Source organism: Nerophis ophidion, linkage group LG05 (genome assembly GCF_033978795.1).
Source record: "Nerophis ophidion isolate RoL-2023_Sa linkage group LG05, RoL_Noph_v1.0, whole genome shotgun sequence".
Classification (NCBI taxonomy): domain Eukaryota; kingdom Metazoa; phylum Chordata; class Actinopteri; order Syngnathiformes; family Syngnathidae; genus Nerophis; species Nerophis ophidion.
Window position 1 is genome coordinate 35,703,537 of NC_084615.1, and position 288,358 is coordinate 35,991,894.

At 41.5% G+C, this 288,358-nt stretch overlaps 1 long non-coding RNA gene across 1 annotated transcript in view; it reads right to left on the reverse strand.

The window, feature by feature from the left end:
* Nucleotides 1–284,672: 284,672 nt before the first annotated feature.
* Nucleotides 284,673–288,358, reverse strand: part of LOC133552358 (uncharacterized) — a 7,288-nt gene continuing 3,602 nt past the window's right edge. Inside the window, exons 3-4 of the long non-coding RNA XR_009806679.1 lie at nt 284,820–284,976; nt 284,673–284,763 (exon numbers count right to left, since the gene is read on the reverse strand). This is a non-coding gene — a long non-coding RNA (uncharacterized LOC133552358). The remainder of the gene's footprint in view (nt 284,764–284,819; nt 284,977–288,358) is intronic.

A 288,358-nucleotide genomic window follows, 5' to 3' on the forward strand; every position in this document is an offset into this window, starting at 1 on the left:
CAACATGTGACGTCATCGTCTGCGACTTCCGGTAGAGGCAGGGCTTTTCTGTTAGCAAGCAAAAGTTGCAAACTTTATCGTGGATGTTCTCTACTAAGTCCTTGTAGCAAAAATATGATCAAGTATGAAACATAGAATGGACCTGCTCTCCCCGTTTGAATAAGAAAATCTCATTTCAGTAGGCCTTTAAATGACCGTAAGTCTTGAACCACATAAAGTATTTCAATGGTCGAAATCTGCGCTTTTGAGTGTTGTATGAGTTTTTACGATAATCTACGTCACAGCAGCTCAGACGAGGAACAAAACAGGGTGGGCGGGGTTTGTTTTTAGAGCAGCCAGCTCGCAAGCATGTGTCAGAAACAGATGCGGAAGCACATTTTTGCATGATATTATATCATATTGTAGGTATTTATTAAATTTGCTTTCATATGTTGCTGTTTGGGGCTTCACGGTGGAGAAGGGGTTAGTGCATGTGCCTCACAATACGAAGGTCCTGCAGTCCTGGCTTCAATCCCAGGCTCGGGATCTTTCTGTGTGGAGTTTGCATGTTCTCCCCGTGAATGCGTGGGTTCCCTACGGGTACTCCGGCTTCCTCCCACCTCTAAAAACATGCACCTGGAGATAGGTTGATTGTCAACACTAAATTGGCCCTAGTGTGTGAATGTGAGTGTGAATGTTGTCTGTCTATCTATGTTGGCCCTGTGATGAGGTGGCGACTTGTCCAGGGTGTACGCCGCCTTCCGCCTGATTGTAGCTGAGATAGGTGCCAGCGCCCCCCGCAACCCCAAAAGGGAATAAGCGGTAGAAATGGATGGATGTTGTTTTTTATTTTTTATTTGCTTGATTGTAAAAGATACACAACTATCAAGGAGCTGGTCTGAGAAATAAAAGAGGAGCGATGCTCATATGTGGTTAATATTCAGTAATTTATTGTTCATAGTTAATAATGTAAATCCCAGTTTTTTTTTATTTTAATGTACATTTTGGGTGTCCCATTCAGTAAAAAACTGTAAAATTCCATTCAGTTTTTTTGAGGTGGCCTGTCAGAACGTTTTTAGAAATCTATCAGACATTGTGACTTTTGGTATTGGTTTTCCTTTAAAAAAGGGACCCAAACAAACACATTATACAGCAGGATAAATGTGTACAGATAAATGTGTACATATAATTTATACACACATGCCTTGGCCCAGCTCTGATCTAAATTGAAGTTAAAGTTAAATACCCAATGATTGTCACACACACGAGGTGTGGTAAAATTTGTCCCTTTGTTCGAACCCCTGGGAGGTGAGGGGAGCAGTGGGCAAGAGCAGTGGCCACACCCAGGAATAATTTTGGTAATTTAACCCCCAATTCCAGCCCTTGATGCTGAGTGCCAAGCAGGGAGGTAATGGGTATAATTTTTATAGTCTTTGGGTTTGAATTCACAACATACCTATCTCAGGGCGGAGACTCTAACCACGAGGCCACTGGGTGGATAAATAAATACAGATTAAATACTGTTAAAGCCACCAATAAGCACTACTGATGCATATATGGAATTACAGCGCTTATTGACCTCAGTGTTTGTCATTTGTTCCAAAAGGTAGGGAAAAACTGAATTATGTAAAAACAAAAAATTTTCCCCATAACAAATAATGAACATCTTAGCCACTTTGCTGTTTACTTCCCACATTCTCTGTGCATTGCAGATTTTTAAGTATCGTTGAAACCTTCAAGTACATTGACATTTGAGTACCAAATGAAGTTTCATATTAAAGTGATAGTTTGAAGTGTTTTAAGAGCATATGATGTGTTTTAAGTGTGTGTGAAAGTTGTGTGGAGGACCTATCAAGCATTTAAATAGATATAGTATTCATATCAATCACAAAATAAATTGTCCAAACGTCGCAGTATTCACCTAAAACCATTTGATCTGGAACATAACGCATGTGATGTCCGAGGGAAATCTAAATGTTAAATCTAAATGTAAATGTCCATTCTAAAACTAATGTTGAATATAAAGCCAGATCTTGAATTGAAATGTCATTATTAAATGTTAAATCTAAATGTGAGCATTAAATGTAGAATCTAAATCTAAATGTTGAATTCAATTATACATTTTCAATCTGAATCTAAATGTTAAATCTAAATCAAATGTTAATTATAAATGTTAAGGCTGAATTTAAAAACTTTTTTTTTTCATCCAAACACTTTGAAGGCACTTTGTAAAAATTTTTTACGACTCAACGACATAGTAGCATGGCAGGTAGCTGCTGTTTGTTTACATTATTCACCCAAGGAACTTTAGAGGGTTCCGGTCGGACGGTTTTCCACGGGACACATTTCCAGCGTTGTTGTTGTTTCCGGCGGATGAGGAGATGCTGCTGCGTTATTGATTTTAAGTAAAATCTGAATGTCATTAGAACAGTTAGCTCCATCTTTTGACATTTCTTCCACACCCGTTCTTGCACGCTACACCGCTACAACAAATATATCAGGGAGAAAACGCTTTCGAAGGTGAGCCATGTAAGTAAGACCGCCCTCAAAACGGCGCATCCTAAAGCGACTGTCAGAAAACGGCTTGAAGATGATCTGTAAATCATAATATATGGAATATTTTGACCAAAGAACCACCATTACATGTTATGTAGACCCCAAGGAGGTGTTTTTCACTTAAAAAATATGACTCCTATAATGCGCCCTATAATCTATTGCGCCATATATATGAAAAAGATTGAAAATTGATCATTCGACGTTAGTGCGTCCTATGGTCTGCAAAATATTGTAACTTTTTGTGTTGGTTTTGGATTATTTAAACCGTTAGTGGGAAAAGTTGTTTGATTTGGTACAACCCGAACGCCTCCCTAGGGAGGTGTTTCGGGCATATCCAACCGGTTAGGAGGCCACGGGGAAGACCCATGACACATTGGGAAGACTAGCTCTCCCGGCTGGCATGGGAACGCCTCGGGATCCCCCGGGAAGAGCTGAACGAAGTGGCTGGTGAGAGAGAAGTCAGGGCATCCCTGCTTAGGCTGCTGCCCCCGCGACCCGACCTCGGACGAGCGGAAGAAGATGGATGGATGGATGGATGGACTTGGTACCATATTGGTCCGATGCATTTCATAAAAGATGCAATACTCTTGGTCAAGACAAACCGTATTGAAACCAAAATTCTACTTTAACGTTCTCAAAAGGTAATTTGAGGTCTCCAGCGGGCCAAATCGTGAGCGCTGGCGGGCCATAGTTTGGGAACCCATTTCCACAAAAGTGTACAAACAAGAAATTAGTTGTGTAAGAATGTCTCTCTAAACCAGTGGTTCTCAAATGGGGGTACGAGTACCCCTGTTGGTACTTGACGGTATGCCAAGGGGTACGTGAGATTTTTTTTTAATATTCTAAAAATAGCAACAATTCAAATATCCTTTATAAATATATTTATTGAATAATACTTCAACAAAATATGAATGTAAGTTTATAAATTGTGAAAAGAAATGCAACAATGCATTATTTTTTGTGGACATGTTCCATAAATATTGATGTTAAAGATTTCTTTTTTTGTGAAGAAATGTTTACACTTAAGTTCATGAATCCAGATGGATCTCTATTACAATCCTCAAAGAGGGCACTTTAGGTTGATGATTACTTCTATGTGTAGAAATCTTATTTATAATTGAATCACTTATTTATTTTTGAACAAGTTTTTAGCTATTTTTATATCTTTTTTTCCAAATAGTTCAAGAAAGACCACTACAAATGAGCAATATTTTGCACTGTTATAAAATGTAATAAATCAGAAACTGTTGACATAGTGCTGTATTTTACTTCTTTATCTGTTTTTTTCAACCAAAAATGCTTTGCTCTGATAAGGGGGTACTTGAATTAAAAAAATGTTCACAGGGGTTACATCATTGAAAAAAGGTTGAGAACCACTGCTCTAAGCAATAGTTTGGCAACATTGTGACATGCAGACCAGCCAGTAAGCCAGTAAGTAATAATGAGGGGCTGCCTAATGTTAGGTCTGTGTGCAAAATTTGTGAAGTAAATGTTAAAAAAAGACGATCGTAATCATACAGAATATACATTTACAACACAGTTTAATGGTCAAATATGAGTATTAATTAAACATTTTTATCTATCTCACCTGCCTACCCTGACCACACATCTCATGGTTATATCTTGGCAGAGTGTGGAAAACAATGCAAATACCAAAAAGTGCGAGAAATGTGACAACATTTACTGCACAGTGAAAACATACATAACGGCCCCGCCCAATAAAACCTGCGTCTACCGCTTCGATCAGTTCACTTTCCCACTGATTTGGCCTGTAGTTGTTGCAGGCCCGTTTGACCTGAGTGGACCCTCACCTCGTCAATAAAGCAATCATTAGAAATCAGATTGAGTTTGTGCATCGACAGCTCATTAGATGGTGAGGGAAGGGACCTGGGCGAGGGCAGCTCGAAGTGGTGGCTGGAGTCGATTTTTTGATAGCAGGCAACTAAATATGTCACAGCCAATTTAGAAAATGGGGAAACAGCATTTATTCTTTTTTTTATAACACACTTGAAAAGTGTTATTTATAAGTCGCGTTACGGCTGGCTCAGGGCCGCATCGACAAAACGGGGAGACGAGAACCGAAGTGAAACGTGCTCAAAACAATATTTAAGATGACAAAAGTGAGTATGACAGTTGAACAAAAAGGCAAAACTAACACGTGTCTAAAGCAAACAAATGTGCAAAACACAAGCTGATCAGAGGAGAGCAGAGCAGGGGCTGAGGTCCTTGGGATCACATCTTATATCCTCCAGATGATAAGACCTATTGAGCTGCAGCTGCGACTCCTGCAGACACACACACACACACACACGCACGCACGCACACACACACACACACACACACACACACACACACACACACACACACACACACACACGCACACACACACACACACACACACACACACACACACACACACACACACACACACACACACACACACACACACACACACACAAGGCAAAGGGAAAGAGGTAAAGGATGTGGCCAAGCAGGCCTCCACTCTGGTCCACACACACAAGACTTCCACAAGGCTTGGGCTCTAGCCATCCCCACTTCATCAGTAAGAACTGACGAGGAAACAGCCAGACAGAGAATGACCACCATGCATCCCCAAAACTAATCCTTTGCTTACCCAAACTTGAAACACATATGTTTTTAAACAAATTCACAGAGAAAAGTTGTGTTTTTGACCTACGTTCAGGATGGTTAAGGGTCTAAAGCAGCGGTCCCCAAGCCTTTTTGTAGCTTTTTCTTTGTCATGAAAAAGGGAGGTTTTTTGGGTTGGTGCAGTAATTGTAAGTGAATCTTGTTTTTTTTTATAAGGGAATAAGCGGTAGAAAATGGATGGATGGATGGATGATTTAATAATAGAAAATAATAATAAAAAAATAAAATCAAATTAAAAAAATTTTTTTTATTCTGCGGCCCAATGGTTGGCACAGAAAACTTAGCTTGAAATGGCGACATAACCAGGGGCAACAGAGCAAGACCATATTTTCTGGACTCTAAGGCACACTTAAAATCCTTTTTGTCCCCTCAAAACTTGACAGTACACCTTATAACCCGGTGCGCCTAATGTAAGCTTAGGTTAACTCACCCACCTCGAAGCTAAAGTATTTTATTTAGTACATGGTGTAATGATAAGTGTTACCAGTAGATGGCAGTCAAACACAAGAGATATGTTTGTAACACATATGGTTTTAACAAATTTACATGGGAAAGTTGTGTTTTTGACCTACGTTCAGGGGTGTAAATGCGATAGTTAAGGGTCTGGCAGATTCTTTACCACAGTCTAAGGCACAGAAAACTTAGCTTGAAATGGTTATGTGATCAGGGGCAACAGAGCAAGTACCGTATTTTCCGGACTATAAGGCGCACTTAAAATCCTTTTTGTCCCCTCAAAACTTGACAGTGTGCCTTACAACCTGGTACGCCTAATGTAAGGAATAAGCTTAGTTGAACTCACCCACCTCGAAGCTACAGTATTTTATTTGGTACATGGTGTAATGATAAGTGTGACCAGTAGATGGCAGTCAAACATAAGAGATACGTTTGAAACACATATGGTTTTACCAAATTCACATGGGAAAGTTGTGTTTTTGACCTACGTTCAGGAGTGTAAATGCGATAGTTAAGGGTCCGGCAGTTTCTTTACCACAGTCTAAGGCACAGAAAACTTAGCTTGAAATGGTTATGTGATCAGGGGCAACAGAGCAAGTACCGTATTTTCCGGACTATAAGGCGCACTTGAAATCCTTTTTTTCCCCTCAAAACTTGACAGTGCACCTTGTAACCCGGTGCGCCTAATTTAAGGAATAAGCTTCGTTGAACTCACCCACCTCAAAGCGACAGTATTTTATTTGGTACATGGTGTAATAAGTGTGACCATTAGATGGCTGTCAAACATAAGCGATACGTTTGTAACACATATCGTTTTAACAAATTTCCATAAGAAAGTTGTGTTTTTGACCTACGTTCAGGGGTGGAAATGCAGTCAAACATAAGACATGCGTTTGAAACATATCGTATTTCCTTGAATTGCCGCTGGAGCGCTCATTAATTTAAAACCTTTTCTCACTCCTGCGCTTACCAAAGGCATGCAGTAAAGATTTGAGTGTGATGTAAGCTTTGACCTTAAATCCTACTGAATAGCTCTTAATCTTCTTCCCTTTATGAGATTTCAAATTACCGGAATTGAAATCAGCCTCCTCCATTTTGAAAATGATGACAGGGGAAGTGTCACTCGTGACGTCATGAGTTTGACCAGGCGGTAATACTAAGCATGCGCTAATTATTTTGCAAAGCGAGTTTGACCCGGCAGTAATTCAAGGCAGGCGCATACTATATGCCCTGCGGCAATTCAAGGAAATACGGTATATGGTTTTAACAAATTCACATGGCAAAGTTGTATTTTTGACTTACGTTTAGGAGTGGAAATGCGATAGTTAAGGCACAGAAAACTTAGCTTGAAATGGCGACGTAACCAGGGTTAACAGAGCAAGTACCGTATTTTCCTGATTATAAGGCGCACTTAAAATCCTTTTTTTCTCCTCAAAACTCGACAGTAACCCGGTGCGCCTAATGTGAGGAATAAGCTTGGTTGAGCTCACCCACCTCAAAGCTACAGTATTTTATTTGAGACATGGTGTAATGATAAAGTGTGACCAGTAAATGGCATTCAAACATAAGAGATACGTGTAGACTCCACTATGGTAGGTCTCAAGTAAACAACACTGTAATTTTAAATGTTCTATTGAAAATAAAGAACATTAAACACGGCACTCAAAAATCTATCAAAATGTTTTAGTACGACTTTGGTAAGCTATGAAGCCGCGCCGCTTGAAGGACTGTCGGCACATTATACACACAAGTATTTTAATGGTGTGTGTATAAGGTAAGACATATTAACTGGCGTTTTGTTTCGCAATATTATGCAAAAGCAACTTTTCTTACCTTCTTGTACATGCTGATCTGTATTTGGGATCTGCATAAATCCTGAAAAATTGACGCCATAGTCGATAAGCTTCTTCTTTTTCTCTATCTTCTTGTTATGGACATTCATCCTCTGCTGTTGCCATTTCTAATATAAAGTAGTGCAAAGTTCTTACTTATATCTGTCAGTAAACTCCCCATGTAAGCACTAAAACATACCGGTTTAGTGAGTTTACATTATTCACCCAAGGAACTTTAGTCTTTGGAGTTTCGGTTGGACGTTTTTTACGGGACACATTTCCGGTGTGGTTGTTTCCGGATGAGGAGATACTGTTCTGTTATTGATTTAAGTCAAGTCTGAATGTCCTTAAAACAGTTACCTCCATCTTTTGACACTTCTTCCACTCCCGTCCTTGCACGCTACACCGCTACAACAAAGATGAGGGGGACAAAAACACTGTCAAAGGTGAGCCACGGCTCCATCCAGTTGTCCTGCAATAGCACCAACGAACCACAAACTCTATGACAGAACACTAGATCATTAGGACTAAATCCTGTACTCTTCTGGACCACTTTCCGTGTGGCCAACATCATCCAAGGTAGGACTTCTTCCTGATCTCCTTGCATCTAACCACAAAAACAACGCAACTTAAGCGTTTGGTGAAACCTTTCTAAAGCACCTTGTGTCAGGCTTGGTAAAAAGGATAGGACGCAGATGCAGAGTAGGGAAATTTGACAGGCTTTTATTTTGATAACTTCCTTTCACCTCCAAAGTCAAGGAATTACAATATCTATACCAACCAAAAAACTAATCAGCGAAAATGGTTCCAAAAAAAAAGGAACAACCAAAATTCACTCAGAATGGAGGAAAACACAAAAGCAAGAATTAACTACTATATGCTATAAAATGTATTAACACAAACCGCTCCAACAGGAGAAAGAAACAACAACTATGAGCAATTGTACACTATCTAATGTAATAAAGTTTTAACAAAAAATGTCACTCAAAAATTTGAGGAAAGAATTAAAAATAACTGATAAACTACCACTTTGGCTGAATAAACGAAATAACCAAAATCACTCTGCTGAGGAGGAAGAAAGGAAAACTCAATATAGTGACAAAGGGATTCAGGATCAAGGAACATAAGCACGAGACGAGGCAAGGTAAGGCAAGGCATGGACATGGACATGGACGCTAGAGAGCACGAATAAACGAGACAATCTGGCACAGAACAAAGGAAGGAGTGGGCTTATAAGACACATGAGGGTAATAGGGAACATGTGGAAACAATCAGGGAACAGGGATGACGTCAGACTGATGACACAAAAGGAAGGGCAAGTGATCTGAAACGAGAGGAGAGTTACTTTTCAAATTAAAACATGCAAATCATAAGACAGAAAAAACCAAGACAAGACGTCCATCACCGCGGTGTGACACCTTGGCCATCCGCACGATAAGCACAGGACAGGAAATGTCATATTTTGAGCTCTTTTACAACTTGTGCAAACATTTCACAACAACAATTATCATCACCAATCAATCAATGTTTATTCATATAGCCCTAAATCACAAGTGTCTCAAAGGGCTGCACGAGCCACAACGACATCCTTGGTTCAGAGCCCAATTAAGGGCAAGGAAAAACTCACAACTCAGTGGGATGTCAATATGAATGACTGCGAAACTTTGGAGAGGACCGCAGATGTGGGTGCCCCCCCCCCCCCCCCCCTTTTGGGGGAGACCGGATGCAATGGACGTCGAGTGGGTCTAACATAATATTGTGAAAGTCCAATCCATAGTGGATCTAACATAATAGTGAGTGTCCAGTCCATAGTGGGGCCAGCAGGAGACCATCCTGAGCGGAGACGGGTCAGCAGCGCAGAGATGTCCCCAACCAATGCACAGGCGAGCGGTCCACCCCGGGTCCCGACTCTGGACAGCCAGCACTTCATCCATGGCCACCGGACCTGTGCCCCCCCTCTCCCTTGTGGAAGGGTGGGCTCAGGTCCTGTCCAGGTCCAGAAAAGAAATGAAATGGAAGATCAACTGGTCTAATAAGGGGGTTTATTTAAAGGCCAGCGTATACAAATTAGTTTTAAGACGCGACTTAAATGCTTCTACTGAGGTAGCATCCCTAACTGTTACCGAGAGGGCATTACATAGTACTGGAGCCCGAATAGAAAACGCTCTATAGCCTGCAGACTTTTTTTGGGCTCTGGGAATCACTAATAAGCCGGATTTCTTTGAACGCAGATTTCTTGCTGGCACATATGGTACAATACAATCGGCAAGATATTAGCTCCCTTATTTATTTGGATAACCCGAGGCAAACCCATCAATCCATTCACCCATTTCCTACCGCTTGTTCATTTCGGGTTCGCAGGGGGTGCTGTAGCCTATCCCAGCTGCATTTGGGCGGTAGGCGGGGTACACCCTGGACAAGTCTCCACCTCATCACAGGGCCAACACAGATAGACAGACAACATTCACACTTACATTCACACACTAGGGACAATTTAGTGTTGTCAATCAACCTATCCCCAGGTGCATGTTTTTGTAGGTGGGAGGAAGAACCCATGCAGTCACGTCAAGAACACGAAAACTCCTCACAGAAAGACCCCGAGCTCGGGGATCAAACCCAGGACCTTCGTATAGCACTAACCCCTGTGCCCAAGGCAAACAAAATACTGAAATAAACCATGACAAAGCAAGGAATATATTTTTGGTTGTAATACTGTGCGGAGGAAATGCAGCTGGGTACCGTGTACTCTGGCACATTACTGTCAACAGATACTGCGCACCAGACTTAGCAGGTGTCAGCGGACCCACACACTCTTATCATTAAATGCTCAAATGGCTGCCCAGTTACTGGTATTGGACTAACTGGCACTGATTGTAAAATTTGATTTCGCTTACTAGTCAACTGACATGCATCACAAGAGTTACATTACGCTGACACGTCTCTTTTCAGATGAGACCAACAGAAATACCTCATAATGCGATCATAGATTCTGGACGCTCTGGTTGTGAGAAATCTGTAACATAGAGTCAGAAAAGTTTAAAAGGCACATCCACCCGTTACATAGGATAGCCCACAAAACCTTCTGAGGTGTCCAATTTCTCATCAATGCATCTTTGTTCAGAAAATAACAATGAGAACGATACCTAACCTCACAAGGACAACAAACCTAATCCAAGAGTTCTTTGTAAATGACATCAGACTTCTGCTCCTTCGCCACGTCGTCATGAGGCACTGACCAGGGAATGAGTCCGAAACATCCAACACTTCCTTGTTCTCATAGCGCTATTTCTTTAAACGTGTAACCACACATGCTTAAAATATTTCAGGAAACTGCATTTCATTTTTACCAGGCACACTACGGTATATACGACAGGAACATTGGAAACCTGGGCTGGAGACGACTATTGTTACCCAAAACCATAGTGATCCCATCCACTGGCAATGCTGAACACCCCCTTATGGTCACTTTACCCTGAAATAAATCTCAGTACAGTATAATTTTATGACGTGGCACATTCAACACTGCTATCCCCAAAAGCATAACAGGAATGCAAGAGCCAGTAAAAGTTTCTGGGTGTTGTTGATAAATGGGTTTCGCATTGCATAGTAGAGTTTTCTGAAGTGTTACTGGGCCCATGTGGTGATATCCTTTAACAACTGATGTTGCTTTTTGATCCACTACCGCCTGAAGGAAAGTAGGTCATGGGCATTCAATGTTGGTTTTCAGCCTTGCTGCTTTCACCAGATTCTCTGAACCTTTTGATGATACATCAGACTGTAGATGGTGAAATCCCTAAATTCCTTGCAATAGCCGGTTGAGAAATTTTGTCCGTAAAACAATTTGCTCAGGCATTTGTTCACACAGTGGTGACCCTCGCCCCGTCTTTGTTTGTGAATGACTGATCATTTCGTGGAAGCTGCTTTTATACCCAATCATGGCATCCACCTGTTCCCAATTATTTGGAACATCCCAGGGGTGAACAGGTTAAGTATTTCATGAGCATTCCCAACTTTCTCAGTTTTTTTTGCCACTCATGCCAGCTTTTTTGAAACATGTTGCAGGCATCAAATTCCAAATGAGCTATTATTTGCAAAAAATAACAAAGTTTTCCAGTTCCAATGTTAAAGGCCTACGGAAACCCACTACTACCGACCACACAGTCTGATAATTTATATAATAATGATGAAATATTAACATTGCAACACATGCCAATATGGCTGGGTTAGTTTACTAAATTGCAATTTTAAATTTCGCGCGAAGTATCCTGTTGAAAACGTTGCGTTATGATGACGCGTAAGATGACGCGTACGCGTGACGTCACGGAATGTAGCGGACATTTTGTTCAAGCACTGATCCCAGCTATAAGTCGTCTGCTTTAATCGCATAATTACACAGTATTCTGGACATCTGTATTGGTGAATCTTTTGCAATTTGTTCAATGTACAATGGAGACTACAAAGAAGAAAGCTGTAGGTGAAAAGTGGTGTATTGCGGCCGGCTGTAGCAACATAAACACAGCCCACGGCTGCCACGGCGCCTCTCACAGTATCTTCCCTATCTGAATCGCTCCCACTGGCCTCTAGTCCTTCACTCTCACTTTCCTCATCCACAAATCTTTCATCCTCGCTCCAAATAATGGGGAAATTGTCGCTTTCTCGGTCCGAATCGCTCTCGCTGCTGGTGGCCATGATTGTAAACAATGTGAGGATGTGAGGAGCTCCACAACCCGTGACGTCACGTGAATATTGTCTCCTACTTCCGGTACAGGCAAGGCTTTTTTATTAGCGACCAAAAGTTGCAAACTTTATCGTCGATGTTCTCTACTAAATCCTTTCAGCAAAAATATGGCAATATCCCGAAATGATCAAGTATGACACATAGAACGGACCTGCTATCCCTGTTTGAATAAGAAAATTTCATTTCAGTAGGTAAAGGCCTAGGTCGTTCATGAAAAAGGCCTAGGTTGCTAATAAAAAAGCCTTGCCTTTACCGGAAGTAGCAGATGATGTGCGCTTAACGTCACTGGTTGTAGGGCTCCTCACATCCTCACATTGTTTACAATCATAGCCAGCAGCAACTAGAGCTACTCGGACCGAGAAAGCGACACTTTCCCCATTTATTTGAACGAGGATGAAAGATTTGTGGATGAGGAAATTTAGAGTGAAGGCCTAGAAGAAAAAAAAGACAAAAGACGAGGGCAGTGGGAGCGATTCAGATGTTTTTAGACACATTTACTAGGATAATTCTGAAAAATCCCTTATCTGCGTATTGTGTTGCTAGTGTTTTAGTGAGTTAAATAGTACCTTAAAGTCGGAGAGGTGTGGCCACGGGTGTTTTAACGCCAGAGTCTCTGAGAGAAGTCACGGCAGCTGCAGGAGGACGCTGGCTCCGCTGATCTCCGGTAAGAGGCGACTTATTTCCACAATTTTCTCACCGATAACTGCCGGTTGACATGTAGTCGTGATCCATGTTCGCTTGACCGCTCTGATCCATAGTAAAGCTTCACCACTGGGAATTTTAAACAAGGAAACACATTGTTTTCTTGTGGTTAAAGGCTAAAAGCTTCCCACCTCCATCTTTCTACCTTGACTTCTCCAATAATAATTGAACAAATTGCAAAAGATTCAGCAACACAGATGTCCAAAATACTGTGTAATTGCGCGATGAAAAGAGACGACTTTTGGCCGCAAATGGTGCTGGGCTAATACTGTATGTCCCCTCCAACCAATAACATCACAAACACGAGTCATCATCGCATCTTCATTCCGCGACGCTTACAACAGGAAACTCCGCAGGAAATTTAAAATTGTAATTTAGTAAACTAAAAAGGCCGTATTGGCATGTGTTGCAACGTTAATATTTCATCATTGATATATAAACTATCAGACTGCGTGGTCGGTAGTAGTGGGTTCTAGTAGGCCTTTAGGTATCTTGTATTTGCAGTTTATTCAATTTAATATAGGTTGAAAAGGATTTGCAAATCATTGCATTCTGTTTTTATTTACTATTTACACAATGTGCCAACTTCAAAGGTTTTGGGATTTGTATTAGATAATACTCATCGTCAGACCAACAGTAGCTATCAAAATGTGTGATCAAATCAAGCATAAACTCCATGTAGGATTTATCTCCACGTTTATACCCACAAAAACACACGCCTCTGGCACCAACTAATATGCTTTAATCTCTGACACTTGGACTTCACGATATGTATCCCTGTCAGCACTACGTAATGCTGAAAACACCTGCTGTGCTTTCACCAAAACAGTAGCATTATCACACATAGACCAGCCACCAGCCTCTGCTAAACTCTCAAATGAGGGAAAAAAAGTTTGAGGGCATTTCTCATTGAACTTAGGAACACACCTCAAATCACTAAGTTCATCCTTTACTATTCACGCTCTCAATGCGCCAGTTGAACTATCCCAAATGACTGCCCTGCCTCGTTAAGTCGAGTTTCTTCCCCTTAAAACTCTTTAATAATTAAAGTTCCTTGGGTGAATAATGTAAACTCACTACACCGGTATGTTTCAGTGCTTTCATGGCGAGTTTACTGACCGATATAAGTAAGAACTTTACACTACTGTTTATTTAAAAATGGCAACAGCAGAGGATGAATGTCCCATAACAAGAAGATAGAGAAAAACAAGCTTAGCAACTACAGTGTTGGCGTGCACGTGCACAATTTTTCAGGATTTATGCAGATCCCAAATACAGATCAGCATGTACCAGAAGGTAAGAAAAGTTGCTTTTGCATAATATTGTGAAACAAAACGCCAGATAACATGTCTGACCTTATACACACACACAATAATAATACTTATATGTTGAAGCACAGTACAATCCATCAAGCAGTGTGGTTTCATACCTTACCAAAGTCGTACTAAAACATCTTGATATTTTTTTAGCGCTGTGTGTAATGTTGTATTTTTTCAGTGGAACATTTTTAAAATTACTTGAAACCCATCATCGTGCATTCTACACGTATCTCTTATGTTTGACTGCCATCTACTGGTCACACTTATCATTACACCATGTACCAAATAAAATAGCTTGGAGGTGGGTATCCATAACCAAAATGATTCCTTACATGAGGCGCACCGGGTTAATGTTACAGTTAAAGTAATGATTGTCTCACACACATACTCGATGTGGTGAAATTTGTCCTCTGCATATGACCCATCCCCTTGTTCACCCCCTGGGAGAGGAGGGGAGCAGTGGGCTGCAGCGGTGGCCACGCCCGGGAATCAGTTTGGTGATTTAACCCCCAATTCCAACCCTTGATGCTGAGTGCCAAGCAGGGAGGTAATGGGTCCCATGTTTATAGTCTTTGGTATGACTCGGCCGGGGTTTGAAATCACAACCTACCGCTCTCAGGGCGGCTACTCTAACCCAGACCTGGTCAAGTTACGGCCCGGGGGCCGCGTGCCGTTAATCTTTTCAATCTGGCCGGCCAGACATTGCCAAATGTTTTTTTTAGATCTTTAAGCTAGACCCTGTAGCTGCCAATATGATGTGCAGTGATGTTTGGAAAATACAGTACGTCTTGAACTATACAAAGTATTTCAATGATTGTAATCTGCGCTTTTGCATGATATACTAGTTACTATGGTCATCTTATTAGTTACTATGGTAATCTAAATCACAGCAGCTCAGACGAGGCACCAAGAAGTGTGAGAGCGTTTCCACAGAGTGTTTCCAGAGCGGCCAGTCTGAAATGCGGGTGTCAGGGACAGACACGGAAGGAGATCTTTACAACAAAGTTCTAAAGCTTAGTGATATGTCAGATAGTAGGTGGGTTTTTTTTTTTTTACCCATCGCATTCATACTTCGCTGTTTGTTGCATTTTTGTTGATTGTAAAATATGTCGATCAAGAGGGGGTGTGACGTTCATATGTTGTCAGTATTCAGTGTTTTATCATTCAAAGTTAATATTGTAAATCCCACATTCTTTATTTTCATTTATTTTTGGGTTTCTCATCCAGTAAAACAATTTTAATTCAACTCCAATTTTTAAGGCGGTCTGTCAGAACATTTTTAGCACTCAGCCATTATTGTGATGTTTTGTGTTAGTGTTCCTAAACATAGATATACACACATTTTTTTCTCAAAACTTGGCCCCCCCGAGTCAAAATAATTGCCAATGCCTGCTCTAACCACTAGGCCACTGAGTAGGTCAGTGGTTCTCAACCCTTTTTCAGTGATGTATCCCCGTGAACATTTTTCAAATTCAAGTACCCCCTAATCTGAGCAAAGCATTTTTGGTTGAAAAAAAGAGATAAATAAGTAAAATACAGCACTATATCATCAGTTTCTGATTTTTTAAATTGTTTAACAGTGCAAAATATTGCTCATTTGTAGTGGTCTTTCTTGAACTATTTGGAAAAAAAGATATAAAAACAACTAGTGATTCAATTTTAAATAAAGATTTCTACACATAGAAGTAATCCTCAACTTAAAGTGTCCTCTTTGGGGATTGTAATAGAGATCCATCTGGATTCATAAACTTAATTCTAAACATTTCTTCACAAAAAAAGAAATCTTTAAAATCAATATATATGGAACATGTCCACACAAAATCTAGCTGTCAACACTGAATATTACATTGTAGTATTTATTTTCACAGTTTATGAACTTACATTCATATTTTGTTGAAGAATTATTCAATAATTATATTCATCAAGAATTTTTGAATTATTGCTACTTTTAGAATATTTTTTAAATATCTCACATACCCCTTGGCATACCTTCAAGTACCCCCAGGGGTACGCGTACCCCCATTTGAGAACCACTGGAGTAGGTTATAAGGCGCACTGTTGAGTTTTGAGGGAAAAAAAAGGATTTCAAGTGCGTCTTATAATTCGGAAAATACGGTACACGTCTTTTAAAACTGAGTTTTGAACAACGTTGCAAAATAGTTTGATTTGTAAATGGAGACAACGTTGATGTCCAACGTTGGATCCACATTGTTGGTAAGGAAATAACCAAATTTCAATGAGCAAATCAACATCATGACCTGACATTGGATAATCGTAGTCAAAAAGCACGTTGTTTCAATCGTGTATTTATGTTGTAAGATATTGGTTGGGAAATGACCAAAATTCAATGGTCAAATCAACGTCAGAACCCGACATTGATTAAACATCGTCAAAAAGCATGTTGTTCCAACGTTAGGTCTGGGTTGCTCAAGGTCAGGACCTCATTCAACAAGTTCTCAATGTTGTTTTAATGTCTTGTGCCTGCTGGGAAACAATGGACAAACACGCCAAATCATTTGTAAAGAGTCGACCCCTAGTGGAGGTCAGCGCTCTACTAGCTCGACTGGGTCATTACACTAAAACAACACATGTAATGTTGTATTCTACACCCTGAGTTGTTACATATCCCATACATCTTCTTCATCAATCCCTGTCCGCATTGCTAATGCCCAAGGCAAGACGTGCTCAGAGCTCGGCTGTGACTGCTGTGTTTAAAAATAAATCATTCCACCCCCCTATTCCCCAATCCTCTGCTCGCTCTCCCCGGCCACCATACCGGGCACCCACAACAGACCCCATCACAGACGCGGCGAGGCAGAAAAAATACAAAATAAGGCAGGTGAGGGTAAGTTATGGCTGCAGGCTGGTGAAACAAACATCGGTTTGGGAGCCGTGTTTGCCAGCCCAGTCATGCTCAGAACAAGGAGGGTCATATAGCTTTGGTGATTGATGCAGGACTTCTTAACAACGACTCCTGTGCAGCCCGGCAGCTACCATGGCGTGTAAAGTCGCACCGTGTGATCTGTAACTGTACATTTCTTCCTTCTGGGGCACAGGGACTCAGTCCGTAAGGACGCTGATTTCAACTGATAGAGCAGACAAAAAATACACCTCGGGAACAGAATATAAATTCAAGTACAGACATTTCTTCTTCTGTTTCCTGTTAAAGGTTTTACAATTTGTCACAACGGGGGCTATGGTGTGGTTTTTTTTCCCGGAATGCAAAGGTACGTGACGGGACATGGCTTGAAGGTAAATCCATATTTTAATTCATCCATATAAAAAAAAGTGCAAACTAAAGGCGCGCGCAAGGCGGAGAACAAACTTGGCGAAAAAACAAAAACTACCACAAAGGCAAAACTATGGATATGAAACAAAAAATTTGCTAAACGTGACATGAATAAACAAAACTTACTTGGGAGGAAAGAGAAGAGCGATACATAACCGGAGTGAACAGAACATGGAGCAACTGCCTGGCAACTATAAGCTTAAATACAGTAATAGTGACATGATTAACACAGACGCGTGAGTCCTAAACAAATCAGGTGCGTGATTCCAAATGAGTACAGGTGAACTAATAGGTCGTCATGGTGACAAAACAATGGAGCGTAAACAGGAACTAAAAAGAGTCTCAAACCAACAGAACATAACAAAACCAAACGTGACCACAGAACGTGACACAATTACATTATATCCAGTTTTGGATCCATTTCGTAAGATTTTCACCAAAAATTGCACATCACAAAGTAATTCCTTTGCCTGTGTATCATTCCACGGAATAGCGTGCCAATACAAAGGACCCCAAGCGTTGGTCCCTCAATCTTATGTGCTTTTTAAAAAAATTTTTTTTATTGATTGCAAAAACATCCACCATGGCACCGTCAAAAGTTACGACGAACAGCACTTTGATAAAGAAGGTGAGCAATACATTGTATCCAAGTATTAAGTTGGCGTTCATGTGGTTCGCTACGCTCCACTTATCATCTTTGCCAACACAAGTCTTCAATAAATGCTTATATTAAATATTAATACATTTTATTTATAATTTATCTGTTTTTCACACTGTTTGATCATGTTAAACCACAGTCGTCAATCGCTTATCACGGCCAATTGGTTGCAGGACTAATCGCAGTATAAACGTATTTCCACAAAGTAGGATTATTATTAATAAATAAAATATTTTCATATATAGAACATTAAAAACGTCTGGCCACTAAAACACGATCACTACATGGAAATACTTTGTCACATCCTGGGACCACACTAGACCGGGACCTGGAAACTCATCTAATTTAGAACTGGGTATGGAGCATGTGACATAATGATTATCAATATTTATTAGCTACAGCATTTTCAACTATTTCTCATTAAATTACATCTTTTTGCTCTCTTTTTATTTATTTATTTATTTTTACATTTTCGCTGTTGTTTTTTAGTTTCAACAATATGCCATCAGTAGTGATGTCCCAATACCAATATTTTGGTACCAGTACCATTACCAAAATGTATTTTGTTACTTTTCGGTACTTTTCTATAGAAAGGGGGCCACAAAAATTGCATTATTAGCTTAATTTTAACAACAAATCTTAGGGTACATTAAACATATGTTTCTTATTGCAAGTTTGTCCTTAAATAAAATAGTGAACAAACTAGTTAACCTGTCTTTTAGTAGTAAGTAAGCAAACAAAGACTCCTAATTAGTCTGCTGACATATGCAGTAACATATTGTGTCATTTATTATTTTATTATTTTGTCAAAAATGACTAAGGTGGTGGAAAATGAATGATTAATCTACTTGTTCCTTTACTTTTAATATCTGCTTACATTCTCTTTTAACATGTTCTATCTACACTTATGTTAAAAAAAAAAAAAATTGTATTCTTCTGTTTGGATGATTTTCATTAGTTTTGAATGATACCACAAATTTAGGAATATATCCGATACCAAGTAGTTACAGGATAAATGATAAATAATGATAAATGGGTTGTACTGGTATAGCGCTTTTCTACCTTCAAGGTATTCAAAGCAGTTTGACACTACTTCCACATTTACCCATTCACACACACATTCACACACTGATGGAGGGAGCTGCCATGCAAGGCGCTAACCAGCACCCATCAGGAGCAAGGGTGAAGTGTCTTGCTCAGGACACAACGGACATGACGAGGTTGGTACTAGGTGGGGATTGAACCAGGGACCCTCGGGTTGCGCACGGCCACTCTCCCACTGCGCCATGCCGTCCCAATCATACATTGGTCATGTTTAAAGTTATTTGTCCAGGGTCATATTTCCTAAGTTTCTAAACATATTATAAATAAAAAAAACAAAACAAAATAAGATGTTGTGATACCAAAAAAATATTGATGTAATCATAGTAGTATCAACTAGATATGCTCCTGTATCATTACAGTGGATGTTAGGTGTATATCCATCCATGGTGTTTGTTTACATTTTGACGCCAGTGAGCTATGGTGTGTAGTGAATGAAGCATCTTTAGCTATTCCTCGTCCTGCAGTGATAATGGTACGTGTAAAAAAACTCACTTTATCACTATGGAGACGAGGATTAGTGATTTAGAAGTAGCTACAACATTGCAGACTGAGGATGAACTTTAGCCGCTAGCTAGCTAGCCATATGTTAAAGCACCTCTTCTGGTGGGTGTCTCAGTGTTATAACTTCACTTTTATTGTTAGTTTTTACGCCAAAATGTGTCTGTATTCCCTTTTCTGTCATATCACTTTGTCTTCTAGTAAGTATTCCGTGATTGCGTGCTGCCGAAAATGCTCGCAAACCAGTAATGCACGACCGGTGGGTGGGGGTAGTTGGCTGACCGGTACTTTTAGAGGTATCCCAGTACTATACTAATACCGGTATACCGTACAATCCTAGCCACAATCTATCAAAAAATTTTAAGCTCCGGGTCGCTTAACGGGCCCCGGGCCTCACTTTGGATCTAAATGGATGGAATGATTCTAGAAGTGAACCAGGCTGAAGGTTAGCCTTTTTTGCTGCAACACTATGAAAAAGCTCAGGCGGAAAAAGTCATCTGGGCTTATTTTTAAAGTTAATATCTTAACTCATGTATTTTTACACTTTTTAACATAATTATACAAATTAATTGCACTGTTACTGAGTATCTGCAGGATCTTAAAAAGTCTTAATTCCAACAAAGGCCTTAAAATGTCTAAAATGTTCCTAAAATCTCATAAAAGGTCTTTAATTACGATTTTGAAAGATCTTAAATATCTTTTAACGTTACTTTTATTTAAAACATGCTTAAACTTCAGCCTTGCTTTTAAATGTTCAGATTTTTGAGGACACCATAACGTAACTACAAAACGGAACTAAAGTAGGCTACCTGTGCTGCCCGGTCAGAAAAAATTGTGCACCTTCAGCCAGTGTCCTTTGCACAAAGCAGCGGCGTTTTGTTACAGCTCAGCATAGTGGCGAAGAAAATGAAATGAAAGCCCAAAGTATAGCCAAAGTACTTGCATAAGATGGGTAAGTGCAATTTAAAAGATTTGTGGCTCCAGAACAATCAATTTAAGGCACGTTTGAAGCCGGTGGATGGAAACGTATAAAGTGTTTAGTACCCAGTTCTGCAGCCATTGAGAAGGGAAGCGTTTGTAAACATTGTGGTGAAAGTGAATGGAATGATAATGTAAAAAGAGACTGTAAAAATCAGAATTCCCCCCATGGGACTAATAAAGTATATGATTGACGATAAAAGTAAAACATTCGGGATAAGTCTCTGTCAAAAGATGCTGAAACGCAACAAACACTTGCACGACTATAACATGACTAACTTAACCACCCCAAAGGAAAGTTATGTGGGTAAAGTGGCGCCAGAATGAGATGCGCTAGTAGTTTACTCAGCAGTAAAACTATAAAAAAAATCCATCCATCCATTTTCTACCGCTTATTCTCTTTTGGGGTCGCGGGGGGCGCTGGCGCCTATCTCAGCTACAATCCGGCGGAATAATTATCATATATTATTTCTAATTATTATTCCAATATTTTCAGGTGAATTTCTTCTCCCTAGTCTTTTCTCCGGGTTTATACAGCAACTGACATTAAAAGCTATAAAGGTTTACTTTCAGCTAATGGTTGGGTGAGCAAAGCAAGATAGATTTACGAATGTCATCTCATCATGCTTGAATAAAAACTAGTGCTTCAAATATTACCAGTATTTTTTCAAAAAAGTACAAAAAAAAAAACCAGGTGCAAATACATACCAGATACAAAATGAGCAGAGTAAGTTTGAATGGTATTTACATTATTCACATTCATATTTGCTCTGGCTCTGGATGTTGTGGGACTGTCGTGGCTGACATGTCTTTTCAAAATAGCGTGGGAGTCTGGGGTGGGACCTCTGGATTGGCAAACCGGGTTGGTGGTCCCAATATTCAAGAAGGGTGTTAGCAGACCCAGCTGCCGGAGAAAAGCGGGTTCGAGCCTGCGCCATGTATAAGGGAGACCGGAGGGTGTGTTCCGATTCTAGAAGGATCAAACTTCTCAGCCTCCCCGGGAATATCTATTCCAGGGTGCTGGAGAGGAGAGTCTGTGTCACGCGTTGCGGCGCACTTGCTGCGCGGAGTTGCCACTTCGAGGATGCACACACGACCAGTCAGCAGGATTGCAGGTAAGAATTGATTTTAATATTATAAAACAAAGGAACACTGGTGCAAAAAGGGAAAAACAAAGCGCGTGCCAACGCACGGGAAGCTAATGCTAAAACTTAGCAGGAAACAGAAGTACAACTAAATGACGTGCCGAACGCACGCGAAGCTAAGGCGGAATTTAGCACAAAATAATCTATGATACAGGACACAAACCGTGACGTGTTGCGAAAAGCAAACAATGAGCCGAGGACAAACTAAGGAATCAGGTGGGCTTGAATACACAAATAATAATCAGAAACAGGTGTGTGACAGGAGCCCGTGAGGAGGAGCACATTACGTTGCCATGGTGATTAAAACAAACGAGGAAGTGCTCAAACCCAAGGAATCGGCCGAGTCCAGAACTAAACATGAACAAAGACATATAACGGCAAAACAATAAACGATCCGCACAGCGGATCGTGACAGTCTGGCCGCTAATGGAGCCTTAGATTCAGCAGTAACAATGTGGTTTTCATCCTGGTTGTGGAACACAGGACCAGATTTATAGCCTCACTATGGTACTGGAGTGGGCATGGGAGTTTGCTCAACCAGTCCACATGTATTTTGTGGATTTGGAAAAGGCCTTTGATCGTGTCCCTTGCGGTGTCCTGTGGGGGGGGGTGCTCCAGGAGTACGGGGTACAGGGTCCTTTGCTATGGGCCATACGGTACATGTACAAGCGGCGCAGTAGTCTGGTTCGCATTGCCAGGTAATAAGTCAGACATGCTCCCAGTGGATGATGGACCCTGCCAGGGCTACCCTTTGTCACCGGTCCTGTTCATTATCTTTAAGGACATATTTTTTAGGCACAGTCAGGGTGTGGAGGGTTTCCAGTTTGGTGGCCAGAGGATCGCATTTCTGCTTCTTGCAGATGATGTGGTCCTGTTAGCTTCATCGAGCTGGAACCTTCAGCGTTCGCTGGGGCAGTTTGCAGCCGAGTGCGAAACTGCTGGGATGGGGATCATCACCTCCAAATCTAAAGCCATGGTTCTCAGAAAGACATGAGTAGACTGCGCCCCTCGGGTGAGGAGTGAAGTGAAGTTTTGCCTCAAGTGGAAGAGTTCAAGTATCTCGTGGTCTTGTTCACGAGTGAAGGAAGAACAGAACATGAAAATGAAAGACGGATTGGTGCGGCGTCTGCTGTGATGCAGTCACTGCACCGGTCTGTTGTGGTGAAGAAGGAGCTGAGCCAGAAGGGGAAGCTCTCGATTTCCCAGTCAGTTTACGTTCCTACTCTCATCTGTGGTCATGAACTTTGGGTAATGACCGAAAGGACAAGGTCAAAAAATACAAGAGGCACAAATGAATTGCCTCCGGAGGATGTCTGGGATCACCCTCAAAGATAGGTTGAGGAGCTCGGTCATCCGGTAGAGACTCAGAGTATAGCCGCTACTCCTTCACGTCGAGAGGAGCCAGCTGAGACGACTCGGGCATCTACTATAGATGCCTCCTGGACGCCTCCCTGGTGAGGTGTTTTGGGCATGTCCAGCCCGGAGGAGACCTCGGGGCAGACCAAGGACAGGTTGGAGAGAATATGTCTCACAGCTGGACTGGGAACGCCTCAGTATCCCCCCTGTAGAACTAGAGGAGGTGGGGACAGGGAAGTCTGGGCATCTCTGCTTAGACTGCTGCCCTTGCGACCCGGACTCGAATAAGCGGCGGAAAAAAAGGATGGATGGATCGACATCCAAATTTAGTTTGAGGCTTTCAAGCCATAATCGCTTTCTTTCTTTTTAGACAATTACTCTATATTCTCTCTGTTTTTCACAACTTTGTGCTGATACAGTCGCTCACTGTAGATGTTTTTATCTGTTTGCTAAATACTGACAGCAAAAGTTAACCAATTAGCTTTAGTAGAGATGCTAAGAGTCCCTTTGACAAGCAATATTGTTGTGCTTTCCTCTACTACTGCTGATGTTCTGGTTGTTGTTACATGAAAACACTTGATATGAAGCACACTGCACCTTTTGAAAAAAACAAAAACAAAACAAAAAAAAACACTTTCAAGGCAAATCTGAAAAATGGTTGTTATGATGTTGGCTAATATTTTTGTTCAGTTAGTTTACAATAGAGAGTCTTATGGTGTATTTAGTTTGTTTAACCATTTTTGTTCAATTAGTTTACAATAGAGAGTCTTATAGTGTATTTAGTTTGTTTAACCATTTTGTTTTCCAATGGGAAAGAGCAGTGAATTAATTCATATACTTTCAATTCATTCTGGCCCTTATGATTTAGTATTTTTAACTCTTTCAATTTTTTTGTGCGTATTAACATGAAATAGTCTTAAATTATATCCAATATGCTCTTAACAAAGTCTTTAAAAGTCTTAAATCTGACCTGTTGAAACCTGGAGAGACCCCGCGCTACCTGCCGTAACCGAAGAAAACCGATCACCCAGCACACTGTATCAGTGTTTAGACTTATCTCGCCATTGCTCACACTTTCATGTTCCATTAAACACGAGTCCGATGCTCCCATTGTGGCGACAGGAATAATGTGTGCCGTTCAAATCAAGCGATCGATGTGGCGCGGATCGTAAGGGGCTTGAGGGAGTGCACATCCAAGCGATTCTGAGCGGGGACGTAAGTTTGACATATTCCTTTATTACTACCGTCATGAGTCATGAGTTTCAAAAGGAGCCGGGTGAACTTGTCTTTTCAAAAAAAAAATCCTCACTTACAGCACGTGGCGCATTCTATTATCACAGCGAATGCTTGGGACTTGGTAGCACAAGCACGTTCATACCGTGAATGAAAAGATGAAGGTAACGTGGATGTTATAACTTCACTTGTTTGTTGTTTACTTCTACATTGAATATACAGAAAACAGGATGATGCACAATACAAGGCAATATATATTATGATATTAGAAAACTGGTTAGGCTGATATGCTGCAACAAGACTAAGTTGTGGACAGCGCCATTCAATTTGTGTCAAGACTAAGACTGAGGTGCGGTTTGTTTTCTTGAGGTGCAAAGCGACTAGACCCTACATGGCGTGAAGGTAAAAACATGATTTTGATCTTAACTCGAAAAAAGGCGCTCAAAGCAGAGGTTCAAAACTTGGCTAAGAAAACAAAAACTACCACTAAGGCAAAACTATGGATAGAAAACAAAACTTGCAAACTATGGCATGAATAAAAAAACTTACTTGGAACGAGAAAAGAGCATGAAAAAAGAGCAGCATGGATCATCAGCATGAATAAAAAGGGTGTGTAGAGGGTGATGTCGCCAGGCGCGCTGCCTGGCAACTGCAGGCTTAAATAGTGATGTGGGGATTCACAACAGGTGCATGAGTACAAATGAATCAGGTGCGTGACATGAGGACAGGTTAAAACTAATGGGTTGTCATGGAAACAAAACAGGGAGTGAAAAAACAGGAACTGACAAAATCCAAAAACCAAACAGAACATAGCCAAACTAAACATGGTCACCAAGACATGACAATTTGCACCTAATCTACAAAAAGCAGTATGTCTTCATTATCTGGGACGATGTTGCTTGACCGATATTTCACAAAGTTGTTGCCATGCCACCTAGAACGGGCTATTCATTGTTCAAACTGCTTCCACAGTGGAGTGTTTTAAGTCTCGTCTTAAGACCCACTTTTATTCTTTGGCTTTTAACACTACGTGAGTTGTGTAGTCCTCTGTCCTCTGTTGTCCTCTGTGTTTTTTATACACTTTGATTTCTATTTTACTGTTTTAATTGATTTTGCCCTTTAAAATAGTTTTTAATCATATTTGTTTTTATGCTGTTTTTTGTTTATATTCGTTTTATATTTATTTATTTTTATTCAGTCATTGGTGGAGCATAATATTGTTTTTTTAATATTATTTTTAACACGGCTTTGCAGCACTTTGGAAATGTTATTGTTGTTTAAATGTGCTATATAAATAAAGTGGATTGGATTGGATTGGATTCTAGACATCCTATAATAGACCTCACATCCACCTATTGACTCGATGCCTGTTTACATGAAAGTCAATTATCATTATTATTTATTTTTTTGACAACAAACTATTTGGATAGTTGGTAATGGCGATTCGCTCGACACCGAATCGTAACATGGAATTGGCGTTCTCTTGCATCTTAAATTTTTTTTTAAACCAAATGGTGTGGTCGAGCAGAATCATGTTATGGGTCAGGGTAAATATCTCCCTTTCTGCTGAAATGACACCAACCGTCTATATTGTAAACCCATTGTAAAAATCTATTTTTATGACCAATTTAGAGCCCTCTTAAACATGTGTACCATATTTTCTAGACTGTAAACCATTACTTTTTCCCCCAAGCTTTGAACCCTGCGGTTTATACAAAGTTGCAGCTAATCAATGGATTTTTCTTCCCCGACAGTTTATTTATGGAATGGATTAAGCCAAGAAATCTGAAAATGTACTGCCATGATCCACTTTACAAAACTGTTCAAACTCAAAGTGTTTTAAAAGTACGCAGAAGAAGAATCCTGATAAACACTTATTTAAAAAAAGGAGAACAGGATGACTAAAGACATAAATGACTTTTCTGTTTTGTTTGATCAGCCAATTTACTTCACTGTTACAGGCATCATATGTAAACAATTAAGGTATATAAATAAAAATTCACAACATTTTCTATGTATATATACTATATTGCCAAAGGTATTTGGCCGCCTGCCTTGACTCACAAATGAACTTGAAGTTAGCTAAGTATCCCGGTGCTCCGCTGCTTTTTTTGGGGGACTTTAACGGATGCAGACTGGACAATGTTTTACCGTCTTTCGAACAGTATGTGGACATTCCAACAAGAAGGGGAAACATATTGGACTTATGCTACGGGAACATCACTGGTGACGTCCGTGCCCGTTCACACCCTCCGCTCGGAGCTGCTGACCACAACGCCATCTGTTTACTTCCGTCATACAAACAGGAACTAAAGCGCCACAAACCACACTGCAGCAGTGCCCCCCAGTGGATGGAGGACACCACCACTTAACTCGAAGGCTCACTTGCTTGTACTGACTGGGACAATTTTGATGGTAGTCTGAAGGACAGGGTCTCTGTCATTACAGACTACATCAAAATCTGCATCGGCTCCACAATACAAAACAAAACAATACATATTCATCCCAACTCCAAACCATGGATTACCCCACAATTAAAAAAGAGCCTGAGGGAAAAACATAAATCCTTCAGGCAACAGGACTGGGCCAGCCTCAAGGCAAATAATAGGAATTTAAAAAATTAGTTATTTAAAACAAAATTTAAGTACAAAGACAAACTGGAAACTGAATTCAGCAACATGAACACCAAGCAGGCCTTTCAGAAGGTGAAAACCCTGACAAGATGCCAACCAAAAACATAATGCACTGTCAGTGACCCAGAAACCCTCTCTAAAGACCTGAACACATTTTTTTTTACCTGTTTTGAGTGTCAGGACCTGCTTAGAGCCCTCCCACCACCAGACCTTGACGGACCGGCCCCCTTCACAGAGGAGGAAGTACGGCGCCAGCTGAGCTGCTGCAAGCCAGGCAAAGCACCAGGGCCTGATGGCATTCCAGCCAGGTTGATCAGGGACTGTGCCTTAGAGCTCTCCCCCATCCTACACTCACTCTTTTGTCAATGCTACTGGACTGCAACAATACCTACACTGTGGAAAACTGCAATTATCATCCCAATACCGAAGAAATCAAGACCCACAGAACTCAACCATTACCGCCCCAATAGCCCTCACATCCATAATTATGAAGTGCCTGGAGAAACTACTGCTTTACATCATCCTTCCAGTTGTCACCCCACACCTGGATCCCCTCAAATTTTCCTCACCGACCCACTGCAAGCAGTAAGGGTGGGCTCAAACACATCCCCGACGCTTACCATCAACATCGAGTTCCCACAGTGATGTGTGTTGAGCCCTTTCCTGTACACACTGCACACCAATGACTGCCGTACCATCTCACCCACCCCAACATACTTAAAATACTCAGATGACAAAGCCATTCTCGCACTCCTCTCCAACAGTCAATCCATCCTGGACTATCATAACACAGTCAAACATTTCACAGAGTCATGCACAGCCAGTTATCTGGAAATCAACGTCAATAAAACAGAAGAAATATGGTTCGACCCCCCCTCACCTCAGCACCCCATCTTCATAAACACACAAACAGTTAAAACAGTTGACTCTTTTAAATACCTGGGCGTAACCTTGGACAATAAACTCACCTTTGATTAGCACACCAAGACTGTCAGCCATCCGAAAACTTAAAGGACTATACATTGCACCTCATGTCCTGTTATTACTTTACCAAAGCATTGTTCAACCCATCCTTATCTACTCTTCCACATGTTTTTTCACCATGCTTTCTGTAACCAACCGGACCAAACTCACATGCATAACAAACATAGCAGCTAAAATCATCGGCCTACCCACACCCAACATTTCAGATTTAAACCACAGGTCCATCATTGGACTGGCGAACACGATAGTCCAGGATATCAGTCACCCACTACACCAATACATAATCCCACTACCATCAGGGCGCAGGTACAGAACCATCAAATTCCGGAGGGCCCGCCTCAGGAAAAGCCTTATCCAAGCAGCTATAGCCGCCCTTAGCAGGCCCGGCAGACCTGTCTGACAAAGTCTGTAAATATGTTGGGCATGTATGATGTCTTTTTGTTATTTTTGTTTTGTGATGTGTAATGTCTATTTGTTTAAATGTAGAGCAGTGAAAATGAATTTTCCCAACGGGGACCAAAAAATCTAAATCTAAATCTAAACCTAAGTGCCATCCCATTCCTATAAGTTCAATATCATGTGGGTCCACCTTTTTCAGCTATTACAGCTTCAACTCTTCCGGGAAGGCTGTCCACAAGGTTGCGGAGTGTGTTTATAGGAATTTTCAACAATTCTTCCAAAAGCGCATTAGTGAGGTCACACATTGATATTGGCCGAGTAGGTCTGTCTCTCAGTCTCTGTTCTAATTCATCCCAAAGGTGTTCTATTGGGTTCAGGTCAGGACTCTGTGCAGGCCAGTCAAGTTCATCCACACCAGACTCTGTAATCCATGCCTTTATGGACCTTGCTTTGTGCACTGGTGGACAGCCATGTTGGAAGAGAAAGGGTCCGCTTCAAACTGTTACCACAAGGTTCGGAGCATGGAATTGTCCAAAATGTTTTGATATCCTGGAGCATTCAAAGTTCCTTTCGCTGGAACTGAGCGGCCAAACCCAACTCCTGAAAAACAACCCCACTCCATATTTCCTCCTCCACCAAATTTCACACTCGACACAATCCAGTTTAAAATGTAGCGTTCTCCTGGCAACCTCCAAACCCAGACTCGTCCATCCGATTGCCAGATGGAAAAGCGTGATTCATCAGTCTGTTGAACCGACACTTTGCATTTGACTTGGTGATGCATGGCTTAGATGCAGCCATGAAAACTTACATTTTTTTAAATAACAAAGCCGACAGTTGACTTTGGAATATTTCGGAGCGAGGACATTTCAAGACTAAATTTGTTGCACAGGTGGCATCCTATGACAGTTCCACGCTGGAAATCACTGAGCTCCTGAGAGCGGCCCATTCTTTCACAAGTGTTTGTAGAAACAGTCTCCATGCCTAAGTGCTTGATTTTATACATCTGTTGCCGGGTCAAGTGATTAGGACACTATATTGTGATCATTTGGATGAGTGTCCAAACACTTTTGGCAATATACTGTAACTTGATTTCACAACGTACCGGTATATATTTCCGACTTATAGTGTGGTGCGGCTAATACATGAAAATATTTTCTTCTAAAACTTAGTGGGTGCGGCTTATATACACCAGTGCAGTTTATAGTCCGGAAAAGATGGTAATCTTAAACCAGATATAATTTCATTGAGGGGATTTTAGCATAAATTGGGATTATAAAAGAGGGACAGGAAAAAAAAAATATCCCGATCTCTGAAAAAATTTACTTAACTCTTTTAATACAGCTTCCCACCAGAGTCAATCCTCACGCAGCAACTAAAATTGATTTGCTCTTCTCACTCTCTGAAAGAATCACACAATTGCCCAACTTATTGACTTGTATTTCAGTTCATAATGCAATTTTCTTTCCAGTAAAACTCCCCAAACAATCTTTTAAAACTCATTGAACAACCCAGGCAATCAATTGAAAAAGAAAGCGATACCAAAATGTTGAAAGAGCACTAAAGTACTCCCATTGGGATAATGAGATGTCATGTGAAGACACTGGAAAATACTTCTCAATGACAGTAAACAAGGAAAATAAATCATAGTTTCTACCATGGCTCAATTCAGACTGTTTTAAACTAATGAAATTAAGAGACCGATTGGTTAAAAAAATTATTAAATCAGGTCTGACATTTTCTTTATCACAATTATGGAAAATAAAGTGAATGGGAAATTAATCTGGCAGCATATTGTATTATGTATATATATGTATGTATATATGATAAACATTGGTAAACTGAGTATACCTTGGATATAGCAATGGGAGTGTGATTTTTTTTTTGCACTACCATTATTTTTATTTGATTTGTTTGGGGGTATTTTCAAAACGGTTTTATATATATATATATATATATATATATATATATATATATATATATACATTCCATATGAGTTGGTAAATTGTGTTAGATGTAAATATAAACGGAATACAATGATTTCAAAATCTTTTTTAAACCATATTCAATTAAATGCACTACAAAGACACGATATTTGATGTTCAAACTCATAAACTTCATTGTTTTTTTTTTTGCAAATAATAATTAACTTAGAATTTCATGGCTGCAACACGTGCCAAAGTAGTTGGGAAAGGGCATGTTCACCACTGTGTTACATCACCTTTTCTTTTAACAACACTCAATAAATGTTTGGGAACTAAGGAAACTAATTGTTAAAGCTTTGAAAGTGGAATTTTTTCCCATTCTTGTTTTATGTAGAGCTTCAGTCGTTCAACAGTCCGGGGTCTCCCCTGTCGTATTTTACACTTCATAATGCGGCACACATTTTCGATGGGAGACAGATCTGGACTGCAGGTGGGCCAGGAAAGTACACACACTCTTTTTTTTACGAAGCCACACTGTTGTAAACAGGCTGAATGTGGCTTGGCATTGTCTTGCTGAAATAAGCAGGGTCGTCCATGAAAAAAACGGCGCTTGGATGGCAGCATATGTTGTTCCAAAACCTGCATGAACCTTTCAGCATTAATGGTGCCTTCGTAGATGTGTAAGTTACCCATGCCTTGATTTGAACATCAAATATGTTGTCTTTGTAGCATATTCAACTGAATGTGGGTTGAAAATGATTTGCAAATCATTGTATTCAATTTTTATTTATGTTACAGTTGCTGGCTGTCATGTGGGTTCCCAGGACCATCAAGGAAGGACATTTTGCTCTTGAGCAGGTTTGACTCTGGTTTATTTTTCAATCAACAAGCTTTAGTGTGAGTCGGATTGCTTTGCAGCTGCTCCTTTCCGCTGATCGCTCACGGTCCGCTCTTTCAGCCGCCGTCGTCATCATACTCTACTATGGCTCGCTCTCTGCCGCTCTCTGATCACTCTTGCTGTTCATCTGCTCCTTGCAGGCTCTCCATCTCCTTCCTCCTCAATCTTTTCTCCTTCCCCCCTTTTATACTGTGTCAGGAGAAATGTTAATTGTTTCCCGGTTTCTGCGCCACGCACCTGAATTCGATTGCCTACTTGCCACCATCTTGGGCAGGGCTGCAGCGTGCCCTGCCCCGCCGTCGGCCCGTCTGCTGCGCCTCTCCACAATTTACATACAGTACAAAACAATTTCCCAACTCATATGGAAACGGGGTTTGTACATATGCGCACACACACACACACACACACATTGTATATATATATATATATATATATATATATATATGTCACGTCTATGGGATCATGTTTTGTTTTTGTCCATGTTTGGTCAGTTCCTGTTCCTGCACTTCCTTGTTTGTCGTATTACCATAGCAACCCATCAGTTTTCAACTTTCAGCGCCATGCCAAGCCACAGCCTCTAGCACGGCCCTCCACCACCAGTTCTTCGGCCTGCCAAGCCACAGCTGCCAGCTTGGCCGCTGCCACCGGTTTTTCAGCCTGCTAAGCCGCAACCTCCGGTTCGGCCACCACCACCGGTCTTTCGGCATGCCAAGCGGCAACCCCCAGCTAGGCCACCTCCACCTGCACCACGGCTAGCACCAAGTCCACGGCTAGCAGCAAGTCCAAGTCCACGGCTAGCACCAAGTCCACGGCTAACTCCAGTGCCTGCACCAGGCCGGGCTACAGATCCAGTGCTTGCACCAAGACCGGGCCCCAGCGGCTGCTCCACAACAGGTACCGTTACTTGTACCACACCAAGCTCCAGTGCCTGCACCACAACAGGTACCAGTGCCTGCACCACAACAAGCTCCAGTGCCTGCACCACTACAAGCTCCAGTGCCGCCAGTAGCTGCACCACGCCGCCAAGCTCCAGTACCGCCAGTAGCAGCACCACGCCAAGCTTCGCCGCCTGCCATGATGACGATGTGTCCGCCTCCTCGTCGGCCACGGATGTGGCCACGGATGTGGCCGCTACCTGGTCGTCCACCACGCCAAGGGTGCCGACCTCCTCGTCGACCACAGATGTGGCCGCTACTTGGTCGTCCACCACGCCAGGTGCGCCGACCTCTCGTCAGCCACGGATATGGCCCTTCCTGGGTCGCCCACCTCATCAGGTACAGCGGGCCTCTACGCGTCGCCGCAACCTAACTATGCCCCGGTGGATACGGGGACACGTGGTCTGGAGACCCACCGCCATGTCGCCCTCCTGCCCTCCCATGACTTTTGATCATAGTTTTTTTTTGGACATCTGGGAGCTGCTGTCGTTAACGGGGGGGGGGGGGGGGGGGGGGGCTCTGTCACACACCTGTTTGCACTTATCATAGCTATTATTTAAACCTGTAGTTGCCAGGTGGTCAGCCTGGCGACTTTACCTCAACTTCCTTCATGCCATGCATTGCCTGTTTTATCATTCTGTCCATGCCACATACGTTTTTTTTATGTCACAGTTATTGAGTTTTGGTTTTGTTTTGTCCATAGTCAAGCCATATCGCCTGGTGACTTTACCTCAACTTCCTTCATGCCATGCATTGCCTGTTTTATCATTCTGTCCATGCCACATAAGTTTTTTTTATGTCACAGTTATTGAGTTTTGGTTTTGTTTTGTCCATAGTCAAGCCATATCGCTAGTTTTTGTTTCATAGCCAAGTTTTGTACTTCCGCCCTCGTGCGCGCCTTATGTTTGCTTCCTTTGTTTGTAGTTTGTTGGTAAAAGAAATAACTATGTACCTTCATTCATACCTTGCTCGTGCCAACTTTCATTTGCATCGGAACAACAAACCATCCCATAGTCCAAGTCTTGACAATATATTATATATATATATATATATATATATATATATATATATATATATATATAACATCCACTATAATTGCTATTTATTTGTGGAAAAAATGGGGGCGATGTTAAAGGACAAGATTTTATGTAATTTTGTGAAATCATTGCAATAGGGTATAACAAAATCTATACATACGCCTGTCCCAGCAGACTGGAAGAAAACGACAGTGACCCCAGTGTATAAGTCAGATGACAAAAGTAATACAAGTAATTGCATACCAATTAGTATACTGACAGTGTTTTGAAAAATAATCCATGGAACAATGTGTTGCAAAACAATTCCTGGTAATTACACATCTCAATTGATGGCCAAACCCCTTTACATCCCATGCAATTTGGATTTTGTGCAAATCGCTCAACTGAATCAGCAATACCAATGTTTTGAGAGAAAGTAAAATGTTGATTGGATAAAAATAAATATGCAGAAGCAGTTTTTTTTTTTAGATTTGCAAAAAGCATTTGATTTTGTGAACCAAAATGTATCTTTAAATTTTTTCCACCAATATCACAAATTTAACTGTGGTCAATTGATTACAATCATTTTATTTTCCTTTGACATTAATGAGCTTCCTGATATTTGCAAAGGTGAAGACATACAGTTTGTTTTATTCAGATGATGCAATTAAGTTCTAAAAATAGTATTTAGATTCTCTCATTAGCCCTTAGACCTGTTCAAGACCGGCTGACCAGGTCCTGCCTTCTGCTAAACACACCAAACTGAATGTGTATGTTGGAGGTTAACAACTTAAGGTGGTGAAGGGGTTTGAATACCTAGGAGTTACATTGGACTCAGTGCTTTCTTATGGAAAACATATTAAAACATGTCCAAGACCATTACAAGTAATACACAGTATGTTATTTTAATCAAATAAAAGGTATTTATGATTTTTTTCTCTTCTTAAAACACTTATTTTTGGGTCTACATGACATGTAATGATGGTTCTTTGGTAAAAAAAAAACAAACATTTTTTTTGCTGACCTCTCTAATGCTAAACATCTACATGTGTATATTGCAATAAAATGTTATATACTATGTTAATACTTTTACTGCATTGCTGCTTTGACAACTTGTAAATAACAGAGGTAGTAACAAATTATATTACTAACTGGTCCATTGACCACTGATCTGTGTCTTACAGTAGAAGGCCAAGGTAGCTACATAACAAATCGAAACATTGCTAGGGTTTTATTCACACATTTCTAACATACTGTTACTGTTTCATTGTCCCCGCCATTGCCATACATAGTAGGAAGTTTAAGTAGCGACAAAGCATTTTTATTTATCGGGTTTTATTGTTGACATGTGGTACATTCAGTTATACATAAATTAAAAATGGCTGACTTGCGCCAGGTTGTCTGGGTTCTACAATATGTGGATAATCTGCTGATGTCACAGGTCAGAGCAAATTCCAAAAGGACCATTTGGAGGAAATCAGATCCATCGATTTTCTGACGTTTTAGAAATATCACTGCAATGCCTCCACGGTTTGATTTCAAATGTTCAGGACTCCCAAATACACATAAGCAGATACTTATAGGTAAGAAAAGTTGGTTTCGCATAGGAGGTCCCCTTTGACTGATGAATTTGCCATGTTTCTTGCATTGCATGGTCTTTTCTCTCATAAGTTCTTGTACACCTAGCCGGTCTTTGACAAGGGTAACTGTTATGGCGTGGTAGTGGTGAAAACCCCCAGAAAAGCCACAAAAAACACAATGCAGCGGTGAAGGAAAAAAGTAACTAGTTTAACGGGAGAAAAAAACCTTCAAAGCACAACTAAGGGGAGCTGCTGTGCGGAACCACAACAGAGTGAGCCAGCAACACAAGTAATACGGCTGCCTCAAAATACGAAGGTCCGGGGTGATACTAATTGTGAGTTGAAACGTTTTATTTCTTTATTTGTTCACGTTTAATATGTTTTTGCAATTTTAATTTTGACAGTACCCAATAAGATATATTTTAATTGCTGATGCGGGTTTATTGATTTTTAAATGCTCCAGGAAATAACCCGTTTTGTACACTGTTGATGCGATTCAATGCGCAGTAGGGTGTAAATGTGTTCCTGTATAATATTTCTCCAGCAATGGTCATGTGGTGACATAAATGATGGTATTTTGAGAGGTAATCATTGAAGTTGGACATCACTGAGAGCAGAGGTGGGAAACGCACGGCCCACCAGTGATTCTGACTAATGCTCAGCAGCAGCCAAGCAATTAAGGGCCAACCTTAATTGCAGATAGCCAGCAGCTGCTGCTCATGGGGCCTCCTAGTACCAGCCTCCAGGGAGTTTGTAATCAAGGAGGCAGGAAATCTGCAGAGTAAAAAACCCAAAAGAAGAGTACAAATACAACAGGATCTGACAGTTAAAAATGTGAAACCACTAGAATCACGCTACAAAAAAAGCCTCAAACGATTTAGACAATAAATATTTTACTAACGATCACTAAAACATTCTTTTCAAATATAATCTATTGAGCTCTGATAGTTTTTTCACATTTCAAAAAATGCCCGTATAAATGTTTACATTAATTAGCTCCGCCCACACAAAAATTACTACCGTATTTTTCGGATTATAAATCGCTGCGGATTATACGTCGCACCGGCCAAAAATGCAAAATAAAGAAGGAAAAAAACATGTATACGTCGCACTGGAATATTAGTCACATTTTTGGGGGAAATTTATTTGATAAAATCCAACACCAAGAATAGACATTTGAAAGGCAATTTAAAATAAATAAAGAATAGTGAACAACAGGCTGAATAAGTGTATGTTATATGACGTATAAATAACCAACTGAGAATGTGCCTGGTATGTTAACGTAACATATTATGGTGAGAGTCATTCAAATAACTATAACATACCAAATCATAAGTAATCGATGTTTACTTATATAGCCCTAAATCAGTAGTGTCTCAAAGGGCTGCACAAACCACAACACAAACCACTACGACATCCTCGGTAGGCCCACATAAGGGCAAGGAAAACTCACACCCAGTGGGACGTCGGTGACAATGATGACTATGAGAACCTTGGAGAGGACGAAAGCAATCGGTGTCGAGCGGGTCTAACATGATACTGTGAAAGTTCAATCCATAGTGGATTCAACACAGCCGCGAGAGTCCAGTCCAAAGCGGTTCCAACACAGCAGCGAGAGTCCCGTCCACAGCGGAGCCAGCAGGAAACCATCCCAAGCGGAGGCGGATCAGCAGCGCAGAGATGTCCCAAGCCGATATACAGGCGAGCGGTCCATCCTGGGTCCCGACCCTGGACGAGAACATGCTATACGTTTACTAAAAAATCTGTCACTCCTAATCGATAAATCCGAGGAAATCTTCTTCCTCGATGTCGCTTCTAAACAACTCTGCCTATGCCAAAAGTATGCGCCGCTTCCTCTTGTCGTTTTCTGCTGCAGATTTCACAACGTCCAGCTTGTAATCTGCAGTACATGATTTCCTTTTCGGTGCCATTTTTGTTCAGCCCTTCTCAGTTTTTCTAAGTTACCGCCAACGATGAAATTATCCATTTTAATAGCTATGGCGGTACGCATCCTCTTCACACACGACTGTGTGGCGTCCCAAAACAACACCAGTATCATCAAGTTTGCGGATGATACTATGGTCGTCGGACTGATCACCGGGGGAGCTGAGGCAGCGTACAGAAGGGAGGTAGTGGAACTGGTGGCCTGGTGTCAGGATAATAATCTCTCCTTGAACACAGACAAGACCAAGGAGATGATTATTGACCCACGGAGAAGGAGTGCACAGTACACACCTCTGTACATAGGGGGGACAAAGGTGGACAGGGTGAAAACCTTTAAATTCCTCGGGACCCACATCAGCGAGGACCTCACCTGGGATCACAACACCCAACAAACAATAAAGAAAGCCCAGCAGCGACTGTACTTCCTAAGAAGGCTGGGAAAATTTGGTAAGCCACCCAAAATTCTCGGCAACTTCTATAGAAGTACGGTTGAGAGTGTCCTTACCAGCTCAATCACGGTCTGGTATGGAAACTGCACTGCCAAGGACAGGAACTGTTAAAACTGCTCAGTACATATCAGGAGCAGCCTTCCCCTCACTACAGGACATGTACTCTACCAGGGCCACCAGGAGAGCACACAACATCATAAAGGACAGTACACACACCCAGCACAGTCTCTTCAGCCTCCTACCATCAGGCAGACGATACAGGAGCCTGAAATCCAGGACTACGAGACTGACAGTTTCTACCCACAGGCCATCAGGCTTGTGAATGCTAGCTCCCCACCCTCATTTTTACTTTGTCTTTTTGAACAAAAGACAGCTACCTTGACCACCCCCGATCTGTGAACCATCACTGTAGAGACTTTTCACCTTTGATCACTAAAGACACTTTAACTGCTGCTGTGACCCAAGGTCACCTCCATATTTATACTGTTGACTGTCAATCAGAATGTGCAATACTGTTATGTTACTTACTGTGCCTTGTATATACATTTTTATTTTTATTTTTTATTTTTAGATAAGTGCTGTGTGACTTGTTGAAGGGTGGACTAGCAAAGTAATATTTTTATTGTACGGCAAACTGTCTGTTTAACTGTGCATATGACAATAAACAATCTTGAATCTTGAATCATATAGCATATAGCAGTTAGCATTCCATGACTCACAATGCACTTCAACCATGACCCTCCCCCGCCAAATTCTTATTGGTTGACGTGTGTGTGACGATTGCTGACGTGTGTGTGACGACTGCTGACATTTTCTTCGCCTCTTCCGCGAATGAGATAAATAATATTATTTGATATTTTACGGTAATGTGTTAATAATTTCACACATGAGTCGTTCGGGAGCATAAGTTGCACCCTAAACTATGAAAAAAACTGCAACTTTTAGTCCGAAAAATACGGTACATTAAATACAGAACAACTGGAACATTCGGCTCTTGTACCACAAGGACCATTACCAGGTGAGGTGAGGGCGGGAAAAAAACTTATTTTGGTCAAACTGTTTTTTCTCACAAGAAATGCTTGGTGTGGTACAGTTTACCACCCGCAGTAAGGAAATCCTCCAGCTTTACTTCTTCAACATGTAAATTAAAGGCCCGGTTCACAAGTAAATTGTTTTGTGATCACATTAATTAATAAACACAATATGATAAAATGTATGGAAGTAGAATCGTCTCACCTCAACTTATATATGTCAATATGATATAAATACGTATGCATATATTAATAAATACAAATACAAATGTGATATACAAATAAATAAATTATTTGTATAAATAGCACTACTACAAAAAACCTGAAACAATTATTAATTGTAGTTATTACTTACCCATCCATTTAATACACTATATGACCCTCCCTAGTGTGCCTCTGATTGGCTCGCTAGTGTCTGACCATGTCTGTGACCCAGACCGCTCTGGCTGCAGAGCCCTCTGCTGGTTTTTCAGTGGAGTGTGAAACTCCACAACCAAACTCGGTGACATTTATTGGTGCATCTGGTTTGTGGGAGGAATGTCTCATTGACACAAGAGCAAAAAAGCAATCCAAATATGCAAATTCAAAACAAATACAAATACAAAATCAAGCATATATATATTCAAATCTCAAAAATATATTTACAAATACGCGTTTATTTATACACATTATTTATTTGTACATCACATTTGTATTTGTATATTTATTGATATATGCATATGTATTAATATCATATTGATATATATAAGTTGATGTGAGACAATTCTACTTCCATAAACATTTCATCTAAATAATGTCATAATATGAGCATTTATTTAACCCAATTTAGACATAATTTAAACATCCTAATATTTTATTCGGGCATACGTCATGACACTTTACTCAGGCTGTGTGCAAGGCAAAACAGCACTTGACATTAATAGAGGATACATTTCTAATTTTTGTTTCATAGCATTTGTATTCTGCTTCTTCCTACTCCTTTTCGAACATGTTGAAAAGAGAAACTGGAAAATGTGGTGTTCTCATCTTAATTACCGGAATGGTAATGAGTGTTTTATTAGTAATGTTTTTTTGTCATTTGATTGTATGAATACAATAGCCTGTTTGGGGACTCCTTCCTGCAATTAGCCTTTGGCTACACCTGACATATATACTATCATATACTATAGAGGTTCATTAATATGTGTTGCACCTATTTTAAACAAAGATGGGGGAGAATAAAGAACGCTTTTGGTGGAGTTGAAAGGGATAAACAGGAATATGCACTAAAACACATCCAGTAACCTTATGCTTCCTTGGAAGGTCCTCAGTTATAATGTCCAAAAGTCACTTTTTAATGATTTCTCACAGTAATATGTGTCCCCCGAGTATCAAACATGAGAAAAATGTATCATCTACTTCACTTGTTTGCTCCAAAGAGCTGCTTGAAGTTCACAATGAAAACAACTCCTTCCTCAGGCTTCGCTACGCATCTTAAAGGCCTACTGAAATGAGATTTTCTTATTTAAATGGGGATAGCAGGTCCATTGTATTTGTCATACTTGATCATTTCGCGATATTGCCATATTTTTGCTGAAAGGGTTTAGTAGAGAACATCCACGATAAAGTTCGCAACTGGAGAAAAGCCCTGCCTCTACCAGAAGTCGCAGACGATAACGTCACATGTTGTTGGCTCCTCACATATTCACATTGATTTTAATGGGAGCCTCCAAAAAAAACAGCTATTCAGACCGAGAAAACGACAATTTTTCTATTAATTTGAGCGAGGATGAAAGATTTGTGTTTGAGGATATTGATAGTGACGGACTAGAACAAAAAAAAAAAAAACGCGATAGCAATCGCGTTGCATTGTGACGGATTCATATGTTTTTAAACACATTTACTAGGATAATTCTGGGAAATCCCTTATCTTTCTATTGTGTTGCTAGTGTTTTAGTGAGTTTAACAGTACCTGATAGTCGGAAGTGTACGTCCACGGCCGGGTGTTGACGCGCAGTGTCTCGGGGAAGTCGACGGCAGCTGTACGGGAGGCAGAAGCTCAGCTGATATCCGGTAAGTGGCGACTTTTTAACCACAATTTTCTCACCGAAACCTGCTGGTTGACATGTAGTCGGGATCCATGTCCGCTGTGATCCATACTAAAGTTTCACCTCCGGGAATTTTAAACAAGGACTCACCGTGTGTTTGTGTGGCTTAAGGCTAAATCTTCCCAACTCCGTCTTTCTACTTTGACTTCTCCAATATTAATTGAACAAATTGCAAAAGATTCAGCAGTACAGATCTCCAAAATACTGTGTAATTATGCCGCTAAAGCAGACGACTTTTAGCTGTGTGTGTGTGCAGCGCTCATATTCATAACAGCCTGTGACGTCACGCGTACACGTCATCATTACGCGACGTTTTCAAGAAAAAAGTCCCGGGAAATTTAAAACTGTAATTTAGTAAACTAAAAAGGCCGTATATGCATGTGTTGCAGTGTTAATATTTCATAATTGATATATAAACTATCAGACTGCGTGGTGGGTAGTAGTAGGTTTCAGTAGGCCTTTAAAGGAAAATCTGGAGCTCTGCCCACTGTCAGTTTGATTAATTTAGTTTTTTTCCAGAGATTATTTAAATCCAGCATAATGTAATGTTAGCAGTGTAGCTCACATAGCTATGGTAGTGTTGCCAACATTGTGTGTGCTACCGTCCTGTGTAGCACACAAACGATACGATACTGAAGGAATCGATGCCGTATTAAACACAAGGAGCGATACTGTCTCTCTCGCAGCCTCGATGTGTGTGTCCCCCACACGGCTGCTGTATTATTTAACTGTGTTATCAGGAAGCTATTCTTTCAGGCTCAAAAATGACAGCTTGTACTGAAAAAGTCAGATACAGGCATATATGTATCTTCATCATTGAACTAAATGGAACTAACACAAAGTAAGAAAAATAAAAATCCATAGTTTGGCATCAATTTGATCTTATAGCACCAAATAAGGTGAATTACTATTTGGTCCATTCACTAAAGTTGCAGCAAGGTTAGATTTTGAACAAAACACCTCTGAAACCGTCCATTTTCTACTGCTTATTCCCTTTTGAGGTCGCGGGGGGCGCTGGTGCCTATCTCAGCTACAATCGGGCGGAAGGCGGAGTACACCCTGGACAAGTCGCCACCTCATCGCAGGGCCCACCTCTGAAACATATTTTAAAATGAGTGAAAGGTATGATGCTATTGGAACAATACCAACATTGCTATGTGATATTCCACGTTTAATGAATGTGGTATGACCCGTTGCAGCAAATCATATCCTGCGGCTTCTAAGTTGATTTTCTGTTGCTAGGAGCGACAGCTACACACCTGTTCTCACTTTATGATAGTGTTTTCACCTGGTGTAAGGCTAATCATGTCCCTTATTTATACTTGTCTCACCATGCTGCAAGGCAGGCCTGGCAATTGTTTTCACTCCGGGGGGGGGGGGTATATCTATTTTTAGGAACACTAATACAAAACCTCACATTAATGTCTGATTGAATGCTAAAAACGTTATGACAGACCGCCTTAAATGGAATGGAATTCAACATTTTTTTACTCAGTGAGACGCCCAGAATGTACATGACAATAAAGAATGTGAGATTTACAATATTAACTCCGAATGATAAAACACTGAATATTGACCACAGATGGACGTCACACCCCCTCTCCATCGACATGTTTTACAATCAAGCGAAACACACCAAAAATGCAACAACACAGCAAATTATGGAGTCAAAGAGTAAAAAAAAAACACCTACAATCGGACATATCACTAAGCTTTAGAACTTTGTTGTAAAAATCTCCTTCCGCATCTGTCTCTGACGCCGGCATTTCAGGCTGGTCGCTCTGCAAACCCTCTATAGAAACGCTCCCCACTCAAACTGCTTGGTGCCTCGTCTGAGCTGCTGTGGCTTAGATGACCATAGTAACTTACTAGATTACAATAGTAACTGGTATATCATGCAAAAACGCATATTCCAACCATTGAAATACTTTGTATAGTTTAAAACTTGCGGTAATTTGAAAACATCACTGCACATCATAATGGTAGCTACAGTTTCCATCTTATAGATCTAAAAAAATTGGAATGTCCGGCGGGCCGGATTGAAAAGGTTTGGTCCATTGTTTGTATTATGCGACTGTCATGTTGGCAATACCCTATTAAAATTAAATTACCACACTGGGTGTGGTGAAATTACCCTCTGCATTTGACCCATCTCCTTGTTCCACGCCCTGGAGGGTGAGGGGAGCAGTGAGCAGCAGAGGTGGACCGCGTTCGGGAATCATTTGGTTATTCAACCCCCAATTCCAACCCTTTATGCTGAGTAAAGGGACGTAATGGGTCCCATTTTTATAGTCTTTCGTATGACTCGGCTGGGGTTTGAAATCACGACCTACCGATCTCAGGGCGCACACTATAACCTCAAGGCCACTGAGCAGGTTAAAATAAGCTATATTGTTGTTTTATGTTATGTTTCGAGTGGTGAATTGACTACACGTTTTGAGTACTATTTAGCGACACATGCCCTGGTCACGTTGCCATGATCTTGGAATAAAGATTCATCTTACCTGCACGCTGCCTGTGGTCGTCTTCGTCCTTTGGAATTGCAAACAAACTGTCAGGTAAAGGTGGTGACGAACCCCAAGATGCAGAGATGGCAGGCTTGGTGCAGGAAAACAGGATTTAATGTCCAAAAGAAAATGCAGTAAAACAGAAATCAGGAACCAGGAAACAGGCAAACTGGAAACAGCTAACAGGATACAACTAACAGGAATCCAAGAAACAAGGAGCTTCACTGCAAAAACTGAATAAGGGTGATATTTGCTTATTTTCTGTCTAATAAGATAATTCTTCTCACTAAGCAGATTTTGTGTTAGAGTGTGTGGAGAGACGGAGCCAACGAGCCGACAGCAGGACAGGACAAACAGCGGTTCTGCCCAAGATGGCGGTCATTAGGTGGAGAGGAAAGGCGGGGCACGCCTGGAGCGACACTGCTGCCATCAAAGTCAGGTGCGTAAACGACACACCTGCTCTCAATCTCTGCATCTTCTGCTGCAGCATAAAAGGGGAGAAGGAGGAGCAATCGTGGCAGAAGTAGGAGAGGAAACGACGGACAACAAAGACGACGAAGACGACGGGAGCGACCAGGACAAAGATGAGCCCCCGCAGAAGACGCAGCCACCGGCCACCGAAAGGTGCGCCGAGACGAGCAGGAACAGAGGTCGTGCTAGAAATTGGCGCAACCGACTGGAACAACAACATGTTTGTTGAAATAATAAATGAGAGTCAAACCTGCTACAATGCGTCTTGCATCAATGGTCCATGTAACCCGCACGATGACGGCTGGAGACCTGTCACAGAGTGTTTTACTTGTTTTAAGTGTTTTGGTCCTAAATGATCTCAGTAAGATATTACAGCTTGTTTCTGAGATTTTATGACCTATATTGAGTAAAACATGCTTGAAACTAGAATATCAACTGTTGCAAAGCTGTGTCATCAACACTCACAAGTGTAAAATTACTTTTTCAAAGTAATAATTTCTTATTTCAAGCATGAAAAAAAAAATCATGATTTTGACACAATTGTGTCTTATAATTAAAACACATGACAGCCAAATGGAGTTTGCTGTTTTATTTTCAATGAAACAATAGAAAATACATACTCACATAGTACAGTAAACTGACAGGTAAAATTTAAACATTTAACATGTGACATTTCAAACTATTTTGAACAGAAATAGTTCATTCACATTCAGATAAATTATTCAAAATTAGAATACCAAAAAAATTTGGCCGGGGACCAGGCTGTGTACATGCACATTAATTGACTGAAAGAGCATGCATTTGGCGCGATGATGTCATGTTGTCGATGAAAAAATGCATTTTTAGACTACATGATCTGCTTGAGCGGCTTGGAGACCCCGAGAATAACAAGCGGTTGCCTTGTTGCCTTTCCATTAAGAACAATACATTAGTTTTAGTATAAGTTTGCTGGTTTCAAGAAATGTAATGCCGGACATTATGTCAAGATAATGGCACTAGCATTTACTTAATTTAAGAATATTTTTCCTCATATTGAGCAAAGTGGTCTCATTTTTATTTCTACCAAGATAAGTGCACTTGTTATTAGTGAGAATATTCTTATTTTAAGGTATTTTTTGGGTTCGTTGAGGTTAGCTAATTTTGCTTGTTTTGGAAAGTCTTGACAAGCCAAATTTTCTTGTTCTATTGGCAGATATTTTTGTTTTGTTCAAATAAAATACGACAAATTTTTGTATTTACATACATTTAAATACTACACGGTCTAGCTCCGGCCTATTTTGCCGATTGTATTGTACCATATGTCCCAGTGTCAAGCGAAATAAGTGCTCGCTGTGAAATAAGTGCCCAAGCGTGTCGGGGCATAGGCTTGCCAAATAATTGCCGATGTGGCGTCAGTGAGAGTGCATACGAGGAGAAAAACCGTATCATACCAAAATTACTGTGATATATATTGTCTTAGGCTATTAAATATGGAGAAACCCTAACCCTAACCAGAGTCTCGCTAAATCACTACTAGGATGGTCTCTCTCTCGCTACACACACGATGGTTTGTCAATGACGCCGCCCTGCCAAAAAACTGCCCAGCGCACTGGACTGCGCAGGTGCGCGCATGCGCACACCCCCCCTGAGCACTTTTTCCGCTGGGCACTTATTTCGCTTGACACCGGCAAGAAACCTGCATTCAAAGGACTCCGGCTTATTAGTGATTCCCAGAGCCCCAAAAAAGTCTGCGGGCTATAGAGCGTTTTCCGTTTGGGCTCCATTACTCTGGAATGCCCTCCCGGTAACAGTTCGAGATGCTGCCTCAGTAGAATCATTTAAGTCTCATCTTAAAACTTATTTTAAGTCATTTAAGTCTGTCATTTAAGTCTCATCTTAAAACTTATTAGCCTTTAAATAGACCCCCTTTTTAGACCAGTTGATCTGCCATTTATTTTCTTTTTCTCCTATGTCCCCCACTCCCTCGTGGAGGGGGTCCAGTCCGGTGGCCATGGATGAAGTACCAGCTGTCCAAAATCGGGACCCAGGATGGACCGCTCGTCCTGAGTCGGGACCCAAAATGGACCGTTCGCCTGTGTATCGGTTGGGGACATCTCTGCACTGCTGATCCGCCTCCGCTAGGGATGGTTTCCTGCTGGCTCCACTTTGGATGGGACTCTCGCTATTATATTGGATCCACTTTGGACTTGATTCTCACGGTTACGTTAGATCCACTATGGATTGGACTTTCACAATATCATGTTAGATCCGCTCGACCTCCATTGCTTTTGGTCCCCTAGAGGGGGGTGGGGGGAGGGGGGCTGCCTACATATGTGGTCCTCTCCAAGATTTCTCATAGTCTTCATGGTCGACGTCCCACTGGGGTGAGTTTTTCCTTGCCCTTATGTGGGCCCTTCCGAGGATGTCGTTGTGGTTTGTGCAGCCCTTTGAGGCACTTGTGATTTAGAGCTGTATAAATAAACATTGATTGATTTGTTTTTCTTGTTTTTGAACACCGACATTTTGCAGTGCGGAAAACTGCTTTTTCCTCCCTGAAAATCTCATCTAGTGGTTTTTGTATTCTGTCCAGGATGATTCATCAGAGAATTTTGCTGGGGACTGAGAGGATTGTGATGCCTCTCCAGTTTTTACATTCGCTGAGGTTTTCTTTTCTTGGGAACTGTGACAATTAACCCCTCCTTCCAGTCACTTATTATTAGTGAATATATACTTATTTTAAGGTATTGTTGGGTTCATTGAGGTTAGCTATCTTTCCTTGTTTTGGAAAGTCTTGACAAGTCAAATTTTCTTATTCTATTGGCAGATCGTTTTGCTTAGTTCAAGTAAAATACCCCTAATTTTTTGTATATGTTTTTTCTTGTTTTTGAACACTGACTCTCTGCAGTGTAGGAGACCGCAAACTGCAAATAGCTGTCATTAACCAGCAAACAGGAAACGGCGAACAGCTATCAGCATACAGGAAACAGCAACCAATACTCCAGCACTGACTTGAGGGTGAGGCAGGTGTATATAGTAGCCTGCTTGGCAATTTCCACAAGGTGTGCCAGACTGCCAATCAGGGACAGGTGAGGGAAACATGTGCACTGCAAAAAGTCAGTGTTCAAAAACGAGAAAGAAAAAAAATACAAAAACGAGGGGTATTTTACTTGAACTACGCAAAATTATCTGCCAATAGAACAAAAAAATGTGACTTGTTAAGACTTTCAAAAATAATTAATATTAGCTAACCTCAATGAACCCAAAAATACATTAAAAGAATTATATCCTCACTAATAACAAGTGCACTTTTCTTGGTAGAAAAAAAAAGAGACATTTTTGCTCAATATGTTGAAAAATATTCTTAAATTAAGTAAATGCTAGTGCCATTATCTTGACATAATGATACGCATACATCATGATTTTTTTTTCATGCTTGAAGTAAGAAATTATTACATTAAAAAAGTAGTTTTATATTTGTGCAACAGTTGATATTATAGTTCCAAGCATGCTTTACTCAATATAGGTAATCAAATCTCAGTAACAAACTAATATCTTACTGAGATCATTTAGGGCCAAAACCCGTAAAACAAGTACAACACTCTAACATAAAGTCTGCTTAGTGAGAAGAATTATCTTATCAGACAGAAAATAAGCAAATATAGACCCTTATTTGAGATATTTCATCTTACTTAGATTTCAGTTTTTGCAGTGCTCTCAGAGAGATGTGCATGAAAAGGAACCTGACAGGAAATAAAACGAACACAGAAGAAAAAACAAAACATAACTAAATTGTCAGTGACAGGCCTGGCACACACTTTTCCAAGCTAGCACACAAACGGACATCTCGTTAGTTTCCCGGCGATATGTTTTGTCTCGCTCGGTTTACAAAACCCTCAGCTGATTTCCGACTCGCGTCCCCCGGTCTCGTTGTTGGAGCTCATCCTTGCTTGGCCTTGTTTGTTCTCCCCATGTCAGGCGATGGGATCAATAGGCCGTGCCCTTCGTGAGGCGCCTGCACACCCACCTTGATCTGGTTATTTAATAACACAAGTGATGGAGATGTGCGATGAGGAGAAATTGATTATTCTGTCGAGGCAACAGAAGCGGAACAGGAAGAAAATTGGTTTGCACAAAGACCAAAACCAACACTGACAGCAAAGCAGTGAAGCACGATAGCATGAGAAAAAGTTGTGTGCCTGAGCGTGTTTGGACCTCAAACCTTGTGGTGCACTGGAGAGCTCACACTACCCGGGCTTTCTTCAGCTTTGCAGGGACAGTTCGGTCTTCCTAATGCAATCGCGGACAAGAAGACAATTTATGATTGCTATATCTTTACAACTTCTCAAACATATTTAGTAGTTCCATTTAACTTGCAAATCACCCCATCTCTGTCTCAGCACTCCACCTTCAGCTGGATAGCTGCTAAGCTAACGAAGCTAGCGCGGAAAAAGGCAGCGCCGGTCTGAAGGAAGCTACTCCCCGCCACCGTGACCACCACTTTTCCGAAGACAGCTGACACTCCACTCGGCAAAAGAAAGTACTGTGAGTATGGCTTCCTGCGCTTCGTGCACCTTACTCATGGATAGGTTGGCTCTGCTAGAGAGCCGTGTCCGCCAGTTAGAGCAGTGTAATTTCGTAACTTTAGATGTTGCGGACACATCTGCTAGCGTTAGCTCTAGCGAGCTAACTAGCCTAGCCTGTAGCAGCCCTAAGTGGCCTACAAGCTACGGTGTACCGGTTGAGACGCATAACAGATTTAGCCCCTTAGCTATTCCTACACCCCAGTCCACCGAGCACCACACTTTATTCATAAGGGACTCCATCACCCAAAACATAAAGCTTAGCAAACCAGCCACAATAAAGTGTATTCCCGGGGCCGGAGCACCTGACATTGCAGCTAATCTTAGGGAGCTAACTCACAACAGGCCTAGTAAACACGTACGACAGGCTAATCGCACCACTAGTCATGCGAACATAGTTATACACGTTGGCTCCAGTGACGCTAGGATGAGACAGTGAGAGATTACAAAGAGTAACATAGCCAGGACTTGTGATATCGCTAGAAAGATGTCCAGGCATCGAGTAATTGTCTCTGGCCCCCTGCCTGCGAGAGGCAATGATGAGCGGTATAGCAGATTGGTCTGACTTAATAAGTGGCCGGCTAGCCTCTGTAGACAACAGGGACTAACGTGTATTGATAATTGGCCCTCTTTCTGGGGCAAACCTGGCTTGCTGATTAGAGACGGCCTTCGCCATAACCAGGAAGGCGCTATCTTTTGTCTAGGTACATAGATTTCTCTTTGAGTCACACTTGACTAACTGCACTAGAGCAACCCCGATCACTGGCAATTACAGAGATTGCTAGTCTGGGTGATTAGTCAGTTAAATTAGAACTAGCCAGCGCCAGGTTGGATAATCCCTGCACACAGAGCATTTTTCTTAGAAAAATACACAACTCACATAATGTTTTTTCTGCTATGACTGTGTCAGAGTTGGACATGCGTTCTACTGAGGTGGCAAATTATGATGCGTCCAGTTTATCGCAGCACCAAGCAAACAATCTGAAAATTCCCGTCATATCAATTCCTAGATATAGTTGTAATTATTTCAAGTGCACTACGCATAATAAACGCAACATTGTTAATATTGCTACTATGAATAATTTGATCAAAAACTCATTAAAACAGCCCACTACCTATATTATTGGCTTTTTAAACATAAGATCATTGTCTCCCAATACGTTATTAGTTAATGAAGTCATTAGAGACAACAATCTTAACGTCATCGGCCTCAGCAAAACCTGGCTTAAACCAGATAACTTTTTTGCGATAAATGAGGCATCTCCTCCTAACTATACGAATGCGCATATTGCCCGTCCCCTTAAAAGGGGTCGGGAGTCGCACTAATATACAACGAAAATGTTAACCTTAGTCCTAACCTAAATAATAAATATAAATTGTTAGAGGTGCTTACTATGAGGTATGTCACACCGCTGCCTCTATACCTGGCTGTTATCTACCGCCCCCCAGGGCCCTTTTTGGACTTTATCAGTGAATTCTCAGAGTTCGTTGCTGATCTAGTGACGCACGCCGATAATATAATTATAATGGGGGACTTTAAAGGCCTACTGAAACCCACTACTACCGACCACGCAGTCTGATAGTTTATAAATCAATGTTGAAATATTAACATTCCAACACATGCCAATACGGCCTTTTTAGTTTACTAAATTGCAATTTTTAAATTTCCCGCGAAGTGTCGTGTTATAAACGTCGCGGAATGATGACTCGTATGATGACGCGTGCGTTTGACATCTCAGGTTGTAGCAGACATTATTTTCCAGCCCGATCCAAGCTAAAAGTAGTCTGCTTTAATCGCATAATTAAACAGTATTCTGGACATCTGTGTTGCTGAATCTTTTGCAATTTGTTCAATTAATAATGGAGAAGTCAAAGTAGAAAGATGGAGGTGGGAAGCTTTAGCCTTTAGCCACACAAACACACGGTGTTTCCTTTTTTAAAATTCCCAAAGGCGAAGCTTTACTATGGATCAGAGCGGTCAAGCGAACGTGGATCCCGACCACATGTCAACCAGCAGTTTTCGGTGAGCAGGCGCATGTAATATGCGCCTGCCTTGAACTACTGCCGGGTCAAACTTGCTTCCCAAAATTATTAGCGCATGCTAACTATTACCGCTGGGTCAAATTTGTGACGTTACAAATGACATTTCCCCTGTCGTCATTTTCAAAATGGCGGAGGCAGCAAGGTTGGCATCCTTTACCACTCAAAGAGCTATTTTGACCCATTTCACAACGACAACGGGAGCCGCAAAACTCTTTTGAAATGCTTAATGAAATTATACAGCATAAGGAGTTGTTTTTACTTGTACTATTGTGTAAACCAGGGGTCTTCTTAATCAGCCACACCGGATAAACTGAAGGTTGTGCTATAAACACGTTTAACTCTCTTACTAATATGTGTCATACTTTGAACCCACACCAAACAAGAATGACAAATACATTTCTGGAGAACATCGGCTCTGTAACACATTATAAACGCAACATTAGAATTACCCAGAATGCAATGCATCCATGACTCCTACTGCTTATATTATACACCCCACTAGCACCAAACCCCACCCACCTCAACCGACACACGGTGTATAATATAAGCAGTAGGAGTCATGGATGCATTGCATTCTGGGTAATTGTTATGTTGCATGTTGCCTGTCCCCTTTTAAGGGGAGGGGCAATATGCGCATTCGTTATGTAAGTATTCCTGTACAATATACAAAACACTATAGTAATACAAAATACTGTACAATATACAGAACAAGACAACAGTACCGAAGTAATAAATAACAATCAGTGTCGGACGTATTGCACTCGAAGGGTAGTATTGCACAGTAGGTTATTAGGTCATGATATTATATAGGGGTGAATTATTATTAATCATCAAATATTACTGAAACAATTATACAGATATGGAATAAGGGGAGTAGCTTTGACTTGGATAAGGAGCTATTTAACACAAAGACAGCAGTTTGTGAAGATGGGCGAGTTTATATCTGGGCATTTGGACATTGCTTGTGGGGTTCCACAGGGATCCGTTCTTGGTCCCAAGTTATTTAACTTATATATTAATGACATATTTAAAGTATCAAATGTATTAAAATTAGTCATATTCGCAGACGACACTAATATTTTCTATTGTAACGATAATTATACACATTTTGTATCCACCCTAAATATTGAACTTGCAAAATTAAAAACATGGTTAGATATAAACAAATTATCCCTTAATTTAAAGAAAACAAAAGTTATGTTATTCGGCTATTCCAATCAAGGACCAGCAATAAATATAGATGGCGTGATTCTAGAAACGGTGTCAGAAATTAAATTCTTAGGAGTCACTATTGATAATAAATTAAGCTGGAAACCACACATAAGACATATACAAAGCAAAATCTCCAAAACCATCTCTATTATCAATAAATCCAAATTCTTCTTAAATTACACAGCTCTGCATTTATTATATTGTTCATTGGTCTTACCATATCTAAATTACTGCATAGAAATCTGGGGCAACAACTACAAAACTTCACTACATCCCCTGGTTACACTCCAAAAACATGCAATAAGAATTCTACACAAGGTGGGATATTGTGACCACACAAATATTTTATTTTTACAATCTAAATTATTAAAACTGCCTGATCTAGTTGATTTTAATACAGCTCAATTATTATTTAAAGCAAACAAAAAGGTTCTACCTGCCAATATTCAAATACATTTCAAACACAGAGAAGGAGTTCATAATCTAAGGGGGTGTAGTATCTTTACTATTCCAACAGTAAGAACTACCTGGAAAAGTTTGTGTGTGTCTGTGCGTGGAGTGAAACTTTGAAACGGATTGGATGTGGGGCTCAAGCAATGTTCAAATATCCATCAGTTCAAAACAAGATACAAAAAAATGGTATGGGCAATGTATATGAATGTGAACATGGATGCCTAAGTGTTAAACTCCATCACTGGCTAATAATGATTATTGTTATCATTATTATTATTTTTGTTATTATCATCATCATCTTCATTATTTTATATGTATTATTGTCATCATTTATTGTCATTGCTATTGCTATTGTTCATATTGTTATTATTGTTATCATTATCGATATTATTATTGTTTAGTCATTGTTGATATTATCATTATTATTATTACTTCTATGACATCACCCAACTAGTTAAACTATATGAATTAGTATCAATGAGAGGAATACATTGAATTGTGTGTGTGTGTGTTTGCGTGTGTGTGCGCGCATGTGTGTGTGTGTGTGTGTGTGTACACAAACAATCCTATATGCAATTTTGAGTAATACTAATTTTCTGCAAATGTAAAAACAAATATGAATTCTGACTAAAGAATTGGTGCCGATGGAAACTAAGAAAAGGGATTTGGGTACACTATCTGGAGTACAGGGCAGGCGAGTGGGGGATCTTATGTTCGTGGATAGCTCCTCTGGCAGGGGGCTCCCCTCGTCTCTTTTAATGCGCAGCATAGGACAAATAATAAGTACACTATCTGGAGTACAGGGCAGGCGAGTGGGGGATCTTATGTTCGTGGATAACTCCTCTGGCAGGGGGCTCCCCTCGTCTCTTTTAATGCACAGCATAGGACACATACCAAGCGTGGTCCTCAGGTCCTGTTGATCAGGGGCAGTAGCTCCACAGCCACAGATCCACTATTAACCACTAATATCACAGTCAAAATGAAAGCTTGTTCTCATAGGCACCATAAACTGTTAATAATGTTTAGACAAAAGTGTATATTATATATACTATTATATATATTGTATTTATATAGGTGTGTGTGTGTGTGTGTGTGTGTGATGGATATGTGTGTATTTTGGGTATATGCATGTGTGTATGTATGTGCTTGTGTGTGTATGTGTATACATGTGTATATATATATATATATATATTTATATATATATATATATATAAATTGTATATATGTGTGTGTACATATGTATATATGTAAGTGTGTGTGAATTTAAATGTATTTTATATAGACAATATATAGCAGCAACCACTGAATTGAATTATTTTATATATATTATTGTATTATATATTGTATATATATATATATTGTATATGTATAGGGGTGGGACATAATACGTTTACTTCTTCCCACTCCCTTTTGAGCCAATCTTGACATCTACAAAAGATTAGGCACATGTAATGTTTTCAATGTAGGTGTAAAAAATAATGTATCTGTATATTTCTCTTGTTTTGTTTGCATGGCTCAAAATAAACCCATTCATTCATTCATTCATTCATTATTATTATAAGTTAGAGTTCAACATGGTGACAGCTCTGAGGAAGAAGCTGTCTCTGAGCCTGTTTGTTCTGGCTGTAATGCACCTGTAGCGCCTGCCTGATGGTAGCAAGTCGAACAGGTGGCAGCCGGGTGTGTGCTGTCCTTGGTAATGTTTTTTGCTCTGTTGAGGCAACGGGAGTTGTGTAAATCCTTCAGGAAGGGCAGGGGACAGGCGAGGAGTTTTTGTGCGGACTTTATGACCCTCTGAATCGCCTGTTTGTCTGCTTCAGTGCAGCTGGCGTACCACACTGTTATGCAGTACGTCAGCAGGCTCTCGACAGCCGAGCGGTAGAAGGTCACCATCAGCTGTCTCTCAGTTGTTGGTTTCCAGCCATGCCGCTTAGGTGGAGTGATTTCTCCAGATTCTCTGAACCTTTTGACGATAATATGGACCGAAGATGTTGAAATCCCTAAATTTCTTGCAATTGCACATTGAGACACGTTGTTCTTAAACTGTTTGACTATTTGCTCACGTAGTTGTGGACAAAGGGGTGTACCTCGCCCCATCCTTTCTTGTGAAAGACTGAGACATTTTTTGGAAGCTGTTTTTATACCCAATCATGGCACCCACTTGTTCCCAATTAGCCTGCACACCTGCGGGATGTTCCAAATAAGTGTTTGATGAGCATCCCTCAACTTTGTCAGTATTTATTGACACCTTTCCCAACTACTTTGTCACATGTTGCTGGCATCAAATTCTAAAGTTAATGATTATTTGCAAAAAAAAAAAAAATGAATCAGTTTGAACATCAAATACGTTGTCTTTGTATTATATTCAACTGAATATGGGTTGAAAATGATTTGCAAATCATTGTATTCCGTTTATATTTACATCTAACACAATTTCCCAACTCATATGGAAACGGGATTTGTACAATATTACGTCCATGTAGCTCCAAAAATAAAAATGTATTATTATTATAATGAAGGAGTACTGTTACATGGATATTGTGTTTTGTATTTACCCAAATATTGGTCATAAAAAAGAGTTGCCAAGGACGGCTTTGAGCACACACAATGCAAACAACACCAAGTAAATAAGTGTAGACTAAGTACCGGTGATATGATTGTGGAGAGACGCAGCCGACGGGCGGACAGCAGGCTGAGTAACATGATTGTCCTGACAAAGATGGAGGCCAGGAGGCGGGGCATGCGGCAGAGAGGAGAGGCGTGACGCACGCAGAGCTCCAAGACAGCAGCAATCAGCGCAAGGTGCGTACACCACACAGCTGCGCTCAATCACATCATCTGCTGCTGCAGCATAAACAGGGGGAAGGAGGAACATTCAGGGGGAAGTAGGAAAAGGAACCCACCGGAGAAGACCGACCACGAGCAACGACGAAGGAGACCTGAGAGACAATGAGTCCCCGCAACAGACGCAAACCCCAGGCACCGCAAGGTGCACCCCGACCAGAAGCAGGAAACGCCCGCGCACTGCAAAGTGCCGCGACAAAAAGGCAAGAAGACTTAATGATGTGTATGGAAATAAAGTCAAGTCAAACCTGCTACGATGCGTCATGTATTGGATGGCACCACAACCCACACCAGGACGGCAGGAAGTCCGTCACGATGATATTATTACCTGAGATACATAAAAAGATGGCAAATCAATAGTGGAACTATTCTGGTGTGCTTCTGAACCGAAACAACCGCATAGAGCATTTCTCCTTGTCCACAGCATCACTTGAACGGACTAACAGACAACAGATCAATATAGTGCCCTCTTCTCCTCCTCGTCATCTTTTCATCTACAGTATTTTTCTCCTGCACACACAGAAACCTCTTTTGCTGGCATTTAATGTAGCGGCGCTGCCTTCACTCACTCAGTATGTTTCACCGCCCGGATGATAAACATTTGCGGGCAAGTAACGTGGCTTCTAGTGAGTGATTGTTTGCACAGCACATTTGGCATGGTGGCCTTGCTGCCAACCCGACAATTAGAGTACATTCGAGGCGACTTGGATGCACTCCCATCATTTTCTGCTCTTACTTCATTAGGACTCAAAGGGATGTGTGTTGTGGAAATTATAGACCAAAATGTGTGTTATTTTGTCCAGCGATGGCCTCCTCCTTCCCAAAGCAGGCGGTTAAACTGCAGAAGGTCATTTTTTGGGGCGATTAAACGGAAAGATGGCAGCACCTGTTCTTGATGAGCCAAGAACAGGTCATCGACTGGCTGCCTTGCATTTCGTGTGATTGGTTTGAGTTAGAAATGTTCACCTTAATGACTGCCTTAAGTTGCTTTGGAGCCAGGAAATTAAATTTGAGATGCCGATAAGGTGATGTGCCAATAGGATGAGATGATGTCAGACTTTGTATTTCTTTTACCATGTTTTTACTTATTTTGTTGTGCTTGTTTACCATCCATCCATCCATCCATCTTCTTCTGCTTATCCGAGGTCAAGTTGCGGGGACAGCAGCCTAAGCAGGGAAGCCCAGACTTCACTCTCCCCAGCCACTTCGTCCAGCTCCTCCCGGGTGATCTAGAGGCGTTCCCAGGCCAGCCGGGAGACATAGTCTTCCCAACGTGTCCTGGGTCTTCCCCGTGGCCTTCTACCGCTTGGATGTGCCCTAAACACCTCCCTCGGGAGGCGTTCGAGTGGCATCCTGACCAGATGCCCGAACCACCTCATCTGGCTCCTCTCAATGTGGAGTAGCAGCGGCTTTACTTTGAGCTCCTCCCAGATGGCAGAGCTTCTCACCCTATCTCTAAGGGAGAGCCCCGGCCACCCGGCGGAGGAAATTTATTTCGGCCGCTTGTACCCATGATCTTGTCCTTTTGGTCATACTGTAACCCAAAGCTCATGACCATAGGTGAGGATGGGAACGTAGATCAACCGGTAAATTGAGAGCTTTGCCTTCCGGCTCGGCTCCTTCTTCACCACAACGGATCGATACAGCGTCTGCATTACTGAAGACGCCGCGCCGATCCGCCTGTCGATCTCACGATCCACTCCTCCCTCACTCTTCACCCTCACTTGTTTATCATACTTGGCATAATCCGTTACCCGGGTCATGGCATGATTTATATTTGGTGGTTTTTCTGTTTTAGTCTGTTTCCTGGGTGCACCGTCATTCCCTGTTTTCTGTTGGTTTACATGGACACTGATTCTCCTCACCTGTCTTAGTTTTGTAATTAATGTTCCCACCAGCTGTTTTGGATAATCACTCCCCTTTATAGTTTCCTGTCACCCAGCAGTAGTTGCTGGGTCAATGTTTGCTATAGCCAACATTTACATTCTGCTGTTTTTTTTCCTCGCTGCAGTGATTTTGTACACACTATTATTCCTCCTTTCTCACCCTTGGTGACATTTTGGGATTTTTGTTTTAGCTCCACGTTTGCTAGTATCCTCAGTTTTGTGTTTTTGTCCTGCGTTTAAAGTATTAGAAAGACTTAATCTTACCTCCACGCTACTCCTGCTTGTCTTTTGTATTGTATAAAACTCCCCATAGGAAGTTTCCATTTGTTATATTCGTTATAGCTTTGTGACATGATACAATGCTCATTAATGAACATCAAAAATACAAATGTGACAGATTGTAGCCTAAGGCGGATTTCCATCGACATCCCATTGCAAAGAAACAAGCTCAGGGCTCCCATTAATTCAATGTTATAGTGTGTTGTATTTTTAAAGCACTTATTTTTGTCGTATTTATTTGGCACATGTGGAAAGCCGGTCCCTGAAAATTATTTGCCTACAATAAACCGGTCCGTGGTGAAAAAAAAAGGGCAGGGCCGCCAAAAAATACCAGTTATCAGCTGTGGTCCATATGGGTCGCAGCAGTACTCAGATGTAACACACTTTTCCGCCACTTGCGGCAGTAATGACTATTTTTTCTCATTTGCAATGGGAGTTAATCATTTTTCTCCTCTTTCTCCCCCATGTTGACCTTTTTACATAGCTTTTTTACTTGTGGTGACCCATCAATCTTCCTGTTCTGTATACTCCTCTAACTGTATATTATGTTTGTCTTCTTGGACGGGTTGTACCGGAAGCTAATTTTGTTGTATTTTTAGAAGCGATGCCAGTGAAGTTATATTCTATTCTATACAGAGAGAATACGTCTGCAGCTAAACTTATAAAGAAGTTTCTTAAGCGCAAAAATTATGACTACAATAGTGAAACTGTATTTTCATTTGAACTTGGATTTTATTGACAGTTTATTTAAGAAACATTCATATTCATATTATTTATTATTTAATTCAGTTAGAGTGTATTTTTTGTAGTACTGCTTAATTGTATGCACCATATTTTACGGACCATAGGGCGCACCGGATTATAAGGCGCACTGCGGATGAATGGTACAGTATGTTTTTGATCTTTTTCATATGTTAGGCACATCGGATTATAGGATTAAAAGAATGATATTATTATTTTTTTTCTAAATTGAAAACAAATCTTGTGGTCTACATAACATTTAATGGTGGTTCTTTGGTCAAAAATGTTGCATAGATTATGTTTTAAAGATCATCTTAAAGTCGCTTTCTGACAGTTGCTTCAGGATAAGTCATTTTGTGGGCGGTCTGATTTACGTGGCTCACCTTTGACAGCATCTTATCCCCGTCATCTTTGTTGTAGCAGTGTAGCGTGCAAGGATGGGAGTGGAAGAAGTGTCAAAAGATGGAGCTAACTGTTTTAATGACATTCAGACTTTACTTAAATCAATAACGGAGCAGCATCTCCTCATCTGGAAACAACAAGGTGTCCTGTGAAAAACCGTCCGACCGGAACACTCTAAAGTTCCTTGGGTGAAAAATGTAAACTCACTACAACGGTATTTTTCAGCGCTTTCATGGCGAGTTTACTGACAGTTATAAGTAAGAACTTTACGCTACTTTATGTTAGAAATGGCAAGAGTGTAGGATGAATTTCACATAACAAGAAGGTAGACAAAAATAAGATCCTTCCGACTGCAGCTTCACCACGGACTACAAAGGCGAAAGCGCACAATTTTTCAGGACTTCTGCAAATACACATCAGCAGGTACCAGAAGGTAAGAAAAGTTGCTTTTGCATAATACGCTAGATAATGTCTTACCTTATAAAAACACCATAATAATACTTAGCACATAAAATGATGCATGCTACACTAATCACTTATGTTTGACTGCCATCTACTGCTCACACTTATCATTACAACATGTACCAAATAAAATTGTTTCGAGGTGGGTCAGCTCAACCAAACTTATTCTTTACACAAGGCGCACTATCGAGTTTAGAGAAAGAAAAAAAACAGATTTTAAGTGCGCTTTATAGTCCGGAAAATACGGTACTAAAATTATATACAGAGGGTTGTATATACAGATACGACTGTATATACGGCGGATACTGCAAATATCCAAAATAGTTTCTCTCGTTTTGATGAAATAACATAAGAAGAATTGTTACAACGTGTAAATGGAATAAAACAAACAACATGTTTACTTGACCCACTTCCTGGGAAACTTATCAAGGAGCTTTTTGTATTACTAGGTCCATCAGTGCTAAATATTATAAACTTATCACTTTCCTCGGGCACTGTTCCCCTAGCATTCAAAAAAGCAGTTATTCATCCTCTCCTTAAAAGACCTAACCTCGATCCTGACCTCATGGTAAACTACCGACCGGTGTCTCACCTTCCCTTTATTTCGAAAATCCTCGAAAAAATTGTTGCAGAGCAGCTAAATGAAGACTTAGCGTCTAACAATCTATGTGAAACCTTTCAATCCGGTTTCAGGGCAAATCACTCGACTGAGACAGCCCTCGCAAAATTGACTAATGATCTATTGCTAACGATGGACTCTGATGCGTCATCTATGTTGCTGCTCCTCGATCTTAGCGCTGCTTTCGATACCGTCGATCATAATATTTTATTAGAGCGTATCAAAACACGAATTGGTATGTCAGACTCAGCCCTGTCTTGGTTTAACTCTTATCTTACTGATAGGATGCAGTGCGTCTCCCATAACAGTGTGACCTCGGACTATGTTAAGGTAACGTGTGGAGTTCCCCAGGGTTCGGTCCTTGGCCCTGTACTCTTCAGCATCTACATGCTACCGCTGGGTGACGTCATACGCAAATACGGTATTAGCTTTCACTGTTATGCTGATGACACCCAACTCTACATGCCCCTAAAGCTGACCAACACGCCGGACTGTAGTCAGTTGGAAGGGTGTCTTAATGAAATTAAACAATGGATGTCCGCTAACTTTTTGCAACTTAACGCCAAAAAAACGGAAATGCTGATTATCGCTCCTGCTAGACACCGACCTCTATTTAATAATACAACTTTAACATTTGACAACCAAATAATAAAACAAGGTGACTCGGTAAACAATCTGGGTATTGTCTTCGACCCAACTCTCTCCTTTGAGTCACACATTAAAAGCGTTACTAAAACGGCCTTCTTTCATCTCCGTAATATCGCTAAAATTCGCTCCATTTTGTCCACTAAAGACGCCGAGATCATTATCCATGCGTTTGTTACGTCTCGTCTCGATTACTGTAACGTATTATTTTCGGGTCTCCCCATGTCTAGCATTAAAAGATTACAGTTGGTACAAAATGCGGCTGCTAGACTTTTGACAAGAACAAGAAAGTTTGATCACATTACGCCTGTACTGGCTCACCTGCACTGGCTTCCTGTGCACTTAAGATGTGACTTTAAGGTTTTACTAATTACGTATAAAATACTACACGGTCTAGCTCCAGCCTATCTTGCCGATTGTATTGTACCATATGTCCCGGCAAGAAATCTGCTTTCAAAAGACTCCGGCTTATTAGTGATTCCCAAAGCCCAAAAAAAGTCTGCGGGCTATAGAGCGTTTTCCGTTCGGGCTCCAGTACTCTGGAATGCCCTCCCGGTAACAGTTCAAGATGCTACCTCAGTAGAAGCATTTAAGTCTCACCTTAAAACTCATCTGTATACTCTAGCCTTTAAATAGACCTCCTTTTTAGACCAGTTGATCTGCCGCTTCTTTTCTTTCTCCTATGTCCCCCCCTCCCTTGTGGAGGGGGTCCGGTCCGATGACCATGGATGAGGTACTGGCTGTCCAGAGTCGAGACCCAGGATGGACCGCTCGCCTGTATCGGTTGGGGACATCTCTACGCTGCTGATCCGCCTCCGCTTGAGATGGTCTCCTGTGGACGGGACTCTCGCTGCTGTCTTGGATCCGCTTGAACTGAACTCTCGCGGCTGTGTTGGAGCCACTATGGATTGAACTTTCACAGTATCATGTTAGACCCGCTCGACATCCATTGCTTTCGGTCCCCTAGAGGGGGGGGTTGCCCACATCTGAGGTCCTCTCCAAGGTTTCTCATAGTCAGCATTGTCACTGGCGTCCCACTGGATGTGAATTCTCCCTGCCCACTGGGTGTGAGTTTTCCTTGCCCTTTTGTGGGTTCTTCCGAGGATGTTGTAGTCGTAATGATTTGTGCAGTCCTTTGAGACATTTGTGATTTGGGGCTATATAAATAAACATTGATTGATTGATTGATATATAGTCATTTCAATGTTTTTCTTGTGTTTTTATTTGCATGTACAATACTACATTTCTTTTTACATAAGTATTTTATCCAAGACAAAGTTTTAAATTTGCACTTTAATAATCTGATTGATTTGTATTACTATTTAATGACTGTGGAGAGGCAGGGCTGGCGGTCCGATGGCGGGGCAGGGCACACCGGAGCCCGGCCCAAGATGGAGGTGTGGAGGGCGAGCGGCGAGGCGGGGCGAGCCGGCAGCCACACCGCAATCGAGATCAGGTGCGGGGGTAGCGCACCTGAGAGAGCGAGAGGCAGACGACGCGGGCGACTGAAAAGTCACCAGAAAAAGATTCTCTTTATTGAAAAATAAAGAAGTCTACACCTGCTAGAGCGAATGTCCTTCCTTGGTGGTCCTGGGAACCCGCACGACGGCATGACACTGACACATTTGGTGCCCAACCTGTAAAGACCTTCGGAGGCAAAGGAGGACAATCTCCTGTGGGCTCTCGTGGGCGTGTTCACGGAGCTGGCGGCAGGCAGCCGAAAGCGCCTCAAGGAGTCCCACCAACAGTTGCGGCTCCTACAGGTGCTGGCGGAGCAGATGGATGGCGGCGAGTGCCCTCCCCAAAGAAGTGGTGGAAGAAGAAGCGGTGAAAGAGGAAGTGGTGGTGGAAGAAGAAGAAGTGACACTGGAAGAAGAAAAAGAAGTGGGGGCGGCATGGCGTAGTGGGTAGAGCGGCCGTGGCAGAAACCTGAGGGTTGCATGTTCGCTTCCCACCTATTGATATCCAAGTCCCTGCCGTTGTGTCCTTGGGCAGGACACTTCACCCTTTGCCCCCGGTGCCGCTCACACTGGTGAATGAATGATGAATGAATGATAGGTGGTGGTCAGAGGGGCCGTAGGCGCAAACTGGCAGCCACGCTTCCGTCAGTCTACCCCAGGGCAGCTGTGGCTACAGATGTAGCTTACCACCACCAGGTGTGAATGAATGATGGGTTCCCACTTCTCTGTGAGCGCTTTGAGTATCTAACAATAGAAAAGCACGATATAAATCTAATTCATTATTATTATTATTATTATAAGTGGCGGTGGAAGAAGAAGAAGAAGTGGCGGTGGAAGAAGAAATGGTGGAAGAAGAAGAAGAAGAAGAAGAAGAAGAAGAAAAAGAAGAAGGAGAGGAAGAAGAAGAAGAAGAAGAAGAAGAAGAAGTGTTAGTGGAAGAAAAAGACAAAGACTAGGAGGAAGACAAAGGAAGAAGACAGAGAAGAAGAACAAGGGAAAAATGAAGAGAAGACCGGGGGCACAGGTGGCAGTCTTCATTTCCCGCCCCTTCAAAAAGGGGAGGTGGGAGTTGGCTTAGCCGGTCGGAGTTCCGGCTTGCGTCTACCGATGGAGGTGTGTGGAGAGGCGGGGCTGGCGGTCCGACGGCGGGGCAGGGCACACCGGAGCCCTGCCCAAGATGGAGGTGTGGAGGGCGAGCGGCGAGGCGGGGCGTGCCGGCAGCGACGCCGCAATCGAGATCAGGTGCGGGGGTCGCGCTCCTGTACACTATTAATGAATCTCCTCTCGCTGTATAAAAGGGTATTAGCAGCACAAGAGGCGGGAGAGGAACAAGAGGAGCGAGAGACACGGGAGCCAGAAGACACAGCGTATGCAACGCGGAAGAGAGTGAGAGCGAGAGGGAGAACGAGAGGCAGACAACGCGGGCGACTGAAAAGTCACCTGAAAAAGATTCTCTTTATTGAAAAATAAAGAAGTCTACACCTGCTTGAGCGTATGTCCTTCCTTGGTGGTCCTGGGAACCTGCGCGACGGCATGAGAATGTCCCAATGACTATCGGTGTCTTTGACTCATTTGAGTTTATTTATTTACATGCAATGTGCAATGCACTGTTTTTTTTAACAGAAGTATTTTATTCTAGATAAAAGTTTTACATTTTCACTTTATTAATCTCAATGTTGGAGATAAGTATGTAATTGCATGTACAATGTACAATGCATTATGCTACACTTTTGTTTACAGAAGTGATATATTTAAGACAGAAGTATTGCCTTTGAAAATGATTGCATAAAGTGTACAATGTATATGTGTTCTTCAAAGAACAACTTTCAGCAGAGTTGAATTAATAATATGCAGTGCGTGCAGTGTGATTTTAATCTTCTAGATTTTTTTTTTTAATCATCTCTTTCATTTGGTTTTTTCGAAAAGTGGGGGAAAAAAACTCAGGAAAAAAAAAATCATTCATCGAGTTTTTTGTGAAAAAATCAGAGATTTTATTTTCAGGCCATATCGCCCAAGCGTGCCAATTCAAAACGCAGATGGGAAAGCACAATTTTCGCTCCCGGCAACATTTTAAAAAGCATCTCAGCGGTGACTCGGACAGGGTGAAAACTTTAATGAAAGAACTGTGGTGTTTCATTGCAAAGGACATGCAGCCTTCACCATATCATGTCCTCACCCGCACACACTTCAGCGACACAGTAATTTACACACTTTTTGACCAGCAACGTTTTCAAATTCCCCCCCTTAAGACAACTGATGAAGCGTAGGATGAATATTTTAGTATATTAGGATAACTTCGGCGTGGCGTGTTTGGGAGAGTGGCCGTGCCAGCAACCTAAGGGTTCCTGGTTCAATCCCCACCTACTACCAACCTCGTCACGTCCGTTGTGTCTTTGACAGAAGTGGGTAGTAACGCGCTACATTTACTCCGTTACATTTACTTGAGTAACTTTTGGGATAAATTATACTTCTACGAGTAGTTTTTATGCCACATACTTTTACTTTTACTTGAGTATAGAGAAGAAACGCTACTTTTACTCCGCTCCATTTATCTACATTCAGCTCGCTACTCGCTACTTTTTTTAAATCTATCTGTTAATGTTTGTTTTGGTTTGTCACAGACCTTCAAAGTAGGATACACATGCCTGCGTTTTACATGCAGTCACTGGTGACGTTGGACCAATCAAACAGAGCCAGGCGGTCACATGACCCAACTTAAACAAGTTGAAAAACTTATTGTGGTGTTACTATTTAGTGGTCAATTGTATGGAATATGTACTGTATTGTGCAATCTACTAATAAAAGTTTCAATAAATCAATCAAAAGTGTAAAGGAAAAAAAACACTTTATTTCAACTGTATTTCCTGTCAAAAGCCTAAAGACTGATCGCACAGGTCCTGTCTTCACAATAAAAGTGACGCTCCATCGCGCCTGCGCTAACAAAATAAGAGTCTCTGAAAGCCAGCGCAAACAAGCTAGCAAGTTAGGAGTTTGCCGCCAATGTATTTTTTGTAAAGTGTATAAAAACGAATATGGAAGCTGGACAAATAAGATGCCAAAAACCAACGACTTTCATGTGGTATTAGACGGAAAAGAGGAACTTTTTTCTCCTCCATCTGAAAACGTGGACCTTATCAACACAATACTGTATGATTCCAATCAATGCAAGTCATCAGAATCAGGTAATACACCAACTTGTATTCTTGTTTTCATGAAAGATAGGAATCTATATTTTAAACATGCATGTATATTCATTAAAACACCTTTAACATGTCAACAAAAACAGCAAAATAAATAAATAAAAATCATATACTGTATATATAAATGTATGTATGTATATGTATATATATATATATATATATATATATATATATATATATATATACATATATATATATGATATGTGTGTGTATGTATATGATATGTGTGTGTATGTATATGTATATATGAGGTAGATCACCTCGACTTGGTCATTTATTAAGTAAGTGATAAACGAATTTCAGTGCCCCTCCTGAAAATCTCCCGGGGCAACTATTCTCCCGAATTTCTCCTGATTTCCACCCGGACAACAATATTTGGGGCGTGCCTTAATGGCACTTCATTTGGCATCCTCTACAATCTATCTTCACGTCCCCTTTTCATCCATTCAAACAGGGTGTACAGCCCACTTACATAGTACATGCAGCTTTTACACACATATAAGTGAATGCAAGGCTTGATCAACAGCCATACAGGTCACACTGAGGGTGGCCGTATAAACAACTTTAACACTGTTAAAAATATGCGCCACACTGTGAACCCACACCAAACAAGAATGAAAAACATATTTCGGGAGAACATGCGCTCCAGAAAAACAACATAAACGCAACAGAACAAATATCCAGAAACCCTTGCAGCACTAACTCTTCCGGGACGGTATAATATACACCCCCTGCTACCACCAAGCCACACTTGGTTTGATTGATTGATACTTTTATTAGTAGATTGCACAGTTCAGTACACATTCCGTAAAATTGACCACTAAATGGTAACACCCGAATAAGTTTTTCAACTTGTTTAAGTCGGGGTCCACGTTAATCAATTCATGGCAAGCAGAGAAATCGTTTCAGAATCAGATCCAGAATCAGAATAGTTTTTATTGCCATTGTTTGAGAATGGGTTCACACACTTTTTTTTAACCCACGATTGCCAAAGGAGAGTGACACAATTGAGTAGGCTGCAGATAAATACTTTGCCATGCTATTTTCAAGCAAGACATTTCAAGAGAAGATGGATCTCACGAGACAAGGTCAGCCGACCCCAGAATTCAGCTATGAGTAGTAACCCTGGCTTACGGCTTTTGATGGGTGCTGCAAATTGTCAGTTAAAATATTTTATTTCTTAAAATGTTTTTTGTTTAATATGTTTTTAAAATTATTCAAATTTTGACAGTACCATGTGGATATGTTTTAATGGGGGATGCGGGTTCATTGGTCTTGAAATGCAGCCTGTTTTTGTACAGTATTGACTCGAGGTGATTCCATACTCAGTAGTGCTCAAGTGTGTTACTGAAAAGTATTTCTCCAGCCGTGGGCTTGTGATGACATAAATCATGATATTATGAACTGTATTTATTAAAGTCGGACTACTTAGGACATCACTGAATGCCTAGGTGTAAAAAGGAACGGCCCGCCACCGTAAACATTTATACTGAACCGAACCACAAAGCTGTAGTAAGGTCTGAAGAGTGACCTTTGTGAACAGTTCTGACTCTAGAGTGTAAATTTAAAAAAAATCAACCATAATAATACAATTTTTGATAAATTAACACCTGACTTAAAGGGCCCTCTTATGCAAAACCAACTTTTTTTTTTACGTTTTGGTACCTGTTTTTGTGTATTTTGGATCTGCATAGGTCCTGAAAATTTTAAATCAAACCATGCAGATATTATTGAGATATTTGATATATTTTTATTAATTAATTTATTTAGTTTAATTAAGAAAAAAAAAATATATATATATATATATTTTTTTTTTTTATTTGTTTTTTATTTATTTTTTTTTTTTTCTCCCCCAAAAAAACACCAGCCAAAACATCCATCCATCCACTTTCTTCCGCTTGTCCCGCAGGTGCCTATCTCAGCTACAATCGGGCGAAAGGCGGGGTACGCCTTGGACAAGTCGCCACCTCATCGCAGGGCCACCAAAACAAATAACACAGGAAAAAAAACACACTAGACAAAGCAAATACACCCGAAAAAACAAATGCCCACCCCCCGACTCCCACACATTCACACATCCATTGAGAGACGCTTACATGAATGACAGAAAATCCAAAATGAAAAGAAGTTAAAATAATAACAAAAAAGAATAATAAAACAAAACAAAAAAAAGATAATAATAAAAACAATAATTCATACTTTAACCATCTAACCAAAACAGTCTATTTGCTATGTACGTGAGGGCTGGAAGGAGACGACACCATGAAAGACTTAAGGTTACCAGGTTTATTGTAACCTTTGATGATTGTGTGGGATGTGTATGCTACTGTGTTGGTTGCAGGATAAATGTGTAAAGTTAACCATGTGAATAATTTAGGAAGGTGTTGTACATGCGTGATGGATGAAACCTTCGTCTGACCAAGGGGTTGGGCACAACAGAGATCCGGGGACAGGCAGGAGGTCGAGGGCAGGCGGCAAGCAACAATGTCCGAGTCCAGGCGAGTGATCGAGGATCGAGGGAGGCAGTCCAATTTCCGGGTGGAGGTTGAGATCCAGCGCTCGAGCACACGAAACAGAGCGGATATACAAGAGTTAACGACGTTCCGGCGCATGATCCAAGGAGTGACTGGCTTTTATGCTGTTCCTTTGATTGCCGCCAGGTGCTCTGATGACAGGGAGCCTGCAGCTGCGGCGAAGGTTGGGCGTGGTGCGCTCAGCGAGTGCTGGGGCATGTGTTGGCATGCTGCCGGAAGGATGCAGCTGCGGTAGAATCTTGGGTTCGAATCCGCGCCGTGACACTAATGTCTTTTGCAGTCGAGATATTTCATTACAGGGCCCCAGGAATCCTTCCATTTTCTTTGAGTGGATGGCCCGTTGTATCGCAGTTTCTCCATATGTATAACTGAAACAAGTTTGTGCAGCCAATATTGAAAGGATGGAGGAGTTGGTGTCTTCCATTCTGTCAGTGTGAGTTTTTTGGCCACCACTGTACCAATTAAGAGCGCACTTTGGGTGCGGAGGGGAAGAGTTAATGAGTCCACTGAACATCCAAACAGGGTTAAGTTTCTGTCAGGTAAGACTGGGATTTGGAAAACTTCAGAAACAAAGGGAAAATCCTTGATCAAAGTGTATCGAGATATTTATAAAACAGTCTTGCCTTCTTTCAGACTTCCTACAAATGACCCCTTTTGGAATTTGCACCACCTTGTCCATGTAGAAATTTACCTAGAGTGTCTTGCTTAGGGCAGCCATTGTAGTCCGCGCTGTGGGTAATAAGTTCCTTCGTTTTCTCTATCCTTTGGTTGTGGGGCAGACTGGCTCGCGCAAGCACATGCATCCTCCACTGTTGCCATTTCTGATACAAAGCAGCATATAGTTCCATTTATATCTGTCGGTAGCTTTCCTATGGAAGTGCTAAAAACTACAACAAAGATAGCGGGGAAAAGAGTGGAGACAAGTAAATAAGACCGCCCACAAAATGGCGCATTCTGAAGTGACGGTCAGAAAGCGGCTTGGAGATGGTCTGTAAAATATAATCTATGTAAAATGTTGACCAAAGAACCACCATTACATGTAATATCGACCAAGAAATTGTAAATGTAGAAAAAAACAACAAAATTAAACACTTTTACAAACACGGGATATCTGATAGAGTTGAATTGCTTTATCATTTTTTACTTGATTTTTGTTAACTCTGATAAGTCTTTTGACTGAAGTTCAAGATAAACGCCATCATTCTCTTTAAATGTATTAAAGATTTAGATACTTGCCAGGGGGCTAAGCTTTCCCCAGAAAAGAATGACTTATGAATGAGTAATGTCAGTGAATGCAGCATCCAGCTTTAAGTGGCAGATAAAGGAGTAGGCTGTAAATGGACCCCGCATGAGTGTATCGCTCCTACACTGGCGAGTGTTGTGGCACAATGCGGCGTATCTTCTCCCGGGCTCTTTGACTTAGAGCGATATGTGATTGTGGAGGCTGACGGGAGCCGGCCAGCCCCACTCGTGGGCAAGCCCCACCAATGCAAGATTAATTACCTGTGGTTAAATAGCCCTGCGCAGTAAAAAGTGGGATGTTGCAAACCCTGCAGCGGTGCCACTACTGCCTTTTGTCAAAATAACTAAACATTTGACTTCTGTTTCTTAATCAGCTTGAACATTTTAATATCATGTGGAACTTTTATGCCACTACCTTGAGGTGTTTATGTGAACAACTGTGCTTGTGTACCATTTTCTTATATGATTGTGAACAAGCATGTTGGTCACAAAATCTTTTAGGGGATTATTCTATTAAGTAAAGCTTTGGGTGCATATGTCCATCACAGCTCTTCCAGAGAGTGGTGGATTTTGCCCCTAGAGCAATTGGAATCTTAAAGGAATGCAGGTTTGGATTTTTGGAGTGATTATAAACACATTTGCGACATCTGGTAGGAGCCCCCATAGGTAGGAGTAGAGGATAGGCGTCAAAGGTCGCCTGTCTCAAAGTGACCAAAGTAAAGAGGTCAGGAAACAGGTTGACTGGCCAAAGAACAAACTGGGCTTTTTCCAGACTGGTCGAAGACTGGGGGTCTTTGTGTAAGGGGTAATTAGGGAAAGTGGTTCGAGAGGACAGCAGAAGAGTAATCCGGCCGATACTCTTTCTCCTGGAAGCTGCCGGTCCAGTCTGAGATTCGCTGAAACAAATAAAGCTTTTTGTACGACGATTCCTCGTTGGCATTTTCTTGGCTCGTCACTCATCACACAGTCACTCTCTCCTGGGAGAGTGACACGATCAACAAATATACAATTCTTGCTTTTGACACTTAACATTAAGCAGCGAATACAGCAAATATAGTATTTAATAGGATTGAGAATCTTTGGTCACCACACGATTCATTTCGATTCAGAGGGTAACAATTCGATTCAGAATCGATTCTCAATTCAAAATGATTTTTGATTTAAAATCTATACTGTTTATAACACTGTGTGCCAGCTCTATGATAAACTACATTCCTCAATTAAAAAAATACAACAGCTGCTCTAACAAATGAATCTAATACTTAAAAGTGAATGTGTTTTGTTTAAAAAAAAATTCTACCAGCACGGTGGAACAGGGGTTAGTGCGTCTGCCTCATTATACGAAGGTCTTGAGTAGTCCTGGGTTCAATCCCAGGACTACTCAAGTCCTGGGATGTTATCCCCCTTGACTGCATGTTATCCCCGTGACTGCGTGGGTTCCCTCCGGGTACTCCGGCTTCCTCCCGCCTCAGAAGATATATGCACCTGGGGATAGGTTGATTGGCAACACAAAATTGGCCCTAGTGCGTGAATGTGAGTGTGAATGTTGTCTGTCTATCTGTGTTGGCCCTGCGATGAGGGGGCGACTTGTTCAGGGTGTACGCTTCCTTCCGTCCGATTGTAGCTGAGGTAGGCACCAGCACTCCCCGCGACCCAAATGGGAATAAGCGGTAGAAAATGGATGGATGGGCATTTAAAGGTGCCATAAGTAGTAATGTGGCCAGAAATGGTACTGCAATCATGGTCAAAATTATGTAGTCCCCACCCACTCTCCATAAGTGAGGTTGCCAGAACCACAGCCAAATCCGAATCCTACTCAAAGGGACTGTAGGTTACTCTTGTTTACACAATTTAGTGATGTCGATTGGCCGAAGTACCACCATCGAAAAATACTTATATATAATAATATATAATATATTAGGCAAAGGCCTACTTTGATGGCAAGCCGAGGTCAACAGTTAAATTACGGCCACATTTCATTCAGCATAATTCCATGTTGCATCCAACCTAACACACTGCATTCTCTTCCATGTACGCACATCACCATCTTTCAGTGCAGAGTAAAATTCTAAGAGCCAACCCACGTTACGCAAAAACCAAGTTACGCAAAAATCATATAGCCTACTACCATGTCAATACACAAAGTAGAACATCTTTACATGTAATGCATCATATTGTGCCAAGCACATACCACCCCGTATGTGTACCAGAAACTGCAATTAGCCAGGTTAATGTTGGAACGCATTTCCTCAGTGTATCAGCAATTTGAGAATGAAATAGGCATTGACACTACCCATATCCACATAGGTTTTGATTGTCGAAAATATATGTTCCCCTCTCAGTTGGATGACACTTCGACATACAGGCTAACGGGCATATATTTCCCCCGTTAGCCTGTATGTCGATGTGTCATTGACCGGGCTAGCACGCTAAGTAAGCACTACACTAGTGTGATGGTGCTTCATTTCTAAGCGAATCACCATCACAAACATACTAAAACTTTGTCAGACAAGATCACAGTCTGTATTGGACAGTATAGTTTACAAACAAAATGTCCGTTTCCATTTATGACAAGTAATAAGAAAACGTAAATGCCTGACTTCCCCATTAAGGAGGAAATTAGCAAATTTGGCGTCAGATTAAAAAATCTTCTCTGCCTTCAATCGTCTCCATCAAAGGCATCCCAATACAAATCCTCGTTTTGTTCCTGGCTTTGTCATGAATAGGCTGTGAATCGTGACGAGGCCTTTTCGATTTTTTCTAAGGTCTGACATGTTTAGTAACTTTACCAGGGGCAGTAGCTAGACGAAGGTGCGTTACTGGCAACCTGGATGTGTGACGGTTTGCGGGCATCGTGGTGATGCGGGTGCGTTCTCTCAAGATGCAGTCGGATTTGGACACAGCGTAAGATAGGAAATAATGATTTATTTACACTTAAAAAACAGACTAAGAACAGACAACTTGCACTAGGCACAAAAAGGCAAAACAAAGAGCTAGCATGGGAGCTAGAAAACACGAAGCATAGCGAAGAAGCTAGCAAGTACAAAAACAGTTTTACCAGAGTCGGGAATCAGCGTCGTCACCTGTTGCATGGAACAGAAACTAGGAAGCGAGATCGAATGAACAGAAAAGGCAGCCTTAAATAAAGGTAGTAATCACGAGGCAAGTGCGCGTCAAAAACAAGAGGCAGTTGACACTAATGCGTGACTATGGCAACAGAACAAACAGGAAGTGCCACCAGGAACTAAGGAAGTCAAATACCAACAGAATACGATACAAAGACGGAACAAAACCAGAATAAGACATGATCCGGGCAGCGGCTCATGACAGGATGTGACACACTCACATACCTTTTAATTGGTCAGAGATCGAATGAACAGAAAAGGCAGCCTTAAATAAAGGTAGTAATCACGAGGCAGGTGCGCGTCAAAAACAAGAGGCAGGTGACACTAATGCGTGACTATGGCAACAGAACAAACAGGAAGTGCCACCAGGAACTAAGGAAGTCAAATACCAACAGAATACGATACAAAGACGGAACAAAATCAGAATAAGACATGATCCGGGCAGCGGATCATGACAGGATGTGACACACTCACATACCTTTTAATTGGTCAAACGGTGGAGGTTGGGGCATCAAAATTAAAAACAATAACAATACTTCGGGGCTGTAAATCTAATTTTTAAATGAGCATATCCCAGCTGAATTACTGCTATCAGTTATAAAGGTATTCGAAAACAACATAATCTATTAACGCCTTTTGACATGTCAGGGCCATTTAATGATGACTTGAGATGAAAGTATTACATATGGTACCTTTTAATAAAGTCAAATACAAATAAAGGAACACAAGAACTATGTAAAACCCTTCTCTTTTCTAAAGTAAATCCGTACAGCAGATATAGGCATCTACATCAACAATATGATTTGCCTGAGTGCTTGGACAAGACTAATAAAAATAAAATAAAATACAATTTGATATTAAAAAAAAAATAATAATAATAATCGCTAAAGAATGGTTATAAATAACAATTGCGAATAATTCAAAAATAAATTTTTTTGACACCCCTAGTATCTAAATGTAACATAAACATATAGTGGCATAAATCAGTGGTTCTCAAATGGGGGTACGCGTACCCCTGGGGGTACTTGAAAGTATGCCAAGGGGTACGTGAGATTTTTAAAAAATATTCTAAAAAATAGCAACAATTAAAAAATCCTTTATAAATATATTTATTGAATAATATTTCAACAAAATATGAATGTAAGTTCATAAACTGTGAAAAGAAATGCAACAATGCGATATTCAGTGTTGACAGCTAGATTTTTTGTGGACATGTTCCATAAATATTGATGTTAAAGATTTCTTTTTTTGTGAAGAAATGTTTAGAATTAAGTTCATGAATCCAGATGGATCACTATTACAATCCCCAAGGAGGGCACTTTAAGTTGATGATTACTTCTATTTGTAGAAATGTTTATTTATAATTGAATCACTTGTTTATTTTTCAACAAGTGTTTTTGTTATTTTTATATCTTTTTTTTCAAATAGTTCAAGAAAGACCACTACAAATGAGCAATATTTTGCACTATTATACAATCTAATAAATCAGAAACTGATGACATACTTCTTTACCTCTTTTTTTCAACCAAAAATGATTTGCTCTGATTAGGGGGTACTTGAATTTAAAAAATGTTCACAGGGGGTACATCACTGAAAAAAGGCTGAGAACCACTGGCGTAAATGTACACTGATTTTTCTAGCACTAAAGATATACTGAAAACTACTGTGTCTGTGTGTGTGCTTGCAGTAATGCATTGGACACAATCTCACCTAACAAAGCTGACATGATGTAATGAAAGAATGGGATGGTGGGATGAGAAGAAGATGTGGGATGATGAGATGAAAAGAAAAGATATGATGAGGCTATACAATGAGATACTATTAGGAGATTAGTTAAGACAAGAGGAGCCATGAGAAGAATGAGATGAGGAGATAAAAAGATGGAATGAGAAAATGACATGAGGTATTGTGATGAAAGTAATTAGCTAAAGCACACACTTTAAGAGAGATGAGAAAATGAGATGAGGTGATGAAATATGATAGAAGAAAATATGAAATGAGATGAGAAGAAAAATAAGAGACGAAACGATTAAACGAGAAATGGGGTGAAAGTATGACAATTTAAGATTATGAAATTAAATGAGAAAATAAGAATAGGCGCTGAGATTAGATGACTATATGAAATGGGGCATGGAAAAGAAATGAGAAGATATTAGATGAGGAGATGAAAGGAGGTGATGAGATTAGATGAGGCGAAAAGGATACATGAGAAATGGGATCAGAATTTTGAAATTAGATTAAACTATTAAAAGAAAAAAGGAGGTGATGAGATTATATGAGGAAATTAGAAGGCATGGATGAGAGATGAAAAGGTGAGAGTAGATATGACAGTTTAAGATAATATGAGAAAATTAAACGAGACAACGCAAGATTCGATGTGGAGATTAGATGAGGCGAAGAGAAGAGATGAAATGGTGGGAAGAAATTTGATGAGGATTTATTATAATTATTGTTATTATTATTATTATTATTATGATGATACTTTAATATTAATAATAAAACATTGTATTTGTAAAGCACTTTACATTGTCACAATGACAAAAGGTGAGTAAAACTGTTATTTTACTTAAAGAAAAAGTACTCACATCAATGATCCAAACAAGAGCTAACAAAAGGCGACGGTGTGAAAAAGAGAAAAACCAAATGAGCACCGTGAAAAAAAGAACAAAAGCTTATATGCAAAAATAACCAGACTTGAATTGGAGTTGCAAGATATGCGAACTACCACACAACACCAAGCTGGATGGCACAGGGAATAGCCAAGAAAGTAAGCATCAAAAACTTGGTAAGTATAGTAGTCTTCTGACATGGAGAGTCGAGAAGTGGAATCGCAGAGTGCCATCCAGCTGTCAAGGTGCTGCTTAAGTAGTGTCGGGAAGATTGGACACAGCTGTCCACATCTCACAACTCCGCCCAAAAGGGTAACACAAGAAGTCTACGTGGAAGAAGAAAAGTATGAGTAAGGTCTACTGCACCAACAAAGGAAAACTGAACATACAAACCACAAGGTGGCAGCAAGCGGTGACATCCATCCATCCATCCTTTTTCTACCGCTTGTCCCTTTTAGGGTTGTGGGGGGGTGCTCAGCTGCATTCGGGCGGAAGGCGGCGTACACCCTGGACAAGTCGCCACCTCATCGCAGGGCCAACACAGATAGACGGAACAACATTCACACAATAGGGCCACTTTATACATTTGTCAATCTCAAAGAAGTGCTACAGAGTTTAAAAGGATACAACAGTAGTTAAAAACACAGAAAAACAAAACAAAACGAAATTAGCAGAAGGCTTTTCTAAAAAAAATGGCCTTAAGGCTCTTTTTAAAAGCAGCCATATAGTTTGTGGGGCTTTCAGGTGCTCAGGGGGGGCGTTCCACAGTCTTGGGGCATCAGCAGAGAAATGCTATCGCCCATGGTGCCGACCTTAGTCCTTGGGGTTACGAGGGTGTGTGTGGATGTTGAACGAAGGGTACATGAAGTGGTCTGGAGAGTGAATAGTTTCTGGAGGTAAGGGGGGGCAGATCCGTGGAAGCACTGATGGGTGAGGAGAAAGACCTTATACTCAATTCTGAGTTTGACGAGGAGTCAGTAAAGGGATTTGAGGATGGTGGTGATGTGTTGGTGTTTGTGCACCCTTATCAGGATCCTGACAGCACTGTTTTTATTATATCGAAAGCGGCTGTAAGAGGATGAAAACGTGATGGGGTACCGGTGTCTGCTGCCATCAGGACGTCGTTGGTGACCCTGGCCAAAGCAGTTTCTGTCCTATGTCCAGGGAGCTAACCTGACTGAAATTTGTCAAACAGATTATTGTGGATGAGCTGATCCTGAAGTTGTGCTGCAATAGTTTTCTCTAGAACCTTTGAAAGAAACGGAAGATGGGAGATGGGCCTATTGTTGGAGAGAACTTATAGATCCGGGTGGGTTTTTACAGTCATGGTCTGATGACAGCAATTTTTAATGTAGGTGGATATGACCAGACAGAAGGGAGTGATTTATGATTTTTGTAATGAATGTAGAGTGGAGAGTTGGAGATGTTGGACTTCAGTAGGGCTGAGGGGAACAGGCTAAGTGCACAGGTGGACGGCTTCAGTTTTCTGATGATGGACTCCACTTCTTCCTATGTGACATTGGAGAAAGAGCAGAGGGGCTCGACAGTCTCAGAAAGTGGGTCGATAGTTCGATGGCGTGATACAGGAGTGGTGGACAGGTGCGAACAAATGTTATCTACTTTTTGTTAAAAAAGGTGATGTGCATGTTTGAGAAGGTGGTTTATTGTGGAAAATTGTTGTTTAGAGTTACAGAGGCTGTTATTTATGATGTTGGAGTAGCACCTGGACCGAGCATCCCTCAGAGCTTCTGCATACGCCCTCTTGTGGTCCCTGTATGCCTGCTTGTAAACGGTCAATTCAGAAGATTTGATCCAACGCTCCAGGGCCCGTCAAGCTGCTTTCATCTTTTGTAGCTCTCCATTGTACCATGGTGAAGTGCGCAAAAAGGAGTCTGACCTGGATGTTGAGGGAGCGTTGAGGTCCAGGGAACTGCTTAGGGATTGGTTGTAAACATCCATTGAGTCAGTAACAGAGAGGAAGTTTGCAGATCTTGAGCAGAGAAGTTGAATATCCTGGGCCAGGGCATCTGTGTTGATGTTTTTTATGTTTCTGAAGTGAATCCCCTGCTTTGGTTTGGTGGATGGGAAGGGCAGCTCCAATGAAACAACCTTGTGATCTGAAACCCCAAGATCGTAAACCTGTAGGTTCCTGATGGGTGCGGAGTACGTGATGACTAGGTTAAATGCCCCCCCCCCGACATTAACATGTTGGAGGCTGATGCAGTTCAGTAGCCGGAGAAAACCAGTTGCGGAAAGACACGAGGGGGTGTCAACATGAATATTTAAATCTCCCAGGATTATGGTGTTTGCAAATGTTGTACGCAGTGAGGAGATCAGACATTTGCAGCATGAAAGCTAAGTCGGGTATTGGGGGCCCGTAGATGAAGAGCACAGTCATGAGATGAGGGGGTTTACATTTACATGCGAGACACTTGCAGGAGGACGTTGTAGGTAGTAGGATGGCGGATCACTCCAGGTTCTGTCGGTGGATGACAGCCAGGCCACCACCACAGCCAGTGCTGCGGGCTGCCTCCAGGTAACTGTAGCCAGGGGGACAGGCTTCATTTAGGACAGAAAAACCTCTAACTGGCGCCAAGTTTCTGTCAGACACATGGAGTACAGTCCTTTCTCCCTGATGTGCTCTTCAATCAGGCTGGATTTATTGCTGATGGATTGAGTGTTAAAAAGTTCCAATTTTACCACTGTGTGATGTAAATCTCTGTATAAGTCGCAGGGCAGTAAAATGCACTCCACGCAGGCTGCAATCCATTCCTTGAAATCTTTTCAGCGCGGAGAGTGCGGAGATCTCGCGCTGTTTTCCGCGCTGGAGTGCGGAGATCTCGCGGCATTTCCCGTAGAGATGTTTGCTTTAGAAACGGCGCTCCGATTACGTAACAGGCATGCGATGGATGACCATAGAGACGGGATGTTTGTAGCAGAGCTGCTATGAGGTTGATGGACTGTTAATTTTCGGCTGGAGCCTCAATGGCAGGCCTTAGCAATTATTTTGACTCGAGGGCCAAATTTAAAGAAAAAAATGTGTCTGGGGGCCGGTATATGTATTTTAGGAACACTAATACAAAACCTCACAATAATGTCTGATTGAATGCTAAAAGCGTTATGACAGATTGCCTTAAAAAACAATGGAATTTTACATTTTTCTATGAACGATAAAACACTGAATATTGACAAAATATATATTTTTTATTTATTTAATTTTTTTATTGACACCATATGAATGTCACACCTCTTTTCGATTGACATATTTTACAATCGAGTGAAACGCAACAAAAATGCAACACAGTAAAATATGAACGCAAAGGTTACAAAATAAACCCACCTAAAAGATGATATATCTGATACATCACTAAGCTTTAGAACTTTGTTGTGAAAATCTCCTACCGCGTCTGTGGAAACGCTCCCCTGAGCTGTCTGAGCCGCTGTGATGTAGATTACCATAGTAACTAATTAGATTACCATAGTAACTGCTATATCATCCAAAAGCGCAGATTCCAACCATTGAAATAATTTGTATAGTTGAAGACTTACGGTCGTTAGAAAACATCACTGCACATCATAATGACAGCTATACTTTCCATCTTAAAGTCCTCTTTTCCAAGATGGCGCCAGCATGTGCTTTGGCCTGCTGTCCCCTCCCCCGGAGGCGCAGGGTGGATTCCTGCCACCTGCGGGCTATATGTCAGGCCCCACCTGGATTAGCTGTGGCCTTAGACGTGCTGTCCCCCGCCAGGTTCAGTCTTGTGAACGCAAGATCTTTGACAAACGAAACTTTTCTCCTAAAGGATTTCTTCAATTCCCGCGGACTTGACTTCCTCAGTGTGACAGAAACATGGCTGAGAGCCGGTGAGTCTGCCCCTCTTAATGAACTTCTACCTCCTGAGTGTTCCTACTTTAATTATCTGCGGTCGTCCGGTCGAAAAGAAGGAGAATTAGCAGTCATTTTTAAAAATTATTTTAAATGCTGTCAGATCCGCCTGCAATCCTCCTTTTCAAGCTTCGAACTGTGCATGTTTGAACTGGGTCTTTCCGATGTCGTCCTGTGTGCCGTCGTATATCGACCACCCAAGTACCACAAAGACTTTATAACTGACTTTTCTGAAATTTCTGGCTGAAATCTTGCCCAAATATGATGGTGTCCTTATTGCGGGTGATTTTAATACTCACACCTACTGTCCAGACGAGTCGCTTTCCAGGAGCTTCCTGAATGTAATTGACTCATTTAACTTTCTACAGTCTGTGTGTGGTTCCACACACGAACGCAATCCACCTCAACGCTCTCGCATGTTTAATTCTTCGTCTCCTGCTCTGTTCTCCTCAATTTTTTCGACTCTTTGTGATGATAATTCTGAAGCCTCTGTATGTCTGAATACTGAAGAGTTGGTTTCTGGGTTCAACTCTATTTGTTTACAAACACTGGACACGATCGCTCCTTTCAAGTGTCGCCACTCTAAAGCCACGCCTCAGCCCTGGTTGAATGACGTCACTCGTGCTGCCAGCCGTAGGTGTAGGATAGCAGGGAGAAAATGGAAAAATGACAGGCTGCATGTGTCCTTTGCCATTTTTAAAGAAAGCCTGCTTTCCTTTCAGATGACTGTAAAAGCAGAGATGAATATACATCTATCTCAGATTATATTTTCTAACTGTAACAACCCCAGAGTTCTGCTCAAAACTATTACCACTGTCATTGATGCTCCCAAATCTGTTGGTTTTGATGCTTATTTTAATCAACTGAAAGGATTTGTCTTGATATTTTTGTGTTTATAGATCTCATCTTATCCATCTTTTCATCTCATCTTTCATCTCTGCTAATCGTATTATCTAGGCTTAAATGATACCAACTTCCCATGTCTTCTCATTGTTTTATTCAATCTCATCACCTCAGCTCATATTTTTTTCTATCTAATTTTCTTATTTAATCTTATATATATATATATATATATATATTATATATATATATATACATATATATATATATATATATATATATATATATATATATATATATGTATATATATATATATATATATATATATATATATATATATATATATATATATATATATATATGATATCTCACATCATATATATATATATATATATATATATGATGTGAGATAAGATTAGAAGAAAACACGAGATTAGATAGAATGGTCAGATGATGAGGTGAGAAAATATGAGATGAGCAGATAAGATTAAATAAAAAAATTAGATAGAAAAAAATATGAGCTGAGGTGATGATATTGAATGAGACAATGAGAAGACATGGGAAGTTGGTATCATTTAAGCCTGGATAATAAGATTAGCAGAGATGAAAGATGAGATGAAAAGATGGATAAGATGAGATCTATAAACACAAAAATAACAAGACAAATCATTTTAATTGATAAGCTCCTTTCTGGGCACATAAATACGGGAGGCCGAAATAAAAGTAGAATATTAGACAATAGCAGTCAAAGGTTTGGACACACTTGCTCACTTAATAACATTAGAAACTGTCTCCAAACTTTTGACTAGGACTGTTGTATGATGTCAATTAAAATCATCAAAAAAATTGTGGACAAGGAAGGAAGTAAGTTATTCTGTACATATAAACACACATATTATCAAAAAAACGAAAGGGACGGCGTGGCGCAGTGGAAGAGTGGCAGTGCGCAACCCGAGGGTCCCTGGTTCAATACCCACCTAGTACCAACATCGTCACGTCCGTTGTGTCCTGAGCAAGACACTTCACCCTTGCTCCTGATGGGTGCTGGTTAGCGCCTTGCATGGCAGCTCCCTCCATCAGTGTGTGAATGTGTGTGAATGGGTAAATGTGGAAGTAGTGTCAAAGCGTGTTGAGTACCTTGAAGGTAGAAAAGTGCTATACAAGTACAACCCATCCATTGTCTTCCGCTTATCCGAGGTCGGGTCGCGGGGGCAACAGCCTAAGCAGGGAAACCCAGAGTTCCCTCTCCCCAGCCACTTCGTCTAGCTCTTCCCGGGGGATCCCGAGGCGTTCCCAGGCCAGCCGGGAGACATAGTTTTCCCAACGTGTCCTGGGTTTTTCCCGTGGACGTGCCCTAAACACCTCCCTAGGGAGGCGTTCGGGTGGCATCCTGACCAGATGCCCGAACCACCTCATCTGGCTCCTCTCGATGTGGAGGAGCAGCGGCTTTACTTTGAGTTCCTCCCGGATATGGCAGAGCTTCTCACCCTATCTCTAAGGGAGAGCCCCGCCACACGGCGGAGGAAACTAATTTCGGCCGCTTGTACCCGTGATCTTATCCTTTCGGTCATGACCCGAAGCTCATGACCATAGGTGAGGATGGGAACGTAGATAGCTTTGCTTTCCGGCTCGGCTCCTTCTTCACCACAACGGATCGGAAGACGCTGCACTGATCCGCCTGTCGATCTCACGATCCACTCTTCCCCCACTCGTGAACAAGACTCCTAGGTACTTGAACTCCTCCACTTGGGGCAGGGTCCCCGGAGTTGGGGAGGAGTACAACCCATTTATCATTTATTTATCAACGTTTTTTTATCATGGCCTGTTGCGTAAGACCTGACCCTATGTTGTATTTGTATACTGTTTTCCTGAGTTTACTGTTATTTTGTATTTTAAAATGTTCGTTCCACTTCTTGTCCTGGTTTACTTCTCTGCTTCAGAGCGCTGCCTTCCTCACTTGTTTCTGACAGGCAATCTGGGCACATTTTTATTCACCACACATAGTATTTGTTGTTTTGCTAGTCTTTCACAGCTTTCCATGTGCTTCCTGTGCACTTCCCTGCTGCACTACTGGTCTACACAACTGGTGTGTCATTAAACGTCGTCTGCTGTCTCCGCATATTGGTACTGCAGGTACTTGTGACCTCTGGTACTTGTGAGGTCACAAATATATTGTTTTTTTTAGTTTTTATCAAGCATGAATGTGAGTTCTTGAATGAGAGTTAAAAACGTGTGTTCGTGTTTTTTTTTGTTTTTTTTTTTAGTTTTTAGCAAGCATGAATGTTAAAAACTTTACTTTTTTTTTAAATAGTAAAGTTCAAAATGTACTATTTTAAAACTTTTGACAGCAATTTTTTGGAATTGTGCCTGTTGTTGTGCTCGTAGCGTGAAAGCAAGACAACTTCGTGTATCGTTGACACACAAAAACGTGTGCGTCCTTTATTCTTTTAGAACAAAACAAACTGACTTAAAACACTCAAAAATGGCGGGAACAACAAACCCCCACCTTTGGGAGAATCTACTGACGGCCACTTAAAGGGGCCGCGCCGAATTACCTGCAACGGAACAATCTTGTCATGTGCCTAATTGAACAGTACAGTGAAACAGAACAACATTGTCATGTGCACACTCGAACAGTACAGTGAACAATAACAATAAGGTCAAGCACTAGGTGTGGCGAATTATGTCCGTAAATCAACCGCTACACACGTCACCCCAGAATTCGCCCTCACTAAGGAAAATAACGGTCAATAGACAGGGGCACGAACAGGTCTACCAGACCGGGTGCGCCGGACTGGTACTAACGCCGAGGAGTCAGCAGGGGGAACCGGAATGGAATCTGCACAGTCCAAGGTACCGAGGGATTGCTCAGAAGGATGCAAAAAGTCATTATGAGGCCTAGGCAACGCGGGCGGACGACCCCGGCGTGGGGGTACAGCTGTGGTAACCGGCTGACTAAGATCTAAGTGGGCCGCTTTCAGCCGGTCCACCGTGATCTTTTCAGACCGACCCCCGATATCCAAGAGAAAATGTTTGTCCCCGCTCTCTAGGACGCGAAATGGCCCATTGTAAGGGGGCTGAAAGGGGCCGCGGTGGGCGTCGTGGCGGACAAAAACAAAAGCTGCACCCCTTAAAGAAGTGGGAACATGAGACGGCGTAAGTCCGTGCTGAGAAGTGGTGATGGGGGCAAAACCATTGGCAGCATCGAGGAGAGCAGCTCGTTGCTCACCAGCGGACCAAGATGCCGTCGTGTTAGGAATGAAATCACCCGGCACCCGCAGGGGCTGCCCATACACCAACTCTGCCGAGGAAGATTGCAGGTCTTCCTTGGGGGCAGTCCGAAGGCCCAGCATTACCCAAGGGAGTTTGTCTACCCAGGCGCTGTCCTTCAGGGACGCCCTAAGCGCTGCCTTCATGGATCTGTGAAATCGCTCACACATACCATTGGCCTGTGGGTGATACGCCGTTGTGTGGTGGAGTTTCACTCCCAAGCTCTCGGCCACAGCGGCCCAAAGCTCAGAAGTGAACTGCGAGCCCCGGTCGGATGATATGTCCGACGGGGTACCGAAACGGGCAACCCACGTACCAATGAACGCGCGTGCCACCTCTGCGGAGGTGGCGGACGTCAGAGGTACTGCTTCCGGCCAGCGGGTGGTCCTGTCAACCATCGTGAGAAGGTATGTGTAGCTGCGTGAGGATGGAAGAGGGCCGACCAAGTCCACATTGACATGGTCAAAACGGCGCTCCGGAACCGTAAACGGTGCCAGTGGAGCCCGCGTGTGGCAGTGCACCTTTGAGCGCTGGCATGCTACACAGGTGGAAACCCAGTCCCTAACATCTTTCTTTAATCCCCGCCAGACAAATTTTGCAGCTACTAGCCGCTGGGAAGGTTTCCTCCCCGGGTGAGAAAGGCCATGGATGGAGTCGAAAACACGCCGCCTCCAACAGGCGGGCACAAGGGGCCGTGGCCGACCGGTAGCGATGTCACAAAGGAGCATAACCCCTGTGTCCTCAAAAGGGACCTCAGACAACCGTAACCCTGTGGTTGCAGCCCTCAGAGCTTTGATGTCAGGGTCGTCGGCCTGGTCAACTGCCATTTGAGCAAAATCGAGCCCGACATGGACAGCGCCAGCGACAGCTCGGGAAAGGCAGTCAGCGACGACATTGTTCTTACCAGCAAGGTGTTGGATGTCTGTCGTGAACTCTGAGACGTAGGAGAGGTGCCTCTGTTGCCGAGCCGACCACGGTTCAGCTGTCTTGGCCATCGCGAAAGTGAGTGGTTTGTGGTCCACAAAAGCTGTGAAAGGCCGGCCCTCGAGCAACGAACGGAAATGGCGTATGGCCAGATAGAGGCCGAGGAGCTCACGGTCAAATGTGCTATATTTCCGCTCGCAGGGACGCAACTGCCTGCTAAAGAAAGCCAAAGGTTGCCAAGTGCCGCCCACCGATTGCTCATGCACTGCACCTACGGCATAGTCTGACGCGTCCGTGGTGATTGCAATGGGAGCATCGGGTAATGGGTGTGCCAGCAGGGTAGCGTTAGCGAGAGCAGACTTGCCCCCCACAAAAGCACTGTGCCGCGTGTCAGACCAGTCCACCATGTGCTTGGGAGCAGCTCCTTTAAGAGCATCATACGGCGGCCGCATGAGGTCAGCTGCCCTGGGAATAAAACGATGGTAAAAATTTACCATGCCCAGGAACTCCTGGAGAGCCTTAACCGTGAGTGGGCGGGGGAAGTTTGCAATGGCAGCCACCTTTGCTGGGAGGGGAACTGCCCCGCACTCCGTGACACGATGACCGAGGAAGTCGATCACAAACACCCCGAATTGGCACTTAGCCGGGTTAACAATGAGCCCGTGTTGGCTAAGACGCTGAAAAAGAGTCCTAAGGTGGGTCACGTGTTCGGCTTGCGAGGTGCTTGCTACCAGGATATCGTCCAAGTAAACAAACAAAAACGGCAAATCACGTAAAACAGAGTCCATCAACCGCTGGAAAGTCTGTGCGGCGCTCTTAAGGCCAAACGGCATACGTAAAAATTCAAACAGTCCAAATGGGGTAATTACAGCTGTCTTCGGAATATCAGAGGGGTGGACCGGCACCTGATGATAGCCCCGGACGAGATCTACCTTAGAAAATACAGTTTTACCAGCCAGGTTGGCGGAAAAGTCTTGTATGTGGGGGACCGGGTAACGGTCCGGGGTAGTCGCCTTGTTGAGTCTGCGGTAATCCCCGCACGGCCGCCAACCACCACCGGGCTTCTCCACCATGTGGAGGGGCGACGCCCACGGGCTGTCTGAACGGCGAATTATCCCGAGGCGTTCCATGGTCTCAAATTCAGCTCTAGCGATGGAGAGCTTAGCGGGGTCCAGGCGCCGGGCACGTGCGTGCACAGGGGGGCCCGTGGTGGAGATGTGGTGTTCCACACCATGTTTGGTGGTAGCTGACGAGAACGTGGGCTGCACCAGGGTGGGGAAATCTGCAAGGAGGCGCAGAAAAACGTCTGCGGTGGGTAGCATGCTGGAAAGTCTGATTGAGTCTGTCGCGCTGAGACTGCACTTGTAGGAGCAGAACGTAATTGCATCCACCAAACGCCTGTTTTTAACATCCACAAGGAGGCCGAAAGCACAGAGAAAATCTGCCCCGATGAGCGGCACTGTCACTTTAGCAGTCACAAAGTTCCAACTGAAACGCTGTCCACCAAAACACACTTCCACGTACCGTATTCCATAAGTGCGGATGGGGCTGCCGTTGGCCGCTTCCATGGGGGGGCCATGAGACTCAGACAGCATGTCCAAGTTTAATGCTGGCAGGACGCTCCTCTGCGCGCCCGTGTCACACAGGAACCGACGTCCAGAGAGGGAGTCTTGGATGAAGAGCAGCCTGCCAGTACTGCCGACACTCATGGCTACTGCTGAGCGCCGGCCCTGGCGTTTCCCGGCGGCGGTCCTCGAAAACTGCACGGGGGTCGGCAGCGCCTGGCTTTTGTCCCGAACTTCGCATGGAAAAAACATAGTCCAGAATCCGGTTGCCGCCTGGGGGGCGCCGCTACCGCGGCGGCAGCCGCAATAGTGGGCGAATCTGCCTCAGCCGGTAGAAATGCAGCCACATAGGTCGGTTGGGTGGCTACAAAAACTTTATCCGCTTCCGCAGCTAGTTCGCGGCAGTCCAAAATGGCGGTGTTAGCCAAAGCAGCCCGCACCTGAGAAGGCAGGAGTGTCAGGAAAAGCTGCACGAACATGAATCCCGGGCTGTGCTCACCCAAGAGGTTTAGCATTTTGTCCATGAGTTCAGAGGGCTTGCAATCGCCAAGCCCCTGCAGCGAAAAAAGGCGGCGAGCTCGCTCCGCGTCGGTAAGTCCATATGTCTGTAACAGGTGAGCCTTCAACGTGAGGTACTTGTTCCTCTCCGGTGGGTGCGTAAGGACGCTAGCCACTCTGGACGCCGTCGCGCTCCCGAGGGAGGGGACACAACATAATGGAACTTAGGTGTCGTCTTCGGTGATACCTCGCAGGGTGAACTGTGCCTCGCCTGGGCAAACCATACAGTCGCGGAAGATTCCCAGAACTCGGGCAGCTTCAGAGAAACTGCATTCGCCGTCATGGTCGAAAAAAAATCCACTGAATTCGTTCAGTGAAGCGTCGGGGTCACCGGTGTTGTGCTCGTAGCGTGAAAGCAAGACAACTTCGTGTATCGTTGACACACAAAAACGTGTGCGTCCTTTATTCTTTTAGAACAAAACAGACCGACTTAAAACACTCAAAAATGGCGGGAACAACAAACCCCGACCTTTGGGAGAATCTACTGACGGCCACTTAAAGGGGCCGCGCCGAATTACCTGCAACCTTGTCATGTGCCTAATTGAACAGTACAGTGAAACAGAACAACATTGTCATGTGCACACTCGAACAGTACAGTGAACAATAACAATAAGGTCAAGCACTAGGTGTGGCGAATTATGTCCGTAAATCAACCGCTACACTGTTCACAATAATGAGGGACAAGAAGACAGACTTATTTTTTTAATTTGTTCTAACTCATAGATAAAAGTCACCTTACAATGAGTCAATAGGAGGTCCTCTATTCCGACCTTAAAACCCCCTAAATAACCATCTAAAAACCTCCAACAACACTTCATTTCGTTACCTGAATGATAACCAACTAATAGTAATAATGTTATTATAAGTGCTAATCTGTGATCACAGACAGCAAACTAATTTGTGCTGCATTACATCATCAGCTGGTACGCTACATTCTCACCTTGGAAAGTTTGTTCTAGATCCTATGTGTCAAAATCAAGGCCCGCGGGCCAGATCCAGCCGGCGAATGAACTATCTATGGCCCCCGGGATGATATTTGATTAGTATTAGATCCGGCCCGCAGGCCACAGCCGCCTGCTGCTGTTTTGTTACCACCAATACTCCATCAGTGTTGACGCTAGGAACTTTCAAAATGGGGTCCCAGGGACCTCATAAAGTCATAAAAATGGGGTCCCACAGTACATTTTTGGTGTCCCACTTTGTTGTAACAGTTTTGAAAACGAATGATAAATATACGCATTATCCTGTTATATCTCACATTCTATATTGTGTTTTGAAAAAAAGGTTTGCTTGAATATTACTTAATTAATCAAAAACAAAACAAAACACATGTTTATGCATATGTAAATGTGTTGAGTTATAAATATCTATTCACTTTCTTCTTTCCTTCATGGATCTAAACTTTACCGCTGCCGGTATTTTTTTCTATATTTTTATTGTAAAATTTTCACAATGTGTTTGTTCTATTTTTGGCCAAAGTAAGACAGATTTGGTCTTTATTTTTTAGTTGAAATGCCATGATTTTAATAGTCCGGCCTGCCTGTGCAAAGATTTTCCTTCATGCTGCCCCTGAGCTAAAATTAGTTTAACACCCCCTGTTGTAGATGATAAATAATGCCTCTCACCTTGACAATAGATTGATGAGGACATAACATGACAAGTTGGTCAACTTTGGCATCCAATTTAGACCAGAGATTGGCAAGAAAGACTCGAGAAGATGCTTCTTTTCAGCCCCTTTTTTTTCTTTGCTGAGAATTGCGTCATTCTTCATCTAAATGGGAGTAGCCTTTATAAACATCCTAAAAGTCTGCATCCCAGTGAGAGCAAACATTGTACAGTAAGTTATATTTTATTATGTTTGTTGGCTCTCATATTTTCAGTGAGTAGTAAAAAAAAATGTTAAAAAAAAGTGAACATCGAGGTGCATTTCTGAAATTAATGCACCACGTATGCTTAAAATGAGCAAAAATACATAATAAGTAAATGTCAGCATGAATTTGCCTGTAACTACATTACATATATACTTACAGCATGTATATAAAACCTTGACAAAAGTGCTTGGATGTGTTTGTAAGTGTCATGATCCGTGGCCGGATCATGTTTTGTTTAGTTATGTCCCGTTAGTTTTGGACTCCTTAGTTTGTGCACTTCTGTTTTGTTTTTTTTGTTACCTTGGGTACTAATTGGTTTCACCTGCCTCTGATTAGTGTTTGGCACGTTCACCTGCTGCCGAGCACTAATCAGAGAGCTATTTATTCACGTTGCTCGCCACACTCGGTCTGGTGTCATTGTTTGCTGCAAGCAACAGGCACAAAGGTTCATGTCTTGTTTCTATGTTCTTGAGTCCTATGATAAGTTTGTACCCTAGCTTCACGTGCGACCTTTTGTTTGCTTTCTGTTTTTTGGTATGTGTTATGATTTGCGAAGATTAAATCATATCCTACCTTCACTAGGCCGACCATATTGTGAAATCCCCAAAGTGGACACATACTGTATATGCGTGCCGAGGCGGGCAGCACTCCAAGGCCGGGACTAGGTGAAAATTTGCCAATGATACTTGAACTTGCTTTATAAATAATATAAAGCAAGCAAATAATATATGTATTTAAATACATTATTTAAATAGATAATATATTTATTTAAATAAAGCATTTTTTCTCCTCTGTTGACAAGCAGTATTGGCGCTAGGAATTTTCAAAATGGGGTCCCATGGATGAGGTGGCGACTTGTCCAGGGTGTAACCCGCCTTCAGCTTGATTGTGGCTGAGATAGGCGCCAGCGCCCCCCCGTGACCCCAAAAGGGAATAAGCGGTAGGAAATGGATGGATGGATGGGTCCCATGGACCCTATCAAGTCCCACAATACATTTTTGGGGTCCCAATTTTTGTAAGCTTTTTGAAAACAAATGATAAACGTATGCATTGTCCTGTTACATCTCACATTCTATAGTGTGTTTTGGAAAAAGGTTGTCATAAACGTTTCTTAATTCATTAAAATAAATATTAAAAAAAGAAGACACATTTGTATGCATATTTAAATGTATTAAGTTGTAAATATCCATTCACTTTCTTCTTTCCTTTATGGATCTAATTTTTTTTTCTATGTTTTTATTTAATAAGTTGTAGGTGTATTTATTTCAGTATAAAAGTGTAAAAAGTATTTTGTTTGGGTCGTGAAATGATAATGGGGTGCCATACATTTTATATTTAACGCTTACATCTCTGCAGTCTACATCAACTTCAGATCGATCCCTCATTTCAAAATGTTTATTTTGTTGTTATTTTTTTATTTGTTTGTTTGTTTTCCGCCCTTTTTTGTCAAACAAACTGTTTTTGAATGGCAAACACACAAAATATGCAAAATCTTCCACCAAAAATATTTTCAAAGTGGAATATTTCATGTGACGTAATATATATTGTAGCATCCCGGAAGCGTCAGTGTTGCAAGGGATTCTGGGTATTTGTTCTGTTATGTTTATGTTGTGTTACGGTGCGGATGTTCTCCCGAAATGTGTTTGTAATTCTTGTTTGGTGTGGGTTCACAGTGTTAAAGGGTTAACAGTATTAAAAGTTGTTTATATGGCCACCCTCAGTGTGACCTCTATGGCTGTTGAGCAAGTATGCCTTGATTGACAACCAATCCACTCCCTCTCCTTCTCACCCTACCTCAAAAATGTTGTTGCGTGCGCACACCTTCACAATTTGTTTTGTGTTTAACCCCTCTTAATCCTGTACATACTTTGAAAATACACACAACCTTGACACTAAACAATAAGGGCATTTAAGAAACCCCGCCCGGACACCCCGGACAGTCCCGCGAAAGAGGACATGTCCAGGGAAAAGAGGACGTATGGTCAGTCTAACCTTCACGCTGTCGTCCGGAGTTGTCCATCTGCATTCCGGGAGAACAACCCCGCAGTAAACTGCGATCCACACCGTGACAGCGCGACACCTATAGGCTCCATTTTAAGCAGACTTTTGCTTGCATTTATTTACTATTTAGAATGCATTGAATAACAAAAACATAATGTGAATGATTGGCAAAATTCCCAAAATTTACAGTTCCCTTTTAAGAAAGGCATGTTCCAACCCACAGGACTACTTTTGTATGAAATTCCTCTAAATTCTCACGATGAGCTAGCTCATCAATAAAGCATTTACAAGCAAAGACTGAATACTTTGTGAGGAAGGACTAGAAGTTTCATGAATGCTCATTAATTACACTTCATTCCTCTCTGTCCAAAACTCCCTCTATTGTCATGACACAGGATATTGCTTTTGAACTTCCAAATGATCTCTCCCTATTGAACTTTTGGCGACATAAGCGTCACAATTGTCACCTGGCGAAATGAATCGGACTCGGCGAGACGACAGAGCCAATCTTATTCCAGTCCGAGCATGGGCTAAAAGAAAATTGCTTCCGAGCCGCTTCAACAGCAGCAAGAATGGAGAAATACTGAGAATTCTCCATCCTCTCATCCCCGCACCATCTTCTCTCATATCATCTTTGACTGAAGCTTGTAGACTCGTCCAATGTGACACATTTGAAGATAAATGAGGCCACTGAAGGAGATAGCTGGCTGTTTTGTGAGGAAAATTGATCGCTACTTGAGGCAGCATCGAGACCCGCCTCAACATAAATAACCCGGCCAGCATGTATGTGAGCCGGTGCGGTAAAAGAGAAAAATGTGCAAAGGTACTCCGGCTGTCTCAGCCCGATGAGATATAAAGCCTGGCATCGCCTGATGATAATGATGATGACGTCTTTAATAGCTTCACAAATCGTTTCCTTCGCTCTGCTCTACATGTCCACGCAGGGGGAAAAATGGCTTTGTGTGCATGAATGAAAATAATTCATAACAAAGCAAACTTTAACGTGTTGACACCCGTCACGAGACAGCCCATCCATCCATCCATCTATTTTCTACCGCTTATTCCCTTTGGGGTCGCGGGGGGCGCTGGTGCCTATCTCAGCTACAATCGGGCGGAAGGCGGGATACACCCTGGACAAATCGCCACCTCATCGCAGCACGAGACAGCCCATTTCTAAAAAGTATGTGATTATGCAAAGATGACTGTTTAAACAAGGGGTGACAAATGTACGAACGTGGACCGGATCAGGCCTGTGAACAGGTTATATGCGGCTCGAGAGATGAGTTTTTAAGTATAAAATTGTTGTTGTACCTACTCAGTGGCTTAGTGGTTAGAGCATGGGTGTCAAACTCTGGCCCGTGGGCCGAATTTGGCCCGCCATGTAATTTCATTTGGCCCTTGAGCCAATATCAAATTAACATTAGAGCTGGCCCGCCAGTATTATACAGAAGGGGTGCCGCTGTAACACCGCATTCACCGCTAATGCTCATACTTGCCAACCCTCCCGATTTTCCCGGGAGACTCCCGAAGTTCAGTGCCCCTCCCGAAAATCTCCCTGGGCAACCATTCTCATGAATATCTCCCAATTTCCACCCGGACAACAATATTGGGGGCCGTGCCTTAAAGGCAATGCCTTTAACGTTCTCTACAACCTGTCGTCATGTCCGCTTATCCTCCATACAAATAGCGTGCCGGCCAAGCCTCATGATATAAGCAGCTTGTACACACTCATAAGTGAATGCAAAGCATACTTAATCAACAGCTATACAGGTCACACTGAGGATGGCCGAATGCACCACTTTAACACTGTTACAAATATGCACCACACTGTGAACCCACACCAAACAAGAATGACAAACCCATTTCAGGAGAACATCCGCACCGTAACACAACAGAACAAATACCCAGAATCCCTTGCAGCACTAACTATTTTGGGACGCTACAATACACGCTACCACCTAAAAGGTTAATTTGTCCAACCTTGGCCCGCGGCTTTGTTCAGTTTTAAATCTTGGCCCTCCCTGTATTTGAGTTTGACACCCGAGGGTTGGAGTGTCCGCCCTGAGGTCGGTAAGTTGTGAGTTCCACAACCAAAGACTATAAAAATGGGACCCATTTCCTCCCTGCTTGGCACTCAGCACCAAGGGTTGGAATTGGTGGTTAAATCACCAAAAATGATTCCCGGGCGCGGCACCGCTGCTGCCCACTGCTCCCCTCACCTCCCAGGAAGTGATCAAGGGTGATCGGTGAAATGCAGAGACTAATTTTGCCACAACTTGTGTGTGTGTGACAATCATTGGCACTTAAACTCGAACTTTTAATGAGAGAAACTGCTGATCTAAATATGTCCACTAGGTGTCGCAATAACAACTCTGGGAGACCAGGCTTTCTGCTCCACTGCTCCCAGTCTGTGGAACGCTCTCCCTGACCACCTGAGGGCACCTCAGACTGTAGATGCTTTTAAAAAAGGCTTAAAAACCTTTCTTTTAAAAAAGTATTTTCATAAATATATGCATACTAGTTCTAACTATTAGGCTGTTCTAGCTTTTATATTCTATTTATTTTTATTTTATTTTTATTATTATTATTATTTATTTTTTTAATACACTGTAGCACTTTGAGGTAATTTGCTCAATGTAAAGTGCTTTTTACAAATAAAATCTATTATTATTATTAATATTATTATTATTATTATCAACTCTGTTGGGCAAGCAAACGCTTAATACCGGGGCCAAGCGAGATGTACGCAGTAAAGGGCATATAGCTATGGTCACGCAAGGCTGTGGCTCCTCCCCTCGAACAAATGAAACCTGCAGTTTTACGTCTTCTGCTTCGAACGCATTGCTCTTTTTCCACCCTCATTGCCCCTAAAAGTCTCTGTCAAAATGAGAAAAGTGAATGTAACTCAACCATCTTCAACAGTTTCTACCTCTGCGTGTGTAGTTTGTTGAGTTAGCAGAGGGTTAACACCTGGACATGACAAATAAGGTATTTGACACCGAGAAGTTTGTTATTTATTTTGTTCAATCCCAGATAGGCTATGACTTCATGTTTATCGGCTTTGTAGATACACTGAGACAAAGTCTAAGTTTGTTGTGTTTTTCAACTGCACACTTTTTTTCCCTCTCAGAATTTGAAGTGTTTTGTCAAAAATATTTTTGGGGATTTGTACACATTTTCAGAATGTGTTTGTTCTATTTTTGGCCAAAGTTAAACAAAAGAAAACAATCTGAAGTCGTCTTTGTTTTTAAGTAGAGATGTCCGATAATGGCTTTTTCGCCGATATCCGATATTCCTATATTGTCCAACTTTTAATTACCGATTCCAATATCAACCGATACCAATATAGACAGTCCTGGAATTAACACATTATTATGCCTAATTTTGTTGTGATGCCCCTCTGGATGCATTGAACAATGTAACAAGATTTTTAAAAATACACCAACTCATGTTATGGAAAAAAAAAGACAACATGGCACTGCCATATTTATTATTGAAGTCACAAAGTGCATTTTTTTTTTTCTAACATGCCTCAAAACAGCAACTTGGAATTTGGGATATGCTCTCCCTGAGAGAGCATGACTTGGTTGAGGTGAGGAGGCAGCAGGGGTGTATATTGTAGTGTCCCAGAAGAGTTAGTGCTGCAAGGGGACCTGGGTATTTGTTCTGTTGTGTTTATGTTGCGTTACGGTGCGGATGTTCTCCCGAAATGTGTTTGTCATTCTTGTTTGGTGTTGGTTCACAGTGTGGTGAATATTTGTAACAGTGTTAAAGTTATTTATATGGCCACCCTCAGTGTGACCATTTCCCAGATGATGCAATTGTTGATGAGTGAAGTGCTGATATCAACCAAACCTACCCTCTCCCCCCTCCACATCCCACTCCCCGGATTGTAAATAATGTAAACAATTTAATGTATATACTCTGATGATTAACTTGTGTGATGACTGTATTTAGCTGATAGTATATATTTGTAGCATGAATTGATTAGCTTGGACCCCGACTTAAACAAGTTGAAAAACTTATTCGGGTGTTACCCTTTAGTGGTCAATTGTACGGAATATGTACTGTACTGTGCAATCTACAAATAAAAGTTTCGATCAGTCAATCAAAATCTTGTATGGCTGTTGACCAAATATGTGTCGCATTCACTTGTGTGTGTGAAAAGCCTTTGATATTATGTGTCTGGGCCGGCACGCAAAGACAGTGCCTTTAAGGTTTATTGGCGCTCTGTACTTCTCCCTACGTCCGTGTACACATCGGCGCTTTAAAAAATCATAATTTTCATTTTTAAAACCAATACCAATAATTTTTAGACTAATACCGATATTTTACGGATAACATTTTTAAGCATTTATCGGTCGATAATATCAGCAGTCCGATATTATCGGACATGTCTATTTTTAAGTCATCATGTCGTGATTTTAGATTTCAGTCCGGCCCACTTGAGAATAGATTTTCCCCCATAAGGCCCCTGAGCTAAAATGAGTTTGACACCCCTGGTTTAAAAAATGTTCTAACGTTAATATCCATCCATCCATTAATTTTCTACAATTTGTCCCTCTCGGATTTGCAGGGGGTGCTGGAGCCTATCCCAGCTGCACTCGGGTGGAAGGCAGCGTACACCCTGGACAAGTCATCACCTCATTGCAGAGCCAACACAGACAGACAACATTCACACACTAGGGCCAATTCAGTGTTGCCAATCAACCTATCCCCAGGTGCATGTCTTTGGAGGTGAGAGGAAGCCGGAGTACCTGAAGGGAACCCACACAGTCACGGGGAGAACATGCAAACTCCACACAGCTCCACACAACTCTGTACTTTCAGACCAAGATATCAACCAGTAATCCTTCACTTTTCTGGTCAACGCTCCAATGACAATTGGGTGTGTTGGGCTACCAATCAGGTATTTGGATCCGCTCATTGACTTGGACAGCTGAAATTGACAGATAAAATACATTCATTAAGTTTTGACAAACAGGTTAAAATGTATAATTAAATAAGTAATTACATTGTAAAATAAATGATGAGACCCTTCATCAGTAATTAATTGAATGATTAAATAAATAATGAAATATTAAAATAAGTAAAAAACTCCAGAAAGAAGGAACTCACAAATTATTTACATTATTAAATAAGTAATTAAATATTGAAATAATTAATTAAATACCACTACTTTTTTACTAAAAAAAATATGATAGATAATTCAATTAAAATTATAATTAACTAGTGGTAAATGTATGTAGTTATTTAAAGATTTCTTTATATATATATATATATATATATTTACAAAAAATTGTGTTAGATGTAAATATAAACGGAATAAAATAATTTGCAAATAATTTTTAACCCATATTCAGTTGAATATGCTACAAAGACAACATATTTGATGTTCAAACTGATAAACATTTCTTTTTTTTGCAAATAATCATTAACTTTAGAATTTGATGCCAGAAACACGTGACAAAGAAGTTGGGAAAGGTGGCAATAAATACTGATAAAGTTGAGGAATGCTCATCAAACACTTATTTGGAACATCCCACAGGTGTGCAGGCTAATTGGGAACCGGTGGGTGCCATGATTGGGTATAAGAGCAGCTTCCATGAAATGCTAAGTAATTCACAAACAAGGATGGGGCAAGGGTCACCAATTTGTAAGCAAATTGTCGAACAGTTTTAGAACAACATTTCTCAACGAGCTATTGCAAGAAATTTAGGGATTTTACCATCTACGGTCCGTAAAACCATCAAAAGGTTCAGAGAATCTGGAGAAATCATTGCATGTTAGCGATGATATTACGGACCTTTGATCCCTCAGGCGGTACTGCATCAAAAACCGACATCAGTGTGTAAAGGATATCACCACATGGGCTCAGGAACACTTCATAAAACCACTGTCAGTAATTACAGTTGGTCGCTACATCTGTAAGTGCAAGTTAAAACTCTACTATGCAAAGCACCCAGTAACGCCGCGGGCTTCGCTTGGCCCGAGCTCATCTAAGATGGACTGATGCAAAGTGGAAAGCTGTTCTGTGGTCTGACGAATTCACATTTCAAATTATATTTGGAAACTGTGGACGTGGTGTCCTCCGGAAAAAAGAGGAAAACAACTCTCTGGGTTGTTATAGGAGCAAAGTTCAAAACCTAGCATCTGTGATGGTATGGGGGTGTATTAGTGCCCAAAGCATAGGTAACTTACATATCTGTGAAGGCACCATTAATGCTGAATGGTCCATACAGGTTTTGGAGCAACATATGTTGTCATCCAGGCACCGTTACCATGGACACCCCTGCTTATTTCAGCAAAACAATACCAAGCCACGTGTTGCAACAGCGTGGCTTCGTAGTAAAAGAGTGCGGGTACTTTCCTGGCCCGCCTGCAGTCCAGACATGTCTCCCATCGACAATGTGTGGGCGCATTATGAAGCGTAAAATACGACAACAAGACCCCAGACTGTTGAACAACTTAAGCTGTACATCAAGCAAGAATGGTAAATAATTCCACTTTCAAAGCTTCAATATTTAGTTTCCTCAGTTCCCAAACGTTTATTGAGTGTTGTTAAAAGAAAAGGTGATGTAACACAGTGGTGAACATGCCCTTTCCCAACTACTTTGGCACGTGTTGCAGCCATGAAATTCTAAGTTAATTATTATTTGCAAAAAAAACTAAGTTTTTGAGTTTGAACATCAAATATCTTGTCCTGGTAGCGCATTTAATGGAATCTGGGTTGAAAAGGATTTGCAAATCATTGTATTCCGATTATATTTACATCTAACACAATTTCCTAACTCATATGAAAATGGGGTTTGTATATATATATATATGTATAAATATGTATTTTTTTTTTCATTTGACCCTCCATATAAAAATAGTCTCCTGTGGTACTTTTTAATGACTTTTTCTCAGCAGGGGGAGAAGTCGCTGGTCATTAGCCAAGGGCCGTGAGGGGTTAGGGGGTGGGGTGGGTATATCATATAATGAGGCTCATATTTTTACACATGAAGGGTGGCTTAGTAGAGAACGAGAACTGTCACGACTAGCCACAGTCGCAAGCCCATTAACCTTGACTCCTATCCAGCCCTCTGGACAGGAGTGTGCACACAAATGTGCACACACACAAACACACACAAACACACACGCACGCGCGCACGCACACACACACTGTGGTGAAAGGAGAGGGAGGGTCAACTGTAAAAGAGCTCATACAAAAAAATGTATTAAAAACAGCACCATTATGATTATGACATGCATTTATATACAGGGACGGGTAAGATACTTGAAAATGTAGTCAGTTAAGCTACAAGTTACTCTCGATAAAATGAAGCTAAGCGACATGGGCAGTCATCCCCAGTGATTTGTAGCAAGCAACACTTCCAGCTAAACGGCAAAAGCTACACGTATACATATACAGTATATATATACATGTATATGTACATACATACATACATACATATGTACACACTAGGGTTGTATGGTATACTGGTATTAGTATAGTACTGCGATACCAATGAATGATTTTCTGTACTATGTTGCCTCTGAAACTTACTGGTCTCGCACCCCCCACCCCCGCGTCCTCGTCACATCATGACATTGCTAGTTTTACGAGCAGAAGAGCATATTCGGCAGCGCACAATCACACAGTACTTACAAGCAGACACAGTGTGTAGACAGAGACGGGAGAACAGACGCATTGTGGCTTGAAAACTAAAGATAAAGGTAAAGTTATAACACTGAAAAGCCCTCAGGAAGAGGCGCTTAAAGACAGTCTTTTCAACCTTTTTTGAGCCAAGGCACATTTTTTTCATTGAAAAAATCCGAATGAAACTCAGTTGATAGTAAAAAGTCGTTGTCACAATTGTTGTATATGACTTCAAAGCATAACCAAGCATGCATCCATTTAGCTCTTGTCTCAAAGGAGGTGTACTGTCACCACCTGTCACATCACACCCTGACTTTTTTGCTGTTTTCCTGTGTGTAGTGTTTTACTTCTTGTCTTGTGCTTCTATTTTGGTGACTCCTCCTGTTTCTCATTGGTATTTTCCTGTTTCATGGATGGATAAATAAAAAAAAAACTTTTATCTTTAATTATGATCATGAATTCTGGTTATGTTAGGCCAGCAGAGAAGGCCTTGCTGGCCCTGACGGCACACCACTGGTATATAACTACTGTATTTGTCGGATTTTATGTGGCTGCAGAGTATAAGTCGCACCGGCTGAAAATGCATAAAAGAGAAGGAAAAAAACATATATAAGTCGCACTAGAGCAGGGGTAGGGAACCTATGGCTCTAGAGCCAGATGTGGCTCTTTTAATGACTGCATCTGGCTCTCAGGTAAATCTGAGCTGACATTGCTTGACACGATAAGTAATGAATAATTCCACTTGTAATCACAGTGGTAAAAATAATGTTCAAAATATAAAACATTCTTGTGCTTTTTTAATCCGTCCATCCGTTTTCTACCACACCTGTTCAAGAAGTTGCGTTAATGGTAAGAAGTTATTTATTTGTTATTGGTTAGTGTGTGGCTTGCCCTCATGGGGGTTCTTCAGACCACCAAACACCGACATGAGAGCCTGTTTCAGGGTTACAATATTGTTTTATTTTTCAATAAGTCTGTCAGTTGCTTTCCAGCAATTTCTTTTTCTCTTTCGTTCTCGCTCGCACTCTGGCTCCAGCCTCTATCCCGTCTCTCCTCCTGTCTGCTGCTTATAACATAGCGACAGGTGATTAGATAACAAGGCCCAGGTGGGCCATCTACGCACCTGTCGCTGATTTCAAGGCCGGTCCTGGCACACCCCCCACACCCCCTTCACAGTTAGCTTCAGAATAACAATTTTATAACAAAGAATAAGAGACTTATTAAACTCCAGAAAAGTTGGGATTACTTAAAAATGCAAGCGTTTAGTTGTGTTCAGTGTTAAAAAAAAATATTACATGGCTCTTTACTACTTCGGTAGTCCTGTCTTGCTCTGTATATTGTACAGTATTTGTATTTTGTACTTCTATAGTGTTTTGTATATTGTACAGAATTGCTTATTATTTTTATTGGATAGTAGTCTGTTTATTTCAATTGTTGGTTTTTAATTTTTTACCTCTAATGTCATTTATTTCACCCCATATTTGTTCCCACTACCGCACCGTAAGTTGGAGTCTTTAATCTCGTTATATGCAAATATAATGACGATAAAGTTCATTCATTCATTCATTACAGAAATACATTTTAAAATATTTGGCTTCTTGGCTCTCTCTGCCAAAAAGTTCCCCAACCCCTGCACTAGAGTATAAGTCGCATTTTTTCAGGAAATGTATTTGATAAAATCCAACACCAAGAATAGACATTTGAAAGGCATTTTAAAATAAGTAATGAATAGTGAACAATAGGCTGAATAAGTGTATGTTATATGACGTACACTGTCTACCTTGGATTTGTAGTCTGCTGGCAGTTTTTGTGACATTGTTGTCCTTGCTCTGATAGAGAGGCAATTGTGTTGCATGAAGCGGTAACACCAAAAATGTCCTCCCGCGAAGTCAATTATATTCATTTCCTTGGCAACTACCTGGTGAATTAAACTGTGAATTATAATCCCAAAAATATGGTATGTATTTTTTTCGTTAACTTCAATCAATCAATCAATGTTTACTTATATAGCCCTAAATCACTAGTGTCTCAAAGGGCTGCACAAACCACCACGACATCCTCGGTAGGCCCACATAAGGGCAAAGAAAACTCACACCCAGTGGGACATCGGTGACAATAATGATCCAGTGGGACGTCTGTGACAATAATGACTATGAGAACCTTAGAGAGGAGGAAAGCAATGGATGTCGAGCGGGTCTAACATGATACTGTGAAAGTTCAATCCACAATGGATCCAACACAGTCGCAAGAGTCCAGTCCAAAGCGGGTCCAACTCAGCAGCGAGAGTCCCGTTCACAGCGGAGCCACCAGGAAACCATCCCAAGCGGAGGCGGATCAGCAGCGCAGAGATGTCCCCAGCCGATACACAGGCAAGCAGTACATGGCCACCGGATCGGACCGGACCCCCTCCACAGGGGAGAGTGGGACATAGAAGAAAAAGAAAAGAAACAGCAGATCAACTGGTCCAAAAAGGGAGTCTATTTAAAGGCTACAGTATACAAATGAGTTTTAAGGTGAGACTTAAATGCTTCTACTGAGGTGGTATCTCGAACTGTTACCGGGAGGGCATTCCAGAGTACTGGAGCCCGAACGGAAAACGCTCTATAGCCCGCAGACTTTTTTTGGGCCTTGGGAATCACCAACAAGCCGGAGTCCTTTGAACGCAGATTTCTTGCCGGGACATATGGTACAATACAATCGGCAAGATAGGATGGAGCTAGACCGTGTAGTATTTTATAGGTAAGTAGTAAAACCTTAAAGTCACATCTTAAGTGCACAGGAAGCCAGTGCAGGTGAGCCAGTACAGGCGTAATGTGATCAAACTTTCTTGTTCTTGTCAAAAGTCTAGCAGCCGCATTTTGTACCAACTGTAATCTTTTAATGCTAGACATGGGGAGACCCGAAAATAATACGTTACAGTAGTCGAGGCGAGACGTAACAAACGCATGGATAATGATCTCAGCGTCTTTAGTGGACAGAATGGAGCGAATTTTAGCGATATTACGGAGATGAAAGAAGGCCGTTTTAGTAACGCTTTTAATGTGTGCCTCAAAGGAGAGAGTTGGGTCGAAGATAATACCCAGATTCTTTACCGTGTCGCCTTGTTTAATTGTTTGGTTGTCAAATGTTAGAGTTGTATTATTAAATAGAGTTCGGTGTCTAGCAGGACCGATAATCAGCATTTCCGTTTTTTTGGCGTTGAGTTGCAAAAAGTTAGCGGACATCCATTGTTTAATTTCATTAAGACACGCCTCCAGCTGACTACAATCCGGCGTGTTGGTCAGCTTTAGGGGCATGTAGAGTTGGGTGTCATCAGCATAACAGTGAAAGCTAACACCGTATTTGCGTATGATGTCACCTAGCGGCAGCATGTAGATGCTGAAGAGTGCAGGGCCAAGGACCGAACCCTGGGGAACTCCACACGTTACCTTAACGTAGTCCGAGGTCACATTGTTATGGGAGACACACTGCATCCTATCAGTAAGATAAGAGTTAAACCAAGACAGGGCTAAGTCTGACATACCAATTCGTGTTTTGATACGTTCTAATAAAATATTATGATCGACGGTATCGAAAGCAGCGCTAAGATCGAGGAGCAGCAACATAGATGACGCATCAGAATCCATCGTTAGCAATAGATCATTAGTCATTTTTGCGAGGGCTGTCTCCGTCGAGTGATTTGCCCTGAAACCGGATTGAAAGGTTTCACATAGATTGTTAGACGCTAAGTGTTCATTTAACTGCTCCGCAACAATTTTTTCGAGGATTTTTGAAATAAAGGGAAGGTGAGACACCGGTCGGTAGTTTACCATGAGGTCAGGATCGAGGTTAGGTCTTTTAAGAAGAGGATGAATAACCGCTTTTTTGAATGCTAGGGGAACAGTGCCCGAGGAAAGTGATAAGTTTATAATATTTAGCACTGATGGACCTAATAATACAAAGAGCTCCTTGATCAGTTTCCCAGGAAGAGGGTCAAGTAAACATGTTGTTTGTTTTATTCCATTTACACGTTGTAACAATTCCTCTAATGTTATTTCCTCAAAACGAGAGAAACTATTTTGGAGGGCAGTATCCGCCGTATATACAATCGTGTCAGTGTTAATAGAACCCCGTTGTAGCTGGGACGCATTGTCTTTAATCTCCTTTCTAATGACTTAAATTTTCTTACTAAAGAATTGCATAAAGTCATCAGCTGAGTGGGTGGAGCTACTGGAAGGAGTCCCTTGTTGGGTTAGCGATGCTACCGTACTAAACAAAAATTTAGGATCGTTTTTATTACGGTGGATGAGATGTGAGTAATAATTAGCTTTAGCTAAGGTAAGCATGCGTTTATAAGTTATTAAACCATCACTAAATGCTTGATGGTGCACCTCAAGTTTAGTCGTGCGCCATTTGCGTTCCAGCTTTCTGCATAATAATTTCTGAGCTCTAGTTTCTTCTGTAAACCACGGGGTGCGCTTTTTTGGAGCCTTTTTTAACTTTAGTGGTGCTATGTTATCAATGGTTTCGCGCAGGGCGTCGTTAAAGTTGTTAGTGAGGTTATCAATAGAGCCCACATACTTTGGGAATGGTGCCATTACCGAGGGCAGTAGGTCAGCAAGAGTTGTCGTTGTGGCCGTATTAATGTTGCGGCTGCTATAGCAGTTGTTATTATTATTAGTTTGACGAACATGCGTCTGAACCTCGAATTTTATAAGGTAATGATCGGACAATACTTTAGTATACGGGAGTATCGTAACTTTGGAAGCGGTGATACCCCTGACAAGCACTAGGTCTATCGTATTACCGTTGCGATGCGTGGGTTCATTTATTATTTGTGTGAGACCACAGCTATCAATTATACTCTGGAGCGCTACGCACGGTGGGTCCGATGGGGTATTCATATGGATATTAAAGTCCCCCATTATGATTATATTATCGGCGTGTGTCACTAGATCAGCAACGAACTCTGAGAATTCATTGATAAAGTCCGAACAGGGCCCTGGGGGGCGGTAGATAACAGCCAGGTGTAGAGGCAGCGGTGTGACAGACCTCATAGTAAGCACCTCAAACGATTTATATTTATTATTTATGTTAGGACTAAGGTTAAAGTTTTCGTTGTATATTAGTGCAACCCCCCCACCCCTTTTGAGCGGACGGGCAATATGCGCATGTGTAAAGTTAGGAGGACATGCCTCATTTAGCGCAAAAAAGTCGTTTGGTTTAAGCCAGGTTTCGCTGAGACCGATGACGTTAAGATTGTTGTCTCTGATAATATCATTAACTAACAACGTTTTGGGAGACAATGATCTTATGTTTAAAAAACCTACATTATAGGTAGTGGGCTGTTTTAGGGAATTTTTGATCAAATTATCCGTAGTAGCAATATTAATAATGTTGTGTTTATTATGCCCAGTGCATTCAGTATAATTACGACCATATCTAGGAATTGATACGACGGGAATGTTCCGATTGTTTGATTGTTGCTTTGATAAACTGCACACATCATGGTTAGCCTCCTCAGTAACGGGGATTTTCCGATTGTTTGATTGTTGCTTTGATAAACTGCACACATCATAGTTAGCCACCTCAGTAAAACACATGTCCAACTCTGAAACACTCAAAGCAGAAAAAACTTGTTCTAATTTAACTGACTCCTTACCCAGACCAGTAGTCTCGCATTTTCCATCTAAATCCGTCTTCAGGGTGGAGGAAAGTGGTGTTCTGTGGGGATTAGCCTTCTGCTTTGTTTTTAGCCCCGCTCGACATCCGCGTTTCCGATCACACAGCTGGCGTCTGCTCCGTAGACGGCCCCCGCTGCTACTAGACTCCGCTGCTTCACAGGCCGCTGGATGTAGCCGCCGATGTATCCCCATGCTAGTTAGCATGTTTAGCACGCCCGCGTCTATCAGTCCAAAACGGCCCGGTATGTCCATATCCAGAAGTGTCTGGCGGTCGTACGTGATCACGGAGTGACCACGATGCGAGCCAGCCATGAAGTCTGCAGAACTGTCCGGCATTTCCGCCAAATGTTCCATCTTTAGCAAGAGCACCGCAGTGTCGCAGCCCGTCCGGGCGCCGCCATCTTGCATCTTAATGTACACCTTTACAACACACATAAGAGCATAGAATAAATACTCAGTTTGATTGTTTATTATAACAAACACTAACTGGAAAAATGCCCTCTGTCTGGCTTTTTAATATTTTAACATTTCTTTTAACTTGCAAAGTTGCGTTATAATGTACCAAATGAGGGGGAAGAAACTGGGGGAAAAAAATCGAATTAAAGGCATTTTGTCAAGATGGAGGGGTCGCAGCTTGCTCCGGGGTCATTCTCCCAGTAGAGCTTAGGGACTACTTGGGACATGGCATGCTGGTATAAACTTTTTAACTTAAAAAAGTACAAAAAAAGCGCTCACAGTGGAGGCACAACTTGGCTAAGGAGACAAAACTAACACTAAGACTAAACTTTGGACATGAAACAATAGTAGCTAACTGTGGCTTGAATAAACGAAAACTTACTTGGCATGGCATGCAAAGAACAGATGCATTGCATGAAACATGCAGGACTTACTGTTGAATTGAGTTTGAGTTTATTTTGAACATGCAAGCATACACATGATACATCACAATTTCCAGTTTCTCTTTTCAACAGGTTCAAAAAGGAGTAGGAAGAAGCAGAGCTTATTAAATCCTACCACTTTTCTTTTACATAACAGTTGCTAAAACTTTTGTTCACTTCCTGTTCTCAATGTATTCACAATATACTCCATAAGTATCACAATAAAAATAAATAAATAAATAATTGGTGAAGAACTGTGGCAAGAACAGACTATGAAACGAACAATGACGCCAGTCCGACTGACTGGCAAAGACAAGCTTCTGATTAGTGCTCGGGAAGCAGGTGAGCGGGCGAGCACTAATCAGAGACAGGTGAACACTGAGTAACCAAGGTGACAAAACAAACAAGGGTGCACAAAGACAAAAACTAATGGAGTCCAAAACTAGCAGACAAATAACAAAACATAATCCAGACCATAAAACATGACGCATTTAAACAATATTTTAATAACATTAAATGAACAGTAAAAAATGCAGTGTACTCTCTATTGCAGGGGTCAGGAACCTTTTTGACTGAGAGACCCATGAAAGTCTTAAAATGTATTTCCGTGAGAGCCATTTAATGTTTTTTTAACACTGAATACTAAATGCGTGCATTTCTAAGTAAGACCAACATTGTTAGAGTATAATAAGTCTCTTAATCCTGTTAATAATATTTTTATTCCGAAGCTAACCAATAATATATAAATTACTTACCATTAATGTGACTTCTTAAACAGGTGCGGTAGAAAACGAATGGACGGATTAAAATGCAAGAGAATGTTTTATATTTTTAACGTTATTTTTAACACTGATTAGCAGCGGAATTATTCATTACTTCTCGTGTTAAGCAATGTCAGCTAAGATTTATCTGAGAGCCAGATGCAGACATCAAAAGAGCCACATCTGGCTGGAGAGTCATAGGTTCCCTACCCCTGCTCTTTTGGAATGGAGACGTTTCAGCACAGGATAAACGATTGTTTCAACAGAAACCACAGTTGCTCAATGACAACCTGGTCAAAGGAAAAACAAGTGCAAAACATTTGCCTCACACAACGGACATTTACAAACTCCATCGTTACATGAACAGAAATTAATCAAGTGAACATATTTATGTGCCAGGACTGGGATCCTTAGTGACTTTTGTACAGGTGTTAACTAAGCAGCAGTGGGTAATTGGCATTGACACCTTCTCATCGCCCTCCCTGCTTGTTTGATCATACAGCTGTTTTTCAGCCAGAACAAAACAAAATGTTTAGAAAACGTTGAAAATAATGCCAATTAAATACAATTACCGACAAATGGCCTATTGATGCACTCTGTAAGAAACATAATTGTTTAAACAAGACTCTCGCCTCATGTGGTTTTTGCCACGGCTGCGAGCAATGTGTTTTGATTTTGCTTCCTTGGATTTAAAGCGTCATGACTTGCCTTATCTTGCCTCGAAATTGGCCCTGACCTTAGCTAATCGTGACTTACCTTACATTATGGATTTTCTCATATGATTATCTAGATATATTTTTTTCTCCTGGGAGAGACAAGCAGCAGCAGTAATGAATGGATGAATTTGCAGTCCATTCTCATTATTTGGATACAACCTAGTTACATGAGTCTGAAAAAAAGCTAAGGTACTGTTATCGCTGCTTCCTGAAAAAGTAGTGAAGCTACCGCTACTCGGAAATGTAGTTCATCTACATAGCCTCGCTGCAGGTAGCTCGTTACCGCCCCCCGTTTTTTCTACTATTTTCCGTACCATGGAGACATTATGCCTCGCCGGTGTGTTGTCAGAGGGTGTAACAACACGAACAGAGACGGATTCAAGTTGACTTACGTGGAGTGTGCTAATCAGACATATCAATGGTCACTGCATGCTATGCGATGCTAACATGCTATTTAGGCTAGCTGTATGTACATATTATATCATTATGCCTCATTTGTAGCTATATTTGCATCCAGCCTTTCCCTCCACCCACATTTAATGCCAAACAAACACATACCAATCGACGGATTCAAGTTGCAACAGTGGTCAAAAGATGCGAAAGTCCCTCGATTGTTCTGCACACTTTACCGACGATAGCGATGCTATGACAGAAATGACACATAGATGTGTGGATATCCTGCGGCACTCAAAGCAGATGCATTTCCAACGATAAAGTCGATGAAATCACAAAGGTGAGTATTGTTGATGTTATTGAGTTATGTGCTAATCAGACATATTTGGTCACGGCATGACTGCAAGCTAATCGATGCTAACATGCTATTTAGGCTAGCTGTATGTACATATTGCATCATTATGCCTCATTTGTAGCTATATTCGCACCCAGCCTTTCCCTCCACCCACATTTAATGCCAAACAAACACATACCAATCGACGGATTCAAGTTTGACCAGTAGTCAAAAGATGCAATCGTTGGTTAGGAGGCGATTGCCCAATTCGTCCTCGTTCCCGCTGTCTGTCGTGACATGGCTCAATAGCTTCAGTTTCTTCAACAATTTCGTTTTCGCTACCTGCCTCCACACTCCAACCATCCGTTTCAATACATGCCTAATCTGTTGAATCGCTTAAGCCACTGAAATCCGAGTCTGAATCCGAGCTAATGTCGCTATATCTTTCTGTTCTATCCGCCATGTTTGTTTGTATTGGCACCACACAGTGACGTCACAGGAAAATGGACGGGTGGATATAGCGATGGTGAAAATCAGGCACTTTGAAGCAGTTTTTCGGGATATTGCGTGATGGGTAAAATTTTGAAAAACACTTTGAAAACTAAAATAAGCCACTGGGAACTGATTTTTATTGGTTTTAACCCTTCTGAAATTGTGATAATGTTCCCCTTTAAGGTGCAGGTAGACAGCTGAGTCTTGGTCTGAAGAGTTTACCTGTCTGTGCCGTGCCAAAACCCTCGAAACTAGACTTCAAACATCCCAGAACAAGCTTGTCAGGTTACTTTTAGATGTCCACCCCAGATCCCACCTCACTCCTACCCATTTCTCCAAACTGGGCTGGCTCAGGGTGGAGGACAGAGTAACACAACTTGCACTGAGCCTAGTTTATAAAATCCGCTACACCTCCCTGATACCGAAGTACATGTCAAACTACTTCCACAACGTAAATTACCGCCATAACCACAACACTAGGGGGAACTCAACTAACCACGTTAAACCCAGATTCCAATCTAACTAAGGTCTTAGCTCATTCTCCTTCTATGCCACATCAATATGGAATGCACTCCCAACGGGTGTGAAAGAAAGTGCATCTCTATCCTCCTTCAAAACCTCACTAAAAGAACACCTACAGGCAACTACAACCCTAAACCAACAACCTCCCCCGACCACATTTCACCTCCCCGGATTGTAAATATCCATCCATCCATTTTCTACCGCTTATTCCCTTTTGGGGTCGCGGGGGGCGCTGGCGCCTATCTCAGCAACAATCGGGCGGAAGGCGGGGTACACCCTGGACAAGTCGCCACCTCATCACAGGGCCAACACAGATAGACAGACAACATTCACACTCACATTCACACACTAGGGCCAATCAACCTATCCCCAGGTGCATGTCTTTGGAAGTGGGAGGAAGCCGGAGTACCCGGAGGGAACCCACGCATTCACGGGGAGAACATGCAAACTCCACACAGAAAGATCCCGAGCCTGGATTTGAACCCAGGACTGCAGGACCTTCGTATTGTGAGGTCCAAATAATCAAATGTAAATACGTGTTCTTATGCTTTCTAATCTCTCTATGTCCACTACTTGCTGTACATATCCTACCACGTCAGACCTACACTGTTTCAATGTCCATTTCTCTGACGATGCAATTGTTGATGACTGAAGTACTGATATCAACCAAACCTAAGTGAGTGTTGGGTGTCCAGTATTTAGGGTGCACTAGTCTCTGTCTCAGGCAAGGGAGTAGGTTTGATTTTGAGATTGGTGGGGACACAAACGTGCTCCAAGGCAGCACTCTAAAAGTTTACTTTTTTTTTTTTTTTTACATTGGCAATCATAATTTCACGTCATGCAGATGTTATAGGGCAGGGGTGGGGAACCTATGGCTCTAGAACCAGATGTGGCTCTTTTGACGACTGCACCTGGCTCTCAGATAAATCTTAGCTGACATTGCTTGACGCGATAATTATGAATAATTTCGCTGGTAATCACAGTGCTAAAAATAACGTGCAAAATATAAAACATTCTCATGCATTTAAATCCATCCATCCGTTTTCTACCGCACCTGTTCAAGAAGTCGCATTAATGGTAAGAAGTATTTTATGTCACAATGGGGGGGTCGTTCTCCCAGGAAGGCAGACGGACTACTCGGGACACGGCATTTAGGTAAAAACATGATTTAATTTAAACTAAAAAAAGATACAAACAAAAATCGCTCACAGTGGAGGCACAACTTGGGCTAAGGAACAAAGCTAAAGCATAAACAGACAGTGAACATAAATTAAAAAAAAAACTTACTTGGCATGGCATGAAGCACAAAACTATGGCAAGGCATGAAACAAGTCAGCACAGAGCAAGAAAAGATCACATTGACGCCAGGGCGACTGACTGGCAAAGACGAGCTTAAATACTGCCTCTGATTAGTGCTCGGGAAGCAGGTGAGCGGGCATTTTGTCCACCAGAGACAGGTGGACAAAATGAGTAACCAAGGAAACAAGACAAGGGAGTGGAAAAAACAGGAACTTAAAGAGTCCAAAGGACAAACAGCACATGGCCAAACAAAAACATGATCAACCGACATGACATTTTATTTATTATTGGTTAGCTTCAGAATAACAATGTTATTAAAACGAATAAGAGACTTATTATACTCTAAAAATGTTGGTCTTACTTAAAAATGCACACATTTAGTTGTATTCAGTGTTAAATAATATGATATGACTCTCACGGAAATAGATTTTGAAATTTTTGGCTTTCATGGCTCTCTCAGCCAAAAATTTTCCCGACCCCTGTTATAGGGTAAAGTAACTAAAATGAAAGCAAAGGAGAAGACTTGGAAGAGTTCTCATCTTTCGTCTTTAGTGTAGGGCTGTAGTGCAACTGTGCATCATACTGTCAATTAACATAGCCTACTGTCCATCAACAACATCAGAAATACATTCATGCAATACAACATTGTAAATAAACATAAATGAACTGTAATAATCTTTTCCCCAACTTGTGTTTAAATCACTCACATTTTTTCCCTTCATCTACTTCTTTCTATTGCTGCTTTTGTACTGTAAATATGTTACATGAAACAAAAAAAAATTAAAAAAATTAAACGGAAAGGTGAAATCCGGCGATCTGATTGGCTGTTAATCGCGGTTTAAATATTAAGCACGGCTACTATTCTAAAGCCTTATCACAGCGTAGGCTATCACTCCGCCTCAGGCACGCATGACTGGTATGAATGGAAGTTGTTGTCATGTATCCATGACAACGGACTGTTGCAGTCCGTAGAAAAAGACAGCTGATGTTTTTACGATGTTAAAAAACGGACTAAAGTAGTTGAATTCACATGTTTAAGGTTAACTTTCACCTACGGGGAGGGTTAACAATGGTAGAGGGGACTGAGCATTGACTTTCACCTGGAAAAAAAGCGGAGGAAAAGACAAGATGCAGTGCTAATTTGGAGCTAACGTCTGGATAGGTGAAACTGTTTTTTCCACAGTGAGGAGTGACAGCGGGGACAGCCAATCACACGTGAGTTAGCATGAAAGCGGCAACCAATCAGGAAGCGATATTTAGGTTAGAGGCGGTACTTCTAGCAGAGACCGACATTTAACCCTTTCTGTGCCATAATCATTGACTAAACACTACAGGCAGCGCTTGTATTGATAGTGACTACACAGTAGCGGCTGGATATTGGTAGGGACGTGTCCCTAGCGTCCCTACCCAATTCTACGCCCTTGGTCTCAGGTGTTGCCTGGTTTGAAGTGTACTGGGATGTTGTGTTGGTTAAACATTCTTGGATGGACATGATACATATGAAATGACAATGTTATTGCGTCGGTCACCTTTTTCTTCCTTATCCACTTTTTTATTTGTTCCTTCTAGAACTGGATGTATTTTTCGCAAACGGACCAGCAGGGGTAACAACAAGTTTTGAAGACTTCCCTCAAATGCCTGTTTTTGCTCCTTGACCTGTGGGCTGGTGGCAACGCTCGCAGCTCTGTTTTGTAGTGTATTGATAACGCCCAGTTGGTGCTCCATTTGGTGGTGTGAATCAAAAAGTAAGTATTGATCAGTATGTGTGAGTTTTAATAATTGTAAATCAAATGTTACTAACCACCTATGATATCAGGATTTTTAATATACTGTATGTCGAATCACTACTCTCCTCACTTTATGGGTTAATAACACTAGAATAAACGTCACAACGGTCTTGCCAAAACAGCTGATTATTTATTCAAAATGTTATCCGGTTTTAGGACCACTTATTGTGAGGCAAAGACTCACATAAAGTACTGCAATTTGTATTTATTCAGAAAGAATCAAGATTCTGTCTTATTCGGGTCATATTATGATTGTTTCTCTACATTTAAACACATTGTCGAGGGCTACATAACATATAATGGTGGTTCTTAGGTCAACATTTTGCAAAGATTTTGTTTTACAGCTGATCTCTGATCATCTCTTCAGGATGTGGCATTTTTCGCGCGGTCTTAGTTACATGCCTCCACTGTGACAGCGTCTTCTCCTTGCAATCTTTGTTGTAGTTTTTAGCTCTTGCTCCTGCTCCTCCACATCGAGAGGAGCCAGATCGGGTGGTTCGGGCATCTGGTCAGAATGCCACCCGAACGCCTCCTTAGGGAGGTGATTAGGGCACGTCCGACCGGTAGGAGGCCAGGACACGTTGGCGAAGACAATGTCTCCCGGCTGGCCTGGGTACGCTTTGGGATCCCGAACATAGTGGCTGGGGAGAGGGAAGTCTGGGCTTCCTTGCTTAGGCTGTTGCCCCCGCGACCCGACCACGGATAAGCGGAAGAAGATGGATGGATGTGATTAGGAATGGAAACAGGTGATGACGCTAATCAACAAACATAAAGCAAGCTAATCGGTCACCTCGTAACAACAAAACAAAACCAAGGGAGTAAATGAGCACTGACAAACATAACTGCTCACTAAACTAAGGAGGATAATACACAGACTCTAACATAGAATGACAAATCATAACAAAAGCATCACAAATATGGAAAATTCCAAACAGATCATTTGGCGGAAGTATGGAGGAAGGTAAGGTTGTTTTATAAATATATTTGCAATGCCTCCACTGTTAAAATTTAAATTTTACAGGGCTTATGCAGATCCAAAATACACATAAGCTGGTACCTTCAGGTAAAAAATGTTGGTTTTGCATCATGGGTCCCCTTTAAGTATAACACAACATCTCCAGCTGATAATTCCTGCAGGCCAAAATTGGCCTGAATGTCATAATTTGATGTCATTCGACAGGCTGTAATGATCGACACAAAGCATCATGGGATGTGGGAGTAGAAAAATACCACATTGTCCTAAGCTGTTTAACATGATTACTTTCATGTTACGCTGACTGCAAACACTCCTCTGCTTCCTTAGACAGACACTTACATGGATCATGACAAACACACACACACTAACATTAAAAACATATTCAGCCACGCACCATGCCACCTTCGCTCTGTCAGCACACCTGGCAGCTCACATTATTTACATTTCAAAGACACACACGCACTTACACACACACAAGCACCTGCACACACCACTCACACACACGCACGCACACACACACGAGCGCGCGCACACACACACACTTGTATTTGTTACCTGGTTGAGACCTCCAAAAAATGCCTACTTCTTTAGGACCACCCTTTCTAGATACATAAAGATTTGTATTTACAACATTAATAATACATACATACTATGCAAATATAAAAAAGGTAAGGTTTAGTTGATTAAATTTTTATTTTTTATTTTTCGTGAAATTGTTTTTGAATTTTCATTATGTTACAATTAAGTTTCAGGGTGGACCCCAGGATGCAGAAAATGGAGGCAAGGTATGCGATAAAAAAAATTAAAGTATTTAACAAGTCTAAAAATGGTAACTAAGGGTGATGGGGCAAAAGTGCACACCATGGGAAATGTAACAAAATAGTCTCTTTCAGAGGTTGGCGGAGCAAAGGCCAGGACGCACACAGCGTGGCAAAACTAGTCCTCTCAAAACAAGGTGGCTAGGAAACAAATCACAACCAGGTCAAAATTATAGGAATATGCAAAGGCAACATACCAGAGGGAGCTGAATCAAGGTAGTACATGTCAGAGTGGAGTTCAGGAACAATAACCGGCAGGGACCAGCTGGCGGAGACGCGCTAAAATTCTACCGGGAAGTGATTAGCAGCAGGTGTGCCTCGTTGGGGACAAAAAGACCGGGGAAAGAAACTGACAAACCAATAGAGAAGGCAGGGAGAAGACAATAAACACAACACATTATTTACTTCAAATTATTACAGTATGTCTTTAAATACATTTTTAATTAATTTTTTTGATTAAGTTGGCCAAAAGGGCGCATTTACGTGTCTTACACTCACTTGTTATTACATATGTTGGCCAGAGGGGAAGCACTTCAAATGTTTACACATATTTGTATTTTCATATGTTAGCCAAAGGGGGCGCATTTTGATTTCTTACACACATTTTTGTTTGTTACCTTCTTGAGACCTGAGAAAAATGCCTACCTCTTAATGAGCGCCCTTTCTAGATATATAAAGATTTGTATTTACAACATTAATAATATATACTGTACATACTATGTAAATACAAAAAAGCTTGTTGTGAAAAATTAGTTGGAATGTCACAAGAAAAAGTTTACAAATTCACAAGAAAAATGAAGAATTTTGGCAGTATTATAATAAGTCGTCATTTTACTCAATGCAAATCAAAACTTTACGAGAAAAACTGAACATTTATGCAATATTTGTTATGTAATACTGGGGAAGGAGACGGCACAACAACAAGATGTCAAACTCAACTGGTTTATTGAGTACTTGATGATTACGTGGAGTGTGTATGCTACTATATGTATGCATGGAAAACTATGTGTGGAATTTACCACATGTAAATACCGTGAGGTTTGTTGAGGTGCGTCTTGGATGTTCAGCGTCCAAATCGAAGGGGGAAGAAGACAGGGGAAGTCCAAGGTCCGAGCGGAGGGTCAAAGGCAGGAGAAAGAGTCCGAAAGTCCAAAAACGGGGTCAAGGATCGTTGAGAGCAAACCAGATCCAGGAGGGGAAACAGCAGTGGCGACACGAGTGCTGTGGGGAGAGCGAGAGATAACAGGGATCAGGGAAACAAAAGGCACAAGGAAACAAACAACGAGCGAGATCAGGAGGAAGATAGTGACGTGCAGCTTACGGCTAGTAGGTTTACGTTCCGACGACGATGAGTCAGCGTCGACCGTCTTTATACTGCCGACCTTCATCAACGCCAGGTGTGTCAGACGTTGATTGCCTCCGGCTGCTGCGGAGAGTGGGCGCGGTCTGCCTGATGAGCACGAAGTAAGTGAGAGTCACAACAATATTATGATATAAATTGGAATTTTGCTCAATAAGAGTCGCAATTTTATTTTTTTAAATAAACATTTTGGCAATTTTATAAAAAGAGTCGGAATTTTACTCGACAAAAGTCACAATTTTATTAGAAAACTTTTACTTTTTGTCAATAATACAATAATAATCATAAATTTACTCTGCAAAATGATGCCAAAAGTCATAATTTTATTCAATAAATGTCACTATTTTACAAGAACAAAACAAAAAATAGAAATATTGTGATAAAAGCCAGAATTTTGTATGAAAAATGTCACCATTTTGCATTAAAAAGTAATAATTTTACTTAAAAAAGTTATACATTTGCATTAAAAAGTAATAATATTACGAGAAAATATTGCAATATTACAGAAACAGAAAGAATATGAGAAAGTGTTTCCAATTTTATGAGAAAAAAGGCGACACATTGTGAGAAAAAAACACTATTAGATAATTTTGATCAATTTTGTTAAATTTTTTTGTTTTTAAGTGTTTTTTAATCTTAATTATTTACTTCAAGTTATTACGGTATGTCTCTATATACATATATATATATATTTTTTAATGGCCAAAGGGGGCGCATTTCAATTTCTTACACACACTTGTTATTTCATATGTTGACCAGAGGGGGAGCACTTCAATATCTTACACAGACTTGTTGTTTCATATGTTGACCAGAGGGGGATAACTTCCATTTCTTACACACACTTGTTATTTCATATATTGGCCAAAGGGGGAGCACTTTTAAAACTAACACACAGTCAATTTGAAAAATCCCTCCTTTTTGGGACCACCCTCATTTTGATATATTTCACCACCAGGGGTGCAAATGAGACATTCTCTATTAGATGCGATGGTTTTCCGTATTGAGACCATGATTTATGTCCTAACTTGTTTACCGGTCCTCATATGGAAGGTACTATTCCTTATTGGTGTCTCAAGAAGGGTAGAAATACAATAACATATACACACACGGAGTCACTATCTGGTATTGGTGGCGATTCTTTGATCAACTTCATTCAGAAAGCTCCCTGTTTTTTTGTTGTTGTTTTTTTCCAAATTTAACCAAAACATTTAGCTATGTCTGCGTTGAAGAAGCACCTTCTTATTTGCATCCGGCTGTACGGATAAATATGCAGGGTGTGTGTGCGTTTGCACGTATGTGTGTCGCTGATGCCCGCAGGAGGCATTATCAGTCGTCTTCAGAGCGGCAGATAGCGCCCGCTGAAAAGTGTTGTGCAACAAACACACACACACACACACACACACACACACACACACACACACACACACACACACACACACACACACACACACCTACTGTACAGGTTTGGCTCATTCACACACAAGATAGAGACGATGGTGGCAATATCTGAGATAGAATGTCTTGTCATTCTAAAAGTTTGCACATGTCACATGTACAGAGGACGTGATCCAACTTGAATGCAGCATTTTAGCTTCTCAAACTTAATTTATGCTATGCTATCTTAAAGGGGATTTGGACTTTTTGGGGAATTTTGCCTTTCGTTCACAATCTTTATGAGAGTCAAGTAGACAATATTTTTAGTTTTCATTCTAATTTGTAATAATCGACTCGTATTACATGGCTAGCAACACTACTAATATCAACATTCCATTCTGACTGTAAATCACTTTGAAAATGTATCTAAAAACCGCCAAAAATACTTAATTTACATTTTGTAACCTGTATAATAATCAAGCTGTATAATCAAGCTGTAATAATCACTCTCCCAACGCCGTGGCACGGTAGGGGGAGTGGCCGTGCCAGCAACCTTAGGGTTCCTGGTTCGATTCCCACTTTCTACCAACCTTGTCACGTGCGTTGTGTCCTTGAGCAAGAAACTTCACCCTTGCTCCTGACGGGTCGTGGTTAGGGCCTTGCATGGCAGCTCCCGCCATCAGTGTGTGAATGTGCGTGTGAATGGGTGAATGTGGAAATAGTGTCAAAGCTCCTTTGAGTACCTTGAAGGTAGAAAAGCGCTATACAAGTATAAGCCATTATTGTACGAGCAAACAATGAGGAACTCTTTTTCTAGCATACTAAAACATTGGCTTGCGACTGCATGCTACGGCGTTAGCTGTAAGCTGGCTTCTGGCTTTTGAGTTTGGAATACACAGCTCAATGCCAAAGAACAGACACATGTACTGACTAAAATGATGAACAATCATATTACAGTATTTCTAAAGTATTAGTCCAAATTTCATGTATTGTTTATGTATATGTAGTTTTTTTTTTTAACACGTATGATGTGCTGTATGTATCATGATCGATATTATAGTGATTCACTCAATTGGCAGTTGTCTGTTTGGCCCAGCTTCCCAGATAATTTTGGTTAAGCACGCCATTTATGTTGGCATAGTTTGGCTCCAAGTTCCACATTTGCACAGAAAGTCACGACTCCTTCGACTCTTGCATTTCACTTTATCTTCGTGCTGGCGTCTAGAAGCAGTAGTTCATCCGCCGTATATTCAGGTTCAAAAAGATACGGCCGTCAATCCTCATTTGTCCAAAATGAGTTGTCTTTGTTGTCTGTTACCAAGTCTGCCATCATTTGAACTCACGTAAGGGTTTTGTATCCGGAAGTAGGAACACACATTGTTGCTGGATCTGTGTTGCTTAGGAAACGGAAATAAATGCGTTGAGGAAATAAGTTCCAGCAATGGTTAAAATGATCAAATTACGGCAAATATTGTACATATTACATGGTGTTGTGAATGCGTCTGTTACTACATTATATATAGACTTGTAAAGTGTATATACAACATTGGAGGGTTTTGAAGTTGTTTTAGAGGGATTTGAAAGCTAGCATGGTGACTCTAATTAGCTGCATCTTGCAAGAATGTATCATCTTTGAATTAAAAAAAAAAATCATGAGTGTTCTTGTCTCATGACTGTTTGGCAAAATCTAAGAATGAATTTAGCTCCCCTTAAACCCTTGAGTCAAGTTTTTTATTCAAACTTTCAGCGCTTAAATTCTTCAGCAGTTACAGCCCTATCCATAGTTATAACATTTTTTGATATTTGTAATGCTTTTTTTATGTTTCATACGGTTCTTTTTGTAATGGGAGGAACAGAACTTATACAATATTTGCCCAAATTGAGTTACAGAGTGGAGTATTTTGGATGAAGTAATGACAGTATTTAATGGGGTTAATAATTCATAACAACACTGATTTTGATGCAATATTATTTTTGGAACAATGTCTTTCTTTTTTTTAGAAAAACCCACACAATCCCTCCTTGCCAAAAAATGGACATACTCATCGAAGTCTTATAAGTCATATATGATTAAAAACAAAAACAAACTTCAAACGTGTCAAATCCTTCAGCAGCTTGAGACTTATTCCAAAATATTTTCTTTTTCAGGATCTTTCCATGTGGAGTTTGTATGTTCTCCTTCGGACTGCAGGGGTTCTCTCTGAGTACTCTGGCTCCCTCCCACTTTTAAAGACATGCACTTGGGGATAGGTTGACTGGCAACACTAAATTGGCTTAAATTGGCCCTTCTTTCTGGGAACTCCTGCTTCCTCCCACCTCCAAAAACATCCACCTGGGGATAGGTTGATTGGCAACACCAAATTGGCCCTAGTGTGTGAATGTGAGTGTGAATGTTGTCTGCCTGTCGGTGTTGGCCATGTGATGAGGTAGTGACTTGTCCAGGGTGTACCCGCCTTCCAACCAAGTGCAACTGTGATAAGCTCCAGCCCCCCAGCAACCCTGAAAGGCACAATCAGTTGTAAATGGACGGATGGATGGAAGGTATCGGCAGCTAGTTTTGCTGAAACTGTTTGTTTTAATGTAAAATACGTATAAGACTCAATGCATTTGAAGATACAGAACTACATAACCCTAATCCATAACTACTGTTCCTTCTTCAGTAATTTAACTTGTTGATCACGTGGGATCCAATGAGACACCACTCTGAGGAAACCATTTTGAAATCCTCTTTAGTCTGATAAAGAAATTTGGCAAGTATGTTTATGTTAGTGGCCCGCTATTAATTTTGTCACCTAGCGTTGACTGCTACTATCTTTAAATGCTTGGATCCAACGCACATGCAGTCAGAATGGCTTTACTTTAATTGATCAGTTCAATATGTTCTGGAACCGAAATTCTCTCTAACGGCCAGATGCAGTACATTCTAACTTTCTGGGCAGCAAGTTGTTAGCTGGAGTATTCGATTCAGTCAGACCCATGCTTACTATCGCCCATACACTCACCCTTTTGTTTCTTCTCTTTCTCCTGCCCTTCCGTTATGTATCACAAACAATCTCTAACCTACGGCATCAACCCGAGTACCAGGAGATGTGCTAGGGTTGTAGGCTCAATACATCAATGACTGGTGGTCCCCAGCTGATGACCCAATTAGTCTAAAAGAGGGGTTCAGAGGAACACCCTTGCACTAAGGGCACCGGTGGAGGTGCGTCAGGTAGCAATTCCCAGCAGATGCCCTGTTTTTTATTAAGTTAAATCTGGCGGCAACCACTGACTGCTGTAAAAGTGCACGGATAGCCACAAAAGACAGGATGAATGCAGGCATGTCTGCACCCAGGGAGGCAGGCTAGTTAAATTACCCACCAGTCCTCAAAGGGACACCCTAAACTGACTATGAAGACAAATAAAAGAAAACAACTCGATGGCCCTCCGACAGGCGGGGTAGGAGTGCCAAATTTGACAGAGTCCATGGTAATGACCAGAACAAATACAGGCAACAGTTTCAAGCTCATGAGAAAGTGCAAGTGCGGATGGAAGAAGATAACCATCTTCAGAGGGCTAAAGTATCACGAGGGAAAAGATGAAGTGTAAATAAAGAGGTCCGCAGTAATGCACTGCAACCGCAAGTCAGACAAGAGGAACCCCAACCCAGGTCGCCAAACAATCGTTGCGAAGGAAAGGCCGGTAGATCTGAAAGTGGCACCACTAAAAACACTCCCAGAATATCACCAAATCCCAGAACACCAGCAAACCCTGACAACCAGGAGCCAGTTCAGCGGACAAGGACGACAGGGACATGGGAGGAGGCAGAATGTAAAATGGCCAAAAGCGAATGCGGTGGCTGTTTGGCAGCAGCTGGACAAGGACCTAAGTATCATCCTGAAACGCTCACTGTGCGGCCAAATAGAAATCAAGCTGATCCAAGTTGGAGAAATCCTGTATGAAGAGTGCAGAGGCAGGTTCCCAGTAGAACAACAGAAGCAGCCAATTGGCCTACAACAGAAGGGTCGAAGGGAGAGAGTCTCCTCTGAAAACATTTGAGGAAGTAAGTAAAGAGGAGGAGGGTCTAAACCACTGTGGGAGGAGGTGAAAGAAAAGCTTGCCAGCTTGCGGAGGGCAGAGCGCATCTGGAAACGCAGAAGGGGGAAGCAGAATGAAAGGGCCAAATTATTCAAAAACCTCTTCAGTTATGCAAAGCAACTTCTCAAGGACAAGAGAAACTGGAAGCTAGAGATCACACAACCAGAGCTGGAGTGTTACATCAGGGGGCAGTATAGTGACCAAGCAAAGTCAACTCCGAGTATGTTCCTCGTCCAGCACCCCTATCTATCCTGTTTAACACTGCTTTCCCAAAACTCGGCAAGATAGAAGAAATTGTCCGGAAAATGAAATCAGCTTCAGCAACTTGTCCCAAAGAAATACATTACAAGCTGCACAAAAGAGTGGCAAATAGGGGTTACGGTCCTCATCCCAAAGGAATCAAACTCCACCACCAATAGCCAGTTCAGGAGCATCACGCACTTAATTGTGCCAAGGCTTTTTACTAGTGACCAAAAGTTGCGAACTTTATCGTGGATGTTGTCTACTAAATCCTTTCAGCAAAAATATGGCAATATCGCAAAATGATAAAGTATGACACATAGAATGGACCTGCTATCCCCGTTTGAATAAGAAAATCTCATTTCAGTAGGCCTTTAGCCCAATAAATCGTGCAGCCGACGGATCTCTCAGACAAGCAGATGGGGGAAACGGTGAGGATGCAATTGGCAGACCGCTTGGCCAGGATCAATGAAGAGTCACCAGACAAAGATGAGAGCAGTAGGGAGAGCAGTGTTAAACAGGAGGAATAGGGGTGCCGGACGAGGAACATACTATGGGGATCCCAGCGGAGTTGACTTTGCTTGGTCACTAATCTGCTCCCTAACACTCCAGCTCTGGTTGTGTGATCTCTAACTTCCCGCTTCTCTTGTCCTCAAGATAGAAAGGGCAAAGGGAGACAGCCAGAAGTTAAAAATGTCTGGGGTTCACAGTTTCTCCCTCACTACGATCACCAGCTAGTGTTTACATATACCACCATGTAGATTTCCTGTAAGCTCACTGTCTCGATAAAGTCTTAAATTGTAGTTAGTTATTAAAAATGACTAACTACAAAAATGACATATACATAAGAGTACACAGCCTTTGCGCAATACTTTGTAGATGCTCCTTTGGTAACAATTACAGCCTCAAGTATTTTTGAATATGATGCCACAAGCTTGGCACACCTATATTTGGGCAATTTCGCCCATTCCTCTTTGCAGCACCTCTCAAGTTCCATCAGGATGGATGGGAAGCGTCGGTTTCAAACCGGATGTCTCTGGACATTGCTTTCCTTCTATCCTGACTCGTCTCCCAGTTCCTGCCGTTGGAAAAACACCACAGCATGATGCTGCCACCACCATGCTTTACTGTAGGGATGGTATCGGCCTGGTGATGAACGGTGCCTAGTTTCTTACAAACATGACGCCTGGCATTCACGCCAAAGACTTCAATTTTTGTCTCATCAGACCAGATGATTTTTATCATGATCTGAGCATCTTTTAGGAGCATTTTGGCAAACGTTGTATAGAATAGGGCAGCACGGTGGGGCAGGGATTAGTGCATGTGCCTCACAACACGATGGTCCTGAGTAGTCCTGGGTTCAATCCCGGGCTCAGGATCTTTCTGTGTGGAGTTTGCATGTTCTCACTGTGACTGCGTGGGTTCCCTCCGGGCACTCCGGCTTTCTCCCACCGCCAAAAACATGCACCTGGGGATAGGTTGATTATCCATCCATCCATCCATCTTCTTCCGCTTATCCGAGGTCGGGACGCGGGGTCAACAGCCTAAGCAGGGAAACCCAGACTTCCTTTTCCCCAGCCACTTCGTCTAGCTCTTCCCGGGGGATCCCGAGGCTTTCCCAGGCCAGCCGAGAGACATAGTTTTCCCAACGTGTCCTTAAATTGGCCCTTCTTTCTGGGAACTCCTGCTTCCTCCCATCTCCAAAAACATGCACCTGGGGATAGGTTGATTGGCAACACAAAATTGGCCCTAGTTTGTGAATGTGAGTGTGAATGTTGTCTGTCTATCTGTGTTGGCCCTGTGATGAGGTGGCGACTTGTCCAGAGTGTACGCCAACTTCCGCCCGAATGCAGCTGAGATAGGCTCCAGCACCCCCTGCGACTTCAAAAAGGGACAAGCGGTAGAAAATGGATGGGTTTTATAAAATAGTGGCTTCTGCCTGGCCACTCCCTCATTCTGGGCCAGATTGGTGGATTGCTGCATAGATGGTTGTCCTTCTGGAAGGTTATCCTCTCTCCACAGAGGAATGCTGAAGCTCTGACAGAGTGACCACCCGGTTCTTGGTCACCTCCCTGACTAGACTAAAATGAATGCAGCAATATACAAATACATCCTGGATAAAAAGACGAACACTTCCCATCCTACCTGAGAGGTGCTGCAAAGATGAATGGGTGAAACTGCCTAAAGATTCCAAAAGACCTGAGGCTGTACCTCTTGCCAAAGGTGCATCAACAAAGTATTGAGCAATGGCTGTTAATACCTTTGTACAAACCTCGTTTCCATATAAGTTGAGAAATTGTGTTAGATGTAAATATAAACGGATTACAATGATTTCCAAATCATTTTCAACCCATATTCAGTTAAATATGCTACAAAGACAACATATTTGATGTTCAAACTGATAAACTCTTTTTTTTTTACAAATAATCATTAACTCTAGAATTTGATGCCAGCAACACGTGACAAAAAAATTGGGAAAAGTGGCAATAAATACTGATAAAGTTGAGGAATGCTCATCAAACACTTATTTGGAACATCCCAGAGGTGTGCAGGCTAATTGGGAACAGGTGGGTGCCATGATTGGGTGGAAAAACAGCTTCCCAAAAAATGCTCAGTCAGTCAAAAGAAAGGATGGGGCGAGGTACACCACTTTGTCCACAACTACGTGAGCAAATAGTCAAACAGTTTAAGAACAACGTGTCTCAAAGTGCAATTGCAAGAAATTTAGGGATTTCAACATCTTCGGTCCATATTATTATCAAAAGGTTCAGAGAATCTGGAGAAATCACTCCACCTAAGCGGCATGGCTGGAAACCAACATTGAATGACCGTGACCTTCGATCCCTCAGACGGCACTGTATGAAGAAGTGACATCAATCTCTAAAGAATATCACCACATGGGCTCAGGAACACTTCAGAAAACCACTATCACTAAATACAGTTCGTCGCATGGCTGGAAACCAACATTGAATGACCGTGACCTTCGATCCCTCAGACGGCACTGTATGAAGAAGTGACATCAATCTCTAAAGAATATCACCACATGGGCTCAGGAACACTTCAGAAAACCACTATCACTAAATACAGTTCGTCGCTACATCTGTAAGGGCAAGTTAAAGCTCTACTATACAAAGCCAAAGCCGTTTATCAACAACATCCAGAAACGCCGCTGGCTTCTCTGGGCCCGAGATCATCTAAGATGGACTGATGCAAAGTGGAAAAGTGTTCTGTGGTCTGACGAGTCCACATTTCAAATTGTTTTTGGAAATATTCGACATTGTGTCATCCGGACCAAAGGGGAAGCGAAAAATCCAGACTGTTATCGACGCAAAGTTCAAAAGCGAGCATTTGTGATGGTATGGGGGTGCATTAATGCCCAAGGCATGGGTAACTTACACATCTGTGAGGGCACCATTAATGCTAAAAAGTACATACAGGTTTTGGAACAACATATGCTGCCATCTAAGCGCCATCTTTTTCATGGACACCCCTGCTTATTTCAGCAAGACTATGCCAAGCCACATTCAGCACGTGTTACAACAGTGTGGCTTCGTAAAAAAAGAGTGTGGGTACTTTTCTGGCCTGCCTGCAGTCCAGACTGGTCTTTCATCGAAAATGTGTGGCGCATTATGAAGCGCAAAATACGACAGTGGAGAACACGGACTGTTGAACGACTGAAGCTCTACATAAAACAAGGAAGGGAAAGAATTCCACTTTCAAAGCTTCAACAATTAGTTTCCTCAGTTCCCAAATGTTTATTGAGTGTTGTTAAAAGAAAAGGTGATGTAACACAGTGGTGAACATGTCCTTTCCCAACTACTTAGGTACATGTTGCAGCCATGAAATTCTAAGTTAATTATTATTTGCAAAAAAAAAAATTAAGTTTATGAGTTTGAAGATCAACTATCTTGTCTTTGGAGTGCATTCAAATGAATATAGGTTGAAAAGAATTTGCAAATCATTGTATTCAGTTTATATTTACATCCAACACAATTTCCCGACTCAAATGGAAACGGGGATTGTACATGTGTATATATATATATATATATATATATATACTTTTTTTTTTTAAATACTGTCATGATCCTTGGTCCGGATCATGTTGTCAGTCGGCCTGGTGTCATTGTTTGTTTCATGCCTTGTCTACTTAAGTCTTGTTTATTTCATTTAGTGAGTTTTGCTCCGTCCATAGTCCATGCTAAGTGTTAGCTTCTGTTTCCTGCTCTAAGTTTTTGTGCTTTAGCTCCAAGTGCGAACAGCGCGTTGTGCCTACGCCTTGTGTTCCTTTTAGTTTGTGCCTCTTTGAAAGTTGAGAATTAAATCATGTTTTTACCTGCAGGGCTTGTCCGGAGTAGTCCCGATGATTTTACTGGGAGAACGACCCCGCAGTAAGCTGCAAAAACCACGTCGTGACAAATCCGTCCATCCATTTTCTACCGCTTATTCCCCTTTTGGGTTCGCGGGGGGGCGCTGGCGCTCATCTCAGCTACAATTGGGCGGAAGGCGGCGTACACCCTGGACAAGTCGCTAACCCATCGCAGGGCCATCACAGATAGACAGACAACAGTCACTCTCACATTCACACACTAGGGCCAATTTTAGTGTTGACCATCAACCTATCCCCAGGTGCATGTCTTTGGAAGTGGGAGGAAGCCGGAGTACCCGGAGTACCCGGAGGGAACCCACGCATTCACGGGGAGAACATGCAAACTCCACACAGAAAGATACCGAGCCCGGGATTGAACCCAGGACTGCAGGACCTTCGTATTGTGAGGCAGACGCACCAACCCCTCTGCCACCGTGAAGCCCGTCGTGACAAATGCATTTGCTAAATGAAAAAATATATAAATTTTGTCACACAGGGCACACTTGCAAACCCTCGAGAATTTCAGTGCCCCTCCCGAACATCTCCCGGGGCAAACATTCTCCAGAATTTCTTCCGATATTGGGGGCGTGCCTTACTGCCTTTAGCGTCCACTACAACCTGTCGTCAAGTCCGCTTTGCCTTCATAAAAACAGCGTGCCGGTCCAGTCACACAATATATGCGGCTCCTACACACACGTGAGTGAATACAAGGTATACTTGATCAACAACCATACAGATCACACTGAGGGTGGCCGTATAAACAACTTTAACACTGTTAAAAATATGCGCCACACTGTGAACCCACACCAAACAAGAATGACAAACACATTTCGGGAGAACATCCGCACCGTAACACAACATAAACACAACAGAACCAATTACAGCACTAACTCTTCCGGGACGCTGTAATATACAACCCCCCCCCCACACACACACACCTCCACCTCCGTCCCCCCATTTCCCTAATTCGGAGGTCTCAAAGTTGGCAAGTATGTAATGGGGTATTGTCTGTAAGGTTCTAACATGACAATAATATGGAACAAGTGAAGAGCTGTGAAAACTTTACGGATGCACTGTAGATATATAGCGAAAGGCAACAAAATATAAATAAAATGCCTTAGAGTGAACGTAACAAAATACTAAATAACGCTGAATACTGCTCTGTGATCCAAACAGTTAAAGGCACAAACAGTGACACAAAACCGGAAAACAGAGTATTAAGTAGAAAAAAAGCATTATACAGATAATTCATCAAAAATTAATAATTGAACAAGTGTCACAGTCCCTGTAGTGTCTTGTGTTTCTATATGTGTGTGGCTATGTGTGGGCTGAGTTCTGGTTCCTGGCTTCCCAGTTTGGCACACCTGTCGCTGATCATCGCACTCACCTGCCTCCCATTTTCTCATCACCTCCACTCTACAAAAGCCCTGGTCTTCTCATACGGCGTTGCCCGATCCTTTCACAGTTCTCCACGTGGTGAAACTTCTAGACAGTTTTTCCTTTCCTTTTGATGATCTTGCTGATCTGCTGTTTTTGCTCCTTGACTGACCCCTGGGTTTCCCTCTGCATTCAGTGCCTACCTACTCCAAGCCTGCCTGCCAAACACCTCCAGTCCAACTGACGACTCCTCTCTCCCCTCCCTTGTTTGTTTAAATTAAAACCTTTGGATTTCGGATATGTCCTCTTGACTACTTTTGGGTCCGTCAGTTTGTTAAATCGTGACAACGAACAGAGCACAAATATAAAAAGTATAAAAGTAAACTAACAAGGAGCCTCAGAAATTGTAATAAAAATTATCAAGATAAAATACTACATAAGAACAAAAAACACAGTAAAGCAATATGGCACATTCAAAACAGTGTTATCAAGAAAAGAAGTAAAAAGAAAGCAGATTACCCTCAATATTTTAAATGACAGAAAGGAATAGCTAAACATTTAACAACTATTTTGAGGTTATAGAACATGTAGAATATATAGAACCTGCAACAAAATATACACAATTCCACAAAATCTGAGGATCTGAGGGACAAATGGATAGAAATATTAATTTCTATGTTTCTAAATTATGTGACAGTAGAAGAAATAATACACATTGCACACAGTAAATTTAAAACATCCACTGATTATAATGGACTCAATATGAAAATCATTAAGAAGGTAATCAAAGGAATATCAGAACCATTAACATTAGTGAAGTGAAGTGAATGATATTTATATAGCGCATTTTCTCTAGTGACTCAAAGCGCTTTACATAGTGAAACCCAATATCTAAGTTACATTTAAACCAGTGTGGGTGGCACTGGGAGCAGGTGGGTAAAGTGTCTTGCCCAAGGACACAACGGCAGTGACTAGGTTGGCAGAAGCGGGAATCGAACTTGCAACCCTCAAGTTGCTGGCACGGCCGCTCTACCAACCGAGCTGTACCGCCCCATTAGGTTTGTGAATCTTTGGGCACCACATGATTTGATTCTTGGAGGAAACGATTCCATTCAGAATCGATTTTAGATTCAAATTAATTCTCGATTTTGAATCAATACTTTTTTTTTTTAATAACATTGGGTGCCAGTTCGATGATGAACTACATTCATCCATCCTTTTTCTACTCGTTGTCCCTCTCGGGGTCGCAGGAATGATTAATTACATCCTTTAATAAAATAGATAAACAGCTCTGATACATTTACATATTATTTTTAAGAAAGTTGGTTTTGTTTCAGACAATTCTACTAAAACATTTAATAAAGTCAAATACAAATAAGACAACAATAGAAGTATTCAACAATTTTATTTTTCTAAAGTGAATCTCTACAGCAAATATTGGCATATACATCAAAAAAGGATTTGCCTGGCTGGACGGGACTGATTAAAAAAATAAATAAATAAAATACAAAAATATATGTATATATTTTATTGAATTAAGGTTTCTGTCCGTGCTGTCACTCAGATCCTCAGATTTTGTGGGCTTGTGTATATTTTCATCCATCCATCCTTTTTTATCGATTGTCCCGTTGGGGGTCACGGGGGTGCTGGAGCCTATCTCAGCTGCATTTGGGCGGAAGGCGGCGTAAACCCTGTACAAGTCGCCGCCTCCTCATAGTTTATGAAAACCTTGAATTGAAAATCTCCGACAATGTGGGGTTTCAAAAAATATAAGCCAAGATCAAAATGATAAAAAAGGCTTGACATACGTCACTTTGCATGTAATGAGTAAATATCACATATTAGTTTCACATTTAAAGTTAATTGCTGACCTGAGTGAACTTGTACACGACATTCAATTTGTTTGAGTCTCACCTGTACAACATAATAACTGAGAGAAAATCTGGTGGGAGAAAAACATGCAATTTTTCTCGGACTGCACTTAAATATCCACCTACCGAAAATTACCAGTGTCTACTGTAGAAAATGGGTGCAAGCTTTTGACCTCAAACTTAGTTACTGCTCAGTGACATTAGTCTAGGGGCAGACATGAACTGAAACCCCTCAGAGCCAGTCAGAATTTGTTTCATGTCATGCTTATCTAAATGAAAAGTAAATAACAACAGGCTGCCCAAAAATGTGGAACAGTGATCCTCAAGAGAAAATACAATCTTAGGACTAAATGGATTTTAAAGCATTTACCTGTTTATAATAAACACACAACTTAACAAGATGTTAGTGTATCTGTATGTGGGATTAAGCTATGGAATGGATTGAGTAAAGAACTTAAATAGTGTACCAATATAAGCCTATGAGCAGATGGTGTCCACAAAATATACAAGAGAACTGTTTATCTCAGCAAAGTGCCCAATATTACTATGAGATACTTATTATGGAACACGGGTAGAAACAAATAGGCTCTGCTTTATCCTAATCTTTTCAGCTAAAGTATATGTTATTCCTTATCTCTCGATATACTCTTGCCCTCTACCCGGTCTCTCTCTAGTTGAGACAGACAGCCAACCCATAGAATCTAGGTTTTAAAACAGGTTTCTTCCCAAAAGGGAGTTTTTCTCTTGCCTCCGTTGCTAAGTCGCCAAGTGCTTGCTCATGTGGGGTACAATTGGTTCCTTCCTTTTTTCTTCGGAATGCTGTTCATGGAACAGCGGTGGGACCAGACAAGCTCTGCTTCTTCCCACTCCTTTTGGACATTTAATCACTTTAGCAGAAATGTGTGCATGTCAAGTTTGTTAACATGTTCCAAATAAAATTGATTGATTGATTGATCTCCCAGATATCGTTTATCCACATTACAAGTGCCCCGTGCACACCTGAGAAACATTTTTGGGGAAATAAACAGCAATTCCACTGATTTTCACCATCTGTCTAAATGCTCACACCCGATTTGTTGCAGTACAGTGAGACAGGGGCGTCGATATGTGGAAGTGTGTTTATCAAACACCAGAATATGATGTGTGTATTTAATCCGAATACGTGGTGTGAAATTAGGCGATGTGGTTAACTAGTGAGTGTTACCCAGAAGTGTTGAAAGGTGCGTGTTGTGAGCGATGCGGAAGTCCATAGAGGGAAAGGCAGGCCTGTCCATGAGCAGGCAAGAGGTCAAGGTCAGGAGGGAGGCGTCAGGGTCCGTGGACAGCTGAGAGGTCAAGATTTCCGAAAGCAGCAAGAAGTCAAGGGGGAATCCGGGGAGAGGAGACACACAGCTCGAAACCGAAAAACAGAGGGGAGTTGTGTCACGACGACACAGGACACGAGATGATGAGCACAGAGGAGGGGAAACAGAGAGAGCAAATGCACATGGAAAAGGAGCTACAGACATGTAGGCTTACTGTACGGAAACAAGTAGCTACGTTCTGGCACTGGAATGCAGGACACATTGGCTTAAGAAGGGAGTGGAGTCCTCATCAGCGTCAGGTGTGTTAATGGGCATGCCCAGAGGAATGCACGGAGGAATGTGTGGCGACTTGCACTGGAAGACTGACCACATTTTAAAAATGTCTTGTCTAGAAAAAAATGTACGCTAAACAGAAATGATTCGCAATGGCCATGGTTTATCGGATACTAAATTCGATACATACAAAATGGTAATTGTGGCAGGACAAATGAAGAGCATTGGAAAAGCCAAGACAGTCAGCCATTTTCTAAAAAAAATAAATGTAACGGTTGCATACCTTTTGGAGGTCTATTTGGAGCCGGTTAGACAACCTTGATGCACAGTGGGATACGTTGCACATGTCTGTGTGCAGTTTTACTTAAAAGTAATGACTAGGTATGCAACGATAAACTGTATTAAAGATTAACCACGGAAAAAAAGTCCAGAGCATTAGTATTACAAGAAATTTTTTCTGGACTAACCGTGATAAATTCCTGCACTTTGATAAACTCATGGACCGGTGATACCGCTCATTTACTGGAGAGGCAAGCCAGCAACCTAATTGCTACCTAGCTGTCGTAAATTCTAATATGAATGCGCGAGACATTAATATCTTTCCCCATTAGGAAACCACATACTCCAATCTAAACTTATATAAATACATTACCGTCTGAGCAACACAGCTATTCAATTGTGAAAAGCTACAGGCTGTGCTGCTTAAGCACAGAGTGATCGATCTATACTCAGAGGTGTCTACAGCAGTATTGCCAACCGCTCACTGAGGAAAGTAGCTATTCCAAAAGACGCTGGGGTTGTAAAAGATAAACTGATTGATTGAAACTTTATTAGTAGATTGCACAGTGGGACCGGATATTCGGTTTGACAAGTGAGCAATTTGGCTGCGTCTATATCAGCCACCTCAATTGAGTGTAGAACATACAAATCAGCTGACGGTTTTGTCTTTAAACCTTCTCAGTGGCCCTGTGGTTAGTGTCCGTCCTGAGATCGGTAGGTCGTGAGTTCAATCCCCGGCCGAGTCATACCAACGACTATTATAATGGGACCCATTAACTGCCTGCTTGGCACTCGGCATCACAGGTTTGAATTGGGGGTTAAATCACCCAAATGATTCCCGAGCCTAGCCACCGCTGCTGCTCACTGCTCCCCTCACCTCCCAGGGTTTGGCACAAGGGGATGGGTCAAACGCAGCCACCTTATGTGTGTGTGTGTGACTTTCAATTTAACTTTAAAGCAACGACATGTTTGGAAGACTATGTCTCCCAGCTGGCCTGGGAACACCTCGGGATCCCCGGAAGGAGCTGGACGAAGTGGCTGGGGAGAGGGAAGTCTGGGTGTGGAGAGGCGGAGCCGGCAGTCCGGCAGCGAGGCAGGGCACGCCGTAGCCCGCTGCAAGATGGCGGCAAGGAGGCGTGGCCGGCAGTCCAACAGCAAGGCAGGGCACGCCGGAGACCGGCCCAAGATGGTGGCATGGACGGTTAGTGAGCGGCGAGGCAGGGCGCGCCAGGAGTGATGCCGTAATCTTGATCAGGTGCGCGGGTCGCCGACCTGGGCACAATTAAATAATCCTCTCACACTCTGTAAAAGGGCGACAGGCGTAAATGTGGGGGAGAGAGACGGAGAAAGGAGACAGACCCGATAGGGCGACAGAGAACGAGAGCAAAAAGGAAACGACGATGTGCTGCTGAAAAGCAGACGGTGGAGCAAGCAGAAGAGGGAGGCGCAGCTGAATAGTGACCCGACCATAGAAGGCGTCTTCATTGAAAGGATAGAGAATTCTAAACCTGCCCGCAGCTATGTCATTCCTTGGTGGTCCTTGGAACTCGGACAGTGCGAGTCTGCCACACTGGGCTACCCTACTTAGGCTGCTGCCCCCGCGACCCGACCTCGGATAGGCAGATGTAGATGGGTGGATGGATGGACAACGCAACAGCCAGGGCTGCCAGCAGAAAAATTCACATACATTCTAAGTCAACTTATGTAACGGATCACGACGGTGGATGAAAATACATGAACCGGGTGTCACGAGAGACGAGCAATCAGTTGACAGGGAGCCAGAGCCGCCGAGAAAATAAATACCTTTGAAATCCATGAGATATTGTACATAATGGCTGCTGAATGACAACACCGTGGAACATCTACAAGCTCCACTGTCCGTCGATACCCAAGGGCGGGCGTCAGGGACAGCACTGACTTGACTTGACTCGTGGGAAAGACAACAGTTTGGCCTTGCAGAGCGACAACTTTATTTCTGTATTTGTAGAAACAACCTTGGCAAGGTTTGTACACGTACACACATCTCGTTCAATTCCCACTAAGCATTCCTCGTTCCTGTGATGTCCCCCAAAAAATGTCCAGGATATGCCTTTAATATGATTCTTTATTTTTGAACCTCAACAATCAGCATATCCTCATCCACTGTGGGCAAAATTACATCTGAAAAACTTTGAAAACCTTAACTTTATTTGTAAGATATTCAGAGCAGCTCATTAGTACACTCAATATTTACGTTTTATTAATCAGACTGAGACCAAGACTTCTGCTCTTTTTTGTTTATACATTTTATTTGATCATTCATTCAGTAAGTCTTTTTTTGGTCCAAGAACAATTATATTCGCCATGTGATTCTTTTGTTTTTATTTTTATTTTATCTTTGGACGGCATGGCGCGGTTGGGGGAGTGGCTGTACCAGTAACCTGAGAGTTCCTGGTTCAATCCCCACCTACTACCAACCTCGTCACGTCCGTTGTGTCCTTGAGCAAATCACTTCACCCTTGCTCCATTTGAGTCGTGGCTCGGGCCTAGCATGGCAGCCCCCACCATCAGTGTGTGAACGTGTGTGTGAATGGGTGAATGTGGGAATAGTGTCAAAGCGCTTTGAGTAGTTTGAAGGTAGAAAAGCGCTGTACAAGTGTAACCCATTTACTTTACCTCACAGCATTATTTGGATATACAGTACTTCTTTTACAAATGTTAAAACACTGGAAGCGTGTCACTTTTATTGAAAGGGCAGTATAGCTCTATTGGTAGAGTGGCCGTGCCAGCAACTTGAGGGATCCAGGTCCGATCCCCGCCTCCGCCATCCTAGTCACTGCTGTTGTGTTCTTGGGCAAGACATTTTACCCACCTGCTCTCAGTGCCACCCACAATGGTTTAAATGTAACTTCGATATTGGGTTTCACAATGTAAAAGCGCTTTGAGTCAATAGAGAAAAGCGCTATATAAATATAATTCACTTCACTTCACTTTTTAATGTTTGAAGATGAATGTGCCAACAGATATATTTTTTTAAGGAAGGAGATGTGTTGCACTGTGCTAGTCAAATGGCGGTCACACCAGATTCAGACTACTTTTTTGACCCTCCAGAACCCCAATGAAGTCAAACTGCACATTTCAGAGAGGCCTTTTATTGTGGGATTATCTTGGCATATAAAACAATGCTCTCTAACACAGCTTTAAACAGATTTGTGATCATTATTTGAGAGGAATAGGTATTTTTGTGTATCTAGTAAAAGTTGTGGATCATTGAGTTCAACTCTTGAAAAATGCGAGCAAAAACAAGTGTTCTGTTTTTATTTTTGTTCAGTATGACCCTGAAAAGGAAAAGTGGTAGAAATTGGAAGGATTTTTTTTGTTGCCTTGTTTATTAGTATTTCTACTAGCCAGTGAGCTCCTCCTTTAGTTAGCATTTTTTCCTAGTCTTTGGCTACACCTTTTGTTTGGACTCCTACCTTGTCGAACACTATTTTGTGGATATTTTGTTATTCAACCTAATAAAGACTTTTTTTTTTTTTTGCTAAAAACTTTGCCTTGCATCTTGGGTTCTGCTGCACTGCTCAACGTAACAAAATAAAAATAAAAATCAGCTTTTTGATGGAGCAAGAAAACAAAGAAACTTTCTCAGAAATTTTGCTTGCACTACAGTGTCTGATTTATTAGAGAAATAGGCTTCCATGCAAAATATCAAGTTTGATAATACTTTGTTTTCCCAACTTTTCATGCACAAATTCAATTTGTATACCGTAAAAAAAGAAGAAACATATTAACACATTTGTTGAAAAAATCCTGCAGGGTATGTTTTTGTTGGGTCACCCTGTATGTATATCAGTTTTCGCTTGTCATGCCATGATGTGCGACATTAAACTAAGACCTAAACAAACTTTATTGATCCACAGGGGAAATTGTTCCACACAGTAGCTCAGATACAAAGGATGGGAAGGATAATGCAGGTAATTGGGTTAAATGGGTTATACCATAACCACAACACCAGAGGGACCTCCACAAACCATGTTAAACCCAGATTCCGATCCAACAAAGGTCTTAACTCATTCTCTTTCTATGCCACATCAATGTGAAATACACTCCCAACAGGTGTAAAAGAAAGTGCATCCCTATCTTCCCTCAAAACCGCACTAAAATAACACCTCCAGGCAACTAACACCCTCCCCCCACCACATCCCACCCCCCGGATTGTAGATAATCAAATGTAATTAATTAAATGTATATACTTGTTGGGGATTAACTTTTGTGATAACTGTATTATGCTGATTGTATATTTTTATACCATCATTTGACTAATGTGGACCCCGACTTATACAAGTTGAACATCTTATTCGGGTGTTACCCTTTAGTGGTCAATTGTACGGAATATGTACTGTACTGTGCAATCTACTAATAAAAGTCTCAATCAATCAATCAATCATTTGTATAGCGTTTTTCTACCTTCAAGGCACTCAAAGCGCTTTGACACAATTTCCACATTCACCCATTCACACACACACATTCACACACTGATGGCGGGAGCTGCCATGCAAGGCCCTAACCACGACCCATCAGGATCGAGGGTGAAGTGTCTTGCTCAAGGACACAATAGACGTGACGAGTTTGGGGTTGGGATCGAACCAAGAACCCTCAGGTTGCTGGCACGGCCACTCTCCCAACTCCGCCACGCTGTCCCCGTATTAAGGTATTAATTAGACAAAAAATGTACCAGAGTAGCAATATAAAATATATGTAATATTTATTTAATATATACTGATATATTCTTATATATTTTTTATAATACATAAAATATATAACAAATCCCAATTGCCATGTACAATATAACAGTATATGTAACAGCTGCAAAAAAAAAAAAAAAGGGCAGCATGAAATAGAGAGTAGATCCAGCAAAATACATTATAAACAAAGAGAGGTCGCAAACATAAAAGGTGTCAGGTAATAGACAGGTATCATCTATTGTATATGGCGAGTGATTAAACAGCTGGATGGAGTGCGGAATGAAGGAGTTCTTGAGTCGAACACTGTAAGAACAAAGCTGAAGGAGCCTGTTGGAGTTTGAGCTCCGCTGTCCCTCAATTGTCTGGTGGAGTGGGTGGGCAGGATTGTCCATGATGCAGAGCAGTTTTTCCAGTCTCCTCTCGTCCCTCACTGACACAAACGCCTCCAACTGTGTGCCAATGGTTTGGCCGGCTTTCCGGATCAGTTGGTCAATCCGGTTTAAGTCCCTTTTGCTGGTGCTGCTCCCCCAACAAACCACTGCAAAGTACAGGGCACTAGCCACAACATATTGATAAAAGATCTCCAACAACTTGCTGCACACATTAAAGGACATAAAGCTTCTTCAGGAGAAAGAGTCAAATCATGCCCTTCTTGTATACAGCTTTGTTGTTGTCCTTCCAGTCCAGTCTGCTGTTCAAGTGGACTCCCAGGTACTTGTACTGCCCCACAACTGCCACCTCCCAGCCCTGGACTTTGATCACTCAATCAATCAACCTTTATTTATACAGCCCTAAATCACAACTATCTCAAAGGGCTGCACAAGCCACAACGACATCCTCGGTTCAGAGCCCACAAAAGGGCAAGGAAAAACTCAACCCAGTGGGACGTCATTGTGAATGACTATGAGAAACCTTGGAGAGGACCGCAGATGTGGGTGTCCCCCGCCACCTCTAGGGGAGACCGGATTCAATGGACGTCGAGTGGGTCCAGCATAATATTGTGAAAGTCCAGTCCATTGTGGATCTAGCATAATAGTGAGAGTCCAGTCCATGGTGGGGCCAGCGGGGGACCATCCCAAGCGGAGATGGGTCAGCAGGACAGAGATGTCACCAACCGATTCACAGGCAAGCAGTCCACCCCCGTGTCCCGACTCTGGACAGCCAGCACTTCATTCATGGCCACCGGACCTGTGCCCCCCCTCCACAAGGGAGAGGGGGGCAGAGGAAAAGAGAAAAGAAACGGCAGATCAACTGGTCTAAAAAGGGGATCTATTTAAAGGCAAGACTATACAAATGAGTTTTAAGATGGGACTTCAATGCTTTTACTGAGGTAGCAGCTCTAACTGTTACCGGGAGGGCAGTCCAGAGTACTGGAGCCCGAATAGAAAACACTCTGTAGCCCGAAAATACGTTACAGTAATCGAGATGAGACCTAACGAATGCATGAATAATGATCTCAGCGTCGCTAGTGGACAAAATGGAACGGATTTTAGCGATATTATGGAGATGAAAGAAGGCCGTTTTAGTAACGCACTTAATGTGTGACTCAAACGAGAGAGTTGGGTCGAAGATAATACCCAATTTTTGTGTAATTGTTTGGTTGTCAAATGTTAAGGTTGTATTATTAAATAGAGGTCGGTGTCCTGCAGGACCGATAATCAGCATTTCCGTTTTCTTAGCGTTGAGTAGCAAAAAGTTAGCGGACATCCATTCTTTTATTTCATTCAGACACGCCTCCAGTTGACTACAATCCGGCATGTTGGTCAGCTTTAGGGGCATGTAGAGTTGGGTGTCATCAGCATAGCAGTGAAAGCTAACACCGTATTTGCGTATGATGTCACCTAGCGGCAGCATGTAAATGCTGAAGGGTGCAGGGCCAAGAACCGAACCCTGAGGAACTCCACACGTTACCTTAACATACTCCGATGCCGTGTTGATGGGCTCCACAGGGGTCATTCTCTTCTTGAAGTCGATGACCAGCTCCCCGGTCTTGTCCACATTAAGGAGCAGATGGTTCGCCTGAGACCACTCCACAAAGTCAGCGATCAGTGTCCTGCACTCTAATTCTTCTCCCTCTCCGATACACCCGACCACAGCAGAGTCATCAGGGTATTTCTGCAGGTGGCAGGAGCTGGAACTCTACTGGAAGTCTGAGGTGTACAGGGTGAACAGGAAAGGAGACAGGACAGTCCCCTGTGGAGCATTAGCATGGTTATCCTGCGGCGTAACAACAATAGTCTTTGTTTTTTAACCATAAACAACATGCACATTCGGTGGCTCAGAACATAAAACTAGCTGAAGCTAACGAACGTGCTGGTTCAGCGGCCGATTGGCAGCGGCGAACTGTGTTCATTTACATATGGCGCGCTCTTAGATGAATATTGTAAAGAGGCAGATGCCCCCGGAGGAAATTAAAGTTTAATGTTTACTGTAGCTTATTAATTCCTTCACTTTTTTCGCCCAACACACTTGACTCGCCGAGTCGTCCGTGCCGTGTGAATCAATTGCAGGAAGAAAGAAAAATGTATCGTGTCGAAGCGCCGCGTCGTCATTAAAATACAGCCGAGTGACGCAGCATGCGAATGCATGTCTTTGTAAACTTTGGGCAACCAGGGTAAGGAGCAAAACTGTTGTCATTGCGGCACTAACTGTCGATTAGTGCAGTGTCTCCCTTTTTTCAGTGATGTACCCCCTGTGAATTTTTTTTAAATTCAAGTACCCCCTAATCCAGTGGTTCTTGACCTTGTTGGAGGTACGGAACCCCGCCAGTTTCATATGCGCATTCACCGAACCCTTCTTTATTAAAAAAAAAAAAAAAAGTCAAATTCAAGACAATGTTGCACAAAATGAACAGTGCATGAACCACAACAAATTACACACCTGCAAATCAGATGGAAAATTAGAGGGAACGTTGTTTGAGGGTATCCATAATACGCCAATAGGGAGAAGTTTTTATTTACACGATGAGTCGAGAGTGTTTTTACCTCCGCGGCGGAGGCTCCGCCGAACCCCTGGGGTTCCATCGAACCCAGGTTAAGAACCACTGCCCTAATCAGAGAAAAGCATTTTTGGTTGAAAAAAAGGGATAAAGAAGTACGTTTGTAAAATACAGCACTATGTCATCAGTTTCTGATTTATTAAATTGTATAACATTGCAAAATATTGCTCTTTTGTAGTGGTCTTTCTTGAACTATTTGGAAAAAAAGATATACAAATAACTAAAAACTTGCTGAAAAATAAACAAGTGGTTCAATTATAAATAAAGATTTCTACACATAGAAGTAATCATCAACTTAGGGTGCTCTCTTTGGGGATTGTAATAGAGTTCCATCTGGATTCATGAACTTAATTCTAAACATTTCTACACAAAAAAACAAAAATCTTTAACAACAGTATTTATGGAACATGTCCACAAAAAATCTAGCTGTCAACACTGAATATTGCATTGTTGCATATCTTTTCACAGTTTATGAATTTACATTTATATTTTGTTGAAGTATTATTCAAAAAATATATTTATAAAGGATGTTTGAATTTTTGCTATTCTTAGAATGTTTAAAAAAAATATCTCACGTACACTTTGGCATACCTTCAAGTACCCCCATTTGAGAACCACTGGATTAGTGGATTATTTTATAACACAAACATTTTCGAGAAGACGCCATGCTGGTACTTGCATTCCAATGGCGCCATCTAGGCAGTGCAGCAAAGGGATCCACGATTACGCGCCTCATTACGAACGTCTTATATTTGTGACTGCAGACAGGAATTAGTCTGCATGCTGCAATGTAACCCAATTTCCCAGCAATGGTTAAGTCATTTTACAAGTCATTAGCTCTCCCGCTCGGCTTTTCCTCCACAAACTAAAAAAGTGACAGTTAAGTGAGATTTATGCGTCCAAATTTATTTCAGAGTGATGATAAAAACAACTTGCGCTCAGGGGAATGTCATCGCAAAGCTCGCGGAAACATTGGCAATATATTCTTGTTGACTTATTTTAATCCACAAAAAATAAATACAAATAATTAGAAAATATATATTTCTACATATTACTACTGTTTGGATTTTTTTTATAAACATAAATCCACAAAAGTCCAGCACGGTGGAACAGGGGTCAGTGAATGTGCCTCACGATACGAATGTCCTGAGTAGTCCTGAGTTCAATCCCGGGCTCGGGATCTTTCTGTGTGGAGTTTGCAGGTTTTCCCCATGACAGCATTCATTCCCTCCGGGTACTCCGGTTTCCTCCCACTTCCAAAGACATGTACCTGGGGATAGGTTGATTGGCAACTCTAAATTGGCCCTAGTGTGTGAATGTGAGTGTGAATGTTGGCCCTGTGATGAGGTGGCGACTTGTCCAGGGTGTACGCCGCCTTCCGCCCGAATGCAGCTGAGATAGGCTCCAGCACCACCCGTGATCCCGAACGGGACAAGTGGTAGAAATGGATGGATGGATAGTTTTAAAGACTAAACTGTTATCAGGTTACACTTTCACAAGGCAACGGCACAATGCTAACACAGCTAAAGATGCTTTGTTATTTTCTTACATTGACTCTTTAAGTAAATTGTGAATTATATTTAAATAGCGCTTTTCTCTAGTAACTCATAGCGCTTTACATTGTGAAACCCATTATCTAAGTTACACTCAAACCAGTGTGAGTGGCACTGGGAGCAGGTGGATGAAGTGTCTTACCCAAGGACAACACCAGTGACTAAGACGGCAGAAGCGGGGATTGAACCCAGAATCCCCAAGTTTCTGGCACGGCCGCTCCACCATCCAAGCTACGCCGCCATTCTTTATTACAGCTACGTGTTTTATTGTATTTGTTTAACAACGTACTGTGGTGAATAACTTATATTTACACTTGCATGGCAGTCAAAGGGTTTTTTCTATTGTTTCCTAGGGGGCTAATTGTTTTCATTTAAAATAATTGAAACATGAACAAATTGGAGGTCAAATTAGCATGTGTTTGGAGCTTTGAGGTGCCATTGCATTCATTATTCATACATTATGCATATGGAAACTTGAAAGGATGTTCTAACAATTGTACTCTAATATTGCTCATACTGTTGTGGAAAAAACACCTCAGGTGAGTGGACTTGCTATACAAGATGACAGGAAAAGTGACCACATCCATAACGCCATATCATAAGTATATAAATGGCTTGGAATTTAAAACGTTCCCTCGGTTTCCTCACAGGCTTTTAGAAGCCCACAGAGAGGAAGTGTGCATATCTGCTAACTGAGAGTTTGTGCAATGAGGAAGATTAGAAGCACTATTGTCTAAAGTGGGTCAATATGGCCGTGACGGGGACCGAATGAGCTGTAAACTTTGAGTTTCATGAGGGGATCAAAGTTACAGAAAAGGGCAGTGAAAAGAGAGGAATGTAACTATAAAGCTGGCAGGAAGTAGTGAATTTATCACTTTCTTACGGAAATCAATTAAGAGCATCCTCGGCTGATCTAATTCCTTTCACTGATATTTTGGTGCTTCCTGTCTCTAAGCAAAAAAGTGATGACTTTTGTGTTTGAAAGTACAACTGTCCCTTCTTAACACTTGCATCCCATGGCTGTGGTTGCAGATAAGAAGCATGTGCCAACGCGACTTGGTGTGCATGACACTGCAGGGCGCTCTTTGTCTCAGTCTGAGGTACGGATTGAGGGATCCAACGCTGCAGCCTTGAATATTTACTCTCCCACATATTTGCATATTTACCCCCAAAGTCCCCAAAGTTACATATGCAACATGCACGTAGCGGCATGCACATACAGGCGAGCGATTGGAGGCCGGAGCGTACTTATGGTACGCGTATCCAACTGAAGTTTTCCTGGTCATTGTCTATTTTAGTCCCAGTTCTCTACAGGGCAAAGGTAAATCCAAAAAAAAGGTTACAACTGAGGAAATGATCCAAGTAGCGGCTCCGCAGCAAAACGTTCTGGCTAACCGTGTTTTGTGTACAGGGGAAGAAGACGGCACAGACAGTAGCGACGTCGTTTAGCTCTATAAATATTATTTAACAATATTAATTAACAAAAGAATAGAGTGTGACTAGTCTCAACAGTGTTAAGTGTGTGTAGAGAGTATCTGTAGTGTGTTACCGTAAATGTTGAGCGAGGTGCGGAAGTCAAAGAGGGGGCAAGGCATGCTCAGAGGTCTGTAGGCAGGCGTGATTTCAAGTGCAGGAGCCAGGCGTCAAAGTCTGTGTCCAGGCGGGAGGCCGAGATCCAAGAGGGGCAGCCAGTGAACCAAAGGGGAACACGGGGAGACGAGACACGCAGCTCGTAACGTGGGAACGGAGCAATGCCGCTGGAAGACGAGAAGGGGACACGAGACCAATGAACGGGGAGGGGGCGAAACACAGCGAGAGAGAGAGTGTGCATACAACATAGAGATTTTCGGTTTACTGCAGAGGAACAAGTGGTTACGTTCTGGCCCAGAACGTAGGTTTGCACTGGCATAAAGGCCAAATGAAATGAGATTTTCTTATTTAAACGGGGAGAGCAGGTCCATTCTATGTGTCATACTTGATCATTTCGCGATATTGCCAATATTTTTGCTGAAAGGATTTAGTGGAGAACATCGACAATAAAGTTCGCAACTTTTGGTCACCAATAAAAAAGCCTTGCCTGTACCGGAAGTAGCAGACGATGTGCGCGTGACGTCACCGGCGTGAGGGCTCCTCAGATCCTCACATTGTTTATAATGTGAGCCACCAGCAGTAAGAACAATTCGGACCGAGAAAGCGATGATTTCCCCATTAATTTGAGCGAGGATGAAATATTTGTGGATGAAGAAAGTTAAAGTGGAGCACTAAAAAAAAGAAAAAAAGAAAAGGCGGCGGCAGTGGGTGAGTTTCAGATGTAATTAGACACATTTACTAGGATAATTATGGAAAATCCTTTTTCTGCTTATTGTGTTAATATTATTTTAGTGAGATTGTAAAGTCATACCTGAAAGTCGGATAGCTGCGGTGAACGCCAGTGTCTCTGAGAGAAGACGATGAGCCAAGATCACAGCTGCCTTTTTGAGCTGCATGATGAGGTCGCATAATCCACTCAAGTCTCCGGTAAGAGCCGACTGAGTATCACAATTTTCCCATCCAAAAACTTGCTGGTTGACGTAGAGAAACATGTTCGCTTGACCGCTCTGTGTTAAAGCTTCACAACAAACAAAGAAACACCAGCTGTGTTTCGGTGCTAAAGGCAGCTGCAATCCACCGCTTCCCACCAACTGCATTTCTTTTTGACGTCTTCATTATTAATTCAACAAATTGCAAAAGATTCAGCAACACAGATGTCCAAAATACTGTGTAATTGTGGGATGAAAAGAGACGACTTTTAGCCGTAAGTGGTGTTGGGCTAATATGTCCCCTCCAACCAATAACGTCACAAACACGCGTCATCATTCCGCGACGTTTTCAACAGGAAACTCTGCGGGAAATTTAAAATTGCAATTTAGTAAACTAAACCGGCCGTATTGGCATGTGTTGCAATGTTAATATTTCATCATTGATATATAAACTATCAGACTGCGTGGTCGGTAGTGGTGGGTTTCAGTAGGCCTTTAAGAAGCCACAGAAGCTCATCAGCCACAGGTGTGTAGATTGATGATTGAGCCGATTGAATGCAGCCGCCTGCTGTAACCAGAGTGGGCGCCCTGGCGCGCTCTTGGCGGTGCGTCTAGCGCAGCGCACAGATTAATGCGCACTGGGGTGCGCCAGGGCCGTGACAAACAGATGGTCCAGGTGGCATCTGACGTCTGACTGTGCCCGCGACAGTGCATCTGGTACCACATTGCAGCAGCCTTTTTTGTAGTGGACTCTGAACGAGAATCCCTGGAGTATCAGCGTCCACCATGTAAGCCGAGACGATGCCTTAGGGCTGTTGAATGCCCATGAAAGGGCACTGTGATCCGTGAAGACATCAAAAATAATCCCACTTCTTAACTGCCCACACAACAGTCAAGTACTCTTTTTTTTTTTTGGCAGTGGAGACATTGCTCCTTGGAGAACTTTGGAGACAAAAGCAATCAGCAGTTCTTCACCTTCGAAGCACTGCATCAGGACAGCTCCCAGGACCATGTCACTGGCATCACACTGAACCTGTAAACTGACCTGTGGACGAGGCTGGGCAAGCACTGGAGGTGACTGCAGCAAGGCTTTGAGGTGGTCGAAGGCTGCCTGGCAGGTAAGACACACTCCCAGGGAACGTCCTTATTCTTCAGTTGGTTTAGGGGACCTGTAATGTCGGCTAGGGGAGGAACTTGTGGTACCAGCCGACCAAGCCAAGAAACCTCTGGATACAGGTCTGTGGGAGGAGTATAAGCGGTTATTTCAGATATTTTTTCTGGATCCACTTCCATTCATTTGCTAATTATTAGGTTTTCAAGGAAGGTGAACTGATCTTAAAGCATCTGGCATTTCTTTATGTTGAGAGTCAGGTTGGCTTGTTCTAGTTTTTCGAACACAGCTTCAAGGTCGAGTAGGTGTTAGAATAGAATAGAATAGAATGAACTTTATTGTCATTATATCTGCATATAACGAGATTAAAGACTCCAACTTAAGGTGCGGTAGTGGGAACAAATATGGGGTGAAATAAATGACATGAGAGGTAAAAAGGAAAAACTAACAATTGAAATAAACAGACTACTATCCAATAAAATTAATAAGCAATCCTGTACAATATACAAAACACTATAGAAGTACAAAATACAAAATACTGTACAATATACAGAGCAAGACAAGAGTACCGAAGTAATAAATAACAGTCAGTGTCGGACATATTGCACTCGAAAGGTAGTATTGCACAGTAGGGTATTAAGGCATGATATTGTATAGGGGTGAATTATTATTATTATTATTATTATAAGTAAGAGTTCAACATGGTGACAGCTCTGAGGAAGAAGCTGTCTCTGAGCCTGTTTGTTCTGGCTCTAATGCACCTGTAGCGCCTGCCTGATGGTAGTAAGTCGAACAGGTGGAAGCCAGGGTGTGTGCTGTCCTTGGTAATGTTTTTTGCTCTGTTGAGGCCACGGGAGTTGTGTAAATCCTTCAGGGAGGGCAGGGGAAAGCCGATGATTTTTTGTGCGGACTTTATGACCCTCTGAATCGCCTGTTTGTCTGCTTCAGTGCAGCTGGCGTACCACACTGTTATGCAGTACGTCAACAGGCTCTCGACAGCCGAGCGATAGAAGGTCACCATCAGCTGCCTCTCCAGTCTGTTCTTCCTCAGCACCCTCAGGAAGTGGAGTCTCAGGAAGTGTTGTTCTTCTGTTTGTGAAAACACCATAATGTCATCAATTTATACAAAACAGATTCTTCCTGTCAGCTCCATTGAGCGCTGGAAGGTCACCCAAGCACTGTGCAGTCCAAACAGCATGACTTTGAACTGGTACAGGTCTACACGGGTGATCATGGCAGTCTTTGGTTTGCTTTCCGCATCCATGGCAAACTTCCAGTAGCCGGTCTACAGATCAAGGGATCAGAAATTGTAGGCACCTTGATTACACAATCTCATGTATGAGTGGCATAGGCTATGCGTCATGCTGGGTCTTGGCGTTCAGGCCCCTATAGTCCACACAAGATCATGATGTGCCATCTTTCCTGGGTGTCAGAACAGCTGAAGAGGCCCACAGAGATGTGATGCCTCTATTACTCTATTGCTGATAATTTTTTTGATTTGGTCTTCAATAATTTCTTTTTTTTTGACGGGACACTCGCTAAACTCTCTTCCTAACAGGCATCTCATTTCGTCTATGGTGGAGATTTTATATTCAATTACCCTGGTGGCCCCAGTAGTCTCAGTCCAAACAGTTGGCCACTTATGCAGCAGTGACAGTAAGCAGTGTAAGTTAAAAATCTACTATGCAAAGTGAAAGCCATTTATCAACAACACCCAAAAATGATGGCGGCTTCGCTGGGCCCAAGCTCATCTAAGATGTACTGATGCAAAGTGGAAAAGTGTTCTATGGTCTGACGAGTCGACATTTCAAATTTTTTTGGGAAACACTCGGATGTCATGTCCTCCGGACCAAAGAGAAAAAGAACCATCCGGATTGGAATAGGCGCAAAGTTGAAAAACCAGCATCTGTGATGGTATTGGGGTGTATTAGTGCCCAAGGCATGGGTAACTTACAGATCTGTGAAGGCACCATTAATGCTGAAAGGTACGTAAAGAAATATCTTTTGCATGGATGCCCCTGCTTATTTCAGCAAAACAATGTCAAGCCAAATTCCGCACTTGTTAAAACAGTGTGGCTTTGTAGTAAAAGAGTGTGGGTACTAGACTGGCCTGCCTGTAGTCCAGACTTGTCTCCCATTGAAAATGTGTGGCGCAACGTGAAGCCTAAAATATGACAACGGAGACCCTGGACTGTTGAACAACTTAAGCTGTACATCAAGCAAGAATGGGAAATAATTCCACCTGAAAAGCTTCAAAAATTGGTCTCCTCAGTTCCCAAACATTAACTGAGTCTTGTTAAAAAGAAAGGCGATGTAACAGTGGTAAAAATGCCCCTGTGCCAACTCTATTGCAATGTATTGCTGTCATTAAATTCTAAGTTAATGATTATTTGCAAAAAAAAAAAAGTTTCTAAGTTCGAACATTAAATATCTTGTCTCTGCAGTCTATTTAATTGAATATAGCTTGAAAAGGATCTGTAAATCATTGTATTCTGTTTTTATTTACGAATTACACAACTTGCCAACTTCTTGTTGGCTTTGGGTTTAGTAGAATGTATATCCATACCCACCTGTTTCAAGCTCACACAATTATTAATGGCACGTCCACAAAGTTATATAGCTGCCATATAACCATGTTATTTATAGGAACTTTATTATTTGCATTTAGGCCATTGTTTTTGCTTGGATTTGAAGTGTTTGGCCCATATGTGGCCTAGTGGTTAGAGTGTCCGCCCTGAGATCGGTAGGTTGGCAGTTCAAACCCCAGCCGAGTCATACCAAAGACTGTAAAAATGGGACCCATTACCTCCCTGCTTGGCACTCAGCATCAAGGGTTGGAATTGGGGGTTAAATCACCCCAAATGATTCCCGGGCGCGGTACCGCTGCTGCCCACTGCTCCCCTCACCTCCCAGGGGGTGAACAAGGGGATGGGTCAAATGCAGAGGACTAATTTCGCCACACCAAGTGTGTTTGTGAAAAAATCACTCGATTAATAGAACAAAGTCATAGATAGTTAGCCCATGACAGATCAGCTCACGTCACAAGGGCAAACTAAGAAATGCCCGTCCATCCCTTTTCTACTGCTTGTCCCTCTCGGAGTCTTGGGGGGTGCTGGAGTGATTGTTGGCAAATCTCACCGGCTCCTTTTTAAAACAAAGCTAAAATTTTTTTACAAATACCCACTCAACGCCGCTATGGTTCAAATTAAAAAATGTTTATACTTTTATGACGCCTAAATACACAAAAACAGGTACCAACACGCGATAAAGGTGGGTTTTGCATGATATAATCCCTTTAAACTAGTAAAGAAATGTGGGTAAGGACATTTTCTGTGACTTAAGTCTTTATTTGAAGGGACAATGCACAGAAACATTAAGCTCAAAGACAAATATGTTTTGTACCAGATTATAGAAAAATAGCTATAATCAACAGGTTCAAGCTGTCTCCAGTGAAAATACCTCTTGACATGGTCGCCATCACAACTGAAGTCTCCTCTCCTTCTCTTGCTCACACCACAGTATAAAACACTTCACCTGATGGCTAGAATGTTCTCCCTGTATGAATAAGCTGCCGATGTGTCATGAACAATTGGCATCATGTCAAATTACAGAGAAAAAAAAAGAAAGAAAGAAGTTTTTACCCCGCCTCCCGCCTGAGTGTGTCTCCAGGCCCCCCGCGACTCCGAAAGGGACGAGCATTAGAAAATGAATGAATGTGTATGTATATGTATATATGTGTATGCATGTATATGTGTATATGGGTATATACACGTGTGTGTATGTGTATGTGTATGTGTATGTGTATGTATAAGTATATGTATATGTATATGAATATATATGTGTATGTATGTTTCTGGGGAAAAATATATATATGTATATATATACAGAGGGGCAAAAAAGTATTTAGTCAGCCATCGATTGTGCAAGTTCTCCCACTTAAAATGATGACAAAGGTCTGTAATTTTCATCATAGGTACACTTCAACTGTGAGAGACAGAATGTGAAAAATAATTTATTTGTAAATTATGGTGGAAAATAAGTATTTGGTCAACCATTCAAAGCTCTCACCGATGGAAGGACGTTTTGGCGCAAAATCTCACGATACATGGCCCCATTCATTCTTTCCTTAACACGGATCAGTCGTCCTGTCCCCTTAACAGAAAAACAGCCCCAAAGCATGATGTTTCCACCCCCATGCTTCACAGTAGGTGTGATGTTCTTGGGATGCAACTCAGTATTCTTCTTCCTCCAAACACGACGAGTTGAGTTTATACCAAAATGGATACATAGATGATACAGCAGAGGATTGGGAGAATGTCATGTGGTCATCCAGCCATCCATTTTCTACCGCTTATTCCATTTGGGGTCGCGGGGGGCGCTGGCGACTATCTCAGCTACAATCGGGCGGAAGGCGGGGAAAACCATGAAAACCATGAATTGATTAACGTGGACCCCGACTTATACAATTTGAAAAACTTATTCTGGTGTTACCATTTAGTGGTCAATTGTACGGAATATGTACTGAACTGTGCAATCTACTAATAAAAGTATCAATCAATCAAAAGACAAGTCACCACCTCATCGAAGGGCGTCACGTGGTCAGATGAAACCAAAATAGAACTTTTTGGTACAAACCCAACTCGCCGTGTTTGGAGGAAGAAGAATACTGAGTTGCACCCCAAGAACACCACACCTACTGTGAAGCATGGGGGTGGAAACATCATGCTTTGGGGCTGTTTTTCTGCTAAGGGGACAGGACGATTGATCTGTGTTAAGGAAAGAATAAATAGGGCCATGTATCGTGAGATTTTGAGCCGAAACGTCCTTCCTTCAGTAAATGGTTTGAATGGTTGACCAAATACTTATTTTCCACCATAATTTACAAATAAATTCTTTAAAATTCCTACAATGTGAATTCCTGGATTTTTTTTTTCAAATTATATTTCTCACAGTTGAAGTGTACCTATGATGAAAATTACAGACCTCTCTCATCATTTTAAGTGGGAGAACTTGCACAATCGGTGGCTGACTAAATACTTTTTTGCTCCACTGTATATATATATATATATATATATATATATATATATATATATATATGTGTGTGTATGTGTATATATATATATATATATATATATATATATATATATATATATATATATATCTATATATATTAGGGGTGGGCTAATTAATGCGTTAATTACGAGTTAACTCATCAATCTATTAACGCCGACAATTATTTTATCGCACATTTGCGTATGTTGTTTACATGCTTTTGTTTTGTTAACACCTTTTCTTAACAAGATGGCATCTCCCGGATGTACTTCGGTGTGGAGGGGCTCTTGGTAAAGATGGAACATTTGGCAAAAATACTGGACAATTCTGCAAATTTCATGGCTGGCTTACAGCGTGGTCACTCCGGGATCACTTACGACCGCCAGACAATTCTGGATGTGGATAGATCGGGCCGTTTTGGACTGAATGACGCGTGCTTGCTAGACCGGCTAGCTAGCATGGGAATACTTTGCCGGCTACATCCAGCGGCCTGTGAAGCAGCGGAGTATATGTGTTATCTATCTATTTATGAATAATGCAGACGAGGAGTGTTGGCTGAGTTCTTAATGTTTACTTTCAGAGCGTGTATATCACAACATACAAGATGCCGGGCTACCGCGCTACCGCGCATGCTCGTCACTCCTGTTGCATGCTGGGTAGGGTAGTTCTTTTTTTCCCTGGCTCATAACATCACAATGTAGTACCATGTATATGATGCGTTCAGTTTATCAAAGCACCAAGCAAACAATCGGAAAATTCCAATCAAATAAATTCCTAGATATGGTCATATTTATCTTAAGTGCACTACGCAGAATAAACACAACATTATTCATATTGCTACTATGGATAATTTGATCAAAAATTCCCTAAAACAGCCCACTACCTATAATATAGGTTTTTTAAACATAAGATCCCTGATAAAAAAAATGTTTCTGCTGTTTCTGTTACCTCAGAAATTGCCTGTTCAGATGTTATGATTGTGGCTCAGAGATTTGTATGTAGGTTATATTTATTTTCCATAACAAACAGGATAACTTAAATACCCTGGCAGTGGCAATAAGCTTAAATGTTTGTATTTACATTTTTTGAGTTGATTTTCATCAAATATGCTATTTAACTGCTACTGTTTAACAAGGACTGATTTAAATTGTGTTTGCACAAAAAATGTTTTGGCGCTTTTGTTCATGTGGGAGAATATTCCAATAAAGGTGCATTACACACTACTTTTGAATTCATTATTGGGCTTTGCGTATCCAATGCAGTAATCGCGATTATTCGGAGAAATAGTGCGATTAACTTCAATTAAAATTTTTAATCGTTGCCCAGACCTAATATATATATATATATATATATACATATATATATATATATATAATTTATTATTATTATTATTATTATTTAAATATATCTAATAGTTATCCTTCTTATTATTAATTATTATGTTTTTATTTATTTATTATAATTTTTCCCCCCTATCCCTCAGGGGGGAACTCGACAGGGCAGTTGCTGGTTGTTCCATCTGCGGGTGGGGTGGGTGGTTCCCGTGGCCCTGCGCTGGGTGGTCCTGTGGCGGCCGCGCAAGTGCTCTCCAGGGGTGGGGGGTGGGCTTGTGGGAGCTCGGTTGCTGTTGGGGCGGGGACGGTCTTCTCGTCCGGTTGCGGGGAGTCTCTGGGCCTATAATGATTTTCAAAATTAATATAGGTTACCTCCCTCTCTTCCCTTCCATCTTTCAGTATTCCTTTTTTTTATAGTTATCAATCAATCAATCAATCAATGTTTACTTATATAGCCCTAAATCACTAGTGTCTCAAAGGGCTGCACAAATCACCACGACATCCTCGGTAGGCCCACATAAGGGCAAGGAAAACTCACACCCAGTGGGACGTCGGTGACAATGATGACTATGAGAACCTTAGAGAGGAGGAAAGCAATGGATGTCGAGCGGGTCTAACATGATACTGTGAAAGTTCAATCCACAATGGATACAACACAGTCGCGAGAGTCCAGTCCAAAGAGGATCCAAGACACAGCAGCGAGAGTCCCGTTCACAGCGGAGCCAGCAGGAAACCATCCGAAGCGTAGGCGGACCAGCAGCGCAGAGATGTCCCCAGCCGATACACAGGCGAGCAGTACATGGCCACCGGATCGGACCGGACCCCCTCCACACGGGAGAGTGGGACATAGAAGAAAAAGAAAAGAAACGGCAGATCAACTGGTCTAAAAAGGGAGTCTATTTAAAGGCTAGAGTATACAAATGAGTTTTAAGGTGAGACTTAAATGCTTCTACTGAGGTGGCATCGCGAACTGTTACCGGGAGGGAATTCCAGAGTACTGGAGCCCGAACGGAAAACGCTCTATAGCCCGCAGACTTTTTTTGGGCTTTGGGAATCACTAATAAGCCGGAGTCCTTTGAACGCAGATTTCTTGCCGGGACATACGGTACAATACAATCGGCAAGATAAGATGGAGCTAGACCGTGTAGTATTTTATACGTAAGTAGTAAAACCTTAAAGTCACATCTTAAGTGCACAGGAAGCCAGTGCAGGTGAGCCAGTACAGGCGTAATATGATCAAACTTTCTTGTTCTTGTCAAAAGTCTAGCAGCCGCATTTTGTACCAACTGTAATCTTTTAATGCTAGACATGGGGAGACCCGAAAATAATACGTTACAGTAGTCGAGGCGAGACGTAACAAACGCATGGATAATGATCTCAGCGTCTTTAGTGGACAGAATGGAGCGAATTTTAGCGATGTTACGGAGATGAAAGAAGGCCGTTTTAGTAACGCTTTTAATGTGTGCCTCAAAGGAGAGAGTTGGGTCGAAGATAATACCCAGATTCTTTACCGTGTCGCCTTGTTTAATTGTTTGGTTGTCAAATGTTAGAGTTGTATTATTAAATAGAGGTCGGTGTCTAGCAGGACCGATAATCAGCATTTCCGTTTTTTTGGCGTTGAGTTGCAAAAAGTTAGCGGACATCCATTGTTTAATTTCATTAAGACACGCCTCCAGCTGACCACAATCCGGCGTGTTGGTCAGCTTTAGGGGCATGTAGAGTTGGGTGTCATCAGCATAACAGTGAAAGCTGATACCGTATTTGCGTATGATGTCACCTAGCGGCAGCATGTAGATGCTGAAGAGTGCAGGGCCAAGGACCGAACCCTGGGGAACTCCACACGTTACCTTAACGTAGTCCGAGGTCACATTGTTATGGGAGACACACTGCATCCTATCAGTAAGATAAGAGTTAAACCAAGACAGGGCTAAGTCTGACATACCAATTCGTGTTTTGATACGTTCTAATAAAATATTATGATCGACGGTATCGAAAGCAGCGCTAAGATCGAGGAGCAGCAACATAGATGACGCATCAGAATCCATCGTTAGCAATAGATCATTAGTCATTTTTGCGAGGGCTGCTTTTTTGAATGCTAGGGGAACACTGCCCGAGGAGAGTGATAAGTTTATAATATTTAGCACTGATGGACCTAATAATTCAAAGAGCTCCTTGATCAGTTTCCCAGGAAGAGGGTCAAGTAAACATGTTGTCTGTTTTATTCCATTTACACGTTGTAACAATTCCTCTAATGTTATTTCCTCAAAACGAGAGAAACTATTTTGGAGGGCAGTATCCGCCGTATATACAATCGTGTCAGTGTTAATAGAACCCCGTTGTAGCTGGGACGCATTGTCTTTAATGTCCTTTCTAATGACTTCAATTTTCTTACTAAAGAATTGCATAAAGTCATCAGCTGAGTGGGTGGAGCTACTGGAAGGAGTCCCTTGTTGGGTTAGCGATGCTACCGTACTAAACAAAAATTTAGGATCGTTTTTATTACGGTGGATGAGATTTGAGTAATATTTAGCTTTAGCTAAGGTAAGCATGCGTTTATAAGTTATTAAACCATCACTCCATGCTTGATGGTGCACCTCAAGTTTAGTCGTGCGCCATTTGCGTTCCAGCTTTCTACATAATAATTTCTGAGCTCTAGTTTCTTCTGTAAACCACGGGGTGCGCTTTTTTGGAGCCTTTTTTAACTTTAGCGGTGCTATGTTATCAATGGTTTCGCGCAGGGCGTCGTTAAAGTTGTTAGTGAGGTTATCAATAGAGCCCACATACTTTGGGAATGGTGCCATTACCGAGGGCAGTAGGTCAGCAAGAGTTGTCGTTGTGGCTGTATTAATGTTGCGGCTGCTATAGCAGGTATTATTATTATTAGTTTGACGAACATGCGTCTGAACCTCGAATTTTATAAGGTAATGATCGGACAATACTTTAGTATACGGGAGTATCGTAACTTTGGAAACGGTGATGCCCCTGACAAGCACTAGGTCTATCGTATTACCGTTGCGATGCGTGGGTTCATTTATTATTTGTGTGAGACCACAGCTATCAATTACAGTCTGGAGCGCTACGCACGGTGGGTCCGATAGGGTATTCATATGGATATTAAAGTCCCCCATTATGATTATATTATCGGCGTGTGTCACTAGATCAGCAACGAACTCTGTGAATTCATTAATAAAGTCCGAATAGGGCCCTGGGGGGCGGTAGATAACAGCCAGGTGTAGAGGCAGCGGTGTGACAGACCTCATAGTAAGCACCTCAAACGATTTATATTTATTATTTATGTTAGGACTAAGGTTAAAGTTTTCGTTGTATATTAGTGCGACCCCCCCACCCCTTTTGAGCGGACGGGCAATATGCGCATGTGTAAAGTTAGGAGGACATGCCTCATTTAGCGCAAAAAAGTCGTTTGGTTTAAGCCAGGTTTCGCTGAGACCGATGACGTTAAGATTGTTGTCTCTGATAATATCATTAACTAACAACGTTTTAGGAGACAATGATCTTATGTTTAAAAAACCTATATTATAGGTAGTGGGCTGTTTTAGGGAATTTTTGATCAAATTATCCGTAGTAGCAATATTAATAATGTTGTGTTTATTATGCCCAGTGCATTTAGTATAGTTACGACCATATCTAGGAATTGATACGACAGGAATTTTCCGATTGTTTGATTGTTGCTTTGATAAACTGCACGCATCATGGTTAGCCACCTCAGTAACGGGGATATTCCGATTATAATTACGTATACGTATTGTTGCATTTGAACAACTGTATTGTTGATAATAGAGGTAAACTTTTGGTATTGTTCATGATCAACAGCCCTATTTCTATTGGTATTTGTTTTGCTCCAGTTTTAGTGTAAAAATGCTCATTGTCATTTCTATATTATTATTTATTTCACTAACTGCTTCTTTGCTATCACTTTCATTTGTACCTATCGTATGTGCTGGTGTTGTTCTATTGTTGTTGTTTTTGTTGATATTGTTGTGTTTTCTGTTGTTGTTTTTGTCTCTCTGTCTAATGCCCCTCTTATCCCCACAATTTTCTGCCTCTGTCCTCCCTCTTTCCTCCTGCTCCGGCCCGGCTGAACGAAATGATAATATAAATACATTTAATAAAGTCAAATTTAAATAAGGCAACGCGAGAAGTATCCTACACTTCTCTTTTGTAAAGTAAATCTGAACAGCCGATATGGGCATCTATGGCAATTAAATAATTTGCCTGAGAAGCTGGACAGGACAAAAAACGAAAAAGGAAAAAAGAAAATGAATGGATGTTGCCGCCGTCATTTTCCACTTTCCACCATCTTTTCGCCCCTGGAAATGTGTCAGTGATTTTTTTTTTTCCAGTTCGTTTTAAGTAGCTGCAATCTGTCAGCGTGCTCCACTGTGCAATCAGCCTATTCAAGTAAGTGGCAAAGTAAGATGGGACCTTTGTACCTTTTGCCAGTCATCATTGATGACTTTAAGGACTGTGACAGCAGCATCTAATTGGCTATTCGACATGTGTGCACATTAGGGTTGTACGGTATACCGGTTTTACTATAGTACCGCGATATTAATTAATCATATTTGGTACTATACCGCCTCACCAATGTCAACATGTAAAAAAACTCCATTGGTGGCTCTACACCTGACATCCACTGTAATGATACAAAGTCCAGTAGCGTTTCTAGTCAATACTACCATGAGGACTTTGAATATGACCAATGTACGATCCTCTAATTACTTGGTATCGGATTGATACCCAAATTTGTAGTATCATCCAAAACTAATGTAAAGTATCAAACAACAGAATATTAGGTGACTATTACATTTCAATGTAATAATCACGTAATTTACTGTTAATTTACTATTAACAGTAAATGAACAAGTAGATTAAAAATTCATTTTCTACCACTTGTCCTTAATAATTTTGACAAAATAATAGAATGATAAATGACACAATGTGTTACTGCATATACGTCAGCAGGCTAATAGGCAGCCTTTGTTTTTCTTACTTACTAGTAAAAGACAAGTTGTCTCGTATGTTCACTATTTTATTTAAGGACTAAATTCAAATGAGAAACATATGTTTAATGTACTCTAAAATTGTTTGTAAAAATAATAATTGTCACGCTTGGTCAAAAGGATAGAGATGCAAATGCAGAGTAGGAAATATTTTAGCAGGCTTTTATTTTGACAGCTTCCTTTCACCTCCAGAGTCAGTGTAATACAATATCTGCAATAACAAAAGTCAGCAAAAAAGGTTCCAAAAAAAAAGGAACAACCGAAAATCACTCCGAAAGGAGGAAAACACAAACAATGACGAGCTATAATTGGCACCGTATATGCTATGAAACGTATTATTAACACAAAAAACGCTCCAACAGGAGGAAGAAGCAAGGGCTATGAACAATTCTACACTTACTCTAATCTAACAAAGATTAACAAAAAATGTCACTCAAAAATTTGAGGAAAGAAAGACTCGTAAGAAAAAACTGATAGCCCACCACTTCGGCTGTAAAACTATCCATCCATATTCTTCCGCTTAGCCGAGGTCAGGTCGCGGGAGCAGCAGCCTAAGCAGGGAAGCCCAGACTTCCCTCTCCCCAGCCACTTCGTCCAGCTCTTCCCGGGGGATCCCGAGGCGTTCCCAGGCCAGCCGTGAGACATAGTCTTCCCAACGTGTCCTGGGTCTTCCCCGTGGCCTCCTACCAGTTGGACGTGACCTAAACACCTACCGAGGGAGGCGTTCGGGTGGCATCCTGACCGGATGCCCAAACCACTTCATCTGGCTCCTCTCGATGTGGAGGAGCAGCAGCTTTACTTTGAGCTCCTCCCGGATGGCACAGCTTCTCATCCTATCTCTAAGGGAGAGACCCGCCACCCGGCGGAGGAAACTAATTTCGGCCGCTTGTACCCGTGATCTTGTCCGTTCGGTCATGACCCAAAGCTCATGGCCATAGGTGAGGATGGGAACGTAGATCGACCGGTAAATTGAGAGCTTTGCCTTCCGGCTCAGCTCCTTCTTCACCACAACAGATCGATACAGCGTCCGTATTACTGAAGACACCGCACCAATCCGCCTGTTGATCTCGTGATCTACTCTTCCCTCACTCATGAATAATACTCTGAGGTACTTGAACTCCTCCACTTGGGGCAGGGTCTCCTCCCCAACCCGTAGATGACACTCCAACCTTTACCGGGCGAGAACCATGGACTCTGACTTGGAGGTGCTGATTCTAATCCCGGTCGCTTCACACTCGGCTGCGAACCAATCCAGTGAGAGCTGAAGATCCCGGCCAGATGAAGCCATCAGGACCACATCATCTGCAAAAAGCAGAGACCTAATCCCGCGGCCACCAAACCGGAACCCCTCAACGCCTTGACTGCGCCTAGAAATTCTGTCCATAAAAGTTATGAACAGAATCAGTGACAAAGAGCAGCATTGGCATAGTCCAACTTTCACTGAAAACGTGTCTGACTTACTGCCAGCAATGCGGACCAAACTCTGACACTGATCGTACAGGGAGCGAACCGCCACAATCAGACAGTCCGATTCCCCATACTCTCTGAGCACTCCCCACAGGACCTCCCGAGGGACACGGTCGAATGCCTTCTCCAAGACCACAAAACACATGTAGACTGGTTTGGCAAACTCCCATGCACCCACAAGGACCCTGCCGAGAGTATAGAACTGGTCCAATGTTCCACGACCAGGACAAAGACCACACTGTTCCTCCTGAATCCGAGGTTCGATTATCCGGCGTAGCCTCTTCTCCAGTACACCTGAATAGACCTTACCGGGAAGGCTGAGGTGTGTGATCCCACGATAATTGGAACACATACTCCTGTTCCCCTTCTTAAAGTGAGGAACCACCACCCGGTCTGCCAATCCAGAGGTACCGCCCCCGATGTCCACGCGATGCTGCAGAGTCTTGTCAACCAAGACAGCCCCACAGCATCCACCGGTAAAACTAAATAACACAAAATCACTCTGCTGAGGAGGAGAAAAAGAAAACTCAAAATAGCAACAAAGTAATTCAGGATTAAAGAATGTAAACATGAGACAAGGCAAGGCATGGGCGGGACGCTAGAGGGGCACAAATACTCGAGACAATCTGGCACAGAACAAGGGGAGGCGTGGGCTTATATAAGACAAATGAGGGTATTGGGAAACAGGTGGAAACAATCAGAGGTCAGGGATGACGTCTGACGGATGACACCAAAGGAAGGGCAAGTGATCTGAAACGAGAGGAGTTATTTATTGAAGTAAAACATGCAACTCACAAGACAGAAGACACCAAGACAAGACATCCCTCACTGCGGTGTGACAATAATAATGCAAATTTTTGTCCATCCATCCATCCATCCATCCATTTTTTACCGCTTATTTCCTTTGGGGTAACGGGGGGCGCTGGTGCCTATCTCAGCTACTATCAGGCAGAAGGCGGCATGCACACTGGACAATTCGCCACCTCATCACAGGGCCAACACAGATAGACAGACAACATTCACACTCACATTCACACACTAGGGCCAATTTAGTGTTGCCAATCAACCTCTCCCCAGGTGCATGTCTTTGGAGGTGGGAGGAAGCCGGAGTACCCGGAAGGAACCCACGCAGTCACGAGGAGAACATGCAAACTCCGCACAGAAAGATCCACAGCCTGGGATTGAACCCAGGACTACTCAGGACCATCGTATTGTGAGGCAGACGCACTAACCCCTCCCCCACCGTGCTTCCCGCAATTTTTGTGGTCCCCTTTATTTAGAAAAGTACCGAAAAGTACCGGAAAAAATCGAAAACATTTTTGTACCGAGACTGGTTAGAGTGCCCGCCCTGAGATTTGTAGGTCATGAGTTCCAATTCCAGCCGAGTCATACCAAAAACTATAAAAATGTGACTCGTTACCTCCCTGCTTGGCACTCAGCATGAATGGGTTGGAATTGAGGGATAAATCACCAAAAATGATTCCCGGGCGCGGTCACCGCTGCTACTCACTGCTCCCCTCTCCTCCCAGGGGGTGGACAAGGGGGTGGGTCAAATGCAGAGGTTAACTTCACCACACCTAGTGTGTGTGTGACCAAAGTTCCCTCTAAGGTGCGCGCCTGTGCAATTGTGCACTGCTCACACATCCTCTGCCCACGACAAATCTATGCCGCGCACAAAATCCAATAAAAAAAAAAACAATTTTCAAAGTAACTGACAACAAGAGGCCACAACAGAGACAACAGTTTTCGTTATCACTGTTCAATTATTGTAACGTCTGTCGGGACGCTTTAAGGAGGACAATAATTCCATCGATCACTTTATTGAGCAAAACTTTTTATAAACACATGACCAAAAACATCGCTAAACAATTTCCATCTAGCAAAGCTGGTCATTTTCTGCCGTACAAAGCAGACCAAAAGCAACTTTGCCATCCGTCATATCAACAGCAGCCACTCGCTCTTTCTCACTTGTTTCAACACATGCACATATGGCACTGAGCCAGTGATGCATTTACAGCCACACAAAAAGTCGGACATTTCCAACACCGCACATTATGTGTAATTCCAGGTCATTACACTATGATTTACCAATCAAATGTGTGCTCATTCTACTGCCATTTATTAGGAATCTTAATTTATAAATAACAATCATGAAATGCTGTTATTATATTAAAGAAATACTAATAAAAACATGTATATTTTACAAACGGAAAGTTACAGGAATGTACACATGATCCAGTGCTTACATCTCATTGTGCAACATGTGAATGTTTTAATGGGAACTAAATGCGGTATCTGAAAAGGGTACACATTATTTCCAAAGCAGGACCCCACCCAGACAGACAATACTAGTAAACTCATGAAAAACAATATTTGTTGCTCTTTTCATTTTAAGTGGGCCAAAACACTTATATTAGAAAATTATGACATGGAAGTGACTGCTGTCATTTGATTATAATAATAAGATGTCAGACCTCGACATGAATTGTTTGTGCTCCTTCAACGCAGAGGGATTACAGGACGAGCCAGGCGTGAGTTCAGGTACATGTTTGTTTTTATCTATACTCAAAATACACAAAAAGGCAAAACAAAAAGCACGCTCGATGGCGGATAGTAATCTATACTAAAACTTTGAACAAAAACAACAGAATGGCAATACTATCTACAAACAAACAAAATATACTATCAAAGGCATAATTACAAACAAAAACTTACTTGGCGTGGATGAATCGAAAAGCATGGCATGAAGTATGAAAGGCAATGAAAGCAAAGTTCCCAGACTGATGAACAGAAAGAAAATGACTTAAATACTGGCTGTGATAATCAGGAACAGGTGCAGGACTGAGGGCAGGGGCGTGACTAGGTGGGAACTAATGCGTTGACATAGTAACAAAAGCAAACCAGGAAGTGCAAAATGGAACAAGAGTTCAGAAAACAAAACAAAACATGATCAAACATAAAACCAGATTTACAGGCATGACATAAGAAATGTAACTTGTTATTTAGTCAGGTTTGGGACAGGTGTGCTGCAGGTGTGGCCACAGTGTGCACGTCTGATGTTGCTCACATGTGCTCCACTGAATGTTCAAGGAGTTTTTGCGTTTGCTCACACACATGAAAAATTAGAGGGAACATTGGGTGTGACAATCATTGGTACTTTAACTTTAACACTAGTCCAAATGTGTGGAATTGAACGGTGTTAATTGTTGCCTTCTACAGCTGTAATCCCCGCACTAAGCTGCACCTGCTTCCCCAAATACACCCAGTATGGTCTGCAAGAAGATGCAATCTCAGCAAATTTTGCAGCAAGCGCTTAATGACAAGTTGTCCTTGTGCGTTGCCTCCTCTCACAGACATAAGCGGCTCCTCTGATTGTTCCTGCGCTAAACATCATTTTTTTGTTTTCTTCGCGCAAAACGTACAAGGCCTTGTCAGCCCTCTCATTGTCCCTTGCGACGCGCCACAGGTTACGCGGAGGACACGGGAATTGCAAAGAGGCAGCAAATAACGACACACATGCAAAGGCAGTCACGCGAAGGCGGCTGTGGACGCACGCTCACACATGGTTGGGACTTTGAATGCTCGAGGCGGTGCGGGGGAGGAATGTCACTTCTAATAAACGTGATTGACTAGAAGGGCACACGGCAATAACAAGCACAAGAGAACACAAACAGCCGTCTTGCCTTAAGAGATGCAGGGAAGTATGAAAGATGAGTGGTCTCACGGTTGAAGCTTTAATTTCTTCTTCTTTCAAGTGTTTGTTTTAGTGCTCGGGGGCTCCCCCTACAGCTGTAATTTACTTTGGGGAAAAAAAACATTAGTAGACATAAACATGGGCTACGTTCATACTGTAGGATATCAATCAATCAATCATTCAATGTTTATTTATATAGCACTAAATCACAAGTGTCTCAAAAGGCTGCACAAACCACAATGACATCCTCGGTTCAGATCCCACATAAGGGCAAGGAAAAACTCACAACCCAGTGGAATGTAAATGTGAATGACTATGAGAAACCTTGGAGAGGACCGCAGATGTGGGTGTCCACCTCCACCCCTCTAGGAGAGACCGGATGCAATGGACGTCGAGTGGGTCTCGCATAATATTGTGAAAGTCAAGTTCATAGTGGATCTAACATAATAGTGAGAGTCCAGTCCATAGTGGGCCCAACAGGAGACCATCCCGAGTGGAGACGGGTCAGCATATGATGGTCAATTAAAATATTTTGTTGAGGTTCATCTCTTTACTCGATCAGGTTAGCAAAGAGCAGAGGTGGTTAGAGTACCCAGAAATTGTTCTCAAGTAATAGTTCCATTACTTTAGAATAATATTACTCAAATAAATGTAAAAAGTAATCTTTAAAATAATTAGCTGAATAAGAGTACCATATTTTTCAGACTATAAGGTGCACTTAAAATCCCTTAATTTTTCTCAAAACTCGACAGTGCGCCTCATAACCTGGTGCCCCTAATGTGCGGAATCATTTTGTTTGTGCTTACCAACCTCGAAGCTATTTTATTTGGTACGTGGTGAAAAGATAAGTGTGACCAGTAGACGGCAGTCACACAAAAGAGATACGTGCAGACTGCAATATGATGGCAGTCACACATAAGTAATACGTGTAGACTGCAATATGACTGTTATGTTACTACTGGGGAAGGAGACTGCACAGCGAAGGAATGTCAAGTTCAACAGGTTTATTCAAAGACTTGATGATAACGTGGAGTGTGTATGCTACTATGTGTTTGCATGAAAGACTATGTGTGGAATTTATCATATGTAGATACCGTGAGGTTTGTTGAGATGCGTGTTGGATGAAAAGGGGTTTCCAAATCCGAGGATGAGCAAGCCAGAGGGAGTCCAAAGTCCAAGCGAGGGGCCAGAAGCAGGAGAGCGAGTCCAAAGTCAAGAACCAGGTTGAGGGATCCAGGAAGGCAAAGCAGGGCCAGGAGGGAAGCAGCGGAGATGACAAGAACACTGTGGAAGAGTAGGAGAAACAGGATCAGGAAAAACACAAGGGCACAAGGAAGTAGTCACTAGTAATATCAGGAGTCAGCGTCAGCCATCTTTATACTGCCCTCCTTCATCAACGTCAGGTGTGTGAGGCGAGGGCTTTTGCCGGCTGCGCCGGAGAGTGGGCGTGGTCCGCTTGATGAGCGTGGAGGTGTGTCTGGAGTTGACAGCGGAGCCTCTGTGTGCACTTGCAGCAACGGGAAGTCCAGAGTGTGTCAAAGGCACAACAATGACTCAAGTAAACAACGGCAACATTGTATATGTTCCATTGAAAATACACAACATCACACACAGCGCTCAAAAATCTACCAACATGTTTTAGTACGACTTTAGTAAGCTATGAAGCCGCACCGCTTGATGGTTTGTACTGTGATTCAACATTGGAGTATTATTATGGTGTGTGTATAAGGCAAGACATATTATCTGGTGTTTTGTTTCGCAATATTATGCAAAAGCAACTTTTCTTACCTTCTGGTACCTGCTGATCTGTATTTGGGATCTGCATAAGTCCTTGAAATTTGCGTGAGTCCGCCTCTGTAGTCCGTGGCGACAACATAGTCGATCAGCTTCTTCTTTTTCTCTATCTTCTTGTTATGTGACATTCATCCTCCACTGTTGCCATTTCTAATATAAAGTAGTGTACAGTTATTACGTATATCTGTCATGACAGCGCTAAAACATACCGGTGAAGTGAGTTTACATTTTTCACCCAAGTAACTTTTGTTATTAGAGAGTTCCGGTTGGACGTTTTTTTTCAAGGGATACATTTCCGGTGTTGTTGCATTAGTGAGCCACGGATGAGGAGATGCTGCTCCGTTATTGATTGAAGTAAAGTCTGAATGTCATTAAAACAATTAGGTCCATCTTTTGACACTTCTTCCACTCCCGTCCTTGCACGCTACACCGCTACAACAAAGATGACAGGGAGAAAACGCGGCCGAAGATGAGCCACGTAAATAAGATCCCCCACAAAACGGCGCATCCTGGAGCAACTGTCAGAAAGCAGCTTGAAAATAATAATAGGACCCATTAAATGAGCCCTATTATCCGGTGTGCCTTTTGTATGAAAATAGACCTAACTACATTCGCTCATCGGCAGTGCGCCTCATAATAAGGTGGGCCCTATGGTCGGGAAAATATGGTAAGTAAGTGTTCGGCGAAAAAAGTACTCAGTAACTTGTGAGTAACTTCTGATTTATTTAGTAGCTTTGTATTAATAGTTCTTGGACTATAATTGTAGTTGATGTGACCGTGCGTGTGTAAAAACTAATTATCATATATAATCTATTGCAACATGTTTTCTGTAGTTAGGCAAACATGTGAACATTTCTACTGACACAGATGACAGCACATGATATGAATGTTATTTTTTACTAGTTGGAAAATAATAGTTGAAGATTTGTGCTGTCTAAGCTGACGTCATGTCAATTTTGTAGGTCACATGAAGTGTGTCACTAGACCTGTTAAGTTTTTCCTTGCTCTGATGTGTTATCTAAGCCCAGGATGTCTTTGTAGCTTGTCCAGCCCTTTGAGACACTCGTGATTTAGGGCTATATAAGTAAACATTGATTGATTGATTGATTGATTGACTGATGTGTCTTGAACTGGAGACTGAAATAAAGGAGTTGTGTATGAAACTAGCCCAGGTTCCCTATTAACATGACATGGTGTCAGAGTCAAGGACTAAGCCTACAGAAAACAAATAATGGCAAACTTTAGGTCCCCAGAACCGTTTCATTTTGCTCTATTGATGGAACACTTGTCACGCTTTCGGACCGTACCTTACAAGAACTCTTGTATCCAGGTTGAAAGCCAGAGACTAAGAAAAGAAATGCACAGACAGAAGAAGCAAATTATTGAGGACCACAATGTTAATTTTAATTCATCATTTGAATGGCGTATTGAATATCGGCCAAGTCATAAAGTTGTATTGCATTTTTATTGTCTCTGAACAACGCATTTAATACTTTTTAATGGAATTTAATTCCTTGATTTTTGCAAAATCAATTTAAGGTCTTTTAATTGCCCATGGAAACCCTAAGCTTGAGGCATCCCTCTGTTTCTGACTCTCTCGTCATGTGACATGGGTGTGTGTCTGTTATTTTGCTGTGCTATCTGGTTTTGATGACCCGCCTTATTTTGCCCCTGATTGGCCAGTCCGTTATGTTTTGCCCTAACCTGGATTTGCAGTACTTTTTCTCGCTTTGTAGCTTGTAGCTTTTGGTGTAAGCTACCTTGCTACATGGCTCTAGAAATAGCTAAGCTACAGGAATCGCTACTCTTTTAAAAAATAAATATGAGTGTTTTTCCATCTATCAGCCATTCATAGCAAATTCTACCTGTATGTTTTTTTTCATGCATCACTCCAAGTTAGGTGTGTAAGATTTACAATACAACTAAAACAATTCATACTTACTAAACGGTTACATCTCTGATAGAACTGGTTTCATGCATATTTGTACGTGCGATCATAATGTCATCAAATTAGCGTAATTAACATTAGCTATTTGCTAACACACTTGGTAATTTAGTTTTGTGTTAGTAATTTACAATGCCATTCGTTTTGTATTGTTTCGTTTCACAAATTCTTCAGTAAATTCACCAAAACGTCTCTTTCGAGTTTTTGAGTCTGTGAAACGGAGAGCTAGCTTTTGCAGTTAATGGATCCATGATGATAACTTGTGTTTTGTTTGAGCAGCCGTTTTATTGCCGTGTTACAAGAAACACATTTAAATAAACATTCATAAAATTCATTCTGTGTAAATATCCTCTAAAATTAGGTGGGTTCGGCTTATATACCGATGTTCTCTATAGTCAGGAAATGATGGTATGGGTTGGGTATAATTGTGTATGTGCTAAACCAGGGGTGCCAAAACGATTTCCATCAAGGTTCATAGATTTACAAAATAAAAAGATGTCTGGGAAACTTCTTTTTTTTTCTAAAAAGGCTAAAAAATGATATATATCACAGTGGTCCTCCCACGCAGTCCAAGACAAAGGGCGTGCTTTAAGTATGATCCTTTTCTGGAACAGTACTGACACAAGTAAAGATACGTCATCTAAAAGCATCCCCTGCCGCCACTTCAAACAGCCATTACGCCTACATATATTCAGGGGATTTTAACCGTCTGTTGTAGCAATATTTAGAAACAGACAACCGTTATCATGGCTGTCTGTGCGGAACATTGTTGATCGGGATATGTGTGCACAAGCCTTATCCTTTATCACGTTAATCCTTTACACTTCCACAGCAGGGATATTTATCTTAACAACACACATTTTGTTTAATGTTAAGAGTGAGGATGCATTCCCAGCTCCCACCTCCCAAAACTATCTACTTTGGGAAACTGTTTGCCATAAGAGATAATGTAAGTCCAATTCTACAATATCCCAAAATATGAACACAAAACATATTTTATAGAGAATAATGATAGTTGTACTTGCAGAAAGCAATGGGGCGGCATAGCTCGGTTGGTAGAGCGGCCATGTCAGGAACTTGAGGGTTGCAGGTTCGATTCCCGCTTCCGTCATCCTAGTCACTGCCGTTGTGTCCTTGGGCAAGACACTTTACCCACCTGCTCCCAGTGCCACCCACACTGGTTTAAATGTAACTTAGATATTGGGTTTCACTATGTAAAGCGCTTTGAGTCACTAGAGATAAGCACTATATAAATATAATTCACTTCACAATGTGAAATACATTAAATGATGAATTAAATGGATAAGCAAACATTACCAATAACTTTTATGAAGAGTTTGCAGGGATGGGACAGGTACTTTGCCAGCATTTCTTTCTTATATTCAATAGTGTTGCTCACCTTATTCGTCAAAGTGCTAGGACCTGCATCTTTCTTTGACCTCAGACGTCCATCCATCCGTTTACTACCGCTTGTCCTTCTCTGGGTCACTGGGGGTGCTGGGGCCTATCCCGGCTGCACTCAAGCACAGGGCCACTTCAATACGGGGCCAACACAGATAGACAGACAACATTCACACTCACATTCACACATTATGGCCAATTTGGAGTTGCCAATCAACTTTTCCCAAGGTGCAGATCTTTGGAAAAAGTCGGAGTACCCTGAGGGAACCAACGCAGTCACGGGTAGAACATGCAAACTCCACACAGAAAGACCCCGAGCCCTGTGATTGAACCCAAGACCTAACCCCTGTTCCACCATGCTACAACCTCAGACGTACCCAATAAAACAAAAGGTACAGAGACTTAATCACTAATGTGAGGGATGTCTGGGTACTCAATTTTCTTAAAGATAGGCTGTCAAACAGACTTCTTTGTTAAAGATCTTACCATAACATAACGTATTAGGGATAGGACGATTTGTCGACTTAGTTGACGTCATTGTCGGCGTGAAAATGTCGCTGTTATGTACCATGCAGGGTTGTCCCAATACCAATAATTTTGTACCGGTACCAAAATGTATATCGATTCTTTTCAAAATAAAGGTAACTACAAAAAATGTCAATATTGGCTTTATTTTAACAGAACATCTTACAATAAAATAAACATATGTTTCCTATTGCACCAGAAAAACAATTTTAAAAGATTACACTATAAATTAAAAGGCATTAAACACATTGATGTTTTTTTGTTGCACACAAAGAACAATTTACAGTTTTCCACATTACATATAGTCTGCCATAATCAAGGATTAGGTTAGAATATAGTAAAACTTTTTTTTGACATTATATTAGAGGTATATACGAGAGGTAGCACTGCACTATGCAGTAGAAGAATGAACAGGTCCTGTTGTGTCCCGCAAAACTAATAATAAAGCAGACTGTCCCAAATCGCCGGCCACAAATGCTGACCGGAAAGCGGATCTTAGCAGACCCATTGCGGGGTAAAGTGAAGTGAAGGGAACGTGTCCCATGTGCTCCTCTAGTACGGTCTACACCGGAGCCGAACAGCAGGACAGGTGCAACAATGATATTATTAGCTGTCACTCTTTATAACTCATTGTGCAGATCTAAGTTGTTATTATTTAAATGATTGCCAAAGTTTTAAGCAAAGATGGTAATACTAATCGCAACGTTTGGACAAAGCGTGTTTTAAAACAACACTTGTAGCGCGCCGCTTCCTTGTTTGAAGCGTCACCTTTATTGTTAGTTTGAAGCCCAAATGCCTCCATATTGCTCTTCACGCACACTCTGTGGTAACCAGTAGAATTCTAACCATTCTTACTCTGCTTGATGTTATTGCTTGTATATACTTTGTGAGTAAGTTTTGATACACTCAACATCATGGGCTCGGCTCTGTAGATGAAAGAACGGTATCGTTACTTTTCAAAGGCAATATAAGACCGATTTCAATCAATTAGTATTGTGATACTTTATTAGTACCGGTATAACGTACAACCCTAGTACCATGTTTTGAGGTGTTGTAAAAGATGCCACGATGAGAAAACAATGTCACTCAGGGTGTTCCAATCTATAGGTCACCGAACATTATTGGCCAATTTCTTTGGAAAAGTATGTGATCGCCAGATGCCAATCAATGCCTTTAAGTGCTGATCACTAAGAAAGATCACTTCTGACTGAATTGGTCCTTTTGTTGACAGATGAGGCTACTGCATGCAACTAATGCTAACTATTTGTGTGTGGTCATACTCGGCCTCTCCAAGTTAATATCATCATGCCTGTTCAAAAGAAACTGACTCTACCAACCACTACGGAAAATAAAATAAATTATTACAATTCGAATTTATCATTATAATTATTGTACATTAAAGTATTATTAATAATAGGAGACTGGCGACAGACTAAAACTTGAGAAAGAAGCTAAAAATGTGACACGTTGAGAAAAATAGGAAACATCCATCCATTCATTTTCAACCGCTTGTCCTTTTTAGGGTCGCAGGGGCTGCTGGAGCCTATCTCAGCTGCATTCGGGCGGAAGGCGAGGTACACCCTGGACAAGTCGCCCCCTCATCGCAGGGAAAAACAGGAACGTACCGTTAAATGTTGAAACAACAGAAGAATAAGTGCTTAGTTAATTTTTACAGACGTGTAGAAGGAAAAGTAAGCAGATTTCAACAGGAAATCAACAAATGAAATATTGACAGTAAATACCCCGAGGGAACTCACGCAGTCCCGGGAAGAACATGCAAACTCCACACAGAAAGATCCCGAGCCCGGGATAGAACCCAGGACTGTTCAGGACCTTCCCTTTTTTTGAAAATGTTATCTTTATAGACATCCAACATCAGACATTCCTATCCATTACATCGCATTCACATACATCATACATCTGTTGTCTGCCCTAAATATCAAAATATTAGTTTTTTTTATATCCCAACCATACCACCCCCCAAAAAAAGAAAGAAACAGGAAAAAAACTAAATAGTATTTGCTAATACATCAATTAAATAAATCAAAAATAAATAATAATACATTATTGATAATAATAATCAGAAATAAAATAAAATAATATAAACTGATATATATATATATATATATATATATATATATATATATATATATATATATATATATATATATATATATATATATATATATATATACATGGGGAGTAATCTTTTTTTTTTTTTTCGTTATGCAATATGATCACTAATTTGAGAAATTAAAGTCTGGCTCAGGGGTAGGTAACCTATGGCTCTAGAGCCAGATGTGGCTCTTTTGATGACTGCACCTGGCTCTCAGATAAATCTTAGCTGACATTGTTTAACAATTTAAGTAATGAATAATTCTGCTGGTAATCACAGTGTCAAAAATAACGTTCAACATATAAAACATTCTCATGCATTTTAATCCATCCATCGATCCGATTTCTACCGCACCTGTTCAAGAAGTCGCATTAATGGTAAGAAGTATTTTATTTATTGTTGGTTAGTTTCAGAATAACTATGTTATTGAAAATAAAAAGACTTATTATACTCTAAAAATGTTGGTCTTACTTAAAAATGCATGCATTTTGTTGTATTCAGTCTTTAAAAAAAATATTATATGGCTCTCGCGGATATACTTTAAAAAATAGTTACCTTGTATGGCTCTCTCAGCCAAAAAGGTTCCCGACCCCTGGTCTGGCTTATGGGGCGTGACGTAATTGACCCAGTTATCCCAGTATGAAGTACATTTATCCAATTTATAATAAATAAAGGCAGTTATCTTCTCCATGTTATATATGTCCATTGTGATTTCTATCCATTGCTTCAAAGTTGGGCTCTCTTGGGATATCCATTTTTCTAGTAATGGTCTTTTTACAGGCCATCAGTAGGATATTCATGAAGTGTTTATCTTTTTTCAGCCAGTCCTGAGGTACATGTCCGAAAAACAGAGTCTTACTTTCAAGGGGTAGTTCACATTTGAAAATATCCTGTAGAGCTTGGTGTATCTCTTTCCAATATTATGGTGGAGCAGTCCCTTGAAAACATGGTAGTGGTTTGCATTTGAACCCCACAATTTCTCCAACAGGCAGGGGAGTTATCATAGTGAGACCTCTGAGAAAGTGTTATAAAAAATCTTATCAAACTTTTCCAGCCAAACTCCATCCACTTGGGTGAGCTGGTACAAGTCCATTGATATTTCCATGTGAGTACATCAAAAGACTCTTACCTGCACATCGATCTCTCAGTTCCTGCATCTTGGGGTCACAACTACTGCAGCCATGGGACTTGTTGACAGGCAGCATGAAACCCTGATCAGAACAGCCCGCGTCATTTGAGGGGATAAATGTCGTCAAAGAAAAAAACCTAAACAACATAGTGCTCTGTAAACTGTGCAAATTCGAAATTACCTTATAGTTATGGATACAAACTAAATGGATAGACAAATGAAGACACACACTATAGAGCAGGGGTGCTCATTACGTCAATCGCGATTGACTGGTCGATCTCGGAGGGTGTGTCAGTCGATCTCAAGCCAAGCATTAAAAAATATACATAAAAATGAGCAATCATCAATCATACCAAGACTTCACTTTCGTCAGTTGTTTGACATTCTCGGCACCCGAGGATCTTGTGAGATGACGCTGGCTGCTGCGAGCTCATATTTAAGAAAAAAATCACTAACAGCGCGGACGCAGAGAAACACATTTTATTTCTAGAGACTTCGTACCTACTGTCAAGACTCTAAAGACCGACTGCACAGTTCCTGTCTTCACCATAAAAGACCTGTTTCATCCTCCCTGTTCTAACAAAATAAGAGTCTCAGAAAGCTAGCGTGCACAAGCTAGCAAGCTACGGAGTTTGATGCCAATGTATTTCTCCCCCGCCCTCAGCAACCGCTTTCTCACTCGCTTGCCCACCCGCACACTCACTGACGTCACTCACCTGCTGCCAGACATTAAAGGGCCACACACATATCCTACTCTCATAAAGTGTTTAAAAACGAGTATGCAAGTTGGACAAATGAGATGCCAAATCCAACCACTTTCATGTGGTATTGGACAGAAAGGAGGACTTTTTTTTTCCTCCATTTGAAAATGCGGACGTTATCAGCACCACTGTCTAATTCCAATCAATGCAAGTTATCAGAATCAGGTAATACACCAACTTATATTCTTGTCTTCATGAAAGAAAGGAATCTATATGTGTTAAACATGCTTGTATTATCATTAAACACCATTAACTTGTTAACAAAAATGTCTCTTTCATAAATAAATATAAATTATAAATAGGAATGAGGTAGATCTCCTCGACTTGGTCAATTGAAAAGTAGCTCGCCTGCAGAAAAAGTGTGAGCGCCCCTGCTATAGAACATAGACACACAAGTAGAGTTGTTTCAACACATCTTCTAATTGCAAAACATGTCTGTGGAAGACCTCTTTTTGCGGGTTCTTTCGGACCAATAACAAGGATGCAGATCCCAGCTGTCAGGTGGTATAAGTATTTTATTTTCTTTGCTCTTTCGTGCAATGTCGTTTCTGCTCCTGCTCCTCCTGGCTCATCTCTGCAGTCAGCGCTCACCCCCCCTCATGGTCTCTAGCACCGCTAATAAAGAAACAGGTGATTAGATAACTCGTTCCAGCTGAAAAATCTCCTCACCTGTCTGTTGCGTCACAGCCGGTTTCTGTGCATGCCCTGCCCACAGGGGACGCGTGGACCACGCCCTTTCCACAATGTCAAAGTTGTTAGCGGAAACAATGCAAGATGCGAGTTAGTCAGTCCATCCATTTGCTATCCTGCCTTTTCTTATTGCGTTCATTGGGAAGCTGAAGCCTATTTCAGCTGACCGTGGCCTGGTTGCCAGTCAGTTACAGGACACATTTAAACAAACAAGCATTCACATCTAAAGACAATTTTGAGTCCGTAGTTGAAATGCATGTTTTTGGAATGTGGGAGAAAAATGGGTGGAGAAATTCGAACCCATCCCATGACTGTGCGGCCACCGTGCTAAAAGATCAGGCCACCACCCCAACTCGTGATTCACGATTCAGTGGGAATAAAAGAACAGAGCACGAGGGGAACAATGGCTTCACAAATTTTGGGTGAAAAAAGAAACTTTTCTGCTAACTCTTTCATCTCTGGGTCTTAGCGCCGCAAAGAGCCGCTTTGGAATGCCGGGATTAGCTGTGTCACACGGATCTGTCACTGGAAAACTGGGCGATTGTGGATGTAGGCGAAGGAAGAGTCAGAGAGAAAAAAGGCTGAAAGAGGAGGCCTTCAGACCATCATGCACCCTGGTCATTATTATTATGTACAACCATCATACATCATCATTATCATCATCATACAAGGGGGTCTCATTCTCATCTCTCCAGCTTTCACCCCTATTAAGCAACTGCACCGTATCTGCATGCAATAATGCTAATAGTTCCTGATCATCAGTCCTAATTGGCCTCCTCAGAGAGCCGGACTGTTGTTTGAAGAGAGAGTGGTTGCAGTCACCTGGTTGTTAACTCCGTAATGTATCCCCAAGCACCATTCATCTTACGTAAGGTCAAAGGTTGATACTACCTTGCGTCAAACCAGCTGCTGATTTGACTAAGCACAAGTCAAGAAGATTAAGACGGGCTCATAAACTCCTCATCTGGCAGGAACTCCTTAACAATGAAGGATCATGAGGCACGTGCCAAAATCAAGTCAGAGCTTTTCTTTCTGTCACTCACAGAGTCCAGTGTCTACAGCCACAACAATTGACTTTCATTATTTCATTATTGGGGGCGGCGTGGCGCGGTTGAGAGAGTGGTCGTATTATATATATAGTATGTTATATTATTTATTATTATCATTGTCTATTGTGAACGAACTGTGGTGCTGATTCCCCCCAGGGATCAATAAAGTACTTTCTATTCTATTCTATTCTATTCTAATAATATAGTGTGTGAGTGTGAGTGGTTGTCGGTATTGGCCCTGGATAATCTCATGATAGAGTTCACATAAGGGTTCCTGGTTCAATCCCCACCTACTACCAACCTCATCACGTCCGTTGTGTCCTTGAGCAAGACACTTCACCCTTGCATGGCAGCTCCCGCCATCAGTGTGTGAATGTGTGTGTGAATGGGTGAATGTAGAAATAGTGTCAAAGCGCTGTGAGTACTTTGAAGGTAGAAAAGCGCTATACAAGTATAACCCATTTACCATTTACCATTATGGTTCAAATTGTTCATTTCAAGATAATGTGAATCAACGAAGCAGTGTCATTAGGGTTGTACAATATACCGCGATATTAATGAATCATATTTGGTACTATACAGCTTCAATAAAGTATCGGTCCCCCATCCGTCGTCGTCGTCACGTCGTGTCATGCAGATGAGCATGTTTGCGCTCGCGGCAGGCATGTTCGGCAGCACACAATCACAGAGTACTTACAAGCAGACACAGTGTGTGGACAGAAAAGGGAGAACAGACACATTTTGACTTGAAAACTAAATATCAATCAATGTTTATTTGTATAGCTGTAAATCCCAAATGTCTCAAAGGACTGTACAAACCACTACGACTACAACATCCTCGGAAGAACCCACAGAAGGGCAAGGAAAACTCACACCCAGTGGGCAGGGAGAATTCACACCCAGTGGGACATCCTCCCCCCCCCCCACACTAGGGGACCGAAAGCAATGGATGTCGAGCGGGTCTAACATGATACTGTGAAAGTTCAATCCATAGTGGCTCCAACACAGCCGTGAGAGTTCAGTTCAAAGCAGATCCAAGACAGCAGCGAGAGTCCCGTCCACAGGAAACCATCCCAAGCGGAGTCGGATCAGCATCGTAGAGATGTCCCCAACAGATACACAGGCGAGCGGTCCATCCTGGATCCCGACGAGCGGTCCATCCTGGGTCCCGACGAGTGGTCCATCCTGGGTTCCGACTCTGGACAGCCAGTACTTCATCCATGGTCATCGGACCGGACCCCCTCCACAAGGGAGGGGGGGGGAAAGAGGAGAAAAAGAAAAGAAGCGGCAGATCAACTGGTCTAAAAAGGAGGTCTATTTAACGGCTAGAGTATACAACTGAGTTTTAAGGTGAGACTTAAATGCTTCTACTGAGGTAGCATCTCGAACTGTTACCAGGAGGGCATTCCAGAGTACTGGAGCCCAAACGGAAAACGCTCTTTAGCCCGCAGACTTTTTTTGGGCTTTAGGAATCACTAATAAGCCGGAGTCTTTTGAACGCAGATTTCTTGCCGGGACATATGGTACAATACAATCGGCAAGATAGGATGGAGCTAGACCGTGTAGTATTTTATACGTAAGTAGTAAAACCTTAAAGTCACATCTTAAGTGCACAGGAAGCCAGTGCAGGTGAGCCAGTATAGGCGTAATATGATCAAACTTTCTTGTTCTTGTCAAAAGTCTAGCAGCCGCATTTTGTACCAACTGTAATCGTTTAATGCTAGACATGGGGAGACCCGAAAATAATACGTTACAGTAATCGAGACGAGACGTAACAAACGCATGGATAATGATCTCAGCGTCGTTAGTGGACAAAATGGAGCGAATTTTAGCGATATTACGGAGATGAAAGAAGGCCGTTTTAGTAACGCTTTTATGTGTGACTCAAAGGAGAGAGTTGGGTCGAAGATGATACCCAGATTTTTTACAGAGTCGCCTTGTTTAATTATTTGGTTGTCAAATGTTACAGTTGTATTATTAAATAGAGGTCGGTGTCTAGCAGGACCGATAATCAGCATTTCCGCTTTTTGGTGTTAAGTTGCAAAAAATAAAGATAAAGGTATAGTTATAACATTGAAATGCCCTCAGGAAAAGGTGCTTTAACACATGGCTAGCTAGCTAGCTAGAAGCTAATGCCTATTCGGAGTGTTGTCACTACTTCTATTTCACTAATCCTTGTACCCATGGCGACAAATATAGTACATCTATTTCAAGTATCATCCCTGTAGGACGAATGGTAACTATGCATGCTTCGCTAAATACCACAGCAGACCCGAGTCATGTTATTGGATGTATTGAATGATCTATAGTTGGTAAAGTGAAAACAAGGTTTCACTATGTCTACCATCTTAACTTTGAACACACTACACACAAGTGTATGAAGGGCAAACTTACTGAACAGCCATACATGTCACACTAAGGGTGGCCGTATGAATGAAGCCAACACTGTCATAAACATGTGCCATATAGTGAAACCACACTAAACAACAATGATACACACATTTTGGGAGAATATTTGCCCCGCAACACAACATAAACACTGCAGAACAAATTCCCAGAATTTCTTGCAGCACCAATTCCTCCGAGGCGCTACAATATAAACAACTGCCATTGGTGGATATACGCCTAACATCCACTGTAATGATACTAAGTAAAGGAGCATATCCAGTGTATACTACTATTATTATATCAAAAAAAATTTGCAACACAAAATCTTATTTAATTTTTTTCTTTAAATGTATATTAGGGACGGCATTGCGCAGTGGGAGAGTGGCCGTGCGCAACCCGTGCGCAACCCGAGGGGCCCTGGTTCAAATCCCACCTAGTACCAACCTCGTCACGTCCGTTGTGTCCTGAGCAAGACACTTCACCCTTGCTCCTGATGGGTGCTGGTTGGTGCCTTGCATGGCAGCTCCCTCCATCAGTGTGTGAATGTGTGTGTGAATGAGTAAATGTGGAAGTAATATCAAAGCGCTTTGAGTACCTTGAAGGTAGAAAAGCGCTATACAAGTACAACCCATTTATCATTTATTTATTATGTTTATGAAGACTTTGAATATGACCAATGTCTGATCTTTTAACTACTTGGTATCGAATCGATACCCAAATTTGTGGTATCATCCAAAACTAATGTAAAGTATCAAACAACAGTAGAATAAGTGAATATTACATTTTAACAGAAGTGTAGATAGAACTTGTTAAAAGACAAAATAACCAGATATTAACAGTAAATGAACACGTAGATCAATCATTTTCAATTCAATTTCCTTTATTTAACCAGGTTGCTCATTGTGATTAAAATCTCTTTTTCAAGATCGACCTGACAAATAGGGCGGCACAAACAAAGCTACAATAATAATTACAACAAGACAATACAACAGAACAAAAGCAGTCATACCACAACGAGTCAAAAATGATTTAAAACAATTAAGTATAAATTCAATTTAAAAGCAAGTACAATTAATTTTCTACCTTGTCCTTAATAATTTTGACGAAACAATAGAATGATAAATGACACAATATGTTACTGCATATGTCAGCAGACTAATCAGTAACCTTTGTGTGTTTACTTACTACTAAAAGACAAGTTGTTTTGTATGTTCACCATTTTATTTAGGGACAAACTTGCAATAATAAACATATGTTTAATGTACCCTAAGATTTTTTTGTTCAAATAAAGACAATAATGCAATTTTTTGTGGTCCCCTTTATTTAAAAAAGTACCGAAATACATTTTGGTACCCAGTACCAAAATATTGGTATCAGGACAACACTAGTCATCATACAACTGTTTGCTGGGGGTGGTATAGCTTGGTTGGTAGAGCGGCCGTGCCAGCAACTTGAGGGTTGCAGGTTTGATCCCCGCTTCCGCCATCCTAGTCACTGCCGTTGTGTCCTTGGGCAAGACACTTTACCCACCTGCTCCCAGTGCCACCCAAACTGGTTTAAATCTAAAAATTAGATATTGGGTTTCACTATGTAAAGCGCTTTGAGTCATTAGAGAAAAAGCGCTATATAAATATAATTCACTTCACTTCAAATATGGTATCAATCGTAAGGCTATTTGTATTTGATTATTTGTTATTATCTCACAGTTATTTCACTGATGTTGAAAACCTGATTTGTTGCAAACGCACCTGTTAAATGTCAGAGAAATGACTGTGAAAATGTTCAAGATTAGAAAAGTTATCAAAAGATAGAAGTAGTGGAAGCAGAAAAGGAGAAATCCCCAACCTGCACACACCTCCACAAAGTGATAATTAATATGCTGAACATCAGACACTGACAGCATGACCAGCAGGCAAGTCGCAGGTTCTTCTTCTCGGGGAAAAGATGAAGAAATATGACTTGACAAGTAGAGAAAGGAAGCAGAGATGACACACGCTGTCTCTTTAACCCCCTCCCCAGTTTTAATTTCCATCCAGCGCCGACGAGGCCGCCACCTCTGTCACCTTGTTCCCACTTATCTCTGCTTCTGTCTTCCTGCATCCCGTTTCCAATCTGCACCTTATCTTCATCATCTTCACAGGGCTGTGTTTACACCAAGCAGCATACACCTATCCCCAAATCCTCATGTTGTACACTTACTACCCCTATCTAACTCTGTGTCACTGCACTGAGCTTCTGAGCCTGGATGAGAACATTCGAACAGATTACAGGAGCTTCCGAGATACTGGTGTAGCTGTTGCAGTAATCAACGTGCTGGGCGAGCATGACGTCGACACAGCCTAAGCACAGTGGTGGTAGCATCATGGTCTGGGGCTGCATGAATGCAGGTAAAGCTGTGGTTCGTTAACATAGATTCCAACATCGACTGGTAAAGGATGAACCACAGCTCCTCGGGTGGCACTTGTGCAGCCCAGTTAATGACGCGACCACTGTGGCCGCACTCTTCTACTCTCCCACTCAAGGAGACGAAAAAACAATGTGTTTTTGGGTTACTTTTCAAATCTTCTTGTAATCAGACAATATGTCCGGTATATTTGGTGGAATTTGTTACCTGACATGTGTCATGTCTTTGTGATCATGTTTTGTTTAGTTGTGTTAGATTACTCCAAGATTCCATTAGTTCCTGTTTTTTCACCCCATTGTTTTGTTTCCATGCCAACCTATTAGTTTTCACCTGTCCCCATGTCACACACCTGTGTTCAATCACCACAGTATCATTTAAGCCAGTGGTTCTCAAATGGGGGTACGCGTACCCCTCGGGGTACTTGAAGGTATACCAAGGGGTACGTGAGATTTTTTTGAAAATATTCTAAAAATAGCAACAATTCAAAGATCCTTTTTAAATATATTTATTGAATAATACTTCAACAAAATATGAATGTAAGTTTATAAACTGTGAAAAGAAATGCAACAATGCACTATTCAGTGTTGACAGCTAGATTTTTTGTGGACATGTGTCATAAATATTGATGTTAAAGATGTCTTTTTTTGTGAAGACATGTATAGAATTAAGTTCATGAATCCAGATGGATCACTATTACAATCCCTAAAGAGGGCACTTTAAGTTGATGATTACTTCTATGTTTAGAAATCGTTATTCATAATTGAATCACTTGTTTATTTTTTAACAAGTTTTTAGTTATTTTTATATCTTTTTTTCCAAATAGTTCAAGAACGACCACTACAAATGAGCAATATTTTGCACTGTTATACAATTTAATAAATCAGAAACTGATGACATAGTGCTGTATTTTACTCCTTTATCTCTTTTTTTCAACCAAAAATGCATTGCTCTGATTAAGGGGTACTTAAATTCAAAAAATGTTCACAGGGGTACATCACTGAAAAAAGGTTGAGAACCACTGATTCAAGCCACAGTTGCCAGGTAGTCAGCCTGGCGACATCACCCTCTATCACCTTCTACTCACCCTCCACACCCATGTATCCATGCAAAAACTCATGTTCCTTTCTCGTCATAGTAAGTGTTTTCGTTTTACTTGTTCATACTTTTGCCATTGTGCAAGTTTAAGTTTATGTCCACAGTTTTTGTTTTCATAGTCAAGTTTTGAACCTCCACTGAGAGCGCCTTTTGTTTATACCCTTTGTTTTTTGTAATGTTTTTTATTTAAGATTAAAGATGCCATTACCTCCATGCCATGTCTGTTCCAATCTCTTTGGATCTCGGGAAAACAAACCACACAACAGTACTCGCCTTGACAACATGTTTCAACTGTCATCTGCAGTCTTCTTCAGAAGGGTCACCACTGTGACGTGTTGCCTATCAGCTGTTCTTATAGGCCTGGCCAACTAGTTTTTTTTTTGTTTTTATTAGTTAATACCGAGTGGCATTATGGTTATTTTGTCCTCATCTCAATGGATGCCTTAAGTTAAGTGATCAAAGGTTTCGGTTATTGTTTTATTTTGCATCCAAACTTCAAGTACAATATGATGTTCCACCTTAAAGGGGCGCTGAGCATTTCCAGTCTCAAAGGTGCATAAAAGAAATAGGACTTCATTGGGAAAGCCCACATTTTTGGGGTGCTCCTCCCAAGGCGTGCATCTTGGATTAATTTTTTTCACTCAAATAGATGGGAGTATAGGGTCGTGTGTGCGTCTACAAGAGTGACTGATTAAAACGATGTTAATTTTGTCATGTCTTTGTGATCATGTTTTGTTTGGTTCTGTTATGTTCTTTTTTGGACTCTTAGTAGCTGTTTATGCTCCCTTGTTTTTTCACCATGATGACCATTAGTTTCACCTGTTTTGTGTTCACGACTCACGCACTTGATTTGTTTGGACCCACGCACCTGTCAATAATCACGTCACTATTATTTAAGCCTTGGTTGCCAGGTAGTCGGTCGGCCTGGCGACATCACCCTTGATTCACTCTTGAAACTTTTGACATTATCTATGCTCGTTTTTTTACGTCACAGTAAGTGTTTTCATTTTTATGTCCATAGTTCTGCCTTTGTGCTAGTTTTTGTTTTCTTAGCCAAGTTTGTTCTCCGCCTTTTGTTTATTTGTTTTTTGAGTAAAATTAACGCTTTGTCCAGTCAAGTCGCTTTGCACCATGGGAAAACAAACCGCGCCATAGTCCAAGTCTTGACAAATTGTCCATTTGTCCTTTCAACTAGACATTTATAGTTGTTTTGCATTGTTTTCTTTGTGGTAAACAGTTTTGTGTGAACCTATTTGTGAAAAAGGATCATGGACTGCGGGTCTGCCGCTGAACAGGGTGTGTCAGGACCAGCCTCAAAGACAGCGAGCGACAGGTGCGTAGATGGCCCGGGTGGACCTTGTTATCTAATCACCTGTCGCCTTTACTAGAGGCAGCCGTGATGAGATGAGTAGTTGGAGTTGGAGGTGCTGCTGACAGACACACATGCAGTAAAAGACGAGTTGCTAAAAAGCAAAATACTTTGCACCATTTGAGGGAAAATAAAACAGTGTTATACCCAGAATTTCGGGCTCTCCTGGCAGTGTGTGGTGGTCTGAAGAACCCACTAGAAGGTAACCTCTCCACTATTGTTTCCTACAGGGAAACTTATTTTGGATAAAGTATGATTTTTTTGTTTCCTATTCGGTTGAGTTTTTTCTTGAGTCAAGGATTTCTTTGTGGCTTGTGCAGCCCCTTGAGACACTTGTGATTAAGGGCTATATAAAATAAACTTTAATTGATTGATTTAATGATTGACGTTAACTGAGGAACCATTGTAGCCTTGAGGAGTCAGATGCTGTACCTCAGCTTTAGCCTAGTGAAAATGAATGAAGGGTTGAGTGTTAATTAATTAATTACATGTGTGAGAAGGTTAATTGGAGACTTTATGAAACATCAATGTAACTAAATACCCCTCAGAAAAAACAAAAAGTATTCTGCTCATGTTGAAAAATGCAACACAATAAAAGTGTCCTGACTCGCAGTTTTGGAAACAAGCTTTAAATTCTTACATTAAAAAATCACAAAAATGCTATTTTTACAATTTGTATTACCTTGAGAGCATTCCCTGATCCTGACAGCCTTCAGGGTTTACTGCAAGGGCACGCTTTTCCTCCGGATCCATGCACCTTCAATGTTTTTGTTCACACCGGCGGCGCTAAAAGCCCTTGCACAGATGACACTGGAGCTGATTCACCAACATGGCAGCCAACTCATGTATTTCATTTATTAATGGAGTGCATGCTTCCAGCAATGAGCCAGAAGGAATGAAATGCATTTCAACGGCAACAACAAACCATTCACTCCTGACAGCAGAATCTGCTTCAGGTTAGAATTGTCTTCAGGTAGGGGAAGTAGGACATAGGTAGATTTCAGTTCCAGACCTGTGACCAATTCCATTTTTGACTTTTAATATTGGCAGAATACACAATACATCACTGAGAGTGACAAACACACACCCTATTAATAAAACAATAATAAAGATGTCTATCTGTATTGGCCCTGCGATGAGTTGGCGACTTGTCCAGGGTGTAATCCGCCTTCCGCCCGATTGTAGCTGAGATGGTCTCCAGCGACCCCTGCAACCCAGAAGAGAATAAGCGGTAGGAAATGGATGGATGGATGGAATAAAGACACACCATCATTGCACTATCCCTCAGATTTTCATATCTTGCACTGGTACACCGGGGTTGGGGGGAGCGCTATAGCCCTATGAGAAATATTATCCCCAGTTGAGCCCCCAGGATTTTATGGCCCTACTTCTCTTACATATTGCTACCTGCTGTTGTGTATTTGGGGTAAGCATAATTCCCGAATAGTTCATATCAAACCGTGGAAGCATGGCGGGGATATTTATAAAAAAAAATCTTGCCTTCCTTTATACTTCTGCCAATTGATCAGGGAATTATATGTACAGTATATGGTAGAAATGTAGGCCCTTAAACAAAATCAATCAATCAATCAGTGTTTATTTCTATAGTCTTAAATCACAAGAGGACATATTCAGTTCAGATCCCACATCAGGGCGAGGAAAAACTCAACCCAGTGGGATGACAATGAGAAACCTTGGAGAGAATCACAGATGTGGGTGAACCCCCATCTCCCTAGGGCAGGGGTCGGTAACCTTTACCACTCAAAGAGCCATTTTGACCCGTTTCACAAAATAAAGAAGACAATGGGAGCCGCAACCTTTCTCGCTATTATCTGCTGATGGTCACCAAGTTAACAATAATAAAAGCGTGCTATGAAGCCATTGCCTTCGACGCCTTCTACAATATGTACAAACAGCTTGCCAGTCCAGCAACATGTTGTATGCAGCTTCGGCAGATACACGTACACGACTGCAAGGCATACTGGGTGACAAAGAGTACACTGAAGGTTGTGATATAAACAACTTTGACACTCTTACTAATATGCACCACACTGTGAACCCACACCAAACAAGAATGACAAACACATTTTGGGAGAACATCCTCACAGTAACACAACATAAATGCAACACAACAAATACCCAGAATCCTTTGCATCCATGACTCTTCCGGACTAGCACCAAACCCTAGCGGGTTGGCGGGGTTGGGGGCGCGTGTATAATATAGCCAATCGTCATGGATGCAAAGGATTCTGTGTATTTGTTGTGTTGCGTTTATGTTGTGTTACTGTGAGGATGTTCTCCCGAAATGTGTTTGTCATTCTTGTTTGGTGTGGGTTCACAGTGTGGTGCATATTAGTAAGAGTGTTAAAGTTGTTTATATCACAACCTTCAGTGTAACCTGTATCACCCAGTATGCCATGCCGTCGTGTACGCATATCTGCGGAAGCCACATACAACATGTTGCTGGACTGGCAAGCATGCGTACGGTCGGCACGCAGATAGCATTGCTTGAAAGGCAGGCATGATGACATGTTGTAGAGGACGTTTAAAGTAAAGACATTACAGCACGCCCACTATGTTGTAGTACGAGTGAAAATCAGGGGACTTTGACCCCGGGTGATGTCCGGGAGAGGCACCGAAATCCGGAATCCCCCCGTAACAGTCTGGGGGGTCGGCGATTAAACAGCTGAGCCGCATCAGAGTTGCCAAAGAGCTGTGGGTTGCCGACCACTACCCTAGGGCGACCGGTGCAATGGACGTCGAGTGGATCTAGCATATATCAGGACAGCAGCGCAGAGATGTCTCCAACCGATGCACAGGAAAGCGGTTCATCCGTGGCCACCGAACCATTTCCCCCACACCCCTCCACGAGGGAGAGAGGGGCAGAGCAGAAAAGAAATGGCAGATCAACTGGTCCAAAAGGGGGGTCTATTTAAAGGCTAGAGTATACAAATGAGTTTTAAGATGGGACTTAAATGCTTCTACTGAGGTAGCATCTCTAACTGTTGCCGGGAGGGCATTCCAGATTACTGGAGCCTGAAAACGCTCTTTAGTCCGCAGACTTTTTTTGGGCTCTGGGAATCACTTATAAGCCGGAGTTCTTTGAACGCAAATTTCTTGCCGGGACATATGGTACAATACAATCAGCAAGATAGGATGGAGCTAGACCGTGTAGTATTTTATACGTAAGTAGTAAAACCTTAAAGTCACATCTTAAATGCACAGGAAGCCAGTGCAGGTGAGCCAGTATAGGCGTAATATGATCAAACTTTCTTGTTCTTGTCAAAATGCTTCTACTGAGGTAGCATCTCTAACTGTTGCCGGGAGGGCATTCCAGATTACTGGAGCCTGAAAACGCTCTTTAGTCCGCAGACTTTTTTTGGGCTCTGGGAATCACTTATAAGCCGGAGTTCTTTGAACGCAAATTTCTTGCCGGGACATATGGTACAATACAATCAGCAAGATAGGATGGAGCTAGACCGTGTAGTATTTTATACGTAAGTAGTAAAACCTTAAAGTCACATCTTAAATGCACAGGAAGCCAGTGCAGGTGAGCCAGTATAGGCGTAATATGATCAAACTTTCTTGTTCTTGTCAAAAGTCTAGCAGCCGCATTTTGTACCAACTGTAATCTTTTAATGCTAGACATAGGCATACCCGAAAAAAAGGGCGTTACAGTAATTGAGACGAGACCTAGCGAACGCATGAATAACGAGCTCAGCATCGCTAGTGGACAAAATGGAACACATTTTAGCCACCCAAAAATGGGACAATCGTGGCAGTCAATCGTCTCAACGAGTAGAGATGAGGAATCTTAAACCTTTTTTTGTTTAGAACCGGTTCCCAGTGTTTCGATTCCTGGGAATCATTTGCCAGTTGTGTTAACAATTCCCTTCTAATAATAACAATAATAATAATAATAATAATAATAATAATAATAATAATAATGATAATACATTTTATTTGGTAGAGTGCTTTTCAGGTTGCTCAAAGACGCTTTACAGGATAAAAATGTAAATATAAAACAGTTTAAAGTATTAATACATAATACAGGAAATATAAAAGCAAGACGGGACATCATTACAAGACACAGAACACTAATCACAGGTTAAAAGCAGATCTGTTTTGAGAAGGCTTTTGAAGGTAGGAAAGTCTGAGCAGTCACGGATGGGTTTGGGCAGAGAGTTCCAGAGGGTGGGAGCAGCGATGCAGTAGACTCTATCCCCCCAGGTCCGGAGCTCGGTTCTGAGTGGTGGGGAGAGGAGGCTGCGTGAAGGGTTATGGCGGTGAAGCAGGTTGGTGAGGAAGCAGGGGGCCTGGTTGTGGAGAGCTTTGTGGGTGAAGAGGAAGATTTTAAAGTGGATCCGGTGAGAAACGGGGAGCCAGTGGAGTTTCTGAAGGACTGGGGTGATGTGCTCACGGAAGCGGGTGTGGATGGCAGAGTTTTTAATGTATTGGAGTTTATTGGCGATTTTGGAAGATGAGCGGTAGAGGATGCTGTTGCAGTAATCGAGTCTGGAGGTGATGAAGGCATGGATCAGGGTTTCAGCGGCAGAGAAAGAGAAAGAGAGGGATGGACGGAGACGGGCAATATTTTTGAGTTGGCAGAATGCATTTCTTGTAATGTGGTTGACGTGGTGTTCAAAAGAGAGGTTATTGTCCAGAATGACTCTGAGGTTGCGGCGTCATTCTGAGGTAATCAATGCCTGTGGGCGTATGTGACGTCACCAACTAACTAACTCTGCCCGTCATGGTAGCATCTCATTATAAAAGCTGCTATGATTACCTGTAAACATGAAATCAATACTTATTATGCAAATCGAGACTGACCATACGTCCTCTTTTCCCTGGACATGTCCTCTTTTGCGGGGCTGTCCTGGCTGTCCGGGCGGAGTTTCTTAAATGCCTCATATGTCCGGCATTTGAGTTAGGGTTGCATGTATTTTCAATGTACGTTCAGAGTTAAGATGGGGTTGAAAACAAAACAAATTGTGAAGGTGTGGGCACACAGCAACATTCGTGAGGGAGGGGCAGAGAAAGAGAGGGCGAGAGAGTTGTGATAAACACGCATGCGTCGCCAGGCTTTGCTTTTTATCGATAGATTTAGCAGATTAAATTTTTTGTTATCTATAGCAGTGGTGTCAAAAGTGTGCCCCGGAGGCCATTTGCGGCCCACAGCTAATGTTTTAAAGGCCCACGGCACATTCTAAAAGTACTAGTAAAATAAACAAAAACATAACAAAAGTGAAATAAAAAAGCTTAAAGGTGACATGTAATTTAGAAAAAGTTGCAATGTTGACTAATAAAACAAAGCTGTTTTTTTTTCTTTCAAACTGTCATTGCTCAAAACATTATATTGAATCAAAATGAATGTTTTTATGAATTATTGACCTATCCAAGGTTCCGATTACTTCACATCAAATATTCCACTTTAAATTGCCTTTCAAATGTCTATTCTTGGTGTTGGGCTTTATCAAATAAATTTCCCCCAAACATGCGACTTATACTCCAGTGCGACTTATATATGTTTTTCCCACCTTTATTATGCATTTTCGGCAGGTGCGACTTATACTCCGAAAAATACGGTATATGAAATTAGCTACAAGTATAGCCTACTCCAGTATATTTATTTAAGTGTCTTATAAAAAAATAAAAAATTAACAAGTTGCCATGTGTGTGTCACGGCGTGGTCGCATCTTTTTGCGAGGATTGCTCTCCCAGGAATGCAGAACGGACAGCTCTGGACGACAGCGTGAGGTAGGAAATGATTTATTTATCACAAATCATAACCAAACCGAAAACAAACAAAAAGAATGCGTGCCGATTGCACGCGGAAGCTAAGGATAAACTTAGCACAGGAAACACAGAAGCTAGAACCAGGAACATCAAACAAAACAGTTGCATGGGAGCAAACAAAGAAGCCAGGACGAGTGAACAACATAGGCAGGCTTAAATAGCGTCTCTTGATTACAAACAGGTGTGTCCCAAACAACAGAGGCAGGTGAAAATCATAAGTAACCATGGTGACTAAACTCAGGAGGTGCACAAACAGGAACTAAAGGAGTCCAAAACTAACTAAACATGATCCGGACCACGGATCATGACAGTGTGAGACAATAGTAAATTAGACAAGTATTCTGCTTACATATAGATATTGTAAATCAATGTACAAATCCCGTTTCCATATGAGTTGGGAAATTGTGTAAGATGTAAATATAAACGGAATACAATATTTTGCAAATCCTTTTCAACCCATATTCAGTTGAATATGCTACAAAGACAACATATTTGATGTTCAAACTGATAAACATTTTTTGTTGTTGTTGCAAATAATCATTAACTTTAGAATTTGATGCCAGAAAAACATGACAAAGAAGTTGTGAATGGTTGCAATAAATACTGATAAAGTTGAGGAATGCTCATCAAACACTTATTTGGAACATCCCACAGGTGTGCAGGCTAATTGGGAACAGGTGGATGCCATGATTGTGTATAAAAACAGCTTCCCACAAAAGGCTTAGTCTTTCACAAGAAAGGATGGGGTGAGATACACCCTTTTGTCCACAACTGCGTGAGCAAATAGTCGAACACATTAAGAACAACGTTTCTCAAAGTGCAATTGCAAGAAATTTAGGGATTTCAACATCTTCGGTCCACGTTATTATCAAAAGGTTCAAAGAATCTGGAGAAATCACTCCACCCAAGCAGAATGGCCAAAAACCAAATTTGAATGACCGTAACCTTCGATCCATCAGACGGCACTGTATCAAAAAACCGACATCGATCTCTAAAGGGTATCACCACATGGGCTCAGGAACACTTCATAAAATCACTGTCACTAAATACAGTTGGTCGCTACATCTGTAAGTGTAAGTTAAAGCTCTACTATGCAAAGTGAAAGCCATTTATCAACAACATCCAGAAACGCTGCCGGCTTCTCTTGGCCTGAGATCATGACTGATGCAAATAGGAAAAGTGTTCTGTGGTCTGACGAGTCCACATTTCAAATTGTTTTTGGAAATATTCGACATCGTGTTATCTGGACCAAAGGGGAAGCGAACCATCCAGACTGTTATCGACGCAAAGTTCAAAAGCCAGCATCTGTGATGGTATGGGGGGGCATTGGAGAGAAGTTAATACCATACCTTCTGTCAAAAATGATTTATGGGGGGTCATAAATCAATGATTTATGACGGGTCAAGGTCAAAGGTCAATGATTTATGAGGGGTCAAGGTTAAAGGTTAATGATATATGAGGGGTCAAGGTCAAGGGTCAAAGTCAAAGGTCAGGGTCAAATGTCAAGGTCAAGTGGGTGTGGCTTACCCTGGAAGAGGGTGGAGTTAAGACCTGCGGTGGGAGTGGTTAAACCAGGAAGAGGGTGGAGTTTTAACCAGAAAGAGGGCAGAGTTAAGACCTGCGGTGGGAGTGGTTAAACCAGGAAGAGGGTGGAGTTTTAACCAGAAAGAGGGCAGAGTTAAGACCTGCGGTGGGAGTGGTTAAACCAGGAAGAGGGTGGAGTTAAGACCTGACGAGGGAACAAAGGAGGGTTCAGTTTTTTAAGAAAGCTTGAGAATGTCGTATGAATAGCAACTGACCAGCCATTTGACAGTTTAAATGTTTACGATCGTTTGAAACAACTTCCAGATTTCGATGTATTGATGGCTGGGAATGTTACGTGTGGAGATGTGGACACGCACGCACTTCACATACGCACACACACATACACACGCACACACACACACACACACACACACACACACACGCAGAGGAGGGGTACAAAAGGGCGGTTTAAGGCTTAGTCATTATTTGGAGCTTTATACGTTAGCGTAAAGACTTTGTTCGATTCGGTCATGATTAGTGAAACGCCTGTGTCGATTTATAAAAATAATAAAACTTACATTGACGCTCCGCAAAAAAGTCGAGTGTTTCTAAATCGTATTCAGATGCCGCCGACCGAGTCTTTGCGTGAGAAATGGGACTTGGAAGCATACGGGATGGAGGGATCTTTTGGATTTGTATTCAGATACGAAATGGGTGATATCTGCTTATTTCAGCTAAAAGAAAGAAGAGACGGAAGCCCTTTCTCAATATTTTCATCGTTATCTACCGTGGATTGGGAAGTTTTTGTTACGTGGGGAGATGTGGACACGCACACACACGCACACACGCACACACACACACACACACGCACACACATACACACACACACACACACACATTCGTACGCACACATCGTTAAGACCAGAAGAGGGGACAAAGGAGGGTTCAGTTTTTACTGACCAGCCATTTGACAGTTTAAATGTTTACGATAGTTTGAAACAACTTCCATACCTCACGAAAACATATTTAAACAGATGGAGAAACTATCGCAGAACACAGTGTAACCTAGCAACTGACCATCCATTTGACAGTTTAAATGTTTACAACAGGTCAGTTTGGGGACAAAGGAAGGTTCAGTTTTATTGATGGCTGGAAATGTTACATGGGGAGATGTGGACACGCACACACGCACGCACGCACACACACACGCACGCACGCACGCACGCACGCACGCACACACACACACACACACACACACACACACACACACACACACCCCATTACCTCTGCTATACCACGTTATTAGACATTGGTTTAACTCCGTTTAAGCATTTAAACGTTAAAAGCATTGCACTTGTACGATGTTGTAATACTTATTTTTTTTTTAACAGCCGATGACGACGAAGTGAAAGACGAAGAACTTTGTTTGATCGATCTTACAAAGTTGGAAGATGATTATCGAGGTGTGTTTAAACCTTCGAATTATTTAATATTATGTGTATTCATCATTTTGTTTCATAGAGGAATTGCCGTAAGATCCTAACGCGATCCCTTTAACCCAATCGCAGTCTGGTGAGTCAAATGATTCTCATTTTACAAGAAAAAAACATGCGGTATACGATACATATATACATATATTTACTTACAGATTTTCCGTTTACATCTCCGGCTCGCTGGTCTCCCTTAACGCTGGCGGGTCCGTCAACGGCCATTCCAGGCAGAGGAGAAGGCTTGATTGCGCCAAAGACTCCAGACATCGAATCCTTGCTCCGAGGGGAAGTCATCGAAAACGACGGTGAATGTCCGACAGGCACCCGCTGTAAGTTTTTCTCGTTTTCTGTAAGCTTTTTAAGATTCTCAGGAGCTTTAAAGAGCTCCTCTCATTCCAATGTCTTTCGCTCAAATGAATTTCGCGCCTAAGGGGAATGGGCGGGGACTGATTCCGGAGGTGGGCGGTTGTTTCCGCCAAGCAACCTTCTGGTGTGCATTAGCGTCACTTACTGAAATGGAGTGTGGACCAAGATGGATCCCTACTCTATATTCTTTTATTTAACCCAATGTTTTTTTAAATATGTGTATAATGCTTTATATCCTATGTGTTGTGAATTCCATCCTACTATATCTTCCAAGGAACCCAAAGAAATGTTACCACACCTCCCGCTTTATTTATTTTGTAGATTGCCTGAACTATTTCATAAACTAAATCTTGTCTTGTTTCTGATGCTATGTTTTTATGCTCATCAATGCACTGTTGGAGTGCGAGCACACAACTACTTTCCTTGCTTTGTTTTCCTCTATCCAGTTAACTGCCATATAAATTGCTACCAATTCCCCCGTAAGAACAGATAGTTTATCACTGATTATTTTATTTAATACTATGTTTCCTTGTGGGATAACTGCTACAGCTCTTACCTTTATTTTTTTTTTTTTATGGTTTTTGATGCATCCGTATATATTATATCTCAATCCATTTTTCTATCTGGTAACTATTTAAATTTCTATTCATTAGTAATTGCATGTTTTCTTTTGGGTTATCAAACATCCACGGTGGTATTGCAGGCATTGGTACTGTAGGACTAACTTTAATATTGTCAATTTTAACTTTATTACATATGTCTCCTATAATCCACCCAAAACTATTCTTTTTTTTATTTTGTCTTTTTCTTGGCAGTTTGGTAGCACTGGACAAGTCGGATATCCTTGCTTGGATCCTTTTAAAGTTGCCCAATAAACTGCTGAGAGTTGATCTCTCCTCTTGTCCAAAGGTTTTTTCGTTCATTTTTACTTGTAATACTGCCACTAGGGTTGATGTAGTAGCTCCACAACATAACCTTAAAGCCTGTGACTGGATCCGGTCTATTTTCCCAAGTCATGTTTTTGAAGCAGATTGGTAAATAATGCAACCGTGATCAATAACAGATGGAATTAAAGTGATATATATACATATATTGTTTTCAACGTCAACCTATCAGCCCCCCAATCATTACCCCTCAAAGCCCTCATCATATTTAACACCTTTTTACTTTTTCCCCTATTTTTTAATTTTCCTGAAGGAACACTCTTGAAGGAATAAATAAAGTACTATCTAATCTAATCTAATCAAATCTATTTTGCTGATGTGGGTTGACTAGTTCATATTTTTATCAAACCATATTCCTAAATATTTAAATACTTGTACCTCTTCTATATTTTCACCGTAGAGTTTTTATTTGGAGCTTGTTTTGTACTTTTGTCTTTGTAAAATGTATGACTTTTGTCTTTCCAACAGAGAATCTTAAACCTCAAGCCGTTCCCCAGTCTTGAACATTATTTACCACTTTGTTAGTTTTTTGATTATTTATTTTGACGCTAAATAATATACTAGTCTTTCATTAATCATTTTTTTTTCCATTACTTTCCCCAAATTTATAATTTCCTGCCTCTTCCGGGTCTTACCCTGACTTGCATATTGGAATTATTACCGCTAATTTTCCCCTCTGCCGGTCATTCTCCTTCTTCATATATCCTGTCATATCATTTCAAGACCACTTCTTTGACGATGCTACCTAAGTTTTTGATCATTTGATAACCCACTAGGTCTTTCCCCGGTGACGTATTTTTAACCTTTTTCAAAATTCGAACCATTTCATTCAAAGAAAATGTCATATCCATAGTGTTGGTAAAGCTATTATCGTTGTCTTCCATCATTTCCCCAATATTTAAACTCATTGTTTTTTCTCTCTTTTGTTTTTCCACATTTCTCAAATTATCATTACTGTGCACTTTAACACATGTTTTTTGCTAAAGGTTCTGCTGTTTCTTTACCCGTGACTACATCTTCTTTAATAAATGTGGCACATCATCCTCTTTACCCTTCATTCCTATCTTTACGAATCGTTATATATCCTTTTATTATAAAGTTTAATTTTGGCTTCAGCCCTGTTTCTTGAATACAAATTATATGTGGTTTAGTTTTCATATTTTTAATATATCCCTTTAATTCATGTTCGGTTGCTATCAAACTTCTGGCATTCCACCGGACAATTAACAGGGTGTTGGAATGTGGTAACATGACTCCGTCACGTCTACTCTCCGTAGTACAGCTTGCACCCGGTCCCAAGATAGTTCTTTCAACAACTTTGCTGCTGCTTTGACAATCATTTTGATCTTCTCAGTCTTATTTCTAGCCTGTTCTTTACAGTTTATTACGTGAGCCAGGAATACAACTAATTTGTCCGTGGAAATCCTGTATTTGTTGCCTCTTGTTTTTTTTATTTCTTGAACTATTCACACTTCTGTTCTTTTCTACACTTTCTTGATTTCTCACTTTAAATGCCTCTGCGTATGTAATATTTCTTTCAACTTTGATTTGTTGTACTTCTGTTGCCTGTTTCATGATGTATGGCTTTTGATTATTTCTTTTTTCAATCTACAAATCCAATAAATAACATGTATTTCAAGATTACTGATAACTTTTTCAAAATAAAATGTAATTCCTGAATAAGATAATTGTATCGAATCCAATGGATTGTCTGGTCCTAAAACCTCTTTGTAATGTTTGTTTGATTCCCCCAAAATACGACACAGTCTAATTTGAAAAACATATGTGCCTCGTCGGCTGTAGTAAAAAAAAAAAATAATAATAAAAAAAAAAAAATAAAAAAAAAGCAAACCCATGCCTCCTCGGTCTAACCTCTCACAGCCCTTTTTTTTTCGTGTCAAAGATTGATCAGAGACCACCTTGGCCCCTAACCCCCACTTCTTCTCCACTACCAAGAGAACAGTAATTAATCCGAGCTGAGTTTTTAAAAATATTCCAACATGACTTTTTACTTTCATTTTGTATCAAAGCTGAGTTGTGCTCTCTGGTTTATTTTGCAAATGAACCGACAGAACATGATCATGTACAAGACTCGCCTACCCACAATGCACTGCAGCCCAACGCTCCTGGTCGGATGTTTTTTTCGGGGTTCATGGAGAGATGCGGTAAAGAGTGGTAGCCAAGACACACGGTCACACACGGTCACACTCGGCAATTATTTTGACCTGGGGAGCAGATTTAGAGGAAAAAAAATGTGTCTGGGGGGCCGGGATATCTGATTTTCAGGTACAAAAAACTTCACAATGACACAAAATAAACACAACAGTTAAACCTCACACTAAAAACAAGACATTGACTTGTACGTTCAAAAGACAGAATAGAACAAGTCAAGACCTGCAATGCCATCTACAAAATATTATGTAAATGTTAGTCATTACACACGTGGCTATGGTTTTGATGTATTTGTTACAGACATGTTTACGTCAAGTAACATCACATGGTTCCATTTGCACCTTTCAACAAATCTGAAAAGGAATATTAAGAAGTAAAACTTATATTTAATCCTACCTCTTCTCCTCGTTTCATATTCAAAGTGAAAACATTTAAATGATCGGTTTGCCATTTAAAGTGAGATCCGTACAATTAGGTCAGGGTTTCTCAAACTTTTTTTTTTTTCTGTCATCCCCACTTTAGACTAAGGGGTTAGTTAGTTTTCAAGGCCCACCTACCCCCATCGCCCCAACAAAACAATTTATTGGACATCATGTGATGCTCGAGGTGTCTCTTTAATTTGTTGGGTCTCATGCTGTCTGCTGATAGCCGTTTTAGACACAAAACACACAGGGGTCTCTCCTCTGCCCCCACCTCCGCTGCCGTGAATCCAAGAGCAAGATACCCTTCGCCATATTTTCTTTTAGGTTGACTTTTTGGTTGATTAGACCCGTCATATTTTTTGTTTCTCCGCAGACCTTTGAGGTGCGAGTTGCAAATGTATCCATTTTGTGTAATTGTGGTCCGCACATTAGCCTGCTACCCATCCGCGCGAAAGTTTGTTCCTCTTAGCCCCACCTGCAAAAGTTACTGTTGCTATGTCTGTCAAGCTTTCGCTCCTGCCGAGAAATTTAAAGCCTACAGGAAAAATAAGTAATTTACATTTATTTATACGGCGGATTTCACAGACAGAATCACAAAGTGATTTACAGTGTGTATAGAAAATGAAAGCATAGTAAAAAAAATAAAAAATTAAAGTGAAATTTCCTCCCTTTCCTCGCGCCCCACCTGTCATGTCTCTATTCCCCACACTTTGAGAAATGCTGAATTAGGTCAACATTTTTCGACCCGTATGTACAGTCACCGTGTGCTCGGAGAAGAGGTAGGATTAAATATAAGTTTTACTTCTTAATATTCCTTTTCAGATTTGTTGAAAGGTGCAAATGGAACCATGTGATGTTACTTGACGTAAACATGTCTGTAACAAATACATCAAAACCATAGCCACGTGTGTAATGACTAACATTTACATAACATTTTGTAGATGGCATTGCATGTCTTGACTTGTTCTATTCTGTCTTTTGAACGTACAAGTCAATGTCTTGTTTTTAGTGTGAGGTTTAACTGTTGTGTTTATTTTGTGTCATTGTGAAGTTTTTTGTACCTGAAAATCAGATATCCCGGCCCCCCAGACACATTTTTTCCTCTAAATCTGCTCCCCAGGTCAAAATAATTGCCGAGTGTGACCGTGTGTGATCGTGTGTCTTGGCTACCACTCTTTACCGCATCTCTCCATGAACCCCGAAAAAACATCCGACCAGGAGCGTTTGGCTGCAGTGCATTGTGGGTAGGCGAGTCTTGTACATGATCATGTTCTGTCGGTTCATTTGCAAAATAAACCAGAGAGCACAACTCAGCTTTGATACAAAATGAAAGTAAAAAGTCATGTTGGAATATTTTTAAAAACTCAGCTCGGATTAATTACTGTTCTCTTGGTAGTGGAGAAGAAGTGGGGGTTAGGGGCCAAGGTGGTCTCTGATCCATCTTTGACGCGAAAAAAAAGGGCTGTGAGAGGTTAGACCGAGGAGGCATGGGTTTGCTTTTTTTTTTTTTTTTTTTTTTTTTACTACAGCCAACGAGGCACATATGTTTTTCAAATTAGACTGTGTCGTATTTTGGGGGAATCAAACAAACATTACAAAGAGGTTTTAGGACCAGACAATCCATTGGATTCGATACAATTATCTTATTCAGGAATTACATTTTATTTTGAAAAAGTTATCAGTAATCTTGAAATACATGTTATTTATTGGATTTGTAGATTGAAAAAAGAAATAATCAAAAGCCATACATCATGAAACAGGCAACAGAAGTACAACAAATCAAAGTTGAAAGAAATATTACATACGCAGAGGCATTTAAAGTGAGAAATCAAGAAAGTGTAGAAAAGAACAGAAGTGTGAATAGTTCAAGAAATAAAAAAAACAAGAGGCAACAAATACAGGATTTCCACGGACAAATTAGTTGTATTCCTGGCTCACGTAATAAACTGTAAAGAACAGGCTAGAAATAAGACTGAGAAGATCAAAATGATTGTCAAAGCAGCAGCAAAGTTGTTGAAAGAACTATCTTGGGACCGGGTGCAAGCTGTACTACGGAGAGTAGACGTGACGGAGTCATGTTACCACATTCCAACACCCTGTTAATTGTCCGGTGGAATGCCAGAAGTTTGATAGCAACCGAACATGAATTAAAGGGATATATTAAAAATATGAAAACTAAACCACATATAATTTGTATTCAAGAAACAGGGCTGAAGCCAAAATTAAACTTTATAATAAAAGGATATATAACGATTCGTAAAGATAGGAATGAAGGGTAAAGAGGATGATGTGCCACATTTATTAAAGAAGATGTAGTCACGGGTAAAGAAACAGCAGAACCTTTAGCAAAAAACATGTGTTAAAGTGCACAGTAATGATGATTTGAGAAATGTGGAAAAACAAAAGAGAGAAAAAACAATGAGTTTAAATATTGGGGAAATGATGGAAGACAACGATAATAGCTTTACCAACACTATGGATATGACATTTTCTTTGAATGAAATGGTTTGAATTTTGAAAAAGGTTAAAAATACGTCACCGGGGAAAGACCTAGTGGGTTATCAAATGATCAAAAACTTAGGTAGCATCGTCAAAGAAGTGGTCTTGAAATGATATGACAGGATATATGAAGAAGGAGAATGACCGGCAGAGGGGAAAATTAGCGGTAATAATTCCAATATGCAAGTCAGGGTAAGACCCGGAAGAGGCAGGAAATTATAAATTTGGGGAAAGTAATGGAAAAAAAAAATGATTAATGAAAGACTAGTATATTATTTAGCGTCAAAATAAATAATCAAAAAACTAACAAAGTGGTAAATAATGTTCAAGACTGGGGAACGGCTTGAGGTTTAAGATTCTCTGTTGGAAGACAAAAGTCATACATTTTACAAAGACAAAAGTACAAAACAAGCTCCAAATAAAAACTCTACGGTGAAAATATAGAAGAGGTACAAGTATTTAAATATTTAGGAATATGGTTTGATAAAAATATGAACTAGTCAACCCACATCAGCAAAATAGATTTGATTAGATTAGATTAGATAGTACTTTATTTATTCCTTCAAGAGTGTTCCTTCAGGAAAATTAAAAAATAGGGGAAAAAGTAAAAAGGTGTTAAATATGATGAGGGCTTTGAGGGGTAATGATTGGGGGGCTGATAGGTTGACGTTGAAAACAATATATGTATATATATCACTTTAATTCCATCTGTTATTGATTACGGTTGCATTATTTACCAATCTGCTTCAAAAACATGACTTGGGAAAATAGACCGGATCCAGTCACAGGCTTTAAGGTTATGTTGTGGAGCTACTACATCAACCCTAGTGGCAGTATTACAAGTAAAAATGAACGAAAAACCTTTGGACAAGAGGAGAGATCAACTCTCAGCAGTTTATTGGGCAACTTTAAAAGGATCCAAGCAAGGATATCCAACTCGTCCAGTGCTACCAAACTGCCAAGAAAAAGAGAAAAGAAAAAAAAGAATAGTTTTGGGTGGATTATAGGAGACATATGTAATAAAGTTAAAATTGACAATATTAAAGTTAGTCCTACAGTACCAATGCCTGCAATACCACCGTGGATGTTTGATAACCCAAAAGAAAACATGCAATAACTAAAGAATAGAAATTTAAATAGTTACCAGATAGAAAAATGGATTGAGATATGATATATACGGATGCATCAAAAACTATAAAAAAAAAAAAAATAAAGGTAAGAGCTGTAGCAGTTATCCCACAAGGAAACATAGTATTAAATAAAATAATCAGTGATAAACTATCTGTTCTTACGGGGGTATTGGTAGCAATTTATATGGCAGTTAACTGGATAGAGGAAAACAAAGCAAGGAAAGTAGTTGTGTGCTCGCACTCCAACAGTGCATTGATGAGCATAAAAACATAGCATCAGAAACAAGACAAGATTTAGTTTATGAAATAGTTCAGGCAATCTACAAAATAAATAAAGCGGGAGGTGTGGTAACATTTCTTTGGGTTCCTTGGAAGATATAGTAGAATGGAATTCACAACACATAGGATATAAAGCATTATACACGTATTTAAAAAAACATTGGGTTAAATAAAAGAATATAGAGTAGGGATCCATCTTGGTCCACACTCCATTTCAGTAAGTGACGCTAATGCACACCAGAAGGTTGCTTGGCGGAAACAACCGCCCACCTCCGGAATCAGTCCCCGCCCATTCCCCTTAGGCGCGAAATTCATTTGAGCGAAAGACATTGGAATGAGAGGAGCTCTTTAAAGCTCCTGAGAATCTTAAAAAGCTTACAGAAAACGAGAAAAACTTACAGCGGGTGCCTGTCGGACATTCACCGTCGTTTTCGATGATTTCCCCTCGGAGCAAGGATTCGATGTCTGGAGTCTTTGGCGCAATCAAGCCTTCTCCTCTGCCTAGAATGGCCGTTGACGGACCCGCCAGCGTTAAGGGAGACCAGCGAGCCGGAGATGTAAACGGAAAATCTGTAAGTAAATATATGTATATATGTATCGTATACCGCATGTTTTTTTCTTGTAAAATGAGAATCATTTGACCCACCAGACTGCGATTGGGTTAAAGGGATCGCGTTAGGATCTTACGGCAATTCCTCTATGAAACAAAATAATGAATACACATAATATTAAATAATTCGAAGGTTTAAACACACCTCGATAATCATCTTCCAACTTTGTAAGATCGATCAAACAAAGTTCTTCGTCTTTCACTTCGTCGTCATCGGCTGTTAAAAAAAAAGGTATTACAACGTCGTACACGTGCAATGCTTTTAACGTTTAAATGCTTAAACGGAGTTAAACCATTGTCTAATAACATGGTATAGCAGAGGTAATGGGGTGTGTGTGTGTGTGCGTGTGTGTGCGTGTGTGTGTGTGTGCGTGTGTGTGCGTGTGTGCGTGTGTGCGTGTCCACATCTCCCCACGTAACATTCCCAGCCATCAATACATCGAAGCAGGGTCAAACATATGGTTAACCTTAACCTTTGTCCCCAAACTGACCTGTTGTTTCAAACGATCGTAAACATTTAAACTGTCAAATGGCTGGTCAGTTGCTAGGTTACACTGTGTTCTGCGATAGTTTCTCCATCTGTTTAAATATGTTTTCGTGAGGTATGGAAGTTGTTTCAAACGATCGTAAACATTTAAACTGTCAAATGGCTGGTCAGTAAAAACTGAACCCTCCTTTGTCCCCTCTTCTGGTCTTAACGATGTGTGCGTACGAATGTGTGTTTGTGTGTGTGTGTGTGTGTGTGTGTGTGTGTGTGCGTGTGTGCGTTTATGTGCGTGTCCACATCTCCCCACGTAACAAAAACTTCCCAATCCACGGTAGATAACGATGAAAATATCGAGAAAGGGCTTCCGTCTCTTCTTTCTTTTAGCTGAAATAAGCAGATATCACCCATTTCGTATCTGAATACAAATCCAAAAGATCCCTCCATCCCGTACGCTTCCAAGTCCCATTTCTCACGCAAAGACTCGGTCGGCGGCATCTGAATACGATTTAGAAACACTCGACTTTTTTGCGGAGCGTCAATGTAAGTTTTATTATTTTTATAAATCGACACAGGCGTTTCACTAATCATGACCGAATCGAACAAAGTCTTTACGCTAACGTATAAAGCTCCAAATAATGACTAAGCCTTACACCGCCCTTTTGTACCCCTCCTCTGCGTGTGTGTGTGTGTGTGTGTGTGTGTGTGTGTGTGTGTGTGTGTGTGTGTGTGTGTGTGTGTGTGTGTGTGTGTGTGTGTGTGTGTGTGCGTGTGTGAATTGCGTGCGTGTCCACATCTCCACACGTCACATTCCCAGCCATCAATACATCGAAATCTGGAAGTTGTTTCAAACGATCGTAAACATTTAAACTGTCAAATGGCTGGTCAGTTGCTATTCATACGACATTCTCAAGCTTTCTTAAAAAACTGAACCCTCCTTTGTTCCCTCGTCAGGTCTTAACTCCACCCTCTTCCTGGTTTAACCACTCCCACCGCAGGTCTTAACTCTGCCCTCTTTCTGGTTAAAACTCCACCCTCTTCCTGGTTTAACCACTCCCACCGCAGGTCTTAACTCCACCCTCTTCCAGGGTAAGCCACACCCACCTGACCTTGACATTTGACCCTGACCTTTGACTTTGACCCTTGACCTTGACCCCTCATAAATCATTGACCTTTGACCTTGACCCCTCCCCCCCATAAATCATTTTTGACAGAAGGTATGGTCTTAACTTCTCTCAAGTGCAATGCTTTTAACGTTTAAATGCTTAAATGGAGTTAAACCAATGTCTAATAACATGGTATAGCAGAGGTAATGGGGTGTGTGTGTGTGTGTGTGTGTGTGTGTGTGTGTGTGTGTGTGTGTGTGTGTGTGTGTGTGTGTGTGTGTGTGTGTGTGTGCTTGTGTGCGTGTGTGTGTGTGTGTGTGTGTGTGTGTGTGTGCGTACGTGCGTGCGTGTGTGCGTGTCCACATCTCCCCATGTAACATTCCCAGCCATCAATAAAACTGAACCCTCCTTTGTCCTCAAACTGACCTGTTGTTTCAAACGATCGTAAACATTTAAACTGTCAAATGGATGGTCAGTTGCTAGGTTACACTGTGTTCTGCGATAGTTTCTCCATCTGTTTAAATATGTTTTCGTGAGGTATGGAAGTTGTTTCAAACGATCGTAAACATTCCTTTGTCCCCTCTTCTGGTCTTAACGATGTGTGCGTACGAATGTGTATTTGTGTGTGTGTGTGTGTGTGTGTGTGTGTGTGTGTGTGTGTGTGTGTGTGTGTGTGTGTGTGTGTGTGTGTGTGTGTGTGTGTGTGCGTGTGTGCGTGTGTGTGCATGTCCACATCTCCCCACGTAACAAAAACTTCCCAATCCACGGTAGATAACGATGAAAATATCGAGAAAGGGCTTCCGTCTCTTCTTTCTTTTAGCTGAAATAAGCAGATATCACCCATTTCGTATCTGAATACAAATCCAAAAGATCCCTCCATCCCGTACGCTTCCAAGTCCCATTTCTCACGCAAAGACTCGGTCGGCGGCATCTGAATACGATTTAGAAACACTCGACTTTTTTGCGGAGCGTCAATGTAAGTTTTATTATTTTTATAAATCGACACAGGCGTTTCACTAATCATGACCGAATCAAACAAAGTCTTTACGCTAACGTATAAAGCTCCAAATAATGACTAAGCCTTACACCGCCCTTTTGTACCCCTCCTCTGCGTGTGTGTGTGTGTGTGTGTGTGTGTGCGTGTGTGTGTGTGTGTGTATGTGTGTGTGTGTGTGTGTGTGTGTGTGTGTGTGCGTGTGTGTGTGTGTGTGTGTGTGTGTGTGTGTGTGTGTGTGTGTGTGTGTGTGTGTGTGTGTGTGTGTGTGTGTGAAGTGCGTGCGTGTCCACATCTCCACACGTAACATTCCCAGCCATCAATACATCGAAATCTGGAAGTTGTTTCAAACGATCGTAAACATTTAAACTGTCAAATGGATGGTCACATGCTGCTCAGATGACATCCTCAAGCTTTCTTAAAAAACTGAACCCTCCTTTGTTCCCTCGTCAGGTCTTAACTCCACCCTCTTCCTGGTTTAACCCCTCCCACCGCAGGTCTTAACTCTGCCCTCTTTCTGGTTAAAACTCCACCCTCTTCCTGGTTTAACCACTCCCACCGCAGGTCTTAACTCCACCCTCTTCCGGGGTAAGCCACACCCACTTGACCTTGACATTTGACCCGGACCTTTGACTTTGACCTTTGACTTTGACCTTTAACTTTGACCCCTCATAAATCATTGACCTTTGACCTTGACCCCTCATAAATCATTGATTTATGACCCCTCATAAATCATTGATTTATGACCCCCCATAAATCATTTTTGACAGAAGGTATGGTCTTAACTTCTCTCATTGGTGCCCAAGGCATGGGTAACTTACACATCTGTGAAGGCACCATTAATGCTGAAAGGTACATACAGGTTTTGGAACAACATATGCTGCCATCTAAGCGCCGTCTTTTTAATGTTCAGCAAGACAATGCCAAGCCACATTCAGCACGTGTTACAACAACGTGGCTTCGTAAAAAAAGAGTGTGGGTACTTTCCTGGCCTGCCTGCAGTCCAGACCTGTCTCCCATCGAAAATGTGTGGCGCATTATGAAGCGTAAAATATGACAGCGGAGACCCTGGACAGTTGAACGACTGAAGCTCTACATAAAACAAGAATGGGAGAGAATTCCACTTTCAAAGCTTTAACAATTAGTTTCCTCAGTTCCCAAACATGTATTGAGTGTTGTTAAAAGAAAAGGTGATGTAACACAGTGGTGAACATGCCCTTTCCCAACTACTTTGGCATATGTTGCAGCAATGATATTCTAAGTTAATGATTTTTTGGAAAAAAAAAATAAAGTTTATGAGTTTGGACATCAAATATCTTGTCTTTTTAGTGCATTCAATTGAATATAGGTTGAAAGTGATTTGCAAATCATTGTATTCCGGTTATATTTACATCCAACACAATTTCCCAACTCATATGAAAACGGGGTTTGAATGACTCAGCTTTGTCCAGGATTACAACCCTGTTCTCTTCGTCTTTCTCCCTCCCCCTCTCTTTCTTCCCCATCTTATAGAGACGATTGTTCCCCAGCCTCTTAGGTCTTGTGATACGAATCATTAGAGTGTTTACAGTACAACATCCTGCGCCCAGTGCCACCCACACTGGTTTGAATGTTGCTTAAAGATGTAGATAATGGCTATCAACATATAAAGCGCTTTGACTCTTGAGAGAAAAAAAAAACGCTACATAAAAATAATCCACTTCACCTAATGTAATTATTCATATCATATCTGAAGTTTTGATTTTTTGAGGCGAAACATTAGTCACAGGCTACTTGTACTTCTCGTTGCAGCACCACAGCAGCATTTATTTTAGGCCTAAAATAATTGCACTATTAACTATTTTTTTAAGTTATTATGTTGTGACCCAAAACAATATTTCCAATGCGTAGTTGTCTGTTTTGATTAATTATGCATATGGAATAAAATAACTTTTGGATGTGTTTCAGGTTATTAGCAGGCGCAAGAGTGCTGTCCATTGCTGCATCTCTCACCTTTGCACAAGAAACGTAACTATTTTGTTTGAATATTATTTTGTCAAGATTACTTTTCCATCGGACATGCCTGTGCTGGTGTTATTGAAAAAATGCCTCCCCTTAACCCCGGCTGAGAAAACATTCAGGAGCCGTCCCTACATTGGTGCTGTTTGAGTTTTGATCTTTTTTCCCTCCTCCTTCAGTCATGTCATAAATCTTACTTTCCAGTAGCTGTCAGTTGCATTCAGTGTGCTTTGGTCTGAAAGTTTTCGATCAATTCATGCTTGTTTTTTAAAAGAAGACATCATGAGCCTCACGGGAGATTTCCACTACAGCATGTATCGATTTCTCTTCTTGCCATTTTATAAGGGATTTGTTGGAAATGTGTTTTAGCTATTTGTGCAGGATTGTTACTGATGAGTAACTACTTTTTACCTCCATACACGTGTGTGACTATTTACCCTTTTAAAAGTTAAAGAGAACTCTTCTTTTCGATGCCTGTGCAGTTCTAAAAACAAAAACACAATACTTTAGTAAAAAGACAATAACATTGTCGCTTGAAATAAACATTTTTGTAACATTTTAGAGTCTGCACCTGAGAACAGTAATAGTGATTAGAGTGTCCACCCTGAGATCGGTAGGTTGTGAGTTCAAACCCCGGCCGAGTCATACCAAAGACTGTAAAAATAGGACCCATTACCTCCCTGCTTGGCACTCAGCATCAAGGGTTGGAATTGGGGGTTAAATCACTGCTCACTGCTCCCCTCACCTCCCAGAGGGTGATCAAGGGTGATGGGTCAAATGCAGAGAATAATTTCGCCACATCTATAGTGTGCGTGACAATCATTGGTACTTTAACTTTAACTTTAATTATCACAGAAGCAAGCTTTTTTTTTTTTTTTTTTTTTTTTTTACAAGCAGTGTTTCATCCAAACCAGGGCTGGGCAACTATTTTACTCGGGAGGGCAGATTTAGATGAAAAAAAAGTGTGTCTGGGTATATATATTTTTAGGAACGCTAATACAAAACCTCACAATAATGATTGAAATCTAAAAATGTTATGACAGACCGCCTTAAAAAACGGAATGGAATTTGAATCTTTTTTTACTGAATGAAACACCAAGAATGTACATGAAAATAAAGAATGTGGGAACGATAAAACACTGAATATTGACAACATATTTTACAATCAACCAAAACACAACCAAAAAGCAAAAAACATAGTGAAAAAAAAAACACCTACAATCTGAGATCTCTCATAGTGACCATAGTAAGTTATTAGAGGACCATAGTAACTAATTAGAATCAGAATCAGAATCAGAATAATTTTTATTTGTCTGTTCCAACATGTACAAGACACATCAGAACTGAAATTATATTTTCGGCACAGTCCCGCTAAGAGCAGACATACATTACAGGGGGTGGACAAGACGAGAATGCCGACGGATCAGCCAGTTACAGCGCTCCTTAAAAAGATAAGAAAAGGGTGACATTAGGAGGGGGGGGGGTAAAAAAAATAGCAGTCCAAAGCTAGACCCTCAGCAGAGGTCTAGCCTGAGTCCAAGGAAAAAACCGCACATCGCATGGCACTCATTACACATACATATATCACACCAACTTGCAACAGAGGGAGGGGTGGGTTTGCGCAGGCCCGCTGTTTGCTCTGTAGCGCCGCTCAGCCATTCACAACCCCAGAGGAGATAAGCGGTGGTGAGGGTGTTGATTGACCGTAGATGACCATAGTAACTAATTTGTGATGATCCGATGCCCGGATTATAGCTTTGTTCATTTTTATATCACATTCTGTTGTTTGACCTCCTTATTTCCTGTTTTGCTCTGTCACTATGGTTGCATATTGTTTCCACCTGCTTCTCTCGGTTTACGCACACCTGTTTCTACTGATTACTGCCTTATTTAGCCTGCCCCTTTTTTGTTCTAGTGCCTCGGATTCCAATTTGCTTTCACGCAACAGATGACGACTTGCTTTCCATGTTTGTACTCGCCAGCTCTCGCGCTGCGTTTTTGTTTATTCCTTGCTCTCATGCTAATTGTTTTGTTTTCTCTTTTCGTGCCTTTGTGCCAAGTGTTAGTGTGTCTGTTTATTTCCCTGGCTCCCATGCTAGCACCATTTGTTTGCCTTTTCTGCCTAGCACCAGTATTTTTGTTCTAGCCTGTTTTATTAGTTTAATAAATACTTATTTCTTACCTTACGCTGTGTTCTTGTCCGACGCATCCCTGGAAGAACATATCCGGCATCGCTATGCCACGCAAGTCTCAAATAATTAGATGATCATAGTAACCAATTAGATGACCATAGTAACTAGTATGTGATGCAGATTCCAATAATTGAAAGATTTAGTATAGCTGAAGACTTGCGGTCATTAGAGAACATCACTGCACATCATAATGGCAGCTACACTTTCCATCTTAAAGATCTAAAACAATTATTTTGGACTGTCTGGCAGCCCAGATTTAAAAGCTCAACAGGCCGCATGTGGCCCCCGGGCCTTAATTTGCCCAGGTCTGATCTAAACAAACGTTGTTGGTACAAACGAAATCATCGCATACACTTAAACCTTAAATGTTGGTAAACAATTCAATTATATAATCAATGTGTTCCAGGGTCAAAATGGCACCATTACAAATAACACTGCAAAGGCCACATTTTAAGTAGCAAGTGTCATACAAGTGTAAAAGCAAGCTAAGCACTGCCGAAGTAACAAAACAAAAAAATGCATTGTAATATGTATACATTTATTGCATTGTCGGGTACAGACTCAGCCTGTTCACATTGTCTTAAATTATGTTATGCTTATTTAATATCCATCCATCCATTTTCTACCAGTTGTCCCTTTCGGAGTTGCGGGGAGGGCCTGGAGCCTATCTCAGCCAACACAGATAGAGAGACACCATTCACACTCACATTCACACACTAGGGCCAATTTAGTGTTATACGAGCACTGACCACTCCGCCACCGTGCTCATTATATAATCTTTTTTTTTGGTTTGTTTTACTCATGCTTCATTTTTTAAATGTATTCATATTTTTATTCTAAATTGTTTATATTTATTGTGGAATATTTATTTGTTCATGTATCTATTGCTTATTCTGATTAGCATATTTCTTTCCTCTGCATTTCATCATTATGTCTTGTTTATTGTTGACATTTTCTCTATTCTTTTTTTCTCCCTGTTGTAAAACACACAAAGTCTGACGGAACTTGGACTACGGTGCAGCTTTCTGGATGGATAGTTTTCCCGAGATGCAAATGAACTGGACCAGACATGGCGTGAAGGTGAATACATGATTTAATTATTTAACTATAAAACGTGCAAAACAAAAGGCGCTCGCAGCGGGGGTACAAAACTTAATGCAGGGAACAAAACTAGCACTTTGACTTATACTGTGGACATGAAACAAAAGTCACTAACTGTGGCATAAATAAACAAAACTTACTTGCGGTGACGTGAGCAGGGCAGCTTGAACTATGAAATTGCATGAAAGAATAAACACGGCATGAAGCAGAGTGGGAGTGAGCATGAACAGAGTGATGACGCCAGAGCGACCAACAGAAGGTGACAGGCTTAAATAGTCTCTGTGATTAAAAACAGGTGCGTGAGTATAACACGTGAGTCAGGTGAAACTAATGGGTCGCCATGGTGACAAAACAAGGGAGTGAAAAAATAAGAACTAATGGAGTCTTGAAGTAACAGAACATAACTAAACAAAACATGATCACAAGACATGGCAAAGTCAGTAGACTATCAAAAAAATAAAAAAATTACAACTTGTTGAATGAGGTCCTGACGTTGAGCAACTCAAAATGCTTTTTGACGACTCTTAATATATTTTGGGTTTTGACGTTGATTTGACAATTTAATTTTGGTAGGTTTATTCAATGTCAGGTTGTGACGTTGTGTTGACCTTTGAAATTTGGTCATTTCCCAACCAACAACCTGGATCCAACGTTGTCTCAATTTACAAATACAACTATTTTACAAAGTTGTTTTAAAGGCCTACTGAAATGAGATTTTCTTATTTAAACAGGGATAGCAGGTCCAATCTATGTGTCATACTTGATCATTTTGCGATATTGCCATATTTTTGCTGAAAGGATTTAGTAGAGAACATCCACGATAAAGTTCGCAACTTTCGGTGCTAAGAGAAAAGCCCTGCCTCTACCGGAAGTCGCAGACGATGACGTCACATGTTTGATGGCTCCTCACATATTCACATTGATTTTAATGGGAGCCTCCAACAAAAAGTGCTATTCGGACCGAGAAAACGACAATTTCCCCATTAATTTGAGCGAGGATGAAAGATTCATGTTCGAGGATATTGATAGCGACGGACTAGAAAAAAAAAGAAAAAAAAAGTACAAAAAAAACGCGATTGCATTGGGACGGATTCCGATGTTTTTAGACACATTTAATAGAATAATTCTGGGAAATCCATTATCTTTCTATTGTGTTGCTTGTGTTTTAGTGAGTTAAATAGTACCTGATAGTCGGAAGGATGTCTCCACGGGTGTGTTGACGCGCAGTGTCTCAGTGGAGTCAACGGCAGCTACGGACGGCACAAGCTCAGCTTTTCTCCGGTAAGAAGCAACTTTTTAACCACAATTTTCTCACGGAAACCTGTTGGTTGACATTCCGTCTTGATTCATGTTGGCTTGACCACGCTCTGATCCATAGTAACGTTTCACCTCCAGGAATTTTAAACGAAGAATCACCATGTGTTTGTGTGGCTAAAGACTAAAGCTTCCCAACTCCATATTTCTACTGTGACTTCTCCAATATTAATTGAACAAATTGCAAAAGATTCAGCAACAAATACTGTGTAATTATGCCGTTTAGTCAGACGGCTTTTAGCTGTGTGTGTGTGCAGAGCTCCTACTTCCTAAAAACCTGTGACGTCTTGCGTACACATCATCATTACACGACATTTCCAGGACGAAACTCCCGGGAAATTTAAAATTGTCATTTAGTAAACTAAAAAGGCCGTATTGGCATGTTTTCAATGTTAATATTTCATCATTGATATATAAACTATCAGACTGCGTGGTGGGTAGTAGCGGGTTTCAGTAGGCCTTTAAAGTCAGTTTTAAAGGACATGGACGTATAATCAACCTTGTGTCAATGTCTTGTGCCTGCTGGGTCAGTCATTGCTGCGACATGGAGAAGAAGTAGTTTTAAATAAGCTCTGCTTCCTTCTTCTACTTTTGGACATATTGAATTCTAATGCAAACGTGATATACCTTAGGATACTATCACTCAAATTCAAAACACCATCACTAAAGCCGCGTGATTTTTACTCGAGATAGTACACCTAACAAAAAGTACTTGCCATTAAAATATATCAAAACATGACAAATTTGAGCAGTGTTCTTTTATTTTAAACTGTGTCTTGTCTAACAAAATGAAAGAAATGAAGGACCATACAAAAATGCTACAAAATTACTGGAAAATTAGGAATTTGGGAACAAAAAAACAGCGCACCAGCCACTGTCCATGCCTGGGTCCTAGGCCTAGCTCTTGATAGCGCGGAGGGCGTCCATGAAACGGCCACAATCTTGGTCAACAAGGGAAGGCTATGCAAAAACTAAACTAAAACCGACAGGTTGCAAAACATCAAAACGGAAGGCTGAAACACTGCAAAACTCACGTCAGGAGGAGAGAGCAAACTCCCGACAACGGAGGTAGCAAAAGGCTCAATTTATCGAATCCCTAAGGGGTGATGGATGGCTGGGCAGCGCCTGAAGAGCTGCAGCCTTCCACCGTAGCCTCCACTACCTCTCCTCTGTTGTAAGTCTTGAGTTGTAATATGTACAGTATATTTGCTTTGCAATGGAGTTTTTTTCCTACTCCAGACTGGTCCCCCTTAGGAGCCCAGTCTGGATTGTATTTTTTTATTCACCCTTCCCCAGCGTTGACCTTTTTTCCATCCTTACGGGGCACCTTATGGCGACCCATGAGAATTCCTGTTCTGTAGCCCTGTACACTGTTTGTTTGTCTAATCTTGAACGGGTTTGTGCTGAAAACATTTTGTTGCACTTGTGCAATGACAATAAAGACCTACCTTACCCAACTCCTACACAAATAGTCCTGATTGCCAACAGCAAACCGGTGCATGGAAGTGCACCAACCAAACCGGAAGAGCCGCCAAAATAAAAGCACAGGACAGGAACTAAAACACTAAACACAGGAGAAAACCAACAAACGCAAAGTAAGGCACAGCCTGGTGTAACCAGCCATGACAATTTTATACACTAACACTTTCTCTTGGTAAAATCCACAAAAAAACCTTCTTTACCTTCAATCATTATTGCTGGGTAAAAATCACCCAATATACACTATATTGCCAAAAGTATTTGGCCACCCATCCAAATGATCAGAGTCAGGTGTCCTATTCGGTAAGTGTAAATAAGTAAATAAATCATTTGGCTCGGCCACAGGTGTATAAAATTAAGCACTTAGGCATGGAGACTAAATTTACAAACATTTGTGAAAGAATGGGCCACTCTCAGGAGCTCAGTGATGTCGAGCGTGAAACTGTCAAAGGATACCACCTGTACAACAAATCCAGTCGTGGAATTTCTGATGGACGAGTCTGGGTTTGGAGGTTGCCAGGAGAACGGTACATTTCGGACTGCATTGTGCAGAGTGTGAAATTTGGTGGAGAATGAATTATAGGGTGCGGGGTCGCTTTGTCAGGAATTGGGCTTGGCCCCTTAGTTACAGTGAAAGGAACTTAGAATGCTCCAGGATACCAAAACATGTTCGACAATCCCATGCTCCCAACCTTGTGGGAACAGTTTGGAGTGGGCCCCTTCCTCTTCCAACATGACTGTGCACCAGTGCACGAAGCAAGGTCCATAAAGACATGGATGTAAGAGTCTGGTGTGGATGAACTTGACTGGCCTGCACAAAGTCCTAACCTGAACCCGATGGAACACCTTTAGGATGATTTAGAACAGACACTGAGAGCCAGGCCTTCTCGACCAACATCAGTGTGTGACCTCACCAATGCGCTTTTGGAAGAATGGTCTAAAACAGTGGTTCTCGACCTTTTTTCAGTGAAGTACCCCCTGTGAACATATTTTTTGATTCCAGTACCCCTTAATCAGAGCAAAACATTTTTGGTTGAAAAAAAAGGATAAAGAAGTAAAATACAACACTACGTCATCAATTTCTGATTTATTAAATTGTATAACAGTGCAAAATTTGCTCAGTTGTAGTGGTCTTTCTTGAACTATCTGGAAAAAAGATATAGAAATAACTAAAAACTTGTTGAAAAAATAAAACAAGTGATACAATTATAAATAAAGATTTCTACACATAGAAGTAATCATCAACTTAAAGTGCACTCTTTGGGGATTATAATAGAGATCCATCTGGATTCATGAACTTAATTCTAAACATTTCTTCACAAAAAAAAAAAAATCTTTAACATCAATATTTATGGAACATGTCCACAAAAAATCTAGCTGTCAACACTGAATATTGCATTGTTGCATTTTTTCATAGTTTATGAACTTACATTCATATTTTGTTTAAGCATTATTCAATAAATATATTTCTAAAGGATTTTTGAATTGTTGCTATTTTTAGAATAAAAAAAAAAAATCTCACGTACCCATTGGCCTACCTCCAAGTACCCCCAGGGGTAAGCGTACCCCCATTTGAGAACCACTGGTCTAAAATTCCTTTAAACACAGTCCGCAACCTTGTGGACAGCCTTCCCAGAAGGGTTTAAGTTGTAATAGCTGCAAAAAAAGTGGAGCCACATCATATTGAACCCTACCGGTTAGGAATGGAATGGCACTTCAAGTTAATTTGTCAAGGCAGGTGGCCGAATAATTTTGGCAATATAGTGTATATAGCTGTAAGAAAAAGTGTTTTTTGGATCAGAAAAATATACAAGCCATCAAAGATGTTAAAGACAATGCCGAAGCTACCCAGAGATGTATGACACTCAGATAAATGCAGCAAAATAAAAATCACATACGGTGTTCTAGGTTTAAAATATAACCTTGTTAAGGATGTCCGAATTAAAAAAACAACACATTTGTGGTTCAGTTTGGACAACATTTTTTTGCATTTGTGTCCCTTTTACATGAACACATCCCAAATCGTATGCTCTGTTGTTTATGTCCCTTAGTGTGTAAGTAAGGTTTGAATGGGCGTTCCATGCGCCGCCTCCTAATTACAGCACAATTACGGCTCAGTAAAACGCAAGTGTGACCGAGTGGCAGATGAAAGCGAAGGCTGGAGCTTTGGACGGGGCGTGAAAGTGTGCAACTGCACGGAACTGTGGACACTTCCCGAGTGGGTGAGCAGACTCCAAGAGGGGATATCAGCACCTGATCATATGAGGGAGCTTTTCAAAGAGCCTCCATAAAAGTGACACCCAGCTTCTATTTACATGAGGAAATGGGAAGATCCGCTATCTCTGCTGCCAGTGCATTCCAAATGTTTATACGTGGCATACAGAATATATATCACAGCACAAATCCAATAACTATGCTGGATTTTGTGTGTTTGCGTGCCGCATCTGTGACTTTAATTGGGTTTTGACTGAAACCCCTCTAACCCAAACAAAAATGGGTCGCAGTGGAAAGCACGCCGAGCCGAGAGGGCGATACAAAAATAGTTATTTGGGGAAAATTTAAGGCTGATAAATAATAAAATAGAACGACTTCAAAAGGACTGGCTGAGGATTCCTTCTGAGGAGGATTAGAGGACCGAATGCATCATCTAAACGGATCACAGCAGTGAGATGGCGTGTTTGTTGTCACACTACCAACTCTTTGTCACGCCTAGAAAGGCCTGACAAACAGTCTAGACCGGGGTTCCCCAAACTTTTTGACTAGGTGGCCGCATCCGGTTTAAAAAAATTTGGCCGGGGGGCGGGTTATATATATATATATATATATATATATATATATATATATATATTTATTTATTTAAATACCTTTTGGTGAGGAAAAAACACAGAGGCTATTTTATCCCTAGAAGCCTGTTTCGCATGTTTTTTTGCTTTTCAGTGGAGTTTATTATAACTCCCCTGAAGAGCAGGGAAACCTGTGTCAACAGAACAAAAAACAAATATGGTAATGACTCAGTACATGTCAGTGATATGCAGTCATGGGTGTCAGTTGTCAGTTGAATAATGAAATGCAACCTTACCCAGGCAAAAACGATGCATATTTTTCCGAAAGAGTCTCGATACTAATTTCCTTGACCCAGCCACAAACAAAAAAGTTGTAGACCGCTATGTTTTTTCAATTGTTCATCAGTTTTGTTGTATAAAATGAGATCTGAAGCACAAGCTAGTTCGACATATCTGGGAACTCCACTGACAAAGACTCCTTAATATCATTTAACATTTGTTTAATTTTTTTATATAAAGTATATGAGTTGATTCTATTGGATGGTTAGATTTGTTAGCTCGTATCTGCTTTTTGCAGGAAGATCTGAACCCCTTGCGTACTGCTTGTTGCACAACAGCGATCTTGGCCTGGTTGACCACCACTTGTTTTCGCTTGCGGGGAGAAGCCACAAGACGGAATACAAGCAATAGGCAGCAACAAAACACAAACACACCACGAAAAGATAGAAAAAAAACCCAAATAAGTTTTAACTAAGCCGCTAGGCAAGGCTAGACGATACTAGGCACACATAGGAAGCCGGGGCTAAGGCAAGCAGGCAAAAAGACGAAACTCTATCCTGCGGAAACACTGAGGACGTGGCAATGGCATCAGAATGAAATTCCCCAGCAACAGGCTGAACCAGATCAGCTAAATAAGGGGACCAGAATTTGGATTCAGGTGAGCCCTCTGATCCCAAGCATGCCGCAATCCACAATGTGGGGGAGAGAAAGATTTAGAAAAACATGTATGGGAAACAGAACCACAACCTGAGCCATGACAATGAAACAAAGGGTACTTTTCATTTTTGAACCGATACGTTGCCAATTCCCATTTGATGGGTATCAATACTGGTACTTAAAGGGGAACTGCACTTAAAAAAAAAAAAATTGCCTGATAACACAATCATTATGAGAGACAGGAACACACGTCTTTTTTTTCTTTTTTACGATTTTAAAGATGATAAAAAACGCTTGGAAGTTGCGGCTAACGAGACCTGGACTCCGGGCCCTTTAACGTTTTGTATAAACACTAAGTATGTATAAAATGTAGTGACAGACACGCTCATAACAATATAATATGTGAAATATTTACCATATTTTCATCATTTTAATTATTTCTGGGACTGGTTTCTTCAGCACATTGATTTTCATTGGAGTGCACCTCGGACTTCTGGCAATACTCACTGTGTTTTCAGTTCATTTTTTTGTAATTTCACACCTACTTGTGAAGTCCGACTGTCCATATACTTCTTGCAATGCGACTATTGGTCATACGCAGTGTGCTTCCCTTAGACTGGGAGGAGCGCTTATTTCTTTTTAGCACAGTTAATTTATTTATTTTCTGGTTGACCTATATGACGTCACATTAGGCGTATGTTGCTGTAATATTGACACTGATTAGAAATATTACGTCTCTAATGACCATACTTGTCAACCCTCCCGGATTTTCCGGGAGACTCCCGAAATTAACCGCCTCTCCCGAAAACCCCCCGGGACAAATTTTCTCCCGAAAATGACGTTATAACTGTAGAATGATTGAGGGCGAGTTCTTGGTTTCTTATGTGGGTTTATTGTTAGGCAGTTTCATTAACGTCCTCTCAGCGCAGTAACAACACACAACAACAGCAGTCACGTTTATGTCTACCACTCTACCGTATGGCAGTTCGTCTGCCGTAAACAGCACGTGACACTCTTAAACAGGACAATACTACCATCTACTGTACATGCACCAGCACAACACCTCCAGGCAACTTCAACCCTTTATCCTCCTACATTCACATCCCATCTCCCCGGATTGTAAATAACCTAATTTAAATAATCTAATGTATTTCTAATGTATATACTTGTTCTTATGCTATCTGAACTCACTATATCCTCTGCTTGCTGTACATATCCTACAAGTCACACCTTCACTGTTTCAATGTCCATTTCTCTGAAAGCTACTCATCCTACCCCCCGCATTGTAAATAATTCAATGTATATACTATGATGATTAACTTGTGTGATGACTGTATTATGCTGATAGTATATATTTGTACCACGATTTAAACAAGTTGAAAAACTTATTGCGGTGTTACCATTTAGTGGTCAATTGTACGGAATATGTACTGTACTGTGCAATCTACCAATAAAAGTTTCAATCAATCAATCAATCAATCATGCATGTGTGACAATAACATCTACTTTAGAAAGTGCAGTGCACAACTGCGCACACAACAGTTGTAAATAAACACACCCCCCGCCACACCCCTGACCACGCCCACCGACCCCCCACCTTCCGAAATCGGAGGTCTCAAGGTTAGCAAGTATGCTAATGACTATGCAAATGTTAAATAGCAGACAGCTTCAAGAAATGATCTTGGATGTGCAACAAACATGACGCTACTACCAAGAATGTATCCGAGCGGATGCAGGTCCAAAGTCAATCGATCAATTGATCAATCAATCATTCGATCAAAGTTTATTTATATAGCGCTCGACCGAATGGGATACAATGAGAAATCTTGGAGGGGATCGCAGATGTGGGGACCAAACCCTGGGCGACCAGTGCAATGGATGTTGGTGGATCTAGTTAATAGAGTGAGTCTAGTCCATAGTGGGGCCAGCAGGGGATCATCTTGAGTGGAGACAAGTCAGCAGCGCAGAGACGTCCCCAACTGATGTACAGATGACTGGTCCACACGGAATCCCGACTTTGAACAACTAGCGATTTATCTGTATAACCTTTCCACGCAGGAGAGGGGGGGGGAGAGCAGGAATGAGACGGCAGATCAACTGGTCAAAAAGGGGGAGGGGGTATATTTAAAGGCTAGAGTATAAAAATGAGTTTTAAGATTGAACTTAAATGCTTCTACTGAGGTAGCAACTCTAAGTGTTACCGGAAGGGCTACCAGAGTCCTTCAGCCCGAATAGAAAACTATAGCCCTCAGACTATTTTCAGGCTCTGGGAATCACTGATAAGCCGGAGTTCTTTGAACGCTTTCTTGCCGAGAAATACGGTACAATACAAGTAAAGGTAGACCCACGGCTGAGAGTTTTTCGAAGGAATGTTTGGACCGAGAATCATGAAAACAAAACTTTTGAATGTATTCCAAGTCCATTCATAAGGCAGCAAGGGCTCTGTGGATCGATGGATTTAGTTTTAAATCCAAAGGAAAAGACTATTCATGCCCGATTGGATACTGTTCAAGACAAACTTGGTTGCTTTTTTATGGACTATTTTGCCAGTTGTGTGGCATACACAGTAATTGTAAATCAGTCTGGAAATGCAGTGTGAAGAGGGTTGTGTGCGCTTTATTATTTTCCTTGTAATTTGTAATACTTGCTTCATTCTCTTTCATATTTCGTACGGGAGTACGCATTTTCTGAGTTACCTTACTAAATAAATCTGTTTCATTTTTTCTGCAATCAATACACTTCAAAATGCTCCGTCATAATTTGAGAAGCAATACAATTGTTGCTGTTTTTATTGAATGGAATCTGCTTCTGGGTTATATCCCAAGAAATCTGGTTTTCAATTGCATAATCCAACTGTGTTTGACCGACTTTTCAAAAACCGAATGCCATCGGATTAAGCTGTTTCCATGGGCTGTAGGTGGCTCATTTACGAAATAAAGCAGATAAATAAAGGGGAAGACAGAGAAGCCAACTATATTAACCTTGTAGATTGTTATAGTTACAGCAGGTTAAGCTTTGTCAGTGTGCCGTGTGTTACCCAGGTACGAGTGTGTTTTGTAAACATGGCAGATTTGGTAACAGACAACGAAGACGGTAAATAAGGATTCATAACATATTAGTTTTGAAGCTAAATACACTGCTGCTAATAGAAGCCAGTACGAAGGAAGTGTGAGACGTTGCAGAAGAGGGAAACCTGGAGAGGGAGATGAAAGCCTTCTTGCCAACCCTACCGAAATTTCCGGGAGACTCCCGAATTTCAGTGCCCCTCCCGAAAATCTCCTGGGGCAACCATTCTCCCGATTTCCACCCGGACAACAATGTTGGGGGCGTGCCTAAAAGGCACTGCTTTTAGTGTCCTCTAAAACCTGTAGACAAGTCCGCTTTTCGTCCATACTAACAGCTTGTCGGCCCAGTCACATTATGTACGTGGGCTTTTACAGACACACATAAGTGAATGCAAGGCATATTTGACCAACAGCCATACAGGTCGCACTTAGGTTGGTCGTATGAACAACTTTAACACTGTTACAAATATGCGCTACACTGTGAACGCACACCAAACAAGAATGACAAACACAATTCGGGAGAACATCCGCACCGTAACTGTTGTGTCACACACACACTCTTTGCTTCCCGCTGCTGCAAGAGCATGCAGAGGCTCCGCTGCAAACTCCTGACACGCCCCCGCACTCATCAAGCGGACTTCGCCCTCTCTCTGCCGCAGCCGGCGACATTCCACACCTAACCCACCTGACGTTGATGAAGGAGGGCAGTATAAAGATGGCCGACACCGACTCCTTGATGTCGGAACGTAAACTACCCCTCGTAAACTGCGTGTCTCTGACTTCCTCCTAATCTTGCTCATTGCCTATTTCCTTGTGCCCTGGTGTTTTCCCTGATCCCTGTTTCTCCTGCTCTTCCCACGGTGTCGTGTCACCACTGCTGCTTCCCTCCTGGCCCCCATTTTGCCTTCCTGGATCCCCAACCTCGTTTTTGGACTTTGGACTTTCTCTCCTGCCTTTGGCCCCTCGCTTGGACTTTGGACTTCCTCTGGCTTGCTCCCTTTCGGATTTGGACGCCATTTCATCCAACACGCACTTCAACAACCCTCACGGTATTTACATATGATAATTCAACACATAGCCATTCATGCAGACACATAGCATACACACTCTACGTAATCATCAAGTTCTAAATAAACCCATTGAACTTGACATCCCACTGCTGTGCCGTCTCCTTCCCTAGTAGAAAACCATAAAAGTACGTTCCGACCAAGATGGAACCAGACGGCACCTCTAAGTCTTCAGTCGGACCTCGGACTCGGACTTCACCCAGTACGGACTTGTCCACAATCCAAACCGTCCTTCAACAACACCAGGTCCGTTTTTCCACCCTGGAGGACAAATTGGACGTCGCATTCGCCAGCCAGTTGTCTAGACTCAACCACCTCAGCACTGGTCAGGTGACACCCCCCACAACCGCCATTAGCACACCAAGTACACTCACCACCGGAGGAACAACGCCTTTCCGTGAACCAAAGATAGCTGTTCCTAAGAACTTTGAAGGAGGTTTCGAAGAGTGTCGCAGCTTCTTGGTTCAATGTGAGTTTATTTTTCTACACCAGCATTCCCGACAGGCTAATGACTGTGCTAAAGTAGCATTTATATTCTCCTGACTTTCTGGACTTGCTTTAAAATGGGCCACATCGGCTCTTAGTAAGAATTCTCGGCTTAACATGAATTATGCTTCTTTCCGAAATGAATTTTTGGCTGTATTTGATCATCCTGCTGAGGGCGGAGACGTCGCTTCCCGACTCCATTCCATGCGGCAGGGCTCCCGGTCTGTAGCTACTTATACCATGGAGTTCAGAACCCTAGCGGCAGAGAGTGGATGGGATGACAAGGCACTCCAGAGCGCTTATGGTAGTGGTCTTAATAATTCTATTAAGGATGGTCTGATGCGGGACAGACCCTCAAACTGTCAAGACATCATCGAGTTAGCCCTACTTTTCCACCAACGCTTCATGGAACGTGGGGCAGAGAGGAGGAGGGATTATGGCAGCGCAGCCTCTGCAGGAGTCCCTGGAGGAATCAATCGTCACTACACTAAAAGTTCCGGTACTGTAAGTCCTGATGTCACCACACCTCACGAACCCATGAAAATTGGCAGGTCTCAACTATCTATTGAAGAAAGAGAACGGAGGTTCCAATGCCGACTATGTCTTTACTGTGGCCGGGCGGACCATCAAATACGAAATTACACGTTTCGGCCAAAAGATCGGGCTTACCAGTCAAGGGGATCCTGGTGAGCCATACTATTGTCCCCGTGACTCCTTCCAGGAGGAACCCCAGTATTCTGTTCCCCGCAAGCTTGGCCTGGGAAGCTTGGACGTTGTTCATTGACGCATACCTGGACTCCGGGGCCGACAAAAGTATCATGGACTTGAGGTACACCCGTGAGAAGTATGTTCCTTTAGTACCCTTAAAAGATTTTGTCTCTGCCCATGCCTTAGATGGCCACCCTTTGGGTCCCATCAAATATCGCACTAAACCATTATCTCTTACCCTTTCTGGCAACCACACAGAGGTCATCAGCTTCTGGATGTTGGACGCTCCTGTAGCCCCCCTGGTCCTAGGGCAGTCCTGGCTCATTCAACATGATTCGCCGCGACAATGCCGGTATGAGTGGAACTGGCGCGAATCACGTGAATCACGTTCGCGAACGTACTGACACAGAGAACTGACTGTGTCGCGACGTGAATCACGTGAATCACGTTCGCGAACGTACTGACAGAGAACTGACTGTGTCGCGGAGGATGACGTCACATTGAGGATCTCGTTCAGTCACTGTGCGCGTCGTTCATTGGGTGCTGAGGGCTTGTGTCGTTCGCCAACTGACACACAGCGAGACCTGCCGCTGGGGAAGCTGTTACTGACTGACTCACGATTCGCTGACCCGCACACATTTTTTAATTCTATTTTTCATATCGTGTTTATTATATACCGCTTTTAGAGTGATCATAATTTTTTGAAAAAAAAACACCTTGGAATTTGATATAAAAGGAAGAGTGATTTTTATTACATTTTTAATACATGTATGTTTTGTTAGAAACATTACATGTTAAAATATTAAAATGTAATGTGAAAAAAGAAAACTTGTAACACATTTTAGAATCGTTTTTTCTATCTTGTCAAATCAAATATGAATTGTTAAAATAAATATAATAGAAAATAATTGCATTTCAAACACATTTAAGAATATATTTCAATTTTGTCGTCGAGTCAAATGTTAAAATGTCAAAATAATAATACCATTTGTAAATTTGTATGTAATTTTTACCACTTCAAAAAACTTTTTTTAATTTTGTTTTCAGATGCATTTTGAAATGTCATGGACACCTCATGGAGAGGATACAAAAAAAAAGAAGAAGGAAAAAAAAGAAAATAATATTTGTAGCAAATTTTAAAATAAATTGTTATTATCTTGTCGGATTCACACACAGCGAGATCTGCCGCTGGGGAAGCTGTTACTGACTGACTCATGATTCGCCGACCTGCACACAAAACTGCTGCTGCAGAAGTGATTCTGTGAACGAATCTTTTGAACGACTCAATTTAAGGAACTGATTCTAGTGATTCAGTACAGTCAAAAGAACTGCTGATCCCATCACTAGTAGACGCATCCGGTTCAGGAGTTGGTGCAGTTCTTTATCAACGCTCCAAGCTAGACGGCAAGATCCATCCTTGTGCTTATTTCTCTAGACGATTATCCTCTGCCGAGCATAATTATGATGCTGGAAATCGTGAGTTACTTGCTTATTACAAGACATTAAAAGAATGGAGACATTGGTTGGAAGGGTCTAAACATCAGTTTCAAGTGCTCACTGATCACCGTAACCTCCTTCATATCCGATCAGCCAAGAGACTCAACTATCGACAGGCCCGTTGGTCTCATTTCTTTGGACGGTTCGTTTATGCTCTATCTTTCAGACCAGGATCCCGCAATACCAAGGCTGATGCAATCTCTCGCCAATTCTCGGAAGAAACCACCGACAAGATTCCAGAAGAAACTATTCTTCCTCCCTCCAGGATTATCGGCATGGTCACTTGGAAAGTGGAGGATCTTGTCCAAAACTCCCGGAAAAGGAATCCGGGGCCAGGTGGCAGACCTCCCAACAAACTCTTTGTGCACAGGAATATTTCTTCCTCAAGTTTTGGAGTGGGGGTATTCCAGCGTGTTCTCGTGTCATCCGGGATTTCAGCGCACACTTTCATTCATTCGCCGGCAATTCTGGTGGCCATCCATGGCCCAGGATACCCGTGAGTTTATCGCCGCATACAGTACTTGTGCACGGAATAAACCGTCCCACAGACCACCGGCAGGACTACTTTGTCTTCTTCCTGTCCCCAGTCGTCTATGGCAGTGGTCCCCAACCTTTCTGTATCCGCGGACCGGTCAACGCTTAATAATTTGCCCCGCGGCCCGGGTGGGGGGGGGCCCCGATCCTTTTTTTTTTTTCTTTGAAAAAGGGCCGTTTTTGTCATGAAAAAGGGAGGTTTTTGTTGTTGGTGCACTAATTGTAAGTGTATATTGTTTTTTTATGTTGATTTAATTTAAAAAAAAATATATATATATATATATATATATATATATATGTATTTTATTTTTTTTATTTTTTTTTTTGTTAATAAAAATTAATAAAAAATTGTTCTGCGGCCCGGTACCAATCGCGGCCCGGTGGTTGGGGACCACTGGTCTATGGTCTCACATCTTGTTGGACTTCATTACTGGTTTTCCCTCTTCTCAAGGTAGTACCGTCATACACACATTTATTGACCGATTCTCTAAGGCTGCACATTTTGTCCCACTTCTCAAACTCTCTTCTTCCTCTGAAACGGCTGACTAATTATATTGTGAAACAACATGGCAGTCCGGTGGACATTGTTTCGGACTGTGGTCCCCAGTTCACTTCCAGGGTGTGGCAGACCTTCTGCAAGGGTATTGGGGCCACGGTCAGTCTAACTTCTGGCTATCACTCACAGAGCAATGGTCAGGCTGAGAGAGCTAACCAAAGTGTTGAGACAACGTTGCGCTGCATCTCCGCTTGACAACCTTCTTCTTGGGGCAAGTTTCTTCCTTGGGTCGAGTTTGCCTATAACCCCATGAAAAGTTCTGCAACTGGTCTATCACCATTCGAATGTTCCCTTGGTTACCAACCTCCTTTGTTTCCTCAACAGGAGTTGGAAGCATTTGTCTCATCATCTCGGAAACACATTAAAAAGTGCCACCAGATATGGAAAGCTGCTCGTGCGTCGCTATTTAAGTCATCTGGAAGGACAACAAGTACTTCTACACACATGACGTTGATGAAGGAGGGCAGTATAAAGATGGCCGACGCTGACTCCTTGATGTCGGAACATAAACTACTCCTCGTAAACTGTGTGTCTCTGACTTCCTCCTAATCATGCTCGTTGCCTATTTCCTTGTGCCCTTGTGTTTTCCCTGATCCCTGTTTCTCCTGCTCTTCCCACGGTGTCGTGTCACCACTGCTGCTTCCCTCCTGGCACCCATTTTGCCTTCCTGGATCCCCGACCTCGTTTTTGGACTTTGGACTCGCTCTCCTGCCTATGGCCCCTCGCTTAGACTTTGGACTTCCTATGGCTTGCTCCCTTTTGGATTTGGACGCCATTTCATCCAACACGCACCTCAACAACCCTCACGGTATTTACATATGATAATTCAACACATAGCCATTCATGCCGACACATAGTAGCATACACACTCCACGTAATCATCAAGTTCTAAATAAACCAATTGAACTTGACATCCCACTGCAGTGTCGTCTCCTTCCCCAGTAAAAAAACATAAAATTAACACAACATAAACACAACAGAACTAATACCCAGAACCCCTTGCAGCATTAACTCTCCCAGGACGCTACAATATACACCACCGCTACCACCAAACCCCCCTCACTCACACCCATCTTCTGGATTCAGAGCTCTGAAGGTTGGCAAGCATGGGTGAAAGCGATTTGGACTCTATAAATATGGAACTTGGAGTAAAGCTATTTCAACACAAATGGTGTGCTTTCATGTTAATTGGTATCCGGTAATACCAACAGAGTACACCTGTTGCTACCTATAAAAGTACAACATGTGGTAACCATCCCTATTGGATATTCTTGGGTAACTGTTTCAGACAAATTTGTGTACACACTTGAGGTCAATTCAGCAGACAGCATGAGGTGACGAGATGTTGCTTCACGGAACACTACTTGACATAGGTAGATAGATAGATAGATATATAGATAGATAGATAGATAGATAGATCGATAGATAGATAGATAGATAGATAGATAGATAGATAGATAGATAGATAGATAGATAGTACTTTATTGATTCCTTCAGGAGTGTTGCGATCTGCTGCTCAGATCTTCACGTGTTTGTTTTTTCATTCTCTGTCTGACCCGTTTATTTCCTGTTTTTATCCATCACTATGGTTACACATCAGTCCACCTGCTAGTCTCGCCCCGCACACCTGCTAATAATTATCACCCTCCTATTTAAGCTCACCTTTTCTGTTCACTCATTCTCGGATCCTAATTTGCCCACGCGCATCAGTGACGACTCTCATCATTCGTATGTATTTTCTCGCTAGCTCTCACGCCAAGCCACTTTATTGTCTAGCTTTCATGCTAAATGTTTTGTTTACTCTTTTGTGTCCTCGTACCAAGTTCTAGTTTTCCTTGTTTTATCCTAGCTTTCACGCTAGCGTCTTTTGTTTACTTTTTCTCTTTACACCAGTATTTTTGTTCATAGACTTTTGTTATTAAATACCCTTTATCTTACCTATGCTGTGTTCTGCTTCGACGCATCCACGGGAAAACCACACCGGCATTACAATGCCGAAGAAGAGTCATCACAGTAGGATCCGAGCATTAAAAAGTTTTTCCGCGTCTGGCAACCACGAGGAGACCTTCGACGAAGGCACATGGAGGGTATTCCGAGCGATGGAGGCTGAAACTCTCCGATGCAATCCAGACGAAAGCATGATGTGGGACCTGGAGGGAAAACTGGTTCCGATCGATGGTTCCGGGAGCGGTGAGTTTCCCTCCCGCAGCGCTCGCGCTCGTCCGCGTAGGCGGAAGCCGCGAAGTATGGCTTCGTCGGGCGACAGAGACTTGCCCACTCCATGTCTCCCTCCTCACGAACACAGCAACCTACAGTCAGCACACAAGACCCCTACACCATTGTTTGGGGACCCAATAACACACTTTGCTAACAGTTTTACCGACTGGGCAAATTCCCAACTTGTGTCCCGCGCAGATGACGTCATTTCGTCGACGCCCCCCGGTAACGCAAGCCCGTCCTCCGATGATGACGTCATCAACAAGGAATTTTTGGGGGAAGATTCGTTTTCTCAGCCATTTTCAAATGACAACAACATTTATAATAATATACAAAAGTATCAGGATATTTTTTCTTATTATTCTAGTCAACCTCAGTCACCTAGTTTTTCTTCTAACCCACCGTTTAAACCTCATTCTCTGCCCAAGTCCAAGGTTTTTTCTCCCTTTTCAAAGGGACACTCTGGACAATATAGAGGGGAGGGGTCTGCCCGCCTCCAAACCTCCCACCACCCTCCCTTATGGTCAGTCCCTGACCACAGGGAACGGGTCTGGGATTCCCGTCTGGAGGGGGGGGCTATGGCCTATAGCTGTGTTGCGGAGGTAGGGCAGACGCTACCTGTTCTTAAAACTGCTAAACAAAAACCTCCATGTAGGCCACCTTTACCTGTTTTTCGGCCCGCTAAACGCTTAGCTCCTCCTAGTAGACCTCCTCCACCTGTGTTCTCCCCGGTCAAGTCACGCCCTCTTAGACCTCCTCCACCTGTGTTCCGTCTGTGCCCTAGTTCTAGTTTTAGTCACAGTCTCTCTCAGAGTTCGAGTCCCAGCCTTCTTCGTAGCCCATGCTCTAGTCCTACTCGTAGACCGACTTGTAGACTGAGTCGTAGTCCAAGTCCTGGTCCGAGTTTCCGTTCTGATTCTAGTTGTAGTCCTAGTCTTTCTCGTAGTCCTAGTTCCACTCGTAGACTGATCCGTAGTCCGAGTCCGGTCCCGAGTCTTGTTTCTTGCCTTTGTAATATTAGTACTGATTCCCCTCGTGGTCTTAGTCCGAACCCTAGTCCTTACCCAAGTTCTTGTCCGAGCCCCAGTGTTACTGTAAGTCCTAGTCTTTGTCCTAGTCCTTGCCCGAGCACCAGTTTGATTGTTAGTCCCAGTCCTTGCCCAAGCCCTAGTTTGACCGTTTGTCCTAGTTCTTGCCCAAGCCCTGGTATGACTGTAAGTCCTGGTCATTGCCCAAGCCCTTCTCAAAGCACTAGTGTGATTGTAAGTCCTGGTCCTCTCTCAAGTCCTTGCCCGAGTCCTAGTGTTTGTCTTATCACTCATCATAGTCCTAGTCCTGCTCACAGCCAGTCCCCTAGTTCTCCTCGGCAGACCCCTGTGCCTGCTCCTCGGCTGAAGCCGACACCTGCTCCTCGGCTGAAGCCGACACCTGCTCCTCGGCTGAAGCCGACACCTGCTCCTCGGCTGAAGCCGACACCTGCTCCTCGGCTGAAGCCGACACCTGCTCCTCGGCTGAAGCCGACACCTGCTCCTCGGCTGAAGCCGACACCTGCTCCCAGTCTGGTTTTCACGCCAGAATTAGACTCTGACCTGGTTTTCACGCCAGAATTAGACTCTGACCTGGTTTTCACGCCAGAATTAGACTCTGACCTGGTTTTCACGCCAGAATTAGACTCTGACCTGGTTTTCACGCCAGAATTAGACTCTCGCCTGGTTTTCACACCAGAAAATGTTTCTAGCCTTGTTCTTACGCCAGTTTCAGACTCTAAACTGGTTCTCACGCCAGCACAAACTCCAAGGCTGGAGCCCACTCCGGTACCAGCACCACGACAGGTACCGGTGCCAGCTCCGTGCCGCCAAGCACCGGTGCCAGCTCCGCGCCGCCAAGCACCGCCGACGACGGGGTTGGAGCCCGCACCGCCGACGACGGGGTTGGAGCCCACACCAGCGCCGACGACGGGGCTGGAGCCCACACCAGCGCCGACGACGGGGCTGGAGCCCACACCAGCGCCGACGACGGGGCTGGAGCCCACACCAGCACCTCCGACGACTCCTGCGGCTCCCAGGCCGCCTCCGACGACTCCTGCGGCTCCCAGGCCGCCTCCGACGACTCCTGCGGCTCCCAGGCCGCCTCCGACGACTCCTGCGGCTCCCAGGCCGCCTCCGACGACTCCTGCGGCTCCCAGGCCGCCTCCGACGACTCCTGCGGCTGCAGCACCCGCATCATCCTCGCCAGCTGCACTCGGGCCTGCTTTGGCTGCAGTCCCCGCACCCTCGTCTGCTGCTTCCAAGCCTGCTGGGATTTCGGTGCTGAGGCGTCGTCCACCACGTCGACCACGGGCGTGGCCTCTGCGAGGTCATCCTCCTCGCCAGATACTCCCTCCTCCATGTCGGCCACGGATGTGGCCGTGCCCGGGTCGTCCGCCTCGCCGGGCACCTCATCCTGCGAGGCGGCCACTAATGTGGCCTTTTCGAGGTCGCCCGCCAAAACTTTTTCGGCAGCAGCGTTCCACCCGCCGCCGCCACATGATGTGTCCTCGGTGGATTCGGGGACATGCGATCTGGCGACCCTCCACCGTGGACTCCCTCCGCCCTCCCTTCGTTTGTGAACTTTCTGGTTTTGGGGAGGGGGTTCAAGTTTTTGTTTGTTTTTTAAGACATCTGGTATCTGTCTTTTGTTGGGGGGGAATACTGTTGCGATCTGCTGCTCAGATCTTCACGTGTTTGTTTTTTCATTCTCTGTCTGACCCGTTTATTTCCTGTTTTTATCCATCACTATGGTTACACATCAGTCCACCTGCTAGTCTCGCCCCGCACACCTGCTAATAATTATCACCCTCCTATTTAAGCTCACCTTTTCTGTTCACTCATTCTCGGATCCTAATTTGCCCACGCGCATCAGTGACGACTCTCATCATTCGTATGTATTTTCTCGCTAGCTCTCACGCCAAGCCACTTTATTGTCTAGCTTTCATGCTAAATGTTTTGTTTACTCTTTTGTGTCCTCGTACCAAGTTCTAGTTTTCCTTGTTTTATCCTAGCTTTCACGCTAGCGTCTTTTGTTTACTTTTTCTCTTTACACCAGTATTTTTGTTCATAGACTTTTGTTATTAAATACCCTTTATCTTACCTATGCTGTGTTCTGCTTCGACGCATCCACGGGAAAACCACACCGGCATTACAATGCCGAAGAAGAGTCATCACAAGGAGAGTTCCTTCAGGAAAATTAAAATTCCAGCAGCAGTGTACAGAGTTGAGATCAATTTAAATAAAAGTAAAAAGTAAATAATGGGGGTTTAAATGGAAACAAAATAGAGAAATATTACAATAAGAATAAAAACTAAAAAGCAACAATGGGAATAAAAATATAACAGCAAAATAAGAATATAACTAGACAAAGTAGGCAGTAGTGACCATGTTATGAAAACGTATTGCACTGTTATTGTTTTGCATCCCCTGTCATCCTAATACCCCCCGCCTCCCCACCCCAGAGAGGAGTTGTACAGTCTAATGGCGTGTGGGACAAAGGAGTTTTTGAGTCTATTAGTCCTGCACTTGGGATGAAGCAGTCTAGCACTGAACAGGCTCCTCTGGCTATTGATAACGCTATGCAGAGGGTGACTGGCATCATCCAGGATGCTCACTAGTTTGTCAACAGTCCTCTTCTCTGCCATCGTCACCAGTGAGTCCAGTTTCATTACGATCTTGTGTACACATGCAGCAAAACAGGTGGTTGACAAGTTGACTAATGGTCAAGTAGTACAGTAGTATTATTGGCACCCCGATATAAGATGAAGGGTTAAAAATGAGCAGCATACAACATAAACACTGCTGGTCATTTACATTTTTTGTACCTCCCCGTGCCCCCGCATTCCGCTTGTTAATCTCCTGCGAACCCAGCAGCGTATGCACCAGCCAACAGTTAAGCCGACTCCTGCAGAGACAGTTTCATTAGATTTCATCGCCATCTCGCACGAGTGGGTGGCGTGTTAATGGCTGCGGCGTGCAGATATGACGATCACGAAGCAGGAACGAGTGATTGCGTTCTTTCATCAATTCAAATTGGTGCCATGAAGCACATTGATACCTTTGAACTGCGCAGAAGCACTGACTTTACAATTTTTTCTACAAAAAGAGGGGTTTTGCTCTGCATAGACAAAAGCAGTTGATAAAATGTCGTAGTCAGATTTGTTTTATTTAAATCAGTGTTGATTAAAGTTTCTTATCACATTCACATTTTTTGTCCTGTTCGGGTGGTGTAGCAGGGGTTAGTGCATGTGCCTCACAATACGAAGGTCATGGGTTCGATCCCTAGGTTCTGGAATTAAACACCAAACAAGAAACCACAACCAGAAATGCAATGACAGATCCTCACACTGCCAATTCCAATACCGATCTTCTATAAGTGAGGTCAGCTGATATGAACACATATATTAACTGTGAATGATTTTAAATGAGTGGGCAGCACAGTGGAACAGGGGTTACCTGTTACCTGCCTCACAATACAAAGGTCCTGAGCAGTCCTAGGTTCAATCCCAGGCTCAAGGGCTTTCTGTGTGGAGTTTGCATGTTCTCTCCGTGAATGCGTGGGTTCCCTCCAAGTACTCTGGCTTCTTCCCACTTCCAAGGACATGCACTTGGGGATAGGTTGATTGGCAATACTAAATTAGCCTTAGTGTGTGAATGTTGTCTGTCTATCTGTGTTGGCCCTGTGATGAAGGGACGACTTGTCCAGGGTGCATCCCGCCTTTCGCCCAAGTGCAGATGAGATAGGGACAAGCAGTAGAAAATGATGGATGGATGGGTGTTCTGTTCCATTCCATTGCCAAACAGCGAACAAGGCAAAACATGCAGTGCCGTCTTAAAGTGCTTTGTGCAACAAAACATATAAGGTAAAAAATAATAGCCTTGGCCCACAACTGATTACACGAGAAATAATCTAGTTGACAACCTTCGGCAAAAGCCTTTGTGATAAATGTTTACGATTGTAAAGAGATTTTATGGACACCCGGCAATATTTTTTGCATTTTTAAGTAGCTGCAATACAAATTTTAACACCACAAAATAAGTAAGCTGTCATACAAGCGTGAAAACAAGTTCAGCACTCCACTTTGCCTCCCTGTACAAAAAGTTGTGGGAAAGTGTTGCAAAGCAATCTGACTCTTTCTCTTACAACAATGATGGCAACAAAGGCAAAGGAAAAAGCAATTACAAAATGGGATCAACAATTTAAAACGTTCTTGCACAGACGTGGCAAAAGATGGTTTTGTCCAATAAAAGCGGCGCATTTATAAAAGAAAAATGAGGGTGGAACTCTAAGTTGTGCATTGTATTTTTATCATTGCTTCGTACAAAGAACGAGCATTTGACTAAATGTATTTTTCTAAGTTAAAATTGGACAATTAATAACACTTTTAAAAACATTTTTTTTAAATCAGTACTGCTGCACTTTCCATATCAAACTGAGCGACTGGATCAGCTTCCATGTTTAATCAACAATGCATTTCACAGAATCTACTCCCAACAATTTGATAATATGTCTTTTTCCAATATTTCCTCCTGAGAACTAGCATTCTCTCCAGTGGACATTTGTTTTCGCTCTGTTTCATCGGTCAGTTACATTCCGGGCAGCACAGTAGGAAGGGGTTAGTGCGTGTGCCTCACAATAAGAAGGTCCTGGGTTCGATCCCCAGGTTCTGGAATTAAACACCAAACAAGGAACCACAACCAGAAATGCAATGAAAAATCGTCACACTGCCAATTCCAATACCGATCATCTTATAAGTGAGATCAGCTGATATGAACACATATATTAACTGAAAATTATTTTAAATGAATGGGCGGCGCAGTGAAACAGGGGTTAGTGCATCTTCCTCACAATACGAAGGTCCTGAGCAGTCCTGGGTTCAATCCCGGGCTCGGGATCTTTCTGTGTGGAGTTTGCATGTTCTCCCCATGACTGCATGGGTTCCCTCTGGGTACTCCGGCTTCCTCCCACCCCCAAAGACATGCACGTGGGGATAGGTTGATTGCAACACCAAATGGTGTGAATGTTGTCTGTCTATCTGCGTTGGCCCTGTGATGAGGTGCTGACTTGTCCAGGGTGTACGCCGAATGCAGCTGGGATAGGCTCCAGCCACCCTGTGACCCTGAAACGGACAAGCCATAGAAAATGAATGTATGGAGTTACACATTTCAAAGGAAAAAGAAAACATTGTAGTCCAAAACATAAAAGTCAGAGGATGCTGATTCTCAGGAGGATGCACCACTGTGACACACACGCCAACAGTTGTTTGCATCTTTAATGTTTGCTGAGCTGAGAGAATGTCTTTGCAGCAGAAAAAGCAAAAAACAAAAATCCACTTTCGGTGCATGCAACTCCTTGTGTGATTCAATACTTGGGCTGAGCATTCCACCAAATGTCCTGCAGAGCAAACTAATGAAACTCAACAAGGCCTCTGCTGCTCACCAGCAAGTGGTACACTACTGTAAATTTTACATCAATTGCAATAAATCAGTCACTCAATTGAACAACTCTTAATGATAGATCATTTTGATTAGAGCTGTCTTCAAATAGTTGAAGATTCCATTAGGAGAGGGTCTGATTGGACAATCAACCTCTCTCAAATCTTCAGACATTAAACAAAACCCTACAGTGGGACGTAGGCGAGTTGAGTACCTGCTGAAGCTTAAGTTTATTTACCATATTTTATCGGACTATAAGCCACCACTTTCTTCCCCAAGCTTTGATCCCTGCGGTTTATACAAAGGTGCGGCTAATCTATTAATTTTTCTTTGCTAACTGTTATAAATTATACAATTATAAAAAAATTTAGGCAAATAAATTAAACAATGTACTCAAACAATGACCCACTTTAAGAAACTATACAAACTCAAAGTGTTTACAACGTACAAGGAAATCCTGATAAACTTTCACATATGGGTCTCGCAGCTTACTGTGGGGTTGTTCTCCCAGGATGCAGAAGTGAAGTGAAGTGAATTATATTTATAAAGCACTTTACATAGTGAAACCCAATATCTAAGTTACATTTAAACCAGTGTGGGTGGCATTGGGAGCAGGTGGGTAAAGTGTCTTGCCCAAGGACACAACGGCAGTGACAAGGGTGGCGGGAGCGGGAATTGTACCTGGAAATCTTAAGTGGCTGGCACGGCCACTCTACCAACCGACAACTCCGGATGAAAGCCTAAAGGTAGGAATATTATTTATTGTCATTAATCGTACACATTACAAAAAGACAGGGACCAAACAAAAGGAAAGTGTGCCGTTCGCACGAGAAACTAAATAACCAAAACTTAGCACAGGAATCATTAGCCAGAAAACAGGAATACCAACGTGACTGTTGCATACAGCAAACAATGAACCCAGACTGAGCGTGGCGAGAAAGGTGTATGAATAGCTCTCTGATTAGTGGTTGACTGCAGGTGAGCGTGCCAACCACTAACCAGAGGCAGGTGAACCCAATCAATCCCCATAGAAACCAAAACAAACTCAGAGGTGCACAAAATAGGAATTAAGGTAGTCCTAAACTAACAGAACATAACTAAACAAAACATGATCCGGACCACGGATCATGACATTTAACATCTTGAACCTTATTTAAAAAAAATAAAATCTTATTCATCTTATTAAGGATGAATAAAGACATCAATGACTTTTCTGTCTTTTTGTTCAGCTGTTTTACTGCCGTGTTTGGCACCGTTTGGAAACAATTCGAGGACTGTTTGCAACATTTACACAAATGCCGAAAGTGCGCTAACTTTCCAATGTGTTTTACACAGCTTATCCCACCCTTTTTCAAATTCTAGCACGTAATGACATAACTATGTGTGTACGAAACACATGATCATGCATTAACTTTGGGTGTCGTTAGCTAATCCCAGGGATCCCCAAACTACGTCCAAAATCCGCCCCCCGGGAAGTCCCAAGTTAAAAGAAAACAACAACTTTATTTATTTATTTATTTTTACATCTTTTTTTTTAAAGGGGAACATTATCACAATTTCTGAAGGGTTGAAACCAATAAAAATCAGTTCCCAGTGGCTTATTTTATTTTTCGAAGTTTTTCTCAAAATTTTACCCTTCACGCAATATCCCGAAAAACGGCTTAAAAGTGCCTGATTTTAACCGTCGTTATATCCTGTGAGGTCACAGCGTGATCACATAGAAACAAACATGGCAGATAGCACAGAAAGGTATAGTGATATTAGCTCGGATTCAGACTCGGATTTCAGCGCCGTAAGAGATTCAACAGATTACGCATGTATTGAAACGGATGGTTGGAGTGTGGAGGCAGGTAGCAAAAACGAAATTGAAGGAGAAACTGAAGCTATTGAACCATATCACGACAGACAGCCGCACGGGAGGAAGCGAGGACAAATTTGGCAATCGCCTTCTAACAAATGATTGGTTAGAAGGCACATTAAATGTGACATTAAATGTGGGTGGAGGGAAAGGCTGGATGCAAATTTAGCTACAAATGAAGCATAATGATGCAATATGTACATACAACTAGCCTAAATAGCATGTTAGCATCGAATAGCTTGCAGTCATGCCGTGACCAAAGATGTCTGATTAGCACACTCCACATAAGTCAGTAACATCAACAAAACTCACCTTTGTGCATTCATGCACAACGTTATAAGTTTGGTGGACAAAATGAGACGGGAAAAGAAGTGGCATATATCACGTCTTAGCCAACATATCCAGGGGGTTTACCTCGCTCGTCTGCGGGAAGAGACTGCTGTCGTCCCTGAATAGCTCGCACTCCGGCAGATTCAGTAGTGGTCTATTTTCCAATATTGCAGTTTTCGTTGACTTTATAAATGGAAATGCATCTGCTTTGAGTGTCTCAGGATATCCACACATTCTTGCCATCTCTGTCGTAGCATAGCTGTCGTCGGTACAGTGTGCAGAACAAACGAGGGACTTTCGCATCTTTTGGTCACTGGTGCAAATTGAATCCGTCTCTGTTTTGTTACACCCTCCAACAACACACCGACGAGGCATGATGTCTCCAAGGTACGGAAAAACAGTCGAAAAAACAGAAAATAACAGAGCTGATTTGACTTGGTGCGTGTAATGAGATTGAGAAAATGGCGGATTGCTTCATGTTGTGACGTCACGGGTGAAAGGTCATCGCTTGACAGGCTATCAATTGAAAGGTGTTTAAATCGCCAAATTCACCCTTTCAAAGTCCGTAAATCGGTTAAAAAAACATATGGTCTTTTTCTGCAACATCAAGGTATATATTGACGCTTACATAGGTCTGGTGATAATGTTCCCCTTTAAATCTGTCTTTTCTAAACCCTTTTCTACCGCTTGTTACTCTCGGTGTCTCATAGCCGCTCAGGCAAATCATGTTATCTAAAAATTCAATTTTCCATCAATAACTCGACATCATCGCGCTCGGAATATATATATACAGTATATTCAGTCGTGGTCAAAAGTTTACATACACTTGTAAAGGACATCATTTCATGGTTGTCTTGAGTTTCCAATAATTTCTACAACTCTGATTTTTTTGTGATAGAGTGATTGGAGCACATACTTGTTTGTCACAAAAAAAACATTCATGAAGTTTGGTTCTTTTATGAATTTTTTATGGGTCTACAGAAAATGTGACCAAATCTGCTAGGTCAAAAGTATACATACAGTAATGTTAATATTTGGTTATATGACTCTTAGCAAGTTTCACTGCAAGAAGGTGCTTTTGGTAGCCATCCACTATCTTCTGGTTGAATTTTTGACCACTCCTCTTGACAAAATTGGTGCAGTTCAGCTAAATTGGTTGGTTTTCTGACATGGACTGGTTTCTTCAGCATTGTCCAAACAGCTAATTTTTTGTTTTATCTGACCACGGAGCATTCCTTCAGAAGGTCTTATCTTTGTCCATGTGATGTCTGATGAAACAAAAATTGAGCTGTTCGGCCCCAATACCCAACAATACTTTTAGAGTAGAAAAGGTGAGGCCTTTAATCCCAGGAACACCACCCTAACGGGAAGCGTGGTGGTGGTAGTATTATGCTCTGGGCCTGTTTTGCTCTCAATGGAACTGGTGCTTTACAGAGAGTAAATGGGACAATGAAAAAGGAGGATTACCTCCAAATTTTTCAGGACAACCTAAAATCATCAGCCTGGAGGTTGGGTCTTGGGCGCAGTTGGGTGTTCCAACAGGACAATGACCCCAAGCACACATCAAAAGTGGTAAAGGAATGGCTTAATCAGGCTAAAATTAAGGTTTAAAATGGCCTTCCCAAAGTCCTGACTTAAATGTGTGGACAATGCTGAAGAAACAAGTCCGTGTCAGAAAACCAACACTTTTAGCTGAACTGCACCAATTTTGTCAAGATGTGTGGTCAAAGATTCAACCAGAAGCTTGCAGAAGCTTGTGAATGGCTACCAAAAGCGCCTTTTTGCAGTGAAACTTGCCAAGGGACATGGAACTGTCACACCTGGGTGAAGTCTTGTCTGGTTTCATGTGATCTTGTCATTTTCTGTTTTATTTTGAAAGGTTAACTCTCCCTCTTGTTTCAGGTCACTTGCCCTTCCTCCTGTTTCACTGGTCTGATGTCTCTCCTGATTGCCTGATTGTGCCCACCTGTGTCACCCTCCCTCATATGTATAAATGTCTCGGCCTCCTCTCGTCTTGTGCCAGAGTATATCATCTCGCTACGTGCCTCAAGCCTTGTCCACAGCCTTGTCCACAGCTTTGTCCACAGCCTTGTCCACAGCCTTGTCCACAGCCTTGTCCACAGCCTTGTCCACAGCCTTGAACCAAGTGTTGCTAAGTGTTGCCTTGCCTTATTTATTGATTTCTTTGTTTCCTCTGAGAGAGTTATTTGGTTTGCTAAAGTTTTTGGTCAAGATTTGTGTGTGCTAAATTTCCTAGTGCTTTGCGTTCCTTTTCTTTTCCTCCTTTTGGAGCGCTTTACTTTGTAGTTATCTCAGCTTTGTATAGCGTACTTTCTGTTTAAAAGTTTTTTGTCTCCTCTATGTGAGTGATTTAACTTTTTTAGCTAATCATAGATTGTTGTTATTGTTGTTATTAGATTTGTGTGTAATTTTGCTATTGCCTTTTTCCTCCCTATGGAGTGATCTTCTGTTTATTGCGTTCTGCCAATATCCATCCATCCATCCATCATCTTCCGCTTATCCGAGGTCGGGTCGCGGGGGCAACAGCCTAAGCAGGGAAACCCAGACTTCCCTCTCCCCAGCCACTTCGTCTAGCTCTTCCCGGGGGATCCCGAGGCGTTCCCAGGCCAGCCGGGAGACATAGTCTTCCCAACGTGTCCTGGGTCTTCCCCGTGGCCTCCTACCGGTTGGACGTGCCCTAAACACCTCCCTAGGGAGGCGTTCGGGTGGCATCCTGACCAGATGCCCGAACCACCTCATCTGGCTCCTCTCGATGTGGAGGAGCAGCGGCTTTACTTTGAGTTCCTCCCGGATGGCAGAGCTTCTCACCCTATCTCTAAGGGAGAGCCCCGCCACACGGCGGAGGAAACTCATTTCGGCCGCTTGTACCCGTGATCTTATCCTTTCGGTCATGACCCAAAGCTCATGACCATAGGTGAGGATGGGAACGTAGATCGACCGGTAAATTGAGAGCTTTGCCTTCTGGCTCAGCTCCTTCTTCACCACAACGGATCGGTACAACGTCCGCATTACTGAAGACGCCGCACCGATCCGCCTGTCGATCTCACGATCCACTCTTCCCTCACTCGTGAACAAGACTCCTAGGTACTTGAACTCCTCCACTTGGGGCAGGGTCTCCTCCCCAACCCGGAGATGGCACTCCACCCTTTTCCGGGCGAGAACCATGGACTCGGATTTGGAGGTGCTGATTCTCATTCCGGTCGCTTCACACTCGGCTGCGAACCGATCCAGCGAGAGCTGAAGATCCCGGTCAGATGAAGCCATCAGGACCACATCATCTGCAAAAAGCAGAGACCTAATCCTGCGGTTACCAAACCGGAACCCCTCAACGCCTTGACTGCGCCTAGAAATTCTGTCCATAAAAGTTATGAACAGAATCGGTGACAAAGGACAGCCTTGGCGGAGTCCAACCCTCACTGGGAATGTGTTCGACTTACTGCCGGCAATGCGAACCAAGCTCTGGCACTGATCGTACAGGGAACGGACCGCCACAATAAGACAGTCCGATACCCCATACTCTCTGAGCACTCCCCACAGGACTTCCCGAGGGACACGGTCGAATGCCTTCTCCAAGTCCACAAAGCACATGTAGACTGGTTGGGCAAACTCCCATGCACCCTCAAGAACCCTGCCGAGAGTATAGAGCTGGTCCACAGTTCCACGACCAGGACGAAAACCACACTGTTCCTCCTGAATCCGAGGTTCGACTATCCGACGTAGCCTCCTCTCCAGTACACCTGAATAAACCTTACCGGGAAGGCTGAGGAGTGTGATCCCACGATAGTTGGAACACACCCTCCGGTCCCCCTTCTTAAAGAGAGGAACCACCACCCCGGTCTGCCAATCCAGAGGTACCGCCCCCGATGTCCACGCGATGCTGCAAAGTCTTGTCAACCAAGACAGCCCCACAGCATCCAGAGCCTTAAGGAACTCCGGGCAGATCTCGTCCACCCCTGGGGCCTTGCCACCGAGGAGCTTTTTAACTACCTCAGCGACCTCAGCCCCAGAAATAGGAGAGTCCACCACAGATTCCCCAGGCACTGCTTCCTCATAGGAAGACGTGTTGGTGGGATTGAGGAGGTCTTCGAAGTATTCCTTCCACCTATCCACAACATCCGCAGTCGAGGTCAGCAGAACACCATCCGCACCATACACGGTGTTGATAGTGCACTGCTTCCCCTTCCTGAGGCGGCGGACGGTGGTCCAGAATCGCTTCGAAGCCGTCCGGAAGTCGTTTTCCATGGCTTCCCCGAACTCTTCCCATGTCCGAGTTTTTGCCTCCGCGACCGCTGAAGCTGCACACCGCTTGGCCTGTCGGTACCTGTCCACTGCCTCCGGAGTCCTATGAGCCAAAAGGACCCGATAGGACTCCTTCTTCAGCTTGACGGCATCCCTCACCGCTGGTGTCCACCAAGGGGTTTTAGGATTGCCGCCCCGACAGGCACCAACTACCTTGCGGCCACAGCTCCGATCTGCCGCCTCGACAATAGAGGTGCGGAACATGGTCCACTCGGACTCAATGTCCAGCACCTCCCTCGTGACATGTTCAAAGTTCTTCCGGAGGTGGGAATTGAAACTTTGTCTGACAGGGGACTCTGCCAGACGTTCCCAGCAGACCCTCACAATGCGTTTGGGCCTCCCAGGTCTGTCCGGCATCCTCCCCCACCATCGCAGCCAACTCACCACCAGGTGGTGATCGGTAGAAAGCTCCGCCCCTCTCTTCACCCGAGTGTCCAAAACATGAGGCCGCAAATCCGATGACACAACTACAAAGTCGATCATGGAACTGCGGCCTAGGGTATCCTGGTGCCAAGTGCACATATGGACACCCTTATGTTTGAACATGGTGTTTGTTATCGACAAACTGTGACGAGCACAAAAGTCCAATAACAAAACACCACTCGGGTTCAGATCCGGGCGGCCATTCTTCCCAATCACGCCTCTCCAGGTTTCACTGTCGTTGCCAACGTGAGCGTTGAAGTCTCCCAGTAGGACAAGGGAATCACCCGGGGGAGCACTTTCCAGTACTCCCTCGAGTGTTCCCAAAAAGGGTGGGTACTCTGAACTGCTGTTTGGTGCATAAGCACAAACAACAGTCAGGACCCGTCCCCCCACCCGAAGGCGGAGGGAGGCTACCCTTTCGTCCACCGGGTTGAACTCCAACGTACAGGCTTTGAGCCGGGGGGAAACAAGAATTGCCACCCCAGCCCGTCGCCTCTCACTGCCGGCAACGCCAGAGTGGAAGAGGGTCCAATCCCTCTCGAGAGAAGTGGTTCCAGAGCCCTTGCTGTGCGTCGAAGTGAGTCCAACTATGTCCAGCCGGAATTTCTCGACTTCGCGCACTAGCTCAGGCTCCTTCCCCCCCAGTGACGTGACGTTCCACGTCCCAAGAGCTAGCTTCTGTAGCCGAGGATCGGACCGCCAAGTGCCCTGCCTTCGGCTGTCGCCCAGCTCACAATGCACCCGACCTCTATGGCCCCTGCTATGGGTGGTGAGCCCATTGGAGGGGTGACCCACGTTGCCTCTTCGGGCTGTGCCCGGCCGGGCCCCATGGGAACAGGCCCGGCCACCAGGCGCTCGCCATCGTGCCCCACCTCCGGGCCTGGCTCCAGAGGGGGGCCCCGGTGACCCGCGTCCGGGCGAGGGAAATCTGGGTCCATGGTTTTTCATCTTCATAAAGGTCTTCGAGCTGCTCTTTGTCTGATCCCTCACCTAGAACCTGTTTGCCTTGGGAGACCCTACCAGGGGGCTTTATGCCCCCGGACAACATAGCTCCTAGGATCATTGGGACACGCAAACTCCTCTACCACGATAAGGTTGCAGCTCAGAGAGGAGGTTGCAGCTCAGAGAGGAGTTGCAGCTCAGAGAGGAGTTGCAGCTCAGAGAGTCTAAAGCCGTTTTTGTATTAATCACTCTGTTCAAAGAGACTTCAAAGAAAACTGCTAAATAAAGACTGTGTCAATCGTCCCCCTTCTGCACCTGAATCCTCATTCTCGCCAAGGTTTAAACAGGAACCAAATAATAAAATTGACAGTATGTATACTTTCGACCCAGCAGATTTAATCACATTTTCAGTAGACCCATAACAAATTCATAAAAGAACCAAACTTCATGAATGTTTTTGGGACCAACAAGTATGTGCTCCAATAACTCTATCACAAAAAAATCTGAGTTGTAGAAATTATGGGAAACTCAACACAGCTATGATATTATGTTCTTTACAAGTGTATGAAAACTTTTGACCACAACAGTATATACACAGCCCCGCCCGGCCGCATGTTCTAAACCCAATGTGGCCCCCGAGTCAAAAAGTTAGGGGACCCCTGTTATCCGAACAACAACATGACTGTAAATTATCCGTTCCTTCTCTTGGACTGATTTTGTATGTGCGCATCACACCAATAATTGTATTCAGGCTGGTGAAAATGTTTACCACACAAGCTTAGTAATTGTGGAAAATACAGACCGTTTTAACTCAAATATATTCTCTTAAACCACTAATGGTAACACAAGCTAGCCCATTGTGTTCTTGTTATATAATTTTTTGCTTTGAAAAATGTTACTGTGAGCAAGTTGCAAACAGCCTCTATATGGTATGTGAAACATTTACAAGAAAATTCTAATTAAATATCTCATTTCAAAACGTGAATATACAAACCCCGTTTCCATATGAGTAGGGAAACTGTGTTAGATGTAAATATAAATGGAATAAAATGATTTGCAAATCATTTTCAACCCATATTCAGTTGAATATGCTACAAAGACAACATATTTGATGTTCAAACTGATAAACATTTTTTTTTTTTTGCAAATGATCATTAACTTTAGAATTTGATGCCAGCAACACGTGACAAAGAAGTTGGGAAAGGTGGCAATAAATACTAATAAAGTTAAGGAATGCTCATCAAACACTTAATTGGAAAATCCCACAGGTGTGCAGGCTAATTGGGAACAGGAGGGTGCCATGATTGGGTATAAAAACAGCTTCCTCTTTCACAAATAAAGATGAGGCGAGGTACACCCTTTTGTCCACAACTGCGTGAGCAAATAGTCAAACAGTTTAAGAACAATGTTTCTCAAAGTGCAATTGCAAGAAATTTAGAGATTTCTACATCTACGGTCCATAATATCATCATAAGGTTCAGAGAATCTGGAGAAATCACTCCACGTAAGCGGCATGGCCTTGACCTTCGATCCCTCAGATGGCACTGTATCAAAAACCGACATTAATCCCTAAAGGATATCACCACATGGGCACAGGAACACTTCAGAAAGCCACTGTCACTAAATACATTTTGACGCTACATCTTTAAGTGCAAGTTAAAGCTCTACTATGCAAAGCTAAAGCCATTCATCAACAACGTCCAGAAATGCTGCCGGCTATCTGGGCCAGAGATCATCTAAGATGGACTGATGCAACGAGTCCAAATTTCAAATTATCTTTGGAAATATTCGACATCGTGTCATCCGAACCAAAGGGGAAGTGAACCATCCAGACTGTTACTGACGCAAAGTTCAAAAGCCAGCATCTGTGATTGTATGGGGGTGCATTAGTGCCCAAAGCATGGGTAACTTACACATCTGTGAGGGCACCATTAATGCTGAAAGGTACATACAGGTTTTGGAACAACATACTGTATGCTGCCATCTAAGCGGCGTATTTTTCATGGACGCCCCTGCTTATTTCAGCAAGACAATGCCAAGCCACATTCAGCACGTGTTACAACAGCGTGGCTTTGTAAAAATAGAGTGCGGGTACTTTCCTGGCCCGCCTGCAGTCCAGACCTGTCTCCCATCAAAAATGTGTGGCACATTATGAAGCATAAAATACGACAGCGGAGACCTTGGACTGTTGAACGTCTGAAGCTCTACATAAAACAAAAATGGGAAAAATTTCCACTTTCAAAGCTTCAACAATTAGTTTCCTCAGTTCCGAAAGTTTTATTGAGTGCTGTTAAAAGAAAAGGTGATGTAACACAGTGGTGAACATGCCCTTTACCAAACAATTTGGCACGTGTTGCAGCCATGAAATTCTAAGTTAATTATTATTTGCAAAAAAAAATTAAGTTTATGAGTTTGAACATCAAATATCTTGTCTTTGTAGTGCATTCAACTGAATAAGGGTTGAAAAGGATTTGCAAATCATTGTATTCCGTTTATATTTACATCTAACACAATTCCCAACTCATATGGAAACGGGGTTTGTATGTAAATATATATATATATATATATATATATATATATATATATATATATATATTATATATATATATATATATATATATATATCTGCAGGTTATAGTCTGGTGCGGCTGTTATGTGTATATATAAAAATAAACATCCTCTAAAATTTGGTGGGTGCGGCTTTTAATACTCAGACTTAGACTTAGACTTCCTTTTTATTGTCATTCAAATTTGAACTTTACAGTACAGATAAGAACAACATTTTGTTGCATTAGCTCATGGTAGTGCAGGATAAAAAAGCAATAAGGTGCACATATAAATAAATAGATTACCGTACAGATAAATATATTGCACTTTTGCAGATGCATCCAGGTTTATGATGTATGTTATATTGTCTTTATATTCCAATGAGTTAATCCATTTTTGGGTAATACTGTAATTAATTTTGGAAGATCCACATTTAAAGTGATATAGCTACATCCATGTGACGTTACTGACACCCAGTGACCTGTTTACGTTCTCTAAATAAAAAAATACCAAACAAACAATATACAAAACAGCGCCATGGTTTCGAGTGATCGTCAACTTTGGGCAAAATGTGACAAATTTGATTCGACTATGACAATGCTTAGTCGAAGGCAGCCCTAGTATAGAATATGATAAAATATAATTTTAGTTGAATAGGGATGATGTTTTAACTTTGTTCCAAAACAATTAATGCAAATGATGTGCGGTATACAGTGGGTTTATAGCTAATGCTGATTTCCAACTTTAGTCCCTATAGGAGGGCTTTTAAATACATATCGTACTCTAACACATGATACAGTTTAACACTGTGAAATTAACTGCCAGATAAGACCTTCAAAAAAACAAGTACAGACCGGAGATAATTGATTTCTATGAGCAACCCTACTCCCTATATACACATTGGTGTTTAAAAATACTCGACAAATAACCAAACACAGGAGTGCAAAGAAGAAAGAACACTTAAGTGCTCTGAAACTAACTTCAAACATGACAAGCGAGCCACCCGAAGAGAAAAAGTCAGACTTTGGGTCTGTGGGGTCATTTGTAATTTGTTTTTGAATGACAACCTTTTAAAAAGCTAGGCCTTAGCGGCTCACGCACGATTCACCCGAGAATTAAAAAAGAAAGGACAAACGTAGTTGTAATTACGCAATATGCCGGCGGAAAGGTCAAGCGCATCTAAATGCAAATGGATGCCGTTTTTTGGGGGGGGCAAAAAAAGGTAACTTTAAAGTTTCATTTCATCTTTTGTGCTCTTTTCTGTTTGGACATTTGAATGGGTCTTAACTTTGTCCTGGCGTCTCTGTCATGTCGGACATGACTCAAGAATTAAATACAGTGGCGTCATTGCTTGATGTTCCTGTCAACAAATGTTCTAGAAAAGGTAAGATGCTAACTGGCATAGAACACTAACCACCACATAAGACATCAAGAGGATGCCAATTGGGGCCATTAACAGAAATATTAAAAAAACATTTGTTATCTGCACATTGATGTGTTTGCATTTTAATTGATACAATCTTAAACGAATACTTTCAATATAACTTGTGCACTGGGGGAAATAATATGTTTCCTGTCCTTTCGAAGGCCTACTGAAATGAGATGTTCTTATTTAAACTGGGATAGCAGGTCCATTCTATGTGTCATACTTGATCATTTCGCGATATTTTCCATATTTTTGCTGAAATGATTTAGTAGAGAACATCCACGATAAAGTTTGCAACTTTTGGTCGCTAATAAAAAAGCCTTGCCTTTACCGGAAGTAGCAGACGATTTGCGCGTGACGTCACCGTTGTGAGGGCTTTTCACTTCCTCATATTGTTATAATGTGAACCACCAGCAGTAAGAGCAATTCGGACCAAGAAAGTGACGATTTCCCCATTAATTTGATCAAGGATGAAAGGTTCGTGGATAAGGAAAGTTAGAGTGAAGCACTAATAAAAAAAAAATTAAAAAAGAAAGAAAAGGCGACGGCTCCAGGCAACGGCAGTGGGAGAGTTTCAGATGTAATTAGACACATTTACTAGGATAATTTTGGGAAACCCCATATTTGCTTATTGTGTTAATAGTATTTTAGTGTCATACCTGAAAGTCGGATGACTGCGGTGAACGCCAGTGTCTCTGAGAGAAGCCGAGGAGCCAAGATCACAGCTGCCTTCATGAGCTGCAGGAGGAGGTCGCATAATCCACTCAAGTGTCCGGTAAGAGCTTACATAATATCACAATTTTCCCATCCAAAATCTTGCTGGTTGACGTAGAGAAACATGTTCGCTTGACCGCTCTGTGTTAAAGCTTCAAAACAAAGAAACACCGGCTGTGTTTCGGTGCTAAAGGCAGCTGCAATCCACCGCTTTCCACCAACAGCATTCTTATTTGACGTCTCTATTGTTAATTGAAAAAATTGCAAAAGATTCAGCAACACAGATGTCCAAAATACTGTGTAATTGCGCGATGAAAAGAGACGACTTTTAGCCGTAAGTGGCGCTGGGCTGATATGTCCCCTCCAACCAATAACGTCACAAACACGCGTTATCATACGCGTCATCATTTTGCGACGTTTTCAACAGGAAACTCCGCGGGAAATTTTAAATTGTAATTTAGTAAACTAAAAAGGCCGTATTGGCATGTGTTGCATGTTAATATTTCATCATTGATATATAAACTATCAGACTGCGTGGTCGGTAGTAGTGGGTTTCAGTAGGCCTTTAAATGACACTAAATCATTATAATCCTTTAGAAATGTTATATTGTTTACACATTTTTGTGTAACTTCTTATCCGAAATATTAAGTTTACTTCCTTTATAAAGAAACAGAAAAGTCTAGTTACAATTTACAGTACACTTAAGTCCCTGGGTTTTCACTCAGTCCAGTCCTGTCCCTCTGAAGTAGTGGGATATATTTTAATGATGACTAGGGGTTTAACATTTCAGCACAGTCCTGATACCTCATTGATATAGATAGATAGATAGATAGATAGATAGATAGATAGATAGATAGATAGATAGATAGATAGATAGATAGATAGATAGATAGATAGATAGATAGATAGATAGATAGATAGATAGATAGATAGATAGATTGATTGATAGTACTTTATTGATTGCGTCAGGAGAGTTTGTTCAGGAAAATTCAAATTCCAGCAGCGGAGCTGGAAATTCAGCGCCTCTCCCGAAAACCTCCCGGGACAAATTTTCTCCCCAAAATCTCCCGAAATTCAGGTGGATCTAGAGGCCACGCTCCCTCCAGCTCCATGCGGACCTGAGTGAGGACAGCCTGTTTTCAAGTCCGGTTTCCCACAATATAAACAGCGTGTCTGCCCAATGACGTTAAAAATGTAGAATGATCGAGGCCGAGTTCTTGGTTTCTTATGTGGGTTTATTGTTAGGTAGTTTCATTAAAGTCCTCCCAGCGTGGTAACAACACACAACAACAGCAGTCACATTTTCGTCTACCGTAAAGCAGTTTGTCTGCTGTAAACAGCAATGTTGTGACACTCTTTAACAGGACAATACTGCCATCTACTGTACATGCATATGTGAAAATACCATCTACTGCACAAAACAAGGAGACGAAGATGGAAAATTCCAGGCTCTAGTGCAGTTGATGAAAGGCCACACAGCAATGCATCATCAGAGTGGGTGTTCAGCATGGTTGGAAAAATAATGACAGAGAATAGAACAAGGATGGACAATTCAACCCTTAACTCAACAATGAGTAGATGAGTTTATGTGTGTGTATATGTGTAAATAAATGAACACTGAAATTCAAGTATTTATTATATATATATATCTATATATATATATATATATTATAAATATATATATATATATATAGATATATATATATATAATATATATTATATATATATATATATATATATATATATATATATTATATATACATATATATATAATAAAATAAATATATAAGTATAGCTAGAATTCACTGAAATTCAAGTATTTCTTACACAAATATATATATATATATATATATGAAATACTTGACTTGGTGAATTCTAGCTGTAAATATACTCCTCCCCTCTTAACCACGCCCCCAACCACACCCCGCCCCACCCCCGATCACGCCCCCCATCTCCCGAAATCGGAAGTCTCAAGGTTGGCAAGTATGTCACCAGTGGAAATACACATTTACTCTAAGTTATCAGTGGCGCGCATGGCAACGGTGTCAAGGATACACATTGTGTCAGCCAGCTACCTTGACAACATAAAAAGCTGCAGGGACTATTCATCACAGCACACAGCATCTGGTGTGTAAAGCCTGGGCAACAACAAAAAGAAAATCATTGAGCATCATCATCATCACGCAATGTCTCAGATTTATTTCTCAGCCCAGTACTTGCTTGCATTGAACAAACCAAAATAATTTGCGACGTTTTCCCCTTTTTAATCGGCACGTCATGTGTTATATCACCTTTTCTTTTAACAACACTCAATCAACGTTTGGGAACTGAGGAAACTAATTGTTGAAGCTTTGAAAGTGGATTTCTTTCCCATTCTTGTTTTATGTAGAGCTTCAGTCGTTCAACAGTCCGGGGTCTCCGCTGTCGTATTTTACGCTTCATATTGCAACAAACATTTTCAATGGGAGACAGGTCTGGACTGCAAGCGGGCCAGGAAAGTACCCGCACTCTTTTTTTACGAAACCACGCTGTTGTAACACGTGCTGAATGTGGCTTGGCATTGTCTTGCTGAAATAAGCAGGGGTGTCCATGAAAAAGACGGCGCTTAGATGGCAGCATATGTTGTTCCAAAACCTGTGTGTACCTTTCAGCATTAACGGTGCCGTCACAGATGTGTAAAGTTACCCATGCCTTGGGCACTAATGCACCCCTATACCATCACAGATGCTGGCTTTTGAACTTTGCGTCGATAACAGTCTGGATGGTTCGCTTTCCCTTTGGTCCGGATGACATGATGTTGAATATTTCCAAAAACTATTTGAAATGTGGACTCGTCAGACCACAGAACACTTTTCCACTTTGCATCAGTCCATTTTAGATGTCCTCTGGCCCAGAGAAGCCGGTGGCGTTTCACCCGCACTTACAGATTTAGCAACCAACTGTAGTTACTGACAGTGGTTTTCTGAAGTGTTCCTGAGCCCATGTGGTGATATCCTTTAGAGATTGATGTCGGTTTTTGATACAGTGCTGTCTGAGGGATTGAAGGTCACGGTCATTCAATGTTGGTTTCCGGCCATGCCACTTACATGGAATGATTTCTCCAGATTCTCTGAACCTTTTGATGATATTATGGACCGTAGATGTTAAAACACCTAAATTTCTTGCAATTGGACTTTGAGAAACGTTGTTCGTAAACTGTTTGACTATTTGCTCACGCAGTTGTGGACAAAGGGGTGTATCTCCACCCCATCCTGTCTTGTGAAAACTGAGCATTTTTTGGGAAGCTGTTTTTATACCCAATCATGGCACCCACCTGTTCCCAATTAGCCTGCACACCTGTGGGATGTTCCAAATAAGTGTTTCATGAGCATTCCTCAACCTTATCAGTATTTATTGCCACCTTTCCCAACTTCTTTGTCACCTGTTGCTGGCATCAAATTCTAAAGTTGATGATTATTTGCACACAAAAAAAAGGTTAACCTGTTTGAACATCAATGATGTTGTCTTTGTAGTATATTCAACTGAATATGGGTTGAAAATGATCTGCAAATCATTGTATTCTGTTTATATTTACATCTAACACAATTTCCCAACTCTTATTGAAACATGGTTTGTACATTATTCACAATCCGGGGGGTCGGATGAGGAGCTTTGGAGCTTTGGTTGATATCAGTACTTCAGTCATCAACAATTGCATCAACAGAGAAATGGACATTGAAACAGTGTAGGTCTTACTTGGTAGGACATGTACAGCGAGCAGAGAACATAGTGAGTTCAGATAGCAAGTATATATACAACAAGTATCTATACAACAAGTATATACATTACAAATACATTCGATTATTTACATTTGGTTATTTACAATCCGGGGAGGTGGGATGTGAATGGAGGAGGGTATTAGTAAAGGGTTGAAGTAGCTTGGAGGTGTTGCCTGGAGGTGTTGTGGTGCATATACAGTAGATGGCAGTATTGTCCTGTTTAAGAGTGTCACAACATTGCTGTTTATGGCAGACAAATTGCTTTACAGTTGACGAAAACATGACTGCTGTTGTTGTGTGTTGTTACCGCGCTGGGAGGACTTTAATGAAACTGCCTAACACTAAACCCACATAAGAAACCAATAATTCGCCCTCGATCATTCTACAGTTATAACGTCATTGGGCAAACGCGCTATTTATATTGTGAGAAAGCGGACGTGAAAACAGGCTGTCTTCACTCAGGTCCGCATGGAGCTGGAGGGGGCGTGGCCTGTAGCCCCGGCTGAATTTCGGGAGATTTTCGGGAGAAAATGTGTCCCGGGAGGTTTTTGGGAGAGGCGCTGAATTTCGGGAGTCTCCCGGAAAATCCGGTAGGGTTGGCAATAAAGTACCAATAATAGTACTGATAAACTGGTAAAGATAAGGAATATCAAGAAGGGTATCATATCGATAAAATCCTAGCAAAATACGGAGCAATTACAACGGATTCCAAATTGTGCCGATAGATGGCATCCATCCATCCATTTTCTACCGCTTGTCCCTTTCGGGATGTTTACATTTAGTCGTCTAAATACGCGCTAGAATTCGTTCAACTACTTTTGCGACAGCTGATGTGACTTCATTCATTTTGGTAGCATCGCAGTGAAGTGAAGTGAATTATATTTATATAGCACTTTTCTCTAGTGACTCAAAGTGCTTTACATAGTGAAACCCAATATCTAAGTTACATTTAAACCTGTGTGGGTGGGACTGGGAGCAGGTGGGTAAAGTGTCTTGCCCAAGGACACAACGGCAGTGCATCAAAAAGTGTTGAAGCTGAGCATCCATTGACTTCAAGTGGGTTGTTCTACTGCAGCCAAACTAGATGCTCAGCTTTGTCCCGCCCACGGACGCTGAGCGTCTTCGGAAGTGACTAGAGTGGGCGTGGCCTTGTTTGGCCTGGACTCACAATGATTTGATCTGTCTGAAGCTGAATCTCTTTTTGATTGACAGCAAAATGAGCAAAGCAGCATTCTGGAAATATAATCGTTGTAAGAGCATTTTTCAAATTCCATGCTGTTGTTCCGAGTTGGTATGGAGAAATTTTGCAAGCCTTTGAACAATATTTTCACTGTAAAATATACCGTATGTATGTATTCAATCTGTTATTACAGACTGTACTTGTGATTGTCATGATCCATTGCCCAAATCCTGTTTGTTTAGTTACAGACTCCCTTAGTTCAGTTTCAGCACCCCTGGGTTTGTGTTTTCTTGGTTGCCATGGGTGCTGATTATTTTCACCTGCCTCTGATTAGTGTTCGTAACCCTCACCTGCTCCCGGGCACTAATCAGAGAGCTATTTATTCCGGATTTTCGCCACACTCAGTCTGGCTGTCCTGCTTGCGCTATGCAACAAGTTACATTGGTATGTTCTTTGATTCTGTCAGGTTTGGACTAAGGAACGGACTCAGATGCAGAGTAGGGATTCTAGTAGTGCTTTTTTTTTGACAACTCTTTCACCTCCAGAGTCACAGTAATACTAAATCTATAAATAACAAAAACGGTCAGCGAAAAAGGTTCCAAAAAAGGGAACAACTGAAAATCACTCCTAAAAAGGAGGAAAATACAAAAACAAAGACGAACTACAATTTGTGTCGTATCTGCTATGAACCTTAACAACAGGAGGAAGAAAACAATGACTATAAAACATGTCTACTCTTAACTTTTATCCAATAAAGGTAAATGAAAAATCACTCAAGAAATTTGAGGAAGAAAAGATTAGTGGGAAAATATTAACTCACAACTTCGGTTGAACAAAGGCTAAATAACAAAATTCACTCTGAGGAGGAGAAAAAGTTAAACTCAAAATTAAAGCGTGGGAATTTAGGATCCAAGGAAATAGACGTGGGACGAGGCAAGGCATGGACGTAAACATGGAAGCAAGACAGGCACGAACGCTCGAGACAATCTGGCACAGAACAAGGGGAAGCATGGGCTTATATGAAACATGAGGTTAATGGGAAACAGGTGGAAGCAATCCGGGGTCAGGGATGACGTCAGACTGGTGACAAAAGAGGAAGGGCCAGTGATCTGAAACAAGAGGAGTTGCTTTTCAAAATAAAACATGCAATTCACAAGACAGAAAAACCAAGACAAGACATCCCTCACCGCGGTGTGACAGATTCCTAGTTCTATGCTTAGCTTTCCCGTTAGCTTTTTGCTTAGCTTCCCGTGCACTCGGCACACCTTTCTTGTGTTTGCTTGCATGTTCCTGCATTTTTGTATCATGGACAGATTTATGGATGATAAATAATTTTCCCACCTGCACGCTGCCTCCAGAGTTCCGTCTGCATCTTGGGGAAACAATTCTCGCATTAACATGCGACCCCAACGTGACAGTATTTAGAGCTGTGGTTCTCAATTTTTTTTTCACCAAGTACCACCTCAGAAAACACTTGGCTCTCCAAGTACCACCATGATGACCAACATTAAGAGGCGTGGCTCCGTTGGTAGAGCGGCCGTACCCACAACTTGAGGGTTCCAGGTTCAAATCCCGCTTTGGCCTACCTAGTCACTGCCGTTGTGTCCTTGGGCAAAGCACTTTCTCCATCTGCTCCCAGTCCCACCCATACTGGTTTAAATGTAGCTTAAAGATGTGTATAATGGGTTTCATCATGTAAAGCCCATTGAGTCTCTAAAGCAGGGGTGTCAAACATACGACCCAAAGGCCGGATCAAACCCGTGAACAGGTTTTATCCGGCCCGCGGGATGAGTTTGCTTAGTATAAAAATTACCCTGAAATTTTTGAATGAAAAAAAAACAGCTGTTCTAAATGTGTCCACTGGATGTCACAATAGCAATTCGTTGTATCTTTGTAGATGATGCTACATATGTACAAAATAAACCCCATGATGTTAGTACATTAGTCGAGGAAAATGATCAAACTACATAAATAGCTGATTTTGATTTTGATATAATTGTTTTATCTTGATAGATTGAAAAATGACACCAATGACTTGACTGATGAACATTATCACATAATTTATTCAGAAAATTGAATAACTACAAATAAAGTATGTATATTATTAACTGTAACAGGTAAATTAAAAAAATATGATTTGTACAATTTCTGAATGTGCTTGTTCTATTTTTAAACAAAGAAAAAAATCTGAAGTTGTCTTCATTGTTAAGTTACTTTTGCTGTGATTTTACCAGTCCGACCCACTTGGGAGTAGATTTTTCATTTTTCTCCATGTGGCCCCCGAAATGTTTAAAATGAGTTTTACACCCCTGCTCTAGAGAAAAGCGCAATATAATTATAATTCACTTTACATTAAAATACAGTAGTGTTGTAGGCTTGAGTATTCATTAAAAACAAGCAGATGTTTTATTACAAATGCATATTAAGTATATTTAGTATTTGTGATAAAACTGGATTTAAAAATAAGGTAAAGATAAGGAATATCAAGTAAGGTATTATATTTATAAAGTCCTAACAAAGTACATCCTTAGCCACCACAGATTCCAAAGAAACAGGAACGCTAACCTGGAAAAGTGCAAAACCTGGTCTAGGTATGTTGATGTCGGAGGTCGTCCTTCCAGGGTGCGGCGGAACGACAGGAAGCAGCTTGCAGGTAAGAAGAATGATTTATTCTCATAAATCAGGGAAAACCAATACAAAACATGTGTTCTTAACACAAGGGAAGCTAAAAGGATAGCTCACAAGAAAAACTAAGGCGGAACTTAACGCAAGAAACACAAGAAATGCAGCAGGATGAGTGAGGCTCAAAGGCAGGACTAAATAGCTCTCTGATCAGTGCCTGGGAAAAACTGAGCGTCCCGAAACTAATCAGAGGAAGTTGAAAACAATCAGCACATATGACAACCAAGAAACACAAAACAGTGGTGCTGAAACAGAACGTAAACCACAAGTGAATCAAAACCTAAAGAAACATAAACAAACTATGATTGGGGCAACAGATCATAACAAAACCAACTCGGAGCTGTGTATCCTACGTGCAGATTTGGGGTCAATCGACAACTTACAGTATGTCCGAAAAGGGTTAGGAAGATACAAGTGACCTGAAGGCAGCTCATGTGCTGTGCCTGGGGGACTCCATGATCTGCGGGGGGCCCCGTTTTGCGCGAAAAGGTGCATGTAAAATTACAATTAATGAATGACAGGGCACATCATATAGTCCCTTCCTGCTCTGCCAATGATAAGAAGCATATTGACACATTTCCCCAGTATTTTTTTTTGTCTCTGGTGGTATGACGATCTGTCACTTCATTTCTGTTTGTTTCCTTGTTTTTGTATTTACTTCCCATCAGTGCTATTATTTTTTTCCATTTCCTGTTTGTCTCTGAGCACTGTTTGATCACTCACCTGCCGTTGATTGGCCGGCAGTCCTATTTATGCCTTGTCTAGAGCACTCTTTAGTGCTCGAAGATCACTGTGTTTGAAACGTTTGTATGCAAGACTTCTTTATCCTGGACAAGTCGCCAACTCATCGCAGTATGTGTAGAAATATTTATTTATAATTGAATCACTTGTTTATTTTTCAACAAGTTTTTAGTTATTTTTATATCTTTTTTTCCAAATAGTTCAAGAAAGACCACTATATAATGAACAATATTTTGCACTGTTATACAATTTAATAAATCATAAACTGATGACATAGTGCTGTATTTTACTTCTTTATCTTTTTTTTTTCAACTAAAAATGTTTTGCTCTGTTTAGGGGGTACTTGAAGTAAAAAAATAATTCACAGGGGGTACATCTCTGAAAAAATGTTGAGAACCACTGCTCTAAAAGCCGTAGATGTTATTGTCACGTATGCATGCACAGCAGATGGCAGTTCTGTCCTGTTTAAGAGTGTAACAACATTGCGAAAACATGACTCCTGTTGTTGTGTGTTGTGTGTGGTTGTCGCCCTGGGAGGACGTTAATGAGACTGCCTAACAATAAACCCACATAAGAAACCAAGAACTCGCCTTCGATCATTCTACAGTTATGACGTCATTGGGCAGGCACTCTTTTTATATTGTGGGAAAGCAGACGTGAAAAAAGGCTGTCGACACGTCACTCGGGTTTGCATGGAGCTGGAGGGGGCGTGGGCTCCAGCTCCGCCTGAATTTCGGGAGATTTTCAGGAGAACATTTTTCCCGGGAGTCTCTCTAAAAATCCGGGAGGGTTGGCAAGTATGCAAAAACTGCAGCCATGCGAGTTCCTCACAAGTGGTGCACGGTGTTAGTGCTGGGATGGTAAAGCAATGTACTGGGATCGTATCCTGGCTTAAAATATACCAGAAACATATGCAACTTTATGTTGGATTTGTTATTTTGCACTAATAAAATAAATGACTGGGCCATTTATTTACGATTAATTTTTTTTTGTACAAAAAATTCATTATATTTTTGTAACGGGGGCTTAAAATAAAAATTTTCTTTGGGCCCCAATTTGGCTAAGGGTGGGCCTGGGCAGAGCTTCTTTAATGTACATACCTTAGCAATTAATGGCAATTTGTTATATTCCTGTGATCAACCAGGTTACCATTTTAAAGCAGTACAAATTGACAAAGATTGTATGCATGATAATAAATAATGTGATTAACAAATCCCTCATCTTTGGAACCAAATGGGACATTTTGAATTGCATGCAGCATACTGTATGTCGGCTACTAAAGTTACATTTTTGGCGTTTTCTTCCTCCGGTACCTTTCCCACCCAGGAGGGAATGAATGGGATGATCCAAAAAAAGTAGGCCCTGTAGAGAAGACGCAGAAAATGCCCTTTTCAAAGCTGCATAAAATTGCAGGCTTTTTCCACCCTCTTCTATTGAAAGCACATGCATGACATCTGCAGATTATTTACTGGAAATGTCTGCAAGGCTCCAGAAGGCAAGCACAAGGAAGAAGTGGGCAGCCAGGAGGAGTAGGGGGTGGTGAGGTGAGGAAAGTGTGCAGAAATGAGACAGGAGAAAGGATGCAGTTAAAGGCTTTAAATGCATCATCGGTTTGAGATCAGGGAGGTCAAGGCCAGCAGACTGTCACACTAAAGTATAATTGGCGTGTGATAATAGTAATAAAGGAGTTTCACAAAGCATACAATTGGGTAAAATGAATAATTAACATGACCTAAATGATGAATTCATTGGTTTAAAAAATATTAATAATAACACATTTATTTAATAAGCGCCTTTCAAAGAACCTAATGACAATTTACAATATACGGATAGAATTATTCAAAGATAATGGTCCATGTATCCTCCATTCATTCTATTTCCAATTCTGAAACGCAAATGTGCAGATGTGGGATCTGAACCGGGGATGTCATTGTGGCCTGTGCATCCCTTTGAGACTCTTGTGATTTAGGTCTATGTAAATGAACATTGATTGATTGATTGATTGATTGATTGATTGATTGATTGATTGAAATCAAAAAATAAAATTAGAGCCGTTTTTGTATTTTTATTATATATGGCAGGTTTTAAAACAAACAAAAAGGGTAGATTTTCATTAAAATATTGCCATAAAATTGGATTTTTAATGGATTTTTATTTTTCCAGAAAAACACAAAAATGGAAAAAAATGTTCATCCAAAATGCCAAAATGCGTGGTTGTCTGTGTGGTGACAAATTGAAACGAAAGCAGTATTTTAGTTTTTCCTTTGCATTTAGCATGTTTTTAGCATAACGGTTGTTCAGCAGGCATCCGTCCTATTGTCGTTTTAAAAGCATTTCATTAAATAGTTGTCCAACTTTTGTTTCAGAAATGAAAATAGAAAAATGGGTCCGGAATTAGTTTTTTGATTTGCATTTAAGAATTTGAAATAGAATGAACAGAAGGTACACAGACCGATAATGATTGAAACAACTAAGGTTAAGATCAACATGCAACGAGCTAATTAAGGACAGAGTAGAGGCAGTTACAGTGTGTATGACATGTTGAACAGGTTGGTTTTCAATCTTGATTTAAAATATATGAAGAAAGTCAATACTAAAAGCTACGAGTTTAACGTTTAAAGTTTAAAGGCCTACTGAAATGATATTTTCTTATTTAAACGGGGATAGCAGGTCCATTCTATGTGTCATACTTGACGCAAGCTCCGCTCATGTCAACGGTAAGAGCCGATTTGTTAGCACAATTTTCTCACCGAAACCTGCGGGTTGACATGTGGTCAGGAACCATGTTCGCTTGACCGCTCTGTTCCATAGTAAAGCTTCACCTTCGGGAATGTAACCAAGGAAACACCTGCTGTGTTTGTGTTGCCAAAAGCAGCTGCAATACATCGCTTCCCACCTACATCTTCTCTTCTTTGACTTCTCCATTATTAATTGAATGAATTGCAAAAGATCTAGCAACACAGATGTCCAGAATACTGTTTAATTATGCGATTAAAGCAGACTACTTTTAGCTTGGATCGGGCTGGAAGAACATGTCCGTTACCACCGGTGACGTCATGCGCACGTGTCATCATACACGTCATCATTCCGCGACGTTTTCAACAGGACACTTTGCAATTTAGTAAACTAAACCGGCCATATTGGCATGTGTTGCAATGTTAATATTTCATCATTGATATATAAACTATCAGACTGCGTGGTCGGTAGTAGTGGGTTTCAGTAGGCCTTTAAGTTTGGTGAAAAAATGCAAAACCAAATCAATGTTTTATTTAAACAAAAACATGCTTTACAATGTTCTCAAAAATACAAATTCTCTAAATTAAAATTAAAAATATGTTTTTTTCCAGTTTATAAATTCACAATGTGCAACTTAGTCTGTGTACCTTCTGTTCATTATATTTTGAATGTTTAAATGCAAATCAAAATTTTAATAATAATTAATAATTTTTAATAGTAAACTAAAATTAAATAAATAATACAATGAAATAAAATAAGTAAACACATTTTAGGCAATTTATTCTATTTTCATTTTTAAAAACAAAACTTGGACAATTATTTAATGACCCGTTTTTAAAACGACAATATGACTCCTGCTGAACAAATATGTTAGTGTTATACCAAAAACATGCTAAATACTGCTTTCGGTTCAATTTGTCATCGCATAGATAAACACGCATTTTTTTATTTTGGAAAAATATATATTCGATTTTTGTGTTTATCTGGAAAAATTAAAATCCATGAAAGGAAAACAGCACTGAATCCAATTTTATGGCAATATTTTTATGAAAATCAACCCTTTTTTATTTGTTTTAAATCTGCTATATAAAAAAAATAAATCGGACAAACGGCCCTAATTTAGTTTTTGGATTTGCGATTAAGAATTGGAAATAAAATGAACAGAAAGTATACGGACCCAGAGATTCAATCGATTTATTCGATTAGGAAAAAAAGCATTGATTAGAATTCTGTTGCTTAAGAATCGTTTGAGATTAATCGTTTGTTTGTAACTAATAAAAATGTATAAATCTGAACTGCATGACTGCCCGGAACTATAAATATGACAACAAAGTTTCCCGCACGGACAAAAACGCACATAACAGCGCTGGTTGGTGAGTGCCATGATCTGTGTGGCGGTGAACAGTGGATGTGCATATTTTTTAATGTTATTAAAGTACACATGTAAAAGGTGATGTGCATTTATTATTTAAAAAAATAATAATATTATAGCAAGCAGAAAAATTGTTTATTTGAACTATTTTCCCTAAGATACGCATTGAAGCTGTTCAGTGTGTTTTATCTGACTGCATGATTAATCGAACAACCTCAAAAAATAATTGAGAGCTGCAGCCTTAATTTCATTTTAGGAACGTGTCGCAGTTTGAACAGACTGTATTACTTCACTGATATTACTTTAGTATTGTTTAAATGTTTGTAATCATAATTTTTCTCCTATTAAAAGTATGAACAAGTATGGAATAATTTATTATCATCTGGCTTTTTTTAGTAACGTGCCGCAATTCAAGTTTAAACTCTTAGAATTATTCTATTTATGTTGTGTGATTATTGTTCCGTTTAAAAATATGTACAGATGAATCACAAAAAATTGGAATATCGGGCAAAGATTATTTTTTTATCCTGCAATTAGTTTTCCATGAGTCAGAGTTATTTGTTGATGAACCCCAAGATGCAGAGACGCAGGCAGGCGTAGAATATGAAAACATGATTTATTTAAAACTAAACAAGAACAAACAAAACGTGCGCTCGTGGGCGGAATAACAAACTAAGGGAGCTAGCACTGGAAGCTAGAAAACAAAAGGGAAATTTAGCATGGAAGCTAGTGGATAGCAAACAGAAAAACTGGAAATAACTAATGCTAACAGAAACAGCTTACCACTACGACGACCAGGACAAAATGTAGCATGACAGATAGTAGCTGTAACAAAACGACACGACAAGTAGCACGATAAGAGTGATATGTGGCAACGACAAGTCCAAATGACAATACAATGATCCAGCAACTGACACAAGACAAAGCAGGTACAAATAGGAGCAGGCTGATTGGCAACAGGTGTGGCCAGGTGCCAATCAGCCGCAGCTGAGGAGGAACATAGCACTCAGGGAACAAGACAGGAAGCTGACAAAATAAGAGCACTAGACAGGAACTAAAGACAGGATATACTGAACAGAGGAAACAGACAAATACAGAGGGAAAAACTAAACATAGACAAACTGTCAGGGGAAAGTCTGACACCATGGTGAAATTAATACCTGACATAGGCTCATAACATGCAACTCAATATATGTCAAGACTTCTTCTGATAGTTTTGATGATTATGGCTTGTAGTTTATGAAATCCTTATATTTTAAATCACATAAAAAATTTGGGGTTTTTAAAAACTGTAAATCATGTTTATTAAAACTGTTATTAAATACAGGCTTGACATGTAATGAGTTCTTATCACATGTTAGTTCCACATTTGAAGTTCAATTGCTGACTTTTGCACGATTTTCATATTTCAATTGTTATATCATTATTTCATATGAAACTAAAAATGGCTAACTTCTAATCCTCCAATAAATAAAACCCTCAAAAAAGAAATAATGAAGTAATAAGAACTATTGAATGATGAATAACTTTGCATTTCTTTTTAATGATTCGCCACAATCCAAATCAAAACGTTCAAACAGTCTTAGAGATGTTCCCATCAGGGGTTTATGTTGCCCTGAGTGAGATCGGCTGATACCAATACCGATACTAATCATTTTAACTGTGATATTTTCATTGTATTTACGGTAAGTGCTATTGCAGTGTAACATTATCCACACAATATTCAACCCAGTTCCTTCTTCTCTTTATTACATAAACTTTTTCGAGCAAAACAAAGCCAACATTACTCAACCAAAAAAAACAAAAAAAACATCTACTACTCATTTAAATCCTTTTGTTTTTGCCTTCAAATTCCTCTTTTGTTTAAGGAATTATTTCTTAAGTTTATAAACATAAACAAAAACAACCAAAACATCAAATTTTGATCAAATTATTCTCCTATCAATCTACCCTTAATATTGACACTACCAATTTATGGATCGATCCACTCCCCTCTTACGTGTCGTGTGCAGAGATCGATTTGTTAATTTTTTGTCAATAACTGCTTAATTTCTGCTGTAACGTGGTTCCATCGTCATTTCTTAAACTTTACTAAGCACTTATTTCTTGGTGTAGGTTCAAAGATAGCTTACCGGTTAGCTTTGCTATTAGCATGCCTGCTCATGGCTTACTCTGTTACACACGGCCTCGTTCTCGGCTTTTAAACTTTGTGTCGATACCAGTCTGGATGGTTCGCTTCCCCTTTGGTCCGGATGACACGATGTGGAATATTTCCAAAAACAATTTGAAATGTGGACTTTCCAGACCACAGAACACTTTTCCACTTTGCATCAGTCCATTTTAGATGATCTTGGGCCTATAGAAGCCGGCGTCGTTTCTGGATGGTGTTGATAAAAGTTAATGATTATTTACAAAAAAATAATCAGATTGAACATCAAATATGTTGTCTTTGTTGCATATTCAACTGAACATGGGTTGAAAATGATTTGCAAATCATTGTATTCTGTTTATATTTACATCTAACACAATTTCCCAACTCATATGGAAACGGGGTTTGTATATATGTGTATAAAAGTATTCAATATCCCTGGGAAAAGTCATTAGATTTATTGCTGTTTCGCTTTAAGATGGTATTTTTATGTGCATTGATGATAAACATGTTGTATACCAACTAGTTACCTTAGTTTTATCCAAAGTTCCCTTTTGATCTCACTGTATTACGAATGCACGCATCTTACAGGTTAAACCTCACCCAGAAGGTGATTAATCATAATTCATATTTGATAACACGGTGATTTATTTCTATTAACGCGTTAAAGGTGACAGGTGATAGTATATAAGTATATATATATAAACATATATATATATATATATATATATATATATATATATATATATATATATATATATATATATATATATATATGTGTGTGTAGCCGAGCGTCCTCGGTTCGCATATTCTGGGTACTGATAAAATAAAATAATAAAAGGGAGTCATGAGAGCAGGTCTGGTCTCCACCACTTCTTTATTGTTCCCTTCTTTACACCTCTCTACATATCCCACACCTTCTTCAACAACCCACCTTTATATAGACCTCTTACGTCACAGGCCTATGGCAACACTGGAGGGACACCCTGAACTGTGTGTTACATATATATATATATATATATATATATATATATATATATATATATATATATATATATATAAAGGTAGAGGTAGTCACCTGAAAATGGCTTTCACTTCACAGGTGTGCTTGTAGCTCATCGAGAGAATACCAAGGGTGTGCAAAGCAGTAATCAGAGCAAAGGGTGGCTATTTTGAAGAAACTAAATTATAAAACATGTTTTCAGTTATTTTACCTTTTTTTGTTCAGTGTTCATTCATTGTTTTGATGCTTTCAGTGACAATTTTCAAAGTAAATAGTCAAGAAAAATAAAGAAAATGCTTTATGCATTGAATGAGGTGTGTCCAAACTATTGGCCTGCACTCTGGATACAGTATATATATATATATATATATATATATATATATATATATATATATATATATATATATATCATACCAACACCATTTTTCAGGGGACACACAGCCATTCTTATGTGCCAAAAGGGGGTGTGGAAAAACCACACGTGGGAACCACTGTGGTAGCCAAAGACTAGACTGCAGCATATTTCTTTTTGACTAGACACCTGGTTTTATCGCGAGGTACAGTTGTACTTACAAACCCCATTTCCATATGATTTGGGAAATTGTGTTAAATGTAAATATAAACGGAATACATCCATCCATCCATCCATTTTCTACCGCTTATTCCCTTTTGGGGTCGCGGGGGGCGCTGGCGCCTATCTCAGCTACAATTGGACGGAAGGCGGGGTACACCCTGGACAAGTCGCCACCTCATCGCAGGTCAAACGGAATACAATGATTTGCAAATCATTTTCCACCCATATTCAGTTGAATATGCTACAAAGACAACATATTTAATGTTCAATCTGATAAACTTTTTTTTTTTTGCAAATAATCATTAACTTCAGAATTTGATGCCAGCGACACATGACAAAGAAGTTGGTAAAGGTGGAAATAAATACTGATAAAGTTGAGGAATGCTCATCAAACACTTATTTGGAACATCCCACAGGTGTGCAGGCTAATTGGGAACAGGTGGGTGCCATGATTGGGTATCCATCCATCCATTGTCTACCGCGTATTCCCTTTTTGGGGTTGCGGGGGGCGCTGGCGCCTATCTCAGCTACAATAGGGCGGAAGGCGGGGTACACCCTGGACAAGTCGCCACCTCATCGCAGGGCCAACACAGATAGACAGACAACATTCACACTCACATTCACACACTAGGGCCAATTTAGTGTTGTCAATCAACCTATCCCCAGGTGCATGTCTTTGGAGGTGGGAGGAAGCCGGAGTAACCGGAGGGAACCCACGCAGAGAACATGCAAACTCCACACAGAAAGATCCCGAGCCTGGAATTGAACCCTGGACTGCAGGTACTTCGTATTGTGAGGCAGACGCACTAACCCCTCTGCCACCGTGAAGCCATGGTTGTGTATAAAAACAGCTTCCCAAAAAATGCTCAGTCTTTCACAAGAAAGGATGGGGCGAGGTACACCTCTTTTTTCCACATCTGCGTGAGCAAATAGTCAAACATTTTTAGAACAACGTTTCTCAAAGTGCAATTGCAAGAAATTTAGGGATTTCAACATCTACGGTCCAAAATATCATCAAAAGGTTCAGAGAATCTGGAGAAATCACTCCACGTAAGCGGCATGGCCAGAAACCAACATTGAATGACCGTGCCCTTTGATCCCTCAGGCGGCACTGTATCAAAAACCGACATGAATCTCTAAAGGATATCACCACATGGGCTCAGGAAAACTTCAGAAAACCACTATCACTAGATGCTGTTTGTCGCTACATCTATAAGTGCAAGTTAAAGATCTACTATGCAAAGCGAATGCCATTTATCAACAACATCCAGAAACGCCACCGGCTTCTCTGGGCCCGATATCATCTAAGATGTACTGATGCAAAGTGGAAAAGTGTTCTGTGGTCTGACGAGTCCTCTGGACCAAAGAGGAAGAGAACATCCGGACTGTTCTAGGCGCAAAGTTGAAAAGCCAGCATCTATGCATTAGTGGCCAAGGCATGGGTAACTTACACATCTGTAAAGGCACCATTAATGCTGAAAGGTACATACAGGTTTTGGAGCAACATACTGTATGTTGCCATCCAAGCAACATTATCATGGACGCCCCTGCTTATTTCAGCAAAACAATGCCAAGCCACGTGTTACAACAGTTTGGCTTCGCACTAAAAGAGTGCGGGTACTAGACTGGCCTTCCTGTAGTCCAGACCTGTCTCCCAATGAAAATTATGAAGCGTTAAATACGACAGCAGAGACCCCGGACTGTTGAATTCCACTTTCAAAGCTTCAATAATTGGTTTCTTCAGTTCCTAAAATGTTTATTGAGTATTGTTAAAAGAAAAGGTGATGTAACACAGTAGTGAACATGCCTTTTCCCAACTACTTTGGCAAATGTTGCAGCCATGAAATTCTTAGTTAATTATTATTTCCAAAAAATCAAATAAAGTTTATGAGTTTGAACATCAAATATCTTGTCTTTGTAGTGCATTCAATTTAATATGGGTTGAAAATGATTTGCAAATCATTGTATTCCGTTTATATTTACATCTAACACAATCTCCCAACTCATATGGAAATGGGGTTTGTACATGAATACATGTATTGTATTCATGCTTCCTACATTATACTGCATCTCCTCAGCTATGTTGCCTTGCCTTGAGCTGTCCGAGCAGCTTCATGAAGCAAGCAAGACTCTCATGGTCCGTGTTGGGAATAAAATATCTATTCAGGGCTTCACGTCCGACCTCCATCCTCAGCACCGTTCTCTCTTAACGAGTCTGCATCCTGACCTACATTCTTCAACCTTCACCAGTGCTACTTCCCAGTGAATTATTGCTGCCATACCCGAGGCTACAGAAGAAAAGGTGCACTTTGCCTGTTGTCATGAGTGACAAAACTGTACTTTTATCAGGGTAAAATAAACACTGCAGACACGTGGAACGTCGACTAAAATGCATTCAAGCAGCTACAACAAACAAAGCTCGTCGGAAGTCTTGATCACAGTGGCAAACCTTCAATCCTTACCAGCTTGCCATGGTCTCAGAACACTTTGCAGTATTTTGTGGTCGGGACTGAAATGTACTTATTGAAATCCTTCAGGCTTCATGCACATTGTGGATATTCCTGGTGTAAAAGTACAGATTGACCCAAGAAAAAAGTATTTTTCTCACAATGATGAATTAAATTTTATAACAATTGTTTCCATCTATCCATTTTCTACCGCTTATTCCCGTTTGGGTCGCGGGGGGCGCTGGTGCCTATCTCAGCTACAATCGGGCGGAAGGCGTTGTACACCCTAGACAAGTTGCCACCTCATATCAGGGCCAACACTCGAATAAATCATCTTCCATTTGGTCTGTGCTATACTATAGAAAATCCAATGTCAAGTAGCAACGAGTTAACACATTTTGAAAAGTGGGAACAAGTAAAAAGTGGACCTTTACTGTACATTTGAGTGTTTTCTATCAAGCATACTTACAAACTCCGTTTCCATTTGAGTTGGGAAATTGTGTTAGATGTAAATATAAACGGAATACAATGATTTGCAAATCATTTTCAACCCATATTCAGTTGAATGCACTACAAAGACAAGATATTTGATGTTAAAACTCATAAACTTTATTTTGTTTTGCAAATAATAATTAACTAAAGTAGTTGGGAAAGGGCATGTTCACCACTGTGTTACATCACATTTTCTTTTAACAACCCTTAATAAACATTTGGGAACTGAGTAAACTAATTGTTGAAGCTTTGAAATTTGAATGCTTTCCCATTCTTGTTTTATGTAGAGCTTTAGTCTTTCAGCAGTCCGGGGTCACCGCTGTTGTGTTTTACACTTCATAATGCGCCACACATTTTTGATGGGAGACATGTCTGGACTGCAGACGGGCCAGGAAAGTACCCGCACTCTTTTACTACAAAGCCGGGCTGTTGTACTGTAACACGTGGCTTGGCATTGTCTTGCTGAAATAAGCAGGGACGTCCATGATAACGTTGCTTGGATGACAACATATGTTGCTCCAAAACCTGTATGGACCTTTCAGCATTAATGGCGCCTTCACAGATGTGTAAGTTACCCATGCCTTGGGCACTAATACACCCCCATACCATCACAGATGCTGGCTTTTGAACTTTGCGCCTATAACAATCCGGATGGTTTTTTTCCTCTTTGTTCTGGAGGACACCACGTCCACAGTTACCAAATATAATTTGAAATGTGGACTCGTCAGACCACAGAACACTTTATCACTTTGTATTAGTCCATCATAGATGATCTCGGGCCCAGCGAAGCCAGCGGCGTTCCTTGGTGTTGTTGATAAATGGCTTTCCCTTTGCATAGTAGAGTTTTAACTTGCACTTACAGATGTAGCGACCAACTGTAGTTATTGTCGTGGTTTTTGAAGTGTTCCTGAGCCCATGTGTTGATATCCTTTACACTATTATGTCGGTTTTTGATGCAGTACTGCCTGAGGGATCAAAAGTCCGTAATATCATCGCTTACGTGCAGTGATTTCTCCAGATTCTCTGAAACTTTTGATGATTTTATGGACCGTAGATGGTAAAATCCCTAAATTCCTTGCAATAGCTCGTTAAGAAATGTTGTTCTAAAACTGTTTGACATTTTGCTTACAAATTGATGTCCCTCGCCCCATCCTTAATTGTGAATTACTTACCATTTCATGGAAGCTGCTTGTATATCCAATCATGGCACCCACCTGTTCCCAATTAGCCTGCACACTTGTGGGATGTTCCAAATAAGTGTTTGATGAGCATTTCTCAACTTTAGCAGTATTTATTGCCACCTTTCCCAACTTTTTGGTCACGTGTTGCTGGCATCAAATTCTAAAGTGAATGATTATTTGAAAAAAAAAAAAAAGTTTATCAGATTGAACATCAAATATGTTGTCTTTGTAGCATATTCAACTGAAAATGTGTTGAAAAGGATTTGCAATTAATTGTATTCCGTTTATATTTACATCTAACACAATTTCCCAACTCATATGGAAACGGGGTTTGTACTTTGTTGGCATGGGAAATTGTAACATTACCAAGAGGCAGTCAGATTGAGTCCACTCTGAGTGCGGCTTGTTTGCCCGCCAAATGTTGGAGCCAAGTCTGCAACTAGATGTGACGTAACGTGCAACGAAAATATTGAAATGCGGCATCGTTAGAGTACACGCCAATCCATATTCATTGGTTCCAATACACTATGGACGGTGCCTATAAAACTACCAAATTTATTACAATTATTATTATGAATCAGCGATTTTGTGCGCTAAACATGACACAACTACTGCAGTCCCACCTCCTGTTTAACACAATATTATACACATGTTGGATTTAAGTATGCTTTTTAATTTGATTGATTAAGCCAAAATGATTTTTATATTTTTATTTTTTGCAATGAAATTGTGGCTACGGGTGCAGAAAGGAGCCTTTTAAATTCACTAAACAAACGCTAAACTATATTGCTTGCGACTGAAGCGGTCCACTTCATTTCACACAATCAGTATTTGGCAAGTGGAATGAAAGAAAAAAACACTTCCCTTTTTGTGTGCGGGGCCGGACAAAGTGGCTGCTGTTTCGGGAGACAGCCCTCTTTGATTTTCCCAATTAGCAAAAAAACAAGAGGCGGACACAAAAAAAAGGAGCTGCCGTGCTGATTGTAGTATACAAACCAATGCAAAGTAATGATTGTAGTATACAAACTAAAGCAAAGTAAGTGAAAAAAGCTTTGTTAGACTTAATTGCCTTCCCTGTCATCAACAAGGAAAATGGCCTTATGAAAAAAGTGCAGTGGTAAATTGTGAATACTATGTCAACAGATGCTATTACAGACTATGTTGTGGACTCTCTGTTGGAGTCTTCTGCATTGGGCTCAATGACTTACATTGTGGTCATTAGGTTGGACTTACCTAAGTCCTATAAAGACATTTGGCTTGATAGTGGCCATGTTTTTCAAACCAACCTAAATTTTACACACATATGCTTCTCAGTCCCCTAAAGGTGTGTACAAAATTCCGTGGCGATTCGATTAAACACCTTAAACTTAGAGTATTCTGTAGTGTGCTTTGAACAGTGTGAGAAATTCCAAGTCAAACAGACTTAGGGGTTTTAATTTGAGAAGTAAAAGCACCGACAACAGGAGTAGAAGAGTTATCTTGGCTATTTAAGGTTAAAAAAAAAAAAAAATATATATATATATATATATATATATATATATATATATATATATATATATATATATCGACACCATTAATAAATGCAATACCTTAAATAAAATTAAATATATATATATATATATATGTCGATTTGAGCACCGTTTAAAGCGTACCAATTCGGGAACGGTACCGGATCTTATTTGCAGTATATCTCAGTTACAGTATATGGTGTCAAAACAGTGTCAACGTTTTTGCGAGTAAAAATCACACTATGCGCTCACATGTCGTCTCTTCACACGTGTGTGGGCTCATTTTGCTTGAAAGCGAACTCATTTAAGATATTCCTGATATTTTAGGGCTGTCTTCAACAGTGTTGCCAAAGTTACTTTGAAAAAATAATATGATTATTGACTGATTTCTATAGTCTATAAGTAACTTAAGTTAGATTACAGGTAGGGTTGTACGGTATACAGGTATTAGTACAGTAGCGCGGTATTAACGAATCATATTCGGTACTATACCGCCGCTGAAAAGTACCAGTCCCACACCCCCCGTGCCCCGTCATCGTCACTTCGTGTCATTGCTGGTTTACGAGCCCGTTCGGCAGCACACAAACACGGAGTACTTACAAGCAGACACAGTGTGTAGACAGAAAAGGTAGAATAAACACATTTTGGCTTAAAAACTAACAATAAAGGTGAAGTTATAACACTGAAAAGCCCTCAGGAAGAGTTGCTTTAAGACATGGCTAGCTAGCTAGCAGCTAAAGTGTTTTAGCTACTTCTAAACCACTAATCATCGCCTCCATGGCGACAAATCATCCTTGCAGGACGAGGAATGCCTAAACATGCTTCACTGCACACCGTAGCTCTTCGGCGTCAAAATGTAAACAAACATCATTGGTGGATTTACACCAAAAATCCACCGTAATGATACCAAGAACAGGCACGTATCAATTCGATACTACAATGATTACGTCAATATTTTTTGGCATCACAACATATTTTCTCTTTTTTTTAAAATTTATATTATGTTTATAAACTCAGAAAATATGTCCCTGGACACATGAAGACTTTGAATATGACCAATGCATGATCCTGTAATAGTCATGCCCGTTAATCTGAGTTTATGTTTGATCATGTTATGTTTTGTTTTTGGACTCTTGTTTCCCGTTTTGCACTTCCTGGTTTTGTTTGTTTCCATTGTTACCATTAGTTTCCACCTGGTCTCCAAGTCACGCCCCTGTCCTCAGCCTCACACCTGTTAGTAATCATCATTACAGTCATTATTTATACCATTTTGTTTTTGTCTTCGTCTTGGGAACTTTGCTGTACTGCTTACTGCTTGCTTACGCTGTACTACTTGCTACATGCTTGTGCTACATGTTACTTACTATGACCACGCACCTACCTTACCTTGCCACGCTAATGATTGTTTTGACCACGCCACGTAAGATCGTGTTTGTATTTATGCCTCTGTGCAAGTTTTTGGTTTGTTTTGTACCTTTGATAGTATCTTTTTTTTATTTGTATATAGTCACGCCATTGTGCAGTTTTGTTTGGAGTTCAGTCTAGGTTATTATCCGCCACTGAGCGCGCCCTTTGTTTTCCCTTTTTGTATTATAGTATATAGATAAAATAACCATTATACTCATATTCTCGCCTGGCTTGTTCCAAATTCCCTCTGCATCGAAGAAGCAAAATAAATCCTAGTCAAAGTCCTGACAGTAATAAACTTGGTATTGTATTGATTCCCAAATTTGTGGTATCATCCAAAACTAATATAAAGCATCCAAGCAACAGAAGAATAAATGATTATTACATTTTTAACTGAAGTTTAGATAGAACATGTTAAAATAGAAAGTAAGCGGATATTAACAGTAAATGAACAAGTAGATTAATAATTATTATTTTTACCACTTGTTCACTATTTTATTTAAGGACAAATTTGCAATAAGAAACATATGTTTGATGTACTATAAGATTTTTTGTTAAAATAAAGCCAATAATGCAATTTGTTGTGGTCCCCTTTATTTAAAAAATAATTGAAAAGTACCGAAAAGTATCGAAATAATTTTTGTACCGGTACCGGTAGCAAAATATTAGTATCGGGACAACACTAATTACAGGTTACTTTCATTACTTACTTACTTAAAAGCTGCCAAAAACAACTTCCACCACATCAACATAGAAATAATCACATTATTGGAAGTGCAGTTTTATTCCTTTACACTTGCTGTTAATGTTTATTGCTGTTATACACTTGGGCCTGATTTGCGAAAGATTTGTGCTTACTAAAACACATGCAAACCTGTTAGCACACGCAAAGCTGATCTACCAAACGTGTGCAAAGTGGATTGTGTCTGTTAAGTGAGCGGAATAAGGCGTGCAAACCATTTCGTGTCTCTATCTTCATTAAGATGCACACTATATGCTGACCACCAAAATGCCCACAATACTTGGAAGAGGAGATGCAATTATAATGGGACGGCGTGGCGCAGTGGGAGAGTGGCCGTGCGCAACCCGAGGGTCACTGGTTCAAATCCCACCTAGAACCAACCTCGTCACGTCCGTTGTGTCCTGAGCAAGACACTTCACCCTTGCTCCTGATGGGTGCTGGTTGGCGCCTTGCATGGCAGCTCCCTCCATCAGTGTGTGAATGTGTGTGTGAATGGGTAAATGTGGAAGTAGTGTCAAAGCGCTTTGAGTACCTTGAAGGTAGAAAAGCGCTATACAAGTACAACCCATTTATTTATTTATTTAATATTTAGCAGGTAAAATGTGATTCATCAACACTCATCACCGTTTTGTGAGCACTATTCAGTGTTCTTTTTAACACCTATGAGAAGGAAATGCAAACTGAGACTTCCACACACGGTGGCTGGATCAGCGCTTGCTGCACAGACAGACGCTGGACAGAGAATCCTTTGTCCCATGTATATGTGTCAACATTTTGGACATAATTATTTTTAGACAAATCGTCTGTTCAGCAACATCATTTTATAATTTTATAGCTGCTACAGGACTTAACTTCTTAAGGCCCAAGCTGTTTGTTTACATGCTTTTTTATAAATTATTTCTCTTTGCTATTTGGGCTTATTGGACCTTGTGGAGAGGCGCAGCCGGCGAATGAGCAGCGGGGCAGGGCATGCTGGAGCCCGGCCCAAGATGGCGGCAAGGAGGCGGAGAATGCGGGAAGGTGGAGAGGCGGGGCGTGCCGGGGACGTGCCAGGAGCGACGCCGCAATTGGGTTCATGTGCGTGGATCGCGCACCGGCGCACGATCAACTTATCTCCTCTGGCTGTATAAAAGGGCAGCAGCGGAGGAGGGTGAGGCAGAAGGAGTTGGAGAGCCTGCAGTGGTGGATGAGGAGCAAAAGAGACAGCGAACAAGACGCGAGAGACGGAGACGCGGCCGACTGAAGAGCGGACTGAAGAGCGGACCCGAGAGCGAGAGACGGAAAGCAAGCAGCTGCGGTAGCAGCGACGGCGCAAAAGACATCCTTTATTAAAAAATAAACGAGAGTCAAACCTGCGAAAGCAATGTGAAGGACATTGCTTTGAGTGGTCCATGGAACCCACACGACGACGGCTTAAGTCGTTCACAGACCTTAATTAGAATAAAAACTAAAAATCATATTTTTTAATGATGTACTTAGTCCATAAGTACACAAATGTGTACTTCATTTGTAGTGACATGCTAATTTTTATTTTTACATCCATCTATCCATCCTTTTCGTACCACTTATTCCCTTTGGGGTCACGGGGGGCGCTGGTGCCTATCTCAGCTACAAGGCGGGGTACACCCTGGACAAGTCGCCACCTTTACACTTTTTCCAAATTCCATTGTATGTTATACTCTTCTGACACCACCAGATAGCAGTATAAGTGTCCATATGTCGGCATAAAATTGGCCCTAGTGTGTGAATGCGAGTGTGAATGTTGTCTGTTTATCTGTGTTATCTGCACGTTTTAAAACATAGCAAAAGGCCACAGGTAGATGCATGATAACATGGATGTGCAAAGAGTGAGAGTGTCTCCATGGTGATACTCCATATTGAACATGCAAAATCCTCATTTAAATAAAGCAGTCTTAGTAATTGACGTGCAACATGCCCACTAATAGTACATGCTATTTTATGGATTGCACACGTTTTTTAGCGTGTGGTGTTTGAATCTTAATAAATCAGGCCCTTGTTGTTTTTCCGATTTGTGCGGGGTTTTTTTTTTGTTCTGTTTAATTTTGTTTCTGCAGTGTGCCAAGAGCCAATGGCATACGCCTCACTTTGTGCCGCACTTTGGGCACCACTGCTGTAGAGGCCAAATCTTTGTGGCCACTATAGTCTTACTTATTACTGTAGTATGTTATATGTGTTAATTTTAATCAAAAAACTAGAACGGTATGGCATCAGAGGGTTGGTCTTAAACTGGATTAGAAGTTATTTAATTCAATACGTGAAGCTAGGCGAACACATGTCTACAATGCTAAATATATCCTGTGGTGTACCTCAGGGATCAATACTAGGACCAAAATTATTCAATCTCTGTATAAATGACATTTGTAAAGTTACAAAAGATTTAAAGTTAGTATTACTTGCGGATGATACAACAGAGAGAGAACACACAGAAGCTAATACAAATAAATACAGAAGAAATGGACAAATTAAAAAGATGGTTTGACAAAAACAGACTATCTTTGAATCTCAGTAAAACTAAAATAATGCCATTTGGTAACAGTAGAAGAGAAAGACAAACAGAAATACAAATAGATGGAATAGAAATTGAAAGAGTAAATTAAACCACATTTCTTGGTATAATGATTGATGATAAATTGAACTGTAAGTCTCATGCAAAAAATATGCAACACAAAGCAGTAAGAAACACGTCAATAATGAATAAAGCAAAACATGTTTTTGACCAAAAATCACTTCATATTCTCTACTGCTCACTAGTCTTACCATATCTGAGTTATTGTGTGGGAAATAGCTACAAAAGTACACTTCATTCATGAACGGTGTTACAAAAAAGATCTGTTAGAATAATACATAATGTTGGATATAGTGTCATGATCCGTGGCCCGGATCATGTTTTGTTATTTTATGTTAGTTTTAGACTCCCTCAGTCCCTGTTTTGTGTACCTTTGAGTTTGTTTTGGTGGCCATGGTTGCTAATTGTTTTCACCTGCCTCTGATTGGTGTTCGGGATGCTCACCTGTTTCCCGAACACTAATCAGAGGCATTATTTAAGCCTGCCTTTGCCGGTCAGTCGGCCTGGCTTCTTTATTTGCTTCAAGTTATGTGAGTTTTAGTCCATGCTAAGTAGAAGCCCTAGCATGCGGTGCGATCGGCACATTTTTCCTCCGTCTTGTTTTTCTGTTTTTGGGGCGTCTTTGATTTTCGAGGATGAAATCATGTTACTACCTGCAAGTCCTGTCTAGAGTGGTCTGTTTGCATCCCGGGGGAACGAACTACAACTTTGTGAATTTGCAAACAGCTAAAATTATACACAAAGCAAACTATAATCTGCTACCCGAGAATATACATCAATTATTCTCAGCAAAAGAGGAAAAATATCATCTTTAAAAAAAATGTAATTTAAAACTTTTGTACGCACGTACAACACTTAAGACCTTCAGTATATCAGTATGTGGAATTAAATTATGGCATGGATAAAGCAAAGAAATCAAACAATGTACTATTATAATCCACCTCAAGAAACTATTCAAACTTAAAGTGTTCACAAAGCACACAAAAAAAAAGAACCATGAAAAACATTCTGAATTTACTTCATCCAACCATTCATTTTCAAGATACTCTTAGTCATCTCACCATATGAAATAAAACTTACTTTACCAATTATTATTTATTTGTTTGTATTGTTATTACCTGTGGAGTATATTGTGAAAAAATTCAGAACAGGAGGTGAACAAAAGTTTTAGCAGTTGAAAAGGGGTAGGATTAAATAAGCTCTGCTTCTTCCTACTCCTTTTCAAACATGTTGAATAGAGAAACTGGAAATTGTGATGTATCATGTTGTATACATGCATGTTCCAAATAATTTCAAACTCAATTCAACTCAACTCATTGTAAGGTCACGTATGTACTGTGTAAAGAAAACTCATAAGGTGTGGCAGTACTTTATTGTAATAAAAAAAGCTGTTCACATGGCAGGTTTTTCATGTTTCATTGGGAGGGCGTGAACGGGGAAGTCTTTTAGCTGCTTGTTAGCGTCCTGTTGCAGGATTGGTTTCCCCTATCTAATTGATCGTGGTGGCCCGCCACGTCAAAATAAATGCTGCCACCCCTTAAAAGGTTGTTTTTACTTGAAAACAAATTAAAGTAATATAATGTATGAATGGGTATACATAGTCTATTATTCTTGCAATGTTGATTAGTGATGCACAGAACATTTGACTGTCAAAATAAGACTGATCCCCAAAACAGCACTGCCAAAACCGAATGTTGTGGTGATGTAGGCCAGTGGTTCTCCACCTTTTTTCAGTGTTGTACCCCCTGTGAACATTTTTTTAATTCAAATACCCCCTAATCAGAGCAAAGAATTTTTGGTGAAAAAGAAAGATTAAGAAGTAAAATACAGCACTATGTCATCAGTTTCTGATTTATTAAATTTTATAACAGTGCAAAATATTGCTCATTTTTAGTGGTCTTTCTTGAACTATTTAGAAAAAAAAAGATATAAAAATAACTAAAAACTTGTTGAAAAATAAACAAGTGATTCAATTATAAATAACGATTTCTACACATAGAAGTAATCATCAACTTAAAGTGCTCTCTTTGGGGATTGTAATAGAGATCCATCTGGATCCATGAACTTAATTCTAAACAAAAAAATACATCTTTAACATCAATATTTATGGAACATGTCCACAAAAATCTAGCTGTCAACACTGAATATTGCACTGTTGCATTTCTTTTCACAGTTTAAGTACTTACATTCATATTGTGTTGAAGTATTATTCAATACATGTATTTATAAAGGATTTTTTAATTGTTGCTATTCTTAATAAATATATTTATAAAGGATTTTTGAATTATTGCTATTTTTAGAAGGTTCTGAAAAGTACCGGTCCGCCACACCCTAATATTTTTGGTTAAAATAAAGCCATTAATGCATTTTTTTCTGGTCCCCTTTATTTAGAAAAGTATCGAAAAGTACCGAAAAGTATCAAAATAATAATGGTACCAGGACAACGCGAGTCACTAAAATATCATGCAAAATCACATATTCCACCCATTGAAATATGTTGTATAGTTCAAGACTTCTGGTAATTTGAAAACATCACTGCACATCATAATGGCAGCAACACTTTTCATCTTAAAAGAGGAACATTATCACAATTTCAGAAGGGTTAAAACCAATAAAAAACAGTTCCCAGTGGCTTATTTTATTTTTCGAAATTTTTTTCAAAATTTGACCCGTCCCGGTATATCCCTAAAAAAAGCTTTAAAGTGCATGATTTTTGCTATTTGCTTAAGCCACTGTCCATTTCCCTGTGACGTCACATAGCGATTCCAATACAAACAATGGCGAATAGCACAGCAAGATATAGCGACATTAGCTCGGATTCAGACTCGGATTTCAGTGGCTTAAGCGATTCAACAGATTACGCATGTATTGAAACAGTTGGTTGGAGTATGGAGGCAGATAGCAAAAACGAAATTGAAAAAGAAACTGAAGCTATTGAGCAAATAGCTATTGACGCTATTCGGCATTCTTTGCGTTAGCATCGCCGGTAAAATGTGCAGACCAACCGATCAGGACTTTCGCATTGACACTGGATCAACTTAAATCCGTCGATTGGTAAGTGTTTGCTTCGCATTAAATGTGGGTGGAAGGTAACGCTGGAAGTAAATGTAGTTTCAAATGTACATACAGGTAGCCTAAATAGAATGTTAACATCGATTAGCTGGCAGTCATGCCGCAACCAAATATGTCTGATTAACACATAAGTCAAAAACAACAACAACACTCACCTTTGTAATTTTGTTGACTTTATCGTTGGGAATGCATCTGCTTTGAGTGTCGCAGGATATCCACACATCTCTGTGCCATCTGTGTCGTAGCATCGCCGGTAAAAACCAAACGGGGGACTTTTGCATCTCTTGACACTCGATTGCTAAGTGTTTGTTTAGCATTAAATGTGGCTGCAGGGAAAGGCTAGATGTAAATATAGCTACAAATGAGGCATAATGCTGCAATATGTACACACAGCTAGCCTAAATAGCATGTTAGCATCGATTAGCATGCCGTGCTAATCGATGCACATTTTACGTAAATCAACTTGAATCCGTCCCTGATCGTGTTGTTACACCCTCCGACAACACACCGACGAGGCATGATGTCTCTAAGGTATCGGAAAACAGTCGAAAAAACGGAAAATAACAGAGCTGATTTGACCCGATGCGTCTGATGTTTAGGGAAAAATGGCATTGAGTACCGATGGGACGTCACGTTCTGACGTCGTCGCTCAGAGAGGCATAAACAGAAAGGCGTTTAATTCGCCAAAATTCACCCATTTAGAGATCGGAAATCGGTTAAAAAAATATATGGTCTTTTTTTACTGCAACATCAAGGTATATATTGACGCTTACTTAGGTCTGGTGATAATGTTCCGCTTTAAACATCTAAAAAAAATATTTGGGAATGTCCGGCAGGCCAGATTGAAAAGTTTAACTGACAGTGTGTGGCCCCGGGCCTTACCTTGCCGAGGTCTGATTTAACTTGTTACGTAACATTTGTTTAAAATATTATTTTTAATGATGGAACAGACCATATTGCAGTCAAACGTGGTGAAAAATGGCGGCAAGTAAACGGTATTGATGAACATGAGCTGGACATCTGCTCGGGACGGCGCAGTGGCGGCGATGAAGCGCATCATGAGCCCGCTGCACACGTTAGTCACATAAATTGACTCTCTCCGAGGTGGCTGTTATTAGAGTGACTTATTACCGGCCCCCTGAGGGGACCGCGGCGCAGGAATCGCATTGTAAACATTGCCACCAAAAGGAGAGGAGGTAATTTCACCCAGCGCTGATCCGCCTTTAATTCATCATCGCGGGCTTTTGTGTGTGAAATGAACACCCGGCGTGTGGACTTCCTGTTGCTATAATCCATAACAAGAACGCTCCATTTTGCTTAAGTCTCTACTTCAAGCTCATCGGCTGACACACACACACACACTCTCTAATGAGGGCCGGGCAGCCATCGCATGAGTCAAAGGTCTGCAGGAATGTTTGATGGCAGATTAGACGGTCGTGTCATGCCGGGGACGGGGCCACACAGAGGGCGGTCACATGCTCTAAAGGACAAAGCTTACAAATCTAGCCTTCAAAGCCTGCTACTGATGGAAGAAACAATCCAGCAATAGTACGGGGAGGCAACTACTTGCTTTAAGCTTGGTTTTTTTCTTTGTAGTTTCAAGCTCAGGAGAAGCATACGGGCACAGGAAATATGCAAGTTGCGGCTGTCCGTAGTGCAAAAAGTTGCACGCTCCATGCACGCCATTAAATAAGTATAACAAAAATTAATAATGCAAGAAGACGAGAAGTACTTTTTAGAGGCGTTATAGTATCGAATATGATTTATTAATATCGCAATACTATACTAATAACTAGGGCTGTGAATCTTTGGGTGTCCCAAGTTTTCGATTCAATATCGATTCTTGGGGTCACAATTCGATAATATATCTATTTTTTTCGATTCGAATCGATTTTCGATTCAAAACCATTCTGTATTCATTCAATACATAGGATTTCAGCAGGGTCTACCCCAGTCTGCTGACATGCTACCAGAGTAGTAGATTTAAAAAAAAAAAAAAGCTTTTATATTTGTAAAGGACAATGTTTTATCAACTGATTGCAATAATGTAAATTTGTTTTAAATATTAAACGAACCAAAAATATGACTTATTTTATCTTTGTAAAAACATTGGACACAGTGTGTTGTCAAGCTTATGAGATGCGATGCAAGTGTAAGCCACTGTGACACTATTGTTCTTTTTTATGACTGTATTTTTATAAATGTCTAATGATAATGTCAATGAGGGATTTTTAATCACTGCTATGCTGAAATTATAACTAATATTGATACTGTTGTTGATAATATTCATTTTTGTTTCATTACTTTTGGTTTGTTCTGTGTCGTGTTTGTGTCTCCTCCTAATTGCTCTGTTTATTGCAGCTCTGAGTGTTGCAGGGTCAGGTTTAGTTTTGGAATAGGATTGCATTGTTATGGTATTGCTGTGTAGTGGTATGTTGGATTGATTAAAAAAAATAATAATAATAAATAAATTTTAAAATAAAAAATTAAATATCGATTTTTATAAAAATGAGAATCGATTCTGAATCGCACACCCCTACTAATAACGGTATACCGTACAACCCTAGGGTGGACTATGCCGTACTTGAGCAAAAATCCCTCGCTAAATATCTAGCAGATATTGAGACATCACGTTTGCCGGAAGGCAGAGCTCTCAATTTACCGGTCGATCTACGTTCCCATCCTAACCTATGGTCATGAGCTTTAAGTCATGACCGAACGGGCAAAATTACAGGTACAAGTTTCCTCCGCTGGGTGGCAGGGCTCTCCCTTAGAGATAGGGTGAGAAGCTCTGCCATCCGGAAGGAACTCAAAGTAAAGCCGCTGCTCTTCCACATCGAGAGGAGCCAGATGAGGTGGCTCAGGCATTTGGTCAGGATGCCACCCGAACGCCTTCCTAGGGAGGTGTTTAGGGCACGTCTAAGCGGTAGGAGGCCACGAGGAAGACCCAGGACACGTGGGAAAGACTATGTCTCCCAGCTGGCCTTGGAATGCCTCGGGACGAAGTGGCTGGGGAGAGGAAAGTCTGGGCTTCCCTGCTTAGGCTGCTGCCCCCGCGACCCGACCTCGGATAAGCGGAAGAAGATGGATGGATGGATGGATGGATGGACATTTACCATGAATTGGTTAACGTGGACCCCAACTTAAACAAGTTCAAAAACTTATTCTGGTGTTACTATTTAATGGTCAATTGTATTGATTATGTACTGTACTGTGCAATCTACTAATAAAAGTTCTAATCAATCTATCAATGAAAACAAATGGGAAAAACATCACAGATTGGGCAAATTCCAAAGGAGGAAGTATGAAGGAAGGGAAGATTTGTGAAGCTTGTGTGGCATAGTGATGCCGGATTTGTTCCTCCGCGGATGCGTCGGGCAAAAACACAGCGTAAGGTAAGATATAAGTATTTATTTAACTCAAAACAGGCTAAGAACAAAAACACTGGTGCTAACAGAAAAGCAAACAAAAGCGCTAGCATGGAAAGCTAGGAAAGCGAACGGAAACACAAACACTTGGCACGAAGGCACAAAAAGAAAAAAAAAAATGATTAGCACGAAGGCTAGGAATGAAATAATCCGCAGCGCAAGAGTTATCGAGTAATAGTAAGAAAAGCAAGTCTTTAACTGTTGCATGTGAGCAAATTAGAATCCGAGAATGAGTGAACAGAAAAGGCTGGCTTATATAGGATGGTGATTAGAATAGAAACAGGTGTTTGTCGAAAGCAAGGGGCAGGTGGATTAATAAGCTACCATGGTGACAAAGCAAACAGGAAATAAGGAGGTCAAACTACAAAATGTGATACAGGAAGGAATCAAAACTACAAAAATGGAATGATCCGAGCAGCGGATCGCAACAAGATTGTGTTATAAGTATCTTTGCCATGTTTCCATGGTCTGATTTCAAATTTCCGTGATTTTTGCAGATCCTAAATACTGTATTTTTCAGACTATAAATTGCAGTTTTTTTCATAGTTTGGCCAGGGGTGCGACTTATACTCAGGAGAGACTTATATGTGAAATTATTAACAGATTACCATAAAATATCCATCCATCCATCCATTTCCTACCGCTTATTCCCTTTTGGGGTCGCGGGGTGCGCTGGCGCCTATCTCAGCTACAATATCAAATAATATTATTTAGCTCATTCACGTAAGACTAGACATATAAGATTTCATGGGATTTAACGATTAGGAGTGACAGATTGTTTGTTAAACGTATAGCATGTTCTATATGTTATAGTTATTTGAATGTCTCTTACCATAATATGTTACGTTAACATAACCAGCCACCTTCTCAGTTAGTGTTTTATGCATCATATAACGTACACTTATTCAGCCTGTTGTTCACTAGTCTTTATTTATTTTAAATTGCCTTTCAAATGTCTATTCTTGGTGTTGGATTTTATCAAATAAATTTCCCCCAAAAATGCGACTTATACTCCAGTGGTACTAATATATATATGTTGTTTACCTTCTTTATTATGCATTTTTGGCAAGTGCGAATTATACTCCGGAGCGACTTATACTCCGAATAATACGGTACACCAAAAAAAAGTACCAATAGGTAAAAAAAAAAGTCGCTTTTGCAAAATAAATCCCCTTTAAAACCTATTGTCCATGAATCATTGAGCATATGACATTGGTTCGGGACCCTTTGGGACTGTGTGACAAGGGGGGGCACTTTCGTGACTTCTTTCCGTGGGCTTCCGGATCTGCCTCCAGAGAGCCTTTTGGCTGTGGGGGCCAGCTGCTGGGTCTCTGCCACACCGGAGTCCATTTGGAGGGACTGGAGTAGTGGTGATGGGGATGAAGAGACAGGGCTGGATGGGCTTCACGGTGTCTTAGCTGAACGAACGTGTATTGGATGCCTCAGTCTCCTTGGACGCATCCTCGCTCATCCATGCGGACTGGACACTGGCTGAGAGTTGGTGGGCGGCCGAGGGTGGAGTCGACTGTCTTGGTTGCTTTGTTGGATCTGCTCCTGTCTCTGGCCATACTCCCCCCACCCCAGCAGACGATGTTGTAGAACACCGTGGGCATCACAGTGTATATGGATGTTGAAACAGCGTTTAACTGTTTCTCACCTGCTGGAAATTGGCAGACCCGTCAGCGATATTGTTCTGTCTCCTTGTAATGTTTGTCTACTCTTGAATGGGATTGTGCTGATAATCTTAATTTCCCCTCGGGAATTATTAAAGTACTTCTGATTCTGATTCTAATGATGATAAAACGTTGAGGATATATGCATGACATGTATGAAAGCATCTCTTCCTAAAGCCCTACTGAAACCCACTACTACCAAACACGCAGTCTGATAGTTTATATATCAATGATGAAATATTAACATTGCAACACATGCCAATACGGTCGGTTTAGTTGACTAAATTGCAAATTTAAATTTCCCGCGGAGTTTCTTGTTGAAAACGTCGCGGAATGATGACGCGTGCGCGTGACGTCAAGGACTGTCAGGAAATATTAGCTCAGCACCAGTTACGGCTAAAAGTCGTCTCTTTTCATCGCATAATTACACAGTAGTTTGGACATCTGTGTTGCTGAATCTTTTGCAATTTGTTCACTTAACAATGGCGACTATAAAGAACACTGCTGTTGGTGGAAAACGATGTATTGCAGCTGTCTTTAGCACCGAGACACAGCCGGTGTTTCTTTGTTTTTATCACAGAGCGGTCAAGCGAAAATGTTTCTCTACGTCAACCAGCATTTTTTTGAATGGGAAAATTGTGATATATATCTTACCGGGGACATCATTTTATTATTCGTCCTCCTGCAGTAGCTGTTTTAAAGGCAGCTGTGAGCTTGGCTCCTCGGCTTCTCTCTGAGACACTGCGTGTTCACCGCAGCCATCCGACCTCGAGGTGTGTCTTTACAATCTCACTAAAACACTATTAAAACAATAAGCAGATAAGGGATCTTCAAGAATTATCTTAGTAAATGTGTCTAATTACATCTGTTTTTTCTAGTCCTTCGGTATCAATATCATCATCCACAAATCTTTCATCCTCGCTCAAATTAATGGGGAAATTGTCGTTTTCTCGGTCCGAATAGCTCTTGCTGCTGGAGGGTCCCATTATAAACAATGTGAGGACGTGAGGAGTCTTCACCCTTGTGACGTCATCGTCTGCGACTTCTGGTAGAGGTGAGGCTTTTGTTATTAGCACCAAAAGTTGCAAACTTTATTGTCGATGTTCTCTACTAAATCCTTTCAGCAAAAATATAGCAATATCGCGAAATGATCAAGTATGACACATAGAATGGACCTGCTATCCCCGTTTAAATAAGAAAATATCATTTCAGTAGGCCTTTAAGAGTTATAACCACAGCACTCATACAGAATGTCAAGTACAGTATAGTTGTGAAAAAATGAGGGCGTATTTCATGGAAGTATATGTGCATATATAGCAGCCATCTTGACTTTGTGTCATTATCTTTTTTAAAGTACATTTTACCTCATGAATATGAATTTTTTCTTTCCTGATTCGGCTGCCTGCAATTCAATGCAGTCCATGACTGTCGTTTTATAGACCCTATTTGATGTGACCGTTCACTTTGGCGGTGAAAAGGTCATATTTCCATAATGCTGCCATCAGTTTAACTGCAGCTGCGACTGGCCAGCGCGTAGTGCCCGGGTGCCTGAGGTCGTATTCTATTCTGGTGATCACACGTCCAATGACCCTGCTAAGGAAAATGTGTCCTACCAAACGACATGAGGCGCTTGCATGGGACAGAACAAAACTGTCATAACATTTGGAGTCGCAGACAATGACCTCCGTCCAACTCGTCCTGACACTGCCAACTTCTGGCTTTTTGCAATAACACACACACACACACACACACGGTCTGGCGGGTGCTGCTGATGTCGGCACATTTGCGCTCTGGGACAGGAGCTGCTTCACTGGCACTGATTAGCACTTTATCCTTCCCCTGCAAACACCGCCGTGCATACCAATGGAGCCGGCCGAGCGCATCCGGCGCGCCATAAGTACCCATGTGTGCCGCTGGAGTTCAAAGAAATGCCGAAAAGGCAACAAAGGAGGCGTGTATATCACACGCAATATTCCAGTAATTTCTGATGAATTATCAGGTCAAAAAAAAGTGAAACTGCCTAATGTTGATGAATACAATAATTATGTAGCTGGTCCTCCCCACTAACAGATTGTCTATTAAACCAATGAACCAGAGATTGTCTACATCAGAGGTGTCAAACTCACTTTCGATCGGGAGCCAAATGGAGAAAAATCTACTCCCAAGTTGGCCGGACTGGTGAAATCACGGCACGATAACTTAAAAATAAAGACAACTTCAGATTGTTTTCTTTGTTTAATAATAGAACAAGCACATTCTGAAATGGTACAAATCATGTTGGGTTTTTTTTACACTCAGGTTGCGGTTAATAGTATCCTATATTATTCTATATATTCTATATTAGTGTTGTAATGATACCAACCGGTACTAAAATTAAGTACTTTTCCGTACTTTTCTAAATAAAGGGGACCACAAAAACATTGCATTATTGGCTTTATTTTAACAAACAATCTTAGGGTACATTAAACATATGTTTCCTTATTGCATTTAAGTCCTTAAATAAAATAGTGAACATACAAGACAACTTGTCTTTTATTAGTAAGTAATAGAGATGCGCGAATAGGCAATTATATAATCCGCAACCACATTACTAAAGTTGTCATCCCCCGCCACCCACCCGAACCAACATTTCATCAAACCCACACCCGCCCGCCACCCGCCCATTGTTATATATCTAATATAGACGATGCAAGGCATTAGTGAGGTTAGAAAGTGTAACTCCCTCCAAATAGCACAGATACAATGGCTTTCTTGAACTGATTTATTTGAAGGCTTACTTTGACTTCAAATTCACCATGAAAACTGTAATAAGTAAAGCACATTACAAAAGTAAAAATAATAACATGCACAGCATGTGGATCAAACATTTTACCAAGCAAAACACCAACAAATGACAAATACCTCGTTGGCCATACCCGGAAGTAGCTTCCTTACATCCGTCGACAGACCAAACAATACACTTCAAAATAAAGGATTGCCCACATACTGATTCAAAGAGTGCTGCTCGTTTTTCGTATGTGGGTAACAACATTCAACTATTTATAAATGGTTGATTTATATAGGCTAGTAAGGTAAAGTGTTGTACCTGACAAGTTTGGGCTACCTTGCTTCTGCAGCCTTCATCAGAGGTGTCACGTGATGTTAGCGTGACGTTGTCTGTGACGTGATATATGGATTGTACCATCAAGAGTTGTCAGGTACAACACTTTACCTACTAGCCTGTATAAATCAACCATTTATAAATACATGTCAGTAGGCTAAATGAACCTCTTCAACATAACATTGAACTATGTATAATGTAGCGGCTGGCTACGGGGTGTTAGCCAATGACTTTGGCTGGGGGGTGGGACTTCCGGGAGAGATAGGGAAGTGACGTTATCGACAGGAAGTGAGAGTTCGAGTTGTCCCTGAAAAGCGTTAGAGACATGAGAGCTGTTGTGAGGTTGTATTACATCTTGGGCAATAAAGACAAGACATACGAAGAAGTTTTATGAGCCTGCATTCCTGGGATTATTACAATATATATTTCCGAATTGGTTCATCCGCCACCCGCCCGAATCTATTTAAAATCTATTTTTTCGTCATGTCACCCGCCCGACCCGCGGTTTATCCGCGGACTCCGCGGTTGTGACCGCAAACCGCGCATCTCTAGTAAGTAAACAAACAAAGCCTCCTAACTAGTTGGCTGACGTAAGCCTTAACATACTGTGTCATTTATCATTCTATTATTTTGTCAACATTATCAAGGACAAGTGGTTGAAAATTAATTATTAATCTACTTGTTCATTTACTGTTAATATCTGCTTACTTTCACTTTTAACATGTTCTATCTACACTTCTGTCAAAATGTAATAATCATTTATTCTTATGTTGTTTGGATGCTTTACTTTAGTTTTGGATAATACCAAAAATTTGGGAATCAATCCGATACCAAGTCGTTACAAGATAAATAAATGATAAATGGGTTGTACTTGTATAGCGCTTTTCTACCTTCAAGGTATTCAAAGCGCTTTGAAACTACTTCCACATTTACCCAATCACACACACATTCACACACTGATGGAGGGAGCTGCCATGCAAGGCGCTAACCAGCACCCATCAGGAGCAAGGGTGAAGTGTCTTGCTCAGGACACAACGGACGTGACGAGGTTGTAACTAGGTGGGGATTGAACCAGGGACGCTCGGGTTGCGCACGGCTACTCTGCCACTGCGCCACGCCGTCATATTCAAAGTCCTCATGTGTCGAAGGACATATTTCCTGAGTTTAAAACCAAAATATATATTTTTTAAAAACAAAAGAAGATGTGATGCCAACAATTATTGACGTAATCATAGTATACGTGCCTGTACTTTATATCATTACAGTGGTTGTGGTTGGAGTGTCCGCCCTGAGATGGGTAAGTTGTGAGTTCCAACCCGGCCCGAGTCATACCAAAGACTATAAAAATGGGACCCATTACCTCCCTGCTTGGCACTCAGCATCAAGGGTTGGAATTGGGGGTTAAACCACCAAAAATGATTCCCGGGCGTAACACAGCTGCTGCCCACTGCTCCCCTCACCTCCCAGGGGGTGATCAAGGGTGATGGGTCAAATGCAGAGAAAATTTTTGCCACATCTAGTGTGTGTGTGTGTGACAATCATTGGTACTTTAACTTTAACGTTAACTTTAACTTTACTTTAACTTTAAGTTTTGACTTTAACTTTAACTTTAACTTTAACTACTTTAACTTTACGTTGCAGTGGGTGTAGGTCCACCAGTTGCATTTGTTTACATTTTGATGCCGGTGAGTTACGGTGTGTAGTGAAGCTATTCCTCGTCCTGCAGGGATGATACAAACTTGTACTTGTAAGAAATGTACTTTATTTGTCGCAGTGGAGGCGAAGATTTGTGATTTAGAAGTAGCTAAAACACTCCCGAAGGCGGATGGACGTTAGCCGTTAGCCAGCTAACCATGTCTTAAAGTACCTCTTTCTAAAGGTGTTTCAGTGTTGTAACTTCACCTTTATCTTTAGTTTGTAAGCCAAAATGCATCCATTCTCGCTTTTCTGTTTACACACCGTGTTCGCTTAGAAGTACTCAGTGATTGTGTGCTGCCGAACATGCTCCTCTGCTCGTAAACTAGCAATGCAGGGGTGCCGTAAAGGGGGTGTAAAGGAGACGGATTCTAGGGGCCCATGATGAAGGGTGCCCAGAGAGGCCCCTAATGATTATGAAATTATGTGTTGGGGGCCCTGTAAAGATTATTTTCATGGGGCCCAAAATCCCTAGCGGCGCCCCTGATGACATGATGTGACAACGACTCGGTTGCGGAACCGGTACGTTTCAGAGGCGATATAGTACCGAAAATGATTCATTAGCTGTCGCGGTACTATATTAATACCGGTATACCGTACAACCCTAATCTATATTTGTCGTTATTTAAACTGTTTGAATAAATTATGTGAAAATGTTCATCAGTCAACTTATTGGTGTTACTTTTCAATCTATCAAGATGAAAAAATAACATCAAAATCAAATTACGGTATGTTATTTATGTAGTTTGCTCATTTTCCTCGACTCGTGCACTTACATCATGTGGTTTCTTTTTTTTTTTTACATATGTAGCATATTCTACAAAGATACAAATAATTTCTATTGTAACATCTAGTTGACACATTTAGAACAGCAGTTTCTTTCATTAAAAAATTTCAGCTCATTTTTACACTTAACAAACTCATCCCGCAAGCCGGATAAAATCTGTTCACAGGCCTGATCCGGCCCGCGGGCCGAACGTTTGACACCCCTGGTTTATATTCTCCTGAGACACAGCGTCCTCTGCAGTGGACATTTGTTTTTGCTTTTTCTTTTGTGAGAATTACAGATTGTCAAACAGTAAAGAAAACTCAAATGGCAATGTTGGTTCTTAGGACAAAATAAGATATATTTTCTAGGAAGCAAAATCATATGTTTTTCAATAGAAATACAAAGAAGTGAGTGTCCTCTCCATAGACAGATTGTATATTTAACAAAGGGGACAAGAATAATTGTCAGAGGAAAAACAGACTTGTAAGCCATTTGGATATCTTTTGTGGACAAGAGTTGGCCTTCAGATTACCAGAAGAGTAGGCCTGAGGGAAAATGACAATTTATGCGTTGCAAATAGGAAAGGTACATCAAAGATAATGCCCAGAGAAGCATGGTGCCATCTCACTATTGACACATTTCTATAGGCAAACTACTAAAGGGTACTAATCCTAACAATCAAGTAGAGTAATATGAGAACTATATTTTGGTACCGTATTAATAATGTAATGTATTTTGTTACTTTTGGATACTTTTCCAATTAAAAAGGACCACAAAAATGTTTTGCATTATTGGCTTTCTTTTAACATACCTGTTCTTTTAAAGTTAATAATTGGTTATTTGTTTTAATATGTTCTATCTACACTTATGTTAAAATGTAATGGACACATAGTCTTCTGTTTTTTTGATACTTTACATTAGTTTTGGATGAGACTCAAAATTTGGGTATCGACCCGATACCAAGTAGTTACAGATCATACATTGGTCATATTAAAAGTCCTCATGTGCCCACGGACATACTTCCTGAGTGTATAAACATAATAAAACAGGAAAAAGTTGTTGTGATGATAAAAAATATTGGTGTATTCATAGTAGTACCGACGAGATGCACTCTTGTACTTGATATCATTACAGTGGATGTCAGGTGTAGATCCACCCAGGGCATTTGTTTGCATTGAGGAACGCTAGCTTGTTGTTAGCGGTTAGCAATTGCATCCTCCTACTGTGTGTAGTGAAGTATGTTTAGCTATTCCTCGTCCTGCATGGATGATACTTGTAAAAAACTTACTTTATTTGTCGCCATGGAGGTGAGGATTAGTAATTCAGAAGTAGCTAAAACACTGCCGACTGCGGATGGACGTTAGCCGCTAGCTAGCTAGCCATGTTTTAAAGCACCTCTTCCTGAGCGCTTTTCTGTTATGATCCGCTGCCCGGATCATATTGTGATTTATATTTTTGAGTCTTTTTGTGTTTTCTGTTGGTTTTGGACTCCTTCGGTTCCTGTTTGTGCACCTCTCAGTTGGTTTCCATAGTTACTCATTATTTTTTACCTGCCGCTTGTTCCGGACCTGCACCTGTTTTGTGATTACTGTCATTATTTAAGCCTGCCTTCTCCAGTCAGTCAGTTTTGCTTCCTGGTTTGTTTTTATCCAACAAGTGGCGACTTCTGTTTTGCTGCTCGCTACCTGCTAGCTTCCATGCTAGGCTATTTGTTTTCTAGCTCCCATGCTAGCTCTTTTGGTTTTGTCAAAGTCTGTTTTATTGCTTAAATAAATAATTTCCTACCTGCACGCTGTGTCCGAAGCCCGTCTGCATCCCTGAGAGAACGAAATCCGCACCACGATGCGACCAGGTGGTTACAGTAGGAAGTAAGCAAGAAGTTTTCTCACTGCGGGCATGTCGGAGGTCGATGAAGGTGCGTGGATGGTCCTCCGAGCGATGGAGGCAGAGACGCTCCACTGTTCGCCAGATGAAGACATGATGTGGGGACCTGGAGATGTTCTGGTCCCGATCGACTCCATCTGGCCCTGGGAGGTCCACTCTTAGCCCGCTCGCTCACGTCAGCAAAAGCGGAAGTCTCAGAAGAAGGCTTCGGCTCCCGAAAGAGACGCGAAAATATCACACTTCTCCCTCTGGAACACAGCCTGCTACAAACCATCCAGGATTCCCCTCAGGTGTGTTTTAATTCAATCGACCACTTTGCCACGGATTTCTCCGGCTGGCCTGTCAATCACTGAGACAGCAGCTATGACGTCATTCCGTTGACGTCCCCCGATGACGCCCCCCCGTCCACGTTTGATGACGTCAGAGACAAAGACTTCTTTTTTTTTAGGTCGGTAAATTATTTCTGTCAGCCAGTTACAAATGACTTTAACGCTACAATTAAACACTATCAGGACATTTTTGTTGATTGTAAGTCTAGTCAGTCCCAGTCACCTTTTGATTCTCAAATTCTGCCCCCTATGACTTTGGCCCCACCCCCTATTGATCAAGCTCCGCCCACTCCTCTGTCTACTGCACTTCCTGCTCCAGCTTAAACCCTCTTCCGAGACACACCTCCAAAAAATACAGTCCTGCTTGGGTGGATGAGTGGTACCGGAAGGTTCTGATTGAGTTAAAACTGGCGGAACAATCCCAAGCGGCAGAGAACACTCCGCCTGCTATCGGGGAGCGTAATAAATATTCTGGACAATCAAAAGGGGAGGAGTTTACCCCCTCCTGACGTCCCTTCACCCACCCTTCAGGACAATTCCAGACCACAGGAAGCGCGTCTGGTATCCACTTCCTGAGGGGGGCTAGTGCAGGGAGCTGTGCTACACAGGTAGCACAGCTGCGCCCAGCCAAGCCGTAACCTCCGGCGCGGCCACCACCACCAGTCTTTCGGCCCACCAAGCCGCAACCTCTCGCCGGCCACCACCACCAGTCTTTTGACCTGCCAAGCCACAACCTCCGGCTAGGCCACCAGCACCAAGTCCAGGTCCAAGACTGGTTTCCACACCAGCACCTGCTCCAAGTCTGGTTTCCACACTAGCACCTGCCCCAAGTCTGGTTTCCACACCAGCACCTGCCCCAAATCTGGTTTCCACACCAGCACCTGCCCCAAGTCTGGTTTCCACACCAGCACCTGCTCTAAGTCTGGTTTCCACACCAGCACCTGCTCCAAGGCTGGTTCCTACACCAGCACCTGCTCAAAGGCTGGTTCCCACACCAGCACCTGCTCAAAGTCTGGTTTCCACACCAGCACCTGCCCCAAATCTGGTTTCCACACCAGCACCTGCCCCAAGTCTGGTTTCCACACCAGCACCTGCTCTAAGTCTGGTTTCCACACCAGCACCTGCTCCAAGGCTGGTTCCTACACCAGCACCTGCTCAAAGGCTGGTTCCCACACCAGCACCTGCTCAAAGGCTGGTTCCCACACCAGCACCTGCTTAAAGGCTAGTTCCGACACCAGCACCTGCTCAAAGGCTGGTTCCCACACCAGCACCTGCTTCTACGACGACGACGGCTCCGCCACCTGCTTCTACAACGACGACGACGCCGTTTACTGCTTCCATGGCGACGACGACGCCACCTCCTGCTTCCACGGCGACGGCCACGACGACACCGCCTCCTGCTTATAAGTCGACGACCCCGCCTCCTGCTTCCACGGCGACGACGGCTCCGCCTCCTGCTTCCACGCCGACATCTCAGCGACCTCGAGCTGGCCTGCTGCGCAAGCAGCAATCTGGGGCCTGCAGGCGGCTCTCTCTGAGGTCAGTGTAAGGACGTCAGTGTCGCAAACAGCAGCGACACCCAAGAAGTTGTCGTAGAACTCTCCGGCTGCTGAACTTCTGGCGCCACTCACGCCCACCTTCTCGGCAGCCACCCATGTGGCCTTTTTGAGGTTGCCTGCCTCGACAATTGCGGCAGCGGTGTTCCATTCGCCGCCGCCACCTGACTTGTCCCCGGTGGCTTCAGGGACACGTGGCCTTGCGACCCTCTGCCATGTCCTCCCTCTGCCCTCACTTGACTCTTGAACTGTCTTATCGTAGGGGCGGTTAAGTTTTTCCAGGGGACATCTGGAATCTGTCCCTTAAGAGGGGTGGGGGGCCCATATCATATTTTGATTTAGATTTTTGAGTCTTTTTGTGTTTTCTGTTGGTTTTGGACTCCTTCGGTTCCTGTTTGTGCACCTCTCAGTTAGTTTCCATAGTTACTCATTATTTTTACCTGCCGCCTGTTCCGGATGTGCACCTGTTTTGTGATTACTGTCATTATTTAAGCCTACCTTCTCCAGTCAGTCAGCCTTGCTTCCTACTTTGTTTCCATACAACAAGTGACGACTTCTGTTTTGCTGCTCGCTACCTGCTAGCTTCCACGCTAGGCTATTTGTTTTCTAGCTCCCATGCTAGCTCTTTTGGTTTTGTCAAAGTCTGTTTTATTGCTTAAATAAATCATTTCCTACCTGCACGCTGTGTCCGAAGCCCGTCTGCATCCCTGGGAAATCGAAATCCGCACCACGATGCGACCAGGTCGTTACTATTTAAGTGTTAAAGCTTCATCTTTATCGATTGTTTTTAAGCCAAAATGCGTCCATTCTTCATTTCTGTCTCCCCACTGTTTTTGCTTGTCAGTATTCTGTGTGTGTGTGTGTGTGTGTGTGTGTGTGTGTGTGTGTGTGTGTGTGTGTGTGGGTGTGTGTGTGTGTGTGTGTGTGTGTGTGTGTGTGTGTGTGTGTGTGTGTGTGTGTGTGTGTGTGTGTGTGGTGCCACACATGCTCCTGTCCTTGTAAAACCGGCATCGTCACAACATATCCGTAAAAAAAAAGGGTACCGTTATTTTTCAGAAGCAATTTATTACCGTTTTTAATTTTTTAGTACCGCTGTTCTTTATTAGTACTGATATACCATACAACCCTGATCAGAACACACATTTCCACCTTTTTTGTGCCTATTTTAGACTCCAAAGACGGACCGTTTTCTTGCTGCCTGAAATCACGTTTTCGTTGAAAAAAAACAGTCTTCCACTCACTTCAGCCGTATTTAAGTGTCCTATATATTACCTTTAATTACTTCCACAAATAACCCCAGTAAGATCCTTAAGTTCAGGACAGATGCCACAGTCAAAGAGGGCTGAAGCAGCAATAAGGCGAGGAGTCGAGGTCGGACAGGAAGTTAAAATTCAAGGCCACATGGGCGGGCTCTCGGATGTGTCAAGACGGGGACCTCCTGAATGAGTCGCAGTCTGAGCAGAGCTGATAAGAGCTGCTTCTCAATCAGAGACAGACGGAGTTGGAGCTGCACACAAAAACCTGTCCATACCGAGAGGGGCTCTGGGAGTTGTCATTAATTGCAAGCATTCCGGCAGAGGAACTTTTGGGAACATCTACTTTGACATAGCGTTAAAAGGTTAAGGACATAGGTTAAAAGAAGATGAGAAAGGTGGACGGTCAGAAGAGTTAAGTGCAGACGGACTAAGCTAAATTTTGACATACCAGCGAAACGTTGACATGTCAGCTCGCAGACAATGAACTAGGATTGTTCCGATACCAAGATTTTTGTACCTGTACCGGTACTAAAATGTATTTTGATACTTTTCTAAAAAACAAAAGGATACCACAAAAAAATGGCATTATTGGCTTTATTTCCACAAAAAATCTTACGGCTGCTGACATATGCAGTAACATATTGTGTCATTTTCCATTGTATTATTTTGTCAAAATTATAAAGGACAATCTGTAAAAATGTATTATTAATTCACTTTTTCATTTACTGTTAATATCTGCTTATTTTCCGTTTCAACATGTTCTATCTACACTTCTGTTAAAATGTAATAATCACTTATCCTTCTCTTGTTTGGATACTTAACGACAGTTTTGGATGATACCACACATTTAGGTATCGATCCGATACCAAGTAGTTACAGGACCACCATTGGTCATATTCAAAGTTTTTTGTATTTACTGAGTTTATAATTGTGCATTTTCTATCGCTTGTCTCTTTATGAGTTTAAAAAATAAAAAAGGAAAAAAGATTGTGTGAATTATTGTAGTATCCTCTAGATACGCTCTTGTACTTGATATCATTACAGTGGATGGTAGATGTATATCCACCCATGGCATTTGTTTACATTCAGGCATGCTACCTTTTGTTAGTGGTGATGCCGGTGAGCTGTTTTATCCTCCTACAGTGTGTAGTAAAGCATGTTTAGCTATTCCTCATCCTGCAGAGATGATTCTTGTAAGAAACGTATTTTATTTGTCGATATGGAGGCGAAGATAACTGATTTAGAAGTAGCTAAAACACTGCCGACTGTGGATGGATGTTAGCTGCTAGCTAGCCAGCCATGTCTTAAAGCACCTCTTCCTGAGGGCGTTTTAGTGTTATAACTTCACCTTTATCCTTAGTTTTTAAGCCAAAATGCGTCAAATATACCTTTTCTGTCTCTGTGTCTGCTTGTAAGTACACCGTGATAGTGCGCTGCCGAAAACGCTCCTCTGCTCATAAACCCGTCATGACGTGACATAAATAAATAAAAAAAATAATATTTTAAAAATAAATAAATTGGAAACCAGTACTTTTCAAACAGAATATAGTACCATTTTTGATTCATTAACACTGTGATACTATATTAGTACCGGTATATCGTACAACCCTACAATGAACACACACACACATTTGTCTACCAACTGTATGTGGGAAATTCAGAAAGCGGCAAACTTATCCAATTTCCTGCCCAGTTTAGCTGCAAGATGCCTCGGAACAGCATGAGTGGATAAGGGAGCGCCTGGTGGGACGGGCTGGGCCTAAAGTGTCACGGCGCATGCACAATTCTTCGTTCCCTCTGCAGCAAGCGCCGCTGGCAGCTACGCAAGCAGCGCCCTGGGACACGCCCCTGCTCGCTCTTCCCGCATCGCGGCCACGCGCCTTCACGGCTGGAGGTAATCAACAATCAGCGCACCTGGGTCTGATGAAAGCAGACCGCATAAAGACCAGTGGACCCAAAGATCTAGTGCCAGAATGTAGTTCACTCATCATTGTAAGCATCCCGTCTCTGGCCTTCCTCCTCATACCTGCTCTCTGTGCTTTCCCACTGCCCGTGTCTTATATGTCCTTTGTGTCCCCCGCAGTGTACCCTCCGTTTCCAGTGATGGAGCTGTGCACCTCGTTCCCTTGGACTTCCCTCCGGACTTTGGACCGCTTCCCTCGATTCTTGACCCCCGCTCGGACACAGACCTCGACACCTGTCTCCAGCCCCCAACCTATCGCTCTCCCACGGACTCTCTTCTTGCCTTGCCCCTCTGGACTTTGGAAGGATTCATCCAACACACACGAACAACACCCCCTGATAACATTTACATTATTGATTCTTCACATCGTCTTACACCACACACTGTTAGTAGCATACACACCCCAGTACATAATCGTGTTCAATAAACCTATTGAACTGATCACTGCCGTTGTGTCGTTTCCTTCCCCCACCGTACGTAACATAAAGACCCCTGTTACATTGCTGCTGTTCTCAATTAAACCTAGAAAACACTCGGGTATACCTCTCCTTAAAAGCTTGACTTCAGAGGACTGGGCGTAAAATGTGAATCCCTAATGTTGTAGAGGGCATGAGAAAGTGAAACGCTACATGGTCACATAATAACAAGTATATTGCACAAAAGAGCAGTCACAGGAGTACAGTAAGGTTGTAATAGCAGGTAGCAGAAAATGATTATCTAGCATTAAAAGCAGAAAGTGTGACACGCGCTATAATTCTACACTAACATATCAGACAGGTAGAATACCACACAAGAAGGTTGCCTACAGCCAAAGCAGTTCTTTTTTTTTTTTTGACTCGGTACTCACTAAAGAGCCCAGGGTTATTTGCTTCTGGAAACCACCTTAAGAGATTGCTGTTTATTGAAAAGAGGTCAACTAGCAGCCCTCGGATGAAATCCGGCCCTGGATTGACAATAAACTGGCCCCTGAGTTTAGCACAAAAACTTTGGTGAGTGTGGAGGTCACTTCCTAGCGGTCCCACTGACAAACACTCCACAAGAGCCAGGTGTGCAAAGTTGAACAAAGTTTTTAATACACATAGATTTTATCCAAGTCTTTCTTCCGCAGAACGTGACTTTTCAGTCACGTCCGTATCCTCTCTCCCACCCTGCTCCCGGCCGCTAACTGTTAAAGACAACAGATGGTTAGATTAACACGTACCACCTGTGAAATCTAATCACCTGCCAACTGTGTCTCGCCGTCAGCCCGTGCCCCGCCCCTATCCGATGGTGCTCGTTCTCAGCACCATAAACAGAGGTGGTGACCTTTGCTCCTGCAGGCGCGCTGGCCACATCTCCCTCCACAGTAAGATCGAATTCAAGTTTGAAATTTGAAACTCTGGTAAGAAAAAGAGACAAAATCAAAATATCAATAAATGATTCTTAGCTCTTTAGTTAAGTAGTTTTGATTTACATTATTTACACCAGAATGAATACCTTGTCTGAGTCTGCCACTACAAGTCAAAGCAGTGATAATGTGAAGAGACTTGCCTCCCAGTGAGAACCCAAATGTATGGACAGGACCCTTCTAATGCTGAAAACGTATTTCATAGTTCTGGGCCTAAACTGATGTCTACAGGTAAACATTCCCCCCAAAAATAGACACAGTTGTGATTTTAGGCTTTTTTCTTATGAGTTGGTTTTTTTTTTACTTAAATTCATATGTGCAGCTCTAGTCATTGTTGATTTAGGTTGCTCATTAGAGTTACAGGGGAAAAAAGGGAGATATTCGCTTTCATAAAAACGTTATCATAATGATACTATGATATGATAAATGGGTCCAAAAACTATTTGATAAAGCTGTTATTAAATACTTTTTGGTCCCATTTGCTTTTAACAAAATAAATCAAGTATTGTGAGTGTATATTACCTTTCTGTATTTGTATCTGAAGCAGCAATAGCTATCCTCAATGAAAACGTACTTTGTATGATGACATTCATTTTGTCTTAAAGTCCAGTTCAGAGAAGTATTTAATCTTGGATACAGTATATTATCCTCCATATTGGCAGAAACATTCATTTAATTAAATATCATTCCAAGAAATTAAACAATATCTTTGCATCTGACAAAAAACACCCACAAACGCTGGCTTACTCTAATAAAAATGCCATGTTTGTTATAAATACAGTTAAAAAAAAGATAAGAAAAAAATGCTGGCTTCCGCTGGAGAGACCTGTGTCTGCTAGCTTGAGCGCCCCCACTTCTCCCAGTGTGGCGAGTCAGAGTACTGCTGAGGCATTGAACTGCAAGTTGACAATATATAGCCCCCTACCTTGAGGCAGAGATACTTGCTGCCTCAAGATCTGCCTTTTCCACGTGGCAACATGCATGGGCCCCCTCGCACGCACACGCCCAATACACACTGTGTGTAGCCGTGGAGGCACCGCCTGTGTCTGCCTCACTTCTCATCTGCTGCATGCAACATGCATGGGCCACCTCGCATACACACGCCCAATACACACTGTGTGTAGCTGTGTCTGCATCAATTCTCATCTGCGCATTGTTTTGATCAGGAAACATGGAATTTCCGCGATTTTGACCATGAAAATTATCAAAATATACAGGAACCACACCAAAATCACATAGAAAGCATAAACCAAAAGAGAAATAAAAAGTTGTATTTTATTTTATTACTTTGTTTTGGAACATCTCATGGTTAAGCCACCTGGTGGCAGGTGAGGCACAGCCTCACTTGCCTCCCCTGACGGCACGTCACTGGTTTCAGCACATTTTGGAATGTCCACTATAATGTGTGTGGGCCTGCGTCAGCCTGCTGACGTTATCTACAGAAGACTGGAGACCTTTTCATAGTGTGAAGTATGTGTCTTGGTAGTATCTTCAACCTGAATCATGTTTTTTTCATGCAGAATTTGAAGGAATGATCAAATATGTCTGTCAGATAGAATGTTGCAGGTTGTAGCTATACACCTAAAGAAGGGGTCAGCAAACTTACATTTCCAAACGATGGTAATATGAGGAAAGTATGGACCTCTCAAGTCAAAATGACTCATGCAAAATGGGACGGACCAAACAGGAGGAGTGTAATTTGCAGTGATTATTTGATTTTAATGATTCTGACTTCAAAGAAGGGTTTTGCTTTGAGTTTGGATGGGAGAAAAAAGCCAAATGTGATCCTGAATTTCCCCCAGGGATCAATAAAGTACTTTCTATTTTATTCTATTCTAAAATTAGGAGCACCCTCAAGAGGAGAATGACTGAGTTAGAACCTGCAGAAAAAAATGATAAAGAAGAGTAGACTTGGAACTCAAAAACAAGAGAAAAAGAAGGTAAGTTGCAGGTATTCTCTTTTGCGTCCTCTTTTACTGTTGTTGTCCTCAAAGATCTTGAGGAAATGCTGAAAGAAGACGAGGAAAAAGGCTCTGGTGTCAATAGGAGATGGAAGAGCAGGAAAATCTGGAAAGGGTGATTCTTGAATATCCTTTAATATTAAACCAACCAGTTTCAAAGTAATCCTGGACCAAGGCAACAAAAACATGCACATTATTGAATTAAATGAAACGTGAAAGTGTCTCCAGTTCAGTTGATGACGTCACACCTAGAGGGGATGAAACATTGTGTCTGGCGATGGAAAGTTTGTTAGCTATCTACCAATTACTCAACAAATAATTGATATTATGAAGAATGACTGCCAGGTTCTGTTTCAGAAGAAACAAATAAATAAACATAACTTGTTAAGTAAAATTTGGTAAATGGTAAATGGGTTATACTCGTATTGCGCTTTTCTACCTTCATGGTACTTAAAGCGCTTTGACACTATTTCCACATTCACCCATTCACACACACATTCACACACTGATGGCGGGAGCTGCCATGCAAGGCGCTAACCAGCACCCATCAAGAGCAAGGGTGAAGTGTCTTGCTCAAGGACACAACGGATGAGACGAGGTTGGTAGAAGGTGGGGATTAAATCAGGAACCCTCAGGTTGCTGGCATGGCCACTTTCCCAACCGTGACACGCCGTCACATTTAATGTATAATATTCTTAATTCTTAACCCGCTCAGTGGCCCAGTGGTTGGAATGTCCGCCCTGAAATTTGTAGGTTGTGACTTCAAACCGAGTCATACCAAAGACTATAAAAATGGGACCCATTACCTCCCTGCATCAAGGGTTGGAATTGGGGGTTAAATCGCCAAAATTATTCCCGAGCACGGCCAGCGCTGCTGCTCACTGCTCCCCTCACCTCTCAGGAGGTGGAACAAGGGGATGGGTCGAACGCAGAGAGTAATTTCACCACACCTAGCGTGTGTGTGACTATCAGTGGTACTATAACTTTGACTTTTTAATCAGAGAGTGAATGCAGTTTCATTCCAGTTTAGTACAACTGTGCAGTGGATTACTTTTATTTACTAGTGACAGTTTGACCCTGTAACTGATAATGTCATTGCTCCCAATTGGAATTCAGTATTACCTTCCATGACCAGACGTCAAACACAAAGCTACACAGACGCTGTCATGTTTTTTTTTTGTTTTTTTCTTTCTTCAAGGCCTGCATGTTTGCATGCTTACATACCGAGACACGATGTGGAACTCATTTGTACACGCGTGCTGTCAAACGTCCTCAAGTAAGTTAGCGAGTCTGTTTCATCTGTCCGACGCCGCAAGATTTAGCCAGTAATTAAGGAATTTTGATGCATCCAATTACGAGGGGTTGTGAAATATCACCCTGACTCCTGCGCGGTCTGCTCCCCTGTTTTGTTA